The following is a 288,358-nucleotide window of genomic DNA, read 5'->3' on the forward strand; positions in this document are numbered from 1 at the left end:
TATTAACATTAATGATAATATTTTCAATTATTAAGTTGTTCTCATCTCAACCCACAGATTTTACTTTTTTCCCTGGTTCTGCTCCCCAGCCCACTGGGAAGGGAGCAAGTGAGCAGTGGCTGGGTGCTTAGTTGCCAGCTGGCATTAAACCATGACACCCATTCAGTCAGCATACTTACAGCTCTGTGTGTTTGTCACCATGCTGATTGTATGGCATTAAACTGGAGGAGAAGCAGGAAACCTCACTGCTCTGTGTCAGCTCTCCCTCCATGTGCCTACAAGCAATGCACAAGGCAGTTTATAATTAGTATCATGACTCACTCAATACTGGTAACTGCAACTATGCCCTCAAAGGAAATGGCTTTTCCATACCCTTCGGTTTAATTCTGTTTTGTATTAATGGCCCTCCCCTTTTCCTTTGTGCCTCTTCTTCCAGAATTCCTGAGCTGATGTTAAGAAATATCTTCTAGCAGGTGGGACGAAGAAGACTTCGGGCCTCACTAATACTCTTCCAGCTGTGCCAGCTTCCAGAAAAAAAGGAAGACAAAGCAGAAACAGCAGCTTCCAGAATCCCGCTCCTTTTCTAGAAGATAAATGTAAATCAATTGCACAGGAATATAGCCTGAATTCAGGCTATATTAAAGAAGCTGAACAAGACCTCCTTGCTTTCTGAGATCTGTCCTGTTACATCTGTTCTTGGTTACAAGAGAATGAACTTCTGTGAACAATTAAGCAAGTGCTTTAAACGAAAACTGGAGAAGTAGCAGATGGTGATGCACAGAGATACCTTGGGTAGAAGAGGAATGGAGTGAAGATTGAGTTGACTTTCATATTCTTGGGCTTTCTGGTGTCCACTGAAGAGATGATAAGCAAGAAGGATTAAAAAATAACTTTCTAATTTATAAATCCAAAATCTGCTTCATGTTTCTATCAAGAAGATATCAAAGAAAAAGAGACAATGGAGATCAAGGATAAGAACAGGTAAAAAAACACCAACTAAACAAAAAAATCTGAAAAAATTTACTGTTTGGCTGGCATGTTCTTGATCAAATATCCATGGTCAGTAATTTAAAGAAGTCTGAAACTTGCCTAGTGTTTGTACAAAATTGCTATTTTTAAAGGTGAAATTAATTTCTTAAATTACAAAATGTTATATAGGTGCCAGGTTCTGCTGCCTTTACTTATGAATTGTCTCCATGAAATTAATGAAAACTTCTTGAAAAAACTCCTGTGATTAAAGAGTTCATAGTATAACTTTCAATTTACATTCTCCATCCACTATAGCACTTCTTGTAAACAAGTGAAAGAGAAAGTTCCCTTTGTGTGCTTGCCAAATGCACAATTCAATATATTGTTTCACTGGGATGAATGTATAATCTTGCCAACAGCTAAAATGCAAAGTTGTGCGAACGGTGTCTAAACAAATTTTATGAGATAGGTGTTTACTTGTTGTAAGTTACAAAATATTAAGTTGCAATTATGAGTGTTCTTATTCACTGTCAGTGGGCCTGCAGGAAGAAGACAGCTTCCACCCTCAGCCTTGCAATCTGATGTGCAGTTCTTTAATATACAGCCTCTGCTTTTTCCTGTGCATTAAGAAGGTGGGCTCTGCATTGTGCTAGACAGCGGTTATTAGCAACAGCTGACTACTCTTTCAGGGTCTGTTCCACTGGCTCCCTGAGTAATTCTGTGAAAATTCATGGAAGTTATATATTTCCTTCGCCAGGTGGGGTAGAAAATTTGGGGGTTTGAATCTTCTCTTTTTTTGTAGGTTAGTTAACTAGGCCCTTCTAACGCAAATCTTACATATCTGGGCATCTCTGAGGAATTTTTCACTTCTCTGTGTTTACCCAGAAGAGGATGACCTGCGCACTCTCTTCCCCTTTTCCTCCCTTCCTCTTACTAGGCCTTACACGTGACTCATGTTTCTTCTTCTGTGCCACCTGTCCTTCTATTTTCTGAAGGATAAATTGTAGCTTGTATTTCTGTATGGAACTTTTATGAGTGAGACGGAACGATACAGAGGTGGAAAAGAGCTAGGATTATCTGGAAGGATATTGCTGGATATCATCTACTATCTGATGAAGAGGGAGATGCAGAAGTGATTGAAGTTGTGTTTTTTCACAATTATTAAAACTACTTGTCTTGTATTTCCTTCTATTTTATATTCTAGTTTTCTCTAAATACAAAGGACTCTGTTCACTGATGCCTAGAAAATGTTATGAAACTTTGGAGTTTTATTAGATGCAGTAGTCAGAAAAAATAGGGATCAGTAAGTACTACTTAAAATGTTTAATGCATGTGTAATCTAGGGCATTTTAGTTATTGTATTGATTTTCCTCAGTGGAAAGATAGTAGCTTCATTAACTCTGAAATTAAAATAGGAAAAATGTCTTAAGGTAGCTTTGGTGTCTTAACCCTAGCTTTGATAATTTGATGAATATGCCCTAAATGGAGGAAAAAAAACCTAGGCTTGGATTAATAAATGTGTTTAGGAGCCTACATTAGGCCGTGAAATCAACTTGCAAATTTAGGCTCTGCTCTTTTGATGCTTCAAGGTTAAAGCAAATGTTCTAAATCTGTCCCTTTTATTAGCACCAAAGGCCAAAAGAAAATACCACCAGTAATTGAACATATTGCATATTAAAAAAGTGTATGCCAACAACAGCTCTTGCAACACTGCAGTCCCTCCTATTGCAATCCCTAAAGAGCAATTGAGGAGTTTATTTTTAGCATTTGATATAATCTTTTGCATAAGTTGAAATGTCAAACATTTTGAACTGATACTTTGTTATTTGTGCCATCTGGAACTGAAAACTGATTCTCAGCAATTCAAATTTGTGGAAGAACAGTTACTGCTCTATAGCTGAGTTGTCTCTTCAAGGACTTAGCCTAAAGGAGTATTTTCTTAAAGGTGGATCAAAGAGGAAATTTTATGTCAGCATCTGAGATTTTGAAATCTTGTAATTTATTTTTGCCTTCTTGCTTTGCTCTTTATTTGCAAAGAATAAACTGAAACAACTTTTATAGGTCTTTTAAGAATTTAGAACTTGCTTAGTGCCATAAAGGAGCTCATTTGAACACTAAAGCAAATCACAGAGGGATCAAAATCTTAAAATGAAAATAAATGTCTTTTCTTGGTCTCTCTGCCCTTAAAGGTTTTGCTTGTTTTTAGTTGTATTCAAAAGTATTCTGTTCTGTTGATATTTGATATTTAGAAACATGTCAGCCTGAAAAAGGAATAAGATACTACTTTGGTTCTTCAAAGCTGATGAAGCTATGATCATGTTGATGTTTTGCTTAGAAACTGCTAATAATGGTTTCACATGAGGGGTGCAAAGTAGGAGTATTTATTTATACTCACTGCATTAATCTAAAGTAAATAGTTTCATAAAAAACACAATTTGTTTAATAGATCTGAGGAAAAATGAGATTTTTTTTTTTAATCAAACACTTCACATGCCACCGGCTGGTTTTTTTTTTTTTTTTGGCCATTTGTACTAGATAGAACTCTAGCTAGAGAAAAAATAGATATTTTCTGTTAGTGGAACTATTCAAATGAAACAGAAACTGTACAGCAAGGGGTGACTTGCCAATGATTAGCACATGTGTCATCAACAAATGGGAGGCTTATTTTCAAACTTCTTGAAAAGGCATTAGTAAGGAAGGGTAAAGTAAGCTCCAGGCAGTGACTATAGACCAACACAATCTCTGACTGCTGGGAAATACATACAGTGCAATGTTTAAAACATCTGTTGGTGACATTTAAGGAGTTGATTTAAGAATGAAGGTCAGCGCTTGTTAAGTCATAGAAAGCTCTTCTGTAAGTTTGGTGTGCACTGTCTCAAACCCAGAGGAAGTTGTTGAGTCACTGCTCTTTGCCTGCCAGCACTGCAGAATGTTACTTGCTGTGCTGGAAGCCACTGTGCTGCAGCGGTTTTCCTCTGGCAGGAGTGACCTAGTCATGTCTGTTTCTTATCACACCATACAGCCCTCCTGTAGACTCCATTCCATCTTTCTAATGACACTGACAGGATGGAAGGGACTTGCATCCATCTTTTTCCTGCTACTGCAGTCCTATTTTAAATAATTGGAAATATGAGGTGATTCTGCAATGCAGAATTTTCTGTCTTCAAGGAAATGTTACTGTGAAAATGGCTTTCATTTTATAAAAATAATTTAAAATTGCAGAGACTGTTAAATTTTTTAAAAATTATTTCTATTGCAGTCCCTTCTTGTATGGGTTATATGACTTCATTCTGAACCAAACAGAATTTATTTATAGCCACAGGAGAATTTTCCACATGTATTTTAAAATCTAAATGCTGTTCTGCTTGGAAAAGTGGTTATAAAACTGTTAGCATAGAAAATTCTATATATAATACTAAAAAGCTCTCAAACCAGACCCAACCCTTTTATATGTAGAAGTTGATTGCTTCTTTTTTTATTTTTATTACCATGAATAGCAAAAAAATTCCTAGCAGGTAAGGTCAATTTTTTTTTTTTAACATTGACATGTAAAATCATTTTTAGTAGTTTTGCATAACAAATTTGTATGTGATACCTTGAACTTTGCTAGGATTACCCAGCTTCCAAGCTCTGTTTACAAATGGGTGAGATTTTAAAATTTATTTTTGTTGTTGCAAAAATCTGCAAGTTGGAAGATGTGCTCTTTTATTTTTTATTTTTTTCAGTCAGTCAGTGTGATTTGCGTATCATCAGTTTCTAGGATATTTTTATTTAGATATGAAGAAAAAGTAAGAACAGTAAGGAATTTCTGAGAACAGCCATGGCTAATTTCCAATAGCTCAAGAGTTTAAATCCTTTGTCCAGAACCTTAAAAGGTTCCACTTTTATATTACCAGTTCTTCCCAACTCTTCCCTTCTACTAAGAGGTCACATACTAGACAGAATCTGTGGTACACAAAGTGTTTTTCCTCTAATATTAATGTTAAATCATCACAGGACATAATTTGTGAGTATTGTCTTGTCATGTGATGTGACATAAGGTGGTGAACTTCAGCCTGGGACTGATAGCAGGATGGTCCATGGCCCTGAATGTGTCCCACCATTTAAGAAGCTTCACAAGGAGGGGTGGCTGTTACTTGAGATAGCTTTGTTCCTCTCCAGGGTCCCATTCAAACAATTGTGCGTGCTTCATAAGATGTTAAATCACCTCTGTGATCCTAAGCAAAGAAGAATTAGGTTTTGCCAGTGCAGCTTGGTGGTTCACAACGGGTCTGGAGAGTATTTTCGGAGGTAATATGGATGGAAATACATAGGGTTTCAACTCCTTCCATTTTGCCCAGTTACTCTCATTTGTGTCTCTTCTGCAGGTATTAAGAAATAAAAAGATAAACATTAACAGATTAGAAAGCAACCTTCTCATTCTTTTGGACATAGGAAAAATTCTGTGATGATGAACTCTGAAGGGAATGTAACAAAATGGAAAGTTGAAAGGACAAATGATAGAAAAATTAACAAAGTCCTAAACCAAAGCAAAGAGAGACATCTTGCTTATGTTAAAATCGTTTTTGTATTATTTCTGGTGAAAGCATGATCAGACCCACAATATTTTCAATTTTTTTATGATACTATAGAATTCAATATACAAATACTGCTGATGAATAAAATCAGTTGTTGTAGCACTGGTAATCTGGTTGTAGCACTGGTATCTATCTACTTAGGTACCATGTTGGATCCTGATCCACCTGATCTTTGTGGTTTTTCAGCCTTCTATCAATTTTAGTGGGCTTATTTTTTTTCTTAGCTTGATATATTTTCTGCAAAGGTTCGTTGTGTCTTCTTCCCCTTCCACAGAAACTCTTTTGCCTTTGGCTGCCAAGCATCAGTTTTAGCTCCCTGTCACTGAGTAAGGCCTTAAATGTTTTTAGTTTAGTTATGGACTGGAATTGAGGACCCGTTGGAATGAAGTGGAACCATTGGCTGGAGGTCTGTAGTCCATATTTTTGCACAAAGCACAAGGCTCAGTATTGGTTCAGGTCAGTCCTGAACCTCTAGGCAGCTCCTGTGCTAGCGGCAGGATTTTCTGTGCTTTTTCACATGAACCTCCCAACCTACAGTCTGTTCCATTGCTCCTTGTTAGTCTTGCACTACTTAGAAGAGCTCAGTTCCATGGCCTTTGAAGCTGCCCTTCAGGTATATGCAGGATGTTGCCATACTGCACCCTATGGTCTCCTCATCCTCAGACTAAACAACCTAACTCCCCTCACATACTCCTTGTAGGTCATGTGCTTTGGGCCTCTGATCATGTCAGTAATCCTCTGCCTAGGAACGAAGCAAGCTCAAAACAGCACTGTTCTGCTCACGGTATCCGAGACCCAGCCTCATCAGCACTGAGCAGAGACTCACTTCCCTTGATCTGTAAAGCCTGGTATTCCCCAGCTCCTTTGGAGCAGGGCTGCTGTTCAGCCCCTCACTGATGCACAGCCCACGGTCCGGGTGCAGAACTTTGTACACGATCAACAGCAGACGTCCTGCTGGCCCCTCCATAAGTTTCTCGAAGCGCCCTCTCAACTCACTGGCATCACAGACAGGCTAAGACTCACCTTTCAGGAGCGAGAGCACTTTCCGTAAGTCTTGAATGGTAGGAGGACTTATATCCACCCTTGGAGATAGGGCAGGATGTGTGACCTCTGACAGGCTCTGCGACAGAGAGCAGAAAAGGTATGTGTCCTTCTGTGTTTTGCATCCTTGACAAAGAATGAAGTTTAAAGGCTGTAACTACGTGTGCTCCATACAGTGATGCCTGAAGGCTGTGGATTACGTGAAACACCAGCGTGCTTCCCTGCCGAAGGAGGGATGTGCCTGCGGTACCACCTCTAGATCTCACCCTCAGTCACGGCTCACGATGCGAAGCTGCGGCTTCTGCCTCGCCCCAGGCGCCCGAGCTCTCTCGCCCGAGGGCCCCGGGGAGCCAGGAAACGCCTCCGAGGCTGAGCGGCCGCCCGGGCCCCCGCCGCCCCTCCGCAACCACGGCCGCCGCTCTTAGGGCGGCACTTCCACCGCTCCCGCCTCCTCCTCCGCCTCCTCCGCGGCGCGGACCTCCGGGCGGCGCAGCCCCACCCCTTCCCCGTGCGGGGAGCGCCGCTGGCGGGGCGGATAGCGGGGCTTTGTGTGCCGCGGCGGCGGGATGTGAGTGCGGGCCGGGCCGGGCCGGGCTGGGCTGGGCGGGCAGGCTGCGGCATCGGCTCCGCCGCTTCCCCTCGGAGAACGGGACAGGCACCCGCCCGCCCATCGCTGCACCCTGAGGGCTCCGCCGCCCGTCTCGGGCCTCCGCGGTGCCCGAGGGGGAAGCGAGCGGGCGTCGACGCTGCGAGCCTTTTCTCATCTGGTGTGTGTCGTGTTGCCGCAGGCTGGCCCGGGTGACCGTCCTCCATGACTGCCTGGGCTGCAGGACCTTCGAGCTGCCGCCGTCCGCGGCCGTGCGGGACGTGAAGAGGCAGATCGACGCGGAGGCCGGGCTGCCCCCCGCCCAGCAGCGCCTGTGGCACCGCGGCAGAGAGGTGAGGACGGGCGGGGCAGCGGCATCGCCGCGGAGCTGAGGGGAATCCCCGCCCCGGGGCTTGTGTCCTGCCTGGGCAGCGCGGTGGGTGCGTGTCCTTAGGTGCTCCTCTCGTGGGAAGCACGGAGGTCCTTTGGACGACCCTCACACCGCTCTTCATGGTGCCAGCTTTTATCATCTGAGTTTTTGTGCCTTTTTTTTTTTTTTTTTCTTTCCCTGAAGTTCTCTGTGTGTTTTATCCTAATTTCTTTGGGGAGATGTTGGGGAGAGCAGAAATTCACCCGAGAGCGCTGGTGTGTTTGTTCTGCCCTCCTGCCTTTCTGGCCAGTTTCAAGAGCAGAGTTGATACCACAGTGAGATGAAAGTGACAAGTTAAAAATTGAGGTCTGGGTGCAGGAGAGAGTCAAGAGAATGACCTTGTTCTTTTGAAGTCATCAGCCTTGTGTCAGTCTTTCAGTAGTGCTTGGAGTGCTTCTAGCTGTGCTCCTGGGAAATGGGAACCTGGAGATCTGGTGGGATGGGATGAGTAGAAGGAAGAAGGGAGTGAGAGGAAGTTGGAAATTAATGTTAAATAGGGCAAGGGGATTTGCAGAGATGTAGAGAAGAGAGGGCTCTAAGGAAACCTTATTGTGACCTTTCTATATAATGGGAGCTTTTAAGAAAGATGGAAAGCTGCTTTCTGCCAAGGCCTGAAGTGATAGGACAAGGGACAATGGCTTTAAACCAAAAGAAGTTTAGATTGGGCACAAAGAAGAAATTTTTTAGGATGAGGGTGATCAGACACTGAAACAAGTTACCCAGAGAAGTTGTGGATTCCCCATGACTGGAAATGATGATCAGGTTGGATGGAGCTTTGAGAGACCTGATCTATTTCCTGTTCATGGCAATGGTAGGAAGGGGATTTGAACTACATGGTCCTCAAATGTCCTGTTCCAACCCAAACCATTCTACAATATAGGGAAAGTTGGTTGTACTGCTCAGGAAGCTTTTAAGAACCTGGGCAACACAAGTAGTCTTTGAGGGCTCAGGTTTGAAGGAAACTGCCTGTGTAGTTTATCTTTTGTTTTCTTGCCTGGTTTTGTGTGTCCTTGATTTTGTTCTCACCAGGCCTTCCTGTTTTGGAGGACAGACCGTATCGCTTTCTAAAATTTGCATGGAAGTAAAGACTGGCTGACTAGCCCAGAAAACTTATCTTTTGCAGTCAGTAAGGAGACTGTAGTTGCTATTCTGTTTGTTTGTGGTTTTTTTTAATAATAAACTAGAATATATATGGGAATATGTATTCTGTAGTGTAGCAAATTTGAAAATCCTTTATAAACTTTCAAACTCCTGTTTATTGGGATCAAATGATTTTTTTAATTTTCTGAGTTGTAGAATATCCATCCAATAATTTTTTTCCATGAGAACTGTTGTACAACAACATGTTGTTGTACATGCAATTTACAAATGTTAAGTGAAGTCCAGTATCTTTTTCTCTCATAGTTCCTTATCATATTAAACTGCTGATTTGGATGTTCAATGTCCAAGTTTCTAGTGGTGTCTTGGTACAAAAATTGTACCTTAGGATATTTGGTTGTTCTATCCCTTTAATGCTTGGTGATGGGTTCTGTGTATTGCTTTATATTTTAGTGATAAATATTTTAATGATTTCAGAGTAGTTGCACCCAATTTTATGTCTTGAGAAAGTTTAAGTCAAGTACAATATTTCTGCAGTTTTACGATAAACCCACTGCTCTTTAATCACTATTTAAAACTGGTGTAAGTAAAAAATAATGTAAGTTTTTTTTCTTACTAATGTTGTTAAATAGTGTTTACATTCTCTGGACTAGGGCTGTGTTTTATTAAATGTAGTTAGATTATAATCATCTATGTCTGTGTTAACACCAACTGCTTTCTAGTGATTTCTAGTGATCAAAGCTAGGAAGTAGTCCCAAAATCTACTATAAACTGAGACTAATATAATAATTTTGCATAATTATATTTTAATATAGTTTCTAATGAGTGCATTGGCCTTCTAATTCTGCATTTGTTGTTGTGTGCAGCATATGTCGTATATGAGTCTTCTAGACACACATCATATAAACTAGAATTGCAACAAAACCTTTATGTGTTATGATTACTTAATAGTTTTCCCAGAGGCTGCTAAGGAATGTGTTGCTTAGTTTGCCTCAGTTTCTCTATGATGTGAGGCACTGGAGGTTGGATTAGGTGACATTCAGTGGTCCCTTCTGCCTTGATCATACTGTGATGGGTCTGCATGTAGAGGTAATGGAGGATGAGGTGGTCGAATTCTTCAGCGGTGATTCTTTGGCACACTTTTGTCTCTACACAGTGTCTTGCCAGCTGCTTCGAGCTGCTTAGTTTAAGCCCCCTATGAAATTGCATACCCAGATGTACTTGTGGAGTATACACAATATGTACTTCCTGTATATGCTAATTTTTTTGGTGGGAATGCACCTTGGAACAAAAACTGCTTTAGTTTTATGCTTCCAGAACTTCCCTGAATACAGAACTTTTTCAATTGTAGAAATGAGGCCATGGCTTGCTCTTAGTATGCTTCTATAGACATTTTTTCCACCTGATTTCTTTTGGTGTTGTTATTATCAAACCAAAACTTCTGACCAAGATCTGTCTTATTTTTTCCTTCAGTTGTCTGATGGTATCAAGATTGTGGATCTTCAGAAGTCTCAAAATCAAGTTTTTCTAGAGCTTCAGTCAAAAGGGTTGAAAGGAGGAGGTATGAAAAATATTTGTCTCTGCTTATAAACTAGAAGCTCAAAGCATTTTCTGATGCAATATGGAGTTAATGGAAATTTTTATCTTCTTTAAATGGGAAGCAATTATTTTTCATGTAAGTCTTAGGTTTGTCACTTGTTCTTTTCATTCTGCTCTAAAAAAATTAAACTTCTCTTGTTAAGTGCCTTGGTGTTTATTTTTTTTTCCTGTGATATAATGTGTGGAATTTTGGTTATTGCTATGCTTTGGAATCAATAAGATTTGCCCTTCAGTAGTGTAGCTGCCTTGTCTCATATAAAATAAGCTGGATACTTGAAAGCAATTCAGATACTGAAAGGATATATTTTCAGTAACCACCATGTAAAAAATTATAACAGTGGTGAAAATTTCTGGATTTCTTCTGCTCTTTCTAGTTTTTTTTCTTTGACAGTTTGGTTTTCTTTTGATTCTATCTATTATTTACATTTTTATTAAAAAAACCTGAAGGTGTATCTTTTCATATGGTATCTTGATAACTGAATATCATCAGAAATGGTCTAATGAAAATCTGTCATGATTATTTTATTTGGCTGCTAGCACTAATATTTTTCTTACAATAACTTTATTGTAAGACAGTGAAATAAATGCTAATGAAATGGCATGATGAAGAGGGAAACCCTTCTTTTCATGCAGCTATTTTATTTGGTCTCACAAAATATTGTATTTCTTAGCCTGTTCAAGGCATGTATGTACTGGATTATGGATTTTTAGTGTCAGAGGGAAGCTTGTATATTAGGCAGAAGTTCATGTTCACATTCTCTAGAACCTGAAGTGGTTAGAAAACACCTATGAAAATGGTCCTCATGGTTCTATGACATCAAACATTTTTCTTTCTGTTGCCCTTGACTGCTTGCTCTGATGTTTTGCTGTGTGTAGGCTGTGGTAGACTAAATAAAAAGAGTCTTATTTTCTGCCATGCAAGTGTATGGATAATAATGTGTAGTGGCCCTAAGAAGTCTTTCATGGGAAAGAAAAATGTTGCTGTATTTTTGTGCCTAGTGTTGGAGATTTTCTAAGAGATGTCACTGTAAGCAGTCTATGTCTAGATAAAGTGCTTAACCTTTCCTGGTCTACAGTTCTGATGTAAGTCAATCTAAAACATCTGAAAGGCTTTAGTATCAGCCTTTTGTGTTCATTCTGGAGTCTTCCAGCTCAGAGATTTTTCCTTACAGCAAGTGAATCAAGAAATGCTCTGAATTTCTAACTTGGAAGTTTATAGTCAGTAGGACCAAACACATGGGTTGCTGAAGTACTCTGAAGATTATCCATATACTCTTTGTGTTCATTCTTTGCTGGTGTCTGTCAAATAATGTATGATCTTTTTATATGATCACAAAATAATTCGTGTTGGAAGGGACATCAGGAGGTTTTTACTCCAGCCTGCTGCTCAGAGTGTGGACAACTCTGAGGTCAGCCCAGGTCACTTGAGTGTTAATCTGGTTGGACTTGGAAAGAGGATGGAGATTGCACAGACTTTCTGGGCTCCTAAGTGCTTGACTGCCCTTATGGTAGAAGAAGTTTCTCTTTAAAATTTGTGGTACCAGTTTTGTGTTAAATAAGACTAGCTCTAATACTCAAGAAAAATCAGTTTAGCCTATAGCCAGAGTAATTGTTGTGACATACATAGACCTCTGCTCTGAAAGAGAACAAAGTCTATCTTCATTCCTATCACTTCAAAGTTACTTTTCTGTTTTTGTGGTGGTTCCCATGGTGCATGAAATGTGTTGTTTAAACACTTCCACCTATCTGTCCAACTTAGAGAAGATCAGTTTCTTTATTTTAGATAATTTCTGTTGATCAGTTCACCTTATGTTGGAGGTATATATATTGCATATTGATTTTCAAATACTTCTGTATACTGCAAGAATAACAGAAGTTATTAAATACTTCACACATTCAGCTGTCAGTTGCAATTTCTTGCTTAATTTTTCATTAATGCTATTAAGTTACCATAAATAAAGTGGCAAATAAATAAAAAATAAAAAAGAATATTTTAAAGACAGAATATTTGCTGATTTTACTTGATTCTTTCTCAGCAAATAAAATTCTTATTTTTCCACTTTTTTCCACTTTGCTTTTTTATCTGAGTGTTTTATTCCAGAATATACATAATATGTGTGTTTGAGTCTGTCTGCTTCATAAATACATGTATATTCAGAGGAGAGGGAGAGAATAATTACTTGTTAATAATTTTAAAAGGAAGCTTTTGATGTGGCATCATTAGGGTCTTTTTTCCTTGTGAGGATTGCATCATTGCTATTTGTTTGAAGCACATGTTTTATAGGTTTGGTTTAGGGAGCTGCCCTTTAGTCTCGGACTGGAGTTTGAAATGAAGAGTATTGAACCTTTCATTTTGTGATAGACTTTTTCTCTTGGAGCAGATGTTCATAATGCTGGGATTCTTTTCCCTCCAGCATTAGGCCCTGGCAACCCCAAAGCTGGCACCAGGTCCATGCCCAGATTATGTCAGAACAGGAAGGCATTACAGCCAGACGTAAGAGTGAAACTCTTCTGTGCCTGTGTGTGTAGTTGTCAGTAGGGGTAATCGCTGCTTGTAAAAGAGTTAGAGCCACTGCTGCCCTGGAATACTGTCCTGCTACTTAGAAAGTAGCAGTCTTTTAGAAGGTGCTACTTTTGAACATCATGTACTTGGAATTGTGGTATAATGGTTGCAAAGACTTAGACTCCAAATTTATTTCATCTAGATATGAAGCAGCTTGTTGACTTCAACACCAAGACTGCTATTTCACCTTTTTAATTAAAAGATTTATGGTGTAGTATTTTCACAGTTGATTCTGAAAAGACAAGATTTTACAATAATAGGCCTTGAGTTAATTTAAAGAAATTATTGTTTTCAGTAATTGTTTAGTATTTTTTTTAAAATCTGAAATTAAGTGCATAGCAGCATAATACAGTTTTTTTTCCCATTTGTTTGTTTGTTTGTTTTTAGGTCGTTTTGGACAAACAACTCCACCACTTGTTGATTTTCTAAAGGATATATTAAGAAGATACCCAGAAGGAGGACAGATTCTTAAGGTAGACAATAAATAAATAGTATTTTTATATGTCATTTAATATGCATGACATAATGTCAAAGTTTAACACTTCCCAGCAAATCTTGTGGTTGCTTATTCACTGTATTCTAGAAGATATGTTTCCGTTTCTGTGGACAAGGCAAAGTGAGTTGTGTGCTTTATGTGCTTTTTTATTTCTTTGTTTGCTTTTCTGAGTTTGCTTAGTAGATGATGAATTGTGTCATTTATCATAACTTCCTGTGCTAATGTTTGAAAATGGCAGTTTGATTTTTACTTTTTTTTTAGAGCATTCTGGGGTGATTAGCTGGAACTTAAACTTCTCATGCAGGATGCGTCATTACATGGGTGGCAGGAACTTAATTTCCTTAGTGTATGGGAATACTAGGTTCTAACTAACGGGATTTGATACAGATATATCTTATCTATCTATACATGCATGCATACAAAACATACAAATACAAATGTTGATAGATGATGACAGATCCTTATGTATGTTGTGTTGTTTGCAAGCATGGAACTAGAAGCTGATTACGCTTAGTGGGGAAGCCCAAGATAAGCATATCTTCAACTGTTTTGGCAAATTGCCTCCTGGGTATGTTCTGAGCAGTGTTTGTAGGATAATAATAATAAAAATGCTTACATTTTTATTATTTCTCAGTACTAGTTGCATCTGTAAAATTCATTTGAATTGAGAAGGGTTCAGATCTCCTCAACATTTAAAACCTAAACTTTCATTCCAGCATGAAGAAAAAATTTCCTTAGAAATCAGATAAGTAAATCTAAAAGTAGAAATTATGCTATTTTCATAGTTTACAATTTAGGGTTAATGGATTGTTAGAGATAGATTGCTACCAGGAATTTTGCTGATACCTAAAAAATTATTTTAGTGTTTTGATTCTTCAGATACAATGCTGTTATAGCTGAATGTAGCAGCTACCCTGTGTGCCACAGCATGAATGCAAGTCTGACTTCACGATGATTGCCAGACCTAGTATTTAATATTTCTGGAAACTTTGGGCTTACTGTGTCTTCATGAAGGACTGTCATGATTGTTCTTTTAGAAGAAGAACTGCATATAAATGTCTTGTAATTCTTTAAACATTTGTTATTCATGCTTAACTGTAGGTATATTTCTTGCTATTTCATAATACTTCAAAACTGTGTAGAAGTGACAACATAATATGCATTATAGACTGACCATACTGTCAAAAACTGCAAAATAAAAGGGTTATAATTTTGGAACTAGATATTAGATAACAGTGAGCTTATTTGAGTCTCAGCAGTGTTCTTGGATGTAACCTAATCTGAAATACTTGCTGCTAGTTGATGCATTTTTTAAGTTCATCTTTCTATCAAGTCTTTTATGTATAACTGAATGAGATTGAAGTGTATGAATACATTGCATGTGGTGTATTGACGTTGCTTTTCAATTGAACTGAAATACTTGCTTATGCCAAGCTTGCACACACCCACATAAACATACACACGTGTTTATGTGTCTGGAGCCCTGATACACTGTGGTGATTCAGTGTAAATAGACCATTGTGTGAGGCTGTAATCCTGTAGGTATTTATAATCACGCTTACGTGTCTACTGTTGATGAAAACGGGACTGGATAGGCGTATTTTATTAATGCTCGTGTTTACAGACCTGGTTTACTGACATTTGACTTTTCTGTAGCTCTCACCACTGCTACTACTATTTAACAAATAGTAGTAGCAGTCTTAAAATAAGCCTCTTTCCAGTCTGTGCGTTTTATTCTACAGGGTTGCTGCTCTGTCAGTTCATGACTTGGGGAGTTACTGGTCAGAGCTGTTTTGCAGCCCTTTGCCGGAGGGGTGTTAGAAGTGTGAGCACTATGGCCCAGGATTGGTTGGTTCATACTGTTAAATGTTACCTTGAACCTAATTCAGTTGATGTAAAGAAGAGTGCTGTGCATTATCCTTTTGTGAATGGTTGCCTCGCTGTTGTTGTACAACTGTTTGTAAGGATTTAGCTAATACACTTTGATAAATCTAAAATTCTTCTCACATTTGCCTTGTTTTGAGACTTCTACAGCTCTGATTCAAGATAATGTAGTAGTAACAGTTTAATAACTTATTTCTCAGCTTTGTGACTGCTTTTGTATGGTATTTTAGCTCCAAATTCAAATCATATTTATAGTATTTGTCTGAATATTTGTTTTACAAGGATACCTATTCTCATGCAGGTCAAGTGGATAAAGCCATTTTGGTTGAAACATAAGAAAACAATTACACTTGAGACAATTGCTTGTTATTTTCTACTGTTTAAGTTCAAAAGCTATTACTAGAATATGTATTACTGCATTATACTTTGTTTTGATTTATTTTGTCTGCCTCAGGAACTGATACAGAATGCAGAAGATGCTGGTGCCACGGAGGTTAGGTTTCTATATGATGAAACTCAGTATGGAACAGAAACGTTATGGTCAAAGGACATGGCACAATATCAGGGTAAGTGTAAGTTAAATTAAATTTGGCCATTATTCTTCAATGCACATTGAATACATCGTCTGGGGATGGCTGTCCTGGCTATGTCCCCTCTCAACTCCTTAGCAGCCTCAGCCCACTCCCTGTTTGGGCCACATGAGAAGTAGAAAAGGCCTTGGTTCTGCATAAGCCCTGCTCAATGATAACTAAAACAACCCTGTGTTATTGTCATTATTTCCAGCACAAATCCAAAACACAGCCTCCAGCTACCATGAGGACCAAGCCAGCACACCAGTTTTTAATGTAAAGATGACCTTTGCCCTTTACACTTCAGCATTCTCCAGGCACTTCAGTTTTCTTCCCCATCCTTTTTTCTCTTGACCTTACACCCAGCTTTGCTTCATGTTGTCTATGTCCTACAAATTTATTGAAACTTTAAGGTTTTTACATAATTTACTGTGGCTTTGTGAGATAAAGGTCAATTATGTATTAAAAAGTATTATTATTAATACTATTTTTAAAATTAGTTTGCATAGTCATCCTGAAAGGCATTCAGTTGTAATTTGAACTTGTAATGGTGGATGATCCACTGCTTCTTTCTTCCAGCTTTTTCCAGTTGTTAATCTGCCTTATTATGTCTTCTAATGTGGATTTGTCTATCTTACTTTCTAGACACAAGTTATTGTTTTATCTTGCCTTATATTCTCTTCCAGTGGAGGTATCTTTAGATTGTGACTAGTACATTTTTCAAACATCTTTTTGATGAACAGATTGAGTTTACGCCTTGTGCCACATGACACTTCTTTCAGAAGTTTTGTTGTTTCCTGCTTTTTGTTCAGTTTTTCAGAAGCATTCTTTAAAAATGTGGATGTAAGAATTAAATAATACATCAGAATATAAATCTGAGTACCATTTGCAGAGGTAAATTCATCTCCTTGCTTTTGCATTTTGCTTTTTTTTCATTACCAGGCATAATTTTATGTCATCTTAGAGTCATAACTTCCCCATTAAATTTGCACATGCATGTACTTCAAAGAAATGCTTTCTCAGGTCTGTGAGTTCATTTCCTAGAAATTTTGAACATTAAATCATTTTCTTCTTCTGTCATCTTTTTAACTCTTGCCTGTTTATTATAGGGCCAGCATTTTATGCATACAATGATGCAATTTTCACCCCTGAGGACTGGCATGGTATACAGGAAATAGCAAGAAGCAGGAAGAAAGATGATCCCCTGAAAGTTGGAAGATTTGGAATTGGCTTTAATTCAGTTTATCATATAACAGGTAAACTTAGTAGTTATTTTAAAAAGAAAATGTTGAAGTTCTAAATAGTTAAATTACCTTAGATATTCACAAACATTTGATATTTTCTCTATAGTGTGTTTTAAAATGAGTACATGGTTAGATTTTCTTATGAAGCATTCCTATTTTTTCTCTAATCTTATAAGGTATCTATTTGATTTTGATAGTTTTTGAAGATTGTTCTGTTAGCATCATTATATACTTAGTCCTTTTTATTGATTTCACACATTCCTTCACATTGGTATTTTATTTATATAGTTATATATAAATATATATAGTATTTTTACCAGTAAATATATTTATATACTGGTATTTATTTATATATTTATACACTGCTGCTCATTTTATAGAGGCTTATAATATAGGGTAGGTATCCAAGTAGAAGTGGGAAAGTTCTATTCACTAGACTGAAAGTCTTCTGCAGGTTTTTTGTATAATAAGGAGTGATTTTTATTTTTTGCTAGAAAATATATTATGTAATAGAAGTATATGCACATTTACACTTGCAAGAGGTAGTACATACTGTTTTGCAAGCTCGTAATACTCAGTCTTGAAATCTGTTATTCTCCTAGTATGTTTTATTGTGATACAGAAGAAGCATAAATAATGCTTACAGTCTCCACAGTTATAATAGTGCAGGATAAGAGGCAAATTTTTTCTGAAATAAAATTTTTTACCTTGCAAAGTGAATTTGTAAGGCACATGATATTTTTAACAATATTTTACTTAGCTGAGCATGAATAAAATTAATGCATTCAGTGGTTTGATAATTCTGTGAATTTGTGCTTTTAAATGTACAGAATTACTGTTTGCCAGCCTTCAAGATCTGCAAAGTATGAATCTAGTAGAATGCACACATAGTAAATTACTTTGATTTTTTTCCTTAACAATACTGGAAACATAGTAGTATGTAGTTGAAAGAAATTGTACTCCCTGTTGCTCACTGTCTGCTGGAATTCAAATGGTTGAATGAGTATTTATATATTCAGTTGCAGAACAGGTGTGTGCTTGTTTCTTCCCTCTTGGTAAGCACTGAATTACGTTATCAGAATCATAGAATCACGTAGGTTGGGAAAAAACCTTTAAGAACGTTGAGTCCAACCATAAGCCTAATGGTACCAAGTCCACTACTAAGCCATATCCCTAAGGGTCACACATCTGCATGCCTTTTAAATACCTCCAGGGATGGTGTCTCAGGCCATTTCCCTGGGGATTGTACTCAGCTTATCACAGTTTCAGAATATTTTATTTTTACCCTTTTAAAATTTGTTCCTTAACACTATATTTTTAAAGTATGTTGTTTTAGGATTATTAATTATTATTGATTTTCATGTATACAGATGTCCCTAGCATCTTCAGCGGTGACCAGATTGGAATGCTTGATCCCCATCAAACCCTCTTTGGACCTCATGAGTCGGGCCAGTGTTGGAATCTAAAAGAAGATAGCAAGGAAATAAATGAACTTACAGACCAATTTGCACCTTTCATTGGTGTATTTGGCAGCACTAAGGAAACCTTTAAGAATGGAAATTTTCCTGGTACTTTTTTTCGTTTCCCGCTTCGTCTGCAGCCTTCCCAACTCAGCAGCAATGTTTACGACAAACAGAAGGTTTTGGAGCTGTTTGAATCCTTCAGAGCAGATGCGGACACAGTGTTGCTTTTCCTGAAGAGTGTTCAGGATGTTTCATTGTACGTTCGGGAAGCTGATGGAACGGAGAGGCTGGTTTTTAGAGTAACTGCCAGTGAGAACAAGGCCTTGAAACACGAAAGACCCAATTCTATCAAAATTCTGGGAACTGCAATAAATCAGTATTGTAAGGGAGTTCCAAGCAATAGCGTAACATGTGTGACATACCATGTAAATATAGTTGTAGAGGATGAGAGTGTTAAGGACGCACAGAAAACATCATGGTTAGTGTGTAACTGTGTGGGTGGTCGAGGAATGTGTACAGAACTGGATGGTTTAGCTGATGACTTGAAATTTGTTCCTACTATTGGAATAGCCATGTCTTTAGCAACTAACGAGGAGGAAAACGGAGCTGTAGCAGACTTTTCAGGAAGAGCATTTTGTTTTCTGCCTTTGCCTCCAGGTGAAGAAAGCAAAACTGGACTTCCAGTTCATGTTAGTGGTTTCTTTGGTCTCACAGACAATAGGAGGAGTATCAAATGGCGAGAGTTGGATCAGTGGAGAGATCCAGCAGCATTGTGGAATGATCTTCTTGTGGTAAATATAGTGCCTAAGGCATATACCACCCTTATTTTGGAAGCTATCAAACGAATGGAGACTGAGAAGAATTCAGATTTTCCATTGTCACCTGAAAGAATTTATAGGTTATGGCCTGATGAGAACAAAATCAGGGTACCCTGGAAACCAATTGTAGTACCTCTCTTTAAAGACCTGCTCCAGCACACAGTTATTTACTCAGTGAGTAATCAGTGGATAAATGTGGAACAGGTGTACTTTTCTGAAATGGATGAGAGTTTGGAGTACACACAGTCTGTTCTCAACTACCTCCAGAATTCAGGGAAGCAGATTGCCAAGGTGCCAGCAAATATTGCTAATGCAGTGCATCTTACTATTTCTACTGCTAAAGCTGTGAAAAAAGTGACTCCTGCTCTAGTGCGGCAAGTGCTAAGGAAATCTGGACACAGTGGACCTGCTGAAGAAAAGCTTCATCTTTTGGAATTTGTGCTTTCTGACGGAGTCTACAGTGAACTGATTGGCTTGGAGCTTTTGCCTTTACAGAATGGGAAATTTATTCCTTTTTCCTCATCTGTGTCAGAGCAGGATGTAGTTTACATAACCTCAGAAGAATATCCCAGGTATGCTTAATATTTGTAATACTGTGGGGAGGTTTTTTATTAGATTTTTTTTTTAAATTTACATGTTAAAACAGAGCTTCAGACTGTTCTTTGCTTGTTAACAAACAAGGTATGCATCAGCCTGTGATGAAATAAGGCATAGATAGAACTCAAGTTTCTATATATGTATATGTCTGTGTGCATATGTCTCATTTGAAAAGTTAGACACCTATTTACCATTAACCCTTTATAAAAGAATTGTGTGATTCTTTCTGAGAATACCTTAGGATGCATTTCCAGTTTATTTTCTTCTTGGAATTACAAATACGAGGAAATTAGAAACATGCATACTAGGAAGTTCATTAAATTAGGTGATGATAAGAGTTTTTATTAAATTTAAGGCTTGAGATTGCAAGATTGCATCTGGCTTTTTTTTTTTTTTATCACAACACTTAATTTCAGTAAGGTAGTACTAAAAACTGGCTTCAAGAAATAAGCAGACACTACGATGAGCTGTTTTTCACATCTGCTCTCCCTTTGTTCTTTCCAGTCCCTCTTCAATTAGTTTTTTTTCCTTGCTTATTTCCCAGCTGCATCAGTGCTCCAATTTGTTTCTCATTTCATCAGCCAAAAGAGCTTGCACTGACTCTGGGGAGGGGATAGCAAAGAGCAGGCTAGCTGGAATAAATGAGCTTGGAGTCCCTGTGGAGAAAGCATGACTGCTGCTTTTTATGTCTGTACTGGATTATGCACGTATTAAATACTTGTTAAATCTGGACCATTCTGCACACAATGTCTAAAGACATAAGGCTTGAAGTCACCCAGACACACCAGATGTCTTACTGTTTCCCCTTACAAAGTGCTACTTCTATGCATGATTACAGTGATCCCTCCTTCTCCTTTGCCTCAGAGTTCCACTAATTTCCAGACTCTAAACCTGAGAGAATGTGACACTTGACATATGTTTTTTACATCTCTGTGGACTGTTTAAAAGGGAAGTAGAGGTGGGTTGGAGTGTGCCCATATAGGTATTATTAAGGTAAAAAGTGCTTCAAATGAGGTCAAATAAAGTGTTTTGAATATACATATAGATAGCCAGTCTTAAAGAAGAGCAGTTGGATGCAAGTAACTTTTCTTCCCATGTTTCTTGAAAACAATTTGCACATCTTCAAGCCTGCTGCTGTTTTTTTTTCTGCTATATTCTAAACAGAATTGTGGAATGGGTCAGGTTGGAAGGAGCTGCAGGGGGTCATTTGGTCCAACCTCCCCGATCAAGCAGGGCCATCCCAGAGCAAATGGCACAGGATTGTGTCCAGATGGTTCTTGAGTATCTCTAATGAGAGAGGCTCTGTAGCCTCTCTGAACAATCAGTACTCATTTCAGTACTAGGTCATTGCACAGAAAAGAAGTTCTTCCTTATGTTCAGCTGGAACTTCCTGTGCATCAGTTTCTGCTCATTCACTCCTGTCCTATTGCCTGAATCCTTGGCGCCAGAAAAAAGAGCCTGTCTCCACCCTCTTGACACCCTCCCTTCAGACGCATATAGACATGGATTAGGTCCCCTCTCAGTTGTCTCCTCTTGAGGCTGATGAGGCCCAGCTCCCTCAGTCTTTCCTCATAAGAGAGATGTTCCAATCCCTTAAGCATCATTGCAGCCCTCTGCTGGACCCAGTCCAGGAGCTTCATAAATTTAAATCCATAATCATAAACCCTTAGTCTTTTCTTGCTCTAAACAATTCAGGTTATTTATCAGGGGATTAAAGCTATGCAGAGCCTATCATTCTAATGTCTTTTTCTTAAAAAAATGTTTTTTAGCATCTTTCATGAGATGATTTATCTTTTGTTCTTTCACTTTGTTAATCCTTCCAGAAGTTAAGCCAGCATACTAATACAGAAAACATTCTCATGATGAGACTAACAAATTAGCCCTGACTAATTAGGCTAGACTAGTCTAATTAGACTAGTCTGAGTCCTGCTTCAGACTAGTCATAAGTCACGTTTTTTGAAACTTAAGGGTTAAGTAGTTCTTATTCAGTTCATGTTCCACTGGTAATGGACCTGATTTGATTAGTCTCATAAAACTGATGAAAAAGCATATTATAACAGGCATAAATCTCCTTGCTAGCTGTGATGAAATAGAAGTTTGATGTAGCAATGTTTTCTTTGCCTCTATTCTTGCCTACAACAAGAATCTTTAATTCTAAATCTTTAAGTATGATAAATTATGTATGTTAGATGTTTCAAAACCCTTTCAATTTAGGAGATATGCTCTTATTCAGATTTGAAGCCTGCTAAGAAGGTAAAATAAGCTCTTAGAAATTTTCTTTCTGCTAATTGTGGAGGAACAGGATTCTGTGTTGATTTATGTCTAATGAACACACCTGCAATCAGAACTAAACTGGGTATTTATTTTTGATTCCACAAAGACCAAAGCCCTGAAAACTGATTTAGTTTCAAGTGCCAAAGTAAGAGAAGGGGAGGATGAGACTGACTCTTGTCACAATAATTCTAAGTATTGACTGCAGATCTTCTGAAATCTGTAGATCTTTTCAAATCCACAGATCTGTGTGACATTCTAGAATTATGTGTTGTATTTTATGTAAACTTTTCAAACTGAATTTTAAGAGACATAGAATGGTAGGTGCTATTTTAACTTTTTTTTTTTTTTTGTTAAAGTACAAATAGGTGAGAGTAGTTTTTAAATCCCAGTTTTTCTATCAAAGAAAACTTGCTTGGACCTGGTTTGAAAAGAAGAGTAGTTGGAAAAATTACTTTCTTACTACTCTCTTCCTCTAAATGTATAACTTTTTTGTCAGAAAATGCCCACTGAAAGCCCTACTCTGCATATGCACATGATGGCTTTCCATGCTACTGTTCTACCATGATGATTATCATGCTATTAATGACTATACAGTAATATAAATAAATGAGGCTTTGCTAAAGTGTTGGGGCCTTTTTTTTTTTTTCTTCTCTATTTTCGTGGCTAGATCACTGTTTCCTGGCCTGGAGGGAAGGTTACTCTCTGATGACCTGAAGCCTGAGGTCCTTGCTGCTTTGAAAGAAGCTGCCAAAAGTCGAGGTAATGTGTCTTTTGTATTCTCTTACAGAACTTAAAATGATTCAAACAGATTAGCTGTAAACCCAAATTTCAAGTAATGGCTCTTGAAGTTGAGTTCCCATAAATAAGACAGTCATCTAAAAAAAACCAGACCATTAAGATATGATAGACTTGTTTGGATGGGAAATGACACAAATGAAAATTATAAACGAACAAAAAGGCAAAGAAGGATGAAAATTTGTGATAAAATTATAGAGACTCGTTCAGTAAAATGTATTCAAGGGTGAAGAATTTTATTCATATAGTATTCTTCCACCTAAGACACTCTTAATTCTGTTTCATATTTATAGTATTTGCATATGCAATAGGTGTGTCATGGTTTTAGTATTGTGGATCATCTTTTAACTCGGAATTGCAAGTGCATGTACTTTATTTCATTAATTGCAAGAAATGTACTTCAGTATATTTCTTTTAAACCCGATTAGATCAGTTTAAATGTCTAGCCTCAAGCATATTGTAGATCAAATAATTTTGTCACATGTTTCCTGATTCTTAATTCATCATTTATGGTTGTGTCAGTGTGGACCTACTGAAATATTCCCAATCATGATCAAAAGACATGGTGAGGGAGTTTGTTTTATCTATAGAGAAGGTACCTCTATGTTTAACTGTCTTCACAATTAATTTTATTCTGGTTTCTGTTCTCCTCAGAGTTTGTCTGCACTTACCTTTCCACCCTTGTGTGGAAATCAATCATTTGATTGATAAATTTGAAACCTAAATCGCAGAAATATTTTCATGTAAACACAATTCCCAAATCAAGTCACTTGTTAGCTCATCATATACTAATACTATTTAAAAGTAAGCTGTTCTTCAACGTCTAGAAATTGTACTTTTCAAGAAGAGATTCTTGTCTCTTTTTTTTAGTTATTTGATTCATCATAATTCTTTCTTAGACTGAAGATGTTAGAACTAGGTGTAGAATATTATTACTCACAGCCTTGATTTGCTTTTCTTTATATCCTTTATCATGGTCTTCAGTCATTTAGTGTCTATTTCTTCTGTGTTTTGACCTTTTTTCCCTTTCAGTCCTTTAAATCTTTCCTCTTTACTATTCTTTTTCTTGAGTTCTAAAGCTCCTCCTTTCTCCATGTTTTGATCATTCTTTCATTAAAACAAAAGAAAAACAAGGTAATCCTGAAGCAAAATCATAAATTTTTAAACTGTGGTAAAGCATCTATGAAAAAATTAAAATAATTGACTTTTTGCGTAGAGTAAAACATGTAAATATTTAATATAAAATGTATCAAATACATTAAATCTGGGACTTTAACTGAGTATGAAGGACATCAAGTTTGAAAGTATTACAAAGAAAACCTTTATTTTAAAAAGCAGAATTTTCAAAGTCCTGTCAGCATGTTAGATGATGTGTGTTGGGTCTGTTGATGCAGTAGAATATCCTTTGTTTAATTTTTTTTCTCTACTGTTAATTTCCCTCAGTACTGGTTTTAAAGAGAATGTAAAGTGTTGAAAGTAATGACTACTTCAAATTGTGTATCCAGACAGGGAATATTCATGATCTAGGATGGAATCATAAGGAGCTGCTGTTTAATAGTACCTTCTAAGGAATGGATATATATATAGGTATCAAGACTACCACAGTGAGATTAGATGCATGAAGATTTTATGTAAGACAGTAATGTTAGTGTTGGAAAACACCTGTTCTGTGTGATGAAACCTTGAACTGATTTTCAAGATCAGTACTTTCCTAGATAATTTCCTCCAAATGAATGTCACAAAGTGATCTAAAAGCAGGTTTAAGTTAAAAAACAGAGCAAAACAACCGAAACAAAATACAATATATGCTTGAATACATCTTTGACAGAAAACACAGAGGTAACAGAAACAGAAAAACCCCTGTATGTTATTAAACCAGTCCCTTGCTGAGTTCTAGGACATGCCTTCCCTTGCAGGCTTGGTCTCAGGACTGCAATGAAGTATTTTTAGTCCTTTTAGATACTGGGGAGATATTAGGTCACATTTAAGTCTTGCTTTTTTCACTCTTCTGGCAGTTTCTTTCCATGATATTTTTCTAGCCTTTGTGAAGACTTTATGCCTTTCATTCATTAGAAGAACTTATTTTTGTAAATAAAAATGGCGAGTATTCTTCTAAATGTTCTCAAAGTTACTAAATACTATTAGATAATTCTTTACAAGATTCAGGTGTCCTACTTTCCATTCTACCTCCTCCTAAATTATTCTTCATTCAATGATTTGGCATTACTGTACAACTGCACTACCATAGAAGTTGCGTGTTACTATAAACAATAAGTATTAGAGGGGGTTTTGAGAGGTTTAGAAATCTTAATCTGTCAAGAATTTTATTTACATAGCTGTAGAAATTACATCAGAGGGATTTCTGATACAGTTGCAGAAACAGAAAATTTTTTTATTTTTTCTTTGAGATGGGATGCAGTTGTTTTTATTGTGTTGTTCAAAGATGAACAGATCTGACTTTTACTCTCCTAAAATGTTAACTGTATTTGTCTAGTTAGTAACTGCTTCTGTACTTAGTGTATTAATATGTAGCTCACAGGATGTTTTCTAAAAATGGATTTGATTATATTCTAGCCCAACAGCTTCTCTGGGGATTTTCAGGTATGGTTATTAATTGAAGATACACTGGTTTGGATTGAAGCTTGATATTTGTGTGAATTTGGTGATTAGCTTTTCTCATTGCCCCAGCTTTCTTGTAAAAAAACCTTGCCAAATAGTGCTGCCAAGAGATAGCAACCTAACATAATTATAAAAAGATTTCAAAATACAGCTGAGTGGAAAATGCATATTGAAGAAACCTCTGTAATGATGTCACATGGAAATTGTCACTATTTTAATTTGTTTCTTTATACATACTTAATATCTTACATGCAGGAAGTTTTCCAGTATTTTAAGATTACCTGTATAGTTTTAAAAACAGTATTTTAAACTTCTGTTCTCAAATAAAAAAACGTGATTTAAGTTTAGCTTTTAAGTAGATTCTTATCTTCCTTGGGCCCCTTCTGCAAGTTTGCCTCACTTTCACAAGTCTGATATGTTTACCTATTTTCTGTCAAATAGAGCTATCACAATCTGTAGCTCTGTAGGCATGAAGTGAAAGAAAAAATACTTTTTTCTGAAGGATATCTATAACTGCTCTTAATCTTTATTTGGACTGTTGCCTTCAAGAAAACAGCAGTGTTATCGAGATGTGACGAAAGATCTGAAATTCAAATAGGTGTCTTGTTTTCACTTCTGTTTTTATTTCTGATATGTTGGGAGGTAGTGGTATCTTTTTATTCTGTGCTGTTTTACCCCCAGAAGTTCTGTGGTTTTTAAATAAACTTTTAAATAAACTTTCCTAATTATAATTTAGACAGAAGTGTAAAGATGTATTTCTTTTAGTGAGAACTTCAACAATATGAATAAAAACATATAGACTTAATTTCAGCATTTCCTGCCTAACTGCATCTAGTTTATTGTCAGTTTTAGTTGTAAGATCAGCTGCAGCTGAACCACTTTGCTATATCTAATAAATAATCTTTTAAATCTATTTGAACATTTGCAATTATATACAAAAAAAGATTAGATTTTTATTTGTCACTAGGCAAATAAGTAGGGTAAAGAATCAACTGAACAAAAAATATGTTTGTAGTTCAATTCTAAATCTCTAGTTGCTATGTATGCCTGAGAAATTTTGTGTTAAACTAACAAATGTAATACCATACTGATAATTTTCAATTTGTTTCTATTTTCATACTAATATGGAATGTATTTGCTTTTAATTAACTCCTGAAATCAAAGGAAGCTGCTATCTGCAGTCCTTTTTAACAAACATTTTTTTTCCACAAAAAGGGCACAGATTAGACTTATTTTCCTTGTTTTCCTTTTTCTTTGCTCCCTGAAGCCATTTGCTAAGTAACTGTGCTCTGTGATTTTCACAGCTTTTTCCTTTTGCTGTAATTTCAGGGAGGCCATGCACTCAGCTGCAGCTTCTGAACCCAGAAAGGTTTGCCCGGCTCATTAAAGAAGTTATGAACAGCGTGTGGCCTGGGAGAGATGTGGTTGTACAGTGGTATCCAGGCTTGGAAGAAAAAAAGCACCCGTCAGTTTCCTGGCTGAAGATGGTCTGGAAGAATCTATATATACATTTTTCTGATGACTTGAGTGTGTTTGATGAAATGCCGCTTATCCCCAAGACGCTGCTGGAGGAAAATCACACATCGGTGGAACTGGTTAGATTTAGGAATCCATCACCCATCATTCTGGAAGACGAATCTGAGACTCAGCTCCCAGAATATTTAGCTGATATCATTCAGAAAATTGGTGGAGTTGTACTTAAGAAACTGGATATTTCTATCCAACATCCACTTATAAAAAAATATGTGCATCCACCATTGCCAAGTGCTGTTTTGCAAATAATGGAAAAAATGTCCTTACAGAAACTATGCAATCAGGTTGCTTCATTCCCACCGACACATAAAGATGCTCTTAGGGCATTCTTAGCTAGTTTAACAGATGCAAGTGAAAAAGAGAAGAGAATTATTCAGGAACTGCTAATATTTAAAAAAATTGAAAAATCGTCTGATGAAAGTGTCCCTGTTTTTACTGGGCTAAAAGGTAGTAAGGTATTACACCACACTGCCAAAATTCCTCCTGGTCTAAGGTTTTCTGTTCCAGTAATAGACAGCAGTGATGAAGCAACTATTCGCTTAGCTAATTTGCTGAAAATAGAACAGCTAAAGAGCACAGACTGCTTGAAGTTTGTTATAGAAGACATAAGAAGTGATTTTTATTCGTATGATGAAACAGCACAGATAATGCAATGGGTTCTTGAAAATCTGACTTTTCTGAAAAATGAGAATACAGATGTAATAGATTGGCTGACACCACTTAAGTTTATTCAGATCTCACCAGAAAAGATAATGTCAGCAAACGAACTCTTTGATCCTGAGGTAGAACTTCTGCAACATTTGTTTTATGCTGAGGAGGACAGTTGCTTCCCCCCTGTTATTTTTACATCCTCAGATATTCTTCATTCACTGAGACAAATAGGCTTAAAAAATGAAGCAAATCTTGAGGAAAATGATGTCTTGAGAGTGGCAAAAAAAATTGAAAGTTTGCATGCTGACTCTAACACCAATCATGATTTGCTGTTACGAAAAGCTAGAACTCTCTTGACAATTTTGAACAAAAACCATATGCTGCTTCAATCATCTGAAACAAAAGCTGCGATGAAAAAGATAAAATGGATTCCTGCAAGTAAGGAAAGGCCTCCAAATTATCCAGGGTCCTTAGTTTGGAAAGGAGATCATTGTGATCTGTGTTCACCACCAGAAATGTGCGATATATCACACGCAATTTTAGTGGGTTCCTCAGTTCCTCTTGTGGAAAATGTACTGCTGGATATAGAAAAAGCACTTGGAATCCCCACCAAGCCCAGCATAAAAGCAGTCTTGAAACATTTCAAGGTGGTAGTTGATTGGCATAGTTCTAAAACCTTCAGTGATGAGGACTACTATCAATTTCAGCATATCTTGCTTGAGATTTATGGATTTATGCATGATCATCTAGAAGAAGGCAAGGAAGCTTTCAAAGCCCTGAAATTTCCCTGGGTTTGGACAGGTAAAACGTTTTGTTCCCTCTCACAAGCAGTTATAAAATCAGTTCCTGATCTTGATCTCCAACCTTATCTACATTACGTTCCAAAAACTATGGCGAAGTTTCACCAGTTGTTTAAATGTTGTGGTTCAATTGAGGAGTTAACACCAGACCACGTTTCTATGGTCATTCAGAAAATATATCTGAAGAGTGAGCAGTCTCTCTCGGAACAAGAGAGTAAGCAAAGCCTTCACATTATGTTGAGTATCATAAGATGGCTGTACAGCAATCAGATCCCTGCCAGTCTGCATACGCCCATGCCGCTGTACAGTGGCAAACTTCCTTATAAACTTGCAATGAAGCCAATTCATGAGTGCTGTTACTGTGACATCAAAGTTGATGACTTAAACGATTTGCTTGAGGATTCTGTTGAACCCATAATTCTGGTGCATGAAGACATACCGATGAAAACTGCTGAGTGGTTAAATGTCCCATGCCTTAGCACAAGACTGATTAATCCAGAAAATATGGGGTTTGAGCAATCTGGGCAAAGAGAGCCTCTGACTGTGAGAATTAAAAACATATTGGAAGAATACCCTTCCATTTCAGATATCTTTAAGGAACTACTTCAAAATGCTGATGATGCTAATGCAACGGAATGTAATTTCTTGATTGACATGAGAAGAAATATGGATATAAGAGAGAACCTTCTGGATCCAGGAATGGCAGCATGTCATGGGCCAGCTTTGTGGTCATTCAATAATTCTGAGTTTTCTGACTCTGATTTCCTAAATATAACTCGATTAGGAGAGTCTCTAAAAAGGAGTGAAGTTGACAAAGTAGGAAAATTTGGACTGGGATTCAATTCTGTTTATCATATCACTGATGTTCCTATTATTTTGAGTCGAGAGTTCATGATTATGTTTGATCCAAATGTCAACCATATAAGTAAACATATCAGAGATAAATCTAACCCTGGCATCAAAATCAACTGGAGTAAGCAACAGAAGAGACTGCGAAAATTTCCAAATCAGTTTAAGCCATTTATAGGAGTTTTTGGTTGCCAGCTACCACTGACAGTAGAATCTCCCTATAGCTACAAAGGGACACTTTTCAGGCTGTCCTTTAGGACCCAGCAGGAAGCTAAAGTGAGTGAAGTCAGCAGTGCATCTTACAATACAGCAGACATTTACTCTCTTGTGGATGAATTTAGCATTTGCGGTCATAGGCTGATAATATTTGCTCAGAGTGTAAATTCAATGGTTTTGAAATACTTGAAAATTGAAGCAGATGATCCTGGAGTAGCTCAAGATGTTGTCACTATCAGAAAAAATCTGTGTTCTTCCAAAGCTTTGACTGCACCAAATGTAAGTGTTTTAAAGGAAGCAGCTAAACTCATGAAGGTGTGTAGCAGCAGTACTAAAAAACTTCCTAGTGAAACACCAAAGTCATCGTGTATCCTGCAGATAGTAGTAGAAGAATTTCACCATGTGTTTAGGCGGATTGCTGATTTACAGTCTCCACTTTTCAGAGGTACTGAAGATGATCCAGCTGCTTTCTTTGAAATGGCTAAATCAGGACAGACGAAAAGATCAGGTGATGAATTGCCACAGAAAACAGTAGATTCAACAACATGGCTTATATGTTCTTGCATGGATGTTGGAGATGCTTTGAAATTTTCTTTGCATGAAAGTGGACGAAGACTAGGTCTAGTTCCCTGTGGTGGTGTTGGAGTGTTGCTGTCTGAAACCCAGGATCAAAAATGGGTTGTAAAACCCAACTGCAACAACATAGGTGAAGTATTCTGCTATTTACCTCTGCGAATAAAAACAGGCTTGCCTCTCCACATAAATGGCTGCTTTGCAGTTACTTCAAATCGGAAAGAGATCTGGAAAACAGACACAAAAGGAAGATGGAATACAGTATTCATGAGGCATGTTATTGTCAAAGCCTACATAGAAGCCCTTTGTGTTTTACGTGACATGGCAATCAATGGTGAGCTAGTTGACTACAGTTACTGTGCAGTGTGGCCAGATCCTGATTCAGTTCACGATGATTTTTCTGTTATTTGTCAAGGGTTTTATGAGGACATAGCTCATATGAAAAGCAAAGAAGGGATCAGAGTGTTTTCTGATGGTTCGTCTTGGGTTTCCATGAAGAATGTAAGGTTTTTAGATGACTCCATACTGAAACGACCAGATGTTGGGCCGTCAGCCTTCAAGATCTTTCTGAAGTACCTTAAAAAAACTGGTTCCAAAAATCTGTGTGCTGTAGATCTTCCATCCTGGGTAAAGACAGGATTTGAAGAAGCGGGATGCAAATACATATTATTGGAGAATACTTTCTCTGAGAAACAGTTCTTTTCTGAGGTATTTTTCCCTAATGTTCAGGAGATTGATGCAGAGCTACGTGATCCTTTGATGCGTTATGTTCTCAATGAAAAAATTGAGGAGTTCTCAGAAATTCTTCGTGCTACTCCATGTATTCCCTGTTCATTGGATGGACATTCATTAGTTACACCATCAAGACTGATCCATCCTGAAGGAAGAGTTGCAAAGTTGTATGATGCTGAGGACGGAAGATTTCCTTATGGTACCACTCAGGATTATCTTAACCCTGTTATTTTGGTTAAACTTGTGCAGTTGGGAATGGCTAAAGATGATATTTTGTGGGAAGATTTGATAGAACGTGCAGAGTCAGTAGCTGAAATTAACAAGACTGATCATGCTGCAGCTTGTCTCAGGAGCAGCATTATATTGAGTCTTATTGATGAAAAATTGAAATCTAGAGATCCTAGAGCTAAAGAATTTGCTACGAAATGTCAAAACATTCCTTTCCTTCCTTTCCTTAGCAAACCAGCAGGCTTCTCACTGCACTGGAAAGGCAGTGATTTTCAGCCTGAAGCGATGTTTTCAGCAGATGATCTTTTCACTGCTGATCATCAAGATATAGTTTGCCTCACACAACCAATTCTTAATGAAAATTCCCACTCTTTTAAAGGTTGTGGTACTTTGTCATTAGCTGTCAAAGAATTTTTGGGTTTACTTAAGAAACCAGCTGTTAATTTAGTCATTAATCAGTTAGAAGAAGTTGCAAAGTCATTTGATGGAATCACATTGTATCAAGAAAATATCACTAATGCTTGTTACAAATATCTGCATGAAGCCATGTTAGAGAGTGAATCAACAAAAGCCATGATAATTGAACAGCTAACAAACTGTAGTTTTATTTTGGTTGAGAATGTGTATGCTGATCCATCAAAAGTGTCTTTTCATTTGAATTTTGAAGCAGCACCCTATCTCTATCAGTTGCCTAACAAATATAAAAATAGTTTCCGTGAGCTGTTTGAAAGTGTGGGTGTAAGACAGGCCTTCACAGTCGAAGACTTTGCTGTAGTTCTGGAATTAATAAATCAGGAGAGAGGGACCAAACAACTAACAGAAGACAACTTTCAGCTCTGCAGGAGAATAATTAGCGAAGGAATATGGGGCCTCATTAGAGAGAAGAAACAGGAATTTTGTGAGAAAAAGTATGGTGAGATTTTGTTGCCAGACACTCGTCTTGCACTTCTGCCTGCAAAATCTTTGTGTTACAATGACTGTCCATGGATTAAAGTTAAGGACACAACTGTTAAATATTGTCATGGCGATATTCCAAGAGAAGTTGCAGTGAAGCTTGGAGCAATACCAAAGCGCCATAAAGCTTTAGAAAGATATGCATCAAATATCTGTTTTACTACTCTTGGAACAGAATTTGGCCAGAAAGAAAAATTGACTAGTAGAATTAAGAGCATTCTCAATGCTTACCCTTCAGAAAAAGAAATGCTGAAAGAGCTCCTTCAGAATGCAGATGATGCAAAAGCTACAGAGATCTGTTTCGTGTTTGATCCTAGACAGCATCCAGCCGATAGAATATTTGATGAGAAATGGGCACCACTTCAGGGACCAGCACTCTGTGTTTACAACAACCAGCCTTTTACAGAAGATGATATCCGGGGAATCCAGAACCTTGGAAAAGGTACAAAAGTAGGAAATCCCTGTAAAACTGGACAATACGGTATAGGTTTCAATTCTGTTTATCACATTACTGATTGCCCTTCTTTCCTGTCTGGCAATGATATACTTTGCATTTTTGATCCTCATGCAAGATATGCACCAGGTTCAACATCAACAAGTCCTGGCCGCATGTTTAGAGATTTAGATGCAGATTTCAGAACACAGTTCTCAGATGTACTGGATCTCTACTTAGGAAATCACTTTAAACTGGACAATTGTACAATGTTTAGGTTTCCTCTTCGAAATGGAGAAATGGCAAAAGTATCAGAAATTTCATCAGTTCCATGCTCAGATAGAATGGTCCAAAATCTTTTGGATAAGCTGCGTACAGATGGAGCAGAACTCCTAATGTTTTTGAACCACATGGAAAAAATTTCTATTTGTGAGATAGAAAAAACAACAGGAGCACTGAATGTCCTGTACTCTGTACAAGGCAAAATCACTGATGGAGACAGACTGAAACGAAAGCAATTCCATGCGTCTGTGATCGACAGTGTAATGAAAAAGAAACAGCTAAGTGAAATACCTGTACAGCAGATTACTTACACTATGGATACTGAAGACTCTGAAGGAAATCTCACCACTTGGTTAATTTGTAACAGGTCAGGCTTTTCTGCCATGGAAAAGGTATCCAAAAGCGTGGTTTCAGCCCACAAGAATGAGGACATTACTCTTTTCCCTCGTGGTGGAGTAGCAGCTTGCATTACTCATAATTACAAAAAGCCCCACAGAGCATTCTGTTTCTTACCCTTATCATTGGAAACTGGATTGCCTTTCCATGTGAATGGACACTTTGCTCTGGACTCTGCAAGAAGAAATCTGTGGCGTGATGATAACGGTGTTGGAGTAAGAAGTGACTGGAACAGTAGTTTAATGACAGCGCTGATAGCACCAGCCTATGTTGAACTGCTGATTCAGCTGAAGAAGAGATATTTTCCAGGCACTGACCCTACAGTATCAGTGCTGCAAAACACACCTATTCATGCTGTGAAAGACACTATAAAAAAGTTTTTATCCTTTTTCCCAGTTAATAGGCTTGATATTCAACCAGACTGGTATTGCTTAGTGAAAGCAGTTTACAGTTGCATTTATGAAGATTTGAAGCGTCTTTTACCTGTTATGAGAGCTCCAAATGTTGATGGTTCAGATTTGCATTCTGCTGTTATCATCACATGGGTTAACATGTCTACTGTGAACAAAGGCAGACCATTCTTTGACAATTTGCTACAAGATGAATTGCAGCACCTCAAAAATACAGAATACAACATCACAACACGGAAGACCGTGGCCGAAAATGTTTACAGACTAAAACATTTACTCTTAGAAATTGGATTTAATTTGGTATATAACTGTGATGAGACTGCAAATCTCTACCACTGTTTGGTAGATGCAGATATTCCTGTCACCTATGTGACACCTGCTGATGTCCGATTGTTTTTGATGACATTTTCGTTTCCAGACTCTAATTGCCACATTGGAAAGTTACCCTGTCGTCTTCAGCAGACAAATTTGAAACTGTTCCATAGCCTCAAACTCCTGGTTGACTACTGTTTCAAAGATGCAGAAGAAAATGAAATCCAAATTGAGGGTTTGCCACTCCTCATTACTCTTGACAATGTTTTGCAGGTTTTTGATTCAAAGCGACCGAAGTTCTTGACAACATACCATGAACTGATTCCATCTCGCAAGGATCTCTTTATGAACACCTTGTATTTGAGATACAACAATATTCTGCTCAGCAGTGAGGTAGCTAAAGTCTTTGATATCAGGAGTTTTGCTGAATTGTTGTCATCTGTGCTGCCTAGAGAATATAAAACTAGAAATTGTATGAAGTGGAAGGAAAACTTCGCAAGTGAATCTTGGCTTAAAAGTGCTTGGCATTTTATTAGTGAGTCTCTAAATATTAAGGAAGAACAAGAAGATACGCAAGCAAAATTTGATGGCGTTATTGAAACTTTGAAGGACTGGACTTTGCTCCCAGGTGTAAAGTTTACTGTCTCAGCCAATCACCTGGTTGTGCCAGAGTGTGATGTTTTGCTGCCACTCAGCATCATGCATATAGCTGTCTTTCCAAATGCTCAGAGTGATAAAGTCTTCCATGCTTTAATGAAAACAGGCTGTATTCAACTGGCATTGAACAAAATCTGCTCCAAAGACAGTGCTTTAGTACCTTTGTTGTCGGGACGTACAGCAAACATAGATAATCCCTCCAGCATTCTGAAAGCCATACAATATATGGTACAGACATCAACTTTTAAGACTGAAAAGTTAGCAGAAAGTGACTTTGAGGCTCTCCTAATGTACTTCAATTGCAACTTATGTCATTTGACATCTCAGGATGACATTAAAATTTTGAAGTCTCTTCCATGTTACAAATCAATCAGTGGCCGATACATCAGCATTGCAAAATATGGGACATGTTATGTCCTCACGAAAAGCATCCCATCAGTTGAAGTAGACAGATGGACACAGTCAACTTCATCGGCTTTTCTTGAGGAGAAGGTTCATTTGAAAGATTTGTATACTATGCTTGGCTGTGTCTCTGTGGATGATCTTGAAGTGTACTTGAAACATCTTTTGCCAAAAATTGAAAGTCTGTCTTACGATGCAAAATTAGAACATTTGATCTACTTAAAGAATAGGCTAACTAGCATTGAAGAAATTTCAGAAATGAAAGAACAGCTGTTTGAAAAGCTTGAAAGCATTTTGATCATTCATGATGCAAGCAATAGGTTAAAACCTGCAAAGTACTTTTATGACAGGACTGTAAAAGTCTTCGAAGTTATGCTGCCCGAAAAATTCTTTATACCTCAAGATTTTTTTAAAAAACTAGAGCAACTTACAAAACCAAAAAATCAAGCTGCGTTCCTTCCATCATGGGTAACTTTTCTGCGACATATCGGATTGAAATTCATAATTTCACAGCAGCAGTTACTGCAGTTTGCTAAGGAAATCAGCATGCGAGCAAATACAGAAAACTGGTCTAAAGAAACACTACAGAATACTGTCGATGTCCTCCTCCATCATATATTTCAAGAAAGAACTGATCTTTTTTCAGGAAATTTTCTGAAAGAATTGTCTTTAATTCCTTTTCTGTGCCCTGAACGAGCTCCAGCAGAATTTGTGAGATTTCATCCTCAGTATCAAGAAGTTAATGGAACTCTTCCTCTTATAAGATTCAATGGGGCACAGGTGAACCCTAAATTCAAGCAGACCGATGTGTTGCAGTTGCTGTGGACGTCATGTCCTATTCTTCCTGAGAAAGCAACACCTTTAAGCATCAAAGAACAAGAGGGGAGTAGTCTTGGTGCGCAAGAACAGCTTGAGCAAGTTTTAACCATGCTGAATGTTAATTTGGACCCTCCTCTGGACAAAGTCATCAATAACTGCAGGAACATATGCAATATTACAACTTTGGATGAGGACATGGTAAAAACTAGGGCCAAGGTCCTAAGAAGCATTTATGAGTTTCTCAGTACAGAGAAGAGGGAATTCCGCTTTCAGCTTCGAGGAGTTTCTTTTGTAATGGTGGAAGAAGGCTGGAAGCTCCTTAAGCCTGAGGAGGTGGTAATAAACCTTGAATACGAATCTGATTTTAAACCTTATCTTTACAAACTTCCTTTAGAACTTGGTACTTTCCATCAGTTGTTTAAACATTTGGGTACTGAAGACATTATTTCAACAAAGCAGTATGTTGAAGTTCTAGGTCGCATATATAAGAGCTCGGAAGGAAAGCAATTGGATCCTAATGAAATGCGCACAGTTAAAAGAGTAGTTTCAGGGCTGTTCAAAAGTCTTCAGAATGATTCTGTAAAGGTTAGGAATGACCTTGAGAATATGAGAGATTTTGCCCTTTACCTTCCCAGTCAAGACGGTAGGTTGGTAAAGTCTAGTATCTTAGTCTTTGATGATGCACCCCACTACAAAAGCAGAATCCAAGGTAACATTGGTGTGCAGATGCTTGTTGATCTTAGCCAGTGTTACTTAGGCAAAGACCATGGCTTTCACACTAAATTGATCATGTTATTCCCTCAGAAACTGAGGCCTCGATTACTTAGCAGTATACTTGAAGAACAGCTAGATGAGGAGTCTCCCAAAATTTGTCAGTTTGGAGCGTTGTGTTCTTTGCAGGGAAGGTTACAGTTACTGTTGTCTTCAGAGCAGTTCATCACAGGACTCATTAGGATTATGAAGCATGAAAATGACAATGCTTTTCTGGCTAACGAAGAAAAAGTAATAAGACTTTGCAAAGCTTTGCGAGAAGGTTTGAAAGTTTCCTGTTTTGAGAAGTTACAAACAACATTAAGAGTTAAAGGGTTTGCTCCTATTCCCCACAGCAAGAGCGAAACATTTGCTTTCTTGAAGAGATATGGAAATGCAGTAATACTGCTTTACATACAGCATTCTGACAGCAAGGACATAAATTTCCTCTTAGCATTAGCCATGACATTAAAATCTGCAACTGACAACCTGATTTCTGATACCTCATATTTAATTGCCATGCTGGGTTGTAATGATATTTATCGGATCAGTGAGAAGCTTGACAGCTTAGGAGTGAAGTATGACTCTTCTGAGCCATCAAAACTTGAACTACCAACACCTGGTACTCCTATACCAGCTGAAATTCATTATACACTTCTAATGGATCCAATGAATGTATTTTATCCTGGTGAATATGTTGGTTACCTTGTTGATTCTGAAGGTGGTGATATATATGGATCATATCAGCCTACTTACACCTATGCAATCATTGTGCAGGAAGTAGAAAGAGAAGATGATGAAAGCCCCAGTTTTCTAGGGAAGATTTACCAGATTGATATTGGATATAGTGAGTATAAAATAGTGAGCTCCCTTGACTTGTACAAATTTTCCAGACCAGAAGAAAGTTCTCATGGCAGGGATAGCACACCTTCTACCCCAACTAGTCCTACAGAATTTCCAGCACATGGACCAAGGGCAATTCCACCTATCTTCACTGGTAGAGACAGTCACAAAACAATGTCCTCAAAACACCACTCCCCAAAAAAGATAAAGTCAAACTCATTGCCAGAAATATTAAGAGAAGTGACGTCTGTGATTGAACAGGCTTGGAAGCTTCCAGAATCTGAAAGAAAAAAGATTATTAGGAGGCTGTATCTTAAATGGCATCCAGATAAAAATGCAGAGAATCTTGATATAGCTAATGAGGTTTTCAAACATTTACAGAATGAGATTAATAGGATGGAAAAACAGGCCTTTATGGATCAAAATATGGACAGAGCCTCAAGGAGACCATTTTCATCTTCTGCTTCTCGATTTCAGTCAGATAAATTTTCATTTCAGAGATTTTACACTTCATGGAATCAGGAAGCAACAAGCCACAAATCAGAAAGGCAGCAGTATAAAGAAAAATGTCCCTCCTCCACAGGGCCATCTTACTCCCAGCGCTTTTTTGTCCCACCTACGTTCAGGTCTGTTGGCAATCCGGTGGAGGCACGTCGATGGCTTAGGCAGGCCCGAGCCAACTTTTCAGCTGCACGAAATGACCTTCATAAAAATGCCAATGAATGGGTGTGCTTTAAGTGCTACCTTTCTACTAAACTAGCCTTGATTGCAGCTGACTACGCTGTGAAGGGCAAGTCGGACAAAGATGTAAAACCAGCAGCCCTTGCACAAAAAATAGAAGAGTACAGTCAGCAACTTGAAGGACTTTCAAATGATGTTCAGACATTGGAGGCTTATGGAGTAGATAGCTTAAAAACGAGGTATCCTGACCTACTTCCTTTTCCACAGATTCCCAATGACAGGTTTACTTCAGAAGTTGCTATGAGAGTGATGGAATGTACTGCTTGCATCATAATAAAACTTGAAAACTTCATACAACAAAAAGTATAAATGATTTGAAGATGTTAGGGGACTGTTTCGTCAAGAGCTTAGGTGTTTCACGTGGTGCACGTGAATTTCACAAATGCAGTTGTGCAGGTTATGGAATGTCCAAGAGATTATATGTTGCCAAGCAGTTTAGAAATGTAGTGCACAAAGGTGGATGGTACCAAGGTACTTAGAACTGAAATTTACTTAAATGGGATCTTTTTCTTAACTGAGCCTGCTGTTAAGCAAACTGTAAAACCTGAATATTTTTTAGAATTTGCAAAGACATTGAGCTGCAAAAAATTAGATGTATGCACAACATTGTGATTAATTGGCATATTATTGAACTGCACTTTATATAACCAAAGCTTAGCTTTCTGTTAGATGAAGCCTGTAATTATAACACCTTATTAGATTTATTTCATTTAATGTAATGTTTCTGAAAGGGTAATGTCAGTTTTTGATGTACTAATCTTAAGACTGCACATACAAAGAAATGGGAGATGGGTGGAGTTAAAATGACTATGGAGGTATTGCCCCAAAACATGTCTGTATTCTTTTGTGTTCTGTGGACATTCATGTCACTCATAGTAATACTCTTATCAGCTGGATCTGATTATAAATTTGCTGCAGCATCACACTGTAAACATTTAAAGGATAGTTTAGTACCTGTAAACTGGTACAGTTATGTTAATGCTGAATAACGATACTTGATTCAACATGCCACATCATGTCATGCATTGATTGCATTTACTTTATTATAAAATAATGAAATATTTAACTTACTTTGTTTTTAGAGCCTGTCATCTTTTGTTTAATGAAAAAGCATGTGGATGATATAAAATCTGTAAACATTATTATATGGTGTTTCATGATTTTTTTTTTGAGCACCAAAACTCAGTTTTCAGATGCCTAAATGCTTGAATTCCTTTTTTTTTTCCCCTGCGTGTGTGCCTTTCTGTGTATATATATATATATATTTTTCCATAAACATTGGTAATAGTACAATTCAGTAACTCATTTTTGGTGTACACAAAGCACTGTTTTTTGTTACATGTTTAAAGGTGCTGCAATGTAATGCTGGTTTTATTTTGTTATTCACTACAGCCCTCAAGAAATCTGATTATTAGTTCACACCCTTTCTTTTATAGTTTGTAATACTTTTGGTAATGTCATGCAGTAGGTTCAACATTAGCTTTTTGTAAAAAAAAAATTAAAAATAAAAAATGGAAGGATAATTTTAAATGGCAGGATTTTTCTTTGCTGGATCAGCCACATTGAACATAAATGTCAAACATTTTCCAGTGGCATGCTGTTACACTTGTCTACTTGACAGCAGAGTGAAACTGCAATTTAACTTACAGGATACAAAGGAAAATAAACAACAGCAAGCTTGCAGGGCGGATACAGCTGTGTTAGTGTTGTAATACAAAAATAAAAAAAACACAACGAGGTCTGTCTTAGTTTTGAGTAAATTATAAAGGCCTTGTTCTTGATGAAATGTGACATTTGGAAAATGATACTGCTTCTGATTGTGGAGCCCTATAATTATTATTATTTCTGCTATTAAATTAAGTGCCATAAGTTTAATAAAGAAAAATGCAAACATATACTTCAGTCCGATGTGTTTTGGTTTGATAATGTAAGCTAACTTTACCTATTATTTGAAGCTTTTCTATCAGTAAATACACAATCTTTTTTTGATTAATTCTAGATAATTGTACAAATATTAAAATACTGTTGAAAAGGAAACTTTTTTTTTTGCATTGACAAATGTTTGCAGTTTTCTCAAAGAAATTGTATATTTTGCTGATTTTTTGCAATAAATAGCATGTAAGGAAAACACGAATCCTGGTGTGCCATGAAATTAATCAGTTTAGTTAATTCCCTGTGTTTTTAAAATAGATTCCTTTGTGGTTCTTGCTTCATGCATTAAGTCAGATGAATAGTATTCAGGGTAAGCAAAATACTTGAAAAGGAAACAGTTCTCATGCTTTTCATTACAAATGGAGCTAAAACATAAGGTCTCATGGCAGCATGCAAAAGTGTAACAGGAGCACCGTGAATAGTTTCCTGTTCTCACATGAGCTCTTGAGGAAGAAAATCTTCTAAATGTATAACTGTGTTTTATAAGCAACTTATGTTGCCTTACCAGTATTATTATTATGAACTGTTAAAATGGCTGTGGAGAACCACCAAACTATTCTGTTGTAATTTTTATTTTGTTTATTGTGTATATACTCTTAAGTGCTGACACTGAGAAAGAAAACGGTCCCAGTTCTTAGTAAGCTAATGGTCTGAAGCAATTTTAACACTGAGCCAAGTTGGGAAAGAAAACTTGAATGACATAGAAAAACTAATTGTGTTGTTCCTGAATTGAAACTAACAATATAATTTGCATATGGCTGCAGAGACACAGGCAAGAGTCATGTCTCAGAAGTCTCCTAGCATCTTATTTGCTTAACTCACAGTAACAGCTAGCCTAAATAAAGAGGCTTTGTGAGACCAGGAAACCACTGACAGAACATGATTTTGTAAGTACCATTTAATTCATGATAAAAAAATCAAATAAATAAATAAAATGCTTAATTGATTCTTTTGGCTCAGCTGGGAGGCTTAGCAATGTGTCTAAGTCAGGTATGGAAGCTTAGAACAGTTAGGATATCATGATTCTGTAGTAGGGGTCTATAGAAGTAAGTGTTAGCATTTAGGTACCACAAAAATACATTTAACAAGTAATTCTGCACATTAAACGAGTTCTTGTTGGAGAAAATTTCTTTTCATTCAGTTCTGTCTCCTACCTTCCACAGGTACCAGCAGTTTATCTAGGAAAAGCAGCTTCAGTTCTTTTTTCCCAAAATTACAGTTGAGGAATTTAACAAAAAGACAGTGGTATATGAAGCTGATTTAACTATACATTGGGCAGCTTAAATCTAAGGAATTGCAGTTGGAATAAGCCTCAATAGGCTTGTAACTATCTTGTGCTTTAAAAGCTTTCCTCTCAAAAAATGGCATTCACAGCTATTCTAAAAAGCACAGGACACTTGCCTCAGCAATTAGTGGCATGAAAAATATCTTTTGTTTGTGAGTTTGTTTTGTTTTGTAAATAGTTTTTTGTGTAGCTGACTACCAGAAGAAAAATAAATGGTTCCTTGTGTAAAAAATGCAGTTTTGCAATATTTGTACTCCAGGCATTATTACTATAGTTACTTTACTGTAATGATTTATGAAACAGGAGTTAAAGTTTACTGTAAGGATTGCATACACCTGGTACTGGTATACTTGGGTTGCTTTAAACAAGGCTGCAATTAAATCTATTGTAATTTTTCCAATTAAAGTAGAGGAGGGTAGTACCACCTTTGAGATTTTCTGCTGCTGGATCTAAACTCTTTGGGAAAGGCTGGATTGGTTTTGGGGAACAAAGGCAGAGCTAAGAGTTCAAAAATAACTAAACTTGACAGACAAAATAAATGTTTTCATCTGAAGAAGACACACATATTTTGTCACATGAAGGGATTTGTCAATGAATTTTTAATCAAAACTGTTTATCTTTGGTTTGTTTTCTGGATGATTAAATCAGCAGCACTGCCATGAGTTCTGTGTTTACTTTCACCTACTCATGTTTAAGACAAAGGAATTCTAGATGTCCAATGAAACCTAATTGTAAAGCATTTTCTAAATTCTGCAAAGTACATTTCTTAGCTGGGACCAAGACTTTTGTTCATATTTTAAAATAAAGTATGCTTTACATTCTTAGTCTTGGAAAAATAATTTTGTTTTAAAAATGAAATAATTCATTTAAGTTGTGTTTAATTTGAATAGAAAAGCAGAAGCAGACTGTTCAAAATGTATAAAGTTTATTCAAGAACTCAGTTTCCAATTCTTGCAATTTCCTTTTGCATAAAGCTATATATAGATAGACAAATGCAACTACTAAAGGACTGTGAAATGGAAAAAAAAGGCTTGTGTTTGGGTAATCACCAGTGAAGTTTTTCTACTATTTTTCCACTGTGTAACAACTGCAACCAGTTGCAAGAAGTGCTGTAAATAATTCTTTTTGAGGGAGTAAATATGCAAACAAATCAGTTCACTATGCTGGTAGTGATTTTTTTCTCTTCATTTGGATGATAATTTTGGAAATAAACTAGAGAACTGCATACTCTCAGTTCCCTGTGCCATAATTTTCTGTTACTCTGTAACTATTTACTGAAGTTTGTTTCAAGTAGAAACAATAATTAAAGTATTACAGAGGGATAGACATCCACATGGAGATACCAGAAATTATAATTTAGTGATGTATTAACTACCTTGAGATTAAAAGTAATTCAGATTAAAAGTAATTCAGATTGTAGCATCAGCTGATTACACTCTGGTAATTTTAGCATAAATTTTGTTTCTCTACTAACCATACCTAAAAGAAAAAAAATAGTGACAAGATCTCACCAGTCATGCTTTAAAAAACGTGCACAACTTCTATACTGGAACAATACTTCTGATATCAGTGTTGTAGCATAATGAAAGGAAGAATTAAATTTAAGCAATGAAAAGGATCACATTGGAGGTTTGGGTGATGGCAGTGTTGAGGGTACAAAAGACTTCTTTAGGTTTTGGTACTAGTCAGAGGATTCTGAATGGAACCTGTGGATAGTACCTCAGGAGGATTCTGAGTGCCTGTCCACAGGCACTGAACTGAAGCAAGTCCAGAAGATTTATCTTCACAAGAAAGGTGGTAGTTACTGCAGTGTCTAAATGAAGTGCCATCATGCTTAATAGTGTTACCAGCCAGGGGACTGCACCCCGATTTTCACAGCTCTTTAGGGGTCAGGTTATTCTTGCCCGGAAAGCTTCAGTGCAATCGTCTGCTGTGAATTAACTGGCAAATCACATTTGAAAATGTGTCTCCAAAACAAAAGCTTAAAAATGTATAACTTAAAAAGTGAAGTACTTCTATTGCCAGCCAAAGAAGCAGATCGTAACTATTTTGCAGGATCTGGCTAATATTTAGGGGTTAGATTAGGTGAATGATTTATTTGATACTCCATGGAAGTGGGCATATGTTCCTTGATTTCAGAACAGCGACTGAAATTCCTAAGAACTCGAGTCCCAGTTTTCCTGTTAATACTACACCTGTAAGAGATTGGTGACATTGCAGTTCTCTAACTTACTTGTAGCAGCAGGTTTTAGGTATCTGGCACATGCAAGGGTATTTGCTGACCTTTATTTTAGTACTCATACTTTCTATCCAGTGAATAAGCTAAGTCTGCTTGTATTTTGGTTTGTAAAAGCTTGTGCATGGAGCTGGAACCGCCTAAACTGACTTTAAAGGAATTCTGAAGACAGATTTCTGTTAAAGTGTGCCTCAGCTGAGGGCTTAGATGTAGAGACAGTTATAGTCAAGAGATACAGACGTGGAGATAAACATTTCTCTCCTTATGCCCAATAGCCTTGGACTCACTCCTGAAGACAGGAGTGAGTGAGCCTAAGCCTGAGAAAATGGAATTCCAGATATGGAAGATGTATGGCTTCCTACTTCTCCTTTAGGCAGTGTAACAGCAATTGGAGCACTCTCCAGATAACTTGTGAAACCTTGCTTCACTTGCTTAAGCTCACCTTAAGTGTTTCCTACTTGTGCTACTGAAGCTCTTCGAGTTTGCTCTAATTGCTGAGGGCTCCTGCTGCTGCTGGATCCTGCTACTGAAGGGCAGTTTCAGTTCTGTACATCAGACTCTTGGAGAAATTGCAAAGGCAGCCCTCGAGGCAGGGACTGCCCTGGGCTTTACCACAGTGATAGTGCACAATGTCAACAGGGGACTCTTTCTCAGGCTTTTGTGTGTACCTGGGGATCTCATCCAAGTGTTGGTTTTCTTCCTTTGCTCACCAGAGCTAAAGTTTTAAAAAAGTTATTAGTTATTTTGTTCTAATTCTTCTGTTTTAAAGAGGATGATTAATTTTCTTCCAAAAGGTGGATATTCGTGGTTCACTAACACTATGGGTTAAAATCCTTCTGTAAATAGACACCAAGGCACTATGTGATAGCTCCTTCCTGGATAATAAGATCATGAAGTATATACAAAACAGCATCAAAGGAATTAAAAACCCATGTTTAAACAACAGACTACTAAATACAAATCTTGCTACCCAGAGGTGTGCAAACTGTGTTCAGTGCAGTTCTGTACAGGGGAATGGGTCTGCAGTTGTGTTTCTTTACAAGGCCAATAAACGGTTTGTCAGCTCTGGTGAGCATTTATTCATATCCAAAGTCCTAATGTAAAAAATAACAGTTTTACTCTCTCTGTTTGTGATGGAGTCCCACTCTGACGGGATCAGAAATACCAGTCAACATATGCAGCTGGAAATGAAATACTCCTCTTAATTGAAATCTGTGGGCAGCATAAAAGGACTTTTTCCCACTGCCCAAATAGTTCCTTGTGTCAGACAATCTGAAGCCAAATTTTTTTTCCTTTTTACTAGTCCAGCTGGCACAACAGATTGCCTTGTTGAATTAGCATGTCCTAAAATAAAAAAGGATTTAAATGAATATGATGGTACAGGCAGTAGAACAAACAATTGCTATTATAAAATATACTAACATATTTCTCTGTTGTATAGTGAATGGATTTGAGACACAGAGAGGCCTTCATGGCTTCTGGAGCTTTTTGCTTTAGTTATTTTTATATGAATCTCAGTAAGAAGCAAATCAGCATATGTGTTGCCAAATTAAAATAGAAAGCGATTAGCAAATTAACATCTTTTATACAGAACTTATACAAATACCGCACTTTTCTATCTTGTGTTATTGCAAGAACAAAATTGCATAGACCATTTGCTGGCACTTTCTGAATTCTCCAAATAATGCTTTGTCTTACAAATAATTCAAGTAGTTCCCTCAATTTAATTTCACCCACTAATACAGTAAGTGTTTGCATGTAGTGAGAGGAAAAACCCACGATCTCAGAAATGTGAACAATGACATAATCATCTGACTGAATAATAGTTCAGCAAGGAAACATATTTGTTTTATTTTTTTATGCTCTCTGTAAGGCTGTTTTCCAAGTGTTACTGACAAAACATGTAATTTGATTCAAGTCATTCATCTGAAGTGGAAATGTCATTTGTGCTCTTCTTCTTCCCCTTACACCCTGTATTCCAGAATTATAGATGCAGATTTGTTTCCTAAATTGTAAGTACTTTGTTTTTAAAATGCTGAAAAATACGCTTTCATTTCAGTGATGCTCTTCAGGGGTAATACAAAACTCAGATGCGCAAGGGGGTGTGTGGACCTTTCCGGATGCCTCACTGGCAGACTCGGCTGTATTCTTGGCAAGTGGAGCCCACGCCGGCCACTGACAAGTAGAGCTTTCCATCGGGACACACACAGATTTCATAGAGCCCCTGAGAAATCCCGGATCCACCCCTTGCACCCTCAGGCAGCTTGGGCAGTCGCACGGTTTCAGCATCAAGCAAAAGCTGCATGGGAAACAGCAGGACAAATGGGGTTGTTAGAGGTTATAAAGCAATAAATAATGTGCCATGAGATGAGTTGAATTTGGCTAGGCAGAGGTTTAAGAATGGCCTTTTACATAGGACTTGTTATGTACAAAGTTTCTCTGAGCCTTGGGCTCTTGGCAGACATAAACACAGGACAGGAATAAGCTGGTGCCCACCCTCCTCTTAGCAGAGAACTCCTGAGGTTCAACAAGGCCAAGGGCAATGTCCTGCACCTGTGTCGGGGCAATCCCCAAAATGGATACAAGCAGGATGATGAATGGATTGAGAGAAGCCCTGAGGGGAAAGATGTGGGGGTACTGATGGATGAAAACCTATGTGGTATCCAGCTCTGGGGCCCCCAACGTAAGAAAGACATGGGCCTGCTGAAATGAGTTCAGAGGAGGGACACAAAGATGCTCAGGGGGATGGAGCACCTCTCCTATGAGGAAAGGCTGAGAATTGGGATTGTTCAGCATGGAGAAGAGAATGGCTCTGGGGAGACCTCACTGCAGCCTTCAAGTACTTAAAGGGAGCCTATATGAAAGCTGGGGAGGGACCCTTTATCAGGGATCCTGATTTTAAATTAAAAGAAGATAGATTTAGATTTGATTTAAAAAATAATTTCTTTCAGTGGTGAGGCACAGAACAGGCTGCTCAGAGAAATTGTGCATACCCCATCGCTGGAAGTGTTCAAGGCCAGATTGGATTGAGCTCTGAGCGGCCTGGTCTAGTTGAAGGTGTCCCTGTCCATGGCAGGGGAAGTTGGACTGGATGATCTTTAAAGTTCCTTCCAGCACAGTTCAGTCTTTGATTCTAGGCTAGGTGGCCATGCACAGAGCAGCAGGACACAAGCACTGCTGCTGGACCCAGGTCTGTCCTGAGTGTGGAGGCCACACCATGGAGCCAGCTGGAGGATGGATGTGGGTTGATGTGGAGTGCCTCCAGAAGAACTGTCATAGCACAGCCTTGCAGAGGGGAAAAACAGGCCACTGCATGTTGCCTGCTGTTAATGATGTCTGTAGAGCTTCACTTCTTAATTTTGCCACTTGGGGGCTGCATCTGCTTCTGAGCCAAGGTTCTCCACAGGGGTGCCTGGGAACCACTGTGCTAATGGGGAGCTAAGCAGTATCCAAGTTTTATTAGAAAGCATTTCTCTAAGCTAATACAACTTCATGTCTGTTGGTAGTATTATTTACATATATAAGAGTTTTATTATTGGCACTATAAATTTTTATATACTGCCATCTAAAACCTGAATTAAATTAACAGAGCTTGAAAAAAAGACTTGTAGTCATACGGAGGATCAATCACAGTTAGGAAAAGAAGGGCTTGCACTCACCACGCCATCACTGCTGTGTAGTTTGATATCCATCTGGGAAAGAGCTTCAATATTCCCAGCTTGTGCTTTGATATTAATTCCTCGTGGTGCATCCATGCTCAAAGATCGAGTTGGTGATTCCAGCCTAAAAGCAGGAGCAGGAAATCGGACAGTAGCACAACCTCATATGTTCCTTTATTTTAGAAAAATAAGTAAATATTGAAAAAGCCCTTGCAGGCTCTTGCCTGAAATAATAGAAAATATGCAACTTCCCTTTTCTTTAGGCAGACTTGAAAAAGGAGGCAGCTATTTCAGAAACCAACAAAGCATCCCAAATGAAAAGTATAGATTAATTTCTAATACAAATCCAAGGTATTATTTCATACATAGCTGCAGTTTATTTCAGTATTACAGTAACTTAATCTATTAACCTGAAACCCAGATTTACACTAGTTAGTTTCAGTTTGTTTTCATTTTTGACATAATAAGACATGGAAATAAATGCAATTAATACAGTCTGGAACTTTTTTTTAATCAATGAGATTTTTGACACTGTAATTAATTGGACCAAGATTTCACTGTGTGTATGTGTTTGTCTGTGCGTGTGTGTGTGTTGTTTAACTAGATGACATCTGAAACTTAAAAACTGTTAATTTGAAATAAAAATGATACAGTGTAACAAAGAGGGAGTTGCAAACCCTGCAGTGCCACAAGATGGCAGAAAGGCACTGTATTATCTGAGTAATCTCCTTGTCAGATCAGCTGTGCAGGAATAATGATTTTTATTTTTCAAAGAGATAAGGCTATGTTTCTTCAGAATTTTGGTGTCATTTCCATGCTAAGTAGCAGGGATAGAAGTACTAACTAAAAATCACAAGAAGGAAAGAAAAAACACCAATCCTGGCAACAAGTTAGTGATTATATTGCTTCTTTTGACCATTACTTAGGTTTTTATCATGAATATACACTCACCCTTCCTGATGACACTAGCCAGCACTAAACAGGTGAATATGAAGGCTAGAGAAAGGGAGACAACTGGTGGTCCCTGTTTACATCTCTGCTAGCTTTCCTATTCCCTGGACACATACCAAAGAATGTGGGTTGCATCCACACTGCAGAACACGGACACACTTGTTCCCAAGCCTGCATGCTCTCACCCACTGTTTTCTGTATGTAAATGAAGAAATGTAGGGGGCTGTGTGTGTGTGTGTGTGTGCATGCACTCCCAGCAGGTGCTGTTGTCTCCACGGGTGTTCCACAGCTGCCAGTCTGGCTGAGTGGAAGCTGGGCCCAAGCAGGTTCTTCACTGGGAATGCATTCTGTAGTGAGTCAACTCTGACTGCCAGTCGTTGACAGGAACTAGCTGCCTAATTTACTGAGACTCTCAATTCTTCCTTTTCTTTTCATTTTCCTGTTACTTCATTAAAACCAGAATATAAAAAAAAGAGTTTGTTCTTGTGAGAAAGTTCAGTTGTACCTTTGAATTCTGAAGAAGTTAAATCCAGCTGATAACTTAAAACCTAAATCCATGATATCTAAGCACAGTCACTGAAACTTCATTTTTTATCCTCAAATCTGAAAATAGCTCAAGCAATATTGGCTTATCACTGCTGGCCAGAGTTAGCAGAAGATTCTGTCTTCTCTGATCTTCAAAGGTCCCTTCCAACCCAAACCATTCTATGACTTTATGTTTCTATGATCTGCCTTTCTGTGACACCTCCTGAGTTCATCACCTTCAATTAGTTTAAACTCCAGCCTGATAAATAGAATAGAATAAAATAAAATAGAATAAAATAAAATAAAATAAAATAAAATAAAATAAAATAAAATAAAATAAAATAAAATAAAATAAAATAAAATAAAATAAAATAAAATAAAATACTAACAATGGGTAAATGCATCATGATTCCACATTGAGACCATATCCAAAAAATAATTTCATACTTCATTCCATGAGTCCGAGATAGTACAAACTTCTGTCATGATCATGCTGTGTAGCAGGGCATGAGTATGAGTTTGTTCTGCATCAGACAACCAGTATAATATTAGTAATCTTTATTAAGCAGTGTTTGGAATTTAACAACTTTTGTATGAATTTTTGCTTTAGATCTCTAGATTTATACTCTATGAAATAAAAAACCAGTTCTTCCAAACGTGATTAATGTGGGTGATCTGCTTCATGGGAATATTTTACAGCACACATTTATATGCATTATATACTGAAAAGTTAAACACAGTTTGTATTTTCAATTTTTTAAATTTAATATATTTTCATAAGTTAGTGTCAAGATTGTAAAGTATTTCACCTACATAAGCAAACTATATATGTAGGTATAAATTTTTATTTTTAAACTCCATTGAATATTAGAAGACAGAAGACTGGGACAAATTTCTGAGAGTATATCAGACCTGGAATTTAAAAAGCAATCAAACACAAGAGAAATATTTCTTACTTTCTACAAAAATTAATGCTGGCACGAAGCCTACAGACTTCGGAAGCACTTAGATTTATGATATGACATACACATAATTTAAATTACATTGCAGAATTACATTTGCTATATTAATCACAAACCTAAATTTCTGCTGTTTATACAGGTCCTATTTCTAGATTAACTCAGCCTGGATTTGCCTAATTAAGCACGTCATTGAAGCTTCCTGGCAATGCAAACTGCCGTGAATCAGTGATGTGAACTGTAATATATGAGATTCTAGCAAAGGCAAGAGTCAATAACAGTAATGACGCATTTCTCCGTACAGTATTCAAAGGTTCGGTGTCTGAAGCCCAGATGTACTCAAAGGGAAATGGGCACCTAGTATAGAAAGAGCCTGAGTTGAACCTTGACTTTGAATGTCCCTTCTCGGTCCCCACATTGATGTGCATCCCTCATTATCAGGTGTCCTGGCAAAACAAGAATTCAGTTTGTTTGCGAATGATGGTAGGGTGCTTGGAGAGTAAGAGGGAAGAAATTAATTAATTGTCTTAAGAGTTTTTGGTCACTTTATAGTGTTTGAATTTATGCATTAGAATGATGACAGAATATATTGTTACCAGTCACTTTATATTTTTTTTAAACTTACAGACACATAAATTATATTTAAGAGGATAAAGTGAATGATCTTTACCATCTAGGGCAATTAATCTCTGTAATGTGCTGTCCTAAATGTGACATCTGTCACAGCCTCTATTTCACTTGAGAAGATGGATTCTGTACTTATGAGTAGCTTCTAGGTACTGTGGTAGCTGCCAGGGTCAATTAGTAAGGGGTGTGGTGCAAGAGAAATTGATCTGGACAGCACAACGTTTGATGCCAAGGACCTGACAGCCCATTATGTGTCCTGAGGAGTACTCTGGACTAGCTGTTGCCAACTGGATGCCCAGAAAGGCTGGAACAACAACAGGTGTTCTCCGAGAGATCACAGCTTTCAGATCAGTTTAACACAAATGTCACCCTGTCCATGTACCCCAAACTGCACAAAAACTCCACAATGAAAACCAAGAAGAGGAGAGCTCAGCCCACTGTGAGATTTCCCTCAAAAACATGTTCCTAATTAATGTTTGAATTAAGACACTCAAGTAGACATACCCACAGATTGTAAGGCAATGAAAGCCGCAGCTGGGCCCACTTGTGGAATAGTTACTTTGCCTTGCTCCCCTTCACCGTGATGCCTGCAGCCTGAGAAACTGCACCATGTCAGCTCATGACAGCCAGGGAAGGGTGGGGGAACAGGTGGTCCCTGGTAATACTTTACAGCTGTCATTTGCTGGATATTGGTTCTCCACGGCCCATTGCAACTAAAGCAATCGATTACAGCAAAGATAACATTTTCATTGCTGTCTTCTTATTTGTTGGTAAGAGTTCCAGGAGTCAACTATACTGTCTTGTCTGGCTGCCAAAGAAATTTGGTGCTGAGCTGTGCTAAATAATTCATGAAGTGTGAAAAATATTCTGAGGGAACCTCAACAGTATTCAGGCTCTGGATCTGAAACCATCCCAACAACCTAAAAGCTTGGAGATTTTCCTTTTCCTATAAGCATGTTGCTAACTTGTGGAGATGCCAGATCACCAGAAGTTGCTCATTTGGCTGTTAGGGAGGATGTGAGGGCAGTGACAGCCTGCAGCAGTTCTGGTAAAGAAGCAGATGACACTGCCTGTGCATGCTGCAGTAATATTGATCTCCTTTTTCATCCTGGCAGGAGCCAGAAGGATACCTTACAGATCTTGTAAGTACCACAAGGCATTAGAAAGCTGGTTCCAGCACTGAAGAAAGAGTATCACAAGTTTCCTACTGCAGTTTGTGGTTGCTTGACCCTTAGAGTAGGACAGAGGAACCAGCTTGCTCCAGAGTAATTGTTTACCCTTTCCTTCTGACCTTTTCAGATCATGAGTCATCGTCTTTCCTGAATTCAAGGGGAAGAGAATTCCATGGTATGACCTTAGACACAAGTTGCCCATCTGTATGCATTCTTTCCAGCACCTATCTGAGGAAGATCAGGGTTACTTTAGCTAGACTGAACAGGTCCAGAATCAACACTACCTCTAATATTGTAGTGCACCCAACAACTGTGCTAAAAGTGTCCAAGGTCAGGATGGACAGGACCTTGAGCAACGTCGTCTTGTGGAAGGTGTACCTGCTCATGACAGGAGGTTGGAACTAGATGACCTTTAAGGACCCTTGCAACCCAAACCATTTTGTGATTCTATAATCAAAACATCTTTTTCACATCATCAGGTAAGGAAGAGACCCTTATATATCTTTGGTGTGCAAAAAAAAAATCCTGACATGAACATCTGCTCCAAAGTTCATCTGACTTTGTGAAGGTCAAAGGGGAAAAGAAATTAAATTTTACAATGACTGGAGTTATGGAGCAAAGGATGAATAGAAAAGGCAAGAAATGAAGAGGAAAACAAAACCAAACACATGACGGAAAAAGGGGAAAAAAGCAAATCTTTAACCTGTCAAGGTACTAATGTTTTGAAAGGCAACAAAAGTAACCTAGAGGATTCTGTAGGCTTAATTTGCCTTGGTTCTCTGTAGATGTAGATGCTTTGAGCCCTGCTTTTTGAATGCTTTTTGAAGTTAACCTTTAAAAGGCAATAGGAGTATATTGACTTTTTGATTAGTCTGAAAATGGTCTAATTCCCCAGCCATGCAGCTAGACATTGTAAGAGAGTAAGCCATAAGCAAAGCATGTACTAGTCACACAGGAAAAAGAGATTGTCAGCATTTATTTATGGCACAATATACACAATTTCAAACCATACCCTTTCTTTATGTGGAAGCTGGATTCCTGTTGACATGAGCTGAGCAAAACTGGGCTGGAGTTCTAGAGGTGGAGAGAGAGCAGCAGGCATGGACTAATGCCTGCTGCCAATCTCTACCCATATTCACTTATGTCCCAGCAGCTTGCTGTTTTGAGGTCAGGTGAGTGGGGAGGGTGATCAGGATGTAGCAAGAAGAACATGATTACCCAAACTTGAGGATCTTGGTGTTCTGCCTTGTGGCTTTTGGTTGCTTGCCAGAAGGTCCAAAGGCAAAGAAGGGCAAAACAACAGGGCTGAGATCTCAGTCTCCATATATGCCTCATTTCTGTATTTTGTAAAAGCATTTTCTTTGGAACAGCTCCTAAAATTACATCTCCTTGCAAAGAGGAAAAATGAGTTTCACAGCATATTCCAGCAACCGTGTCTATCTTAAGGACACGGAAGTATCAGTATTCAACAGTAAACTGTGATAGCTCTTACTAATGTCAAAGAATAGAAAATACTAATGACTCATTAAATCTTCTTCCCCGATCAGCTTCTGCGTAATGAAAATTTAGCAGTTAGTCAAGCCTTAGAACAAAATTCTGATTTGACATAACTTCTATAAATCTTTCAAATGCTGACTGATTTTTCTTTCTAAAATGTCCCATTTTGCATCACACCCATTAAATTCCTTCATTTAGAGGTGGAATAATCGCTTCCCACCTGGATGATATTGTCTTCCATATTGCCTTCATTCACTTTGATATTCCAAGTCTGAACTTCACTGAGTTAAACTAAATGAAATATAATGAAGAAAATTGACTGAAAAAATGACTGGAAAATTGACTGACAAACTGAAAAACTCCTTGTCAAGCCCATTAGTTGGTCAATGGTTATAATCTATCTCCCAATTTTTGTAGCTTAGTTCAAAAAAATCATTTTCCAAGGATTATTGCCTCTGGGGGTTGCCTGAACCTGGGTGCATATTCTGTTTCAGTAAGACTAATGTCAATATCTACAGCTTCTATGCACTGAATACTAAGTTAATTTATTATTCATGCCACAATGAAATGTTATATGCAAACCAGTATGTTTTAAAATGGATCCAAGTTTAATAGCAATTATCTTAAATTTTTTAAAAAAGAGCATTTAGTAATTTTTTTACCAAGTGAATCTGGCTCTTCCCTTGCAGAAAAATTTACAGGAAAACTTAGAGCAGCATTAAAACAGCTTAATATTAAAACTGTGCTTTCAACCTAACTATGCCAAAATTATTAACTCAAAGTTTTTGTGCCAGTGATAAAAAAAGATCACCAGTCTCTTGTGAAAATATAGACAAGTTGTCTGGTAACACTAAGAAAACACATAGGGTACAAGTGAATTCAGAGAAACATACTATGAAAATACCTGTTTAGAGGCAAGTGTATGTACACAGGAACTCCATTAGAGAAAAATTATTTGGCTGGAATATAACTGTTCATAAACCACCTAATTTTTCCAGGAAATCTGAAGCTTTTTAAAAAAAAATCTTTAGTGAACTTGTGTTGTAAAGACTACAAAATGATAGAATAATCTGCTCTAATTTGATTTTAAAAGTAACCCTTTTTTCTTGATTCTTCTGTTTATTGCTTAAATGCTACTAATGAAAATTTAATTTTGGAAGGTCCATCATTTTGTCTCCAATCACTTGAGGAAGTCTCAAAATGAGCTGCACTTTGCTGACAGCTTGAAACACACACCTCTGACATCTGAAAATAGACAGAAATGTACCTTTTAATGCACTGAAACATCCTAATACTTTCATAAAAGCAGAACTACTCTGAAATAACTACACAATGCTGTAGTAGGCTCTGCTTTTTCTGGTAGTCGTCTTTCTCCAGACAATCACGTTCATGCACATAGACAGTCAGTCCTACTGTGTGAAACACAAGCAAGTCATTATATATATATATATATATATATATGTATATGTATATATATATATATATGTATATGTGTATATATATATATATATATATATATAATAGCAGCACAGGACACTGCTGCAGAATCCTTTCTTTCATGTTTATTAGACTCCTCTCCCAGATGTCTGTGTTGGTAAGGCCTAGGAGCACTTCATTACTCAGCCACTCAGGGTTGAGTTCTCATATCTGGCGAGTAAAGAAACCTCACTGAACCACTTTCATATTTCCCTTTTTTCTAATTCTTGGGAAGGAGTTTTCATCATAGACAACACAGCTGGGCATACTGAGCTGGGCTGAAATGGAGTCAACAGTGAAATGATAAAATCATGGAATGGAGAAACCAAGAAATTAGATCACAAATACTCACTAGGCTCAAATAAGCAACCTATAAAGAATGCATTTTCTAAAGCTGAAACAATCTCATAATGACCTTTTGGAATATTGAGCCACTGCAGTAATGGATCTTACACTCTTTAGGCTTTTTATGTTAAGACAATCATTGTATGAAAATAAAATTAAAATTAATCAGATTCTATTCTAAGTTTAGTTTTCCATAGATAAATTAATCCATTTATCCTTATTTATTCCTCTATTTAAATAATTAAATCCACAGACTTAATACAAGCTTATAGCTCAAAGATCTTGGATATGGAGTCAAGTTTGTTATGTGCCCTACTGCTGCATCAGGGTGTCTAACTTTTACATATTCCAACATTAGAGATGCAGGACCCAGTAAACCAAACTGGATTGTGTTCCTCTGATGATGTCTGTGCTAAGGATTCTATGCAAGAAAAGCACTAACAATATAAGGCTTTCATCCTCTGTTGTGCTTCAGGTTGTGGGTAATCTGATGACCCCAAGTTGGAAGAAAAGAGAGATTGTGCTATTTTCCTGATACATATTTGAATATTCATAAGCTTTAAGAAACAAGTCAGTTACAGGAGGACATTGGAGATGAGTGTGCAGTGTAGGATAGAAAATGAGAAAAATGTTGAAAGCAAGAATTGGGAACAACTGTAGAAGATAATAAATATAAATGTAAATACATGGGATGCACAATTATCAAGGTAAGTATAAAAAAGAAATCTGTATTTGATGCAGAAGACACAGAGAAGGTTTTGAAGGAAGAAGAGATTCAGAAACTTGATAGCAATGAAAACACTTAGACTATATTTAAAATTCCCTAAGTCTATAATGAGTATAAGACAAACAGGGATTTTTACCAACTAAGAAAGGATACTTCTTTTAGGTAAATATGATGGTGTCATGATTTTCCTGAAAATAAAAGGTCATACCATGGCTGGGGCCTCCAAGCTAATTATTAGCTTGGAAGGACTCATTACCTCATGCCTGATATCAAACAAGAACCAGTAATTGGCAGCATATTCTAATCCTAGTCACACAGTTATATAAACTATGATTAGCAATTTAGATGAATTTATGAAATACTGGGTTCCAAGTGGAAAGCCTTTACTCTGAAATTTGAACATTTCCCAGCACAGTGCCTCATTTCTTATGATGAATTTTCATTTCTTCAGACCTTAACCAAACACGGTGTAGTTGGCAAGTGCACAATTCCTAAAGAAATGCCATTGAACCCCTGTGCATCCTTCAAAATTACTAGAAAGAAAGAACCAGTGCTAGAGCATAATTAATCTGCTCTGTTTTAGTTATCTCTGTAAAATGCCCTCACAATACCTGTAGACTTCCACCAAAAGTGATGAGACGTGGTACAGGTATCTGCACCTAATGTTCAAATAAATTGAATCAATTCCACCCAAACATCTGCCCAAACAGTTTTAAAACCCTGGGGCTATGCTCCAGGAATATTACTTTATGTGTGGGTGGCTTGTGGGAGGATCCTCTTCCACTTCAGTGAATGAATGAATGAATGAATGAATGAATGAATGAATGAATGAACGAATGATTGAATGATTTTGCCTGCAGAGAGAGGTGTGTTCTAAACCTGGATGGACATCTGAGATGTATCTGCTTATTCTGGGCACACAGAAGTCCTCTAGCTTTGGACTCAGTTGCATGAATGCAGCCTAAATATGTAAGAGATGAATGATAACCAGGAGTGTGTGCTGAACCATCAGCTAAATCACTTACATGAACAATGAAAAAATCATTTAGAATCAGCAAAAATGTTAGGCACATGCAGATGAAGGGGTTTTTGTATGTTTTCAGTATTTAGCCCTACTCCATATGCATAGGAAGCATAGTTGATTTTTAAATAAATAAATCTACTGGGGTTTCTTAAGCTCATTTTGCCTTATGCCAAAAATGATCAAAGATAAGAGCAGAACCCCAAGACATTCCATTCCTTTTGGGTGCCATTCTTAAATACTGATAGTATCTGCTGCTCCTGAAGGTGTCAGCTGGTGTTTTCTTCAGCATATTTTTCTTTCCTTTAATTTAAATAAAAAAATTCTTATTATAGTTTCATTTCTTGAAATAGCCTGTGTTCCAAGTTAGTTCTGTGTTTATGTTGTAAATCTGAAGTGCGTGGCAGTAGATGATTCCAGTAAAGCTCAGTTATGAGATTCTGGATTCAAGGGAATTGTTCAGCATAAGCACAGCAGGCACTAACACTGCTTATGGCTTAGGGGGGATCTCTGTGCACAAGCACAATTACAAAGCCAGATTTGAGTAACAGATGTTTCCAGCTCCCAAGGTTTTGGTTAACAGAATTTTTTTTTTAATGTAAGCCACATAAAAGAAGTGCTGAAATTTCTAGGACAAATGCATTCATATGTTCTCTTAAAAAAAGAATAAGACAGTTCCCAGTTTTAATGGCACTTTGAAAAGGCTCTAAAAGCAATTTAAAACAACATTTATAACGTATTCCAAAACACAGCAGATATGATTATTGCAGTGTACTTATTTGTTTACTACTTCTCCATCCATTTTAAATATTGAGGTGTTTTTTCCTGTTTGCCCACTGTTACTCAATGCAGAGTTGCTGAAGGAATGAAGACTAAAAATAAGAATGAGACACGATTAAAATAGAAGCTTCTCTCAAGAATGACAGTTGTGATGAAGAGTGTTAAGAGCTAATTCAAAAGAGGTCTCTGTGATGACCTCAATTTTATGATGTGCTGATTCTCCAGGTAATTAAAAATGACCAAGGCCCCAATGACTGTGATTAAATCTGGCACATCACAGATGTTTCCAGTATAGCCATCTTTTTCAAATTACTTTAATATTATTATAAAATAATGTGTTGTATTATAAAATTTTAATCTCATATAATAACAGCACTTGCATCATTGTTGTAAAAATGGGGTTAGCATTTTCCTTATGAGTAGTTTTGTAAAATTATCTTCCAGGTTGAAATTTGTCATGCCTTTCTTTTATACATATCTCAAGCAATTTTTTAATTTACTATGCTGAAACATAGCAAGATTTTAAGTAACTGGAGTTCTTCAGTACATGCTGTTCATAGTGTCCACATATTCTCCATGAAAACAAACACTCAAGTGAAGATGCTTTGCTGAAAAGCAGGTCATACCCTTTCCTTCTTGTGATTGTTAGTACAGCAGCTGAATGTGGCACACTGTCATCAGATTCCTCACAACTGAAGTACCCCAACAGTGCACAAAGTCTGAGGGAGAGGAGAAAGAGTGAGTAGCGATGGTGTGCATGTGCAACAGGTCTTGGAAAAGTTACTCTTATCGGGAAACGCTTCCTTTTCTTTTTCCAGTGTTTGCCACACCCACACCCTTATGGTGGATGTCTCCTGTTGTTGTGAGGTGCCTCAGGGAGGCAAAGATTAATTTCAGATAAGCATTGTTAATGTGAAAGGCATGGCTGTGAGCCAAGCTAGTGAATTTTGACCTCCTTCTTTGGAGGATGGGCAATGTGAGCCCTGGATGAAGTTACCCCATCCCAGACCTCTTGGGAGGAGTGGCCCAGGAGTTCTGATTGGGTTTGAGTCCCTGGAGGTTTCTCCCTTGTTGTGTTTCTAGTGGTCCCTAATCTTAAACTCCACCCTCAAAGGTGGAGACCCTCAAGGGTTCTGTCCCTCAAAACCCATCACCCTGCTTTTGTTTGGAGCTCTCTGTCTCTGAATGACAGTTTGTTCCCATGCTGAATAAATGGTTTCATGAATAGAGGCCTGTCTCATTCCTGTCCCATGCTGGTTCCCAGAAACTGTAGCTTCCCTGGACATGATCCTGCAGTTGTGGACTGCAACATCCTGTTTCATGGCTCCTCCCTGGTTCTCTTAATATATGTGCAGACAGGTGTCGCTAAATGACACGGAATGATTCACACAAACACATCTCAGTGGTATGAGAGGAAAAAGAAGTAACTTTACTTTCTGACTCCAGTATTTATAGATTCTCAACAATGACCAGGGATTGGATAATTAAGTTACCACCTTCCCAATCACACTGGTCATGCAAAATGTCCATCAAAAGACATTTCTTAGAAGGAATGTGACAAACAACTTATATTTATAGTTACTTTCCTGGTAAAGTAACTAAAACTATGAAAACAAGATCAGAAGCCTTAGTTAGGTATGTAGGTGAAGGATAATGTAAGGAATGATCTGCTCAACTCAGTATTACAACTGCATATTACAGTATTACAAACTGGATCAGTGACAGCAGAATCAGGCTTACAAACTGGCCTCCAGGTGGTCATCTGCGAGGTGGTGTCTAAAACTGTGACAATCACTAACAAAGTTTTGACAGTGGCTTGTGCTCTGGTGGAATATGCTGTAATCACTGACGGAAAGTTTACTTTAGCAATCTCACTGAGCAGTCTGACATTTTCAGGGACCCTGTTCAACAGCTTTGCTCTTTGTGTTACTGACATAAGCAGCCATGAAAAATACTTAAATTACTGCCCCACACAAGCAGCAGAAACAACTTTTATTGTGTTCTAATGTGTTAGGTGACATCTCTGAAAAATTGAGGCTTTAGGAAGAAAATCAGCCATGTGACTGGAGCAAGTGAAAGTCATTTATGACAGTGCTTGCAAAATTCTTTTCACTTAGAAATAACATTTACAGGTAAAATCACTGCTTACAAGACAACCAGATGTGATGTAATACACAAGACTCTGCTAAAAGAGTTTCTAAAAGATATCCAAGTCAGAAATGCTTCTGAAGAGATGATCAACATGATGCCCTGTACTATCCATTCCTTCTAAACTACACCTTTTTACATATTCGAGTCCATCAGATAAATGGAAAGAAATTATTTAAAGCTTCCAAAAGACATATTTGATGGTGTTGTTAGTTAACCTGATTATGGAAAGTATACGAATGCAAATTTATATCTAGCACGTTAAGGCCAGGGCTCATAAAATTACACTGCAGCAGAAATATCTCACCAGTCAGGGAGCAGAGGTGCCTTGCAAACACTGAATCATAACCTTAGTCTTACTTTCCATTATGTAATTCATTCTCTTCTGACTGACTGGGCTTTTGATTTACATAATGAATGCAAATCAAAATGACTGTACTTCAGTTAGTTAGATGGCATATTTAGGCAACTAGCATGTAAGCATTAGTATTACAAATATGATTAAACAATTATTTGGCAAATGTTTTTCCTCTGGTTGGCTTCTATACATTTCTTTAGATTTCCTTCATAATTCTTACTCATACAGACATGAGGCTCCACAAGTTCAGTTTCCAGCTTCTTCTCTTGTCTTATTACACAGTTTAGCCACAGCAAATACTTCAAGTGCAGAAGGAAAAAACAATATCAATGAGGAATGGAAAGGATAAAAAGAAGACTTCAGAAAGAATCTGAGAGAAGCAGAAGCTAACTCTACTAACTCCATCAGTAGAGTTATTGGTTGCCACAGAACAGGTGTAAAATTAAAGGGTATATGTCAATTACAAATACATAGACATGGAAAAGTCTACCATCAGTTTATTAATTTATCCTAACCAGATACCTAGAAACCACACAATTGGCCTTCAAATTATCAATATTTTGTAACATGTCAGTCACATACCGGTAAATATATATTTTAATGCTTTTAGGTGTTGGAAAGATATTTCACTTAAATATAAAACAGTGCTTCTTAAATTATACATTTTAATTTTTATTTAATACCAGTATTATACCTTTGTTTAGACTACATCAGTTTCTTTGGGGAATATTGAAATATTTTAAGTATATACACATAAACCATTAAATATACCCATATTCCGGTAACATATATCTCTCTATAAATTTATAATCATACTCTGACAGAAGTTGACTCTCTGGAACAGTAATATCATTTCTGCTATAGTGCTTTCCAAAATCATGGTAGTGGAATGATGTGGATCATTCTGAACTTGCATGTAAAACCTCAGTTAAAGGACTGTCAGAATACCACAAGCTGAGTGTGCTAAAAGTGATTTCCCACAGGATTTGTGCTCAGAAGGCACAGTTGCTGGCTGTCAGACAGCCATACATGGCAAATATGAGAACAAAGACAGTACTAATTCATAAGCATTATATTCATTATTCAAAGTATACAGTTGATAAATGGAAAAATGCCACGTTCGTAAGCACATTTTTGTAAGTTTGGAAATGCAAATGCTCAGCTCAGAAACATTGTTTTGAGATTTAAAGAGTTTTGCTGATCCACTGTTTTCCCTTAGAAAACCACAAGCTATGTAGACCACAAGAAGTGAATGGTATCAAAATGACAAAACTAGGTATGAACTCTGTTATTCAAGGATACAAAATTTAGGAGGAATACAGGAATAGGCTAAATAATATTCTAAGCTGTTTTAAGTTATTGGAGAAATATGTTAGCATCAGACTGGAAAAATTTCTAAACTCAGACACCAGTTTTCACAGAGAATGTTATTTGATAACAAGGGATATAAAAAGGTGTGTGTGCTGGCATGAAACTCTGGATAACATCAGAAGAGCCTACTTCCAGTACTTAACATGGAACCTGGGGAAAAGATGGCTTTCAGGGAACTGTTATAAAATGTCTCTGTCTATATCATCTACTTCCAGTAGTTGCTGTTACAGATTTTTGAACTACATTTTGGGTCACAAGGTGTATGTCTGAACATGAGCTTTCTTAATTCTGTTTAAATTCAGGTTTTTCTGGGAAGCAAGACACCTGTTTTCCATTAAAACTTTGCTGTGATTCAGTTGTAGATGTCAGCTAAATAAATACTTGGGAGGCCTCAGGACAACTGGGACAACTGAGGCAAGTTCTCGAGGTGCCAAATACACACCAAAGACCAAGGCCTCATAAAGAGCCATGGAAAAGGCTACAAAATAGCTTGGAAGGAATAAAGAGATGGATCGTGACAATTGCTGACAATTGACTGTTTTCAACCAGGTGCCTCCTCAGTAGTGTTTGTCGGGGAAGGATATTTCCTGGACATATCCAAACCTCCCTATTGACTGTAAACATGTCTTTGAGATGTCTGTCAGACATTACATGCAAGTGCCACGTTTTTAGGTGTCCACCAGGTCCTAAAGTCTTAATGAATTTTGTAAATGAAAACTATATATCTTATTTAAATATAAGAAATCCATTAAAGAAATTAAGAAGTAGGTAATGTTATTTTAAACTTAGGAAAGCTACGATCTTGAAATGTAGATTTTGTTGTTTTAATTCTTCCTACCAGTTGGAAGCAAGCGCAAGCAGATCTCCTTTTCTTTGAGTCTGAAATTTGATCTTTTAGACTGAAAAGGACCCTGTAATTTTCCTTCAAATTACAAATGAAAAGATAGCTACTGACCGCAGCGTAATTGTATCCCTCTGTCTCCATAACTTAGCTATAAAAAGACAGTTCTAACACACATATCTCTTTGTTTCCAGAAAAGCAGTCTATCTTGAAACTCTGCATTTGGACAAGAAAGCCAGCAGAATGTGTAATTCAGGGGCCATTTGTGTCAGCTTTGTTTGAAATCCTGCTCTAAATCTGAACGACAGAGAAGGAATGTGGCCTCTGTTCATATGACAAAAGCCGAAAAGTTACAAGCATTAACAGCTTTCCAGGCAGCTCCTTGAATCCTTCAATATCATTTGTAGTGGATGGGGTTTCTCAAAACACTATTCCCCACATTTAATGCTCCAGACCATGGCACTTTATAACACATTCATCCAGCATATCACATCCACATGGCACAGCACAACCACTGAAGGAAAAATAAAGGAAAAATTGCAGAAGATTAATAGATGGTGGAAGTGTGGAGATAAGGCTCAAGGTAAACAAATTGTTGTATTAATTATAACTCTCTACTCACTAGTCTAGTCTGGAAAGGAAGCATGCTCAAATCTAAAACAGGAAAGTCATACTTGAAATTGCATTTTAAGTTTTCATATTTCAGTGGGTAGGTACCTGTATTTAACAGAGTGGAATGAAATGGAGTATTTATGAAGCATTACAAAATATCCATTTTTTGGTAAATTTGTCAGAGCTCCTTCATAACAGCATGCATGAATTTTGTTTATGCTGACATTTAAGATTGCCTTTGAAAGTAACCTTTTTCCAGCTTGACAAAAAGGTCTTCTCTCCCTAAACCTTCATTTACCATCTGCACTGCAGAGCAGTGCATTTCCTTCTTAAACCTCCCCAGAAGCCCTTCATGAAAAAACAAAATCACTCCCATCTCTGCTTTCAAATTTGACACTGATTATGACAGAAAAATAAAAATAAATTAAAGGACTGAGGCACCCTAAACTGCTGTGGGTAAAGGCCTACCAGGACAGGAGACAGGAGAGGGATGCTTACAAGGGCATGTATTGATAGACCTAGAAAGATTTAGATTAGGAATTGGGAAAAAATTCTTTACTTATTTGTTTACTAGTTCTCCATCCATTTTAAGCATTGAGGTGTTTTTTCCTCTTTGCCCACTGTCATTCAATGCAGAGTTGCTGAAGGAATGAAGACTAAAGACCAAGAAATGATTAAAACAGAAGCTGAGGGTAGTAGGGCACTGGAACAGGATGCCCAGAGAAGCTGTAGATGGTGGAGGTGTCCAAGGCCAGGCTGGGTGGGACTCTGAGCAACCTGGTCTGGTGGGAAGTGCCCATGGCAGGAAGGGTTGGAACTTGGTGATCTTTAAGGTCCCTTCCATTCCAAGCTATTCTATGCTGGTACAAGTGAGTGGTGTATACATTGCACAGCCTCATGCCCAGAAAATCAGTTTTCTTAGGGTTAAGCTAACCCTAAGTCAGTTTCTAGCAGAGGTGTTTAGCAGCTCTGGATTCATGTCAAATGCAGTCATAAGCACGTCAGTGGCCGTGTTCCTAGTTCCCTGACATCACAATAATTACTAGCAAACTTCTGTTAATTCTGGAAAAGTCTGTACTTCCCACTTCTTTAAATTAATCAAAGACAGAACTGAGTGGGATTTTAAGTATTACATTTGAGCTCTGCTAACAAATAGCAACATTCTAGATCAAAACGTGTGTTCATAGCTGTCTTGGTAAAAATCACTAAAGAGGCAAGCTGTGAGTTAAACTCATCCAGGGAGGATGGAACACTTTAAATTAAGCTGTTTTCCTTCCTACTGTTATCCTATTTTAAAAAGAGATAGAAAAATTATACTAACAATAGTTGTATGTAGTCAGGACCATTGTAACTGTAAACCAAAAATGCAAATAAGAACTTAAAATGTAACAGTGCATAACAGATGTAGAATAAAACTGTATTAAGCCCATTAAAATATTAATTGATTATGTATTTGAAGCAATGTAACAACCACAGAAAATAATAGATATATATCAAATCAAAATTTGCAGAGAGCTTCTTGACTTTACAATTAAAAAATTTGATTTCCTACTTCACTGAAGTTGAGATAATCACAGAAAATGTCAAATTTAAAACATAATGAATCCACTCCCTACAAAACTAGACAATGTACATTTCTAAAGCAGAATATTGGTCAAAGTCTCTCACATCCAAATTCTACCATAACAGAAGAAACATTTTTGAAAGTAGACATCAGTATGTTAAAAATAATGCCTTGAGCTCATACTGTCTTCAAATGTAAGCACCACGTAAAGTAAATCTTAAATAGAAACAAAAAAACCAAAATAATTATCTCAACAGTCTCTCTCTCATTTGTCATTCTCAATTTGAAAATTTGATCAGCAAGATACAGTCAATGTTTTTCAAAGCTTTCATCAGCTTCCCCTACTCTCTAGTAGCTATCCCTATTGAAGAGGAAAACTAAGAAGAGAAATTATGACAGAAAGTAGCAAACTGCCAAGGTATTAAAGGACAGAAATACAATCATCAAAGAGATCCTCTTTAATTTTAAATCTTTCTTTGAACTTGCTTATAAAATGAAAAATAACATGTTCATGAAGAGAATTTAATTTGAGATTATTACCTCATAATAACCAGCATATTATAAACTAATTTGGGACACTCAAAATTCAATAGAATAATGCACAAAGAAATGCTGTCCCAGAATAAAGGAACTCTGAAACATACAAAGTACTTAATAATGATTTTCTCAGCCCAAACTGCTTTTTAGTATTTAGTATTTAGTATCTTGATTTCACTTCTTCTCTTTTTACCATGTTCTCTGAGGTTTCCCCAACCAATTTTTAATTCTTTTCCTACATTAGAGCTTCATACATTTCCAAACTTTTCCTCTTAGTCTGCTTCCCCAGATACCAGTTTTCAAAAACCTTGACTAATTACAGGTTGATGACCTATTGCAGACAAGCAACTTATATTGTTAGTGTAGCGGTTTAGATTCACCAATTTGAGTTTCCTGGCCAATGAACCAAATCATGTGGTGGGTTTAGCACCAGCACAGTAACATTGTAAAAAAAGTCATATTTCCAAGTGTTTTTCAAAACTGAAAAATAGAAGTTTACAGAAAATCTTTTCACAGGGGTTTTAAATATATTCATCATCAGCAACAAATTATTCATAATATATTTAAAAACTGCAGAACAATAGATATGATTTTCCTTTGAAATAATAACTTGTCACATAAATAAAAAAAATGTTGTTAGCAATTCTGTGTTGAAAAATCACGTGTTCAAAAAATATGAATATTTATAGAAAATAACATTTACTTATTAGATTTATGTATAAATTCTTACCTAAGCTGTTTAAAAGCTTCTGCTTTCACAAGTGGTGTTTCTACAGAATGTTCAAAAAGTGCTCCTTCAGGCCCTGCAAAAAAAAAAAAAAACAAAAGAAAAATACTGTAATGTAACAGTTCAAATACAACACAAAGATAGCAAGAAGTTTGGTTTTTGTTTAATATGGCCACTTTGATGTTGGAAATCAAGATAAGAGAACACATGTTAAGAATTATAAGACAACTGAAATATAGCTACCTTATTACCATTGCAGTATTGGTGAGAACAATACCATATAGAAGTAATGTAAATGTACAGCTGTAAATTCTAAAAATGAAATCCAAGAAGTCTGAAGACAGAGGAATTTTAAACTACTTGAGAAAATAAGTAAATAAGATTTATACAATGCAACTTTCATTACAGTTAAAATCCCAGAAAACTTCGCAAATACTACAGTCCTAAATAATTGTGTTATTGTAGACTGCTCCATGCATATCATAACTTCTGTCATATAGCTTTATCAAAGATTCTCCCCTATTTATAGGCAGACTTGCTGAATATGAAATGGTGTTTCTGTATGCAAAATGTAAATGACTATGGGATCAGATAGTTTATGTCTTGATATACAAGTAATTTCATTCCAAAGAGGAAGAAACAGTGGGCACCAAGCCTCACCAGGAGCCCCCCTGTTGGACCTGAAAATCTTCCAAGGACCTCCATTTCTGCTCTCCTGAGTATCAGCATTATTTCAGTATCACCAGGCCGGTGGCCACCTTCCACCTAAGCTCCACTAGGATCAGGAAATTGGCTGATGTTGGACAATAGCCCCTCAGCAACAGAGACAGCTCGAAAAAGCAGCTGAACACCACCACCTACAGCAAGGGTGCAGACTCTCAATTTCTGTTCCTTGGCTCTGTGAACATACTCATCAAAAACTGGAGAGCTCTTAGGTTGAGAGATCTTCTCTGGCCTTGAGGATTTACATATGTGAGAACTTTCCAGGTAAATATGTAGCAAGGCAATATATTTCAATAGTTAGGATATCAGTCAAGGTGGATTGTCTGGCTGCTCTTTATGCCATTACCCTAGAAAGAATTCTGGGCTCTAAAAATCCCAATGTTAGGGATCTGGGCTCTGTCTAGGCAGAGAATGGCAATGGATGATTAAAAAGTGTGGTGCAGATTGCATAAATGTGGTATTAGATTGTTTTAAATGTGGTATAAAGGGAAAAATAATTGAAAATTGGTTGGGGCAACTTCACAGAAAAGGAAGTGAAATCAAGAAAAACATTAAAAATGAATACATTGCTGAGACAACTGACAGGAAGACTTTCACTTCATGAGGACTGCAGGAAAATTCTGAGAATGTCCTGAGAAGGCATGAAATGTGCTGCTTTTTGAGAAGAGTTTTATCTGAAATCGTGATTCCTTAGAATGAAATCCTCTTGGCTTGGATGGAAGAGAAGTAAACAAGATACAAGAATTACCATATCAAATCACTTCAGCAATTTGAGGATTCATTGATTTACTAAGCTTGAATTTAAATTTTATTTAGCTTTTGATACCCTCCTCATCAATTTGAATAGATTAATCTTTCTGTAAATTAAAAACTGGCATGAATATAATACTGGAAAACTTAAAATTTATTAATTCAGACAGAGCTTTAACCCTGCTTCATTAACATTTCATTTCATTTTCATTAAGATTATTCTGCACCTAAAGGAATTAAAAATGTTTATCAGAAAACGCTGATTTGGTGCAGCTAAGATATTTTGCAGGGATGTTCTGATATGTCAAAAGTGCAGATGTGGCACTTGGGGACATGATTTAGTGACTTAGAAGTGCTGGGTTAATGGTTCGGCTCGGTGATCTTAACAGTTCTTTTCCAGCCTAAGTGATTCTAAGATCCTATGATTCTATAAAGATAAGTAAGTGGTTACAGAGATAGTATTAGTTTAATGGAAATAGGGGCTAATGGAAGAAAGAGAACAGGAAACATCAGTGTTAATGTTCTAGGCGGTGGGCAGGTGGTGTAAAATGGAATGAAAAGGCTTATTTCCATATTCTAGAGCTGTCATCTTTAAGCAAGAATAGAACTTTGTCTTTAATGTAAGTAAAACCTCTTCATCAAACAGCATTAAGTTATAACAGTATGCCATTAATACAAAAAAAAATCTCTGGACAACTTTTTTTGGAAAATGCCCCTAAATTGATTTCCTGTCTTCATTTCATACTTTATCTTTTTAACTGTGATATGACTACTAATATATTTACTGTTTTATAGGCTGTTTATTAAGATATTTTAATTTATTTATAAAATATGCAAAAAAAAGACATTAATTTTCTCAATGAGAGGACTGAAGTCAGCAAGACTCATTAACACCCCACGCACCCTATCAGGCAAGGACCATTTGCCTTCTCAAAATCTAACAGAATGTTTACTCACACCCTCAAATTGCCTCCTACTTAACTTACCTTCTGAGCAGAAGTGTTTAAATTAAACACACACTGTCACATTGCACTTCAGCATTAGCTACACAAACTGAAAACCTTTGCACAGAACAGAGCACTAGAAAATCACAGACAATACTCAGCAAATACTTCAGGGGATTTTTATAAAAGGCAAGCAAGCAGAAGGGCAAGTAGTAAACTGGAGAAAGGGTGCTATAAATATGCTTCTCCATAAAAATATTGATCCTCTCTACCCTGCCAGCTTTCCTTTAAGAAAAAAAAATAAAAAGCGTAGATGTGGCGCTTGGGGATGTGGTTTAGTGGCGAACATAGCAGTGTTAGGTTAATGGCTGGGTGTTATCTTAGAGATCTTCTCTAACCTTTACAATTCTATGTTTCTAAGAGCCTGCCATGACAACGTTATAAAGCAGCCGTCTCTTTGCCAGCCAATACAGTTACAAGGTGGTTTCACTGTCACCAATGCCAGCTGAATGTACAAAACCCTCCCAGAACAAATCACAGATGTTCGGTACCACCACAGCAACATAACAAATGCCTGCAAAATGCAGGTCCTTACTGAAATAATATTAAAGAAGATGCAGCTGTAGTCCATGCTCCTTCAGGTGCAGTCACAGTCACAAAGGGTTAAGCCAAGCCTCAGTCTGATATCCAGTGAAACATGTAGCTGCCACAGATGAGCCAGAGGCAGTGTTTCTTTGCCTAATCGCATGGACTTACTGTCACCTGGAACACCCTTGTGCATCCTGCCTGGGCTCCAGCTGCCATGATCACAGGAAGCATCTCTTGGAGATAAAGTGATACCATGTGGTGTCTCACATGCCCCAGGGCATTTCACACACAGCTGGATGTTCATGTTTGAGCATGTGAGCTCAGCCACTATATCCAAGGGAGATGACAAGCCCTGGAGCCCTCCCCAAAGCAGAGAACAGCAAGAGCTCTGCCCGGGGCAGGCGCTGGCAACTCTGCGCTCCAGAGGAACGTGGCCACCCACACCTGCCAGCGACCCTGCGGGGAATTGGAGGCACGTTCCTGGTTGAGGCTTTCCCCAGGCGTTTGTCCTTCTTTGATTTGCACTACTATTCTACACAGGGGCCAGAGAACGTCTGAGTGAAATAGTATGAGTTGAAACATATTAATGGTAGGAATGTGACAATTCTCGAGGTGTTGGATTGGATTGTATTACTCTTAGACCTTTTCCTTTGTCTTGAAATACTGTAAATCAAATGCTCCATTTGCTCTCTGCTATATTATATTTTAGTTGAAAATTGTCAGGTTTTCTTAAAAACCATTACTGAGCTTTTCATAATTCACATAAATAAGGAGAAGTAAAATCAAAATAGTTCCCTACACTGTACATAAAAGACTCCAAAATGTTCTTTGCGTATTTTAAGCCCAGGATCATCTGTTTTTTATGGTATGAACTTTTCAAAATTTATTTCACATTGATCTTGTTCTCCATCAAAAATCTTTAAAAAATAATCTCAGTATGCAAAGTATTACTAATTTATCCTTCATGCTAATAGTATCATTTGAATCACAATAATTTATCCTTCATGCTAATAGTATCATTTAAATCACAATTTTAATAAGTTAATTTGAAGCAAAGTAGGCATGAATCTCCTCTCACTTACATTAATTTTACACTGAAATAACCTCACTGACTTTAATGTATTTGCTTTTGAATTTTACTACAGTGTAAAAAAAAGAAATAGGCAGTGTGTCTTAGTACAGTACCTGCTGAAGTAAATAATTATCAATGCACTGTAAAGATTAATATTGGATGAGTGAGTCATTAATATTAACATAACAATTTCAACTCATATATGAATGATTTTTACTTACTTTGAGCAGAGATAGACCTATTCCAAATCAGTTAACAATTATGCAGTTTTTCATATCTTTGTTAAACACGCTTTTCTATTAAAGTTTAGCATCCCTTGGGCAAACAATAATTATTTGATAGGGTTTCCTGGTTAAACAAAGTTGTAATTTCAATTAGGTTAAAAAATAAAAAACCTTAAGATAAGACCCTCAGGCATAAACAAAATTTATTAACACATTTATTATAACTTAACTTTGGCTTTCAAACACTAATTGTATAGTTACTGCCATATTTATAGTTTTGACAGTGATATAATATGAATCTATTTATTAAAATGAAGACCTCAAGATTTCAGAGGACCTGTAACTAGCAAAGGCCAAGCATGATAGTTTCAAACAAGTAAAAAGTATTATAAAATGAATTGAAAAGAAATTACAGAGTAATTTCAGTATTTCTTTTGATGGATTCTTCTGCTCAAAGAGAAATCACACCTTGATGTATCTATTTTAATGCAACCTTACACCTAGAAAATGAAGGTTGACTTTAACAGGTAGCATGAAAGGAAGTAGCTTTTCATGTGATAATTTTGACGTATTACTGTGTAAATGAGTACTTCAGTGATTTGAAGAAACAGCCTAAGACAAACTTTTCTCTTGACAGGTGACATTTAAGATATACTACAAATATCTTCCTGTGACATATGTGCTACTCATGGAACAGCAATACAATCGATTTCACTTTGAAAGATAAAACCATATAAAAATATCAGAGAGATATTTCTCTCTCTAAAGTTTTCACAGATCAGACTTGTTACTACTCAGAATGAAATACCTAGAATTTTTTCAGCCTCAGACAGCATGCACTGGAAACATTAAATAATTAATAAAAAGATGCACCACTAAAGTTCCTATTACTAATGGCTTTAAAATAAAACATACATACAGAAATGTTTACATATTATATATATATATTTAATTTTATGTTAAAAATTCTTATTGATTATTTATTGAAAAAGGTCAAATTATCTTCATATTATTGTTTCCTAATGAGGTAAAAACAGAACTTGAATTCAGACATAATAACATATTTAAAAATGCCATTCTTATTGTGCTTTCCACATGGTTATTATCTGAGCATTTCCTAAACCATTACAAACCTGTGACTCGAAGCTTATCTGTGCCAATTACAATTTCATTTTCATCCACTGTGAAAAGTGGCTTTCCATCCTTTGAGTTGATCTGAAATTGCTGACTGTGGAATTCTACCATTTTAGGACCTGCAAAACACAGTAGAATAATGGAATAATTTAATCATAATTCTTCAATTTTCTATATAAATTATTAATAATTTTAATTTAATTTAATGATTCATTGAAGTACACTTAAGCTCATGAAGCACTCAGATATTCTAAGGATAGTGGCCTTGTAAGTTCTGAAATTGGGTAAATCTATTAACATGGTCTAATTTGTTGTTTAAAACCATGACTGGAGTCTTCCCTTATACTTGGGTTTCCAGGGAATCTAGAAAATCCCACACAAATTGATCCAAACATTCATGTTCTTAGTGTTTAAACTGCTTTGATCAGAATTAATCTATCTTTTATATATATATATATATTTATATATATATATATGTATATATATAAATATATATATATATTTTAAACAGAAACTGCTTATCAAAGTCTTTGAAGCATCATCCCTTTTCATTAGGGAGGACCAAATCCCTTAAAATTACAAACATCCCATGTAAGAGCAGGACTTCAGATCTTCATAAGAGATGCCAGTTTGGCTCCACATACCTAACAAATGTTACTGATCATGTTCTTAAGTGTTTCAAGAAGCTATAAGAATATTTGCAATTGATTCTGGTACTCCAAAAATGAAAAATAATACGAGCAAGAGAATCTGTGTGTACTTCCAGATCCTAAATTCACTAAAACTTCAAATTCTACAGTGCTGGCTTGGTAAGTAGATAAAAATCAAACTCTTAATATTCCCTCTTGTAATAACCTGATCAATTAAAATTCACACCACATCGAGCCTGAGTATCTATTAGATAGAGTTGTCATCATAAATCTATGTTCAGAATTAAAATTACAGAGAATAGTCAAAGCAGTTAAGACTCCTTTTCAGCAAGTTTTAATAAATATATTTCACAGACTATCCACAGGACTGAGAGTCACTGAATTGCTTCCTTCCCATTAAGAACCTGTTTCCCATATCTGATCCCATAAATGTTAAATATATTCTAGGCAGTGATTCTCAAAAGAAAGAGGAATTTTTATTTATTTATTTATTTATTTTTAGATCTTATGTAAAAGGAGCACTAGGTGACAGATGATTGATACTGGTATGAAATAAGAAATACATGCAGGTACTTCACAAAATCTGGTTGGAGGCTGGTATGAGGGAAGCACAGCATGAGGATCCATACAAATTGCTTATTGCTTCACTCAGCAGATGCATAGCCTTGATTTTAACTGCCCACTAAACACAGAAAGAGTTAGAGAAGCTATAATGTCCTAAACTAGGGCAACAATTTTAAGGCATAAAGCCCAATACTGATTCTAATTGAAAATAGTCAGGATAGAAGGCTGAGCTCTGCATTATGTTATGCTTTGCTGTACACGTGCACCCAAGCACAGCCTTATGGACCCCAATTTAGCTCTTCTCTAAAGCTATTATGAAGCCCGTGACTTTATTTCTGAGAGGTATGTTACAAAAAGTGAGATCAGAAAATATCTTTGTCAAGTGAAAAGGTCTTAAATGGTATTTTTGAATTTTTTTTTTCAGCAAAAGAAATAGTTCTGGGTAAGTGAGGCAGATAGATCCCTGTCAATAGTTTCCTACAGAATCTTGGTTCAGGTTTTATTTAAGATCCCTTCCAATCTGAGCCATTTTATGTTTCAGTGATTGATTCTTCTTGTTTGTGCCCAGCAACAATAATGAAACTGGCCACTTATGCAGAGTAGCTAGGTCCCTGTGTATTCAAACAAATCAAAGGCCTGAGTAAAATGGATGTTATCAACTTTACCAGGGCTGCAGGGGCTGGTCCCACATCCTTCCCATTCATCCAACCCCATGATTTCTAAAGCTAGCTTAATTAAGGAAAACCTCTACAGGCACTGTGAGAACACTCACTGAACATTTTATACACTCCGAAGGTACTTTAACTTGTCGCTCTTTGAAATTCCAACTCATGCCAGCCTTGCCCATGCTGGATTGGCATTTACCCTGTTTGGTCCTGGACCTTGAACACTTGAATAAATCTTTAACAAGAATCTTTAGGTCTATAGTTTTCTTATCACAAGTACCCCACTAATGTGAGACAAGTATTTTCCTATAGATAATCTTCACTATCAGAGAATGGTATGGATAATAATTGATGTATCTTAAATCCTAAGAGGGAATCCTAGGGTTAACAAAATTCAAGTGTATGTTTTATTCATGCTAGAGATGAGACATCTCAGGGTTTCAAAAAGAAATAACAGGCTTTTACATAAATGGAAATAAGTTTATGTAATGAAAAGTAGCCATTAATTTCTCTTAATGGTATTCCACAATACACATAAACTAGCTATATTGCAATAACACTAATTATATCATAATCCCAGTGAGATTAATTTTCAACTCACAAACAGCAGCCAAACTCAGTATCTGAAAGTGTAATCTCATAATGCCTGAATGTGTTTTGTTTACCACCCTAGTATATTAACTACATGTAAGTCAACTAATATTATATAATCACATTTGCTGATAAAATCCTACAATTAAAAATGCAACCCAGCTGAATGCAGGTTATAGAAAGTATTTGTTTTCTGCTTGCTGTCAGATGTGTCACATGAATTTCCAGGTCAATGGGTTATTCTTGCTATTCAGGCTGATTATTACCCATGATTTCTGTGCATTTCCTCCTTTAATGTGCAGCCCTGAAGCAGACCTTGTAAGTGATCTTCACATCACATATCTCTTGACACTGAGGATGCTGCTTGAAATGATGAACTTTTTTTTTTCCAAAAGGAAACTGACATATTGCTAAACAGTCCTTGTTTTCATTTGTCCTGACTCTTTACTTCCCTACAGATTTTCCAGGGAAGGAAGCCCTTTGGTGTAGTGACTCCATTTCAGTTGAAAAGCATTTTAATAAACTGCCTTCTACTGCTACACAACCTTTGAATTCCAGGCCAATACAAATGTTACCATGGGGTTAAATGTTTCTGAAAATGTTTCTTAAAATCATGTAGAAGTAGGCCACAAAAATGCTTGGTATTAGGGATGGTCTAGCAAGCTGAAATGTTTACGGTAAAGGGAGCTGGTACTTGGGGTCGCCAAGATACCCACCCAGAGATAAGATTCGTACATATTCATACAAGGATGAGCTAACTCTCATGAAGCAATATCGATAAAGTTAATGAAGCAATATTAATGAAGCAATATTGATAAGGTTGTTACAGTGATTACTGCTACAGCTGAAATTGTATAAATTTGTGCACTTTGGACAAAGATAATGGAGCTAGATTTGGGTTGCTGATACCCCTAGTTCCCGTGCGCTTCAATAAAGCAGCTGCATATAATCAATCTATGATTATGTGTGTGTCTGAGCGCTAACACAAATAGAGACGTACCAGATAGCAAAGGATCTTCTGTCAAAAACAGGGCCTGCCATGAAATAAATATCCACAAATGCTTAATGCCAATGAAATTTGAGGAGAGTCAATGTGTTACCAGTGAGCAGACTCTTCCAATAGTTAGTTCTGCCAAATTCTAAGCATTTTAGTGCCCTTAGATCTTTCAGAGGAAAAGGCTTTCCAACATTGGATTTACTTCTATCAATAAGTAATTTCATATCTCTTATTTCTTACTTTCTTTACTTTATCTGCCATTTCCAATTAACCTACAGCTGTCAGATACTCTGTATGCTTTGCTCTTCTCCTACCACCTAGAATCACTGAAGTATTGGGTATAAACCAAAATGCTGAGTGCTCTTTGGTATTCCTATGCAATTTCCTTTTTTAGTTAATTTTTATTAAACTAAAGCACCTTACTTAAAATAAGATCTCATTAAAAGTGTATTAAAAATGTAATACTCCTACAGATTCAGTTCTCATTCCATGAGTGATAGAATGCAATTCTAATAAATGTGAAGTCCTTACTTTCAGAAACATAAAATTAGTTATATTTTCATATGGAACAGTATGGTATTTCATTAGAACAAAGGCATTATTACAGAGAATATGCAGCATATTGCACATACATTTTATGTCCATATCATACATCTCTCATAGCTCTGAACAACAACTATAATAATAAATAGAACACTTGCTGCTCCTGTTTCCTCTTTTTCTCTCAGTTCTCCTTTTATTCAATGGATGAAACAGTTATATCCTCTCAGATCAAAGCAAGAATGCCTCACCATCACTACTGTTTATACTTCGTTGTTATCTGTGATTGAACACAAGTCTAGAGACCTTAAAAAATTGGTCACCTTTCCTCACAGGCTTAATGAATACAAATTTTGTTGCACGATGAAGAACTTCAACAGGAAAAGCAGAAACACACAGTTCTCAGACAGATAAGGTGAAAAAGAAAATACTAAAGGAGATGAGGCATGATAATTTGAAATCCTGTATGCAGAGACGATAGCTGAACTGAGTCTCTCCTTCCTGAGCGAGTACTTTAACTACTTTATCATCTGTATAATGGATATTCTTCTTCCCCTTTTCTTCTTTCTTTTAAAAAAAGAAAGCCATGAGTGTACTTCCATAAGGTCAGCTCCTGCAGTGTGTTTCAGCAGTATTCTAAGCATACATACTAGATCTGGGCAGAAGACAGTGTGAGAGGATCTGCTGAACAGATGGGGCACGATTCAGTTCACAACATCGCTGTCTACTACCATTATACATTCTTTCATGCCCGGCCTTCAGCATATTTCAGATGTCCTAGAGTATCTAGCACTTCTGGATCAGACCAGAAAGTCTGACATGGAGTCTGTAAGCAATGTGAGCCTTTTCAGTGTGTCAGCTGAAGACTGGGCAAGGTGGAATCACAGAAGAATGCAAGCCAGAGGCCACCTCTGTAAGTCCTACTTCCTAACCACATAAGGGTCAGTTTTGTTGGAAGTTAGATAAAGATGCTCAGGGTCTTGTCCAGGTGAAATTTTACTACCTCTGAGGAAGGGGATTTAGCAGCCTCCCTGAGCAATTTGTTCCCATGGTTAACCATTCTAACAGTGGTAATTCTCCCCTGCCCCTTCTATCTAGTTGTATTTTGCCTCTCTGCAACCCAGGACCATTGCCTTTTGCCCTCTTCTTGTGCACCCTGAGTCTGGACTCATACTAGTGATTGGACAGCAGGAAATGGCCTCAAGCAAGGAAAGTTCAGGTTTGATATTAGGAAAAATTTCTCCACTAAAAGAGCAGTTAAACCTTGGAACAGGCTACCCAGGGAAGTGGATTCAAAAGTGTTCAAAAAATGAGTAGATGTGGCACTTTGTAATATGCTTTAGTTGGCATGGTGGTATTTGGTCAAAGGTTGGACTTGACCCTGGAGGTCTTTTTTAACCTTAATGATTCCATGATTTACTTTGTCTCTAGCCCTCCTAGTATCAGGTGCAAGTTAGAAGCTCTCCTTAAGCCTTCTTTTCTTGCAGGTTAAACCAACACAACCTCTTCAGACTGCAATACTTCATGTGCTTCACTCCCTGGCCATCTGAACAGCATCTCCCTGTGGACACGTCCTCCTCTGGCTCACAGCTCCGTCATATTCCAGCCCCCTCCCAGGGGAGGGATGATGCAGCCCAGCGTTCTCTTAGTGCTCACTGCCACAAGGATACACTGCAGGTACATGTTAAAGCTGTCCATCAGGACTGGGGGTGTCTTCTGCAGACCTGCTGCACAAAGTTTTAGCAGCCATTTGTCATCCTCTAAATTTCATCTATCTAACCAAATTTTACATTGAAATAAAGTAGCATGTATGTTGTGATATGATCAGATTCACTGATAGGTAGAATTTCTATACTTCAGGAAGCAAACGTTCCTACTTTAAACCCCTTGGAATAAATATTGTATATCCTTGATCATAGGAAGACTTAATCACCTCAAAAATACTTCAACGAATTTTCAGATTTATCTTTCCACTAATTTCTCCTATGGTGTATCTTCCTTTATTATAGCCTAGCTGGACAGCAATTAAAGTTGTGCAAATAATCATCTTCTTGTGGACAAAGACTTTCAAGAAATACATTCTGCCTTTTATATTAAAGATAAGAAAGAATTTATTTGGACAAAAATGAGGTTTTTAATGAAAGGCTCCTGGGAAAAATAAAGAAGGAAAAGCTAACTGATTTTACAATGTCATTAAGTTTATGAAACTGGCTTCAGGGTTTTCCCTGTGAAAACAAGATCAAACTCTTCTTAGAGTCATCATGTTTCCTTAGCACTGTTTTCTTCTTCCAATGCCTCTTATGAAAAAAATACCATCACTTGAAAATGAAATATTAAAATGCTGATAAGAAAACCATACATGATTTCACTACAGAAAGCAGTAGTTTCCTAAATGGTGATTATTAGGGCTAAAGCAATGTATGAGGTACTGACACTGATCTGTTCCCTTGGAATGTTGTTCCAGACCGAAAAAAACAGATAGCACAAACGCTCTTATTGTAACAGCAGTTCAGATTAATGTTATAGACATGAAAATAGTCTCTAAGCAGAATTTTGACTGTAATTCTGTTTTCATACTGCATAAGCCATTTTGACTTTCACCATATTCCCACGCTTTCTGAGTGAAGCTGATTTCATGCTTAACAATGCAGAACAGCTTCATAATCCAACTGTCTAAATAAATTCCAACAAGCTCTAAAGACTTTAAACTGAACCCCTGATCTGAAGCTACTGATGTTACTATTCCTTGGTGTAAAAAAATTAAACTAGGATGAGGATCAGCAAACCATTCTGCTGGAATCTGTTCTCAGAGAACTTATGTAACTTTGGAAACCTTAGTTTTTCTTTTATTTTAAAGTTTTTAATTTATTTTTTTTTTAATTTTCTCCTGAAAAAGACATATTACAAAGAGAATTTAGGGTCTTCTGGAGGTTGAAACCTCCTTACATGATCCTTGAAAGACAGATATCTCAAAAAAATCTTGTCTTTTTTCAGCAGTGCCAGTTGGAAACATGCTGCTCTTCACTGACTTCTTATCCATGACTGGAACACAACTGCAAAAGCTGACTGTATTATTTTCATCTGCTGATAAACTGTCATAGAATTATGTTTATTTAGGTAAAACAGAATTTAAACTGTTTGATTCCAATGCTGCTCTTAATGATTCGATAACTGACTATACAGTCTGTATATTTCTTTTATATGTAACATATTTATCAGTACTCATTACTGAAAAAGTTTGACAAGTTTTTTGCACTAAGTTGATTCACTGTTGCTCAGGATATAAATCGAAAGTGCTGCATTGCTCTTTTTTTCTAGGATTGAATAAGGCTTTTAAGTAGTTAAGAAAAGGAATCTTGGAGATCTTTATTAGCAGCTTTCTTGGATTACCAAAGATAATTCTAGATATTTCAGTTTTGAAAGTTGATAAGCAAGCCATAACAATGACACCTGAATCTTATTCAGGATTTTAAGAAGAGGAGCTATTCTAATGAAAATATTTACCATCTGTTCTGTACATATTGTTGCCTTGCCTATAAGCAACTCTCTCCACAACTTTCTTAATTCCCTATGACCATCAAGCCTGTACATTGCCAGAACTATGCCTTGCTTAGATTCCTTCCTGTCTGGATGTTGTTGGCCAAAATCCTTCTAAGTCACATTTTTCCTAGAAATATAAATAAAGCAATCACTTTCTTTAAATAAAGCTCTTATTTTCCTTTATGCCTTTTTGTTTTGTTCTTGTATGCTTATTTGTAAAAAGTAATTAAAAGAGAATGGGTATTTTTGTCATCCAGGGGGCCACTGAAGTCAAAAAAGAGTAAATAACATAATTGGTTTGTTTGTTTGTTTTTTAATTATGATCCCTATTATTTTGAAAGTATTATTTTCCTGGCAAGCAGTTTTTAAAGTATTTGCATTTAGTGAGGCTTCTGAAAGCAGTATAATTATGGGTCATAGTTCAAAACTCAACATCTACAGCATTTTGTTTTAAAAAACAATGTCCAGACAACTCCTCCAAGAGATGTTTCATGCAGATGAACTGAGGTGCACGTAGAAGCTCTAAAGCGAGAGTGATCATGTTGGAAGTTGTTCACATTTTCTGTCCTTTTAGCATATCTGTGATTCATGAGGGAACGTATAATATGTGCCTGTTATCTTCATAGGGGGAATTTCACAGAAACTCAAGTAAAGATTTGTTTCACATCTCTCTTGTGAATTACTTCTGTTGAAGACTGGGTACTTAAATCATTCTTAGTAACCTATTAAATTCTTTTAACAGATCATTCGAATCACAATTTCCATGAGTTAAAAGGTATTTTTGTTATAATCTTGTGAGAGGTGCTATATTATGTTGTCATCTCTGGAACAATTCCAAGCTTATCTATACAACACTTTCACAATTGCAACTAGTCCTATGTATAAGATGAGTAGAATTTTAAGGCATAGTTCCATCATGTTGGCAATTGTGGAAGATATTAACTCTTCAGCAAATGTTTGTGCACATAAAGTAAATATGTCACACACCTATTTATAACACTCCTTTTGGTAACGATTTAGGGGTATTTTCTTAAGACAAGTCATTCAGAACTTTATGGTTGACTGAATTAAAAAAAGGGAATTTTAAAACATTTAAAGGCTGAATTGTAATTAATTGCATAATTATACATATTTAAGGAGAATAACAAGCTCCTTCATATATTTTAATTTTTTTCCTTTTTGTTTTAAAACTCTTTGAAAACAGTGAAGCTTGCAAAACATTTTATGAATTGAAATGGTAATTCTTCAAACAGGAGTTGCCACAGAAGTTACACAGCCTCAACAGCATGGAAAAGTTACTCATCAATGCTCTGCTGGGTCCCAATTTAGTAAACTACTTAAACATATCAGGTTAGGCTACAGTTAAATAAGCAGGAATTTACGCTTTGCTGCCTGAGGACCGTGTAAGAAATAAGTTAATAAATTGTTACATTTTTCTCCAATGTCAAATAAAGATTGAAAAATAGTAACAAAACTAAGAAAAATTTTGTCATAGCTCACACAAATTGTTGCCATTCTTGCCTTAAAAATATGATTTAAAGAGTCAGGTCTATTTATTTTTGCTACCAAGATCTCTTGCTTACATCTGTCTAAATCTATTGATTTTACTGAGTAAACCACTGTATTTTACTGCTACCATAGATAGAAAAGAATATAAATGTCTGAGTTTTGAACTTGAAAAAACTTAAAATTTATAAATTTTTTTTAGGATGTTGGATTAAATGTATTAGTTTCTGGAATACTAGGAAATAGAGACTCTAGACATGTTTTCTTATTGCATTTTCTCAGAAATTGATTTGCAACTACCAATGCATTTTTCCACAAGGAAAAAGGGTAACTTTTTCAGAGACCTTTCTTGCATAACTCCGCAATAAAGAAGTGCTTCAAATATTTAAAGAATTAATGCTTAACTGAGAAATTGAAAATATACTGCTGCTTTTTACTGAGTGGCAGGTGGACTATTCAAATATAACCATAATAGTAATAAATAATAATGTGTTTAGTGCTTTATATTCTCAAATCTCTATACAAATATTCACTATAATGTTTCCAAAGCATTGGACAAGAAATAATCACTCAGACTTACCCACATTTAGCCTGCCTGTGACTTCTCCATTTGAATTGCGAGCATTCACAGTCACATTGTGAGTAGACTGGAGAAGCAGTGATGAGTCCTGAAGTATGGAGAAAGAAAAAAAGTATGTTGGACAGAACAATCAGAATTGTGAACAATTTTCAAAATTTAGTCTAGTGTTGGTATCAACTCAGTCATTGAAAGGTCTTTGCAGCTACAAAACTATCCACAAATATCACCAAAGAATGTGGGCAATATTTCTGAATATTACAACTGTATCAGATTTAAAGTAAGAAAATTAATTAAAGGGTATAGGTCAAGTGAACAAAATCTGTGCTACTGGACCAATGAATGTGCTGCTTACATTTTATCTTTTGGAAAAATTGCTTTAGTACTAGATTTACTAACTTCCAGTACATAACTGAGACTCCTGGAGGAAGCCATTTAATTGAGTGTGAGCACCTCACTTTGAGAAACATGCATGTGCATTCTGCTTCCTCAATGGTCAACATGGTCTGTAGGCTGTGGCCTAATTTTGGCACCTGGAACTGACTCTCCAGGTGAGGAAGCTGCAAGAGTGAGTGACAGAGAGAGTGGCAGGCTGACTAGATCAATGCTGACTTTAACAGATGACAGACAGTACAGGTGATTTTCAGGGTAATCATAGTGGCCACTGTCTTTACTTGACATTAAATATCAGAAAATTTTCTGGGACACAAAAACTCATCACTCTCATTTGTATCAGCAAACTGTAATACACTGGTAGACTTCAAAAAGAGGGGATGAAGTTCTCTGCAGTAAAGGTGCTTTCATACTAAAGCATACTTTGTGTCTAAAGGACAAGAACTCAGTAAGTGCTAAGAAGTGCCTATGCATATCTCAGTTGCCAAAGTATCAGGGAATGATATAAAGAGGGTATCAGCAAGCTGCCTGCTTGTGACCTCAGTGGAGATACCCATTCCTAAATAAATGAGTTTCTAGCTACTGTAGTATTGTTAAAAGATCAGTCTCTTTCATAGCTATGGCTTCATGTTTTTCTGGACTCACCAGAGACTATGCAGGACCTTGAAGGACTAAGCCCTGAAAATAACCCCAAGGCATGTTCTCATCTCAATTTAATGCTTAGGGTATGAGACAACCTGAGAGTTTTAAATACTTTTTATGTGAAGGATTTTACTACAGATACTTATTTAGTAACAGAACCACACAGCTGATTAAAAAGCAACACACAATATGGGCTCAAACTTACACATTTTTTTAAAAGAAAACGAATGGTATCTTACAAGTAGGTAGAAAGGCTCTATCAAAAGAAGTCATTAAGTGAGAAAAATAAATGAATCTCACTTTATAAATTATATCAGGAAAATATGTAAGCTCACAGAATTATCACAAATAATTAAGTCATAGGAAAAAAGTAAGCCATGTGTTAGAATAAACATTAATGGTAATAAGTTAGTATGAAGTGGGAAAAGGAAGGTCAAAAAAGATTGGGGATTGGGTAAATATAGTACAGTTAAGTAAATCTGCTAAATGACCCAAAAATCTGGGCATCTTTATTACATTTATTTGATTGCCACTGGTTGATTTGAAAAATAATTTAGTAGTTTGTGATATCAAATGGAAGTGTGAATTAACTGTACTCTAGACCTGCTGCTGCCACATATGTGGCATTGACTAATTAAAATCTAGTAACATGTTTTAAAATGCTTGTCTTTTATCTTTCCATGAAGATGCTTTAGCAAAGGTGCAATGGTCTTGACCACAGCTCTGCGTTGGACACATAATGAAGGCATAAACTTGTAATAGGCTCCAGAGACAATGCACAGCAAGCAGATTTTCTGCTACATATTTTCTTAGCGCTTTGGAGACCTCATTAGGTGAGAAAATCTCTTATGAGACTGCAAGGAGAAAACTATTAAGGCAAGGGAGAAAGATGCTTTGAAAGCTGAGAGGGGCCAGGTTCTCCAAGACAAACTTAGAAAAAGAAAGCTTAACAAATAAGTAATGTTATGAGAATAAACACATAAATGGCAACTCAGGAGAACAAGCTGCAGGCAATTAAGCCTTTAGAGAGTTCAAATATTTTAAAAAGCAAGGATGCAAACAAAAAACCTCTGATAAATTGTCAGTAGGCAGAGAGAAGCAGTAGCCTGAAGGCTCTAATTAATGCCTGCTACTAATGATCATGACGGGTCATTGGACAGCTGAGCTTCTATTAGATGCTGCCACACCTCTTTTTCCTGCATTTGTACTAAATGTATTAAGAGCTGAAAGGAATATTAAGAGAGCACAAATGGTAGCTTAACACTTCAAAACGATCTTTGGGACTAGAGGGAGTTCTTAAACATTAGCTGTGCTGGTCTTAAAAAGTTACATGTCTTACTGGATAAACAACCTCAAGGGAACTTCACCAAAGCACATAAATAGTTCTCTCACTGCCTGTGAGGCAGAAAAGAATACAGCATAAGAAGCTAAATGTAAATATAGATATAGTAATGGAATTTCACTGTCTTAATTAAGAGCTGTTCCTGAAACTGGAAATACTTGTTGCAGAGAGAAAAAGAAAGGCTCAATATAAGTGAAATATGTTGGTGTTGCTTAAATTTTAGTAATCAAGCATGTTAACAGCCTCATTCTGATAAATTTCTGTACATTTTCTCTTGCTATAGCAACATAAACACTAATGTTTTTCCTAGGTTGAGAAAAGTCTCATGGCTGGCTATTTCTTCTCAATTACATGTTCGAGGATGTGAAAGAGCCATATTTTGCTTTTACTGTCACTGAATAGTACTTTATTTAATGAAATGTCCCACTGGTTGATGATGATATTTACAAAACATAAAACTTTATTTTGTGAGACATTGGACTATGGACAAATTTATTTTATTGGATAATTTATTTATTTATCTCTCTACAAAAAATTCACTGGAGTAAGTTTCAGCGTCCCCCTGGATAATCAAAATCTAAATCAGATTCTCTCTTCCTTTTCCTACAGCCAAAACTTCCATACCTTTTCCATTCTCAGTGACATTTTAAAATTAATCATTTTGATAAATAGTTGACCAAGTATGGTATTCTTTTTTTACCTCACTAGCAATAACAACAACAAACTTTTCTATCTACATAAACCAGATTAAAGACTAAGTCTTTCCGTTTAGACCTGTAAATTTTATATACATAAATATATAAACATGCCAGATATTTCATGGCATTGTCTTTAAAGTGAAAAAAACGATATATATTAGAGAAATCATAACTTTTCCATTAGGATCCACTAATTTTAGAGATATTGAAACTATTCTGTAGTGGCTGAATAAAGAAAACAAGCAGTTTCCTAGTAGAAGCCTGTATTAAAAAATAATCTCACTAAAAATAATGAAAACCTTTCTATACGCTCCTCAAGTTTTAGCATTACTTCCATATGATAGCAATTATAATTCCTGTTTGAGCTGCTTATCACATACCTAAGAGATAAATATTAATTCTGACAAATCATAACACTGACCTTGTGAAGTATACAGAAATATGTGTATACACAGATATACACGTACATTCACATACGTATATATTTTTTTAACATGACAGAAATCATGGGAATTTCAATTATTCAGAAGTTCATTCATTTTATTTAGCATTATTCCAAGATTACCCGCTTACCACTCTCGAATGGATTTCTTTGGCATAAAGAGGGAATAAGAATTCAGATTCCCCTTCCAGTCGAAGGCCTTCTTTTGTAACACGCAGGTGTCCCATTCCAGTCTGAGGAGAAGATGTGACAATTATGCACAATTTACTATTGTTGCTGTATTTATTTTGTTTAATTTTCATGAATTAAACATTTTCAGAGCTGCCTGCCTCAAGTCTACTGATAAATATACAAATAGTAATGCACATAAAATTTTGAGAATTCCTTATTTTTTTTTTTCCAGGAGTAATTTTCTGTGAGAAATTGCGGGTTTCATGAAGTTATTAAACTAGGTGATTGTTTTTTGCTTTTTTGGGGGGAGGGAGGGCGTGGAGTGGAATACAGTTTCATAGTTATTAAACTGAAAAGAAATGTATTTGTATTGACTGTGCTGAAACAACTTTTGTACTTGCCTTCCAAAAATGTAATGAACAATAAACTTTTACATTTGAGTACAGACATAAAAAACCTTACGTTAACATCTCAGGGTTTATTCAATCAATAATGTAAGCCTACAGAACAGGCAAAGAGGGATTTTTATTTGCTTTCACTTTCAGCAATTACTTCTTTTTAATTAAGTTTTAATTCATTGGTTTAGGTTTTCTCTCCTTTAACTGTAGGTCAAGGCTCTATATCTCATTATCATGCACTTTTTTCTCTATTACCTGCTTCTCATTTTTCAGCTCTTTTCTTCATCATTCCCTCCTGCTTTCAGCACTGTTATTCTTTCCAGCTGATATCTCCTTTCTTTCTTTTTTTTTATTTCTTTTCATCATTATCATAGAACTGATAATGTGAAAAATGAGTGAGGAATTACTCCAGTAAGTGCATCAGGGTTTTCAGGCTTCAGCTGCAAGGTCTTTCACAGGTATTTAGCTAATTTGTAAAGGATTCACCCCTTTCCCTGACATAAAGAGTGACAGAAAACTTGCCAAGAATAAAAAAAAAAAAAAAAAGGAAGGAAAATGAAGCCTTCCAGTTTGGCCACGTAAAAATATTTCAAGACAACTGCTGCAAATTACAAGGAGCAGATGGAAGGGCTAAATAAAAAACAGTAAACCCTAAAAAGTATTTCCACTCCAAACTCCAGTTTTCAGGTAGTTCTCCACGTAAGCGGATGAGATACATTACCACTGATTTATACACCAATAAACTGTTCATCTAATGAATTATGCTTGCCACTGATAAAAGTTGCGATTGAAGAGATGGCAATTGCTTTCAAATATATGTTCTGACTAATCAGATTATATATGTATATATGTAATGCTAAGTAACATATCAAACCAGCCTTCAATGAAAAATTATAGCTATTTTTTTTAGCAGGCTTGAAAGGAGACAAAGACAGAAACAAGTTTTGCTTAAATTTCATAAGGTAAGAAATGTTCATTCACTCCACTGGAGAGTACAACCACGATTCTTTCTTAGCAAGATTTGCTTCAGGAAAGAGGCTTTTAGAGCAGCTATTTATGGAATCTGTTTTTCAGGGTCAAATATTTTACTGTTTTGAAATATATAACATACTGATTTTTCTCAGTGAAAACAGATATGGTTTCCAAATTCTAGACCAGTGCAAAGTTTTAAAAAGTACCCAGTATATACTGATACACCCCATAAGGCAGAACTAAAATAATACCTATGACAAGCTTTAAAAATGACAATTCCTAGCCAGCACTGACTGATTTAGAAATATATTTTTCTAGTGCAGACCATGGGCAGTTTTTTCTAAATTGCAACACTCTAACATTATAAAGACACATAGGTTTTAAGACAAACACTTTTGAGAAGTCTGATGTGAAATATCAAGATATTATAAAGAAATACCACCAACAAGTATCTCCTCTTTTATTAACCAAATTTAGGGTCTGATAATTAACTCTGGGCTCATACCTTTTCCCATCAGGTGAAAGTAGTTTATATTAGCTATGAGGTTTAAACAGAGTTTGCATATTTTTATGGAATATAAAGACCTAAGTAAGTAGTACATTGGAGAATAAGTACAAAAAAAATGACATTGACAAATCTGAATTTAAGAAGGCAGAGGAAGTACTAGCAATTAATCTTGCTCTGAAGCAAACTGGAGAATATTAACAAACTCCTAGGTGACAATTTCTGTCCTGGCTTTGACAGGAAAAAATTTTTAGTAGACAAAAAAAAAAAATTATGGGACGAAAATGATGCAATTTACTCAGCACACTCATTCTAATGGATTCAGGTTTCCCAGCAATGATTACTGTTAAAAATGCTATATAGACAAAGAAATGTCTTTGACCTAAAGAATAGTATGCCACATGATAAAACTCAGCACTTTCAACTTATTTGAAAGTTCCTTTTCTTTCAGTAAATTCAGTCATATCCCTCATACTTTGTATAAGTATGTCCTCCAGTATGCCATATTTTCTTCATCAGATATTTAATTTAAGGATTGACACAAAGCTCACATTCTCACATATTTACCTAACAGCCTCATTACCCATTCTCACTGACCACTTGGAAGTGCAAACCCAGGGAAATTTAGATTTGGGCTATGTGCATAAGTAACTAGCAGTGAGGAAAAACATAAACTTTGTAACATGCATGCAAACAATAAAAATGTGGATTTTATATAATGATCCTCACTTCTATTACCTTTGTGACTGCAAACATTAGTAACACGATATTTGAGCTTCTTAAGATTGTAAAAGGACAGAGTTATGCAGTACAGTGAGATAGAGGAATTCTATTATGCCCCTTTTATAACTGGGAAATTAAAGTTACATGGAATATAAAAGAGAGGAATTTAGACTAAACAACCACCCCACTGCACTGAGATCCAACGCTACATTCCAGGAAAAGGCAGAGCATAATTGTTAGACATAATGTTCTCTCAACAACCACTCTGCTTACATTACCAGTTGCAATTTACTGAGTATTGTGGCTTCCTCAGTGATGAACAAACTTCATGCTTTCTGTTTCAAGGATTTGATTCTGTTCCTATTCAAATAATTGAATAAAAATACTTCTACTGACTTGAGGAAAGGGACTCAATATCAGTTAGATGTGGACTTTGATGCAGTTGTGCAACAAGCTGTTGCTTAGGGTTGGGAAAAAGAAGTGCTTCGTTAAACACAGGAGATGTATGCCAAGTCTGGATCCTGGTTATCCTGATGCTGGTGACTGTCACTGCTCAAGTTTGCTGGACCTGAGCTGTAACACGCTGTTGTACATACAGGTATAGCTGAGATTCACATTTTGTAATTACTTAAAGCCCTCAGCAAGGCAGGGACACATCTGTACAGCAGGGAAGGATGAACTAGCATCTCTGTAGACAGCAATCAGGTTTTATTGCTGCAAGGAATTGACTAGTGCGGAAACTGCTGGCAGCTGCCAAACTCTTATGCACCATAGATGCAACTTAGCATTAGTGTTCACAAAGGTGTGACCAGTTTTCATTTCAGAATTGCTTGACTTACTCTAACTGCAGCAACAGGATGTCTTCAACTGCAGTAGAAGCATTTTTTCATAATTTGAAAATGCTTCCAAGCAGATAAGTGCTTGGAGAAACAAAGACAAAGCCTTCTACCAAAAAAATTCAATCTCTGAATACTCATAAAAGCTCATCAAAAGACTTTGATTGAGAAGTCCCAGTCTAAAAGACATTTGACATCCAGCTTTTCAGTGAATTATCTACATAGGGATACTCCAAACCAGCTGAAATTGAGTAGCCACCACTGCAGAATCATAGGTAAGATGCACTGTGTGGTGTAACACTTGGATGGCAGGACCATCTTGGATATGTTATCATTCTCTTAGACTCTAAACACAGACTCCAGACTTCTAGGAGTGGTAAACAAGCAGAAAACAAGAGCTCTAGGGCACTTGCACACATGGTGAGTTGCTCTCTGGTAGCTGAGCCTCCTGCTGCCTATGGCATAAGGAAGCAAAAAAGCTTCAGGTAATTTATTTGGGATTTATATCCCAGGAATATGACAATGTAGGTCTGCTGCTGTAGGCATGTGGCCCTTAGAAATGAGCATGAGGGCATGAGGCATGGGAAACACTAATTCAGTTTAAAAATGAGCATTTCTAGCATTTATTTTCCTATCCACAGTGAAACTGATAAACATTGGCTCACTAGATTTGGCCAACCATTCTCCATATCATATGTCATATCATATCACATCATCACTGTTTCTGCACCTTCTCAGCATTAGATTCAAATGCAGTCCTCAGATTCCTCTGAATAAGAGAAACTGAACTTCTGGTCTCTGTAACAGCTAATGTTACCATGGTTACACCAAAAAAATTCTCAAAAGTTGACTCCAACATTAGTTTTAACACACATTCAATTCAAATCAGGTAGCTCAGGAGTTAAAAGCATGTTTGATTTGCAGTATCTATTCCCTGAACATTCAACCTTTCCATATATTAGAAGTCCATACACGCTGTAGTGGCTGAATGAAACTGGTAATGATATAAACTTCAGAGCAGAAAGGACACAACATTTGGTTGGGGTTGATAAAAATCTTGATGGAAGGCCATGGGAAAAACCCTTCTAGTTGTAAGAAGTATTACCCACAATGCCCCCTGATAAGTTGTATGTTAACTGTGCTAGAAAGTTCTAGGGTTTCTTTGTTATTATTGGGTAAATTTTGCTGCATTATTTTACATACACCTAATCCCAAGTTTTTATTGGTTCCTTTCCCTTTAACTCCACCCCTAACCTAGGATCTGTAAATTACTGTAATACCCTGCACCCTTTTGTATGCATCTCCTGATCGTGTCTGGCTTATGTTTGTTGTTTTCTTGTTAAAGTTATTTTTTGGGTCACACGATTGTGCCTGTCCCTCTTTATTATCATCACCCTCAGACCTCATGCCGATTATCTCCAAGGTAGCACCCGCACAGACCATCCGGGTCCAGTGTCCTACAGCATTTCCACTCAGTTAAATCCTTTTCTTTCTTGTAGGATCCTTACATCCTCCTCCTAGGCCAGATCAAGGAAAGACCTTGGCAAGTTCAGGCCAAGACATCACTTGTTGTGCCTCAAAGCTAGTTCAATTAATGGCTTTATAGATCCAGCTTGCACTGCAGTACTTCTTGCAGCAATTACTATTTAGAGAACTTGCCTTGCAAACAAGAGTGTACTGTTTCATTGAGATAATAGGGCTGTGGGTAGAGATTGTTAAAGAGCAATCAGCAAAACAGGATTGGTAATGAATCTGATGAAACTCTCTGTTTGACTTACAATATCAATTTTGGAGCTAAGTACGTGCTCGGTATAACATTACTGATGCCTCATCTCATTTTCAGTTGCAAGGACTCTTGTTTGCTGGGCTCAGACAGAGGTTATCTGACTCATCTGTTTAGATGACAGTGGAGTCATTTCAGTCAAAGACATTGGTCAAATCAGAGCCCTTGGCAACAGCAAACACTCCCGGTACAGAAGTTAGTCTCACCTGGCTTAGGGCTGGATACAGACCAAAACACCACTCGCAGACAACACTGAAAAGTGCTTAGATAAAATCTAGAGATTTAGAAAAGTAGATGGCCACTTACAAATCAATAGATTTGTAAGAAAACAGCTATGAATTATGCAAATTATCAAACCACTAATGTTTGCTTATTTTTACAACATTTCTTTCATAAAATAGGATCCATATTTAAGACGCATACTTTCAAGGTATTTTCAGGTCCTCTCTAATCTTTGTTCTGATATACAGAATAACAAACTTCCTTACTAAAAGTATTAATTAAAACAGGTGTTACTCAAGAGGAAAGAATATATTCTCAAAACATATTCAGTTTTAGCTTCATTTCCTTGTTCAGCAAGGACCAAATTCCGGATTTGGTTCTATGCTGCACAGATATTAAAAAATACCATTACATCTGGCATTACATCTCCTATGTTAGAAAAACAGACTATGAAGAAATAGACTGCAATTCCCACTGCTACATAAATTTATTCAGGAATTAGGTTTTTATAAGCTGGGTAATTAATTTTATTATATTAACACTTGAAATTATGAAACTCAGGTAAAGAAATGGAATTAAATATTTCCCTTTGATTTGTAAAAGTTGTCAAAAGGGTTTTCTTAAATCTAGTTCTTAAACTTGCACGTACACACTAATCTCACTGTAGCTCTTTGTTAATATTATAAATTATTCCAACAGTAGACTTAGAACAAGTGTTCCTTTACATCCTTTTACATACACATGATTTGATTAATGATATAGTTCAGAATAATCAAATACTTAAAAAATATATTTAAATTAAAATACGTATCACTACTGAAAAGTCTCTCTTTGGCAACAGCCTTCTGCACTAAGTAGCTCAATATCTTTCTATTCAATTATTACTCTTTGCATAAAATATTTAAATATTTGTCTGATAGAGACAATGGGAATGACTGTAGTCTGATGGGAGGCAAACTGTATTTAACTTACTAGGAAAGTTGCAAAATACAGCTGTTTAGGATTATTCAGAATATAAAGTATGGAATGTTTGTGTTCTGACATGAAAATTTGGATGAGAATTTGTGAAAAATTCAATAATTTATTTTATTTGAGTATTAAGGTAATGCAACATTCCCCAAATTGCAACTAATTCCATGGAGCACCCACTGTTAACCACAAAATGCATGAAAGGCAGTACAAGTTCACTAATGTATGTCTTTAGTGAGGAGAACTCTTGCTGTAAGTGTTCTTTACTGTACATTTTCATCGCTGTCTGCTCTGGTTTTCAGTGTTCCAAATGACTGAGTGTCTCCAATTTAATAAGGCGTGCTATTACACAGTCTATTAAGGCTCACTGTCATAAAGTGTTAACTAATTTGCAGTTAAAATTTTGCTTTCTTAGTTCATTATATTCCTAGTTTCATATTTCTGTATTTCCTTAAACAATTCCCTCCATCTTCAGTGCCTGAGTTTATCAAGTGCTTAAACAGTTGTTAAAACAAATATTTAAATCAGTTTTTAATTTCAAAATACATATTGTACTTATAGATTTAGAGCAGGACCATTCATTGCCAGCCAACTAATATGTATATATAAAGATTATATATAGTTTGTTTTTCAACATGTCATATTAGATGAACCATCAACAAATTACTACTGCCTTACGGAAAACTTTGAAAAATAATTTTAAAATAATTTTTAATACTTTGCCTATATTCATTTTTAATGGGAACCCCAGAAGTTTAGAAGAGTGCTATGCCTATGATAACAGTTTCTGGGAAAGGCTGCATGGGTAGAGTACTCCCTAATTAAAAGTAGGCCAAAGGAAGGAAACATCTGTCAGTATCTAGAAAACCCTGTATGTTTTTGTACAACTGTGGCAACTACCCCATTTGTTCCAGTGCCAGAAAGTTATGTGCATAACAGAGAAAGCAAAAGCCCACAATCTATCTTAAATGTGGAGAAACCCACCCAGTCCTCATCGCCTTTGTTTCTACGTCCAGCTGAGGTGCAGGCACAAGAGCGGGCTAAACATCTGCCCTGTTCTTAGGAAGAACCATGCTTAGGATATGCATCGTTGGACTGGACACTGTTTGATTTGGCCCTCCACAGACCAAGCTACTCCCTGCCATGATAAGGTGACCCGGGGGTTATTCTAAGGCTTAGTATAGGACTTTCTTGTTAGATTCAAGCGCCAGTAAGGTTTGGTATGGATGGCAGGAGAACTTGAGCACAGATTTTAATTATGTTTGACTAATAGTGCATCTAAAACCATAAAGACCTGTCTACTTCGCTTACACTGAGCTTAAAATTTTTGTCAGAGGAAACTCCACAACGAAGAAAGGCAACTAGTTATCCTGGCGAGCACTGTAGTTGCATTACTATCTGTCCTTATATCAAAATGGCGCAATTTCCTTCCTTATTCCGGGAGATCATGATAGCTGAGGCATCCACTAAAATCCTTGGAAAACATTGGTTTCTCCATCAGAGGCTAAAAAAATTTAGAAATAATCTTTGTCACACAACTATTCCTGTGTTACAATGTGGCAGAACCTAAATAATACAATAACTGAATTACTGAGGGGTTTCTGAAAAAGACTTGCTAGAGCATCAGAAATGGTAATTACCTGATCAGGTGCATTTTTCATGCCTGAATTTTAGAGACCTAGCATGGCAATCCTGGACTAGAGCTAGTGTGACCTCCAGCCTGAACCTTGGAAGTATTGAATGGTACCCCCAAACTGGTAAAACCTGCTAATTTAGTGAGTAAGCATTCTGTAACCTCCCCCAAGTTGTTGATAAAGTTTTGGAAAAGGACAACACCCAGGACAAGACAACTGCAATGCTTATTACTGCCCTCCATGCAGATCACAACACATTAGTATCTACCTTCTGAGCCCAACTACCCAGGCAGTTTACTTTTTATACTTACCTGTTTGTCCACTCCTCATGGCTGTAATATCCTAACTAGGCTACAGGAATACTGTGGGAGAGAGTCAGAAGCCTTGCTGAAGTCAAGGTAAATGATATTTTGTCTCCTCCCATCATCTATAATTCTAGACATTTTATCATAAAATGGCAATCGGATTGGTCAGGCATCATTGACCCTTGGTAAATCCATGGCCCCTTTTATTAAAGACAAGTGCAACACTTGCACTCTCCCAGTCATCAAGGATCTCTCCAGTCTCCAAAACCTTTCAAACATTGCAGAAGATGACGCTGCAAGAGAATCAGTTCTCTCTGCATGCACGCCATCTTGTTGCCATTCGCTCTTTGTAATTCTTAACTGAAGCCGAGCTTTGGCATTCCTGACACAGAAAGCTTGACACGTTTCCTGGCTCAGACATCATTTTGAAATTTCTTCTTTGTAGCCTGTATCTGCTTCCAACTCTTCTATACTGCTTTTTCATTGAAGCTCTATCACAAGTAACCTGCCTAGCTAAGCCAGGATGTTTATCTTCCTGAGTATCAGGACTGATCATTCCTTCATTTGGAGGGTACAGTCCATAAACTTGATCAAGCTTTTCTGGGTAACTTTACCCTTCAGATCTAGCTCACATGGGATCCTGTGAGATCCAGCTGGGTGCCACCTTTAATTGTCCTCTTCAGAAGCTGTTGCTGACACCCTCTGGAAATCTTCACTGCTTCAATCCTGCCACACTTGTCTTTCAGCAGATACCAGAGACATAGAAGTTCCCCTCTTTCAGACCTACTGGATCCTTCAGAATTGTCCACAGGTCTTCTGACATCCTTCCAGCCCTAAATCCCTTAAGATTCTTAGTTTTCTAAACTCTTAAAACTAGCAGTCCCCTTTAGTGCTCAGAAAGTCTCATTGTATTAAAAACAGAATATGAAATTTCCATTACATGCAAAATGTGGTATGTTGTCCAGGAATATGTTGGAAAAAAACCCAACCTTTTTTTTTAAAGATGATTTCAGTGCAAAAATAATGCTAGTTCTTAAATTATTCCATTTCACCTTATTCACCAAGCTCAAGGCATAATTATTTGAATGTCTTCCCTGAAACAGCTGAATATAATGAATTCACAGGTTTCTTTGCTCATCTCCACAAAAAAAAATTGAGACCCTGTCCTTCTGAACTCCATGAGAGAAAGGAAAAAAAAGAATGAGACACAGCTGATATATTTGAATTAATGAGAACAATTTGGAGATGCCCATATGTTTTTTAATTGGGGCAGCACGAGAAAAGGGATATATTCTCTGTTCAGGTTGTTCTCTTTTAGTCTAGTTTTTATGAAATGATATGAAACAATGAAATTCTGTTCAATTTAGTCATCTACATTTGATGCTGAAGGCCTCTCAAACAATAGAGCTTAGAAAAGTTTGTCTTTCATCATTCCGAATTCTTGCAAGGAGATCAAAATCTTTTCATCTTACAGCGTATCTGGTTCATGTCCCCCTTTATCAGCTTTGCTTCTTTGCTAGTATTTATCACCCTGTCTAGTTTTATGGGGGTTAAGGCAGGACATGTGTGCATGGATTAATTCGATGCAAGAGCTTCTTGAAGCTCTGTTCATAATTTCATTACTATTTTACTCTGGATCTCTGAATAGACATAGCATTGATTTTTGTATAGTGCAAGTTATTACTTAATGAAAGAGACAAAAATGCTTTATAGAAAAAGAGAACACTTTTTGTACAACAAAAGAAACTTTGATGTCTAAATAACCATTCTGTCAGCTCTGAGTTGGCTTATGAAAGGGCTGTGCTATAGAACCACGTCAATCAATCACTAAAGCACCAACATCCCTATTATTGAAAAACTGTTTTCCTAATGAAACTATACACTGCAGTCATGTTATCTTTAAAGTATTCCTTCAGCATAAACTCTCTTCAGGATTCTACTATAAAAATATAATTTAAAATGTTTGCAATGTTTATTTTTAAATATGTTTATCAACCTTAGTGAAAATACAACTTCTTTCTTGTATTATTTTACAGAGAAAAAAAGCTGTTAATATCTTATTAGCTATCAATATTTAAATATTGTTGAGTGATATTTTTAAGAGTGATCTTAATGAATTTTTTTAAAACTAGGACCAAATATTTTTAAAGTATTAGCTAAAAATACATCTATTATGAATAAGTCTTATAATCTCTACACAGTATACTTAGAGTACAATTAATAAATATAAATGTTATCACAGTTGACATATTAATATTTGCTAAAGAACTGATTATTGCATAGGATAATATTTCACTATTACTTTTAAACTCTTCCCAATCATGGGAATGCTTAATTGGGTAAGTGTGATATACCAACAATCCACTCATTTCCTAAACAGCAAATATTTGCCAAGATTGGAACTCACAAATCATAAAAATCTAATTCTGACACTATATTGATACCTCATTTTTGAAAGAGTAACAAAATACTTGGACACATAAATGCTTAATTCCATCATGAAAAGTGTTTTACGATAGTATTGGAAATTTCTTATGACTGTTACACTAATTCTTCACAATTGGTGTTTCCTTAGACACAGGAGAGGAGTGTGATGCTTCAATTATACTTCCAGACTTTGAATATGCACTTTACATTGTTTTTAGACTTGGTGGCTAACAGTGCTTCTCTGAGATTCTCTGCGCGATATTTCTGGTATCCTCAGAGTTACTTCTTGCCTTGAGTGATGTAGTCCATTAAAACAACACCCAGTAAAAAAGTTCTCTGTTCTTAGCAATGTCACATGTACTTTTGCTGAGGATTGTGACATACATGTGCCCTTTGCACAAATGTATTTACAGTCGATACTTATCTGAATTTCAATATTTCCCTAAAATTCTCCCAAATTAATGAAGGCATTACTGTTAAGTCACTATCCAATTGGGCATGTGTGTCAGGCATACAGATTCTTTAACACAGAACTAGGAAATTCATTGTACTTACGGCATTCACAGCCCACTCTGTGAAAGGATGTAAACCTGCACTGCTAGAGCTGTTACTCCACTGCTCTTGCTGCAAAAGCAGAAGGGCACTGTCCCTCAGCAGATCAAGGCATTTGGTGCCTTCCACACAGGAGATAGGCATTCCTATAAGTAGACTTCCTAATGTTATTTTTTTTTAGTCCTCACTGGTATCATAGAATACCCAGGCTCATATGTAAAAATCAAATCAAAATATTTTTTAAAACTCCTTAAATATAGAACCCTGAGCCACATAGAAAACAATTATAAGTTTTTCATGTTCTCTGTGACTTATGACATGCAGGCACTAAAAGCGTATCTTCCATGTGAGCTGCATAAGAGAAAAATTGTATGTGATCTAAGATGCTTTGCACTGTAATCTGTATGACAGTAACAGTGCTGTAAAGAATTCATGTAGGGGAAGACCCTTCACAGGAATTCAAGCACTAAGAATTGTATTAGTAAGTAGGACTTAAAATTAACATACTTTCTTTTTAGTGAGTGTAGAAATATTTATATTAAGAAAAAATAGCCTTCACTTAGTGACAGAGATGTAATAATAATAGATAACAGAAACTTTCTTCAGTAGCCAGGGAAGAGCTGTAGAAATTTATTATTATTGTTTTTCTTGTAACAAGTCTATTCAAATCATCTGTGTATCACAACTTCATGTTAGGAGCAAATTAGCTTAGCTTCAATATTCACTGATGCATTTTATTGCATTCTGACTAAAGCCATATCTTGCAGACTTCTGAAACTTACCCTTTAATCCACTGCATGCAAAATTACATTATAAATATTAAAATATATATGACAGTGGAAAGTTATTAAATTTACTTCTGAATTATATAGCTGCTAGCCTCAAGCATGAAGTAGTGATAATTACCTCCGAGCTGTAATTAATTGGGCAAATAAATTGTTAAATTTTAGATGCTGATAAATAGGAGAAAGAAGCTAAAAAACCACAGCAACTGTCAGCAATATTTTAACTAAGGAATTCTGAATAAGATAAAATTACAGCCAACACATTTATAAAACAGCAACTAAAAAGAGACTATGAGACAACAGTAAAATACATTCTCATAGAATGGTTAGAATTCACTGCAATTTAAGGCATCAACAACCTCAGTATTTCAAAAGTTATTACTAATAAAGAAATTACATATGAGGAAGTACATTCAAAGACAGATTTTTCTAACCTACTTTCAGACAAAGTACAAATCACAGTTGAGAAGAAAGAACCATCCATTACCTACAGAGAATCTGGTGTACATACAAAATAAGTGAAGTAGTAAGGCAGGGAAGAGAAAACAAGAATAGAAAATTAAAGAGGACACTTACTGGGGAAAACCACATCACTTTAAGAATCCAAATTGTCAAAGAAAAATTCACAACTAGGATGATAAGCAGGAGGAGAACAAATAGGTAGAGACAACGCTTTCTCCAGCCATAAATTCCAATTTTGTAGATATATTCATTCTTCGGCCTCTCTAGGCTCGTGCCTGGTGTTGTTGTTGTATATTGTTCACGTACCATCTGCTATGTAAAAGAAAAAAAGAAAGGGAACTGCTTAGTTGTTTAATTGAAGTGACAATATTTATATAAAACTCCAAGGAAAATATGAAGATATAATTTTAATAGCTGGGAACCAGAAACTCTTATGAAATTTTACCTGGAAAGTATTTTCATTGTGCCCCATTCAACTTACATCTCAGCTTTTGATACATGCAACGTGATGTTTTAATATATGAACTGCATTAACTGCTTTTTTCAGGAGGCTTAAATTTATTTCATCTTATAAAGAATGACAAAACTTTCTACCCATTTGTAATAATATTCTAATTCTCCCATCATAAAATATTTCATGGGATCGTATCATAATCTACAGCTCACAAGTGTGTATCAGTTGGAATGTCAATATATATTAAGCTTCAGAATATGTATGTAAAGAAATGAAATTATTCCTTATGTTGTACAGGAAATAATGATTTCTCAATTTATCAGATATTCATATTTAAAGATATATCAACATTAAAAACATTGCCTACTGGGTTTAAACATCTTTATACTAAAGTTTTCAAAGAAGCATTGTTTGAATTTAAAGGCATCTTACAAAGGAATCTTCCTCAAAACATGAGAATATTCACTAACTTCCAGTTTTGCAGCACAGAGATCACCAACAATTCAAACCATTTATTAAAGCTTACAATTTTGGCCAAAAGAGTGAAAACTCAGCAGCTGAAGCTGCTTATCAAGAAGAATAGTGGGCAATATTTGTCTCATTTACACTGAGACAGAGCAAAAAAAAAACCTACAACCCAATCATAGCTGTCAGAAACAAACTATGCATTATAAATTCAAGCCCTTCCCATGAGCCAGGTATGTCCACAGGCATCTTACATCCAAAACCTGGTCCACTTTCCTATAAGATAATGCTTCCAATGAGAGTGCCTTCAGAAAGGTTTCACACAAGGTCTACTCTCAATTCGGAATTTCCTGCTATCAATGAGATCACCATGCTCTGCTCACACAGCTTTCAAAACATGATCAAATGACATCCTTGTCTCTGTTCAAGTTTCCTGCAGAGCCATCCTGTGTCTGTAACACGCTTGTGGCTCTCAGTCCTAACCCTCATCTTTAGAAAGATATCATCTTTTGTTCCTGTAGCTTCCTAGCAAGACAGAGAATGCCATATCAGCTTACAATTGAACAGAATGCATTAGCCAAATCGACAAAAAAAAAAAAAAAATTCTTGTTTATATATTTTCAAAAATTAGACCAAATAATTGGCAGTTCATAATGTAACTTTGCTTAAAGACATTATGGTATAATATTATAATTTTTTTTTCTGCTATCAGTCTCAGTTGGTCATAGACTTATGTATATAAATACTTTCATTGCTGAAAATAGTATAACAACTTGTTACTGAGGAATTACAGATTCTTAAATAACTTGGCTTAGCATTAGTGCAAAATGCTTACAAGATTTACAGGATGTTACTTAATATTCACCATATGAACTATGTATGTTTAAAAACATTGGATTAAGTATTTTAGCTCTGTAGATTACTCAAGAACATAGTACTGATTACAGAATGCTGTATCATAAAGTTGATACTATTTTTTTTCTGTTTTCTACCTAATTATTGTATAGGAAACCATTACTACTCACACAGAGGCTGCCCCTTACCTGAAATCTCTGTTACTGTGTGCTGCCATGAGATATTGGGACATTTATACATACAATGGGTTCCATAAGATGCTTAGACAAACCTTTACCCTTCCACACAATTTTCTTCTCCACACGTAACTTACAGAATAAGACACAGTAACTCTTATCTGGTAACAACAAGAGACAAACTGAGAAATAAGCTGTGCAGTAACTGCTCATGAGTAGTACAACTATGTCCTGGCTCTGGCCAGGTTAATATTTCCAGCAGCCAGGAGCGGCATGGCTGGGACTCTGAGGTTATCCTACAACCTGGTGCCATGTGCAGGGGGTGGTGGGGGAAAAGGGCTCCCTTCTAGTCCTGCTGTACACAGGTGAGCGGTCGGGGTTGCTGGTTTCTGTGTGGCGAGTACTCACATATAAATTTGTTTGCATCTCTTATACGCCCCCTTCACGAGGCAGACTGCTTTGCCTATTCCTCGTGTTTCTGTTCCCTACACCTCCAATGTAAATTTTGCTGTAGAGACCATTTGCCAAAGAGTTAATTAATTGTCACAACTTCATGCTCTTATACAGCCTCATTACAGTGGTCTCTGAGGTCGGAATTCATCTCACAACGTTAGATATGAACAATTTAGCCCTGAATATGTGAGCCAGTCAACCCGGACTCCCTTCATGGTTAACGGAGATAGGTCTCCCTGCTGGGAATTATTTATCTGACTTACGTTAGATGTGAATTTTAGACATCCTATGAACTGCTTAACTTCTCTCCATCAAGAGAAAGAGAGAGCCTGGGATGACTTTCCCATACATGTATACCTATATGTTGTAGACATTTCAACCAGAATGATTTCCAAAAGCAGTAATTTTACAAGATAGGAATTTTCTGATTTCTCTTCTTCTCTGTTCCATTTTTACCCTGCTGTAAAATGTTTATTTTGTGAGTTGAGGGTTTTATAAATAATGTATTATGTACTGCTGTTTAATGAGGTGAGGTCAAAATCCATTATGCATTTCAGCAAAAAGCCTATGAGTTTTGTGATTGTTTTCAGCCCTTCAGAAATTCCACAGGGGACATCTCCCAGCACAGCATTGTTCCCTGCATGAATTATTTTTTCCTGACAGAAAACAGTTCTGTTGTTACTGAGCATTATTAATACTGACAAAAATTGCTTTGGTCATAGTAAATAGGCAGTGTCGGCCTAGACAACTGAATGCTTTGAGAAGGATTTTCTCCCTAACATAATATTTCATTATTTTTAGGAGAATTAGTGCCCTACTATTACATAATTACAACAGAAATCCTTTCAGAACTGATACTGTTGGACTGCTTCTTTTGAGAGAATCAACCTTCCACACTACTGACTTACATGTTCTGTACAAGCTGAAATCACATAGGAAAACAATCTCAGAACTGTCCGGAGAGATCAGAGGGAAATCTTTTTATAAGTCTGGGATGTTTTAGAAAGGTAGGCTGAAAGGAAAGCCTTAGATAGGCAGACCTCATAGTTGTTTTGTGAAGTCTGCCAAGATTCAAGAAAGACTCATGGAAGAAGAACAACAGGTACTTTGTACTACAATGAGAAATGGGATTTGTAAGTGGAATAACCATGAAACTAGTTGTGTAGGAGCATTCTAAACAGGCACCAAGAAAGAAGTGGGGACTTAGACACTTGGATGTACACAATTTAGTTGGAGAAGCAAGAAACCTGCAGAATGCACAATGACTCTGGTAAATGTTATCTTTGTGTTATTTTACAAGGAAGCAGCATACAGTGACCAAGAGTTAAGAAATACTGGCAACCTACAGTGCAGATTAAATGGCAATTGAATTTCAGAATGAAAATTCTTACGTCTTTCATATGGTCCACGAAAATGTCCTATTTGCATCAGGTCAGCAGTACCACAATAAACAAACTACTACAAATAAACTACTTAATTGGAAGCGGAATTTCTTGGTGTTCCTATTCAAGGGCCACTACAATCAGCACATTTCTTATGGATTTTTGTAGATTTGGCCATAATTCATGGGATCAAGCCCTGTCACAATAGTTTGTTATTTAGAAATAGTTTCCAATTGTCATAATCTATTTTACTGGAATCCATTTAAACCAAATTACTTCTTGTCTCTTTGCTGATTTAAACAAGATACTGAATGCTAATTAGCTGCCAAAAGATTTTCACAGATTTTAAATGACAGATCAAACTCATGAATAAGCAGTAACACTGCAGATTTTTGACCTCATGAGATTTCCCATGTGTTCAGACATTGTGTGTGTTGCATGTAAGGCATGAAATTCATGCCTGTAGTAATACATATGAGCTGCCCATGAAAGATCTGTATGTTCTTCACACTTACAATTGTCCACCAAAAATATATAACCATGACAGAACATTTCCCTAGCTCTGGTGCACCTTCTTCCATGCAAGGCTTAGAAACTGGTCTCTGTCATTTGAGTGATTCTGAGGTCTAGGAGGTTTTTATGTTAATATTGATTAATGAAAGACATTGAAAAACTGTCTATCACTAATGTTAGTGTTGGACAGAGATTAGTTTGGGCATCAAGTTCAAACAGCTATTCTGACAGCTCTACACTTAACATTCACTTAAGACAGCTATGTTTTTAAAATTTGAATACTTATCCTTTAACCTGCTTATGAAAGCAAGCCTGAGTGAAAGCATGTTATTTGTATTATTTTCAAGAACAATTTATCTGTAGGAAATACTGAAGACGGAATATTAATTCAATTAAAATAAGTAATCTCAGTATATTCCAACTAAAAATGTGTTTTCATTGTTTTTGTTCATAAATGGCTGTTATTTTCATGCAAATAAAATTCCCCTTTATACACAGTTCAGAACTGTGTCACTCAAGTACTTCGTCATGTTGTCTTAATGCAACTGTTAATAACATACAATTAGAAAACAATCTAAATACAGAACTACTTGGTTAACACCAATAACCAGCTGTAATTACATTAATAATAATTAATATTAATAATTATTAATATTTCATGTTTTCAGCAAAGAGACAAAAAGCTTAGCATTCAATAAAACCTTTTCAAATCAGAGTTCAGAAGAACTGGTGAGGTATCACAGTGAAATTTGCACCACTGGTGCTTGTACTATGCTTGTTCTTCTTCCTGAACAGTCATCAGTCCATCTACTCTTCCCTCTTGTTCTGGTTTTGGCCAGGACAAGGTTAATTTTTTGCGTCAGCTGGAAGGAGACACTGTTGAATGTGGGTGTGTCCAGGACCCTGATGTTTTTCTATACCCCAGCAGATCATAGCCAAGGGTGGGGGAGAAGGGACTCTGGCTTTTGAGGAAAAGGGCATTCCTTTCAGAGGACGAAAACATGTTTGGGAAGAAGTAATCTGGTATTTTTTTATGGTTGCATGCTTTCCATGCAAGTAATTTCTTTGTATAGTATTTAGTATTTTCTATACCTTCTCTTGTTGCTGTTACTGTTTGTTTTCTCATCTCATTGCTGTTTCCAGCAAACTGTTCTTATGTCAAGCCATAATCCTTGCCTTTTGTGATTCCAGTTGGAAGGGAGGGGGAGCAAGTGGCATTCACAGGCAAGAAAATTCACAGTATGTGTGGGCATGAAAGAGGTGATAGTGCAAAACAAAAACAGTACAGTGAAAAGACTATTTCAACCTCTTAAACTAAATTCTTGTGCCATTGTATACAAACAGCAAACTGAAATTAAACAACCTGTCAGCTGAGGCAAGTGAGAGCTACTTTTATGCTCTGCATACAGTATCTTCAAGGAATATCATGTTCATTTTCTGTGCATGTTGTATTGGGCTAGATGTAGATTGTATTATTATAGTATGAACATCACAAGTACATCAAGACTTCACACTTCAGTGCATTCAGGCACGCACACTTTGTCTTTGTAAACACAGAAGCAGTCCAATGATTACTCCAACAGGAAACAGGTACTGAAAGATGAAAGACAATAGACAATCCTGTTGTTCAGAGAAAAAGATGAGAAACCTTTGGAATCCATATAGAAAAGCTTTCAGGACAAAAGCAGAAAGGCAGGGAAAAATCAAACCATGATTAGGTGAAAATTTTATAATTATCAGCCTTTCCATCATATTGTATTTAATCTTGCCCAACCTAGCTTTGTTGAAGTTTTTCTGTTGTATAGCATATTACAGTTTGAATTATAAACTAGTGTCATCAGCTGAAAAGAGCTGGATCCCTGCAGCATAATTTTTGGAAACCAGTGAAGAAATTTATATGGCCTTAACTGTTTGCATACCCCGCGGTGCACATTTGCCTAATAACTATGACATGGTCACAATTAACAGCTTTATACATTTTAACTAGAGTTGAAAGGCCATCACTGACAGCACAAGATTATATGAATATTAATGACAATTAATATATATAAAATATACATTATATATAAAATATACAATATTGCTTTTAGAACATATTATTAATATGCTATATAAAATACTCTTTGTCTAATATGTCTAGTCATTAACCTCATTTACAGCAAATTTTTTTAAACCTTGTTTTCTATCCTTCAATTTGATTTGTTTTCCTCTTTTAAAAGTTCCGAAAACATAAATGAGGTAAGAAAAAATATAAAATCATGTTACTCCCACCAGAATTAAAAGACCACACAAAAATATTACATAAACTTTTTGTAAATTATTTGTAAAAATTTGTAAATTTTGTAAACTATTTTAAATTTTTACATACTTTATGAGCATTTGAAGAAGAATTTGTGGTATGAGACTTGTTTTTTATGTAAAAAGGGAACCTTCTCTCTGAAATTCAGTCACTATTACAGCTAAGTGACCTTGAGTACCATAATATGAAAGGAAAATTAAAATCTCACAATTATTACTTTTTACTAAGAACTTAGAATAACTGATGTAGAAATGCTTGAATGATGATGCAGGTGAAGCTACTGTTTAAACCCTGTGGAACTCTCACTACTATTACTAATTTTCTTAAGGGATTAAGAAATAATCCCTTAAGAAGAGAGAAAAGAGAGGTCTGTACAGCCATTGTTTTCACTTAACAGTTAAAGACTGAGACACATTAATGGTGTCAAGATCATTTGTTTCCTTCCATACTGTTCTTTGTATAATGAACTTTCAGTTTCAGCATGTAAAACACTGTCTTACCCTGTTGGATGTAATTCAGTGTTTTTCAACAGGGTTTATTACCACAAAGACATTTTAAAAGTCAAACCTGCAACAGGTAACTAATCTCTTCTTACTAGTACAGTTTTTATTCTCCAACTCCTTTGAGAAGATATCTCATGGGCTTTGAGTAGAGGATAAAAATGCGATAGTGAACAATTTGCTTTAATGAACCTAATTGTGAAATAAATTTTGCCCTCTAAAGTCCCACACACTTTTCCCCCATAGTAGCTGCTCTTCAACATGATTTATCTTTTCCTTTAAAACTTTAAAACTATTATATACATAACACACATATACATAATGTACTGCCATGAATATCAAAACAGAAATCATTCTAGTCTTCTGGCTGTGAGGTTTCTCTCTCTGAAACACAGGACAGAGTAGATTCATTCCCCTAGATCCCTCTTTCTCTTTAATTGTGCATTTAAAGAAGTGTTTATAACTAAGCTAGGCATGAACTTTAACTACCTGTCTTTGTATGGGCAAGTCTTTCAAAAGCTAGCATGAGATCTGCCTGAGATCTGTCTTGAGACAGGTGGAAAAAGGAAAATATTAATGTGCAAGGAGTGCTGAGAGACATCTTGTTCCTATGGAAAGGCTAGGAGAATCACCCTTCTTTGTCTCCTTATAGTTTAATAAAAATTCTGTCTTTATGAAAAATAATCACTTATGCATTTAGTTTCCTGTATAAAGGGCTTTCTCACTAAGGAGGACAAAATAAAATTAAACACACAGGGATGTCTTGAGGATTTAATAAATTTTCCAACTCTAATTTATAAAATGATAGTTTGAAAGAATTGTAACATTACTTAACACTGTATCCTCTCTTATTCTGATCATTTGATCCTTCCAGGTGTCAAAGGGCTTTTTCTTTGGGTGAAAGTGGAAGGTTTCTCTTGGGAAAACTTGCCTTAGGGAAAAAATAAATCATTCCTTGCAAGTAATAAGGGTTTACAAAGCAATCCTTGTATAATCTGACACTTCAAGGAGAGAAATGAAGAGAAGGTGGCTGTCAAATTTACAGAACTTTCACTATAATCTACCACAGGTAGTTTTTGTTCACTAGCATTTTAGTTCTTTCATTCAGTGACAGCTAAATTATTTCCTTATTCAGAAGAGACGTGCACATTACACTGTATGCAGATAAAGCCTTTCCATTCACTCCTTGTTATAGTTAATTACTGCAAAAGTCTGGCATTGAATTCTGAAGGTCGTTGCCAAGTAATTTGGTGACCAAAATTCTGAATAAAACATCAAATTGTAGAATTTTCATAAAATTTCATAAAATTTCATATACACAAAATCAAATATCAAACAAGGATGTGATGGCTACAGACTACAGTAGTACTACTATACTACAGTATATAAATTGTGTTTTCTATCCCAGACATCCAATTTTTTATTATTACTAAAAAAAATTGAATTGTCAGGCAAGACAAAAGTCAGCTGAAATCAGAAATTAAACATCACAATTAAAATCACATATTTACTCAGACCAAGACTTAGCAACATCTTGCTGTGTATCTACCTACCCAAGGAAGTCAATAATACTCAAGGAAATTACTAAGATTATAAAATCCCTCTGTGGAGAACAAGAATGCCATATGTTATTCAATTTCAAATCTTCTTCTTAGAAAAAACTTATTGCTTTTATAAAAGCAAATAATTCCTCACGTGAAATACAAAATGTTTTACCAACTTATACAGAGGAAGTGAACTGTTTTGCATCACATAGTAGCTCTTTAGGGCTATACAACTAAAATGTAAGTTTTTACTTAGATATGCATGTAGGGCACAAAAGGTATCATCATAATTGAGAAAAAAATCTAGAATATGCTCTGAGCTTAATTCCCTGCCATATCCTTTTCATTAACATCTCCAAATGGTAAATTAGTTTAAATTTCTAGCAAAGATAAAACATATTGTGCTGTTTAGAGATATATTTCTGTTTTGCATTAGAAATTTGAGGACTGACAAATGAAGACTCTTGATGAAATTCAAATTTTTAATCTTCATACCATATTTTTATACCACAAGCTTTTGTGCCTGCAAAAGCAATACATCTAGACCTGCTAGAAAGTGCTAGACAGAAAATTACATGTGAGACTGCTATTCATTTCCAGGACTGCTCTATAGAAGTATTCTTGTATTCTCAATTGTACATTAAACTCTCTACTGTCCTCCAGAGAAAAACCTCTTTCACTTAGATTTACAATATCACTGGCAAGTCCAGAAAATTACAGCACTTGAGAGACAGCTACAGAAAAGACATGTTTTTAGGACATTGCCTATATTCTTTAAGAAAAACTGTTTTTCACATTGCATTACAATGGACTATGGAGATGTCCACAATACCTTTGGAAGTTCTAATTTGATTTCTTATTGGAAATTATTCTGTTCAATGGCTGTAACGTAAAACATTCTTCCCCAATTGCTTGCAACCATCTGATAGTCTGCTTACTCTACATTTTACTTATTCATTAGTAGCTCTTCCTTTACAATCCCTTTATAACTATTTCTAAATACAACAAAGGTTACATTTTGGCTTAAACCAACATTATTGATCTTTTATTTATTCAAAATATGAAAACAAGGAGTATTCTCTGACAATGACAAAATTCTTCCTGTTTGCATATAAAAATTAATAGGAATTGTATAATCCTTGAAGATTTATGTGTGTTTCTCGTCACTATTCTACTCTGTACTCAAGCTCTTGGAAGAATGGACAGTGGAGATATATTGTGGTAGTAAAGCTAAAATGCAGTCAGCAATACCTAAATATATCGGAGGTTCTTGGGACTGAAAATTAAGATGAAGCCACATCTGGTGCTATCTTGCTTTTTTTACCAGAAAAAGTTACAAGAAGACATTTTTGCCTCCTGTACATGAATGAGTAACATCTGGTCCTGATGACAGAAAAATCATTATTATCAGTTTTATTGATTTATCCCAAAATATCTTCTAATGATTTTTTTCTCATTTGGGACATTTCTTCAAAGCCATCCTCCAGAATGAAAAGGTATATAGAGAAGTTTCCCAGACCTCCTCAGTGGGGAACACTGGTGTTTACTCCTTTAGGATTTTCTTTCTGACGGCTCCATTCAGGCACTCAAAATATAAATCTTCAGTGTATATCCAGTACTCAAATGTATAGTATTAATATTAAAAAACAAACACAAGTCAAGTAAAAACAAACCTAATCCACAAAGGAACTGAATGAATATTTCTGACTGCATAAACCTACCTCCAAATAATCTTGTAAAGTATCACGTTAGATACTTGCACCATCAATCACCAAAAATATTATTCACAATATTTAATAACTTTTAACACCAATTGTAAATGATTGTTAGAAATTATCCAACTCGGCACATCTTATGTTGAGGAAAATATTCAAGTCTACCTTCTCTGGCCATTTCTGCTAAAATCCATGGAGAAAAAATAAAATCACTCTCAAGACAGCAATTCACATATATCTAGGCACATACAAAGTCATTCAGGACATACCACAAAGCAGAAATTCTGTCTCTATGGTCTAAATACTAATTTAACACCTACCAAAGTTGACTTACGATACCTCAGAGTGTCCCAACACAGGAATTCTTAGATGTTACAAAAGCCTGTAAGACATGAGGGACTGGTCCTCACTACCTCTGATCATGAAACAGGTCACACACTGTACTTGAACATATAGAACACCTTTTATGAACACAGCAGTAATATTCTGAAACAAATTCAGGATTTGAGTTGGGAGGTAACTGTTTCATCTGGGAGGAATGCTGAGAAAGGGCAAACTGAAAGCCCAGTTTATGCTCATCACTTGAATCAGCAGCAAAGATAAAACTGAAGTTAGCAGCAAAGTATAGAGGGAATAAAAAGGGACTAGAGTACAGGACCTGTGTATGTTTGCAGCTTCTTTCAACTGTGTCTAAAAATCCTTTAAAAGCAAAAAAGAAACAGTGAAAGCATAACAATTTATTACATAACCAGAAGTAGTGATGAGGCCTAGTTCTGTACAGATTTGTATGTTTGGCCAAGTACCCAATACCAGCGCAGTTATCTTGTTACTTCTGCTCTATCCATGTGCTTTACAAAATTTCCTGAGCCAAATATAACACACATCAGTACTAGCTAGCTTCAGTTGTGTATTCTGACCCAGTAGACACTATTCACCTGCCAACAGAATGTACCACGACTAGAGTTTTCCTCTAATGAAGGAATTATCTCACAAGACACTTTCACTAAACTTGAAAAAAATAAATTACTTTGAAAACTTCTTTGCCTTTATTTTGTCAAAATCAAATCTGCAAAGTCAAAAAAGATGGTGGAGGAAGTGGGATGGGCAGAAACTTTGAGGTGAACAACAGTTCTGAATTTGTAGCTGAATTCTGTCAGTTTAATTAAAAATATAAAAAGAATAAAATTCAACCAGAATGAAATACCAATAGACAGCAACCATTTGTAGAGTAATATTTTACATAGCTTTTACAAAAAGATTACATTTTAAAATATTTTATTTTTCTTGCAAGTGTGAAACATTTGATAAACAGGAGTACTTACTTAGCATTCTACTTATTTGGAAATAACATCTAAGAACTCCCCTCAATTCATCACATTCAAACTTTTATTATATCAGGTCAGCAGTACTACTCTTAACCTAGGTGATGAAACAGAATTCTAGCTACTTTAGAGTGGTTTTCCTGACTCTGAGTGTCATGGACATTAAGGGAAGAAGTTTATTCGCATATCTGACAAAATGGATACATCCCGTGCTCTTTATATTGCCATTTAAATTGTTATCCTAAACTAGATTTATTTACTCTGTATTGTTACTGTATGACTTGGATGCTCTCAATTATATTTAATTCCTCCTTTATCATCAGTGTACAGGATCATCACAAAAGAAAGAACCACAAAGCTTTACTTTCACACACACTGAAGATAAACTTGCAGACAGGATCTGGTAGCTAGTAAGTTTGAGCTGCAGCAAAAACTAGGAAAATCTGTGTACAAAATTTCATTTCTTCAGTGCCATTAAATGCAGATAAGAATTGTTTTGTGGCCTTCAATTTTCTTTCACTGGAGACAACAGCAGATTTCTCAAAACACTTGCAGGCATAAATTTTTAAAAAAAATTTGTTGTCATTCGTCATGCTTTTTCTGGTTATTTGTCACACTTAGAAGTGTGACACAGTGTCCAGAATTGCAAAGCTCACTCAGGAAGGAATGGGAAAATAATCTTTGTTGGGGTCATTGAAACACATCAAAAGACCTGATATTCCAAATAAATGTGAAGAAAATTAAAACAATCCCTCTGATGGAGGCAAATCATGATAGAATCTCTGCTGTCATAATCTCGTATGTATGTTTACCAGACAAAGAATAAATTTAGATACTTTTTAAAAAAGCAATTGCATATTTTTCTGTTTAAAAATACTTAAAAAAAAATATAAAATTTCTATGTTTTTGATAGAAGAGCTTTCCTATCATATGACAATGATTACCAGCAGCAAAATGTATCTTATAGAAATAGTGTTCCCAAAGCAAATCCTGTTTTGAGAGAGCTTTTAGCAAAAGCCCTTTAACACTATCCTCAATGTTGTTTGCAGGAAAAGAATTCAATGTCGTCAGAGCTGGGAAGAGGAGAGAGTGAAAACAAATAGCTCTATTTAAATACACAAAGACATACACATTGGCATAACTTTTCCCTCTTTTTCCTTGTCTTGCTGCTGCTTTTATGAAGGTCCTATTCCCAGGTAGAATGCTGTTACCTCCTGAGAAGTACACTTCCAGTACATTCACTAGACCAGCACAATTACAAGATAACTCCCTTTTGTGGTGCTTTCCTGTGTTGGTTGTGGACCTCGAAAAGCAGCTTATTTAGTCTTGATAAATGACTTCACATAGGAAATGGTGAAACACTTCACAGAATACTGCTATTCTGTGAAGCTTCTTTTTTCTTTTTTTAAATTGAAATAAAAGTACATGGAAGAAGGAATAGAACTAGATGTAGAGGCTAGAGATGAAAATGAATCCTCAAGTCTTTGCTCTCTAATTCAAGTGATTCATCACATTCATACTTTAAAAATGATGATAGAATAATTTGACCTTGCATCTGAAAAGTAACTATACCTTTTTTGACAAGTCACATATAGCTAAACTAAAGATTCAAAATTCACTTTTCAGTAGCAGGGGAAGCAAAATGCTTTCCTACATACACTGTGTCTCATTACATGCTTTAAACTTTTGCCCTTTTCTGATGAATTTTAAATGTCAATGACTACAAAATGACGTGTTCCTGTTGCTTTGCAGTCCTGATCATAACAGCTTTATTACTCATTTTTACTTACACTGGGGAAAACCCAATTATTTTAAATGTGTATTAGACACATAAGGACATCATCAAAAGACTTGTACTGCAGCAGCCTTTTTTGGTGTTGTTGACTCCAACTGTTTAGGCAGCAACCATCTCTAAGTTTCTTTCTAAGCAGCTGTGACAAAGGATTAATGCAATGCAAGAAACACAAAAAATCAAGAACATGCAAAAGTGTATAAATACTGGTTTTGATCAGTATACCAGTTCTTGGATTAAAACCTGTAAGAAAGACATAGCTGATCTTTCAGTTAGCTGTAAAAAAAATGCACCATCAACAAAACCCAAATTAACTGTTAAGTATGTAGGCATTCCAAGATAAACTAAAATCTCTTATTTGACATATATACTCCTTGTATTTCAAAGTAGAATTTTCCATACAAAGTATTTAATCCAAAATGGAAATCAGCAGGTATTACTAAAATCCTTAACTTCTGTTGAAAGTTGATTTACTGATGTAAATCACATAGTATAATCTGAAATGTAGGATTTATTTTTCCTAAAGATTTCTTCATTTTAAAGATTCTAATTTGAGTAATTGGAAAACAACTCCTATTTAGATCAAATAACAAGCATATTACCTTCTCCAGAAAGTTTGTCTGAAGTTTCTAAAGTTATTCTTTAAGCTTACATAGGAAAAGACATTCATAGAGCACAAGTGTAACTTGTGTTCTTAAACTTCAGTCAGATGTTTGTTCCTCAAATATGGACAATAGTGCTTTACCCGTCAATCAGTTTTCGTAGCACGAGATATTACCAGAGAACCAAGAGCTGCAAGTCAGGCTTTCCCAAACTCAAATTCTGGAAAAATACACAAGTTTCTAATGGCAAAATAAAGATAAATGACGCTGTATCTTAGTGCCTGCAGGTTCACCTAGTCCAGGTTTGCAGTGATTTGGACTGTTCTCTAAAAACTGGGTAACTAAACCCTGCCTAGGATAGATTTTGATTCCCTACTTGGCAGCGGAAGAACAATGTCACACATATTTCTGGAGGGTAATCGCTTTTCTGGAAAGCTTTAGTTCAACATAAGGACAACTGAGAGATTTTTGTCAGCCCCTGGTGTACATAAGCAGAGTGCCAACAAAGCTTTAAAATCTATTATTTCAATTTAAAGGAAATGCTGGATAAACTCAGCTGAAATTTAAAATCATCTGCCACAAGGTGGAGATCTCTTTTGGTAGGAGAAAATAGTCTTAAAAATGTTTATATTTCTTTTTAGCTGTGAATTAACAAAATATGAGATCAGATATGTAAAAAAGTATCCACATTTTAATTACAGTAAAATGAACACTGTGAGTAGACACTTGAGGATAAGAGAAAAAGGTTCAGTTGTGAGTACACTCAGGAAATTAACATGAGATGTATAAGCGGAGATTGTAAAATATGGGGAGAAGGAGGAAGTACCTAGGGATTCTGAAGAAAGTAAAAAAAAAAAAAAAGAAAAGAAGAAGGTACCAAAAGATGGAATCTTTCAATAATGTAAAGGAATATAGATTAATTTTGCTTTCTGCTGCCTTTGTTTTCCTTATTTTGCATTCTAGCCATTTATACATTTTACTTACTAAACAATCCTAAATCAAAGCTATTTCTACATAATTTTTTGAATGCTAGGTTTTCATTTTTTCTTGTGTTAAAGCCAATTGTTACAAAGTGTCTTAGCATTTCTGATACAGGAAGACAGCCATATTCATATTCTCAATTTAAATAGTATTTTAGATGATTTCAATATGACTAAAGGGTTACAGCTTTTTCTTCCATTAATGTAACTAAAATCAGTTAAAACAAATCAAGTGTGAATCAATACTATCAGTTCTACAGATGTTAACTAAAAGCAAAAAGAACATATATTCAAAAAGCAAGTACTCTCACCTCACTCTTGTGAAAGTTGTTACTAACAGAATTAAAAAAAATAATTAAAAAATATTAAAAAGACTAGAATGGAGGTTACTCAAATACAGCAGTTTTACCAAATACAGCTTAGAAATACTTTTTTTCTCTGTTGATAATACATTAATAGTTTTATACAATGTTAGTATAAAAACTGCATTTCTGGAAGTATTATCTTCACACATGCATCAAACATAATTATTAAATTACTCAAAAAATAATTCAAAATTAAATAAACCATTTTTTTAATGTAGTTCCATGTTTAAGCAAGGTAACAGTTTTCAGCAGATGTCATCGGTATTCTTATTAAGTGGGAAATACCTACCATAACAGAATGAAATTAGAAGTAGAATGTTACCAGGAAGAAATGTGTTGGGGCTAAAATAAGAAATAAATTTTCTTATACTAAACAGTACGGCTGAAAATTAGGCAGGTTTTTTTGGTGCACAGACTACATCAGGTCTGTTTGGGCATTTGAGACTGGAAATATACCCTGAAAAGCAGCATGGGCAGTACAGGATTACCAAGTCTCATCTTGGTCTTGCTGCCCATCCTATAAAAGTTTTGGCTCCACCTCCTTAAAATTCTATGCCATACCCATCCATACTAAATAAAACTTGGCTCTGGGTACCTTCTGTGTAAACTTTGACAACTTCAGCCCTCAAATACAACTCCTTTTACAGCACCAGAATATGTGCTAGATGTCTTTGCAAAGGCACAATGTGTATCAGGACACTCACATGAATGTGGAGGGAGCAAACCTGACACTGCCCTCTCTGCCTCAACCACGTCTGCTTTGGGATTGTTCACCACACTCACTTTCTTGTTTGGCACTCAGGCCAAACTCAAAACAACCTCTTCTTCCTTCACATACTGAAATCTGTCTTATTATTTTATTATCCCTACTGCGAAAACTTTCACTCAGGCAATCAATAACAGCAACCTTTTCTGCCAGGTGTACAAATACTCTCCTGTGGATTTTCAGCTCATAGGGAATCCTGATATTAAAGTAACACTCAGTTTTTTAACTTTAAGTTCTGAATCCATCTATTTCCTTCCTTGCATTTCCAAGTAAAAGTCAAATATTACAGTTAATTCTCATTGATTTAGAGCAATTTTATGGGGCTGGAGAATATGCTAGCTACCAACCTCACCTATTTATTAAATTGTGATGCCCTCTTCCATGAACTCTGAAACATTGCAGATTGGATCAGCTAGTAAGACGGCCAGGTGATTAAAAAAAAACCAGTAGGTAATTAATAATGACAATAAAGTGAATAGTCAGGAAAATCTTAACAAATTCTGAAAATCCTAGAAAAAAATGGGCTGCAATGGACCTCTGGAGATAATCTATTCCAGTTCAAAGCTGGTCTGGAAGAGACCTTTGGAAGGAGCTTGGTATCTCCAGCATTGCTAACACAGCCTGGTCTGTGGTTAGGGTTCCTTACCACAGCCGTGCTCTACTGACTCAGCTTCATTCCAGAGCATTTAGTCTTTAAGAAACTCTTCCATTTTATTCTGCTTTCAGCAGTCTGGAGTCATCAGAACATGGTTTTTATTTAACTATTACTTCCTCTCACCTAAAATAATTTTCCTTAAAACTGAGGAAATCTGGGACAGTGGAACTTTGCAAACATGTCTACTTCTGTCAGGAGCTTGCATACTTCTCACAGAAAGGTCTAACAGCTTGGAAATTCAAGGTAGGACCTGTGAGAAACTTTAACATGAAATGGGCTGTTGTACCCTACACAGTCAGTCTTTTCTGAAAGCCACTACTATCCACAACTAATAAGGCAAGGATGCAAAAAGTCTGTATAAAATTTAGTATCTGGAACTTGGAATACGACTGGGAAAAGGTAAGGTGAAGCAAGGGTACTTCTGTTCCTCAGAGCGCTGACAGCACAGCAAATAAAAAAGGAGAAACTATTTAACAGTAATTACTACAAGATGATTTCATCTCTATATCCCTTTATTAAAAATATATATATACGTGATTCTTACAGGCAACCTTGAGGATATACATATCCACAAACACAAGCAAACATACATCTTATTGAAAAGCATGTTTTATGGCTGCCACCAGCATTATCCAAGACTTCAGTACACACCACACTCCATTTAAAAAATATTTATGTATTTTAGTTTATATTCCTCTTCACAATCTTAGACAGACTTCATCCACCACAGAAACATAACCAACCATGGCATGAAATGCAGCAGCTGTTTAACAGCTTTTGGCAGATATACAGAAAAGTTTAATGAGAAGACTGGCCCAGGTAGCCAGAGCTAAGATGAATTAAATAGTGAGAATATTATTACCCAAGCTGAAAATTTGACCAGGATATTGAATTAACCTGTTATCCAAACTGCCATGATGCTTTTAGCCTGATTTAATAAATAAAAAAGCAACCAAACCCTGTGTCAATGTCTAAATTAGCTGTCTCTCATTCATTTTCCCTACCTCTTCAATAGCTTTTGAGCTTCTTGGCCAATTTCAACAAAATTCAACAGACAAGCAGATGCCTCAAATACAACATTCATGAAAACTTTCTGAAAATGAGATAACAGCAAAAATAAGAACCCTCATTAATGTCTTTACTGAGGGACTGCAATGGGCATGAATACCTTAGAAAATATCAGAAAACTGATGTGAGAAAAAGAACTTGTAAATGTTTCTGTTACAAAAACACCTTCAATCACTGCTCGTTAAACATGTAAGACAGTCAACTCTGAGAAATAAGTCCACAGGAAATCCAGCTTACTTAATTCCAAATCATGAAAATAATTAAAAACAGCAAGAGATTAGGACCTGGGATTTGTATTTCATGTACAAGGTACTACTTTCCACAGGATGGAAAAAATCTCATGAGGATATTCAAGCAAGAGGATCTTTGTATATATAACTTTATGATTATGAATAAAATTCAAAATATAACATGCTTTAAACCACTGAGTTTTCAACCAGGAAAAAGCTGCATGCTGTTAGCAAAAGCATAACGGAAAAGGGATTTTAAGTGGTTCCCTCTTATGCTGGGCTTAATTTAACCCTTTTATTTTTAATTTAAATCCATGCAGTTATTCTTATCCTTTGATGGTATTCTAGGACCATTTTTTCTTCATTATATAATAGAAAAGAGGGGTGTATCTAATAGAACGTTTGTTTAGAAGATAAATACAAATCCATCTCAGCCAAAGTGGTACCGTTCGTGACTGTATTGCAAACAAAACTTCCAAAATCTTAACTGATGGCAAACTTCCAGAACTTTATGGTATAGAGTTCCTGTAGTTCACTCAAATGGATTACTCATTTGTGAGTGGCCATGCAGGCCAAAATTCATCTCTCCAAACACAGACAACATCAGCTGCACTTACCTAGGCCCCCTCCACAGAAAATGGAGATAGACAGACACTTCTAGGACACAAGTCATCTCCTCCTCAAGTAGGAGGAGATTTGAGACAGATATAGTAAAAACACCTATATCTCAGTAAAAGGAGCCTAGTTGACTGGTGTTGATGCACTAAAATCACATTCCTACACTTTGGCAATATCCTGTTTTAGGAACTTATGTGCTCATTCAGATTAATGATTAAGTATGCAGTGCAAGCACCTGTTGGTGGCGAGATACCAAGTACCATCCAATAAAGCATTTGATAATGAGTTAGTAATCCACTGATACCTAGCTGGTAATTTTCTCTCAATTATCCAAAGATGAAATTATCCAAGAGAAACTGTATTTGAATTCAAGGAGATTACAAACTTGCAATAGGAGTTCTGTACAAACATTACTATATGCCCTCTATTAATTCAAGTATGCTTCACAGAAGTTAGAAACAATTTTGATAACAACTCAGGTGGGTGGTTTTTATCACACAATCAAGCCAAAAAATAAGTGTTCAGCAGGACCATGGATCCATTCTTGACTAAATTTAACTTTTGGTACATGATAAACTGAGAGAAATCTATAGCTACAACATCAGCAATACTGCAAATCAGATATTTATGTAAATACAGTGACATGATACTGTAAAAGATTTAAAAGTTACAAACTTAGAATTTTAAATTAGCTTCTTAATATTACAGAAGTGCAGGGTTTAAACTATGTAACTTAATGTCACATTTAATTGTAAAAAGAAGTATAAATAAATTATCTGAATTTAAAATAGTAATTGTAGTCAAAAATGAACACATGATTTAGGCCCTTAAACAAATCACATAAGCATCAAAATGATCCTTAAATAAGGACAAAATCAGTCTGAAATGTTGCACAGAGACTTAGGCAGAGAAGTTCTATACAACCATGTAACAAGTAAAGAACAAACAAAAATAACTCATTTGTTAGCATGCTAATGTTTAATACAGATATAAAAATAAATTTTAAAAATTACTTACCTTGGAGATTTGAAACAATGTGGACTTGTGAATAAACTACAATCGGTCTCTTTCCAAGAGAGAATTGTCTAACTTTTCCACTACTTTCAGATCTGGAGTGGAAGATATTTTAGGTCTGGCCAAATATCACTGGAAGAAAATTCGTTCACATGTTTGGCTATGTTTTGCATTCCATCCTGTTGCTCTGGCACACAGACACAGCTAATTATAATCTGTGACATAAGCGGTTAATTCTACTGCTAAAATGGTTGCGTACTGACTCCAGAAAAGAAGTGCCCCACTGTAAGACATAACCAATCCATATTGTGCACTGAAATCACTCAACCTGTCACATAATGCCAACTTCTTTATTAAAATCTGAGAATGTGAGCACTCCATAGAACCTGCACACAAAAACCATTATCAGAGGTGGCTGCTAACAGCACACAATGCAAAATTAGAAACAAAAACTACTTCTGCTTTCTTTTTCTAATCTTTATGTAACATCGCAACTGAATTTTAAGAGCTCGTTTTGTGAAAACTTTTCATTTTAATGCTAACATTATTCTAGCTATAATATATACTGACTGGCATATAAAAACTCTCTTCAAGAAAGGAAATGCAGGTATTGTAATATACCTATAATAGCACATATAAGTTTTATACAAGAACCATACAAACAATTACCAATCTTTCCAAGAAGTTAAGCCTATCTTGGTATCTAAAACACAGACACACATATATGCATAGACACACATAAAAACTATGAGATATATATATATATATATAGATATATAAAAAAAAAGCTGCATATATTACATACTTTTAGGTTTGAGTCTGGCACTGCTTACATTACACTGCCTACACAAACATTGACCTGCAGACTTCTTGTTCAACATCAGGTATGTTAGAATCTGTGCCAGTAGCTTTCCGCAATTTAAAAAGCATTAAAACATACATTTGCAAGATTTACAGAATAAAAGGTTTGTGCTATGTGAAGCATTGCAGTCATCACCCACGTTTGGACAATTTCATTTCTCAAAGCACTATATTTCCCTTTTCTCAGCCATGTGCTCACACTGTCACCACGCTTTAGAAGATGAGACTTCTATCACACATTTAACAGCTGCAGATCATAAATTTAGGACTGACACAAATCCAACTGATCACAGGCTTACAAGATACTTTTTCCCTTCATGAATTCTTCATGAAGGCCATAAATCCTTTATCAGACTCTGTTTACATATACAAATGGTGTTCTTTTCTCTGCAAAGAAATTAATTTACTGTTATCTTCCAAAAATGACAAATATTTCCAATAAAAAATATTTATCAATATTTTTAAAATGGATTTTGTATTTAATCTCAGGGTTGTATGAAATATAAAGTGTGAGGAAAGCATTTGCATGTTGTATTAATACCAAAGGTTTTCTTCAACTGAAATTCTGTTCAAGTATTAGAGGAAGAAACCTATAAATGATGGACAGTTTTGAAAGGTTCATTACTTAGTCATTATTTATGTAATTGGGTATTCATGTTGAGGGATTTTCTGCAAAATCTTTTGCCCGTTCTTTGAGAAAATCATAGGATCAGATAAAACTGGGTACATGACCCTCAAAACCCCAATGTTTTTAACTGCATTTTAACATGTTTTCTTTTGACGTATTTGTAGTTATTTGATTTCTCAACATATAAAAAAGGTTGACTAACATAGTGCCTAGCTTTTGAAAGATTAGATCCCATCACCCAGTAGCTCTCTTTATGACAGAACTTAGTGCTATTTTCCATATACAATTTCTCATCACTGGTCTAGATGTCTCCTTTGTCTTGCTCTTCCCCATAACTAATTTCTGAAAAGTTAAAACTTGAAAAAAATGAAAAGAACAAATAAATACCTCAGTTAGTAACTTCTGAAGTTCTCATGAAGCAGGACTGAGGCAAGAGCAACTGTCAGTGAGTTCTGTACCATCTGAAGGCAGCTGTCTTCCTATTTAAATGCAAAGAAGGGAAAGAGAAAGCAAAATTTTACTTCAGTATGGAGAAAAAATAAGATATATTCAAGAACTGCCCTTGTCACTGCTTTAACTGACAACATCTTACAAGTGATAGGCCAAAATTCACTCAGCTTAAAACTGTGACACAAACAAATGAAATGCCAGACACCCAACAGCTGTTTGGATGGCAAATGCTCATGAAAGCAGAGTTTACAGTAAATGAGAAATAAACTTTTGTCAAAAATCTATGTGCAAAATAATAAAAAATATTTCTGTTGCAACTTTAAGATTGGAATCCGTTAGTATAATGAACAGTAACTTCAGTTATGGGGTTACGTTTCATTTGTACAAAATTTAAATCTTGCTCTCCCTCAAGTAATTTTCTGCACAGTTCAAGAATGCTGATATCCCATTTCCTCACCCTAAAACTGTCAACCTCCTTTTCAATTGGATTTTGAAAGTCAATGGCTGGAGACTTAGTTGTGGAAAGGTAACTAAGCAGACATATTTATCTTTCACATTGTCAGAATGCACCCACATACCAGCACCTGACTAACCAGAAGAACTTGCAAACTCATCTCAGGAAAAAAGAAAACAAACAGATATTATGGTTTCAATATTCTGCTATTTTAACCATTTCTACATTTTTTTCCCCTCTCTTTTTTTTTTCTTTAACAAAAGTTCAGTGTATGCCTGTAAGATCCCAAGAAATCTGCTTATTCCTCAAAGTACAAAACAACACAGTGGTGGAGAAGACACTATGAGGTATCAGTTTAAGTAATTAATCGAACTAGAAAGGACACAGAAGACATTCAGTCCTGTCAGGTATTTTTCAAGTCTGTGAGATGTTTAAAGGCTGTGATAAGCAAAGGGTATTTAGGAAACAAGAATATTCTAGCCTGTATAGGAAACAGAATTTATCTGAAATACTGTGATTATGTGGAAAACACTAAAAATAACTAAAATTAGGTTGTACAGATGTGTAACTCAAAATGATAGCAGAGATCTTTTTCAACCTCAAAGGTTCTATGAAACAGGAGTTTTAACATATGAAGCATTAAAAAATACTTTGGTAAAGATTCAGAAAGGTCAAGCAGTGTAGCAAAAGCAAATTTAAAGATAAAATGGTGGAAACCATGGGGGGAAAAAGTATGAATGCAAAACCAAAAATTAACCAAATTCTAAAACAACTGAAGTGAGGGATAATTTTAATAATGGCCAGAAAATATAAACAGTAACTATTTACCAGACATTTCTGGACTACCAATAACAGAGGGAAAATGTTCAAGTAGCCTCTATTCTTGCTCTTCGGCGTTTAAGTTACTCATGAGCTTAAATACTGATGCCACAGAAAAATCACCATCTCAAAATTGATGTTTTCCCATTTTCCTGACTTCCCACTATGTTAGAGGCTCCAATGTGATATCAAGAAAGAAGTGTTGAAAAGAATTTTTCTAGTGTTTCCCTCCAGAGTACTTTGAATGTGCTACGTTGAATGTGCTTTTTAAATTTTAAGGGATGGGACAGCTGTTCATTTATTGACAGACTGAGACCTTGTCTCCTCCTAAGGATAGGGTCTGCTGAATATTTAAAATTGGATATAATCTTCTAAACCTGAGCAAAAGAGTGAGCCAAAAGTGCCGTATATCTTTCCCATATAAAGAAATACTTGAAAGTTACTCTTATACCAATTAAATCTATAAAAATGCAATTGTTTTAAAGAGTTCCAAAGTGGAAAATACTCCAAAGGAACCTTTTAAAATACAAACATATAACCCACAAATATAAGGCTTTAAGGGAGATCTGCTTAGACCATTCCATTACATATATATAAGGAGGTTCAAAACAGCTTTGAAACTCAGAATATCTATGTTTTGTTAGAGAATGAACGACAATAATCTAAAAGAGAAAAATATGGAAAATCCTATGCAAGAAAATATGAAAATTAAAGATCGTGTAAGCCCAACCGCCCTGTGTGTCAGTGCAAGGCAGATCTGGTTTCCAGGAACATTTTTCACCTGTGAGCATAAACAGCTGGCTATGGGTCTATCACCTGATCACTCTAACAGTTTCAATTGCTGCTTCAGCTGCTAGGTTTCTGTTCCTTGCTGCCTTTTCTCCATCCCACTGATGCATTCTATCACCTTTCTTCTCCAGTACACTCAGTGGGTCCAGAAGAAGAATCTTTTTCACTTATTGTTCACCAGCTCTACTCAATCTCTTTTCAAATTCACATATACACAAAGTTAATTTATATAGAACTGTTTCAAATTGTCACAGAGGGCTAGTTAAGGTTTTTTTCGGGGGAAGGATGTGTTAAATGGTATTTTCTGCTTGGACTGCATCTTCACACTATCTGATTATATTTCATTTCTGTGAGTATAATTCTGCATGAATCTTTAAAGAGATTAAGTAGTGAAGCAACAAGTGAAAAGCTGCATGTGTACTCTGTGCTCACCACTGCACTCTGTGCAAAGGTGAGCCTAACAGCTGCCCTGGAATATAGGTTAGTTGGAATAAATTTATCTTCTAAGGGCAAACAAGAAAGCTCATGTATGTAGGCCCTTCCAAAGAGCCAAGCTGAAGAGATTAATTTAGAGTCTGCAGCTTATGCAGGCTGGAAGACACAATGGAGGGACCTTGCTACAGCACTACTTTTAAGCAGGAAATGCTGCCTAAGTATCAAGGAGGAAAAAACCCACTAAACACTAAATATCCAAGAAGATTTGTAATGAATTTGTCCTGTTGCATTGTTGGTATAATTCAAGCATTCTCCTAAGAATGAAGTGCAAATACTATTAGCTTGAGGAAGTTAATTGTTAGCTTTTTCTCAGGAAGGAAATCAGAAAAGTTTTTTCCTTTAGTATACTTACCAAAACATACAGAAACATATACTTTGATTCATATCAGACTCTCCAGTATTCTGGACAGGAGGGTGGAGCAAAGCACTTTTTAATAGTTGTGCTATTTTGTGCATTGGGATTTTTATTTTAGGATATGATTCATTGTGCACCTACTCATAGCTCCATCAGCGAGCACTCTGTGACAGGCAGAACTGTGTATTTACAATTCTATTTCATACAGTATGTCAAATCACTTCTACAACAAATGCCAACAGCACTGACAACCAACAGAGAACCACATTTTGTGTTCCCTGGTCAAAACATTTCCTCTTATATCATCTGGCCTTTACTAAAAACAAAAACAATGCTTGAAATGCACTGAATGTCCAGAGCAGGATGGTCCAGTCTGCCTTGGGATATCTGAATTCTGAGGCATTCAAGTGAAACACACAGCAAGCACCCAGCACAGGTGGCTGCATGAAACAGAAATTGCAATGACTGTCCCTCCATGGTAGAACAGGTTTATTAGGTCTTGGAAGCACTGCCTCTGTACCCATCTTTTTGTATTGCATAATGGCTTGTACAGATACAAACCCTAAAAAATATGATGAGTTTAACACTCTCATTTGCTTTCATCCTATTTCTTTTATCTTCTTTAATTTTTATTCCTTCCGTCTCTACTCACCAACAAAAGTTCTGGTGATTGTGAGATATAAAAGTCTGCCATTTTATTATTAAATGTTATATTTCAGTAACATAGTATATATTTAATTCTGAGAAAGAAAGCATTGATCTAATTTGCATTTGAAACAAAAGCATATAAAGTACATAAAATTCTGTTTAAATCCAGTTATTCAGTATCTACTTCATTAGTTAGAATAGTTTTCTCATTCAGTACCACCATGCATCTTCCCAGAAACAAAAGAAAGTAAGGCACACAAGAAAAACATCTCCAGTTTCAAAAGATTTAGAAGAAGAGAAGCAAAAATATGCAAATGACAGTGCTCTGGCCAGAACCCTGTAACAGGAACCGTCGTCCCAGAACACATGCCCTGACAGACCCAATGCTCAGAATTAAGTGGATTCCTATTTTATATTTGGAGCAACTTACTATTAAATTATGGAAGGAATCTGCATTAGTGTAATTTTCTTAAAACTTCAATAAAAGTGATAAAAAGATGGAAAACTATTTGATACTATAAAGATACAGTATTAAAACAATGCTTCTTCCTTGTTAAGCAAGAGGGAAAAGTTATTTTTAGGATGGTCATAGTACAGACCAGCATGTATGCTCAAAGAAAGAGAATAATTAAAACTGGCTGAACAGACTCTTAACAATTTGTTATGAGACCTAAAGACAACTTCTTTAAATTCTTTTATTGCACAGGTTCAGCTTATAAAGTATCAAAAGTTCTTGCAAAAAAAAACCCAACCCATAAAACTAACATTTAAAAGCTACCAGAAGAAAATAAATAGAATTGAAAAGGGAGTTAATCCAAAGGTATGTTTTAGCTAATATGTAAAATGCAATAATTTACCTAATTAAATCTTGATACAAGTAAAATGAGGGTGTTAATATAAATCAATGAATGAGCAAAACAAGAATATAAAGAATTTATATCTTTAATTTTATTTAGCACTAATCTAGACAAAAGTTGCAAATTTTTTTAATTTAACATGACTTCTTCCGTTCACGCATTCTGATGCATACTAGGTGTAAAAGGGAATTGAGAATAATGAAGGCTTCAGCTGTATAAGTTACGTGAGTTTATACGAGCCATTTCCAGACGATTTGTGTTTACATTTATGCATATAAAACAGAACTTTAAACTGAATCTGCTTCAAAGTCTCCTTTATGATGAGCCCTTAAAAATAAATATCAAGATTATAATATTTTTTTTAAAAAAAAATTTTTTAAATAGAGAAGATGAAAGCAGCCTGATGAGACAGAATGTAAACCAAAGAAAGCTTATGAACAAGTGATTTCCTGGCCATTTTTCTTTGCTCAGAGAACCCTTCCTTTTAGACCTGATCGCTGTCCCCTCAGTAATTTTACTGCAAAAACCTGAAGTTCAAGGAGGTTTCCATTTTATCACTTTTATCAAATTTGACTTGCAGCTCTGTGGCCTTTGTAGCAATTTCTCCTCTTAACTGTTCCTCTGGAGCTGCGGGTTCTTAGACCCTCATTGAGCTTCTTCCTGCTTTTTTACTTCTTGATAAATTTGTGATTTCTGAAATTGACTTTTTTAGAGTATTTTTATATGCCCCAAAGGAATGACAGTGTTTTCTAATTCCTCCTGAGGTCTTACCTGATACAGTCAGTCTTACAAATAGAACACATCAAGAAGAAGAAGAAAGAGCCCCCAGGTTAGGCCGTACTCACCTATGTTGTAGAATGAATTTGCTAATAGACAAAAGGACATGCTGCTCTTCAATAATCTGCACATTGTACACCATAACATAACCAAATTATGTGTTCTCTGAAATCAGACATATTTTCGCTGCTACTGAATGAATTAATGTCTTGCAGTCAGTGTAGGAAAAGCTTTTATACTGATTATCTTCTGTGGTTTTTTTGGTAGCCAAGAAAAAGCAATGTTCCCAAAACATTATACTTTTCCTTTAAAACTATCCTATAAAATGCTGAATGACTAACGATTTTTCCTTTTACAAGTTCCCATTGAAAAGCTGTTCTGAAGTAGATTACTATTAATTTTGCAATCAAAATCATACTACACCCTATGACTCACTAAAAGAATGCCAGGGAAAAAAAACCCCAGCATTTTAAAATGCCAAAAATGGGGTGGAGGGTGAGAAAAGACACAATAAAAAGCATTTTTTGTGCTACAGAGTAAAACAGCCTAAACCACAGATATATTAGCTATTATTCTACAATATTTTATATTATATATAGTATTTTATATATATAATATATGTATTATATATATAGTATTTAATAGTATTTCCATTTTTGACTGTGAAACTGAGTCCCTCACTTTTAAATTCCCAAGAAATAGTTAACACATGTACCATACAGGTACAGAGTCAACCCGGCAAAACAGTTCACACCTTGGCCTGGCAAGGCCTGGCACTCTTTGGTTAACGAAACAGTTACATATTGGGTTGGCATGGCCAGGTTTTGATAGCACAGGGACTACAGGGGTGGCTTTCTGTGAGAAGCTGCCAGAAGCTCCCCCCATGTCTGACAAAGCCAGTGCCAGCTGGCTCCAAAATGGATGTGCTAGAGGCCAAGGCTGGGTCAATCAGGAATGACAGTAATGCCTCTGGCATAACATATTTAAGAAGGACAAACCAGTTACTGGGCAGAGGTAACTGTGGCTTAAGAGCAGTGGGATGAAAACACATGAGTGAGTCAGCCCTGCAGATCCCAAGGTCAGTGCAGAAGGAGGGGCAGAAGGTGCTTCAGGCACCGAGCCGAGATTCCCCCGCAGCCCCTGGTGCAGACTGTGGTGAAGCAGCTGTGCCCCTGCAGCCCATGGGAATCCACAGCGGTGCAGAGATCCACCTGCAGCCCATGGAGGAGCCCATGCTGGAGTGAGTGGGTGGGTGGGTGCCTGGGAGGAGGCTGTGGGAAGCTCATGCAAGCTCCTGGCAGGGACCTACAGACACGTGGAGAGAAGCTTCCATGCTGGAGCAGGTTTCCTGGTAGGACTTGTGGGCTCCTGTGGGGGGTACAGCACGCTGGAGCAGGCTGTGCCTGAAGCACTGCACTCCATGGAAGAGTAACTCATGTTGGAACAGTTTGCGAACTGTTGCCAGTGGGATGCACGGATGTTGGAGAAGTTCGTGGAGAACTGTCTCCCATGGGAGGGACCCCACACTGGAGCAATGGAAACTCTTCTCCCTGAGCAGTGGCAGGAACAAGGTGTGATGAATTGACTGTAACCCCCATTTCCCTGCACTGCTAGAGAGGAGGAGATGGAGATGAGAAAGAGCGAGAGGTAGGGGAAGGTGTTTTTAAAATTTGTTTTTACTTCTCACTATCCTGCTCTGAATTTGTTAGTAATAAATTCAGTAGTATCTCCAAATCAAGTCTGTTTTCTCCAAATGACAGTATTTGGTGAGTGATCTTCCCCAGTCCTTACCTCAACCCAAGAAACCTTCATTATATTTTCTCTCCCCTGTGTCCAGCTCGGAAGAGGAGAGATAGAGCAGATTTGGTGGGTGCTGGGCATCCAGCTAGGGTGAACCCACTACACATTTAAAAATATAATTTAAATGATGATTTCCCAAGACCACTCCATGAAGAATCTACTGAAGCATATTTAAGAACGCAAGACTGAAGTACTTAATTCAGAGTCACTCTTCTAGATCAAGATGATTGTCCTCATCAGGCGCACAAAGGAAGCTCAGCACTTAGCTCAGGAGTTTTTACCTCTTCTAATGTTTCTGAGGAGATAAAAAGAAGGCTGATGCAAAGAAAGCAGAAAATGGACAAGCAATTCCTCTCATCAACCACCATAATAAAATAGCAATTTGTGCTCCTGCTTTCCATGGAAAAATATTGAACAGCCCTTAAAGAGCAACAGTAGAAGTGTAGAGAAAATAAATTTTAAGAATCTGTTTTGGTATTCTGAGATTGTATTGAAGCAGAGCCTTAGTACCAAAGATGCAGTGACAGCTCTTGATCCATAAGATCTTTTTTGAGCTACTGTAAATTCACTTAATAATAATAATAATACCGTTAGTCATACGAAAAACTGTAAAAATAACAATAATAATATTATTAATATACCTCAACTATCTGTTTGTCCTACTGAAATTTTAACTTTGCCAAAATGCAAGCAGAAAAATTAGGCACATGAGAAGTGAATTTAATTAGGAACTTGCCATCTGGCATAAGCAAGCAAATGTTAAGTGGCGCCCTTTTAATACAGAAGAAACTATAATCAACCAGGGAACAGACTATAAGCTATTTCCTGTTTGATTGAAATGCTTAAATTAACTATGGGAATAGTGTAATCATCTAGTATTTTGAAGGGTTATCCTCGAGGCTGAGCTCTAGGCAACCACAGCAAGCAGGGTAACCATAGTGGAAGTGTTGACTTAAAATTGACAGATGTAAACAGATAAATTTTGGCAGTCTTTAAGAATATGACATCCCAACTCATTGAGCAGAGTTTGAATATACTTGCAAAACAAAGAGTTGTATCAGCTTAAGAAATAATAGTAGCGCTACCTGGAACAATGTTTATTATAATTTGGCATCATATTCTAACGGGCTACTTTGAAAAATAATAAATAATAAAGAATGTACAGAAATGGATAACAAAATGAAGTAGGCTCTTCTTAGCTTCTCTAGTTGTGCAAAATAGGAGACAATTTGTTTGATTTTAGTAAGAAACATTATTACCAAATGCCCAAGTTTCTCCTCTAGAGAACTTGTGATTCATAATAGTTTCACAATTACTAGTTAAAGTAATTGACTAGTAGGTAATACATTAATTTTAACCATAACCAGAATGTATGGTTAAAAGACTTTTTCCCTGTTATTTTCTCAAAACATTTAATGTCACATTTTTACTTCTCACACTTCATTGGCTTTGCATCAGCTGAAGTAACAACAGCTGCATCCTAGCTGGTATGATCATCTTATTTACTGTCTGGATAACTACACAAACAAGCTGCTTCATTTTCAGCTGTGCAGTCAAACAGCCAGTCCATTGACTGTTAGAAAAGGGTTGCAAGGCTAAATACAAAGCCAAGGCAGAGATCAGCCCCTCCAGCAGAAAACAACTTCCAGGAATTCACTGTCTATTTCCTAAGATAAAGGTGCCTGGCCATCTCCAACCTACTGTGATGAACCACACTTCCCCTTAAGGATGGGTTATCACACCTACTCTCTTATGGTATATTAATCCAGCAGATAAGCATCAAAACCAGTCTAAAAGAGCATTGTTCTAGTCAGCTCTTGTACAAAACTGAATGGACCCTTTTATGCACAGTATAACTAGCTGCGTATCCAGTTCAACCATGACTTAGAGCCATCTCTACTTTTTCTAACACTTTCTAAGAAGAATCCTTGATATTTCCTAGAATATTGATAGGAAGAGGCCTTCAAGGATAACCAGCAACATACAAGTAGTCAGTGCCAAGCCTGTCAGATTTTCAGAACGTGCACACATCTTTGGGGCCCTTTCTCTTGAATCGTCACTGTTAGACTTTATAATGAACTGATTTTACTTGCTTCATAGGAACCTTAGAATCTGATTCTGGGCTTAGCAAAACCATCAATACCAGAGGACATTATTTTTATATTCTCAAGCAAGTTCTAGTAGACACTTGATGTACTTCTCTTTCCTCACTAACTTTGCTTGACGTGCTTAGATTTTAAGCTTTATCTTAAGTCAAGGGCATCTTGCTTTACAATAGCTAGCAGTTCTTACTTCTTATACAATTTAGTGCTCCTTGTCTATCTTCTATATAATATCCCCATAAGAAGAAAAAAAATTAATGAAGATGCATTTTAAAAACAGATATATGGCCTAATACATTCATGTGCGCATGTGAAAACACAGGTATCTCCCAAAATTCCCCCACAGTTCTCTACTGCTTTCCACAGGACTGAGCAAATGGAAAGAATGGCAGTTTTGTTTGCTACTGAAATAGTCTGGGGAGAAAAGGTCTGGTCAAGATTATATTCAGATTTTCTCCCAAGAATGGCACAGGAAGAAAAGCAGTATTTTTGGATATTTGTGTTCTCCTTACATTTTTAAGACTGATTCAAGGAGGGATTGACACTTTGACACCTGAGGCTAGAAGAGAGGTTGCCTCCAGCCATACTGATTTTCATGACAGCTTTCCTGGGTATGTTGCTGGCTCAAGACTGGAAAGTCAGGAAAGACAGACACTGAGTGCTGCATTTGTGATATTTAGCATCCAACAGCAGATCGGAATACTCTTCCTGCAGTGATATGGATACCCAAGTGACTGAAAAAGTGAAGACAATGACTCACCTTCAGGTTACACATTCAGAAACTGGAAGGAGTTGAATAGAAATGTGTTTGCACTGTTGCTAGGGAAGTTGTTTAATCCTTGGGGCAGATTGTAACCACGCTTCATGTAAAGGCCATGCATTGAGAGACCAGGATGAGCAGCTGGTAAGGTACCGTAGGAAAGTTTAACCTTACTCTGAGAGAAACTAATGGAGGAAATCCCACCACAGAAGACAGACCCTGAACAAAGAAGGAGCAATTTGAGGCTGCTGTTTAGTACCCAATCTGCAACAGAAAAATACCACTTCTGCTATTGATGTTTAATGTGCAAGTTACAGGTTAAGGAGAATGGCCTTTAAGATGTAAAACACTATCTCTGTGAGCAACAAAACTGTACACACTGAACATTTTCCAGCAGCACCTTCCCCAAGATGACAGGGGAAATTAGTATACCCTTTGAATCATACAATGCAGCCTGTAAAGAATGGGCCAAAAAGACAAAGAGGCTCTTCTACATTAAATTCTATCTCTTTGCTCAAGTAGCACTTTATATCCTCATACATTGCAAGGATCTTGGCTTCACTGCAAGAGAAGCCTTCACTTATCTTTCACTGCAGAGGAATAGATTGGGCTTTGTTTCATACCATTATTTCTACATACATCTTCTTATACTAAGTCTATACTTTAGGTAGCTTGCTTTCTTTCCAAGCAGTCAACATTTGAAACAATAGTTTGTACATGATACATTGTCAAATAGCTCCACTTTAAATCTTCTTCTTATAGCAGTACAGATAATCAGGTAATTTGCATTTGTTAATGATTTTATGGTTAAAAAATAGAGAAAATATATCAACCTAATTCATGTTTATATGAGTGTTATACACTCATTTATAATTAAAAAAAAACCCTACATAAATAACAGAAAATATTTTGGGCTTTATAAATTTTTAAATGGCATATTCAGAAACTACCAAATTAAATATGACAAGAAAAGACAGATTCACAGTCCCACTTCTGCACTTAGTAAACAGCAAAATTTACATGCTTACTTGCATTCCTCTATGAAAAATGTAGCTATCTTAAAATATTTTTTCCAAAAGTTTTTACTGGAAATACCACATAAAATAAACTACCTGTTCTGTGTAGACCCAGGGAACAAATGCAGAGGAGGGCAAAGCCCTGATTAGCAAGAAGAGGTAAAAAACAGCAAGACAACCAAATGGACACTTGGTAACTAATACTGTGTCAAGTTTGTGACCTTATATTTACTTTGCATTCCCAAAAGGTAACTAAGTATAAATGAGCTTTAGTTTTTTTTTTTGTGTGTGTTTTTTTTTTTTTTGTTTTTATTTTCCTATTGAAGGAATAATTATAATTAGCAATGCAGAGAAGGTTCTGTGTCACTTTCTCAGAATCACCAACAATTTAAAACTTTGAGATACATATTTAATGTGCTTGGTGCAGAAGCAGTACTACTGATAACCGGCTATCTCTGAAGGATGCTTCCCAATTTTCTGTAGATTGCAATGCAGCATCTGTAACAATGTCAAGTACTAACAATTCTCATTCCTCATTCCTAAACCAATCCCACACAATTCATTAAAGTTCTTGGTTTCACCTGCTCTAGGAAGGATCCATAAATAGCATCCTTGTGAGAGATGCTTCCACAACTTAATGCTTTTCTGAGTATGAATAGTATAACATTTTTGGGGAGCTGAGTCCACCTCAGCTAGACCCAGTGATGTGCCTTTGGAGATATCTGTAACTTTCCTCAAAGATGGATGCTTTTGTCATCTTGCTTCTTTTAAGGCACTGTGAAAGATTCAATCTTAAGAGGAAAGACAGAATTTAAGGAACAATGCAGTAATGAGAAAATCCTGACTTCTACAGAACTGCTGAGATAATTCTTATCGAGAATAACTCTAATAATGAAAATGTAAAGTATGATTTTGAGAATGAAATTAAAGATGTGCCTGGTACATTTGTGTTAATCCAGACTAATGAATAGGAACAATAGCCTTTTTTGAAAAAACTACACGAAAATCTCAGTGTCTCACTTAATAAATTACATAATATTTAAAAGGAGGATATTGATTTTATAAAGAGGGATGTTTAAGGAGGCACTGAAACTTTACACGAAAATAATCTCTAAAAGAGAGCTTTACAAATTAGATACTTTGAAATGTTTTCAGAAACTAAACCTTCTCATAAATGACTCAAACTATAGTAATGCAGGGAATTCCACAGCTATAGAACACTTTCTGCATTTCCCATTTTCTTTATAGCAATATGAAATCAAGGTGGAAGAAGAGAAGTATTTTATGGGTGTAAGACAATCATAGAATCTCATACTGACAGACTTAAAGAGGGCCCAAACAGAGAAAACTGTGAATGTGCCTGGACAAAGAAACTGCAGTCAGCCTATAAAGTGAAAGAAGGTATTTACAAAAGTTCTAGAAAAGCTTAGGGGGGGAGGGGGGGAAATTACATCCTGATGTATCACATCAAGCTGCCTGCCAGGGTTCTCTTACTGTCTTCACAGCCATTCAGTATAGGGCTAGAATCTAAGCCCCAATATAAGAACAATAAAAGAAACAGCAGGACCATACATAGTTACAATATGACTTCATTTTATTTTTTTCAATAACCAGAAAACAAACAGTCCCTTTGGAAAGGATTTAACTTCCTAGAAAAGCTTTTTTTAAAAAAAGTGAATTCATTGAAATTTCCCAAATTGTAAATAAGAAATTGTTGTCTTCCACTGTCTATAAATATTTTACTTTCCATGTTAAAATTTTATTTGATGAGTAGCTATTGAACTCCATTTGACATAAAATTTTCTCATATAGTATTTACTTTCCAGCTGCTTCAACTAATTTACAAAAAAATGGAAAAAGTGTAGCATAAAACCAAAGTATTCACTATCTACCCTGCACCTGTCACTGAAGTGGATGACTGTACAGCTTTTTACCACAGGACTTAATTCAAGCCCCAAAAATAAACTCTCTTTTCATCAAGCTCCTGTCTGTGAAACTCTAATTCAGCATTACATATGGGAATTTTCCTATCAGCATTCATAAACACCACACATTGTAGCTAGGAAGAGAAACAAAGCTTATCTCTGATGGTTTTGTTAACACCATCCAACATTTATTTCTACAACTTCTCAGCTGAAAGGGCTGTTATATCTCCAATCCCCCTTTTATCCTGATATTCTTGCTTAGCTGCATTTTGAAGCCCCTTCTCATGAATGCAGCTATCAAAACCAAGGGGGGAAATTTTCCTGACCAGTAACAGCGTTCCTTCCTCGGATAATTCCCAAGTGCATTTAACAAAGGGCGAACTTACCACAAAAGAATGAAGTTTTCCCTTGCAGTGTCCATGTCCATGTCCTAATGTCCAACTAACACTGCACAAGACAGAACATACCTGCTGCCATTTCTGTACCACTGATACCTTCAATCACTTCCTTAGATGCAGAGGATACACAGAAAAACTCACCTTTTCTACCCCTTTCTTTGATGAGCTCACATAAGTATTCTAACGACAGCAGATGGCATGGCACTACCCAACCTCCAATTAAACAACAGTGAATTGAAAACACAACTGTAGACTTCGAAAATGCTCCTGTGCTTGATATGTGGCTTTACAGCAATATGTCTGAGGTGAGATGTTAAAGAACACAGGTACTGAGGTCACTAAGTACCAGTAAAATCCTACAATGGGTTGGTTTGGGTTGGAGAGGACCGTGAATATCATCTAGATCCCACCATGGGCTGGTACCATGAGCTGGTATCAGAACCGGTTCCAAACAGAGCACCACATATGCGAGGACAAATTGCTACACTGAAACAACAGAACCCGCTTCCCACTGGGAGAATGAAGAGCTAGGGACACTTTCTGTAAGGCTGAACATCCTTTTTTATGTTGGGCACATAACAATACAGAGCTAACTTCAGAAGCTTAAAGCCAACAAAGAACACCAAGGGGTTCTTTGTTAATCTCTTTAATGGTATTTTGAGGCAGAAAGGAAAGCATCAAGAAAACATACTGAGGGATTTTCTGTCTTTCAAAAGGACAACATGGCAGCTGGACTAGATGACCGATGGAAGGTCCCTTCTGACTGAAGTATTCTGTTCTAGTCTATTCTAGCATGCCTTGCATTTCCATCACCAGGATTTGCCATTCTACTGTCTCTTCACTCAGAGGGTCCTTCTGAAGCTTTTCAATTGATCCTATTTCTAACTTATTTTCAAACTTCAGAGCTCCAAACCCCAACACAGTCCTTTTGATATGTGCTGTCATAGAAAAGACATGTGATGTGCATTGTGCAAGATCTGTGTTATGCGGACAGGTCTCAGCACAAACCGTTGCATATCTGCAACGACAATGCAAAAATGTGGCATGTATTTTTACTCTCTGTTTTCCAAGTTTTAGCCATCTGTTTATCCTTTCACAACCCTACTACTTGTGACACAGCTGCTTAGCTTCTTAAATTTCTGGTTTGGGAATATCTTGAAAACTTCCTGAGGAATCAACAAGAGAATTTTTAGTGATGTTATTCTCCACGTGCAGGGACACATGATGTCATACAGCTAGAATGAAATTTAAAACTGGAATTGCTCAAAAGGCTTATCTAAAATTTGAAAGCAAAAATAACTAGCCACATCCCAAGTCAAAATAATTTGCTTTACCTGGTTCTTTTCATAGCTGCTTTGCCTTCATGAAGCATACTTCAGAAGCTTAAAAATTCATCTTCTCAGGATACATGAACAACAAAATCAATGTCAAAAAGCTGCATCTAAAACTTTCAGATGCATCAAAGAAGCAAAGTTACAAGCGGCAATGCTAAAGACTGACAGAATGCAAAGAAGCTTTTAGTTAGGATACAATTTTCTGAAAATTAAAGTACAACTATCAAAGGGGTAGCAGTATTAGAATGAAGGTTGAAAACTGTCAATTTTTGATAGAAAGATTACTTTTAAAGTGTTAGAAACTAGTCAGATGTTTCTAAGTCAAGTAAGAGCACATTAACAGCTTAAATGTTCAGGTTTACATGGGATAGATGCACACTAAAATACAAAGAGAAAAGTTTCTAAGAAAAAGCAGCTTGCAGCTTACAGAAAGGCAGAAGAGACTGTCAAAAAAACCAAAATTCCATAGAACTGAAAAACCATGTAATTAGAATTATTAACATAAAGGAACATGCTACTTAAATCAGGTACGATTAATTTATCTGTTTAATGAACCAGTGCAAGGAATTCTGAAATCTGTTTTGGCAACCTATGCATGGTGATCTAGGCACAATAAAAAAAGTGGGCAGAAAAAAGGGGGCAGTGATTTTCAGTGTATTCTCAATTTTTTCTAAACCCACATCTTCTGTAAGAAGAAATTCTTTAGGACTGATAAAGAAAAAACTAGTGAATACATGCATATAGAGGAGCTCTCTCCATTTCTTTCTTTTAGAAAGACCTTCTAGATCCACCATTTACAGCAATACAGTTTTTTGATTTGTTCAAGGTAAACTACAAAAACACAGACAGCTGTTAGACCAGTACAGGTCTAACAGTTAGAAGGCAGAAGACAGAAACCAGTTCTTCCCTTCTTTTTTCTTCCTTCACTCGTAGAGTTTCAGAAAAAAAGCCAACAAAAAAACCCCAATGAAAACAAAAACCCAATCCCAAACCCTCTCCTCCTAACCGCCGAAATATGGCTCCTGCCATCATTATCAGGAATACAGACTGTCATTTACCACCAGCTGGCATGCAGGTTATCTTATTTATATGTGTGATCTGAGATAGAATTACTCCAGCCTGCAGCATTTTTCTTTCACTATGCGTGATTCCAGATGTCAAGCCTGGGAAACAGAGTCCAGCTACCAAAATGTTTGATATTATTGCCTCCACAGACTCTGATCACATTTCAGACCATGGCTGGCCAGTGCCCAATGTCCATATGCTAGTCCATCTAATGGGAAGATACCTGGCCAATGACTTCAGACTGAATTACAGTTTGACTTCCAGGGGATGGTAAGAAATTTACCGGATTCTTTGACTAAACTCCTGGTCCAGAGGAAAGAGGGAGAAAAGGTCTGGGCCTGACTTCTTTCCCTGTTTTCATAGGGACTTCCTAGAGTACGAAACTAGTGAAAACATGTCACAGTACAGAATTATTTCAGGGCAAGAGTAAACAGCTCAAAGGCAATGATGCTTCTAGACAGCCCACATGCTAAAATTCTAACCAGACTGAGAAGGTAAGGTAGACACATTCCTGGAAATATGTCTAAAAGTCATATACAAAGGCATGACAACAGGCTCTGGTAAGTCTTGAAATACTCAAAGAGAGTAGGAGAATATTTCAGGAAATGTCACTAAAAAGATGATGTTTCCTGTCCTTATGTTCTTTCCTAGGCATTTGTTGTGAGCTGCTGTCAAAGACAGACTTTTGGGCAAGATGGAGCTGAGGTATTTCCAAAATTTATCATACATACAGCACTGGAGATAACAGCACCTCTAACACCTCTCAAGTCTTCTTTTTTTATGTTAAGGGGAACAAAGGCATAATTCATTTCTACCTGCAAGAGCTCAAGACTGAGCTATTGTCCCTTCTACTGGCTTCTGTTATCAAATAATAGTTGTCACTTGCAGTGGAGAGCAGGGCTTGAGTGGCACCATCACCATGTAGACTAATATTTTGAGATTGACACAGATGGCATCTCAGTAAAGGTTAAGAATGCTGTACACATCATTAGAACAAGTCTGACCTACACAATGTACATTTAGCTGTTAGAACCAGTCAAGGAATCCACAAATCTTCCCTGGCTGTCCACAAATCTCTGTAGACACCTATGTGCTGCAACTGCTAGTTATAAACATTAAGTAGAGAAAGCCACATAAATAGACTCCATATACTACCCCAAGACAAACGGGAACCCCCCTTGAATATATCCCCTATAAACCTGGTTGTTTTCAATACGGATGATTTGCAGTTATATTTTCTACAACTGGCCACAAAAAGACTCAGATTTTACTTACTTAGGCTGAAGTCATTATTCAGGTATAAGCTGGGGATTGGCACACTTTAAAGAAAAGTATCATTCTCCTACTCAGTAAGAACAAGTGTCCAGAAAACAGAAGAGCAGGCATCAGATATCCTGGGCTCCAATCCTGATCTCAGCTCAACAGGACAACTAAGTTGAACATTCTGTGTAGCGAGGAATAACACTTGATGAAATCAAACATACAAAGAATCATCCTTCACAAGACAGCAGTTTCTTTCAAACTTCATAGTATAATAGGATCACAGATGCCAAATTACAACATTTCATGTTAGCTCGTGAAGCTGTATTCCATAAACCAGGATAACCCTATATAAGCACTCTGGGATCACAGCTTCACTAGCGGTGAAGTTACAGTGACATCACATCTAGGCATTTACTACAAACCAATGGCTTGCATAAATAGCACAACACACTCAAGAGATAAAGCAGCTCAAGAACAAGGAAACCTATGCTGTGAAAATCCCAAATCTTCTGAAGTAGCTGCTTACACCATCTACACTCCTGTTTATATGCAGCAGGAATGTAACCTATCTTTCTGAAGAGTCTCAGGCTTGGGAACAACGGACATGAGCCAGTACCCACTAATCATCTCAAGGAACAGATGTAGTCAGTGGACACATTTTCCTCCGAAGTCTTTTTCTGATAATGCTACAATGTCCCCTGTTATTATTCTCTCTTATATCTAAATCTATTATTCTTTGCTGCACAATGATCTAACATGAAACAGACTGGCTTGAGACTGAACCTATCTAATATTAATCTCCAGTTAAGGCATTCTCTGGTAAGGTGAAGTAGTATGCTTCCGTAGCTAGTAACTTTCTGAATTTGGTTTCCCACCTCCCTGTCGCTTTTTTAGTCCATAATCAAAAACATGGCTAGGTCATCTATAACTTTTTCCAAGTTACATTAAATAAAATTCAGGACTTTCCTGTGTAAAACAACTCCTTTGCTTCTGCTCTGGAGACAGAATTTTGAACTTTTAAAATTTATAGCCATTGCACTATTTTACATTAACTGTATGTGCACTATACACAGTCATAAATTATTTTAAAGATCTATTGCACAGTAGATCATATTCAGTATTGGTAAATGCCTCCCAAAATATTCCTAGTAAGAAATACCCCTCAGAAAAGGAATACCTTGCTAGTTGTTGTGAACAGGTAAGCCCTCTTTATAAGACTGTATTTGGTCTTATGCATTTTAGAAGTTTGTATGCAAAGTTCAATGTTACAAACATCATTTCCTTTTTGATAATCTAAGAAGAATTAGATTAAATTTCACTTGTTTTTACTCAGCATGCAGCGGGTAAATTGCAATTATTTAAAAAACTTTCAAGAACTTTAAGGAACACAGTCCATATATACAATGTAAATTCTTAAAACAAAATCCTGAACATAATCAGTTAAAATACATCAGTATGAAGAAACTTACATTCATTTGGTCATGACCCATAATTTTTCAGGACGGTAGCTTGGGCATGTGAGGTATTTGCAAAGATCATGAATTCTCCTCCTAAGATTTAGCATTTTACCTGTCCTTGACATTTGCTAATATTTATGATCTCTTATTACCTATGCATGTATCCTGTACTCATAGTATTTTAAACAGGTGGGATACATTTTAAGAATAGCAATATTCCAAACATCCAATACTTACAAATCTATAGGATTTGTAATAAGATTGACTTCCAATGGACTCCAAAACAGAATTTGTCTTTTTGCCTATGCAACATGTGCTACATATCTGCTTTTACAATTTCTTATAAAGTGCATTAGCAGCATATGACAACAACTCACTTCAGATTTAGCCTTCTCTCAGCTACCCCCTTTTACAGAGAATTTTCAGTGTCAGGCTATTAACTAACTTTAACAGCAACAGCAGCCAAATCCACTTCTGGTACTTTATTTTTCAGGATCTTTGGGACAAAAAACAAGGAACAAGGACTATACTGGAGAATGGTGGCACATTTCCAGTGAGCTGATTTCCAAATGACCAAACAGTCTACTTCCCGTCACAGTGGCAAATGCAATCTCATGCCAAAGCAGAATCCATAAATTTTCAGAAAAAAAAATAGTGACTGGCACTGGACAACCATAACAGAATGATTCACAGCCTTTCCCTACTGGCTCACAAAGATCTTTATGAAAAGTTCAGGAGTAGGGCAGCTAATCACTTGTTTTTGAGAGCAGCAGCTCACTCCAAACTACTTGGAGTAGCACACAAAGTGTACAGTGAATACAGAATAAGCCTAATATTTCTCACTTGGGGAAAAGTTTTTTAAAAATTACTTTTAAGATTTTATTTTCAGCAATATAAGAGGAAATTGAGGCCCAAGGAGTTTGGTAAATGCCCTCCCCTTGTCCAGTTACTGTGACCTTGTTTGTTACTTACAAAGGAAAACAAAGATATGGTATTTTTGTTTGAACTGCCTGCTAGGATTGCTTTTGATTAGTAAATTAAATGCAAGGTCAAGCTGCTTTAGCAACAAGGAGTTTTGATAAGGTGCTCCCATGGTTGTGTTATAAAAACATGATGACCTCAATGTCACTATGAACTCAGGCTTAATGAAAATGTGGAAAAATGATTTGTGTAACCAGGAAATATTACATAATCAGAGTGTATCAGCAAGTCTAGCTGAGAAATAAATATGCAGATGTAATACAAAAAAAAGTGTATATGTATAGATCTTTATGCATACACAACAAAATTAGGGGGGTTCCTTGAAATTTATTCTGAGGTTTATGTTTACTTATCTTACAGAAGTGAAACAAGACGATAGGAAGGCCTTGTAATAAAACATAACAGCTTTTATTCCAGTTATAAAAATGTTCATTCTGCCATCCATCTGCTGAGGTAAGCCTGAGATTTCTCATTAAAATTTCAGCATGGCTGGTCATAAAAAAAATAAAAAAGTAGGAATAGTTAAAAAAAGATAATTGGATTCTTACATGATTGCAGTATAGTCTGACACCTCTAAGTAAGGCTATACCTTCTGTGACTGAACAAAAGGTTACCTGGCATGGGATGTGTCACCTGTCACTAAATAAGCTATGAGATTTATTCACTTGGAAAGTTGGGCCCTATTTAGTCTGTTATTTACAGAAGCTAGAACATTATGATTTTATTATAAAATTAGACAAATAAGTAGAGTACCACTCCTCACTAACACATTATTCTAGTTACATAAAATATATATTAAATTCGGTATTAAAATGTAAGACAAATATCCTGAGGCACTCCTAATGGCACAAAATGGTGTTGTTACTTCCAGAAACAAAATTGAGCTATTCAAGAACAGTAAGTCACCGGCACCACAGCTTTAATTATATTGTTTAATCCTGTGAAGAAGCACAAGTGAGCAAAATGTCCTCTTTGTCTGTTCAGACACTTCTGTGATGGTAAAAGTCCAAAGATCTCTTAGTGGGATAGACAATAATTCGATAATGAAGATGATGGAAAACACAAAAATTAGAACTATCAAACTCATTAAAACAAACCTCATGGTTTCTTCTGACAAATATGATGAGAAAGACGATGTATACTAACAACACTAATGGCTCCTCAGGAAGTCTTTCTTGAAGCTCAAGAAAACTCATATCAATAATGTTTCCCCTGTATTTTGCTTAAAACTAATCTGTCATCATCTCCTGGAACTGCTTCTAGACAAATCTTTCACTAGGATAATCAAAATTTCCTCTTTTCTTTTTCCTTCCATTTCCCAGAGCTCACTATGGAATTTTGCTATGAAATGAGGCCACATAGCTTTTTACTGGACTTTCAAAATTGAGTAGGCTTATGCTCAGGTGGAAAGGAAGAGTCATGTATACTAAAAAGAAGTGATAAGATTGCTTTATAGGAGGTAAGCAGCATGAAGAAATAGGAATAACATGCAAAAAAGAAACCAAGAAATACAATAAGAGAAGCAAACAAAATAAAAGGGAATGAGAAAGGGTGGAGACAACAAAAACTACCTGCTGCAGTAAAGCACAGAATAGAGAGCAACAGGAGTGTCCCATCAAAAAATAGCCTGATGTCCAGTATTTCATAGTATAGATGGGAAGTACTTGCTGCTACCAATTCTTGTAAGCTTAGAGAAGTTTCCACTTCCTTTAAGAAATTAAGGGATTTGAAATAGAAGCTAGTTCAGTTACATGATTTTATAATGAGTAGACACAACTGCTGAAATTTCAACACTGCTTAACAAAACTCAATAGTACTACTTCAAAACTGGAAAGTATTGAAAATTGCCTTGCTTATAACAAGTCAGAGTTAGCACTTAAGTATTAATCTCAAGTATCACAAAAATTATTTCATTCTCAACTGAGTAGTGCATATTGTAAGCCTCAACTACTGTGAAACATAAATTATTTTGCTACATTTGTAGCAGGAAACTCACTTGTGTCTACCCACAGGAAATGGAATACTGCTATTTCCTGGAGACAAAAGCATTTAACTACTTCTACTTTAACATTCTCTGCTGGATTAGCATCTGAGAACTTTGTAATGTTCATAAGTATTGTAAATGCAATTTTCATACAGAATCATAATAACTCAAATATTTGATCCTCAGAGATTATTTTTAAACATTACTTATAATGAAATACTAAACAATGCAAGAAAAAAAGTAAAACTTTTCCATTTATAGCTGGTCTACTAACAATTCAAAGTCTAGTTTTAGAACTTCTTACTACACTTTTCACAATAATGCAAGCATTTCTCAGCCCAGGGAAGTTCTTAAATATAAATTATCAGAATAGAGAACGTATCAGATCAAAGTTTAAAATATAGTGACAAATACATATGCTCAGAAATAGAGAATTTTGTATCAGTTGTTTAATTAGTTCTTGTGATTTCATAAACTCTTTGAAGATTTCTCTTCAAATAAAGTCATGTGTATTAGTGTCCTGGTGCCACTCACCAAAACTTTGTCAGTAACAATAAGTACAGTGCACACATCTCCCCATAGCACTGTGCTTCCTGCATCTAACAATTATATTGGCAGCACAGTCACAGCCATTTCCACATTAGTTGCTGGAACCCAGATTCCTGCATGTATCTGCACATTCTCCTATGCAGACAGCAATCCCTGTCAATATAATTATCCCAAATTTGCTACTGTATGATCTAAATCTTTTGGGATGTACTGGTGTCCAAAGCCAGGCTGGATGGGGCTTTGAGAAACATTGTGTAGTGGCTGGCGTCCCTTCCTGTGGCAGGGGGTTGGAACTGAATGATCTTTAAGATCCCTTCCAACCCAAACAATTTCAAGGTTCTCATCTGTGATATAAAGACCTCCTTCCATGTTGCAGGAGACTTACTTCACATACTGGAAGAGCATACCATTTCCCAGAACTGTTACCAGAAAATGATTATTATTTTAATACCCATTATAAGTAGACAAATGAAACTGCTTTGAGTACCTTTCAGACTTACATTTGTTTTCATGCTATCATTGACATATAGTTTCAGTTAAAGAGTCTCATTTGTTTCTGTCAACTGATTTTAAAGAATATTTATCTAGTGTAAGGCTAGAAAAAAAAAAGATAATTTCTTTCCATTCAAATCATCCTGTTTCTGCAATCTATTGTAACTACTGAAGATATCACCCGTTGTCCCTGTTCCTCATGCAGTACCAATTGATTTCTTATGACAAAGGCCTGGAGCATGTCAATTTTATATCATGATTTTTTTTTTTTCCCCCATCCTAGACTGTGACCATCACAGACCTAGACGGTGAAAAAGCAAAATTCACATACTAAATACCAAATGAGTTTACATCTAAAACTAACAGGAAGAAAAGACATGCTGGCATCTCCTTTAGAATAATGTCTTCAATAATAAGCTATTCAAAAGGATGAACAGAAAGAATGAATTAATTTGCCAGACTTTTCCAAAGTCAGCTATCGGGAGATTTGTATCAGCATTGGGCTACTTCTAGGTGATGTCTTTTCTGTTGCAGCTGAATGCAGAGACAGCTTGTTACTACAACCAACTTCAGTCAAGCTGCTTATTGTCAGGTATGCACTTTCTTCTTTTTTCACAATTGCCAATAAAGTAGAAAAAAAGTATGATTGCTGATGGTTTTAGTTAACTTACTACTTTCATGAAGGCATTGTATTTGCAGAATACTGCCACAACTCATTAGTAAGAGATGGAAAAGTCACAGAGTAGTTCAACATGCCTAGATAAATTCAAGTGCCAAGAAGTAATCCTGTGCTAACTGGTAAATATATATTAACTTTTTTAAAAATGTTTTGCCACATGAATAAGAAAAGATTGCCTGGAAAAATAAATGAATTGTAGACATAGCTGTAAGGTAAATGTGTAGTGAACTCAACCAAAAGTGTATTCCCGTAGCTCAACTAAATTTTCCAAAACCTTATGGAGCTGCAATTAAAATAAAAACAGGATTTTACATACAGCCATGTAAAAATTATTTTAGTCTAGTCACTTCTGCTGTTAATTATGATTTTCTGCACACTCTGCAAAAAGACTCCTTGAGTCCATGCTCATCATTTACACAGTGGGCTGAAAGCTGCAGTACTCATGGGAGAGACTGACCCTGATCAGAGATTATAGCTGAAAATGACAGTGCAATCAATAAACCCTAATGATAGATAGATGAGAAGCAGATTTCACAGATGGCCTTAGCTCTTGGGTATTTGCGTGAGGTGCTGATTTCTGGATAGGCATGGACCTTGAAGTAAGCCTGTCAGCCAAGAGTGGATACAGCAAATATCTGCTGGAAATGCGGGCTGGAAAAATGGCAAAATTTCCTGCACTTGCTCACCAGCTTGATGATAAGACTAAAGAAAATACATGAGTCAGTATGCATGTCCAAAAATTATTATCTGACAGTGTAATGTCTTCAATCACTGTTGCATTTATCACAGATAAAGATCTGGCATGCTCAAAGACATATGTGCAGACATAGGTGCCAACTATACAAGCAACCTAAGACAAGAATTCACTGGCATGTTTAGGCAAACTTGCATTTTTTGTTGGAACAGAGGACTGAATGGATTTGTTATCAGCATATTTTTGGACTCAGCTGACCAAACAAAAACAATGGATGCTTAGTTTGGGTTACTGATTCAACTGGCTGCAAGTTAACCTACTATTTAAACACCAAACAAAAAAAAAAAAAAACAAAAACAAAAACAAACCCACAAAAATATCAGAATACAGCCCCTGACAAAAATTGCCATAATTAACACATAATTTCAAAATATTCCAAGGAATTCAGTACGTGTAGTGCATGAGACATTATATAACAGTAAAAACCCCAAGAAAAAATATTAAGGCATGTCTTAGTGAGATTACCACAAAACACTCCCAAAACTGAGAACAGTTTGACATTCATTAGGTTTAACTAGTCGATAAAAGATACACAGCACCATACTTAAGAGGGGTGGATGCTTTCTTTTAGCAGAGATATTTCATTTGTCTCGGATTTAAGATTAACCTTCACTAACGGGAATAAGAAAGCAATGACAGTGAAAAGTTCCTTACAATATTCCTTTCTTATTGTATTGCTCAAACGCTAGTGTTTAAAAAAATATATGCAATCCCTATTCTTGGCAAATCTAAAAAGGGTCTGGGAAGGCAACATACAAGCTGGACAAAGAGCAGAATCATACATATATCCTAATTATACAGTATTAAGAACTCAATAACCCATGTTGATGGGTTCCTGCAGACACTTCAGAAGTAGCATAATGACTTCCCCTAAAAAGGCAGGCCTGATGAGACTGCTATATAGCTCTAAGCCATCAGTCAACTGTGCTGTTAAGAAGACAGAATATGCTAACAAAAAGGTATTATTAAAGAAGTTAAAAAATACCTTTTCCTATAAATGCATATAGTTTTCTTGAAGCCTTGTTAATTTGGTTGGAGGACAGGCACAAATTTTCACTGCTGATCTAAGTAAAGTTGACTTTACTTTTCCATTGAGAAATTAGAAATCAAAATTTCAGTGACCTCAAGTCTCGTGTATCCTAAACATGCAATGTTCAAATGTAACATGAAGCCACCTGTACTCCTTAAAATGCACTATTTTTAGTTCCATTTCCAATTTCTTAATGTATTCCCTTGCAATAGAATCAAAGACCTGTGCAATACTCTAATATTGCTGTAGCTTTCAAAGTTATGTTCAGTTGCATCAAGAACTGCAGCATGTCTGAAATAATCTGAAATAATCTCTTGGAACAGAGAAAGTCCTTAGGTAAAAGACCTTGGGTAAATTGTTGCAAAACTTGACTGAAATTTCATGGTAATCCCACCCTTGAAAAAGGCATGATGAGCGAGTGTACTATCCCCCAAAGCACAACTTTTTTTTTTTTTCTTCTTTTTAAAGTGTATTTAAACCAAGTAGTAACACAACTTAACGTGACTATTAAGCTCAACGGTGTAATAAGTGATTCAGACCATCTAAATTTAATACTGTAACTTTCTCTACACAGCCTGAACAAGAAGAAAGCATTAAATGTTCTAGAATTAAAACACCATAATTGACAAGATGATTTAATTAGACTACAGTAGAAGGCTCTCTGAAGGCTATCTGTCCTGTGTCACTCACTGAAACTATGTCAGTAACAATAAGTAAAGACAGTGCACACATCTTCCCATAGCACTGTGCTTCCTGCATCTAACTATTATATTGGCAGCACAGTCACAGCCATTTCCACACTAGTTGTTGAAACTCAGATTGCTGCGTATATTCCTGTGCATTTCTCTATGCAGATCACAATTCCTAGCTATGAATATGATTACCTCCAATAATATAGAGGCTTCTGAATGATCCCTAACTCTTTTGGGACATTCTAGTGTCCATTCAGATGGGGCTTTGTACAACCTGGTGTAGTAAGAGGTGTTCCTGCCCATGGCAGGGGTTTGGAACTGGATGATCTTTAAGGTCCCTTCCAACCCAAGCCATTCTACAACACTAACTTCTGGGAGGATCTTGCATTAGCCAGTCAGTGAACAAGGGGAAGAAGACCCCATTGCCTAAAGGTTTGGTAAGCTCATCACATTCCTTAAAAGATCCTGAGAAGACATCTTGACTTCCTTCGAGGTCCATGAAGAACATAGCTCATCCAAGAATGATTCAAGAAAACAACTTCTTGAGAGAAGTAATATGACCTTGCACTTCAGATGAGAAAGTAACTCTGACCATTGCCAAGACACAGTAAGTGGTTTACTAAAAACTGAACCTTCTTTCTAAATAATAGAAGGCTTCAGAACCCAGGGTTAGTTCCAATAACAAGAAGGAGGAGGAGGAAAAATGTCTCTGGACTTCCACAATGGATGCTATTGCAGTCTTTTTAGGACTGGCTACAATTTTTTTTTCTCTAATTATCTAGGAAGGTTTGTTTTTGAGAATGGGTTGAGAGACTCCAGTGAAGTTTATTTAATCAGATCTTTCCATTTTGTTTCTCTCTCCTTTGTTGTTTAAGTACTTCCAAATTTTGAAGTCAGCAACAGGAAAGGACTGAGTCCTTTTTATTTACGTGCGTATGCACCTCTACATGTAAAAAATATTGCTGTCTTCAAATCTCTGAGCAAAATCTTCACAGCCTGAGAAAGTGTTGCATCCAAGAAAATCAAATCAGGGAACCAGTATCATGCCATAATTTTTCACATACAACATTTTTCTCAGATAATGTTGTATATTAGTTTACAATTCTTCACTAGCAAGTAAATAATTTGGGAAAACTGACAGTTACGGACAATAATTCCTTGCTTCTGGAAGCAAATAAATTGCTGGTTTAGAATCAACTTATATATGTTATTATGTCATTTTTAGATTAATGAATGGGGTTCTCAGCATACATTGAGCAATTTCTTGAATCTTGGAACTTTTTCCTCAAAATTCCTATTCAAAAAGCCATCTACTTTTCCACAACATAGAAAACAATGTTTTTACAGTATCTTTGATAAAAGCAAAGGTGTTCAATATACAAAATCCAAATTCCATAGTACAATTCTTAGAAAACAGAAAGAAGCTATCTCTCCAGATTTATACAGACATGATAGTATGAAGTTTTCAGAATTATTTATAATAAATACATCCTCAGAAGTATAGAATACTTAATGCACAACCACAAGCCAGGAATTTATTTAGGTACTTTTCTATGACTCACATATATCGAAGTTTCCAAAAGTAATTCTTCAATTTCAGAAGCTGATACATGTAATGTGACTTGACAGCAATATCGACAAATATATTAATTTGGAACATCACAGTGACTCAATTCAGTGAAGTGGAAAAAAAATAATTAGATGTTCAGAATCACTTCGTTAAACCTAAGACTCTACATATTCATAGAAAACGGGCAAATATAACATCAAATTTCATATTATGGCAATTTCATAAAAGACTGTTACGGTTTTCAATGCCATACACCCCTAATAGAAAATCAGTTTTCATAACACTATTTTAGTTTTCCTTGAATGTTTTCATAAACATGCACAAATGTGAAACTTGAATGATAAAAATTATCTAAGACATACTAGTTAATCAAACAGCTCAATAATTTGATATATTATTCCCCATTACTTGGTGACTAAAGTTACTTACTACAAATAATTGTCAGGAACTAAAATGTAAAACTAGCACTTCTATCACCTTGCTCATTTTCATGAGGTTTTTGTACAGCATTTTAATTACAAATAGTATACATGATACGACTGCAAGGAACACTGCCTAGGAGTATTTTGACCTGACATTCTGGAAAAGGTATTTGATTGCTCAGTAAAACTATTGTACTAAAAATAATTTCTAGATTAAAAGGGACTTTCTTTCCTTTAAAGCTGTGATATTTTGCAACAAAACCTTTCTTAAACCAATACATACTACTGCTTTGGACTTCATAGTAGTTTCTAAAAGACAATAATACCCATATTGATACATTCTTATAATACCTATGGACTGAAACCCATTAAACCCTGGTTAATTAAGAAAACAGGTTACATTACCATATTAAGAGAAGGCTGCCCTAGTCTTTCCTGATAGATATTAATCACTTTATTAATAATAGAAGTGAAAAAGTATAGTTTTTACATCTAAGCATGACATTAGACCACGGAGATCTAGAAGCTAGAACTAGAAATCTTGGTTCAGGACAAAAACTCAGAATAACGAGTTAGAATAATCATGTTAAACTGAAAACATGATCTAGGAGAAAATTAAGATTCAATTAAAGAATGTAAATAGTTTAACTAAAAATTATCAACTGAGAAAATACTGGATGAGGACACACAGTATGTAGCTATTCTGGTATTCGGTGGTTAGAGTTACCATGAATAAAAATGATCAGCAATATCATATTCTTGCATAAAAGACAACACAGTACCTGGAACTGAAGCTAATCTTTACAGTTTACTTGTTGATAAGGCTACAGCTGTTCCTTACAGAACATTCTCTACCTATGGAATAAAGGAAGAAATTACGAGGAATTCAGCTGAACTTTCAGTTGAGAGGAAACCAATACCCAGAATGTGCATGCAAAGTAAAAGCTCATTCTGCAGGAATATTACCTGTTTGTTGTGACCAGAAGGAATCCTTTCCCTAAATCTAGCCCTGTCTTTTTACAGATTTATCATATGTACTTCTCAGTGCCTGGGAAATGAATTTGTAACTAAGATGCAATTTTCTTAAGCCATTTCACTTTTTATCAGTTTCTTGCTTCTGTAAAAACACTAAACACAGTTAACTAGTTTCACAATGATTTTATCTACTCCAACCACACCAGATGGGTTTAACAATGAAGTAAAAAGTTTTCTATCATGGTTCAAAAGATGCCTTTAAATATAGCAGCACAAGGCCTGTAAACAAAACTATAAGGAAAAAAAGCTGCACGTGCAACCACAGTTCTGAGGTAAAAGCAAATATCTCACCTGTTTTTTCATGTACACTTTTACTAAAAATCCTCAAGGTATGCACTACCTTCAAAAGCAGTAATTTTGGTTTTAGAGCAAATGTTTGTGTTAGAAACCAAACAAACAGACCTACCCACCCCAACAAACAAAAAAACATCACAGCTAATAAAACCCCAAATTCTCAATTCCCCCTTTACATAACTTCCAACACTTCCATACCTTACTGGTATTTTATACATCCCCCTCCCCTCACCTGGCCATTTGCATTGATTAAGATATGATGTAAAAGAACATTTATTGAACACTCAGCCACATTTAAGCTTCTGACTCCTAACATGAGCTCAGCTTTTGATAGCAATCCCTATACACCAATAGACAACTTGGACATGTTATCAGAACGGTATCTTATTAGCAAACAAACCATTTTGCTTCAGTATATTATATCCATATTCTACCTCTGCATAGTTACAGTACCAGTACTTCTGTGAATTTAACTAAGATGCTGATATGAATAAAATTAATTCAAGTATCTGGTTACAGAACTGAGCACTAAATCCATAGGTTTCTAAATATTAAAACTATATTAAAAATCCTAAGTTAGACCCAACATCACTACATCAATTCATCCTTACATCTTAGTTACATCCTAGCAGTGATTTTACAAGCAATACATTCACCTCCATGATTTTACAAGCAATACACTCACCTCCATGAAAAAAATAAAACACATTGAAAAGTTTGTCAGACAGTTCAGAATGACATCTCCTTTTAATACACTATACATGCTCGCTCCTATGCAAACCAAGTTTTAACTGTCATGCTGTCAAGAAAAATGATAATTCCCTAGTCATATCTTATCTTTTAGAGGAAGTAAGAACTACAGAACATTTTACAATAGAAAGTTGTATCATATGTTTAATAAAACCTGCTGCTTGCATGAAAGCCCAGAGAGACGTTGTATTTGAATCTGACAATGAAAAAGAAAAAAATCAAAAAACCCAACCAGTGAACAAAATGTAGAAAAGTGGGAAGCATTTCAAGTTTTATACATGTCTATTCTATTTCCTCAGCCCTCTCTCAGCCTAATGCAATATAAAAGTCCATTAATAAAAGCCTAAACACATGTAAAGAAGTCTTAGAGCTGCATTGGGTCATTAACTGTGATAGACCTTCTTAAGGGATATATTCATGTGCCTACTAAAGAAAGTCCCAACCTGAAAATCACCTTAAGTATGGTGCCTTATCAATGTTCAACAATCAGGCATCACCTGTAGCAACAGATGTACGTTTCAAAATCTAGTCTGTTTCGAATGCTCCCCTAAATCTGGTTTCAAATGTGTTAGATTATAATCTAACCAACCAAAAAAAACCCCAAACCAAAAAGTTACTCATACTTCTTTGATCTAATGAAATTAGGTTCATTGCACTTCAGTTTTTTCTTCAGATTTTGCAACAAATATTGTAGAATTACCTTTGTATTTGAAAATTTGTAAGTAAAACAGAACTGCAGCTGATAGTTAAGGTAGGCTATAACCAAGCAAGTTAGTGCAGAACATTCTCTGCAAGGGGAAACTGCCTCATTTGAGACAGCTTGGATCTTTCCACTCGCAGTGCATTTGCAATGTACACATCTTTGTTCAGGCTGGGAGGGAAGGAGGCTTCCTAAGGTACAGATGTTTTGATTATTTTTCTTTAAAGGGGTTCATTGTTGTTTTTTTTGCTTTGCAGCAAAGGTACCTAGAACCTCTGTGTGGAACTGTTCACTTTTTATTCTTAAAGTTACCTCAGAAGAACTAAGCAAACTATTCGAGTTTGTCCTTTATATAAATTATGAGCAAATGGGAAAGAAAATAATTGCAAAGCATTAAAACTGGGATATGATCTCCAGCCGAGTTATGATGAGTCACACATTTCACTAAAAGTTTCTGCTTAATCCACAAACGCTCAGTTAAAAAGTCCCAGCGAGATGTGAACCAAAAAGAACAGCAGTTGCATTTACTGTTACGTCATACAACATAACAAACCCACTGAAGTCTCAGGCGTTCTGCTGTGCGTCTCTTTCTGGTAAGACTTTGCAATTTGTTTTTCCTAAATATATCTAAACTGACACAAGAAGGTAGGTAAATTTCACAGAAGAGCAAGATGAAGCCAGTAAAGATGCCGACACTGCACTTGCAAGGATACTTGATCCTACTCCTCTGCAACAAACCGGAGTGAAGACAACGCCGGAGTGAGACAAGTTTGAGCGAACTGCTGGCAGCACCGCCCCTGCCATCCGGGGGGAAGCTGCGGCACCCACTGCCCGGGGCAGCACAGACAGGCTGCTTCTCCCCCGCCACGCTCCCGTCCCGCGGTGATCCTCTCCCGCTTCTCCCTCAACCCGCTGGAAACTTTCTGCGGGGCGCGGCCCGGCCGCTGACACCAGTGCCGAGCCGCTGCGGCCGCGGGATGCCGGGGCCGCACTCCCGGCGGGCAGGCACAGCCCGGGGCACAGCCCGGGGCACCGGAGCGCCAAGAGGCTCCTGCCGAACACACCCACCCATGTGCCACCCTACACCGCGGCTGCTTCCCACCCGCCCTTCGCCCCTCGGCCGGGCGGCAGGACAACTTTCCAGGGGACGCTTGCCCTCTCCCGGCACGGGAAGAGTGTCGGCTCGGCTCGGGCCGGGCAGGCGTGTGGGGCGCTTACCTGGCGTCCCCGCTCGGCTGCAGGGCACGGCAGCGTCCCCGCGGTCCCCTTCATGCCCGAGGGGCTGCCTTGCCCGCACACTCGTCCTCATCCAGCTTCCTGCCCGCGGGCTGCGCCTCCTTCCCTCGCCCTGGCGGGGCGGGCGCCGCTCTCGCGGTCTCGCTGGCGCGGCAGGGAGGGAAGGAGGAACGGAGGGGCGGGCTCCAGGAGGAGGAGGAGGAGGCGAGCAGGGGGCGGGAGATGAGCTGTGCCCTCCCTCTCTCCGCCCCAGCAGCTGAGTGGACAGAGAGCAGCCGCGGACGGGCAGCGCTCCCCGGCTGTGGGGGGCACCGGGGCTACCCCGGTCTCCGCTGCACCGCGTCCCTGCCGTGGTCCCCGGCTCTGCCGGGCAGGGCAGGACAGGGCAGGGCTCGGCTCGGCGGTGCCTCTGGAGGGCGCCCCGATCCCAAAAGCTCTGCGCTTCATCGGAGCGAGCCGGCTCCAGGGTCGTCGGCTTGGCCGGGCCGGGCCCGACTGGGCCGGGCCGGGCCGGCACCGCCGCGCCTCGCCCGCGGGCGGGGATGGAGTTTGGGGCCGGCCTCAGGGTGGGACGGACGGGCTGGGGAGGATTCGGGATGTGTGGTAGGAGCCGGGACAGGACAGATGTGGTGGAGAGCACAAAAGGAGCTGGAGGAGGATGCCGGAGAAGGTTGTGAGAATAAGGTTTGCGCAGTTCAGGAGAAGAAAAAGGGATCGGGGAGGAAAAGAGGGAAACTGACTGAGGCAAAGAAGAAGGGTGACGTGCTGGTTGGGAAGATGAATGATAAAAACATTTTTTCCTGATAAATTTTGCAGAAAGGGTATTCAGAAAGGCAGGGAGGATTGAATACCAATAACCAAAGTTATCTCACTGATAACTGAGAGAAGAAAAGAATAGGAAAGGATTGTCGGGCAGCAAAGGGGGAAATGTGTCCTGTAAGTCGGCAAAGGCAGGTTTTGGGAAGATGAAGAGACTAAGGAAATAAGGATTCCGAGGAAGCCAGAATTTTACTGGGCTTGGCAGGAAATACATGTGAAACTTAGATGATGGGTATGGAGAAGTTTAGCGCCTTATCCTAGAGGTTAGAAAAATGAGTCACTGAGGAAGTGATTTTAACTTAGAGGGGATTTTAATTAGGGAAAGTATTCTCAAGTGAAAGCATTGGAAAAGTAGGGAATAAACACTGCAGGAATTTCTGGGCAAGAAGGAACTCTGAGATCAAAAGAACTATTCCCAGCCTGAAACAGCTAGTGCAACTGGGGAGAACACACAAACTTCTTGGTTGAAAGGCATGGGAGTGTTGCTTCTATATGGGATAGAAATCACCCTGCCCAGAAACTTCTTCTGTAAGAATTGTGCAGTATATCTTAGCATTTTCTGGAAAAATGTGCCATCCCACATGGGTAGTGGAGAGTTAGATTCAAGCTCTCCAAACTGAACTCACCTTTACAACCAGTGTAGCAAAGTGGATCCTGACCAGCCAGGACCAGCAGTAAAAGCAGTATTCCATACAGACTTGATACCATCCTAGTCTTTGGAGAACTGAATTGAGCTTTAGCATTTAGCCAACACAGTATGAAGAATGTATGGACATGCAGACTCACTGCCTTCAGTGTTTACTGACTGGAAGTTCATGTTGCTGAACTGAGCTACGCAGGAGTGTCTGCTGCCCCTCGTGGAAAATGACTTGAGATATGATGGGATACAAACTGGGATATGTGAAACTGGAGTAGAAATTACTGTGTACTGTGTGTACACTGAAATGTGTTGTTGAAAAAGGAGGTATCCTAGCCTGCTTTGGGGTAGGGCTATGTAATCTATATCTTTCCCTTTGTTTTTCTCTCTTTGTTTTTCCTCCTTCCCTTTATTGTGCAGAATCTTTCTTCTTGTGGCTCATCAGTCCTACCACTGTAATTACATCTAAAACTAATTTTACATATTTTATGTATATAGAAATTTTTATGGGAGTTGTTACCTGAGATCTAGTGGATGTTACATCTCTTGCATAGAAATGGTGTGCCAGTCTGGACTTCCAGATGCTGTTGTAGTATTGGACAAAATAATGATGGTTAAAAATGAATGTTTAGCTGGTTGTTCATAGGAGTTGGAAGTTCTCTGTCAGTTACCTACGGAGCTGCTGCTCAGAACTGGTGAAAATCTTGTATATATGAAACAAGGTGAGATCAGCATTTTCAAGTTATTTCTGAGCTTTGTCATTCCCCCCCCCCCCTTTTTTTTTTTGTGATCATTATGAGGACCTGTAGCTAATTAAGAAATCTTTTGTGAAAGGTTGCTGTCATAGGTGCTTGCTGGTATTTGGTACCAGTTTGTATTGTGTGTAACAAATCTCTTCTAGTTCCTTGAACTGTTATGTGTCTGAATTTGAGTTAAAGTACTGCAAGTTATTGTCCTGGATAAACAAGCAAGTTTCATCAAAATCAGTGGAAAATTCAGTCACTTTCTTAAAAGTATCTACTTGTTAGCAAATTCTGTGCTTGTTAACATAATCCATAATGTACAAGGATTTGTAAATCCAAACTATAGTTTAAAAATTATTGGTATGGGTAAAATTCTAACAGTATGCTTTAATCACTGGGACAGCATTAGAATTTGATATGTTGATCACCTAGATTCAATGGTACTAATAACTTGTGTGCAAGAATCTATTCCACAGAAAATGAAATATTGTATTATGGTTAACAGCTATAAACTCCCTGAAGAACACACATTTATTTTGAGTGACTCTCCATTTTCTTTTTGAAGACAGATTGCTTGTATAGTGGAATAAGCAGTGAGTGAGATATAAATGTAAGGATATTTGGGTTTTTAAGAGCTGGTTAATATGTTGATCAGTTCAGGTTTGTGGCATTTATACCATCACGTAAACAGTTGAGTTCACCTTCTCCTCCCTCACCTGTCCCCACCCCCCCATCCACCCCTCACTGGCCATGTTGCTTATGTCTTTTTTTGGATTGCTACTCAGCTGTGACAGAAGCTAAACAGCTTTCCCAATAAAGAAGCTCAAGGTCGGAGTTGGGAATAGCTCATACTGACGGCATGGATCCATCTGTACTCAGCTGGTTCATAGCAGCTTAGTCATCGTTCTCCAGAGACGCAGCCTTTGGGTTATGCTATGACTTATCACAGTGCTGTCATGTGCCATGTAAATGTTAATCTGCCAGCATAGCCCTACCCTTCAAAAACTGTGTATTGGACTGGGAAATAGCCCACTTGTCTCTGGGAGGTCTCTGTGGCTCATGCTACAAATCCTGTGCTCTAGTTTGCACACTTAAAAAAAGAAGCAATGATGCCCCCCCAAGAAAAAAACAACAAACCAAACAAAAAAACCCAAAACCTAACAACAAAACAAAAAAACCCAACAAACTCTAGAGTTCTTAATATTTTCAGGGATTATGCCTGAGTGGTCAGCTTCCTTCTGAGGAAAATATCTTAGGTGGTTTTATGAGGCCATCTCCCTGGACATCATCCAACTGTGTAAATTCAACTCTGAAAAATGCAAGGTGGGTTGGCCTAAAGGATCCAAAAGCTTTTCTGTGGCTATGTGTCATATGACCTGCTTTTTCTGTGAGCACCTATACAAAACATAAAGCAAGCCCTTGACAACATATTAAAGAAATACAGGGCTTTATCTAGTTCCATGGGCAGGTATTGGTAATAGTTTCCCTCTTGAAATCCAAGGATAGAATGACAAGGTGATTCTACATTCAGACTCGGTGTCCATGAAAAGAGCTCAGCCTAGGTATAAGATCCAGAGGACTGGAACCTATGGGCAACCTTCAGTTGTGAAGTGCACTTTGTTTCTTATAACCCTGAGCTCCTTAGAAATTCATGCTCCTGAAATGAGAATTTAATGTTCCTCTTCAGCTCTTCTGTTGTCCATTTTATTCCTCATACTGTATCTGGAATCCATGATTGTGTCTCCAAGTTGTTTATGCTCTTTATATAGCAAACAAAAAGTATCCTTAGCATTCTGAAGCTTGGTTTTGAAGATTTCTTGCTACTCCTATTAACTCTACAGCCACTTAGGCAATAAAATCAGGATTCATTTATAAACTGGGGTCTGCAGCCTTTTCTGGTGCCTTCTCCACTGAGGGGCCCCAGAGTGTAGGTATTGGTTCAGTCCAAGGCTCCTTTCAATGCAAACCTGCTAGATACAACTTGCTGGATTCCAAGAAGAAACACAGGCAGTATAGTTTCCTTGGTCATTCCTGGCAGGCAGTTTTTTGCATGCCTTCCTTGCCTCCTTTTTTCCCTTAACCCCTCTTAAGATTTTTTTCCTCTTATATTTGAATGTACTCTTTCAACGATTTCTTGCTTCAATGCAATTTTAATGTAATTAATTCAGACTACACATTTTGCTTGTCTTTTTGTACCCTTTAGATCTGACCAATATGAATGCACTGTTAGCAGAATGAACACAATTTTCATTTCTACCAGTTCTGTACCTATTTATATTGTATTATTTTCTTCTCAGTTGCTGGTTTATCTCTTTTTTTCCCTCTGTCTGTGGAGAAAGGAATAAAATAATTAGATTTTAAATGCCATATTGCACTCCTAAATAAGGTATTGGTCATTAAAAATAACCTTTTATTATGACCCATTTTGTCACAAAATGTCTTGTAGGTCATAGGTTGTCCCTAAGTAAAATCTTTAACAATTTTTTTTTTTAATTTATTTTTTAATACTACCTGCTTAAATCAGTCAGTGATTCAATGTAGTTGGATAAGTGTTTTGCTAGTGTCATGGTAAAGGTTGTTCATAAGCATGAAACTGTTATTGTAAAGCATTTGTAGTAGGGTGGCAAGTGCTTGAAAAGTAATTGTCTCACAGTGATGTATGGTAAAATTGTGTACTATATTTAAACTGGTCAAATACAACAACTAAGACTTATCTTTTTCTTTATTTAGAAAATGGGATTGTTTCCTGAAATTATTAGTATCTCTTTCTGTAGTCATACAGAGGATGGATCTGAGTCATACAAAGAGGATGGATCTCTGCTGTAGATATTCTAGCAGTGGTTATAAGCAAGCTCTTTAAAAGCCTTCTGAAAAAGGGCTTTAGAATATTGTTAACAGGGGTTTTCTGCTTTGCATTTGTTCTGGTTTTACTTCTTCTATCTAAATTATACTATATCTCTTGCCAAATTGCTATCAACATGCATGCGGCATAACAATTTTATTTTCAAATCTTTACTGTCAGCTGAATAATGTCCTTTCATGACACTATTTATGGAAATGTGAATTCCTTGGAGGCTTTGTAATAGTAATCAGTACTTTTGAAATTTCTTTTGTGCTCTTATTCAGACTTTAGCAAGAATGTCATACAGCCCTGAAGAGGAATCATTTCGTTGAGCCACTAGTTCTTGTGTCATCCAGATGAATTCATGCTCACTGTACGTCTTTTAAATGTACCAAGTAATGGTAATAATAAATCTGGTGCTTCAGCTATGTTACTACACTGAAATGTTATTTTACATCATTCTTTTACTGCGCGGTAGTTGTGCTGGAATTACCTCAGCCAACACATCTTATATCTGTCATAAAATTTTAAGCTTAGTTTATATTAGTATGTGTATCTTTCTTTTATTTTTTGCTTTTAAGAATATGGATAACACACGTCCCAATAAGGAGCACAAGGAAAGTAAATAACAATAAAGAAATAAAATATTGCTAATTACAACCATCCGTATAGAGCCAAATTAATACCTAGTAGTATTATCATGAATAGGCCATGAATTCTATCCTATTTGTAGGCTGTTAGGAATGTATACTACTCACTTCAGCTGTTGTGCTGGGTATATATTCAGTTATATATGTGGCTAAATATTTACAGCATGGACCATTACTTTATGTACAGTAATGCATAGAGAAGTCCTTTAATAGTACCTATAGATCAAACCATTTAGAATAGTCCATGAGAATTAGTGTCAGGTCTTATCCCACAATCTCACACGTGAGAGTGATGTGCCCTGTTTGCTGTGCCATTGCTTCTGTCCCGACTCAGAAAGGAAAAATTTGGACTGTTACGAAATCCCCAAATAATTTAGAGCCTTTCAGAATTGCTTGTTCCCAATTAAAGTGACTTTCCCCTTCAGTCTTGAGGCTACAATGATATTTGAAACTCTATTTTTCTATGAGAAGTTAGTGACAGAGTGCACCCCAAATTGTCCCTATCTGCTTATAGAAGAATTTCTGCTCTATGTTCTTACGGAAGTTCAGAAAGATTCTGAAGTTAGATTCTGGTGTGGCAGATCACTTGGGACTCCTAAAAGAATACAGGATGTTCTGAGAACCCTCAGTCCTGTGTTTCTGCCATTCTGAAACACAATGAAGAGACACAGATAATTTTGCACTGAAAAGGAGGGAATTATAGCAAATGGCAGCCAGAATAAAATAGCTACTTTAGAGTTGTGGCTACCTTTGCAAAATTGAAGCCCAGTCTCATGAATTCAGGAATGGTAATTGAGATGAAATAGCCACGAAGAAAGGCACTATTAAATCATAGAATTCTTTAGCATATTTTCTCAGTTAAAAAAAGGAAAAAAGTATCTCAGCCTTTATTTTAGTATTAAGCATATTTTTTCTCAAACAAAATACAGGCTTGTATTATGGCTTTGAAAAGGATGACAAAATAGATCCTGCTGCTGTGCAACTAGTGCAGGATATAAATTTTCTTTGCAAAACATAAATTCATTTAGGATAAATGTAATAGAGGTGAGACTTGCTTATACAGACACAGTGTAGAAAAAGTGTTTTAAAATCTCCTGTAAACTCCCACTACTCCCAGTTCTGGTTCAACTTTTCAACCCTCAGTGTTATTATAGGCATAAATGTAGTTCCTGAATAACTTGTTATTTCTAGGATCAGTATTTCCACTGCTGAGTTTGTGAGCACATTGGTTTAATTCTTTAGAAGTTCTGAAGAGTGAAGGAATGAAAGGCTAGATATCCTTCTGTGGGCATTGTTTCTTAGCTCTTTGGTTAACCTCTGTGTTATTTTGGATTTCATTATGACAATCCTATCTTTGATAGCACCATGTGTGTGCCTTAGGGAACCTAAGGTAAGTTCCTGTATTTCAGACCAAGAAGTAGAGTCTCCATTAGCTATGAAGATTAACTGAAACCTGATGCATTCTAGTGTCAATGAAGTATGTGTGTATCTGAAGCCATATGCTTAAAATTACCTTCATAGAGCAATTACTTCATTCATTATTTTTTAATTAAGTGATTAAATTAATTAATTATTACTTCATAGAGTAGTTCTGTTCTAACAGGAGCTCTGGAGGTCATCTTCATTCATTCCTTGCTCAAAGTAGCTCTAATTAGGTCAGGTTGCTCTGGGCCATGTGAAGCTGAGCCTTGAACATCTCAGAGTCTGTAGATAACCTCTCTGTTCAAAATTTGGATAGCCCTCAAGGTAATTTTATCCCCTTAATATCTGCTCTGAATTTTCTGTGTTCCAATCTGTCTGTTTCCTCTCCTCCCAGCCCAGTTCACCTCCAAGAAGAGCATGTCTCCCTCTTTATGGTATCTACTGGTCAATTCAACTTGACTTGCATAAACACATTAGTGGATATATTCCTAAGTGATGAGGGAGACAGAAGTCCATTTATTTCTACAGGCAACTGGGAGAAACAGAGCCACCACTTTTGCTGTGTGTCTCTAATAGAAGCACTTGTAGTTCTCTGTGTATAGCTTGCATGTTGGGTTCTTTGGGCTGTTTGATCTGTCTCACTTCAGGTCAGGTGGGATCGTGGCACTGAGCTGTGGAGGCCAAGTTGCTCTGAGTATGTGTTGGTTCAGGACTGCTTGTGAATAGAAGACTTTACATCAAATCAGGAACCCCGTAAGATTAGGTGCACCACTAAGCCACAGTTTTGTCTTACAGGCAAATAAATGTTATGAAACTCCTGTCAATTTGACATCTGTAGGGTCCAGTGCTCTTTGATATGCCCTAGGGGTATCCTACTTGGCAGCCTGCAGTGTGCACGTTCCCTCCTTGTCCTTTGTCCCATAAGGGTTTCTTGGACAACGTAAGACAACTCAAATGACATTAGACACTTGTATGTGGATGTATGCTTATTCCCATTGTTTGTTTTTTTACTTCTGTTCTAAGGATAGGATTCAGTTTGAGATTTAGAAATCTGCCCATCTATATCTAACTGTAAACTAAAGGTTTACACTTCCATGATCATCAGCGGGGACCTGGGCCTTGATTCATTTGCTTACACAACCAAATGGGCCTGGTGTGCTCTAGTATATCCAAGGCAGACATGGGGTCAAAATGGTGTGCCATGGGATTTGTAGGAGACAGCTGTCCTTCTGGAGCAGCAGCTGAAAGCCAGTTAAAACACCCTATCTGAAATTTTAGTAAATGTTTCCTGGCTAGCTGAGAACTTGTTATGTGCTTATTTCTTTTTCCCTTCAGGATATATGTGGAAACTTTCTTTACCTTTTCTGCTGCTTCTGCTCCACTGTGCAGCAGTATGTCACCCTGCTGTCACTGTTCAATTATCACTTAATTGAAAATTGGCTTGATTATGAATTGCATGCTTATTAAAATCAATTTAAACATAAATTGCTGTTCAATAATATACTTTGATGTCATTCAGTGTTATTAGTAAAGATGCTATGCTTTTTTCATACTTCATTGATGCCTATTTCAAACCAATGAATAAATATTTTATTAAATATTTTATTAAAATGTAATGAAAAGTATTTCATCCTTACACACAGTTTTTGCAGCACATGAAATGTACTTTGCAGACCTTTTTCTCTAGTTCTGTTAGGTGCAAGTTGCTTCTAGTTTTCTTTCTTTGAAGTTACAAATATGAATGTATAATCCATCTACTTTTATATATAACCATACTTTTCTCTTTCGCAGTGTGTACAACAATAAATCATCTCATTAAGTAATTTGAGGAATACATAATGAGCAACTTTTGGATATAAACTTTATTGTATACATGAGCTGAAGTCTTCATAACTATCCTTGAAATAATTTTTTGACTGGTGGGATTAATTATATATCACACAGATGCCTGTCATACACTCTGTTTACACTATAGGGAAATGAAATAGGATAGCTAATTTTCTTTTATTCTGTTAAAATGCCAAGGTTTAATTAAACTGCTTCAGCTTAAGGGTTGCACAGCTACATTCAGCTGTCACAAAGCATACTAGAAATTGATTTGTCATTACCTACATGCCCAAGAAGACATTCAGCAGGCATCATAATTTCACTCAGAATTGTTTTTATTAATCATAGCTGCTTTTCAGTTTCTAAAATTTGTATGAGAAATAGAGTATATTAAAATAAGTTTCAGCCATATGCTCAGGCAGTAAAAACAATGGAGATGCCAAATATCTGAATCTACATTCAATTTTGAATTAACATCTGGGTTTTACCTTTTATATGAGATTTTTATAACACTGAAATTTCATGCATGTTGGAACATTTTACATAATCATTCCCATTATACAACAACAATAAGACAGTGTCATGAATTAGCAAGACAATTATGGACAATAAAAACATAGTAACAGACAATGGAAACTAACCACTTGCTTGCAGCAATACATACTTGCATGTAAAGTGTAATAACCATGATATAGAGGATTTTAAAAAATGTTGGCAGAAGGGACATTAAGCTTGTTCACTTCAAGCACTCCACACCCAGCCTTCAATGATGTGAGAAAAACAACCACCATGCTGAACAGAAGAATGCAGCCATTACTCTATCTGCATTTCCAGTGTAAAATCCACAAAGGCAAAAGCTACATATATAAGAAGGATCTTAGTGCTGTCTTTAAACACTTGGGGAAAACTGGTGTTAACAGAATCCTTTCTCCTCTACTGCTGCCTGTTTGCAGTGAAAGCTCCAGCTGAAATCTGTGCACAGTGTGCTTCTAGCATGCACACAACTGTCTGGAGCTTGGAGGTATTTCCTTTCAACTTCTGTGCTAATGAACATGTAAGGTTTCACACAAAATGTAATAATTTACAAGGGAGTAATTGCAGAATAGGAATACAAGTAAAACAAGTACTGTCTGCATGGGGTTCACTCCCTAGGTTTGGATCTTGTATTGAGCTCGTTATTGGGGTTTCGTTTTTGATCGAACCTACCTGTTTTCCATTTCCCAAGGACACCTAAAGTTCTTGTAGCTTCTGTGGCTGTAATCAACACAGTGTTATTGAAAAGTTCTGTGTCTCATATGGCAGGAGAGCTCAACAATTCTGACATTTTTAGTCAAAGAACTGATGGCCCCTGATCCTAACATTTAACTATGGGTAATGTGTTTTCTTTAGTGGTAGAACGAGGATAAAATATGTGACTTAAATCAGAGAGGATCTAATCTGAAGCTGTCTCCCATTCAGTTTTCTTCAGCCGAATTAGAGGCACCTAATTCTCTCCGAAAGGCTTTCTGAAAGGCTTCTCTTACATGCTTGTAATTTGTGCTGCCTAACTTAGTTTGTCTCTTGCTTGTCCTGCAAGCAGGCCTCTGTTCTTGACCCTTCCCTGAGAATGTGATTTACAACTAGCAACAACTAATTAATTAAGCATTAAGGTTTTATGCACCTCTCATCAAAGTCTGTATGTGATGTGAGAGTGCAAACCTCCAAGCCTGATGTGAACAACTGCAAGTATTGTAAAAAATTACATTCTGACAGTCTTATCAAAGCCTGGTGACAGAACAAATTAATTTTAGCAAACTGAACATAGGGTTCTAGGATATAGTTATTTATATTAACTATTAAATGAAGGTAAGCTGAATCTTTAGGCACTACAGTAATAGATAAATTTATAATATTTCAAAGAGGTAAAGGAATGTAATCTAATACATTCCTTGTGTGACCTCCACCAATTTTTTTTATATATACATTGAGATATTTAAAACCATTACAATTGCATAGAAATTGTTGTGAAATACATTTATCAGAAGAAGCAAATGGAGTGAGTGTTTCTAAATATCCAGTATTGTTTTGGGAGGAGGAGCAGGAAGTAGATCATCATGTGGTGTAAAATGGCATGGATCCTTTCCTCTTTTTGAAGGTGATGCTGCTCAGAGTATGAGCCATAGACTTTAGACATAGAACATTAAATCAGAAGGAAAACTTTTCCTTTCATATATGCCCATCAAGCACTTCAGTGATGCTTCATTTAAAATAAAAAACCTTCAGCTGAGATAATGCACCTTCAGGTCTCCAAGTAAAATTCTTATCATTGTTACATGATTTGTGGAACTGTAGAGAACCTTGCGTTTTAATTCGTCAAGGTTTGTCTACCACACTTGGTTTATTTTAAAAGCACAGACTGTGAAGCTGAAAATACTTTTTGGGAAATTGTCTTCACTTTTTCCTCTTGCTTCAACTGTCACCTGCTTCAGATACAGTAAGTGACATTATTCATACTCATTCATGCAGGGATGCACTTAATATGCTCACAGGAAAAGTGTTCATTAGTTGATTGAATGTAACTTGATTGCCAGTGGATAACATTCACAGGTTTATTTCTTCATTTCAGCAAGGAATGGAATCTGCCACACCTCAGTCTGCATAATTATGAATACAATTCTTACTGTCATGAGGAAATATCATACAATTATAAAACATTCAGTGCAAAACAATTATAAAACATTCAGTCCAAAACATTCAGCTGGTGATGTCTTCAATGACACTAGGGTATTCAAAAATAAAACCATACTTAAAGATGTTCTAAAAGAATGAAAAAGGTTCTTTAGTTTTGCTTTATGATAAATATTTTAGGAGCATCATCAAATAGAAGGTGCAAATTTTCTTGTAAAAAGGGTCTGTCTAGGGTGCCTGGTTTGGTGGAGAAGTAGAACATACAAGTGGTACCTCAAGGTGTTCACAAGATAAAAAAAAATATAAAAAACATAATAAACTTAATAAAACATCTATTAAAAATAAAACAGCTAGATTTATTAATAATTTTTGGGGAGGCTATATATTAGACAACTTGTTAAGAGGATTCAGTAGTATTTCAGAACTTTGTTTTCAAAATTCCTTGGGAAATTTCTAATCTTTGGGAGAGTAAAGAAATGCTCATTTTCAAGAAAAGTTTAGCAAAAAATTTTTGAATGCCTTTACCCAAGTATAGATGATTACAGAACAAGTGGTTAGAGGAGTACACTTCTTCATGTCGAGACAAGCAAAGATGCCTTGCTTTCAATGATTGCACCTTGCTTTCCATCTCCTTTCAAGTGGTGGCAGCAGCCCTGTATTGCACACAGAGCTATTCTTGATCTGTTTATCTGCCTCCCAGCTTCCCTGTATGTTCATGATGTTTCTCTGCATTAGAGGATTCGTGAATATCTTTGTAAAGAATAAAAAAATAATTTAGTTTCACATAATAGATGTTAGGAGCTAGGCATTCCCTCCATCACTTCCTTATGAATTGGTCATGGAAGTTTCCATGTGCATATTTCAGTTTATCTTTACATTTCAAATAGATTTATTATTTCTTTCTGCTTTGCATAGATCTTTTCAGAAGTTAAAGGAGTGTTTTTATCAGGTTGCTGATAGAATAATGGGAATGGAAATTAATTTGAATGGAGAAGAAAGATAATGTTTGTATTTCCTTTATGACTTAGATGAAAAGAAGTAACAATAAAAGGGGTGAAAGCAGCATACAAGAGAATCTGTAGATGTGTGTAATGTAGTCAGTCATTTCAGGATGAGTAGCAAACAACCATCATTCAGATATAACAGGTTTTTACTCTGGTTTTAGTTTGAAATTTTGCTGTGACTCAGCACAAGTGGAATTATACAAAATAGTTCATTTTTCTTAAACTGGTAGAATTAGTTGCTGCTTTTAAAATTACTCTCTCTCCACTGATTAGAGAGAGGGCCTGTATTATATAAAGGTCTTAAAAAAGAATAGATTAATAAATGGGGATAAAAGAAGGAAATGTGAATTCTAAGCAACATGTCAAGTTTTTTTAGAAAATGTTTATACCGGTAATGTTTGAAAAAGCAAGACCTTTTTATGCTGGATGAAGTTTGCATGTACGTTATCATATGGCTCCATAGCACATCCATGACATATCCTCAATATGCTTACTTGCAGAGCTGCTGCCAGTGGGACACTGATGTTATGAGGCCTACCTAAATGTCGTAAAAATGGAAAGCAGATTACAGTATTTTGTGCTCTTCTGTCATGCCCATTCCCACCAAGACAAAGTCTATGGGGATTGGGATTGCTAAAATTATCATTTTAGTGGTACTAACAGTATTAGCTCAAGGGACTCATTGCAGCCCTGCTAGTTTTATTTTCCCATGCTTGAACAGGAAAGCTCTCAGTCAGATGAATTTTTTTCACATATGCATTGTCAAGGAATTTGGGCATTCTGAGCAATGGTTGAAAAGAACAGGGAGGGTTCTCTGTTTCAGCTTCATACAGTTATCCTGAAGAAGGTTTATCATGAGGAGTATGCTGACAGATGCTGCAAGCCATTAAGTGTAACAATCTAATTAAACACATGCACTAAAAGCATAGTCACAGTCAAATGGTCACATAGTAACTCTCATCTCTGTAGTCTCTTTTTAGAGTTGGCTCAGCTTAATTATGAGACCTGTGGAGCAGTGGTGCTCAGTGCAGTTGCCTCCTGTTTTCCCAGAGCACCTGTCTTTCTCTAAGTGTTAGTTTCAGTCTGGTGGTATCACTGATGTGTCTCAACAAAGGTCATCAAAGAAGCATACTGCCACCTGGATATGAGTCTAGATTAATTTTAAAATTAATTTTAATGTATTTTGAAAACTAGTACCTGACTGATTACTGAGCTTCATGGCCTCAGGGAACCCTTTTAATGCACAGCTCTTTTTTTGTAAGCCTCTTCTGCTTCACAGTGCCTTCAGAGATCCTGAAATAATGCTGACTGCTGCTGACATCTTTATTCCATTTCAGCTTTTCTCTGATTAATGCATGTGTAATAATTATCTTACGGCTAAGATCTCCATGCAACAGACTTTATTTGCTTGCCTAGACTTAAGGAAGATCACGTACACATATGTTTTACTGATATCTTCTCCTTATCTGTGGGTGTTTATACAGATAATAGTGCATATATAGCAGAACAGACTGCCATATGGATCACAAAATAGTAGTGGCCTGTTCCCTGCAAAATATAGAGGTCATCTGGTCCTCCCATTAATACTTCATGTAAAAGTGAAGGTAGATTAGCCTGTATTGAGAATTTAGAATGTAAGGAATGGAAAATATGAGGTCAGCGAGTCATCCAAATTAAATGCAACATGTTTGCTTGATTAAGAGTAACATGTCTTCATGCTTTTCTTGCACTTTTCTGCTGCTGGCCTTTAGAATTTGTGGCTTCAATCTTGGATTGCACTGGGGAAGGGCCAGTTAGAAGTACATATTCAGAACTGATACAGAGTTTTTGAAAATTTCCTTAAATGTGGGAGGAATATAACCTCATACTACTTGGAATGGGGAATATTACTGAATTCTGATGCATAGATCTGTCCTAGTTTAAGGTTGTTCTCAGTTTATATGGGATAACTGAGTACAGAGTCCATAGATCACAGATTGCAGCCATAGGAGAGGCAGATTGCTATTTGGCAGAGGTGCCTGTAGTGTCTGCCTCCTGAATGACAGACACAGTGATTAGGTAAAAGGAGCAGGATAAATCTTGTAGGCAAGGAGGGAATGTAAGTTATGCAAAGAGCAACTGATTAATGTAAACATATTGTAAGTAAATGATTGATTAATAGGCATGACTAATACATGGATTAAGTCATATTTTTCAGCAGCAAACACTATGGTCTTACATTTTAAATCTGTGTCTAATTTCAGTGATTATGCATGCAAATCAGATAATGACATATACAAGTAGCCATTTAAATGAACAACTGGCCATTTGTGCATAAATTTGCATGCAATCATGTTATAGACTCATTAAGTACAGAACTTTGATTAGTTCTGTGGGCACTGTCATTCCTTGAATGAGGTAGATCCTCAGAGAAAAGTATTTTATGACCATACAGTTAAATAAGGCACCCAAGCACCTGAAAGCAAATGTAAAGTTACACAGGAAAATCTTAAATCTAACATTTTCTAATCTCTGCATAGTTAATTTTGCAGACTTAATATTATATTTTTTTTAGCATTGTTTTAAAACTGCATAATTGAGTTCAGATTGAGCCCTACATATAAACATTAATTTTTATATCTAAATAGATTTTTAAGTTAAGATCCTACTATCCTTCTTGTGGTTCTGAAATCTAATGTTCTTCAGGCTACTGTGACCAGGCTGCGTAAATGTTAACTCATTTTCTAAAATAGTGGCCTTCTCAAAAGCATGTAACTTTGAAGCCTGTCCCATTTTTACAAGGTGACTTAGTGATTTAAAATCATAGTTGGGAAGACTGTTAGAGTTAAGGCTCTTGAATCCCTTGCATGTGTCTGGATATCATATCCAAATCTCTGTTTCAAAATGTCTGAGGAACGTATTTTAATAGTTGTATAATTACCTAAAACATTTATGGATGGTAAATGGGGATTTAATATTATTTTACTATTTGATGTATGAATTGCTTATGGCTGCCTCTGTCTTTATCTAAATGTCTTTGCAAATCTGGCCTTAAATCATTTTTGAGAAAATTGTGGCTTAGTATTCCAATTAACTTAGGTACTTTACAATGTTGACTCAATATATTAACTCTCCAGATTTTAGTGCTTTTCATCAATCATCTATAAAAAAAAAACCAAACCAAATTAGTTTGAAATCTTGATCTTTAATCCTCATAGTAACCATTGTAGCATGAAGACCTTGGGGGGAAATCTGGAGAACCAAGGACTGAGTTTCTAATTGATTTTTCTTTAATCCATAAATATCCCCATTGTCTGTGATTGTAAAGTACCATGGAAAAATGTAAAGTGTTATTGAAGAAGAGCCCTGTCTAGGTGCTCAAAGGCACCTGCAAGTCCCACAAATAATATGTATGTTAATCAAATGTTACTTTATCCTTGTAAGTATTTTTATGACAGACTTTATTTTCTCCCATGCTTGTGATAAAATTTTTGAGTCTACAGTTAAAGTGGAAATCTGTGAGGTTTCTACAGGTGCCTGGAGCTATTAGTTTTAGTGTCATGTCAGTTAGGATATTTGTACCTCCATTAACAATTAGAACAGGGTAATGGATCAATAGCCTTCCAGGGCTCACAGCTGTGATATGTATTGCCTGATGCTCACTGAGCCTTAAACTGTCTTTGCCAGCTCTTGCTTTTGAATAGCCTTCAAAATGAATATCACATTTTAAATCTGAGCAGTCAGCTTTGTTGCCTTTTAATGGTAGAACAAGACTGAGAAGAATAGAACAAATTGTCTCTATGAACTTTCATCTGCAAGTCTACTTCAGGTGAACTTAATTCCTTTTCACAAAGGAGAATACTCACTTCCCTTTGTTTTAGTCCATGAAATATTCAGATAGACCATATAGTCTGGCTTTCTTTCACGCCTGTGATTGCTTTTGAAAGGAAGCTCAGTGTTTGCAAATGTTACCAAGTCACAGAACAGCTGAGGTGGCAAGGGACCTCTGGAGAACATCTAGTCCAACAGGGGTCAGAAAGAGTAGGGCCATCTCCAGTCAGGTTTTTAGTATCTCCGAGGATGTAGACTCCAAAACCTTTCTGGACAACCTGTGCCAGTACTTGACCACTTTCATAATTAAAAAGCTTCTTCATAAGTGCAAGTGGACTTTTTTTAATTTAATTTATACCCATTTCTTGTCCTGTCACTGAGTAGAATCTGGCTTTGCCTTTTTCACTACTCTCCATCAAGTCCATATAAACATGGATAAGATTCTTAATGAATGCCCTCTTCTAGAAGTAAAGCATCCTTTCTCATGTTGTTGGCTGCTTCAGTCTCTAAAAATTGTATCTTAGATACTTGTATGATAGATGCTTCAATCTCTAAAAATCCTTTCAGTTTTCTTCATTGTCAGTCAATGGACTCACTCCTTGTACTGGAGACCCCAGAGGTGGATGCAGCACTCCAGAGGTGGCCAGTGGTCAGCTTGCTGGCAGCACTCTCCCTAATGGCAGCCAGGACACTTCTCATTTTCTTGGGATCTTTCCAAGCAAATCCCTGAACAGATTAAAATCTGCTCTTCTGAAGTCCAGGACTGTCATCCTTTTAATTGTCTCTTTTCCTCTTTTCAGGAGGAATCCTCTTTCTTAAAGCAATAATAAAAAAATTATCTTGCCTGTTTGTCTGTTTTTGAAGAACTGTATTATGTTGCTCCTCAAGTTCCATTATGCTTGTAATTATTTGTAAAGTATTGGAAGAAAGTTAATGGTATTAAAAGATGTCTATTCTTGAAGACAGAAGATGCAGTATACTTAGTACTTATATTGTAGTTTGGCTAATTCATGAAAGACTTGAGATAAAATCATATAGCAGGAATACTGAAAAAAGTAATAAACTAGGGGAATAGATATGGTGTTGGAATTAAACATTATAATTGCAATGGCTTTAAGCTATTCATGTTATCCCCATGTGCAATACAAGAAGAAAGTTCCTGAGGGGTTCAAGGAAGACATAGAAGGTTATTTTGTTTCTTATGGATATCAGTCCTTAATAGAAGACAAATGAGAATCCCTTGGAACAAAAAATCAGCATTTCAGATGCATTTCATTTAGGGGTAAAATGCATGTATGGAAAACAAGACCTCTTCTGTAGTAAGCCCCTCAGAACAGGACTATTTGAGGTGACACCAGACCTTGAATATTTTAATGGTCAAATAGAAACCACATATTATACTGGTAATTAATATTAAACATCCATGTTAAAGCATGATCTGAGGAGACTCTCAGAAGCTCCATAGCCATTTCCCTGTGATCTGCATTGATACCTGCACGCAACCAACATTCAAAATGTAAACTACACTTATGTATATATTTTTGCTCAGTTCCAATGATTTGTGAAGCTCATTTTTCCTTTCCTGTGTGTAGGGTACTCATACATTCCTGAAGTGTTTTGATAGTTCCTGAATTTACTTAAATGACAAGGATTTATTTAAAGGTATCTATTGTATAATAAAAACTAATTTGCATTAATATAATGAGGTATTTAGTCTAAATTATTCCAGTGAGAGTAGCTATGAAAATTGTTTTGAAGGATTTATTTTCCACTTATGAGTTTCTTTCAAATGAGGATTACATACTCAGAGGAGAAGTAATTGATAAAAATAGCTTTTTGCCTTTCAATGTTTTCACTCCCATTATCTTGCTCTAGAATAAGAAGTTAAATCTTTACAATTTGAGACAATGAAATAATAACCATCCCTAAATCTTTACTTTAATCTTTTAGTCAAAGATTTTTAAATTGTTGGCTACCTGCATTATAAAACACACCTAACATAGCTATTCAAGGTCTCAAAATTTTCTTGTCGGCTTTGTTCAACTGTATGCAAGCAGTTCTCATTTGATTACAGCATACAATGAAAACAAACCTCTGGATTTCCCACATGCTAGTGCCTTTGTTAATATTGTAATAAAGTAATTTACAGCCTGGTGATGGAGCTTGACTACTGCTGAAGACTCATAAATACAAAGCAAATGCAAAAAGCAGCAGTTTTCTGAATATATGTAATACTTCTTGCATGCCTACATGGTCAGTTTTGCCCACATCAGAGCTGGAGTGAATTCTCCAATTGTCCTCCCATCTACCCTGCAGGTACATCACAGGAGGGTTAAGAAACACAATTCTGGATGAGATCAGTGGTGCAGGCTAAGGAAGAGAAAATAAATTATTTTAATATTTTCTTTTTTCCCTTTCTTTAACCATAAATTATAATAATCTCTTGTCTTAGTATAAGAGAAGGTGAAAGATAATTTGTTCAAATCTGAAATTCAGAATAAAGGTCTCTGATGAGTTTTGTTCAGTTTACAATCAAAGAAACACTTTTTTTCTTCATTAGTTCTTATCTAGTTAAAGGAGAAAAGCAATTAAAGCAAATCACCAGTGAGAATGCATGAACTTGGTAAACCTTTCTTTTATTATTATGATAATATTTTCCATGTTGTTTCTGAGCTACCTGTGGCTGTTTGGCCTTGGCCTATGATTTTGACAGGTGAACTCACACTTGATTGGCACACAACCTAGGAATGTATATATCTGTCATGGAAAACTTCTGTTTCCAAATGGGATGATATTAATGGCCCAGTAGGCAGTGCCCTTTTGTCTGAAGTCAAAGCAATAGAAATCAGTGTGATGACCAGGTTTTCAACCTTCTGGTTAGTTAAGATGTGGAAGACCACATTTTCTGTGGAAGACCCAGAGTAAAAAACGAAGTTTCATATTATTCTTGCAAGAGTTTGGATCTAAGCAGCATAGAAAAATAAACTAGCTTATAATAGCTTCATAACTTTGCATTCATACATTGACTATTTAGAATATTGTTCTTCTGATTTTTTTCTTTTTTAACCAGTGTTTCAAATTGGAATATTTTAAAGCAGAAAGCAAGGAAAGTGCCTCACACTTCAAAATACATGCTTATAGAGTGTACAGTTTTCCATTTAAAATTCAGAGAGCTCAGAAAAAAACCCCTGAAAAATCCATGGCCTTTTTAGATAATGTATGTATGTATATAGACACATATAAAATACTTTTTTTACATATTTTAGGAAAACTATTTGCAAATAAGTTTTTGTTTTATTAATGTGCATCTAAGTAGGATTAAATAGGCTATTTAATTATTGTAATACAGAAGTTTCTTGGATAATAATAAATTTAATCTTATTGCTAAGAATTCTTTTATTGGCATTGCTGGAAAACCTGCAAGACTTTCTATGGAATCTAGGTTGTACTTTATCTTGATTTTGAAACAGAACAAAACATGTGGTTCTGGGAAGGGGCAAATAGACTGAAAAGTTAAATGAATATTTTAAAGACATCTAGAATGTCCATTTTGGAGAAAGGGATTTCTGAACTTTGGAAGAAGTCCAAACACAAACAATTTATTGAGTGTCCCAGAGATATGGAATAGGAAATTATAAACTGCTGTAGTGGCTTGACCCTGGCTGGATGCCAGGCACCCCCCAAACGCTCCTGTCCATATCTGGACAGTGGAGACAAAATATAAAAAGGGTTCATGAACTAAGGATCAGGAGAGATCACTCACCAAATTTTGTCATGGGCAAAACAGGCTTGAATTAGAGATATTAATTTCATTTATTGCTAACAAAATCAGTGGTTTGATAGAGCAGTGTAATGAGATGTAAAATAAAGCCTTCAAAACACCTTCCATCCACCCCTCCCTCCTTCCTGAGCTCTGCCTCCTTCCCCAGTGGCTCAGTGAATGGGGTCATTGTCAGCTCATCACATGTTGTTTCTGCCATTGCTCAGGGAGGGGAGTCACTCCCCTGCTGCACCGTGGGTCTCTCCCGTGGGAGACAGTTCTCCATGAACTTCTCCAGTGTGAGTCCATCTCACGAGCAGCAGTCCTGCTCAAACTGCTGCCGTGTGGGTCACTCTTCCCCGGGCTGCAACCATTCAAGGACAGACTGCTCCAGCATGGGCTCCTTTCCCCAGGGGCTTCCCATGGGGACACAGCCTCCTCCAGGCACCCACCTGCTCCAGCATGGGCTCCTCCGTGGGCTGCAGGTGGATCTCTGCATCCCTGTGGATCTCCAGGGGTACAGCTGCTTCATCATGGGCTGCAGGGGAATCTCAGCTCCAATGCCTGGAGCACCTCCTGCCCCTCCTTCTGCACTTGGGATCTGCAGGGCTGACCCTCTCCCAGTGTTCTCACCCTGCTCTGCCCTGGCCACAGTTACATCTGTGCAGTAACTTTCTTCTTCTTCCTAAATACATTATCTCAGAGGCATTACCACCATTTCTAATCAGCCTAGCCTTGACCAGCAGTGTGTCCATCTTTGGAGCTGCCTGGCATTGGCTCTGCTGGACATGAGGAAAGCTTCTGGCAACTTCTCACAGAAGCCACCCCTGTAGCCCCTTCCCGCTATAAGAGCTTGGCTATGCAAACCCAATACAACTGCGTAGTTTATCATCAGCAGTAAGAAAGTATTGAGACTGACTCTCTGACTTTAAATATGACCTTTTTATCTAACAGATAAAAAGGGTAAGGTAGATCTTGTTTAAAAATTGTTTCACTGCCATTAAATGGCCAACATTCCACAAGGAATGCAGTCACAGCTTTTTCATTGATAGTAAGATTTTATGTGGATAGAGTCCAGAACAGAAAATCCAGTAACCAAAAATAAATGCTTCTTTCCTTCACAAATGATTATGTGTAATCTTAATATTATGTAAACATTTGAGTACAAAGTGCTGATTTGGCAATGGAAAAGAAACACATAGAAATAGAGGCTGTTGTAGTTTCTGAGTGTCATGGGAGCAGAGGTGTGGTGGGAAATCAGGAGAAAATTTCTGACTGTGTTGATGATACCTACTAGAGTCATGGCTCTATGGCCAGGAGGTCAGATAGGGTGGTCACCCCGATCTCTTCAGCACTCCTGGTAAGCAATTCTCTTTCCCTTAGTGAAACAGTCTCCAAGTCTGTACAAAGAACTGAACAAGAAAAAATAGTGCTTCTTTCTTGTTGACCTTGTCTACATGTGCTGGTCAGTTTCTTCAGGCTCCAAATATTTCCAAGTAATAAGATAATACTGTAAACTTGATAATCAGTAATTTTCTTAAAATACTCCAATTAGTTTTTGTGTTGTGTTAATATTTTATTCAATCACTTTCTGACTGACTGTAGATTTGTACAAAAGCTTTGTCTGCAGTATTCAAAATCGTCAGAACAATGTCGTGGCTTTTCTTTTTTGCTGAAAATGATTATTTTTCTTAGTGCAGCGTACTGAAATTGTACATAATGACTTCACTCTAGTCTGTATAATTTAAAATAGGAAAAAAAGCTTTTGTCTGAAAATACTCTCTGAAGAGAAAATTAACTTAATTATGGAGCTTTGGTACCATTTTGAGTCCAACTTCAAGAGCAAATTCTACATTATGTCTACATATGTCTACGTGCTAGCCACACATCAAAAAGAAACTGATTCATTCTAATAAGTCTGGTGCTTGAAGGCTTTATTTACAATGGTCTAGGGGACTGAAAATGGAGAAAAGGTAATTGTGATATTGTGCAACTAAATAAAGTTGTAAAACTAGTGGATTTTCAGCTGAGCATGTCAGAAAAGGTGGCTTGGATGCCTGAGCTGTAGTCTCAAGCAGCAAAAGAGAAGTATTTCACAGTATCATTATAAAAAAATACAGTGGGAAACTGTGTTGCCAGCAGGGAGGACCTGACTGAAAAAGCTGGAAGAATCATTGTTAGTACATTGCTGACTTAGGAGGTGGGAGAGACCCACTGAACTGAGGCCAGTCCACACTTATTCCAGACAATCATCCTTCACAGGTCTACTTAGAAAACTTATTTAGAGGAGACTGTTTAGAAACTTAAGTGTTGATTTTTGTTTTAGCTAATGAGTGGTTCACCCTCCCCACCAAAGCTACCTCTAGTGTAATACCAATGAAGTTGTTTTTACTCCCATATGTGGTCTGATATATCAAATTACCAACACATTTCTGAAAGAACTGGCCTTTTGCTTTAATGCTGTATGTCTGCAGACTGCCTAATGTACCTGACTGTAGAGGAATAGTAGATTATAATTGGGATTTTTATTTTCCCTTTTTGAGTAGACCTACTGCAATTTTGTGCACTGCTTACATTAATTCTAAATCCTAACTAATAAATGTTAAAATATTTATTTTATTAAATACTATATTAATATTATTAATATTATATTAATATAATTAATATTATATAAAATCTAATATTTTTACCAAACCAATCCTAAATGGAGTTTTTTAGCATGGTGCATAGGTCTTAGCTGGCCTCCAAAAGAAAAGACCTTTGCATTTAGAAAGGCTATCTTACACAAAGATAAATTACCAAGATACCTTATACATAAATGAGTCTGTGGTCAGACTCCTAAACCTAAACCAGTTGGGTTTTTCAATTTCTATTGGAATAAACATGAGGAATTCAAACTAAGTATCTCTAGTAGCATAAGAGCTATTAATGTTCTGTGGGATTTAAACTTGAAAGTAACAAATGTGCCTGAAAAATTTGCTGAAAGTTCTCTGAAATATGCTGTCACTAAATATAATAAATTAAATAATTATCAAGTGTATTTTTTTTCTGAAATATGAAGCATTATATAATAAACTGCTAATCCAAATGGAAACTGTAATTACTAAAAGACTGCTTTCAAATTTCAAATGTCATCAAAGCTCATCTTTGACCTTATACATTGATGTCTGATACATTATTTTTGCTACAGAATGATGGTAAAGCCTTATGAAAAGATGACTCATTGAACAAAAGGAAAATTAAATTAAAAAGTAGGACTTCACAAAGTCTTGCTTCCTTAGACTTCAAAGATGAAGTGCAACTGTTTCAAAGCTTTCAAATAGCTAAATTATTCTCACTGCAGTTTTTACTGATTCTTTATCATTTTATCTGTGAGGTTTATATTAATCAAGCTAGAGAGTTAAATTCCGAGATGTAGCTATGCTTAGGAGCGGGGAGTTCTGAGGCCAGTTCTTTAACCCTTCAATTCTACCCTAAAATAATTGCCCTGCATCTTTCTGTAGAGTAGATAGGCTGCAGTGGGAATCCCTTCCATATATTTTAGGCAACTGTTGTGGCTAGAATATAAGGATTGGTCCTTTTACTGCCTGTATCTTCCTATCAACCAAGAGTGAACCCAGGAATCTTGCTCAGGATAGAACAGAACAGAAACTGCAGGTTTAGCATGAGAAAGATATATGAAGTTATTTGAATCCCTCACAATTTAAATAGTGTTCTGCTTAGAATATCCCAAGGGTCTCTGGCTCTGTTTCTGCAGATGAAACATATTTTCTCACCTATACCTATCTCCTCCTGCTCTGTTTGCTGTTAGAAGTACAGAATTTATTGATGCCAGCTGTACTTTCTCAAGTCCACACAAAGAGGTGTGGTATTGTTGTCTGCTGATGGATCAGTAGAATTCAAATACAAGAGGAGAGCATATTTCCCAGATCCTGGCTTGTCACCTCTCTTTCCCCCTGGTTTTCTTGAGTTGAAGCCACACTTGATGCTGCTTGCATTGGGGTAAGAAGAATAAATACCTGTTGCTACTCTTTAGGAAATAGAGCGTGAATAAAGACAGGAGAAATCAAACACTGCATGTCCTGGTTCTCAAGGAGAATGGGATAATTCTTTTTGCAGGAAGTTGTGGCTTAAATTGCTTGATGTCGTATGAAATAACCTGAGTCAGAACTGACTTCCATAGAGCCGGCAGTGAAAATAATGCTAATTCAAATTGCAAAACAAAGCAGTGTGGTTAAGCTTGTCATTCAGATGAAACATTCTGATATTGATAAGACCACATACTGAAAGCAGAGAAACTAATATATTATTAAGAGATATATAAAGAGTAAAAAAAAATAAATGAATACTTTTATAATAATACTTGTATAGACAATTTTAAAATATTTTAAATTGTCTGATTTAGCAAGCTAAGTAGATAGTATACAACTCTGAACATTTTTTGATAAAGTTTGGGTTTTCCCCCACAGATTCCAGTGGCAAATGAGACAGTGTTTTCCACTGATCTGACTGCCCAACCCACATCATGCAGTTCTGAAGCTGTACCTCAAGTCCTGCTTCTGCAAACTGATAACTTCTCATTGGAAACAGATCCCTTCCAGAGAGATCACCAGTCTTGATCTCCGAAACTGAAGTAGCAGAGAGCCACCCCTGAAAAGACCTTTTCAGTCTTGTTAATTATCTTCAGGTTTGATAACATAGGAAGCAATTCTGTGGTCAGTATTTGAGGCTTTGGTGATGTGTGATGAACAAAACCCAAAGCAAGTTAAACTAATATTTTTTCTCCACTTCAGGTAATTTTTACTTTCTGTAGGATTACAGATATTGGCAATGTGTTCTAAAGTTCAAGATATGGGAAAACATTGAGAATTTTGAGACTGAGAATATTGTCAGCTCGTAATATAGCTACATATAATGTGAATTTATATTTACAGTAGCAGATGATAGTTTCATGAAGTGAAAAAATGTTGTTTTTAAAGAGCTAGTGAGTTGCTCAGTAATAAAGAGAAGAATGCTAGTTGGACAAGGAAGATACTGCCAGAAATATCAAATATTTGTAAACAAAACAGGATGTATTTGTTATAAAAGCTATACTATAAGAAATTGCTAGCCTCATCTCCCTTTTCTTCACATTTCTTTAATCATAGATTTTAAATTTTCTTCCTTTGCTAAAGAAAATCTGTCATCTTCTGTTCTTACTTTTGCAACAGACATGAGTCCAAACTTACTGCCTTAATTAAACAGAAGAAAACCAAAAGTTTTAACAGTTCTTTACAAGAATCAAGGAAGTTTCCAGATTGGTGGCATAGACACAAAGATATGTAGATTTTGCTAGGAAATAAATAGTTTGTTGCTGATTTCAAATGTAGTAATAGCTAATAACTTCAGTGAAACAATAAAATCTGTTCCTTTTTTATACACTGTAGCTTTTCCCACTGCTTCAAAACCCAGGAAGTCTTGGTAACTATCAAGGATCTGTTAGTCTTACCTCTTGCCATACTGTAATGCTTTAGTAGCACCTTTTCCATTTTTGGAAGATTTCTGTGAATATATAAACATTTGGCATTCTATGTTCCTAGTTTAGACTTTTTCATATTCAAGGACTTATTCATACTATGCTTTTTTTTTTTTCCTTCTGATGTTTAAAGTAAAGAACAAAAAACAAGAACAGCAATCCCAAGCCAAACCCCCAGGAAATCAAAACTGATACACTATCCTTTCCAAATGACAATTAAATACAGCAAATGAACCAAACTCAGCATTTTTCAGGTTTTCAACACAGTTTTTAAAGTAGCCCACATTATCAAAGTAACATGGGTTGGGCTCCTGTTTAACCTTTCAAGGTCTTGATCTAACAGCATGCTGTAGGATGATGAAGGATCAAGAAGTCCTGCAGACATCTGTGGATCTCTGTAAGGGTGCACCAGTCTGTTCATACATTATTAATTGCAGGGTGGGTCTCTAAACTAGTTTATAAGACAGTTTAATTGGCAACAGCAACCACCACAAACCTCAGTTATAAAACCCCTTTTTTCATGTAGAGATTAAGAAAAGTTGAAGACCTGAAAATTATTTTTCATTACAAGAAGACAAATTGGCAAATAAAGAAAAATTCACAGGTATCAGAAATAAAATTAAAAGCTGTATATATGTTTTAATGGCAAAAAAAATAGATACTTTATCATCATCACAATCGTTCTTCTATGAATGATATTTCTTATCATGAACTATATTAAGGTATCAATGCCTCTATATAAACCTCCTTCCTCTAGAAAGAAGAAAGAAGGCTTGGAATTGTCATCAATTGTTCCCAATTATAATTCCACACTATGCTGCTTTGATATCATTGCTATTTTCAAAGACTCTGTTTGATATCATTGCTATTTTCAAAGACTCTGATGTTGAAGTGAATGAGCAACATCTTATCTTATTTCCATGTCACTAAGTGTCTCACATCTTCTGTATTCTCACAACGGGATCCAAAAGTAAAGCGGATTTCATTTTTTAATGGAAAATGAAATAAGAAAGTATCAATGCAATTGCCAAAGACAAGTAAAGAGTAAGATAAGTTTTAGCTTAAAATGAATAAGAGAACTTGACCAAGAGAGGAGAACCACCTGGGAAAGTTGGACTGATTATGTTCAACATGGATTACTCATCTCTGCTAATTAATATTATCACACTGATGTGGAAAAGATTAAAAAAAAGTGTCAAGCAAACACAGCACTATTTCTACCTCTGCAAGGGGAGACTTTTCCGTAATGCTCCTGTATTGCTTAGTTTCTTTCTGGGCTTACTGAAATGGAGAACCTGTGCCAGCGTAAATTTTCTTGAGTGGAGGAAAGTGACCCCAGTGTCAGAGTCCTCTGCCCCATGACTCAGTGCTCTTTCTGTGACACTGACTGGAATTTGAAACAGATAATTAGGATCTTTCTACAGATTAAAAGTTTTATAAACATAGGAGAGAGTGTTCACATGATAACCTGCTGCGGTGTGTTTGCCATCCTTTATTTACAATAGTATTATAAGATAGTGAGGTGTTAAATGTGAGTAGCCCTAGGCAATATTTTAATTTCCCCATCTATTCTGTGAAAATGCTTCTGCAGCTGTGAACTCCTACACTCAGGAGCAGAGGAACTCTGCTGGGCTTGCTGTTTCCTCTGTGGCATAGGATAGTTTTATGTATTGTGATTTATTTGCTAAACAAAATGTTTCTTCTAAAGGATGCTTCTTTGTGGGTCTTTTTTACCTGATACTAAGTTTTTTTGTAGACAGTATAGGGTGGGGGAATGGTCTGTGGAGTTATCTCTGCATTCATTCGCTTTGATGATTAGTCTGGTTGCTCAAGAGTGGTGAGCAGGCTGCTGCTGAAATTGGATCAGTGACAAATCAACTCCTTTATTTCACTGGACTGTTAAGTGTCTTGTGCTACCTCAGTATTTCTGTCAAAAAAAAAAAAAAAGCAACTGAAATCTATAAACAACTTTTCAAAAGATAGTGATGTGTCATGCTACTTGTAAGACACAAATGTATACAATAAAAAAGCAAATACAAATATAATAATGAAATATTAAAATGGGATATCGAGACAAATGGCTGGTTTTAACATTGTATGGGGAGTAGCCTCAGAGTCCTAAGTAAGGAATTCTGACTTCATGTCACAGTTTGGTGCTTGTTTTCACATCTCTGCTTGAAAGTTTTCCTTTCCAATTGGCATTTCTTGTCTGTACCAGCAGCTAAGCTGTTAATATATCCCAGTGGCTCTATTCACTGGAGATCTAGGAGGAAAGCAGACATTTTGTTAACAAGGAAAGTCATACACAAGGAGATGTCTGTGCCATCTTTTCCTACTGCATAGATGAACAAAGCTTTTCTCCTAATGAGAAGTCACCTTCTTCAGATCCTTTCTAGCCCTCAGGTGGACTCCTTTCAGTTGATACAGAAATTCAGAAATCCATGTGACCTGACAAAAACTTTGAGCTCATCTTCTTGGTTGTAGACCTAGTAATCTTAATATCAGCATCTGCATGGGTTTCTGACCAGGAACTATGGAGCACTATGCTGAATTCTCAAACCTAAAAGTAGTTTACTTGCCAAAGGGTGTGACTTGAACTTTTAGATGTGATTCAGAGTTTCAAATGGATTTAAAATAAAATAAAAGTGACACAGAGCAGGACAGATTCATGTGATAAAATGCAGGTGGCTCTAGCTGAGCTGGCCACAGAGGTCCTTCTTCACTGCCAAAGAAGAAATGTGGACCTGGCTGATAGGGGGTGATTTAAATGCCTTTAGTTCTTCCTCATGACTTTAAATATTCTTAAAGCAACTACTTCAGAAGTAAGTCTATACATTTTAGTAATTTAATGTTAAGCAATGTGAACATCACTCATTCTGTCCCACCTGCACTAAATTCATCTGCTCACCACAAACCTGGGCATCTGAGACTTTCTGAGCTGATGGCTATTGCTGTGACAGCACAGTCCCTAAAAATCATTCCCTTTTTATAGCTGTCATATGGGAATTAATAGCCTTCTTCTTTGGAACAACTTAAACATCAAAACAAACTATGTTCATCAGGATAGATGAGGCATTTTCTAATTAACAGATTCTCCATTTTTTCTCCAAGAACTTTTATATGCAATACAATTTTGTCTCCTTCTTGGTAACTTCTACAAATCCTCTAGATGCAGCTCCATTGTAAATTTTATCATTTTCTAATACAAAAATCATATAGATAGGTAATATTTCAAGAAAATATTGAGATTTCCCTCTTGGTTATCCACAAGTCAGCAGTTTTGTAATTCTCAGCAAATTTATTTTCTATTTATGAGTGAGTAGTCTATGGCAAAGTTAATTCTGAACAATTTTAATTCCAAATATACCATCGTACATAACATATTTTCCTTTCCTGTTGGCTTTCCAATTAACTTTTTATATCTTATTAGTAAAGAAAATTTTTAGTGTCCCTGCTGTCATACAGTTTTAACCACTGGGAACAATTACTGACATTAAAATTATTAGGGAGTGACAGCAAAATGTGTTATAATTATTGCAAGATTTTTACTGTTTTTAAAATAAAAGAGCCGACATAATAAGCCTGCTAAATTTGTATCACTTTTATATCTGTTTGCAAACTATTACATTCAATTGTTTTAAGATCTCTTTAGTCCTATATTTTTGGACAACTTGTAATCCCCTGGTTTTAATATCATGTTAGTTTATATCACGTCATTTATCTCCATTTTTGCCATTACTCTGGTAGCACTAAATTATTGGTAACTAGTAAAATCTTTCTCATAAACTAGAACACGGTGGTTCCTTTTCTAATGTCTTTGCTTGATATGAAAAGGAGCAGAGTCTTAATTTGTTTTCTCTGGTGTCCATTTGTTTGGAAGTTTTCTTTATAAGTACTCCCATAAGCAGCAGTGATGTCTCAGTGCATGTAGGTCTTGTCACCAACTTTCCTTTTTATAAGCTTTATTTGAAGAGGCTTGTTCCAACTGGTGCTAGTGAAACCTGATAGAATGTCTCTTCTTGGGGTTATTTATATGTATGTGTATATATATATAAATATATAAACTCCATCCCTCAAGAGACTGTGACTCAAGCCCTGCTTCGTTTTAGCAATGACCTCTGTGTTTTCACCCGGCCAGGGCAGTACAGAAAGCATCAGAAAACCCTTGCCTCTGAAGATAATTCTTTTAGATTATGTATGAGAGAACAGAGGATCTACCTTCCTCACAGAAGAGCCCCTTTTTAGCTTGTGAAACTGGCAATTAAAGATAGAAATTGTTCATTAATGAGTAAAAAAAAAGGGGTTTGATATCAAGTATTCTTTTTAATCCTATAAATTACTTTTATTTCTATATCACTTAGTATCTGTATCCATAAGCAGACACCTGCATATATTAGGCCCTCCACAAAAACAAATTTAAAAAAATAATCTCTTCTCCACTCCCAGGTTTCTAGGAGAATAGAAGGAAAGGCAGAAGATGAGTGCAATTAAAAGGATAGGACAGAAACATTGAGGCTCTCTTGCTTCTTCATAGACCTTAGCAGGGGTCAAAGTGCATTGGCAGTCTAACTCATGTCTTGGCACTTTCCATGTATAAACATTGCACTAAAGGGAGGATTTGTTGGAGAACAAGGTGATTTTGTGGTTTTTACATGGAGCTCTTTCCAAGTAGGAGAAAGCAAGGTATTGTTTGACTTGCAAAAGTCTGAAGCCAGTTTAAAACACATTGATCAGCAAAAGGCTAATCCGTCTGTATTATGAAATATTTGAAGTAAGGTCTAAGACACATAGTGGCAGAGTTTGCAAAAACATGTAAAAATCAGATGAGTCAGGATAAAAGCGCATTGAGAGCAGAGCTTTTTCTTTTCTTGATCAGAAGGCTAAATCTTTTTGAAGGGAGGTCTTGGACTGACCCAGTCATTATTTAAGTAGTCGTAGGGAGAAAGATCCCATTTGCTCTGATCCATCTGCTGACATAAGCAATAGAGACCAAATTCTGCATTGTTATTTGAGAAAAGGCATAGGCATGTAACTGGACAATTTAAAAAGAAGAGATGCAATACTTTTATCACACTGTGTTGAGCTGACCTAGTGCTGCTGCTGGGCTTGGTGCACTTTGGTGCAGTGGTGCTGCCACGTGCCATTTACATCTGGTGCCCCACACCCAGTCTGAGAGCAGCACTGAGCTGCTGGGAGGCAGCAGCTTCTGCTCTCTGGGTGACTGGCTGAAGTAGGAGGTTTCTCCATGATGTTCTTCTTCTCAAGTCCCTGCTGGTGTGTCCTGTTTCTTTCAGTGCAACCAAAATGCTTTGGGAAACCAGATGAACTTGTGAGGGAAATGCATTATTTCAATTGTGTTCTTGTGCTGTGCTTGTGCCTCCTTTCACTTGTACTGGTTAATTTAAAATAACGTAACTGTAAAATGGAGAAAGCTGCTGAATTTCCATGCTGAGCAAAAAAATTATGGTCTTTGTTGTATTTCTTAAACAACACAGAATTTGGAGAAATTCAGTCCTGGACTATCTGAAGCTACTGATGAGGAAAGATAAAATGAACGCATTTGTATGTTTCAAAATGTCTTCATTAAATCAACCCTGCAATGGTTTTACTTTGCAGAAGCACAGCACTCCAACAGAACAATGGTTCCAGGGAGAAAAATGTACCATTTTTCACATTTTGTCCTTGCTGATGTTTCAATTCTATTACAGTGGCAGTTGCTAATTGCTAAATAATACAAGTCACTTGTCAGGAGTTTCTATTAGCATGTTATTATCTCTGCAGAAAAAGGGAGATTAGCTTAGCACTTCAGCTACCAGACCTAGGCAGGATTTCATACAGGAAAACATCAACATGCGAAGCACAAAGTTTTCTCATAAGGCCCAATAAGTACAGGAACTTTTGTTTTGACTGCTAATATGAAATAATATAATATAGCTACAAAGTCTTCAATGACAAAACTTTAGCTGTAAAGTTATCAAATTTACAAATTACAGATATTTATTTTCTTTTTTTTCAAGTAAACCTCAGGAGAATATTTTGTTTACTCTTTTTAAATTGCTCCTTCATGCAACAAAGGCTCTCCGTGGTCTGATGCTATCTGGTTAATAGATGAAATCAATGTTGGAATAAAATTTGTTGTCCAACTCATAGTACACAATGTTATGTTAGAAGAAACATTATTTTATTAGTGTATATCCCTTAACAGTATTGAGAAATCTCATACATCGTGAAGTCATTATAAAAAAACTGTTGTCTGTGCTATTTACTTGGCAAGTATGAAGTTTCCTGCTATTTTTCCCCATTTTGTATACATTCAATTACTCTGATTGAAAAAATCTGACTGCAGAGAAAGACAAGGTCCTGCCCTGAAGAGTTTATAGTCTAAAAGGCAGAACACTACAAAGAGGATTAATGCACATAGGTTTCTGTGTGATTAACACTATGATTCATGTCTTTAATGATGGTGTCTTCTGTAGATTCCCAGTTTTTCCTGGGTTTCTGTGTATCCTAAATATTTTGACTGCATCTCTCATCTCCTTCTAGCACAGACTTACTCTCCAAGATGTATCCAGCTTTCCAACTCTCTTAACTCCCATCTTTCCTACGTTGTCCTGGCTTTTGAAAAAAAAAAGTAAAAATGAAGAATGCCATTAGAGAGAGACTACAACACCAATTTTGACTCTGAACATGGAAAATATTTTATTATCTAATAATTGAAATTAATCTCATTTCTTCTCATGCTAGCCATATGCCATGAAGGACACATAGACTTTTTGGGGGGGCAATAGGTATGGGAAGCAGAGATAATGCCCATAATGATGGAGATTTTTTGTTATTCCTAGATTATATGATTCATTTCCCAGAGACTTAAGAATCTGAAGTTTTCTCCTGATATTCACTTCTGCAAAAGCAGGTCACAGGCTAGCCATCTGATAGTGACATTACAGCAATGGCACGATAAACTGTTACTATTCCCAAGTCTGAATGAGAGCCAGTCCTTAGAATGGCAAATCCAGACAGAAATCCTGAGCTTCATACACAGGAGGTTTTATGCTTTTTACTGTCATTTTTGTCTGATCTTAGTTCAGTATCAAAGTACATATAGGCTTTAATTTTAAAATGGCAGGCTACATTTTAAAATCAGCTCAGCAACTCAGCTGGAATAGATTTTCTAGATATTTCAGCAACCAGCAACCCTCATTCCCATGTTCACTGACATTCACAAGAGCTTAGCAATGAAGGTATGATCTCCTTAGTCTTTGCAGACAGTTCTCTGCCTTTGCAGGCAAACAGGATACACAAATTCCCTTCACAAAGTTCTTTAATTCAATTCTAAACATGAAAACATATTTTGCTCATGTTACCCTTTCTGGAAAGTTGTTCCAGACAGGTCAGTGGGTAGGTTTATTTCAGTAGGGTCAGAGTTAAAATATATTTGTGATCAGTTTGTTATCCCCCATTATTCTTTAGCATAAATAGTTTTATTTTCTCTTAGAGTTTAACCCAATATGTCTTTATTAGCAGCCATATATTTTATTAGCCTGTATTTTGTCAAACCAAGCAAGCAAAGCTTATGGTGCTCTTTACCTGTCTCAAGCCAAAGTCACTCTTCTTGAGCATTGGTGACAAGTTTTGTGTCGTATTAAAGATGAGGTGTCATGAGCACTTTCTACAGCAGGAATGATGCTTCACTACCTGTACAGCTAATGCTTCCTAGTGTTGTATTTTTGTTGTTTCACAAATAAAAAAAACCCTATTGTTACCTCCCCTTATAATAATTTTCATTAATTTACCTTCTAACTCACAGCATAAGTTCCCCTGACTCTCTTCAAAGAGTTTTCTTAGGGCAGCGTGCTCCTTGTGTAGTCCATCAACAGATGTAAGTAGTTCCAGCAAAGGTTCAGAACAGAATTGCTCTCTAAACATGTCCCTTTCTATCTCTTTTAATTGGCTTCTGGGCAACAGACTTGCTAAGTAACTGAAGTGAGGTGCCTGAGCTAAAGGTGATAAATACAGATCTGTGAACATGGTACTTAGCTCGTTCCCTGTGATCCTTATCACAGTATCACAGAATCAATTAGGTTGAAAAAGATCTTTGTGGTCGTTGAGTCCAGCCTGTGGCCGAACAACAACCTTGTCAGCCAGACCATGGTGGTGAGTGCTATGTCCAGTCTTTCCTTAAACTCCTCCAGGGGTGATGACTCCACCACCTCCCTGGGCAATCCATTCCAACACCTAATTACCCTTTCTGTGAAGAAATTCTTCCTGATGTCCAACTTAAACCTCCCCTGGTGCAGCATGAGACTGTCCCTCCTCATCCTGTCACTTGTTACCTGGCAGAAGAGTCCGACTCCCACCTGGCTACACCCTCCTTTCAGGCAGTTCCAGAGAGTAGTGAGGTCCCCCCAAGCATCCTTTTTTCCAGAATAAACAATTTGGAGAAGCTCTCTCATACACTCCTCATCAGACTTGTGCTCCAGACCTCATTTCTCTTCTCTGAATCTGTTCCAGCCCCTCAATGTCCTTCCTACATGGAGGGGCCCAGAACTGAACAAGGTGGTTGAGGTGTGGCCTTGCCAGTGCCGAGTACAGGGGAAGAATCACTTCCTTAGTGCTGCTTGCTGCACTATTGCTGATCCGGGCCAGAGTACCATTGTCCTTCTTGGCCACCTGGCCACCTTGGCCGCTCTAGATCACTTTCAGCTGCTGTCAACCAGCATCCCCAGGTCCTCTTCTGGTGGGTCACTTTCCAGCCACTCTGCCCTCAGCCAGTAGTGCTGTGTGGGGTTGTTGTGATCAAAGTGTAGGACCTGGCACATGGGCTTGTTGAACCCAGTTTGATTGACAGAAACAAAAATGATAAGGCTGAGATCTAATCTACAGCAATGTCTGCATTCTGTTTGAATACTTACTTTCAACAGCTACCTACTGCCACCTCTTCTTAACCTGCCCCCTTAAAATCCTCCACCTGTTTATCCTGCAGTGACCCAGGTCAAATAGGTCTGTCTTCTTAAGTATGGGCAGTACCTTTACTACCCTCCAGACATCTGGGTCATCACTCTCCAGACAATGGATATGAAACACTGGGCTACATGGTTAACACTACCAGTACTTCTAATTTTGGTTAGTAGCATGGGAGATGTTTATTTCAGACATGAAGAACAGTTGCTCCACATGTGACCATACCATCTGTACCACCACTTCCTCAGAATGATTCTCTATAGCAATGTTAAGATCTGCAGTAAAGGCAAAAAGTTAGTGTTTTTCAAGTGCAATAAAACAAATCAGAGGAAGCTATCAATGTCCTGGCTTTTCATTTTTTTAAAACATAGTAAAGATTTGTTAAACAAAGTGAGCAATACAACGTTAGAGAAACCTGACTGCAGAATCTGCAAGTCAATATGACAGCTCTACCAAAGCTTTGGTCAAAATTCACTAGTATCTTGGAGTTTTGTTTCCACTTAGGTTGAGATAATTTCCATTCCCATTATGGTCCTGCTTTGCCCCCAAATTCAACGTCATTAATTGTATTGACAATTGTATTGACAAGCAAGTGTTCATTTAGTTTTGAGGACCTTTCATGATTATCTTTATCTTGACCTTCTCAACAAATTTCTTCTTCCTTGCTTTATTTTAATTAAAATATTTGAGAAATATTTGCCACTGTTTCAAATAACCTTTGAAAGCTCTAGCAGAGCTTGACTTGCTGTCCTCTTGAACTCTTGATATACGGCTGTTTATTCTAGCATTTCAGAGGGAGTTCATTGTTAACCTCTTCAGAAAATCTAGCTCCAGGAATGAGTTCTAAGCTCATAAAAATTCTAGCCTGAATCGTTAAGTATTTTCAAAAGCATGCAAGAAATGATGAAGGTTAATTACCAGTGACTTCATGTAAGTAATTTAGATATTTTTGAAATTCTTTTCAAGGGTATAAAAAGTGTCAGTCACATAATACAAATCTTTTGTAGTTGGCTCATTTTGTATACAATGAAGAGCTACTAATTTATACCTTCTGCATTTTCAAGTGTAAAATAGTCAATTTTTTTCAGAAACAGCTTTCCATATGTACTTATGATCAGTATAAGTTCACTGCACATGTTCCTTATTTACCATTTCACACTTTTGTTTTGTGTTAATACAAAAATTATAGTGTATCAGCTTGTAACCTTTTCACTAGCTGGTTTATTTAAAATTCATTAATTTTTTTAATTACAATTAGTAAAATTATCATATTTTAGGATCAAGAAATGAAAAGATCAAAGCTGTCTACTAAATCTTTTGGGGGTTTGCACTAACAATTATAAGACTATTCCATCAAACTAGTTTGAGGCATCTTGTAAAATGAGATAGTGCTTCATGATTATACATTCTGGAAAGAATTTGGTGCAGCTGGGGAACCAGCTGCAAATGTCCTGTCTCTTTTAATACTGGCAATATTTTTTACTTCTATTTCATATATAAACACTGGCAGTAAACTGAATGTTTGAAATGCTTTTTAAGAAGAAGTTTTTTGCTATTTCTCATAAAGTATATATATACCTTAATGGTTCTGACAGCTGGATAAAGACTAAATGGACTTTTCCTAGAATGCAATAACTGTATAGAAATTAGAAAGTGAGAATGTGACATACTCTCAAGGTTATATAAAGACAAAGTGATTAACTACCGAGACCATGTACATATAGGGAAGACTTACTGTCTCTGCATATATTGGGAAGGAGGGCACAGATGAATATTCTGCAAGTACCAGCACCCATGTAGGGGATGCTAAAGTATCACCCCTATGGCAGGAATAAATTTCTGCAGTTTGGGTTACTGATCCTCTGTCCATTGGCATAGAATAAGAGTGATGCAGAAGATAAGACATTAGTTCAACAACTTCCATCTTTTCTGGGACTCAAACTCAGGACTGAAATGGTTACTTTATTAAAATTAATAATTTATGCACAAGCAGAGATATAAATTTCACGTGCAGTTCTGGGGTTTTTGGCATTATATGAATATGACATATGGGAAAACTGCCCTGTGTTGCCTTTGTGAGACATCCTATCATTCACAAGCCATTGGATGTGTTCTCTGTGTGTCTACATTCCTGACACCCTCAGTCTGCTTGGTGGAGGTACAGCCTGCTTGTGTGACACATGACAGGAGTGGGTGTCTCTGCTTTGTCTGTCCTGTAGTGCTTGTGCCATGACAATTCTGATTCTGTTTAACAGACCCTCCCCTGAGAGGTCTGCATCACACTCTCTGCTGGCACTGGCATGCTGGATGAGCCTGACTCAACCAGTCCCCCATCCCTCACTCATATCCTTCTGCCTCCAGCTGCACCTGAAGGCTGGGTTCCTGGCTTTGCTTGGACCAGGGTTGTTTGGAGCTTTTGCATCTCAGAGCAAGTGGGAGATGTAGGCTCTCTAGAGGTGTGCTTCTGCCACAAGAGCTGTGCTTCTGCCCCAAGAAGTGTGCTTCTGCCACAAGCCTGGAGTCAGGGATCTCATCCTGCTCCCAGAAGTAAGGTGTGGGGATCCCACTTGTGTGCTCCTCTTCATCTTCCCCAGAGTCCCAGATGTCAGTCAAGGCCATGGCTGTGGTCCTGGTCCATTTTACCCACACACAGATAAAGCTTTGGCAGAGGGCTGCAAGGGACTGTTCCATAGCTATAGTGCAACCAGACATATCCTCCGTTTAAAATCTACCCTCTTCACTGTAAGGAGACCACATTCCCAGATCCATGCAAATATTCAGCTACTTCCCAGCAGCATCAGAAAAACTTCTGAGGCCATACTTGCTTTGTCAAGAAGATCACTATGGTCCTGCACTGCACAGCCATTCTCATTGATTCACTTACTCAGATTAAGATGAGGAAAGCTCTTGTTGGCTAGAATATAGCCAAAGCACAAACCCAAAACTCTCTCCTAAAGCTAATTGTAGTGTTATGCCTAGCATAGTCTGTAGCAACTATTACAGGGAAGGGGGGATGATAAGAAAAATACAGCACTGACCTATCTAAACATCTAAATGAATCTTTCGTATTAGGGAGGTCAGCTCTGGGTGGCTCATCTGACCTTCAAATGCCCAGTCATGCCAAGCCACCAACTGCTGACATTCAGGGTAAGTTTGGTAACTTGTCATCTGCACAAATAAGCACAATTCTTGACTGAGCAGTTCCAAATGACACAACATACCTTGGCAAGGAGACTTGATAGCAAAGCAGCTTTAAACAGGAGGTTATTTCTGGTGGCCTGATTCCTTGGCCTTAGGTGTGTGGGGTGTGATGTCTTGCGTCTCGGTGGTTTTGCAGCTGGGATGCTCGATGCACCTGAGCAAGTATTACTATCTAGCCACTGACTCACATTTGGCTGCTGACAGTACAGGAAGATGGTCCAAGTCCAGTAGGGAAAATAGTGCAGTCTGGGAGATGTTTCTCAGTGGTCAGATTAATTTTTCTCTTTCACCTATGACTCACTGGTAGTGCCAGCATATTTCTTGACTATGACATCTTTCACACTTCCGAGATTTACAGTTATGCAAAACATAGTATTGGCACACTGAGTGATAACCCGATAAAATGTCTGTTATTTTTAAACCTAAGGCAGGTACTTCCATTGGCCTTCATGCCACTCAGATGATGTGGCTCCATCTCCATTAGGGCTTCAGGCTGGAACAACAGTGTGAGCTTGTAGGGAAGTCCTGAATATTCTCATTTCCCACATCTCAGAACTTACAAAGCAGTTTGGGGGGTAGGAACTAGATGTCTTTTGGTGAAAACTCAATGGGGATCTGCCACCCAGGGCTCATCACATCATTCAGTCACAAGTGCACACAGACATATGAAACCAAGAAGTTTCAAGAGCTTCAAACAGCTCTTCAAATTCAAGGTGCATGTTTCATAATCATGTTCAATCCAGGAGACCAGACCATCTCTAACCAGATAATATCCATAAGCCATGAGTTATGTGGGATTAAGGGGCTCAGCACACCTATTTTGGTTTACTAATCCACCCCTTTAGTGCATAATTGGGTACTTGCATAGACATACCCTTGGTCTTAGAGCTAAATTCCTCTCTTAGAGGAGCCATCACTTATATATATTAATACATATACAAAAATAAAATACTGATTGTAAGCACAGGGACTATCAACAAAATTGTAATTAAATATTTTTCTAATTCCTAAAAATAATGTAATTTTACCCAAGAAAATTCAGTGCTTACAACATGTGATTTTCCGTGAGACTGTCATTCAATCAATTTTCCAGGGGGACTGATTGATGCTGAGTGGGTGGAAATTGAGTAACCTGCCAAAGTCACACATCGGGACACTGCTTTTCCTAAGACTGCAGCCCAGCATCTTGCTGACTAGCAGTCCTGCAAGCAGCCTCTACCTGTTAAAAATTACTAGAAATGGCCATATAACTACCAGCCACTGAAGAAAAATGTAACAACATTGGATAACCTCCACATTAATGGATCTAGTTTTCAGGTGGATACTACACAATGGCAAAACAAATTTTTTCAGAGAGATTACTGGATAGTGTTTTCTTCTGTGGTGATCACAGGCATGTTATTCTGCTGGCCAACTGAACGTGTCCAATGCACTTTTAGGATGCATTCTAAAATATTCTTTAAAAATACGAATAAGTATTTATGATTAAAAACTTTTTCTTAGTCCTGACCTACTGTGGTAAAGAATGTTAAAGTTGCCCTGTGTACATGACAGTGATTAGAAGAGCAACTGTCTTTTATCTGTGCTTCTTGTTGTGAAATTATTTTGATGCCTCATCTCCCGCTGCCCAGGTATGTTGTTTTGCTCCATATGAAGTCGATATGTGAAGAAAATTAACCTCTTTGCTAGTCAGACCAGAATAACTGAAGCATTGTTCTATTTAGCCTGAATTTCTGGAAATATTTCATGCCACTTGAATCTTCTTTGTGCTAAGAATCATCAACTAAAAGGATAAAAAAGGGGTAGTGAAGCCTGTAAACATATTAAGAGAAAATAATTATGAAATGCTTGATTATGTTACTCAGTGGCAGCGTAAGCATACTTTGAAGGTAAGTATCAGCCTAAGGTTCCAAAATCAGGGGTGATGTAGAGAAAATAAAATGATGTATCAAAAGTAGAAGAACAACATGAAAATAAAAAGAACTTAACATGATTTATAATAATGAAATAGATTAGATTAAAATAAACGTTGACAGAAAACGCCTTCTCCTTGTCAAGAAACTTGGTTCAAGTACAGAATAAAGTATCCACTTAAAGGGTTTAAATATCTGTATTACTTTTACCTACATGATCTAATTTTTATTCCCTAATTTTTATTTCCCTGACTAATTAAAAACAATTCTTTCAAATGCAAATATGCAAGTAAACAACATATCTCTGAAATTACCAAAATAGGGTGTTAGGGCCCCAAATTCAGTTAAAGATCTTTCACAATTCTGGCTATAAAACATTCATATTCAAATCACTGTACTGTGAAGTCACACTGTAGTGTATTGACACCTGCCTCATGTTGACCAAAGCCACTCTGTCACTGCCCTCTCAGATGGAGAGAAGAGAGAAAATAAAAGAAAACTTTCATGGGTTGAGATAAGGGCAGGAAGAGATCACTCACCAATTACCATGATGTACAGAACTGGGGAAAAGTAATTTGATTTATTACCAATCAAGTCAGAGTAGGATAATGAGAAATAAAAGCAACTCTTACAATATGCTTCCACCACCGCTTCCCTATTCACAGACTTGACTTCACTCCTGACTTCTCTACCTCTTCCTAGCATGGTGCAGTGGGAATGGCGGTGCTGGGAGTGGAGGCTGCAGTCAGTTTATCACATGTCTCTGCTGCTTCTTGCTCCTCAGGGAAGAACTCCTCACACTTCTCCTCTGCTCCAGCCTGGGGTCCCTCCCTCAGGAGACTGCAGACTCAATGAACTTCTCCCACCTGAGTCCTTCCCATAGGCTGCAGGTCTTCACTAACTGCTCCAGTGTGGATTCTTCAGGAACAGGTTGCTCCAGTGCGGGTCCTTCCATAGGCTAACAGGTCCTGCCAGGAGCCTGCTCCACTGTGGGCTTTCCATGGGGACACAGCTTTCTTCAGACATCTACTTGCTCCAGCGTGGGAACCTCCATGGGCTGCAGGTGGATCTCTGCTCCACCATGGTTGTCCATGGGCTGCGGGGGCATGGCTGCCTCACCATGGTGTGCACCAGGGGCTGCAGGGCAATCTCAGCTCTGGTGCCTCGAGCACCTCCTGCCCCTTTTTATTCATGATCTTGGTGTCTGCAGGACTTTTTCTCTCACATATTCTCACTCCTGGCTCCAGCTTCTGCTGCTACTCCTCTCCTGTTTCTCAGGTCTCTTATCCCAGAGGTCCTTCCACCATCACTGATGGTTTCGGACTTGGTCTGTGATGGTTCTGTCTCAAAGCCAGCTGGCATTGGCTCTGTAGGATATGGGGGAAGCTTCTGGCAGCTTCTATCAGAAGCCACCCCTGTAGCCACCCACTACCTAAACCTTGCCATGTAAGCCCAACAGACACATGAAAAACACTCAGAAAGGAACAGATCATGCCTGGCTGGTTCTGAACATCTGCCTGATAAGTAATTCCTTACTAATACTCAGCATTTCTTTTCTCGGTGTTCTTGTTTTAAATCCAACTCATCAAGAAATATTTTCTCAGAACAAACATTTTAATACCTCTCATGTTCCAAAACAAGAGCTAAGTATTTTCTTGTTATTGCAAATGATCTCTAGCAATTGCTGTATATTAAAATACACCACATCTTTGAAATAGACGATTCAATGTAAGATATTACGTAAAGACTTTTTTTTCAATCATTCCTGAATTTTGCTTTACATGTTCCTAAGGAGAATTCTTCTGCATAGAATGATTTTCACAATTCAAGACACACTTTGGAAGTGACGTTGTCCTCTATAGACCAGCTGAAATTTAGAAGAATCTGACCACGCTGGCTGAAAAACCTACATAAGTTTCAGACCAGCCTCATCTATGGGATCTTTCAGACTCCACAGTAAAGTATTCCTAAACAGCAGTGAATGTATGCAGCTTTATCAGATTCAACAAAAGCTAGTTAATCATCTGGAAAAAACATAAAAAGAGACCTTTTTTTCCCTCACAACCCTCTTCCTCTTGGTCTGCCTATCAGCACAGGAACTGCAGAGATCTCTCCAGCTCCACAATCAAGGGAAGGATTGATACAGCTGCTTTACCAGGAAATCTTTGTACCTGGTGAGAAGAGCCACGCATCCCCTTGCCATTCATATCTCTGATTCAGCTGCTGAAGGTCTGGGGGGCTTTCAACTCATAGCAAATATGTTGCTGATTCAGAACTGCTTTGTGTAGACAAAGAACAGACTCAGATGCCTCAGAGAAAAGCAAGAAGTGAGGAGGCCAAGGATTTTAGACACTATTTGGGGATATTTTGCTAGTCATCTGCATTCTAACCAATCCAAAAAACATCCTGCCTAGTTCATTGTGTGCTCTGCTGCAACCAGGTATCTAAATCTCTAACAGAATGCTTTATTAGAGCCTTTGTTTCCTCCCATTAAAAAGATAAATGAAAAACCAATCCTATTAAGGAAGTACAGATAATTTATTCATTACAACATCTAATAAATAAGAACAAGTCCATGCAGAGAACTAGCAATTAGAATCTCACCTCCTAAAAATATTTCAGTGGAGCAAAAGTAGCCTGTTCTCTGTGGATGCAATAATCTCACCTAACCAAGCAGATTAAATCAGCCAATGAGAAGAAGAAGTCTGGTTTAATTCACTTTTTTCACTGGGGAGCTGTGTTATAGGTCTTGCATCACGCTTAAAGGACTAGTAGCCTTATGAATATGGGGAAAATTAGATAATTTACCAAGCACCTAGTTATTAAGTACAGCCTAATGGGATGCTCAGAAGAACATCTGAACATGCATTATTGTTAATGCAATAGATAACATTCAGAAAGAGTTTAAATGGACAAAGTTGCTTGAAAAAGACATATTCGGGTTCTGAAACCTTTCCAGAGCTTTGTTCGTTCAAAGACAATAACTGGCAGGCTGCCTAAGAAAGGGAATGTGTTAAAGAGAAAACTATTATATCTGGCACTTCTTTTGCAGGAAACTGTAACTCCTATGTCTCATTTTTCTGCTCTGCTTGATAATGTAATAATTCTCATGAAAGGAACACACAGAAATATAATGAAAAATGATACGATTGTGCAGTGAAAGATAAAGCAATTTGAAACTTCATGGTTACAAAGTACAGCATGGTGCTTCAGCTGTGTGCCTGTCCATTGAAGTCAACACAACTCCTTTACCTCCAAGTGTTCACACTACCTTGAAAATTGAGTTGAGTTCAGCTGAGTCTCAGTCTCTGTCTACCTGGACATATCTCTAGGTAGTTATTTCAGGCTCTGTGCATGCACGGAGCAAGTATCTCAGAACTACATCTAAATTTACTTCTACTGACAGACAAAGACCATTTGAAGAGGGAGGGTGTGTGTTTCTGTGTGCATTTGAAACTCCAGTGTTAACAGTTCAACCCCTATTTCCTCTACCACAATAAATTTCTGCCACACCTGCTTGTATTTTAAAAATATGAAATGTGAATATGTACAATATGTTTCTAAATAATAAAAAAATACAATCTGCAATTGATATTGGAGTATTATCATTCATGCTGATGTTTTCAATTAATCTATCCATCAATCAATCAATTAATCAGCTACAGACAAACTGTCAGTTTCCTTGTAGGCATTCCCAGAAAATAATTAATTCAAAATGTAATACAAATTGTATCAAGTTCACCAGTACCTTTCCCTTTCCCTTTCCCTCTTTCCCTTTCCCTTTCCCTTTCCCTTTCCCTTTCCCTTTCCCTTTCCCTTTCCCTTTCCCTTTCCCTTTCCCTTTCCCTTTCCCCTTTCCCTTTCCCTTTCCCTTCCTTCTGCAGAAAGCAGCTTTAAACAAACTCTGGACATCTCCCATTAGATGAGTACATTGAGAGTTTGATCTACCTAATTTATTAAAACAAGCACTGAGCAATTTTTTTCTTACATGTATCACCAAGTAACATTCAAATCTGGAAAATATCACCAAGTGTCAGGATACCTCTATCTCAAATCACAGGAGCATTTGGAAACACTTAAAAGCCTTTGTACTAATGAGGAGAGAGGACTAATGAGGACAGAGGACTAATGAGGACAGAGTGCTCTTTGCAGGCAACTGTGATCACTGCTGGTGTACTCAGCCTCCTGTGTGCTCCACAGTGGGATGTGCTGCCCAGGCTCCTCCTGTGGATAAATAAAATTCTCCCTCTGGGTTGTAGGGCTGTGCAGTGAGCAATGTACTGCAGAGCCAGAGAGAAGCAGAAGGAGATCTGAGTGCTGCAGAGTTCCCCTGCCATAATGGAGCACAAGACCGAGTGTCAACGATTGATTTCATTTAGACACATCCTCTTAGCACTCAGAATACAGAGCAGCCTCAGTGTAAGGTCCTTCAAAACAAGAGCTATCTGCCACTGCACCCAAACATTGCTCTTCAGAGATAAACTGAGTTTCTATATTTTGGTGACATAGCTACTGGATCAATTTTAAGCTAATCTCAAAAGTCCTGAAAACAATACCAAGAGGAAAAGATCAAAGTTATTTAAAGGTATTCATGAACTCATGAATAACAGCTTCTTGTACAGATAGATGACACTTGGGACCTGAGTTAGAAAAGGTCAAGTCAGCATCATTAATATAATGACCCCAAGGAGCAACAATTCAAGATCCTATCCTTGAGGGACTGATCCAAGGCTATAAGCAGCTTCAGATCACTGGTCTTTAAAAACAGTTATTTTATTGGACCTGATTAATAACACTTCATCCAGTCTAAGGCCAGTTGTGGTACATGCTTATCCTATTACCATTCAATACAGTGACAAAAATGATGCTTACTAAAGCAATCAAATAAAGAAATATGTTTCTCTATGAACATCTGTTATCTTAGGATCAAAAAATATCAGTCATGAGGAGAGGCAAGGATAATGCAATGTGGAGCCATAAATCAAAATCTTGGAAATTAAAGTTACATTAGTAATTGTATTAGCAGTATAGCAAGTTGTAATATGGAAGCACTTTACAGCTGTCAGTAGAAAAGACAGAGAAAAATCATTGTAACAGAACCAAAAGCCTGACCCAGGACAGCACATCCATCAGCATCAGCTGGACAAGTAAAGAGGACAACTGGGAAATGGACAGTTATACAAAACTTATAAGGCTTAAGGTTAAAGAAATTTTCTCTTTTGTAGAGTCAGAGGTTTAAAAATGAAACCTCCTTAGTTCAGAGGAAAGGTAAATACACTGTATATTAATGACTAGGAGTTACAAAAAAAGTCTCATTGAATAAATAGCTCTTAGTCATAAAATGAGAAAGAGTTGTGGAATCCATCTCCCTGTAAAACAGTGGAATCATCTTAAAAATTATAATTCACAGTTTCATTATAACTATAATGAAATGTGAGCTTGCAGATCAAACAAACTCATCATTAAAAGACATAAATCAAAGAAGCATTAAAACAAAGATGTATTTGATAATCAGATGCAGATATTGAAATTTGTATTGGGCTAATAAAGTGTTCTCTCTAATACAGAATATTCTAGATATAAAGATGTTATTATAAGCTGACAAATCTGAAGTTTTAAAAATCTGATAAAGAAATTCCCTAAATTATTTAAATCTCCCACACTTTTCTTTTATGGTTTTAGGGTTTAAAAAAACCAATGCGCTCAAAACCCGCACAGTGTTTAGAATAGGATAAGGAGAAGTCGCTTAGGAGAAGATGCTTATTCCAAAGATAGATTTAAAAAAATCACAAAGTGGTTGAGGTTGGAAGGGACTTCCTGAGATTGTCTAGTCCATCCCCACCTGCTCGAGCAGAGTCAGCTAAATGGGGTTGCCCAGGACTGTGCCTCGCTGGGTTTTGACTGTCTCTACAGAGGGAGATGGCACTGGGCACTACTGAGCAGATTCCAGCTCTCTTATCTTAATTCCTTCCAAACAGGTATCAGTACACATTGATAAGATCACCCCTAGGCTTCTTTTCTCCAGGTTTCCTCTTAAACTCGACAGAATAAAATATTCTTTTTTAATTCAGGAGGATATTGGGTTAATCTCACTAAAATTTCCAGAGTTAAAATACTTGAAATTGTGCTCCCACTTTTCTAGATATTTAGTCCAAGTGGAATTGCCAGTTTGTTCCATCACAGATTTTACAGGGCATTTTGAGAAATCTTTGAGAGCCTCTCTGCTCTTGGGTCTTTAATTGTAATAAATCGCTAATGAAAAGCTGTGAGCATAGTTAACTTGAAAAGGGTTGGTTTCATTTGCTGAAGGGAGGATCCCAAATAGTGTCTCTTTTTAGTGCTGTGTCTGTCAGCAGAGAAATATTTTACCCTGAAATCCTTACACAGATCTAAATGTATAAGGCTTTACATAAATGAACTTATAAGCTATATACCAGAGGGGCCATATCTTGGCCTTTAATTATATTCCCACCAATAATACTAAATATTAATCATTAGCAGACATGCTCTCCAACCGTTTGGTTGGAGAGTTTACCTGGAAGTTTATTCAGCTGCTTTCCTGGCAGGAAGAAGGGAATAGTGATTATTTCAAAGTGAAATAGTCCTCTGAAAAAGATTCAGAAAAGTTTCACATACCTGAGAGCTCAAAATGAGATAACAGAAATTTTGGCATTTAAATCTGTGAGCACATTGATTGGTTTAATTTTTCACTGCATTATTAGGTGTTTCTTATAATTTTAAAATCAATGTTTTACTTCCATGATATCAACAGTGGCAATAAGATCCTTCCAACTAAATACTTGATAGCAGTTTGATTTCTTTAAAGTCAAACTTCATATTCTCCACTTAATTCAATTCACAGTTCAAAAGTAGCTGTCAGAGCATTTGAGTAGAGGGGTTCTTGGCTGAGCTAAAAGTGACAATTATAATGAAGACAAAACAGCCAAAGGTAATAATTCTCAGAAGCAAAGAAGAGGATATATTTTGGGCAGTATTAAAGACTTAAGAACACTGAATATATTCTTCTGTATAACCATGTTGGTGTAGGCAGAAAACAGTGTAATAATTATTACTTCTCTTATTAAAATAGTATATGGTCACTTAGTACATTAAACGGTAATGTACAGTGTGAATATAGTTTGCATCATCTGCAGATATGTCAGGGAAGCTTATTCAGGGAATAGAAATCTCATTAATTAAATGTGAAGATGATACCAATCTCAGACCTTTTCTTACTTTTAGAGAAGAAAGCAAAAATGACATGAGAACACAGAAGTATTAATATATTCACTAAATGAAAATTTAGAGTTCTTATTAGAGAAAAGCGAGCTAACAGATCTGCTTGAAAATTGTCTGTGGTAGTAAATATGAGAGAAACATGAAAAGCAGAGGAGATAGACGGCATAAAATGATATGTTAATTTGTAACACGATACAGCAAGAAAATAGATGAAGACTGTTCAGCTGCATTAAGCCTGCAGAAAGCTGGTGATGGTCTCATGCCACACAGCTCTACCAGAACAGTTCCTGAAGTTCTGCCTTTGTTTTAGAGGCTTTATTTAAATGAATAAAGTAAAAAAAAAAAAAAAAAAAAAGAATTTAGAAAGAACTGTGAGGAAAGGCTGCTACAAAAGGAGCTGCTGAAAGACCTCACTGTGCTCTTTCTGGCCAGGTGGCTGCTGAGGCAGGGTCTGCAGTGTTGTGTTAGGTCATGGCTCAGCAGAGAAAAGCCACACATGGACACTGTAAGCCATGCACTGTGAGTCTCTGCATGTGGCTTTTTAAGGGCTACAGGCAGCTGCATATGGAAAATACACCTTTGGGTTCTTGGACAATATTAATTCCTTTTCCAATTCACCTGACACAGCTAGTAGTTTCCCCAAGCTGGACAGCTGAATGTGGCACATGGTGTTGCAGAGGGCAGGGCTCATCACCTCTCCCGCTAGGAAGAGTTCAGGAAGGCATCAAAGACTCTGTGTGAGATTTACCTGGTTAGCCCAAAGGTCTGGGATGCCCTGCTAGAAACTGCTTAACCTTGTGAGACCAGCTCTCATCTGATGGGGGGCACTCTCCTGCTCTGATTTGCAAGAACTAGGATGGGGTTGAGGTAGAATCTGAGTTTTTTTGTCCTTGAAACCCCTCAATGACTCTTAGCAAGCACTCTGAGCTTCCTCCTAAGGAAGGAGAAGGATTTTTCAAATGGGCATCTGAGAAAAAATGAACAGTAATAAATATGAAAAGGAAAAATTATGTTAGGAAGTTAAAACTGGGACCTACATGTGACTAAAATCAGGTTCGAGAATTCCAAACAACCTGGAGAGATCAGATGCAACAGTTAAAATGTTGCCATTTTGACATTTTGTTTTTGAATGCTGTTGATAATCTTTAATGCCAACCTTTAATGTCAATACCTAGTGTTTGTAACATACTGCATCATCGTTGTTACCATTATTGTTGATATTGGTATAGTAAGATTCTGATTAAACATGATTGTTAAACAGATACGGGATAGTGAGCCCAAAGTCCAATCTTAGGACTCAGAGTACTTAGGTATGTTACACAACTTAAGGCATTTTCACAGCAATAAAAGGTAAGAAAAAAAGGAGTGGGGTGCACATTTATCTTCCAGAGAAAGATAGATCCTGGTGGACAGAAATATTTCTAAAAGTATAGTTTTGATTTATTTAAATAATTTTAAAATAATATGAAATAAGTAACGGTAATTTTTTTTAATTTCTAGAAGGAACGACACAGTAAACCATGTAAATAAAGACTATGCACATTATAAGACATGCTGGTTTTGAATGAGGAATATTCAAAGTTGCCCTAATATGTTTTAAATTGTGCAATTGATTTTTGCACAAATTTCTAAATAAACAGCAAATTCAAGAGATGTGGTGGATATGTTGACTTCATAAATTATGATTTATTCTGTACAACTTTTCAAAAGGATAGTCCCAAAAAAATCTGCTGAAAGAAAATGTGGATTGTTTCTCTACTAGGCTGCCCCTTGGTAACCATGGAAACTGCAGACTTGCCCAGGACATAAAAGAGAACTATATTGCATTGGACACATTTATTTGTTTAGATTCGAAGTTTTACAGCAATGAAAGCCGTATAAGATTGTGCTCCGGTTCTCTGTCAGGGCCGTGACCTCCACACTGCAGCAATACTCCTTGGAAACAAGGAACTCAGTAAATCTCTAGTGATCTGGTGCAACAACAGCTGTTATTGCTGTCAGCTTTGTGTTCCTGTGAAGTAGAAAATCATTACAGATCAATAAATCAGTCTTCTGAGGAAATATTGGAAGATGATGGCTTCATCTCTCTTCCACCCTTGCAGTGAAGAGAGATGCAGTGAAGACAGGGGCTGCCCCAGCAGCATCTCATCCCTGCAGAGATGCATGGGAGAAGAAGCCCTCAAGCCCTCACCTCCTCTATGAAAATGTTATGTCTCACTCAAAAATTATTAGCTCATAAAGGTGGCCGTCATCCCCGATGTCTGGAGACAGAGTCACATCAGTGCCATGGGTACGGCCGTCACACGGATGACTCTGCTTTGCTCCAAGGTAAAGATGACAGGAACTGCTCGGGAGTGAGGAACTGGCCAGCTGGAGCTTAACATGCTAAGAAGGCTGTTAATGAAGTTTAAAGGAATTTTAATTCAAATTTGTCTGAGAATTGTTCATTGCAGTGTTCAGTGGTGAGGCGGTGGCAGAAATGTTTTTTTCCCCAAATGACATCGTAGCAAGAAGGGATACAATTTTGGTTACCAATTTTGTCCAGTGTCATTTAGAAAAAATGCTTTAAAGAAAATCTATTAAAAATTTTGGGTTAACTGTTTTTACATGTATATCACACAATTAGATTAATAGCTAATTGTTAACATTCACCCCCAAACCATGAATGTGTTGAGGATTACTGAAATTAATTGAGGATTAAGTTCTAGGAAAAAAAATTAATATTTCATTTTAATTCAGCTTCTACAGTTTATGAAGACTCTCTGAAGAGAATAATGTCTATTCCCTGATGACTGAATCTTACTAACTGCTGCCATGCAGCTTTTTAATCAAAGATGTGCCCTATGCATTACAGATCAAACCAAAAGTATTCTGAATTGGGGACAGTGCTGGCTTTCCTTGAAGCTTCTCTGCTGCTTTAGGTGACATGTGGCCAGTTCAGCTGTGCAGACAAGAGAATTTGCAGCTCTGTGACCAAACAAAACAACAAAAACAACAAAACTCTCCAAAGAAACAAACAAATGGACAGACAAGAAAAGAAACATCAAAGAAATATTTTGTGTTAGGAGTTGAAGTAAAATTCTTTAGCCTGAAATTCTTGTCTTTAAAGAATTCCTTAGGTTGATTTAAAAATTAGTAACATTATACAAAAAAATAGCTAAGATTTTTAAAGTATCTATGTTTCTTTTTTTTTTTAATCTGAAAATTTTAAACAAATACTGTTCGTGGCGTGAGCAGTTTTGGTTACTCTTTGTATAATTGTACACAATTATTAGTTGTGTACTTCGAACAAATGTTTTGCTGAGATCTGTTGAACACTTTGTAGAATTATAAAAATCTTTTTGCAGAACACAGGATTGTAAGGAATTAGTTCCTTACAGCAGATTTGTTTCCTTGGTATGATCCTACACTGAAAGGAGTTTGGTGGTTTGGTGGTTTTGGGTTTGTTTGGGTTTGTTTTGTTGTTTCTTTCATTAAATATCACAAGCATTTGTTTGAAAAAGAAAATGCTATCCTGTTTCATCAGCAAAGTTACTTTGCTTACTTTTAAATTCCAGCTTTTCAGAATAAAATGTTCCTTAATGGTGCAGGAAACACCTTTTCACCTAGTGTTGTGGCTTTATTTTCCCTTTCAGCCATTTAAACAATTTCTTATATTTCTCATATTTTATGTGAAAAGATATTTCATAGCATTAATTTTGAAATAAATGTGTAAACAGAGAAGTAATATTGGTGCAGGCAGCTTATTTATGCCTTGAAGAGTTTTGGCATAATCTTTAAAATCTTATTCCAGCAGTTCTTTCTTAGCTTTAATGTGAGTTTTGTTTGAATATGAATTTGGGCAAGGGTCCAAGGAGGAGGAAATAAAAGGTGAACTTTCTGAGGAAGTTATTATGGAGTGTAAGAATGAAAATTAATAAAATTATCTGGAAAGCTGCCAATACTGTGAGAGATATATTTATTAATCTTGCATAAGTTTGAAAGAAAACAAAATAAACACAAAATAAATAACAAGACTGTCAAAGAGCAAACTCATATGAAATCTCAACATGTAAAATAAATTAAACTGTATTTAAATTTCAGATATGATAGTTAAATAAAATCTTTCATCACACCAGATGTTATTTAGGGTCTTTCAGGTAATTTGAGAAAAAGAGTAACTGCATTTTCTAAAAAGCTAAGACAAAAGAGAAATATTGTGTGAAGATTGTAGAAAGTAATTAAATGCCAACTCCCTTGGCAATTAGCAATATGAAAACTCTGTAAACATGCTCTTAGGATTATGGGATTATTATAATTTATTATCTCAATGCATTCCTTTGTCTTTACATGCAGGAAAAGCATTTGACAAGGTTGAGTGGTCAGTTTTTAATCAAGTAAACATTTTTAAAGTGTTTCAAGGATACAGAAGTGGAAAATGAGTTTTAAAAAGCAGTGGCCTTGACAAGTTTTCCAAATAAACTTATTTCAAAAGAGAACATAAAAGGTTTCAGAAGTTTACCACTTTTTTGAGAGTTGTATTTCATTCAGTTTCCCATATCCACTGGTGTCATCTAAAGCAATCATACCAAAAATAGAGCATTCAGTTAGGATGCCTACAAGTGCCATGTCCATTGTAAAATCCATTACTTTGAGGATGTTATATAAGGGAATTTAAATTGCGGTATGTGAGCAGAAAGCACACTAAGAATGCCCAACAGATGGACTGTGCTTGTCTGAACACAGGAGCACACCGGTGGCAGAGCCCTAAGGAGCTGCACATCAGCAAGCCCCACCAGGCCAGGCAAGCAAGTCTTGGCTGGGGAGAGCTGTAAGATGGGAACTTTGCCAGTTCTGGCCTTCGTTCAGAGTGTAACTTTGCTGAATTGTTGATAGTAGGGGAAAGCAGGGGAAATCCTGATTCGGCCATCAATCCCGTTCTCATCAAGAGTTTTAGGGAGCAAAGAAACCTTGAGTTAAATTCTCTGCTGCTTCCCCTGAGAGAGAGAGAGCACAGCATGTACAGCTCGGGGAGGTGGAGGTGTTTAAGGAAAGGGATGTTTGAGGAAATCCTCTAGAGCAGATTAAGTGAATCATGTGGGAACAAGGACTCCTACCTCCACAGGTGGCGTGCCTTATACACTGACAGGATTGTATAAAGGGTTGGAACAGAAGATAGTATCTGGCCCATTTATTTTCACTATGAACTTTACTCCTCTTTATTTTTTAGTTTTTTCAAGGACATTTATGGTAGTAAGTATTTAGTATATTTTTATTTTAAAAGCCTCATTAAATTCTATCATAACTGAGAATATTAGCAGAGGAAAAGAATATTTAGTCCTATTATTATGTATTTATTGTTCACTTATTTAAATTTTTGCAGCACTTGTTACAGATTAAAATAATTTATTTTCACTAAACTGGAAGTTGAAGTAGTGAGTGATTCCTCTGAGGTTTGGGATTGCTGTTGGCTCGTATATGTCGTTCTCTTTGTGAGTGAATGAGAGCATCACATTGTGTTGGTCATAAATATGCCATTGTGAAATATGATAGACTTTAACTCTCTCACTGCAGCAACTTATCCATGTATTTTCCTTAATCATAAATGGAAATTAAACTCCTTCACCTCAGCATAATAGGGGCATCCTCCCCTATGACAGAAGAAAAAGTTTCAAAGCATCTCTGCTTTAAAAGACTTTATTAGGTTTTCAAGGTGTATTAAAATGAATAAGGGTTATATCAAGTGATTTGTCACTCTCAGCAAGCCAGAATAGCAGGAAAAGTAGATTTATTTGGGGTTTTTTTCCAGTCAATGTATTTACAGCCTCCACATTTCCTTGAGATAAAGCTGGGTCAATTTCTAAAGCTTTTATTTTTCTTTTTAAATGATTTACAGTAAAGTCCCTCTGCATATTTCTGTTTTCTCTCTCTATTTCAGATGTCTCCATCTCTTCTTTATATTGAAAAGTCATTCCCAGGTAGGTGGAATCACTTGCTCTGAGAACATTTCTGGGGTTTCTCTGTGTCAATTCAGAGAACACAGGTGCTACTTTTGGGGCATCACATTAAACCAGTTTTGTCTTGCATTTGCCTTTTATCACTTATTTCAGCACAGCTATATTACCAGGACAGTAGGTACAGCTTTTTTTATTTATAGGAAGAGTGGTTTGGTGAATTTTTTTCTAGTACCACATCTGTGCTGCATTTCTGTGTTCAGTGATGGGAGGTACTGTGAAAGTCTGTGAGTGCACAGTGTAATGGCTTGAGTACAAAAGCAGGTCAAATGCCACCCTAGGCTCTCATTCCAGGGGCTGTAGGCAGACCTGGCTTGGAGTCATCTCCTCCTCAGTGCTGGAAAGGCAGTGGAGGTGATTCAGGCATGTTGGGTATAAAAGCCAAAGGACAGGGAGTAAGGAGAGAGAGAGAAGTACACCTCCTGCTGCTGCTACTTCCTTGATCTAAGGAAATAAGTTTTTGGTTGTTCTGGTAATAGATTTTTCTTTAAATTTTTTTATCAGTTATTTGTTGGATCCATTTTTGTCTCCCTAGATTGTGAGCAAAATTAGTTGCTGACACAGATGGGTACATCTTTCATTGACATTGTGCTTATCTTCCCCAGCAAATTATTGACCTCAACCTCAAGAACAGTAGTGATTCAATTATGGGAATAGGCTGTAGTATTTTGCCCCATGAGAGGTGAATAGTGAACGGAGAAACACCTGCATTATTTCTATGACTTGTTTATCTTCCTGCTGAACTAGTTGCTTTGGTGTTACTCAAAAGAGGCTTCTAAAGGACCAAGTAGGCAGGGTGAAATGATGACCTTGGTCATCAGACCACCAAGAGCAGCCAGGTACAGACTTGGCACAGTCAAACCCCAAGCCCCAAGCTGGGTGACAGTGACACACTGAAAAGAAGCCGGTGTAAACTGAAAGGCCAGAGTTTCCCCATGGCCCTAGCAAACACTGTTGGGCCTCTGTCACCCCAGGAGAACGTGTTGTGGCCAGGCACAGACTCAGTTCTACCAGGTACAGCTACATTAATTACAAAATTTCCTGATCACACAGGGTGAGGCTGAAGGGGAATGCCTGAGTCTCCTGCATCAGTCAAGGGCAAGGAGATGGTTCTCTTTTCCTTGTTTCAGCCATGCCAGGAGAAGTTTCACTACTGACGTGGACCTCAGAAACTCAGACAAGATAGGGAATAGAAAAAAATGTCTAATGATAGCAAAATGATAGCAAAAAATCCTCTCCAACACAACAGAATTAATTGTTTGGCTCCCAGTATTCCTTCTGGAACTGCTCACAAATCCATGTTATTCAATGGCCTGCTCTCATTTTTAAATACTGGGATTATAGCTTGAGGTAAACCATTTGGAATAATACCTCTTCTCTCTATTTCTTGCTGACATTGGAAAGAAGTTTTGTCTAATAATGTGTTGATATATTTGAAGAATCCACTTTAAAAAAGATAAAATTTATGTTACAAGATTTACATAACCTTTCTCATAAATTTAAGAGATGGATTAAAGTACTTGCAATTCACTATTGCTTTAAAGTAGTTGATTTGATAATGTCAGTTAGTGTTTAAATCCTCTTCTCTATTCAGTCAGTGTCAGTCTTCCTTTAAGCAGCCCAATGGCATCCTTTGCTTTATCTGGAATAATTGTGAAGAGACTGTAAATGCAGAAAATGTCCTTGACATAACCCTCTTTTTAAAAATTGCTTCTTCATTTATTAAACAAAATATTATTTCATTTGATCTGTCATTCTGCAAGTTTCTAATAATCATTCAATGTGATCTCATCTTTTCTGATCCTCATGATTTTGATTCAGTCATGGTTTCTGCACTCTGAGAACATGATTTAAATCAGGTTAGAGAAATTCCAGACTAACCAATTGGTTTACATGAACCTTTTCTTTTGCAATCAAACAACTGTAGGACCAGATGAGATGGCTTGATATACTTGATCATACTAAAATCTCCTATCCCAAATTATGTCACCTTGTCTTTGAACAGAGAGATTAATTAAAGGACCTTTTCAAGTAATGTGTCAGGCTTTTTCCAGTAGCTTGAGGGGTCCAAAACAGTAGGTTCTCATAATAAGTGTTTTTGCTAGTATAATACTCTTAAACCCATTTATGGACTAAGTTTTACTTAAAATGTACTTGTACTTTACTTAAATTGTACTTGGAAAACACACAGGTTTCTGGAGTTTTACCAGGCTTTGTATTGAATCCTCCCTTGAGGTTTCCTTGATTAGCCCATTGCTCTGCAACAGTGAAGACATCTTTGATTCAAGTTAATAATTAGTGAAAGCATAGAGGAGGAAACAAGGAAACCAGTTCTAGGGAAGCTTCTACAGAGGGAACAACACTGACAAAGACTCTTCCCCCTTGGAAAAAGTTTGGCCAAGTTAAAATACAATTAGATTCTTTCAAATAGTGAGTGTCAAAGATGAGAAAAACAGAGAAAAGTGATTTTTGAAAGAAAAGTGAAGTGAAAGAAGGTGATTATTGCAAGAGAGGTGTTCACACACCACTGGTAAAGCTGTGAAACTCCACTGGTGCAAGAAAGAGTGGAACACGACTTGCAGAGGCTGACACTGAGTAAAGAAAAAGGGTGAGACACATGCTCAGAAGAGAAAGCTACACAGGACTATTAAATAAAAACAGCAATAAAATATGTCAAACCTTTGGCTCAGGAAACCTCTAATCCATTATTTTTGGATGTGAGAAGAATATATACAGGAGGTATCACTATTTGCTTGTCCTTTTTTTTGTTTTTTCCTAGGCATTCACCATTAGTCATTGCCAGGGACAAGGAACTGGGCTAGAGCAATACTTAGTCTTACTCAGGAGAGCTTCTTTTTTGTTATTTCTTTCCAAGTTGCACATTGCTTTGGCAAGTTTGCTATTTCTAGAATTTTCTTCTCATTTCTTAGAAGAATGATATATAGAATTTTCTTCATAAAAAGTTACAAAAGTAGCATATACTCTGTTACAGATTGTAAATAACCCTTAGCAGTTGGTGTTGTATATAAAATCACAGATAGCTCCTGAGTAGTTTTAGGCTTTAACATCAATAACTTGCAAATTTAATTTCTTTTTTCAGAAAATGTTTTGTATGCCTAAGGGGTTTTCTAATGGTTTCTGTCATCATAGGCTCTTTCCTTCCAGTATTAGTGACTTCTCAATATACTGTTTTGCATCAGTATTCCTGTGAACCCCTTACACACTTTATCTTTTGTCCTAGTTTTCACTTTTCTTCAGCTCTGTTTATCAGCTGACTGTCAAAACCTGTTTTATGATATCCTTTAGAAGATCTTTTCTTTCTCTTCTTCTTATGATTTATTTGAAAGCAATGTCCTCTAGCTCTTTGCAAGTGAATCTCAATCCAGAAGATTGAGCTTCTCAAACATGTGATCTCACTTCACTGCAATGTGATCCAAGCATATTGAAAGAGCGGGATCTTTACCACTTCATTAAAAAATTCAGAAGTTATTATGAAATAAATGTATAATGTGAAAAAATTAGACATTCTTATTCCTCTAGTACGAATGATTGATCAAACTATGAAAATAAAAATGTTAAATGCTTCATAATCTATATATTTTTATTTCCTCTCTTTTTATAATAAAATTATTTACAACTGACGTCCTTCTATGGACATGATTTTTCCAGGGTATTGCAATAATTCAAAGAAACACCAGTATAAGACTTCCTTTTAATTTGCAGTGTACTTTATTGCTGCTAATAACTGACAAACGTCCCTATTGATGACCAATTATATATTTTTCTTAAACATATTTCTTTTAAAAATATACATTTGGTGAGTGTTTTTTTTTTTTTCCTAAAGAAATAAATGTCCACTGAAAAGTCCCTTTCACATCCCTTGAAAAACAGTGAAATAATTTAAGGATATTTTAGTGTTTCCAGTGTTTTCTTGCCTTTAATATTGCTAATTAGAACCCATTACTTTATAAGAAGAGACATTAAATTTATCAAAAAGCCCAGAAAGCCTTTGGTTTTTTAATATGATTAGCTCTTATTGGCAAAGGGTTTGCGAATTTTTGTGTGTACGTACATGTGGAGTACACATGAATATGACTTCAGTGTAACATTATAATACGGGTTTCTCGCTTTGTTTTAATCCCTGCCTCTTCTGCAGCCTCTTCAAGTTAAAAAAAAAAAAAAAAAAGGAATAAAATGAGAAAATATCTAAATGAACCCTAAATGGCTGAAGATTGATGAGCTGTAACTTTCTAGACATTATGCCTGGATGTGTGAACTATTTCTTTTGCATTATAGAAGAGGTAAATTTCCTACCTATGCTGTCACCTGCATTAGGGACAAAGTACCTCCAAGTTGTGCTGGGTTCTTTGTGCTCTTTTTTCCTCTATTCTTATAGTGGAAGTCATGCTGGTTCTTTCTTTTTAACCTATCTTTTATCTCTTTTAACACATAGAGACCTGTTTAAACAACTGTAAGGATTACAGTTAGTCACAGTTAGTATGCAATTGGCAGTGTTTGACAGTCAATCAAAACCTGTAAGGTTTTGGGAAGAGCAAACACAGTTATTGCAGCACTGCCACACCATCATTAAAAAAAAAAATAAATTTACAGGTTTCTCCACAGCTTTACTCTAATTTTGGTTCAATTGTTTGATACATAACATGACATTCATCATGCCTATCTCTCTCCATCTAGACACGGGGTGTTTAATATAAGCTGGTTGTCTCAGTCCTGTTTGCAGGAGATAGCTCCTTAGTGTGATTCATCCCTACTGTGTTACGTATTATCTTAAAAGAGTATGAATTTCTTCTGTCATTTCTCTGCCCTCTGTAATACAGAAACATCTGTGGAAACTGCAGGCAAGTGACAAAACAAGGCTTTCTCCTGCCCTGTTGTAGTGACCCTGACCAGAAGACTTGCACATGGAGCAGTTTGAGGAGCACAAAGCAGTTGCCCTGAGCATGCCCACAGCTTTCAGCCCTTTGCTGGGCTGCCAAATCCCTGGGCTGGGGAAGGAACTCCTCCAGCTTATCGTCACAGAGCATCCTGCAGGCAGCTCCCAGCTTTTATCAGCAATTAGGGCTTTGCCTTGGTCTAAATGTCAGCAAGGAGTTCTCAGGTGAACATTGTCTGACCGTAGAAATGATAGAGTTGTTTTCTCTTGAATGACAATATCAATACAAGAAGGCAATAGCTGCTTCCACTGCAGCAGGAAGAACACAGAACACCTGGATCCAATTAGCAAATATTATTTTTCAGACTGTAGTTGCATATGTGAACCAAAGCCTTTCGAATTTTGGCACTTTTATTTTTCCTTTTAATAAAGAACTGTAATCAAATGTAAAAAGATTAAGTCCACAGTTAAGGAGAATTGTATATGTGTTTGCACAGATGCTGGCTTTCAATTATCCATATACAAGTATAGCATCTGAAAGTTCTTAAAACATGAAAGAGATTTTTTTTTTTTACTTCTCTATCTCAAGCAGTCAGATGGAATTGACTAATATTTCCAAACCCGTTATTTGAGTCAAGTAAAAACATGAGAAATTTCAGCCTAAAGATACTTTGATTCAGGAAGGAATTTTTACTTTGAAATAGTGGTACTGCAAAAAACACATTTCCAGAAGCTCAAGGCCACCCTGTAGTTGATGGGATTGGCAAATCAATTCAACAATGAAAAGTTACAGCACAAATTGAACAAAGGCATTTACCCAAACTGGCCACATGGGTTTTTTTAAGCCACTGAAGATATACTCTTGCATGTAAAAGCAGTGAAACAAATGTTGATATGGTGGGAAGCAGATGACCTAATTTTCTGATAGTGAAATCTTTCCATATTAATTCAAGAGTTGTAATTTTTAGAATAACAGAAGATGTTGGCTTGCTAGTCCCTCAGTTTGATCCTTTGTAGCCTCGTATGAATTAGATTTAGCAGGGTCTGTGCTCAGTGCCAGCCATCTCTCCAGAATGAAATCTGAGGAAGATACAGATGGCCAGGTAAGTCCTGTTGAAATTATCAAAAATTCAACTCTTGCCAAACTGAAATGGGAAATAATTACTTTTATATTTCTAAACTCATTTTAGACAGTGCGGAATAAAATCAGGTTAGGTTCCAACACTGCTGAATACTTCAGCAACAAGATCATGTTGTCTACCATGAAGGTTTTTCCCCAGACACACCATGGCACCTCCAGGATGCGTGATGTCTGTGGGTGTCCAGTCACCAGGACTCCACAAAGGTAGTGCTTGTCCTGCACAGTGTTCCTGTGCCATTAGGGGCCTCTGAGGAGCACAATTATTTAGGCAATCTTGTGAAGTTTAGAGAGCTGCCTGGAACAGGTGCTGGCCTTAGAAAGACAGATGGCTTTACTCCAGCATGCCTTTGAAGTGAGTCCTGGCTTTGAACCAAGCTCATAACACATCAATCTGGAAACATCTGTGATAACTGCTAACCAAGCTGAGTTGTTCAGTTTTACAACAGTAAGTGAAAATGAGTATGAAATAAATACAGACATGCTAAGACTAATATGAAATGTGAGCCTTACCTACCTTGATCTATGTTAAGACATTTTTTTAAATTTAAATTTACTTTACCTGCAATCCATCAGGAATTTTCAGATGAGACTGAGGTCAGAAAATAATTATCTGCCAAAAGCAAAACTCAGTAGGAGAGCAGTGTGGGCTTTGAAGCCTTCTGATGTCACACTGACATGGTTGAAAGATGCCCTTTCAACTTTTAAAATAAAAATTTCAATACATTTCCAAATTTTATATAATATGTTCGTGAAGATTTGAATGGGTTTTTTAAGTATAGGGAAAAGGAGAAAGAATTTTTCAGCTATATTAAGACCAACCATTTTTTAGCTGAGTTTTATTGTTCTTTTAATATAGTTGAGTCAGGTAAAATGTCAACATTTCAACTTTTTGTTCTATTTCGTTAGAGATAAAATTTTTCAAAACCTTTCAGGATGGAAAGCTCAAGCTGATAGACTCAGGTCTAGTTTTGAAGATCTTTTGCATAGATTTACTTTGAACAAATTTGAACAACCTGTTCCAGGACTTCTTGTATCGTTACTTTGGAGATAAATGTTAGAAGCATAAGAAAAACAAGGTCACTGGTGGCAGTAAGAACTTGATTAGATGCAGAAGATATGATTTATCTGAGCAAGAAATAGACAGTTCTAAGGCATGGAACACTTCTTCCTTAAAAAAGACCTTTAAAATAGGTCAGATAAAGGGCTACCCTGAATGTAACTCTTTCTTTTGGCTGGCTGTATAAAGGATGACTAGTTTGAATCCAGATAGCTACTCTTTGGATACAGAAATGAGAATTCCACCGAGAGAGATTAAAAAGAATTAAAATAGCTGGTATCAACTACTTTGTCACTATGTGAGGACATCTGAAGTATCTGAAATGTTGTTATTGTCCATTCATGACAACCAACATGAGAGATGGGATAAAAATGTAATTGTTCACTAGCAGAATAGTCAGAGAAGTTTGGGAGATATATGGGGAGACAGGACCTGAGATACTGACAGATTTATGGACAACACTTTAACAAATGGAGAAAAAATGGTGAGGCTTTAATTTGATATAAACATAGAATGGATTTGGGGTTGGATCCTTCTGGTACCTGGCGGGAGCCCACAAGAAAGATGAAGAGAAACTGTCTACAGAGAGAGCTTGTAGGGACAGAAGAAAGGGGAATGGCTTCAAACTGAAAGAATGCAGCTTTAGATTAGATATTAGTAAGAAATTCTTTAGGAATTTCTATTAGGAAGCATAGAATTAGAAATTCTATTATGTCAGTGAGGCACTGGAAAAGGTTGCCCAGAGAAGCTGTGGTAGTTCCATCCCTAGAATGGTCAAGGACAGATTGGATGAAGCTCTGAGCAACCTGTTCTAGTGGGAGGTGTCCCTACCCATGGCTGGGGTTTTGGAACAAGATGACCTTTAAGGTCCCTTCCAGCCCAAGCCACTCTATGTCCACCTAGTTCATCCCCCTGCCACAGGCAGGGCAACCAGAACAGGTTGCTCAAATGTCTGCAAATCCGACCTTGGACATTTCCAATGATGGGAAATGCACAACAAAGTTTTCAGCAGTTTGATATTAAAATGATTTTTCTCCTTTCCAGTGCAAATAGAGGAGAGGCAGAGAGATGTGACACTGCCTTTATAAAGTTTTATAGAGCAGTGGTCTAATTTGGCATTTCTCTTGAAAATATCTGGAACAAGACACACATAAGAAAATGGCCAGAGTTATTTAGCCAGTCATTTAGATAGCTACAACACATTTGTTTGAATTCTGTATCTTGCTAAAAACTAACAGAAGATTTTTTGAAAAAAGTTCATTTTCTCTGTTTCAACTTAGGAGAGTTTATTGTGCAGTGACTTTCTTGAATCAGCAGTTAAACACTCTCAGTGCAGGTGATTTTATCCATGGACAGTACACTAGACACTAAAGCAACAATGGCTTTCCTTGTAATGCAGTGCACTGGGCATAATTGGAGCACTTGAAACATACCTAGAAATAATTTGTAGGACAACAGCATCTAATTATGTTGGACACAGAAGTCTGGTAAGTAGCACTAACTACTGACAACTGTAGCACTGAAACTACTTTAAATGAATAAGAAATGTAATTTAAATGGTAACATCAGGATGGTGAAACCAGTTTATGTAACAGAAGGAAAACAAAAACTAATTAAAATATTGTGGACTGTGCAGAAAGTCCCTCTATAACTTCACATAAAAGTTAATTCTCACAGTTGTTATGTCTGTTGATTAGTTTTGGTTTTTTGATACAAGGCTCATTAGCCCACTTAAATTTCTGTGGTTAGGTAAAAATTACTGTTCTTTTTGGTCCTTTGGTTTCCCAGCATGATATGTTTTGTAGGACTAATCCTTTCCACAGCCTGACATATAATTAGTGTTAGTGCGCATCTGCATTGACATTTTGAGAATCTGGTAGGATATAATTTCGTCTGGAAACATTTACTGGGACAAACAAGTTATACAGTGATTTCTTGCTGGTCTTTTTTTGTTGTATTTCCCATCTGCAAAATAATTAATGAACCCTGAGAAGATGTATTTTTTATTTTTTTCACCCAGAGACTTTCACAATACTGCCAAATTACATTTGATCTGGGAGAAAGTGCTCTCCTCGGGGAGGGAATGGGGGAGCTGCTTGGGACAGCCAGTTTCCAGGGGCAACACATTTGCACAGGTACTGTTTCCACGAGCTGGCAAGGTTGGCTGGGCATTCAGCAGCAGACTGGGCTGGGCAGTTTGCCTAGGGCAGCAGACTCCCCTGGAGCTTACCCTGTTGGACTTGACCAGGCAAATAAGGACTAATGCTCATTGAACATATGGCTGTAGTGCTTAATGCGAAGATCCTTCTCTTATAAGAAGTAATTTTGAGCAGCTGGGTAGACTTGGACTTGGTAAGTGGCTGGTTTATTTCTTAGACAAGAAAAATGAGCAGGCACTGAGTAAATGAATTATCCCAATTAAGTTTTATTTTTAGTACAGCACTGGGTAAACATGGATATTAAGGCCAAATATCAAGTGTAAAGTCAAGATTATAGGAGGCGGTAGAGAAAGTAAAAACCTTGCCTCTGCAAAGCGGAGGTGTCACATGGCCACCCCGTAGTTTCTTCTGATAGCTGATAAGTGTGGGATCCAGGTGCTGTCATCTGTCAAGAAAATTAGCTTATGAAATTATTGTGGGACTCTCCCAAGCCACCCAAGGACCTCTGGTTTATTACATGGTTTATTGGTCTTTATGATTGAGATGAAAAATCTCAGGCTCTATGAACCCCACTCTTTTCTCATGGCTTTCCTAGGGGCAGTTGATGAGCTGTTCATGTCATAAGTTATTGCGACCTAAGGCACTGGGAAACTTTTAACAACGCAAATATTACTGTACCATTAACTTAGTCACTCACCAGACAGGGTATATTTGCTCATGAAGAGATTAAATTATCAGGGTTGTTTTTTTGTGGGTTTGTTGTTTTGTGGGTTTTTCCTGGTGGAAGCTATGACAGAACACACTTCTCTGTACAACAGGTACATCCTCCAGGGAAAGAAGAGTGAAAATTCATGACAAGACTGAAATTGCAATTAACTGGATGATTGGTTCCCACAAAGAATGGAGATAAAAGAGGAATATCAGGCCAATTACCTGATGTTGAGGTAACAATATTATGTTGTATGAAATATAGTGTTTGGTAAGCACAGCATTAGTGGCGGGTGGAAAGTTCTGCAACTTCTGGCTTGTAGGCAGTGCTACACTGATAATTTAACAGCACTGAAATAAACAGGAATGCCAGCAATATTTATATTGCTTGGCTGTTGAGGCAGACAAGATAAAACAGAAGGAAATCTTGATACTAAGAAATTTAGACAACAAGTGACAAGGAAGAGCTGCTTCAGTGTAGTATTAAGAAAGAAGGGGAATGTGAAAAAAAAGTCAGAGGTGAAATTTTCCCTGGTGGTACTAGAACTTACTAAACCTGAAAAGATCTGGAGAGGCAGGATTTGTTTAAATGCAAACAAGATAGAAATGCCTTAGAGTGACAATGTTTTCAATAACACCATTAGGGATTTTAATACTGAATATTTATCAAATCAAAAGAACTATGGTACCATTTTCAGGCTGAACACTTTGCCAGACATAAATACTTAGCATTGTTATATTGTCAGTAACTGATTCTCAGGAATAAATGTTCTGATTGTAAACTGAATGTCAGGAGTAAAAGTACGGTGGACGTGAGAAAAATTAAAGGTCTAGTGCCATAGTTCTTCAAAGAAACATCAGAGAAAGTCAAGAAGCCTCATACAAGCAGACTTGTATGAAATCACCAAAAAAGCATCTTTGCTTTTCTTCTTCTACTGAAAAATGTATTCTGCAAAATGGTGTCTTCATATGAAAATAATCTGTGCAAGAATCATCATCTTGGAAATTTGTCATAGGGCAGAAAAGGAACTCCTAACTCATAATAGCACCTTACAGTTAATGGGAAAGAAAAAAGATACTATTAAAATACCTAAATGCCTCATATTTCATTTTTGTAACTACTACCTTCTCTTTTCACAGCATCTTTAACAAAAAATACTAAAGGTTTATTAAAATACATTAGTCAAGGTATTAAGAAAGAGATTTGCTTTGAGACCTCAAGTATTGCTTAAAAGTATGATGGTGTAGGGAGGTAAGGACATATCATATCTGTGGGTCTCATTTATTCCAATAAACACAATGTATTGAGTGTATAAATGTAGTAATTGTCTAACTCATGCCAAGGCATGCTATATAAAAATTAAAGCATCAAGAATTTTCCCCTTTTCTTTCCAGTAATAATATAGAACAAAGAATAAAAAAAAAAATATTTTAAAAGGGTTTTTGAAGAAATAGCATTAACTACAGCACCTCAACTAGTAAGGCAGAACTTGTTTTAGAAAAATGTGTGTCTCAAAGAAATATTTTTTATTAGACTTCAATTAGATTCCGGAATTCCACATTTATTCTCATTGGAAATTTTCAGATAACTTCAAAATGAGCTTTTGTATCTTGGACTGTAACTTCAAAAGCCCATAAAATGAATGATTTTGCATTTTATTTCCACAAAGTTAGACAGCTGGGAACCGAATGTTATATTTTGTTGGGTTTTTGAGTAAATGTCTGGGGATCTGTGAACAGGGCAAAATAAACCAGCACTGAGGTAATGCAAATTAGGAATCAGGACTGTTGACAGTGTAAGTACTTCTAATGTGCTATTAACAGAGGGGTTGTTTTACTAATGAGGTACAACGTCAATAGTGTACTTTAAAATATTAATATGTAATGCTCACATATTTTTTAAACCATATTAACAGAGGGACTGTTTAACTAATGAGGTACAACATCAATAGCGTATTTTAAAGTATTAATATATAATGCTCACATATTTGTTAAACCATACTATCCAATGAATATTCTCTTGCTATTTAATTAAGCACTTAGGTTAAAGTAAACGGGCTATTTAATCTCTCTCTTTATATTTCATCAAATAGCTACATTCTTGTAAACATTTGCCATCGACATTAAAATAATATAATTACTGTCTTGTAAATACCAAGTTAGATGCCTCATAAAGGCGCAAATGGTAAGGTCACAGCCCTGTGCTTCTGTAAATTTTCCATCTCTATCTTTTGTGACTTAAAGCCAAATGCACAATGCGCTGCTCCTGTTCTGGAGCACGAGGCACTTCCCCAGTGCTCTGTGTGAGAAAGGTCAGTGTCACCTGAAAATAATGAGTCACTGCCTGACCAGCATCTAAACACAAATCTGCTGGTCAAAAGGTAGATTCCTGTCTGGAGCATCTGTCTTGTCTCCTCAGGTGGAGAAGCCCTTTGTATTTGGGTGTCCCACCACGCTCTACTGTGGCTCCAGCCCCCTGGGGTCTCAAGAGGCTCCCCATGGGTGAGGGTGCCCCGTGGGGTTGGGGAAAGATGCAGTGGTTCTTTTCACCCTGCCTGAGGGAGCTGGTAGGGCTTACCTTGGTTCTTCACTTCCTACTTTTGTAAGTTTTAGAAAATTACGTGCATTTGCTGAATAAAGTCCCATGACTAGGTTTGTCTTTTATCATACAAGTCCTGATCTCTTCTTCAAGCATTCCAGATCAGACTGAGCGAAATGGTGCTGTGGTTTAACCCCAGCTGGAATCAAGGCACACACAGCCATTGGCTTACCCAACCCTGGTGGGAGGGGGAAGAGAATAGGAAGGGTAAAAGGGAGAAAACCCAGAGGCTGAGATAAAGACAGTATAACAGGGCAAAAGCCACACACACAAGCAAAGCAAAACAAGGAACTTTTTCACCCCTTCCTGTGGCCAGGCAGGTGTGTTCAGGCATCCCCAGGAGAGCAGGGCTCCACCATGCCCAATGGTGACCTGGGGAGTAAAATATCCACTGTTCCAAAGGTTCCCCTTTCCTCCTTGTCCCCCCAACTTTATATGCTGAGCAGGACTGTGTATGAGATAGCCTCTTGGTCAGCTGCGGTTCCATTTGTTTCTCCTCCCACATGTTGGATTACTTCTTTCCATAGCCATTTCTCCTCACCTGCAGGCTTCTTTGTAATTTCTCCTACTTACTTTCTTTTGACTAGTTTAAAAGAAAATAATTGTTATTGCAGATAATTGAATTGATTTATTTGTTTGTTTATTTAAGTCAGAATTTTAAAACCATGTAAAGATTCCCTCTGGATCATTTTTTAAATTTAAAACCTATAAACCTTCTGAGTACAAAAAAATATTTTCAATATATTTTCTATTTATTTTTCCCGTGCTGTCAGTTGTTCTTACCTTTGCATTTAGGATCAAAATTTTGGGTAGAATTTTAAAAAATAGAAGTGCACATTTCACACGGTATTTCCCTGAATTGCTTTTTGTCCTTCATCCAGCTAAAGTTTGTTCTTTGAAAATACTTCCTCTCGCTAAAAACAGTTGATGGAAAACCCTATCTCAACCCTTATGAAAGTATAATATCATTTTAAAATTATCTGATATAGTTAAAGAACTGCAGTGGATAATTTCATTGCATGATTTGTTCTGCCTTCCTTCACAAGAATTCCCAGTGATAGCCACAGGAATTCCACAAACAAAATAAATGCCTTGTCTAACAGACACCTTCTGAGACAGACTGTACCTTGATGAGAAATGTGGTATCATTTAGTCACTCTCTGGTTTAGGCTGTGATAAGGTCTGGGAATATATCACCTAGAAACTACCTGGAAGATTCACTTGAACTAAAAAATTTATTTTGGTTGGATCCATGCTCATATTGTATTTGTTTTCTATAATGAACAAATTTATACCTCTGCCCAGCTAAAAAGCTTTCTTTCTGGTATATGAACAGCAGACGCTGAATGTTTTGCAAGGCACAGGAATGATTAATCTGAGATTTTGTGATTTATACTAGAAAACTTAATATAATTTTCTCCAATGTAATTTTTTAGGGATGTTATTTTCAGAAAATGAGATGATTTACAGAATATATGACTTTATATCAATTATTCACCTGGTGTTAACTTTAAGAAGAAAGCAAGCCCAGGCTTTTGCATTGTTTGTACATCATGTTCCTTCTGCAAGGTCAAGCACTGCCAGAGCTTGGATGAAACTTTCAGAACAAGTAGTATGATCAATATGAGAACTAAAGATGCCTGGTTCCCCACAGATTTCTTTTGAGGTTGCTTGACTTTGATGTCTAAGCAGGCAAGATCTATGAATGAAGCTTTTCACTTCCTGACAATGTTAATAATGGCTCACACCACGTGGATCCTCTGATGTCTAATCAAGGTTAAACCTCCAATTTCATCAGCGCAGGTCCTTAACAGGCTGCCTCAGGTGCCTTTTTTTTGCACTGGCAAGAAGCAGATTGTATTAGAAACCAGAAAACTTCCACTAGTTTGGGTTTCACTGGCCACTAGGTTTGGGGGAGATAAGCTATTTGGGAGGCGAGGCAGACAAGCAGAGCTAGAATAGGATCACACAAGTTTTCCCTAAAGAGCAAGGAAAGAACCACAGCACTTACAAAGTGGTACTGAAGCTGCAGCACCCCCTTCTCAATCTGAGTTAAATCTAAGGCCTCTTGCTATTACAAGGAGGCAAAACATCCCTGCATGTCTCATGACAGATAAGCTGAAGCCATCAGAGGATGGCTTTCTCTACTCATATAAGAGGAGCTGCTACAGATTTCTCATTCAAAGCCCATGATTAACCTGTGTTGTTTCTGGTCGTGGTCTCTGCCCACAATTAACCTGTGTGGTTTCTGCTCATGGTCTCTGCCCACGATTAACTTGTGTGATTTCCTGCACAGACACACTGGTGTCCAGTAGTGGCTTAAGCTACTTCATACCAGATGAACCTTTCTCAGCAGGATGTAGGCAAGACACAACAGAAAGATCTGAAAACACAATTACAGAAATGTTCCAATGTCAACACGATTTTTCAAAGGTAGTGGCATCCTTGTGGAGTCACACAGTGAACAAATACAGAATTGGTGCTAATACAGCTTATGAAAACTCAGGTTATTGCCAGCAGGTGATGAGACTATCCTTATCAGGCAGGAGCAGGAGCTAAGAAACTGCTCCTATTTATGACAGCCCTTATCAATATACTGAAGAGATCAAGGTCTTCCATCCTTCTGATTTTTGCTGAGAAACTTTTGAACTGCTCAGTTAAAATCATGGTGTCTATTCAACTTCAGACAGGTGAAGTCTCTGTAAAAATACATCAACATTTCAGTGATAAAAATAAACTTTTATTTTTTTGTGCTGAAAAACTTAAATGGAGAGACTAAAACCTGTTGGTTTTTTTGCTTTTTTTCTTTTTTGTCATTTTTATCATCTGCCCAATTTGTCATTTCTCTTTTACTTTCTGAGCTTGACCAGCCTTCACAGGAAGCAAAAGGTGCTACTACAGAGCTTTACATTTTGTGGCTTGCAGAATCAGACCATGAGCTTCTGGTGTGATCCAAAGTAAGCCAAAGATAATATGAGTCTTTCCACTGGCTCCAGGAAATACTAGATCAAGCTTTAAATTCTTACATCCAAGGATGATGTTATTATGTTCAGATCTGATACTTTAGGTTGCAAAAGATCACAACTTCTTTTTGAGATCCATAGAAATTAGGCTTTCTGCATATATAGAATCCAGTCTTGGTGTGGGTTACATATTCAGCTGTTTGAGTGGAAGCAGATTCTGTGCTTCAGAAGCTGAAATAGATGCTAATTTAAGATATTGCCACTATTTTTTTGTGTTCCTGAGTGGGTAAAGGTAATGGGGACATCTGTTTGTACCAGTGATCCCAGAAGTCAAGCACAAGACAGCCTCTGAGTTCTTCCTGCTAACTGGAATATTAGATAACATATGCATTCAAATCTATAATAACACCAAGTGATTCTCCACTATTTATCAAATGAGATAGTTAAAATAAATGAACTAGCTAAATGGAAAAGGAGATAAAAGTGCCTACAAGTTAGTTTTCTTTTGTTTTTCAAAAAAAGTTTCCCTGATTTGTTAGCAAAGGGAAAAGGACAGTACACAGACTCATGATTCTGCTGTAGTCAGCAACATCTAAAAGAAGAAAGCAGTTTGGCTAAAAATTTGAGCTTGTTATATTTATACAGCAGCATGTGGGGCAGTCTATTTTATTTGACTTTCCATTGCAGCTGTTGCAATTGGTATTTGTGAAGCCTATAGGTAGGTATAAAAATAATCTTTGACTTTATTTGCGGCTTGCTCATGCACTGAGTAAAATCCACCAGAGCTCTGTTTCTCCTGTGTTAAAGTATAATAACTCACCTGCACATTTTGAACAAAGAAAGGCTTTATAAGGCACCTGCCAGTTGTCATGGAATCACACACTATCATTTTAAATAGCATATTGCTTCTGGGCACAAGCAGCAATGATCATAAATTACATACAGGTTAAAAGAAATGGTACTGTCATTGGTGAGATAAGTATGATCCGTATTTTTAGGAGCATATGCTCTTCCTGCTCAGATTGAAGGATTTGAATTTTTTTTTTTAATTTTTCTCTTATAAAGAAAGGAAAGAACTACTTTAAGTACATTTTTTCTCTTTTTTTTCCTCACAGAAATAATAAAAGCAGAAGGCATTTTTATGAGTATTTTGGTGTGTTCATATCATAAACACCTTTCTGTATCACATACATTTATAAATCTTGGGTTTTAAGGTTGCACAGAATCCCAGTTGAACATAAAACATCTTTTAAGCCTCCCACATGAAAAATCTCTCAAAATGAGCCTATGGGGAAGTGAAAGCCAAATGTCCACGTCCTAAAAATTTGCAACATCATGTAAAAGGACCTGCCTTAGGAGTATTTAAGAATGCTCAGCTGAGTATCTCAGTGCTTTAGAAGAATGAATGAAATGCCATATGCTCATAAGGAAGAGATAGGTTATTTCAAAATTTGTAGTGATACTAATAACTTACCTGCGGATAAGAGTAATGCATATGGATTTAAAAAATACTGTCATCCATACTGTTATCTCTCCCTTTTCTACCTGAGTAACAAACAGGATGGGAAAGCAAAGTGAGAGGTATATTTTTGGTGCATTGAGCATTAGAAGTTAATATATCTTGCAAACCTAAAGGGTTTTTTTTTGTGTATATATATAATGTGATATAATGTTTAAAAATACATTTTTAATTCTAAAAAAATATAACCAATATCAAAGACTAAGTCAGTGGAGGCACCTCTCAGAACTATAATCCTCTTAACTAATTAGATATTTTATTTCTTAATACTTCCTCTTAGAGATGGTTAGAGAACTTCCATAGAAATATTTTATAATGCAAGACAATAATCCCTGATACTTGTTGGTAGCATAAAAATTTGTTAGCTACACTCAGTGCCATCTGCCATATTTAGCAAACCTTTAAAATAAGCAGTAGAGGAGATAAGGTGTTCCACCTGGAAGACTCAGAAATTCATTATGCAATTTTTCGTAACAACAGCCTCTAAAGTCAAATACTTGTATCCTTCAGGTCTTGATAGCAAGCAGAAGCAGTGTGTGCATTCTTACAGAAGTTGAACAGAATATTATTCAGTTCACTGGACTTATTTGAACTTCGAAGATGTATTACTGGGAGTGTATTAAAATAACTGAGACCTGATTCTGATGTAAACAATGCCATTTACTTAAGTAGTGTAAATGGTTACTCACCATTCACAACAAAGTAGCTTAGAGCAGAAATACACTTTACTGAGATTCCACATTTTAGTCTCTTTTCTTTGTCAATTTTATTCTTAAAATGTAGAAGGTAGAAACCAAAAGCTTCTGTTGGGTACTTTAATTTGACCAAAGAGCAAAACAGTTGCTTCCTTCTGCCCATTTCTTTTGCTGGTACAATGAATAAATATCTTTAGCCAGCTAAAGCACTATTATCTGGCTCGCAGCTTGACCTACGTTGTCTCAGTTGGCTGAAAAGCAGAAGGAACCTGTGTCATTCAAGAGTCTTAAGAAAATGGTATTACTCAGAAATGGCTTAAGTCTTGATTCCTTACAGGGCTGCTAACAGGGATGCTAAATTTTTGTACTGCTTTTCAGATATTTATGTTAAGTTGTAGTTGCCTAGGCTTAAAGAGTGAAACATTTCCACTCTGTTCATGGATGGCTAGGCAGCCCACAAAAAAATTGCAAGAGAACGGGGAAGAAATGAAAGGGAATCCTGCTAGACATAAAGCATGTTCAGCTCTGTTACCTGAGAGACACTTCTGTTAAAGGAAACATAAAAGTAGTGTAGAAAGGTTTCTTATTGCAATAGCACAAGGAAATTCACATCAGCTACCTTTCCTTAAATGTACCTGCCATAGGTGATCACAGCCACCAGCCCATAGGTCCAAAAACTATAGCCTGAAACTAAAACCAAGGGTCATCTGTCATCTTTAAAAAAAGACAAAGCTGTTTCAGAATCTTCTTTATGCAAGGCCTGTACAAGCCCCCAGGGACATAAGCATGCTTTCCAAACACTGGAATCATAGGAACAGTCAACCCAGGAGCTAGCAGAGCAGGATGTACCACAAAAAGGCTCACAGGACCAAGACAGGGAGCCTTCCTAAATGGATGGCGTGTGCAGAGCACTACTGCACAATTCTTACAGCTCTGCCTTGGGCAGCAATTACTGGAATGAAATTTAATGAGTCTGAGTGTTGGATTCTGCTCCTAGGGCAGAGTAACACCAGGCACAAGCATATACTTCGAGAGGAATGGCTGGAGAGCAGCCCTGCACAGAGTGATCTGGGGGTGCTGGTGGGGAGCATGAGTCAGAAGCAAGCCTGAACCCCACCCGGGAATGCATCACCAGCTGGGCAAAAGAGAGGATTGTTGCACTGTATTCAGTGTTGGTGAGGTGTCACCTCAAGAAACTGTGTGCATTTCTGGGCCCTGCACTTGAAAATGGCCTTTGAATACATCCAGAGGAGGGCAACAAAGCTGTTGGAATTGGCTGGTAGGAATGTTCTGTGACTTTGAGCTTGTCTTATTTGGAGTTAAGAAGGCTGAGGGGCGACCTCATTGTTCAGCTTCCTGAGGTGGGGAAGTGGAGAGGGAAGTTCTGAGCTCTCCTCCTGGGATTCCATGGCAGAACATGTGGGAGTGGTTTAAAACTGCACCAGAGCACTTATGTTAGAGTACCAGAGCAGCTGGACATTAGAAGTGTTTCTTTACTGGGAAGATGGTCAAATACTGGAGAGTAGAAGGGTGGTAGGTGCTCTAAGACTGCCAATGTTTAAAAGGCATTTGGACAATGTACTTTGTGTTCCTGAGAGGGTACAACATGCTTTTAGTCAGCCTTGAAGTAGTCTAGAAAATCCTTGTAAATCCCTTCCAAGTGAAATTATTCTATTCTATTCTATTCTATTCTATTCTATTCTATTCTATTCTATTCTATTCTATTCTATTCTATTCTATTCTATTCTATTCTATTCTATTCTATTCTATTCTATTCTGTTCTGTTCTGTTCTGTTCTGTTCCGTTCCATTCCATTCCATTCCATTCCATTCCATTCCACTCTATCTTTAAAGTTATCTATTAAGGTTGCCTTATTTTTCTACCTTATTTTTCATTCCTAAAATACTATCTGTGAATCCACTAGATTCCTGTTTGAGAAAAGGGAAAATTATTTTAGCTAGTTTAATTTGCACAATGTTCCACAGAGAGGCTACGCCCGGTGTGTTATTGGCAATCCCCTTCAATCTGACCCTGACTTTGCTGATGTCAGTCACATCCTGGAAGAAAAGTTGCATGTATGTATGTTTTTCTTTGCCACTACTGCTCTTGCAAGAATAGCCTAATCAAGTGAGTAACTATGTTTAGGAAAACCAAAATGAGACGAGTGGTGTTTCTAAAAGCTACTCAAAATGGGTTGTAATTTGAGTAGTATGGGTGAGATTTCATGGTCAAAAGCAGTCATCAAAAATAGGAATTCCTGTACTGAGAAGGAACATAGTCTCTGAGACACATTTCTTTGCTCTTACTCTAGAAACAGATGTCCCTGGCAGCCAGTGATATCACTGTCAGCATTCACAATAAGCCTAATCTTGGGCAATGAGTAAAATACCCTCCTTTCCTTACAAGCACTCATTTTCCCTTCTGTTGTCTTCAGAACTGGGGCCATGAAACCACTCTGCGCCAGGACAGCAGTGTGAGCTTTCCATCCACGACCACCTTTGGCTTCTCTTGCCCCCTCAGAGCTCTCTCCTGGGAGGTATCACAGCTTTCCTCAGTACTGCTGCCTCTATGATTCAGTCTTCTCTTGCTTATGACAGGATTGTCAGGATCTCGGTGGGAGAGTGTGAGACTGTCTTCCTCAAGGTCACAGCTAGGACAACTATCCTGTACTTTCACCTTCTTTTGGCAAAGTTTTAGTCACCAAGGCTCTGAAAGGCAAAAGTTATTAAAATTGTCCTAATTTTCATGCTATGCATTCTATTAACTGACTTAGGGATCATTTGTTTCACAATATCTGACAATTATAATAGTGATTATCAGTTTAATTGTATAATAGTGCAGACAGGGGACAATGAGGGGTGATTTTGTGAGGTGCACTGAAGCTTGTCAGAAAAAGACTTCCTATATCAGTCTTGTTAGCTCAAATATTTAAAACCTTGAGCATGTCTTTCCATCACAGCCTAAAGTCATGAGATGAAAAAAAAAAAAATTTATATTTTGTGATTCTGAATTTTGATTTTTAGTCTGAGAGTTCAAATTTTCCTTCAGCATGCCTTCTGAGGAATAAATGCAGCTCTTGACAGACCACCCAGCAGTGAATGAAGAGTTTCATGGATTTCCACTTACATGTAAGTTCTGTATTGGTAATTTTGTCCCATGTCATTTAAAGCACAGTAGGATTCCCTTTCCTGCTGGATCCTGGGTCCCACTGGGATACTGTGCTGCTCACAGAATGGTAAAAATTGGAAAGGACTTTTGAAGGTCATCTTGTCCTGTCATCTTGAAGATGTTAAACAGGGCTGGACCCAGTAATGGGCCCTGGGGCACACTGCTAGCTACTGACCTCCAACCAAACTTTGTGCCACAGGTCACCAACCTCTATCAGCCTCTCTGTGAGGATCTTACAGCAGGCAGCATTCATTATCTGGTCTGTAGTCTCTACTGACTTGCTTTCAGTAAACTCTGAAGTCCTGATAGGCAATGTCCACTGCTCTCCCCCATTTACCAAGCCAGCCAGTTCATGACAGAGGGTTATCAGGTTGTTTGGGCAGCACTTCCCCTCCACTCATGCCAGCCTGTTGCTGGCTGTTACTGGATAGTCTCAGCTGTGCTGAAGCTGACTGGAGGGAGATACTAGCACACTGCTGCAATCCCTGTATGGGCTCATTCTGGTCAGGGACCAGTCTGAAGCTTGCACAGGGCCCTTTGTCCTTTGACTATCCAGTTTAAATCCCTGAGAAGTGACACCAGAGGTAATACAGCCAGTGATACCTTCCATTGCATCTGAACTTCTGCTCAGTGTGGAGTTTGGATATGGACTGATGAACATGGACCTGGAAAATCAGAAATCTGATTAGCATAGCTCCTTGGTATGCAGTATCAAATGCTAATCCAAAAAGGCCACGATGTCCTGGAAATGAACCTTGTTCTATATCCAATAACTGAAGAGGCACAATAGTGAATTGCAATAAAATTTTTTCTAATTATGCATTTATGACAACTTCTTTTGTTCACACAAGGTTTTTGAGTATCTTTATTTTCTACATGCTTACATTGGGAAATAAAATTAGTCTGAAACAGGTGGAGGAAGAAAGAAATAGCTACTCTTTCCCATGCTGTCTTTTGTGTTTTGAATATCTCACCTGTAGTCCTAATGACCAAAGAAGAGAGAGATGAGGTGGTAAGAAAGCTTCTCATTTACACACCTGATTTTGGGAATCAGGAAAAACACATTTACTATATTATGAGAGCAGATGTCCATGTGGTATGATTAATGTATGGCTAAGAGTACAAGCAGAACAAGGTTGTTTTTTTTGTTCTCAAAAAGAAAACAAAGCCATAAACAAAAATATTTTCAATGAGGAAACAAAATGATGGATGATTTTGTGTATCCTAAGGACAGCTTGAGGATCAGCATATTATCACATGAGAAAGCAAATATTTCTTGGCAAAATCAGGACAGAAAATTATGTCTCTAGTGCAAAGTCCCACAGTCCTCAGGAAGATAAACTTGTACTCTTACAGTCTACAGCAGCCATTACCACCTGAGAGATGCATTTACTGATGAAAAACAACCATGAAAAAGATACTACAGAATGCAGTGTCATGCCACCCAGACTCTAATTCTTGACAATTTTTGAGACAAGGATCACAAAAAGGAAAGGAATGAAACAAATCCATCTAAAACAATCCCTCTAATTTTCAATAAATGCCTGAAAGATAGAATATGTGAAGTGTAGCTGTTTGTTGTGAGAAGGACATGAATTCAAGAAATCATACATGGTACTAGTGACAGCTGAAACCATCTTTGGGAAAGCTCAGTGGTCTCCTCACTGCTCTAGCTCTGGCTTGGTTGAAAATGAGCCACAGTTTTGCTGCACTAACCAGCAACATTCTTTGGAGATGAAGTTTTCACACATGAAGACCATTTGATTGTGGTTTTGTTTTTTTTTTGTTTCCACAAAAGTATAACATTCTGGGGAGTTTTCCAGGTCAAACTGAGGAGGCAGATGGTCAGTGTTGGCACAGTGGCCAGTCAGAGCCTTGCAGAAATGGACCTTCAAAGCACTCATTTTAATGGAGGCTCCACTTGTGGTCAAATCTATTGGGAGCCATTTTTATTTACCAAATGTTGAATGATTGGGTCACTGTTGTGAAAAATGATTGCACTTCTGTAATACTTTCATCAAAGAAAGCAAATAAGCTCTTCAGAATCATAGCTTTAATGACAGTTGTGCAATTCATACATTTTAAATAAAGTCCCTAATTGGCTGGCTGTGAAGTAGAAAGAGAGTCAGTGCAGTGAATGGTTTAAATGCAGCAATTACAGTATTTCCTATTCTTTGCCAATCTAAAATTAATGAAAAACCTTTCTTGCTGTGACCTTGACAAATGGTGGTGTAACCTTTTTGGATTCTCTGAGGGTGCTGAATTCTACTCTGTAAGAAAGTGAATTGCAGCTGAACATTTATAATTAGTAAACTGAAACCCTGTGACAAGGAAGAAAGCTAAAAGACGCTGATTGGATTTAACATATATTAGACACCATCCCCAAGGAATGGAATTGGAAGTTAGCTCTGAGTATTTTAATTTTCACATACCTGATTATCTTTGGGCATCACTGAATCGTGCATTATTGAATTGTCTGCAAAAATGATGTAAACCTACTAGAATTCAGCCAAGGTAAAGCCTGATCCTGTAAAACATTGGGTATGTTCAATTCCTACTGCTCTGGGGAAGTGCTTAACTCCTCAGGGGAGGGGACAGAGAGTGCAGCTTCCCAGCAAAAGGTCTGACATTTGCACTGGAGGTATTCCACCTATCGCTGGCATTACTTAGGGGTTTTGACACGGACGTACAGCACAGTTAAACCAGCCTTAAACCCTTTTACACTGCCAAGGTGGTATGAGGGAATCTGGAGCCTTCACATTCAAATCTAATTTGTGTAAGCATCATTTCCATGTAGGTATAAAATAGTTCTGGATTAACAAAAGAGATTTGTTAATTTGACACCATGAATACTCCCAGGAGACTCAAAAATCCCTAGAACATTCTTTTCCTGATGGGTCACAACCATGATGCATAATGCCTCAAGCTATGTTGTGTTTTATCAGCTCTACTTTTATTCCTTCTAAGAGGCAAAGAATCTTTGGGTGATAGAAAAGAGAAAACAGTACAAACATGTACCTTCTCCTTTGTATTTTTTATGTTGCTAAACTCTATTTTCAACCACTGGATTGTCTAAATTTTCTAGGGTGTCTTACAAGTGATGGTATGATTTCTATTACTATTTCTTAATTCCTTGGAGAACTCAGAAAATTCTCAATCCTTTTTGACAAGCTAAACATCTTGTGCTTTATTTAGTAATTCATATCCTGACAATGTTCCTTATTATGAGTCCCACCTCCATGACTTCTTTTTGATAAGTAAATCAAGTGCAAATATATGTCAGAAGAACTTATACCCAAATTCCCTGTCCTTTGCATGGAGCATATGAAAATTTTCAGTGTAATTAAAGAGACTCTGCAAGGTTAGTAGAGAGGTCCTTCTGACATTAATTTTTATTATGTTAACTATTTTGCAAGTTCCTTTGATTTTAAATTAAAAATAGGCACTTTTTCTTTCTAACAGCAACTGGCCATGTTGGTCCTTAGTTCTGTCACTAAAAAATCAGTCCTGACAGTAAATTATTAAGTTTGTGTGAGAAAGACTAGATATTGAAAACAAATAAAATTTAAGTGCTTTTTGGGATGTTATCTGTGAAAAGCCTGGTGATTTATGTTATTCTTTTTTTTCCTTAGTTTTCAATTGAAGTATTTATTTTATTTGTATAATTCAAGGTAAAAGTGATTTCAGGCAGGGCTTTTAATTATCTTAGCAATTCTTCTCTGCAAGTTAAAATGGCAGAAATGGCTTGTGCTTTTCGTCTCATATCCCCTTCCATACTCCGTCTCATCTTCCTTAGCTTGCTTTATGTATGATTTTTGATTGATGTAACTGAAACACTGGTTTATGGAATAATTGTAAGTACTTGGTTTTAAAATTACCTGTACATGGAAAATAATATGAAACATAATTGCATCTTAGAAGTGGAAACATAATAAAAATAACCACTCTGTTGTATGAATTTTTTTTTTACCTATGTGGAATGAATTTTCCTACTGAGTGTCTTTAATACTATTTGAGAAATGTTAAGAAAATATCACACTATAATAAGTAAAATGAGTAGAGACTAAATTCTTGAATAATAGTAACTACAATTCTAGATTTTGTTAAAACTGATGGAACTACCTTCTGCATGAAGACATCTTTCAGATAACATTTTTACATAGGTATTTCCCTTCTAATATTGCATACAAATCCAATCAAGTGTCAGTGTTATGGCAACAACTATTTATCAAAGGGACAATTGGCCACATATTCCCAGAACAGAAATCCCCAGCTTACAGAATCTTCTTTGAGATGAAGTCAGAGGCAGAGGTACCAGAACCAGTTATAACATCGTTATATTTTCAGTTATAACATCTTGGCCACCTCTGCCAGCACCTCAAGCCAGCTTTGCATCCTAGCTAAGACGCTTTAACTTTCCTGTAGTTTTGATGTGAATAGAACAGTTCTATCACATGGTACCAGCTGCTCATTTACACCTGTGTATTTTGCAACAATTGTACTGTCAATAAAAAATTCAACCAGTATTTCCACTCAAACTTAGCCCAAAATCCAATATTGTCAATGAAAATCACCCCAGACTACTTACAAGGGCTCTACCAGACCTTGAAACAATCTAAATGTTTGCAAATTCTTCATTGTTTATTGATAATTCCTATGAATGTTGACATTCTGAAGGCAAAAAAGAAAAGAGGTCTTAAATTCCTAAACTGAAACAGAGACCTTATTTCAAACCAGTACAAATTTGTACAAAAACTTCTTTAAAAAGTTAGCATTTAGTGCACATAAACTTAAAATAGTACTGGAATCAGGTCTTTGTTCTCAATTACAGCTTTCTGAGGAGGGGATAGGAAGAGAGAAGTTCAGAATAGATTCAGATTGAACATTAGAAAGAATTTCTTCACCAAGAGTTGGGGGTCAAACACTGGGACAGACTTCCTAAAATGGCCCTGTCATGTTTGACAAGCATTTGGACAATGTGCTTAGCAACATGTTTTATTTTTTCTTCAGCTCTGGAGTGGTCAGACAGTTGAAATGGATGATTGCTGTAGGTCTGTTCTATTCTATTCTATTCTATTCTATTCTATTCTATTCTATTCTATTCTATTCTATTCTATTCTATTCTATTCTATTCTATTCTATTCTATTCTATTCTATTCTATTCTACCCCAGAAAAGTTCTGCTGAAGAGGATTGTTTTCTTTGTCTTCATGTGTATTACAGGTATCAGGAGTTGAAGCCAAATTTCCCCATCTGCTTTCTGTTCCTTAGGGGTGGTATACTGTGTCCAAAAAGGGACTGGCTAAAATTCTCTTTTTTTAGCTAAAAGCCTAGGGAAATTAGCAGACATTTCTAAAGCTCAGTAGTTTTAAGCCCCATGGAATGATAAGTAATACCACTTATTCTTTTTTATGGCAAAATGAGTTTTTCCACTTCATTTCTCCACTGAAACTATTTACATAATGTCTGTGTTCTTTTATGACTTGTACAATAAAACAGTGCCATACTAAATTTGCATGGGCTTAGGGAGAAGGCTGAAATAGGAAAAAGTAATAAATGCATATGCCAATCATTTATCTTATTTTTAACCATCTCATACATTATAAACTTCATAGAAATTTCAAAGTAGTAATTTCTAACAACTGAAGAATGCTTATTTCCTTATGAACTTTCGATATACTTCCATTTAACATTTAGTGGCCCAATTTCCTTTGTATAGGTCAAGAGGATTTTTTTCACATCTTGTCACAGGGAAAAGGGTACTTGAGTGGAAAAGGTGCACTCTCCATTATCACCACAGAATTTCAAGTACCTGAGCATATTCATTAGAAGCTGGAGGACTTAAGCAAAGATATGAGATATTAGAACAAAACCTGCATGTTCTTACTATAATAAGGATTGGTTATAGTCAAACTGATATAAAGGGCAAAACTCACATGGCAAGCATGTCTGAGTTCTAGTTCAGGTCTGCATGTCCTACTTTATAGTATTTGCTAGTCTTTTAGAGAATTAAGCGATTATAAGAAAAATTATGTTTTAAGAGTCACAGTGACACTAATGTATTCCAGCTCCAGGCAGACATTTCCATGTGATGTCATGAATTATCTCATTCATGCTGGCATTGCAAAACGATGGAGTCCTCTGTTCCTGAGTACTGGAGTGCTGGGAAAAAAAATCTAGGGATGGGAGGAAGACAGAAAACTGAGTCAAAAGGTAAATGAGCAAGATACCTAAAATGAATGTTGTAAAAGGTTAAGTTCCTTTCCAAATTTTGGATCCTTTAAATAGTTTTAGAAGTAGGCAAAATAGTCTATTTCAAATTCTGAGTAAAACTCAGGTGTTTTTCCATCTGCCTAATAATTTTAATGCATTTTAGTATATCAAATAATTGATATTAATAAAATTCACATCTTACAGCCCATAGAGACTTTTTTTTACCTCAAGTTGTGTCTAAGCTGGCCTTGAAAAATTAAATTTCCAATTAGTTTTCAAAAGGATAGTTGACATTTAGGAATTATTTAAAAATTACAGTTTTGTTGCTCATGTTATTGCAACATAATGTTCATTTGGAGAGAAACACAATGTCCTATTTAAGCAGACTGCATTTAAATTGTCCATTTTGTTTTATTCTGAAAAGTATTTGTATGATGATAAATGGATAAAGAATAATGATTTCCAAGGAGACACTCTCTCTATCCTTGAGTTAGACAAATGAAGGCCAAAGTTGGAACAAATAGTCTGGGAAGATGCCATTTCTACAGCAAAAGAAAACACTGTTTCCTGAAGGATGTCTCCTTAGGTAACAAATCACAGTCTGAGAAGGGATGAAGAACAACATGACAAAAAGGACTTAAATTCTAACCTATATATCAGGTTTTTTTCTGCAGCAGAATTATTACAGATGCCACAATGTTTCAATTTGATTACTGAAGTCTTTATACATATCACTAACATTTTAATTTTCCATAACTTCCCTTGATTTTCTTGTGTAAACTGAGGAAAGAAAACATTTTAAAAATCTTCAGACATGATGGTGCTCAACAGACCCTGCAGATGAACAGAGTCAACTGTTTATTCAGCTGGAATCCAGTGAGAAAAACACCTACAGAAGTTCCATTCCCTTCATCATTATGGTAGGTGCACATCTACCCACAGGCACAGAATTTTATGACAACCCTAAGAGGCAGATTTTCCACCAGAATCACACCACCTGATTTGAGCTCCCTAGAAGGGAGCACTACACACCAAATATACATGGGACCAGACCAAGAAACTTTCACTGAAGAGGCAATCAATTTTCTTGAGAAGAAATTCCATATTTTTTGTATTTCAATATCTTGTTTATAATAAAATATCCAGTACACTTCTACTGTCAATAAAAATACAAATGTGTCTCCATGACTAAAGGGAGACAGCAGATGATGATGTCAGAAAACTAGACTCCAGATCAATGGGAAGCTGCTATGGGACTTTCTCAAGGATTAAATTTTGGACAAATTTTTCATTGTTATCGACTTAAAACCAAGTAGTGCATGCATAAAATTGGAGTGTCATAAACACAGAAGGAAGATTGAGATATCAAATGAATAAAGGTATAGGCTACTGCTGTGATTGCAGGAATGCCAGAAGAGGGATCCAAGAAAAAATAGTTTTAAGGACAAGTATCTGAGGATTAATAACAAGAAAATTAACAAGTTCAATCTTTATTTAGAAGTGACTGAGGAAGCCAAAGACTAAAAGGAAATCTATTTGCAAATCACCATCTGGAGAGTAAAGTTAATCTGTGGAAGACTCAATGCTGTTGGTAAGACTACACCTGGACTCCTAGGTAAATTCTCAGCTTCTTCCCAAAACTTGAATTCACATTTGAATTAGTGCAGAAAAGATACACTGTGACAAAAGGAGGAGTGGAAAACTTTAGGAGGCCAATAGAGAGAAAGAGCATGGATTAAGCAGCATGGCAAACTGGAATGTGGTCTTTAAATATATTGGGAAATATATGTAGGAAAGAAGAAGTGTCCCCTAAAGTTAAAGAGCAGGACTGGTATAAAAAGTAACTGGTTATAAATATGGTTAGGATGGAAATTATTTGAGATCTCTAGTCAGCAGTGGAGTTACTTTCCGGTTACCATTTGAGGAGCTTGGGATATTTAGAGGATATTTAGAGAGAGGTCTGGGTGCTGTTCTGTGGCCCCCAGCATAGAAAGGACATGGACCTGTTGGATTGAGTCCAGAGGGTCAGAGGGCTGGAGAACCTTTCTTATGAAGACAGTCCCAGAGAGCTGGAGCTATTTGGTCTGGAGAAAAGGCTTCAGGATGGCCTTAGGGCAGCTTTTCAGTACCTGAAGGGGGCCTACAAAAGAGCTGAAGAGTTTTGTAAGGGCATAGAGTGATCGGACAAGGGGGGGATGTCTTTAAACTGAAGGAAGGCAGGTTTAGATATTAGGAAGAAATCCTTCATTCTGAGGGTGGTGGGACACTGGGACAGGTTTCAAAGTGAAGCTGTGATACTCCATCCCTGCAAGTTTTCAAGACCAGGCTGAATGGGATTTTGAGTAACCTGGTCTAGTGGAAGATGTCCCTGCCCATGGCAAAGAGGTTGGATCTAGATGATCCTAAAGGTCTGATAGTAAAAGATTTTAAAATCATAGAAAATTTGGGGAGTTAGAAAGAAAGTTAGGCTTGGCAAGCCCTGGGAAAAGCAGGCCCTGGGAAATGTTAGACCTCATGCTTGCTAAGATCATGTGAAATTGCACCTGTGTAGTCAGTGTATGATAAATAATATAATTGTTAGATGTGATTAGATATAATTATTGTTTAAAGAATCATGAGAAACTATGCTAGGGGTTTGAGGGGGATCACGAGAAATCCATGCTTGGGTAAAGTCAATGCATACAGTAGAACAGTGTAAGTTTAATAATTAATATGTAAGTTATATAATGATAGAGTATAAAAACATGTTCAGCTCAAAACCAAGTTGGGTCAGATTTGGGTCTGTGTACCCCTGACACCCAGAGCTCTTTATTAAGCGCCTTCATATAAACATTCTGTGATCATGTGTCCCTGAACGCTAACAGGTCCTTTCCAAATTTACCCTTTCTATGGTTCTATGATTTTATGGTAACTGGGATTGTACCACAAGATCTTTTTGGATCTTATCCTCCATATCAGTGTATAGTTTTGTTTCTAAAGGGACAGTTCTTTTAAAATCATAAATCATGCCTTCCCCAGTGTTGGGAGAGGGCCTGGTGGATTTATATTTTAAAGAGAAAGGAAAAAAACCTGTAAACCTGTTCCTGAAAGGGGTTCACCTTCTGTGGTTTCAGGCTGTTAGCCTTTTTGTGTTATTGATATTCCTTAAGGAGAGATGATAGAAAATAATACAGATGCTGTACATCAGGCTACTCCAGAATTATCTAGTTAAAAAGAACAGAAATATAATAAAAAGAACAGTGGATATTTGTATTTATTATGGCTTTCTATGCTATTTCCTTTGGTTCCATGTCTGTCTAATGATAGATAACCCTTCAAAGCAATTTTAGCTTTGTTTTAATTTAGATTTTAGTATGGACACTTATCTGAATTATCCAAGGTACTTGGATATGCATTACTGGACTGGAAAATCCATGTAAACATAATTTAATAAGATTTCAGTAATTTTTTGTTTTCAGAAATAAGATATTCTATGTAGAAAGTTTTTCTGGGAGCAAGGTTGACCAGAGATAGCCAGAAGAGTGGTGACAAAAGTGAGCAAGGGACTGCTATTCCTTGTGAGCTTTGTAAAGGTTGAAATTCTCGTTTTTTTATCTAACACATTTCTTAGTCACAATATGTTCTTAGTCATATAAAAATGGAAGTACATCAACCTTTTTAATCATTATTAAAATAATAAAATAATATATTAATAGTTTTTTTAATCTTCATCACTCATTCCATCAGCTAACAGAATGATGAGGCTGTTTAACATGGATGGTACTTCTCTCTTAGCATCTTTAATCAACAGGCAAACCAATGTCAGGCAATTACCTCTTTCTAAAGGGAAGCTGCCCAAGGAAGGGAGGCCAGGACAACTCTCACCACTCAGCTGTAAATGAAGCTTCAGACATCTAATGGAAAGATTCCCACACCTCAGTGAGAGACAGTGAGCTCCTTACACTTACAGTGAAGACAAAAGGACACTTTTTCAGGTACATACTTCATGAAGGAAAAGCAAGGATTACTCTCCCCTGTGGACAGATGAATTCCCAGGCTGTGGATGACACTTCACCCGAGGCCAATGGCAGAAGGTTTCCAGCTCTGAACTTTGCTGCCCAGCTGTGTGATGAGCTGTTTCATGCCCTCAGGCTTGAAAGGTACAGCTGGTCACATGTTAGGAATTGAGGAGCGATTGCTTTATGCAAAGTACAAGAAACAGGTTTTATTCTATTCCACTCTTTAACATTTGCAAAGCACTTGATGCAATGGGGAAAGTCCTTCAGAATTTAAATTAGAATAAATAAATTTAGTGTTCAGACTAATTGTAACGACTGTGATTCTCCCATTCTGTAGTAGAGTCCCCTAGTATTGCTGGTATGTAAAGGTAAAGAAATTAAGTACGAGAGAGTTCCAGAATTTCAGTAACATTTTTAAGTCTGTGTCACAAGGCTGGTCTCCTGCTAATGTGTTCATGGATTAAAATATGTTAAGAACTTCACAAAGTGTTTGCTTAACCTGTGATTTTAACAGCCTTGAAAATGTTGTATTCTTAATGCACCCCTTCCAACCTGCTGGTCTTCTCTATTTACAATAAAAGATTAAATTCACTAAAGTTACCAAGGAGTTGGAGATTAATGGAGTTCAGCTCCAAAGTTTACCAGGAAAAGAAATATCCATTTCTAGGATTTAATAATAGTCTATATATTAGTTGATAGGTAATTAATTAATAAGTGATTTATCCTATTAAGTACAGATTCCTGCTAGATAACAGGAAATAAGGATGGAGGAAGAGTGTTAAAAAGGTTTTATAAATAGCAGTAGGGAGAACATTGAAGGGAAGAGGGAGCAGTTAAGACACAGGACTGCCTAACTAAAGACAGAAAATAAACCATAAAAGAGCTGGTTCTGGGAAGTGATGCTAAGATGTGCTTGGACTCTCAGTAGAAGTAGTTGTGACAAATACTGAAACAAAAAAAAACTATGCACTAGCTTTAGAGAGGACCTGATGAGGCATTGTATTATTTTTTTCCATTTTGTGGCATTGTTTGCAATTTGAGCTGAAGCACTAACTTTCAGGGTTTTTTACGGAAGCCTTCATTTATTGTTTTCTACAACCTCATCCATTTACATATAGTTCCAAGGTAAAAGGATGAGCATGGAATACACCATCCTCGAGTAATAGCAAAATTAAGAGTACTTTTTGGTTCTTCATTGTTGTGAAAGCTTTGGGGGTTCACAGAAGCTGGGATGGACTGTTTCTCCCAAGCTAAAAGAATCAGTTTAGGAGTTGCTGATCCCAGAGGTTAGGACAGTGCAATAGTCTCCTTCACATCACAATCACATCAATGTCTTATAGCACAGACACGCAGCTTATGGCTTCAGGGACTGTAAATGAAACATCAGCTTTTTTCTTACTTTGTCAACACAACAAGAAGATGCATTGGCTGAACTCATTCTTCTGAATCTGTGGTTTCATTTCCAAGGCACTGCAGACCTCTGTGGCTCCTCTGTGGTATCCACTAGGTGAAACCCCACTAGGACTTTTGCTTGGCATCTGAGATAGAAGATACTATAAAATTCCTCCTTGGAGCAATGTTTAAGTTTGGCAGAACATTATGTTGAGTTGATTTTATACTGAATCTTCCTATACTAAGATCTATGTTTCTTTTTGATTAAATATTTGTCATTTTAATGATGGAATATGAACAGATGTGTTTAACTTTCATGGTTAATGATCTCTTTGTTTCTGCTTTTAATCCCTGCCTATTACACTAATGGACTCAAATTAGTACAGTGTTCAAGAGGCCATTAAGCACTTTTATAGGACATCGAATGCTAACGGAAATTTGGTAGGAAAATTCAAGCATTTTGCTCTTTCACTATTTGTAGTTTTCATTTCTGAAAAAATAGCTTTCTGTTTTAGAAGAGCTCAGACTAAAGGATGCCTTTTAAAAATTGTCACACAGCTTATTCTGTCATATATGTAAGTATTGATTTATGAAGTGTTCTCCTTTGTATGCTTTCTGGAACATGATACTAACCTTAGAGCGGAAATTTAAAACTCTGGGCCTCCTGTCTGAAGAATCCAAACAGTTCCCTCAGACCTGGGCAATAGCATTATTGCTATCATAAATAATCATTTTAGGCTAAAGCAATCCTAACCAGAAAAAGTAAAGTCTGGCAATAAATATAATAATCTTTACTCTGAGCTTCCAACAGGTAATCAAATTTTAAATTATTCTAATGAAACACAAGATGGTGAGGAATCACATCTCTTGACTACCTAAATTTCCACTCCCTGCTGCCCTTGGTTATCCACTCAGAAAGATTATCCATATCTCTTTTCTACTGGCCAGTTGTCTAGAGTGATTCTATACATGTGTTTGCCAGCAGATGGTCTCATAATAATTACTAGAGTTGCCAGGCCATTTATGCATAACTCCTTCCCTAAGCCACTGACCTGAAAAAACATTTTTTAAATTTTATCTTGCATGTGTTACTCAGAAGATGTACAAAGGGAATTAGAAAATTAAAGAAAATCTCTAACTGGACAAAAACAAGAGAGAAAACTAGAACCCAAATTAATGAAAGCAGACAGGGACTGCTGAAATGTAAGGAGTGAAGAAGGACACCCCTTCTGGGCAAGTGAAGACTCATTAAATGTATGGTCCCCATAGGAGGTAGATTCTTTCTGGTCTTGCATCGTATGTGCTACATTTACTCAGATTTCATGCATCCTAAGCTCCATAAGTGATAAGAGAGGAAGTGTTGGATTCAGCCCAGTACAATAAAAACATATGGAACAGTTTCTGTAGAAAAGCAGTGAGTCCAATTGCAGCTTGGAAGTCTGTAAAATCTTTCATGTTATGGAAAAGGTGAATAGGTAATGTTTATTCATCACAGCAGAGGAACTCAGTGAACCACAGTGATATGAGGCCAAAGCCAAAAGTATTTTCATGGAACATATTTCTAACTTAGAGATTGTTGTCAGAGAACAGTGACCAGTCCAAAATTTAAATAGATTCACAAAGAAAGCAGACAAATTTATGGAGCAAGTTTTTGTGAGTGGGTGTGAAACACCACTAGGTAGAGGAAATAACTGTCTGCAGTACATGCTAGAGCTTTGATTGACAAAAGCTACAAAGGTTTCTGATGGCAAGCTTTGTCCTCTACAGACCTGTTAGAGATTTCTTTTCTCTAAGCTAGACATTGTCATTCCTGATTTCCTCATAGAGATGATATGTTGAAGCAAGAGGCTGTCCTTGATTTTAGGAGCTGAGGAGGAGACCTAGAACATAGCATAGAATGATGAATCAAAATGGTTCTTAAAATGAAGCCGTAAAAAAAGAAAAAGATTGAAAGAGCAGATTAAAAATGAGGAAACTGTGAAAGGATTATTTTACTCTGAAGCTGCTTACATACAAAAGGCTAGTGGAATGACCTTGAGGAGGTCCAGAGAAATGAATTAGTATTTCTGAACCACACTAGGAGAGCAGAGAGAAGCAAGGAAGAACAAAGATATAGTTAGAAGCTTGTATGAAGCCTGGAGGAACCTGATAGCAGTAGAAGGACCTAAGAAGAGCTCTAATGCCCTATAAAGGTTTAGGCATGGCCTGGCTGAGCCCGACCAGGCTTTCTGCATCAGGGACAAGAGTCTGAAGGAATTTCTTGAAGGAGGGCTGAGGCCAGAAACATTGTACAAGAGTTAGTCATGATTCATCCCATCAAACCCAAATCCAAACCTACTCCAGGTCCAGGGGCTGGAGGGAAGGAAACAGACACCTCCCTTCCCACCAAAGAAAAATGTCTTCTGACTCCAAAATGAAGAGTGGGTGTCACTGTGGGCATAGAGGAGAGCTCAACTCACCAAGGCTGAGAACATTCTCCCTGGTGGGATGACCCTTATCACACACTTGGAGTGTGCACTGAGAAGAGGCACTGGATGTCCCTTCCTCAAACTCTGCCTATTTGTTTTGCAACAAAGCTATGGAACCAACCCACTCAAAGGAGAACCTGGCCTATGTGAGACCATGAGAGGGCAGGAGGCCACTGAGTGCGGCTAAACTCTGCTCTTGTGCTGCCAGGGGCAGCAAACACATTGGAAGGTACCTCATGGACCCTTTTTGAGAATTCTCTCAAGTAAGAAGGAACTCCAGCTGAACCTGTCCTCCTGCTCTTACCTGTCAAAGCCTATCCCACAGGACCCAGCAAGACTGACTGGATTTAGGGGACAGTAGGTGCCCAAACACTAAGGACCCATAGGAAGGGCCCTGAATACTCTGTAAAGGGGTTTGTGATGTTAGTTTCAGAGCCCACTGAAGGTGATAGATCCTTGGATATGGGTTTTGCAGGCTCTACGGCTGCTCAAGGGACCCATGGACATTCACACAAGTATTTGCAGAGAAAGATTGCCATCAGAAGTCTCTCAAACCTTTTGCTGTTAGCATGCTTCCTTACTCTTTGGCACTGGCAGAGGTACAATTTTTTGGACTAGAGGCTGTATCTGTGGAGTCCTTCAGGCATGAAGTGAACTGACTCCCTCTTTTGCCTTCAGCAGTGAAATAATCAGATTTCTTTCTAGTCTAGAGACCCCAGCAAGTACAGCCTGCAGCCTGAACTCACCACTGAGAGAATGAACAGATCTCTCTTTCCTCCACTGGTCCTTGCTCTAGCCCACCAGTTTAAATTTTTTTTTAAACTTTTTCCAAGATAAGGCTGTGAAATGAGGTAATCTTCATACAATCAAGCTTATTGGCAGCACTAGTCCTCCTGCACTAGTCCTGTAAGTCAGGTCATATAGCATCAATCCCCTGCGAAGGTGCGGGGTCTTGGGTGGACAATAGGTACACATCTCCCTGGAATACACACAGTGAGGTTTTTGTCTTCATGTTCCCAGGGAAACTTAAGGAAGCAGTTCAATAGCAACATTGTTGAGTAATTATTTCTCCCCAACTTATGTGTAAGCTCTTGCTTTCAGCCAGCATATGAGACTTTTGCACTGAAAATATCTTCTAATGCTTAAAAATATGTTTTCCCTAAAAAAATAAGAATTACTTGGATGCTGCATGATTTATTTTATGCTTGTAAAAATGTGTCATATTCCAATGAGTTCAGCAGAGGACACTTACATGTGAAGATGTTCAGACAGTTGTGTATTCTGTTTGCCTGACATGGTTTTGGTTCAGGGGACCAATGAAGTTGTCAGGAGTTTCCCCTGTGTCAGATAGAGCCAATATCAGGTTTCTCCAGGACAGATCAATCCCTGGCCAAGGCCAAGTCAATCAGTGATGCTGGTAGCACTACTGCAATCACAGATTTAAGAACAGAAGGAGGGTGAGGGGAGAATATAGATGGAGAGGAGAGTGAGAATGTGTGAGAAAAACACCCCTGCAAACACCAAGGCCAATGAAGAGGGAGAAGGATGTGCTTCAGGTGCCAGAGCAAAGATTCCTCTGCAGCCCATGGTGAAGACCATGGTGAGGCAGGTTGCCCCCTTACAGCCCATGGAGATCCATGGTGGATCAGATATCCATCTACAGTCTCTGAAGAACCCCACACCAGCACAGGTGAGTGCCCAAAGGAGTCTGTGACTCTGTGGGAAATGCGTGTTGGATCCCTTCTGTCGTGTGAATCAATGGCACCACTTTGTTGATGTCATGTGCAGCCTTGCTCAAGGGGCACTCAGTCCTACTATGTCACTGATGAATATTTTAAATAATATTTGTCCCAGGAGGGACTTTTGAAGGATACCACTTGTTAGTGGTTTGTATGATGAACCATTGGCTGTAAATCTTTCGATGTGGCCATGCAGCCGATTTTTTATCCATCTAACAGTCCATCTATCAAACCCTTATATCTTCAATTTATTGGCTAGAATGCTGGGAGGGACTGTATCAAAGGCCTTACAGAAGCCCAGGTAGATAACATCCACAGTTCTTCTCTGTCCACTGATGCAGTCATTCTATCATAGGAGGCCATCAGTTTATTTGGGAACAATTTGCCCTTGGCAAAGCCCTATTGACTGTCTAATTACCTCCCTGTCTTCAATGTCTTTCCACTTATCTTCCAAGAGGATCCTTTCCATGATCTCACTGGGCATGGCGGTGGGGCTGACTGGTTGCTAGCTCCCAGAAGCCTTCTTTTTACCCTTTCTAAAAACTGGTGTGGCACTTCCCATGTTCCAACCACTGGGGACTCTTTTATGGTTTCTGGGAGCTACTATGATTAGCTACTAAATAGGTAATCTGACGACACAGAATGTAATACCAAAGGACATAATTTCAGTCAATAGCTTAAATGAGTGCTCTCTAAACGAGCTTCTAGAATGCTTCAACTATAATCAGAATTCTTTAGATCTGGGCTAAAACTTCTAGATGTTGTAGCACCTAGATATTGCATAAAATATTTAAAAAAATTTGAGATGTTATGCATATACATACATACATACATACATACATATATTCATACATACATATATATATATATATACACTGATATTTTTTCAACAGACTAACAACTTTGCTGGTAAGGCAGCTAAAGAGATGATAAAAACTAATAGTGCACTACCGAGAATGGACAATCTGAGCTATTCCATGTAAAGGCTCATTTCCCCAGCAGGGTTTTGGGGTTGTATTTACTGCTCGAGTGCATTGCCTGCTGTGTTTTGTGACTACTGCAATAACAAATCCTGCTGGACTCTACTATAAATGCTTCTGATCAATCAACACTGGCACCTCCCTGTAGCTTTGCTATTAAAAAGTGGAGGGAATTTTTTAAGAGAAGGCCATTCATGTAATTAAAATAGTACTAATAATTTGTAATGAGCACAGTTTAAGGCAAGTCACTAAAAAACCTATTTTCTTTCAAAAGTTTGGGATAATGGGATGCTACTAATTTATAGTTTTAGGCCTCTCAGGTTTGTTTGCAGAAGTGGCCTTCTTTAGTGTATTACCAGTAGGTTGGCAATGCATGCAAGGCAGCAAAACACATGTATTCAATGGAGCTTTTTTTGTGTTACATCAGTGAGTTCATCTGCGTGCATGAAAAAATGTCCTGAACGTCATGATCATCAGTGGTGCATAGTAAGGACTGGAGACAACTACTGTAAAAAGCAACTTGTTCAAAATCTAACATCAACTTCACTGGAATACCACTCTCTCAAGTTCAGAAATTGTGGTGTGACTGACTCTATGAGCCACAAAATGCTTATGAGAGATTTTGTTTGAAGGACATAAATTAACATGAGATTACTAATATGTTTTTAATTTTTTTAACTACAAGAATTTGTGCTGAAATTCCTGTAGCACTCATGCTTTGTAGAACAAAAATGCTTTTATGTGACCAGTGTGATGAATATTGAAATAAGCAGTGCTGTTGAAATGTACCTGTGTAATTTTATATATACATATATATATATATATATATATAATATCTTCAAAGTGTGAACAACTGAAAAATGTGACAGTCAGCTTGGCTTTGGAATGTGCTGCAAGAGCTGAATTAATACAATTAATTACTCACTATTATCTGCTTGGTCACAAATTCTTCTCTAAATTGCATGTTCATTTTGCTTTACATATTGCCCTAAGTACAGATGAGGACACAGATGTATTTTTCTTGTTCTTAAATGCCAGTTCCTACCATCTTCTAAAAGTGTAGAAAAAAGCAGCAGCAGCAGCTGAGGATATTTGAGGGTGAATTATCTGAATATCTGAACTGATTGCTAAATGGATCAATGATGAAGTTTCTCATGTTGATAGACTTGACATTTTTCTATGTAATTTTCTTTAGACATGGACTCTTAGTAGGAAGGTGATGGCATAATCAGAGGGTGAATTCCAATTAAAAGAGCAAACACTCCAATTTTTTTTTCACATTGAGGAAAAAAACATTTGAGCAAGGACCAGGAAATACATGAATGCAATATAGTACTTCCTTGCTGCAGAGGAAAAAGTAGTATAAGGATTTTGGATTACAAGGAAAGCAACTATCAAATAATAGGGTGACAAACGTCAAATAATAATCCAGCCAGAAATCAGCTAGGATACATAAGAGTCACTCTCAGTTAGCAACAAATAAGAGATTGCACAAAGAGCACTTGGCCACGGGAACATCCCAAAAGTGGTTGATTAAAAATCCACAATGTGAAAAGAGGAAAGCAAGATTATTAAAAAAAATAGAAAATGATTATTGGTTTAAAGACATTAAAACTCTGGAGGGTTAGAGCTTCTACATTACCCTAGCACAGAATTTCAGCCTGCAAGAATACAGAACTTCTCCCCAACATGTCCAGACCGGCTGCATTATGTAAGCAAAAATTTCAAAATGAGGTTTTAATTACAAAAAGCACTTTTCCCACCTCTGGTTATATTTTAAAACCACCTTACTTTGTATAAGCCTGGTTTGTATTGCCTCCTCTTATCCCTTTATCTGTGAGAAGAGACTGCAAAAAATTATGGATCAATTCTCTTGTTTGGTGTGAGTAAAAAAGCACATGCATTTTTGAGAGCTGGGTAGAAAACTGAGCAAACAGAGTGAAGAAAAATGAAATTCAGTATTGTTAGAGTAGTAACCCCAGTAACACCCAAGAGTGTGTCTGTATTAAGCCTTAATTCAGAGCCAAATTTAAAGCAAAATTAAATTTTCTGTTCTTGAATCTGAAACTAGTGTGACAATACTATGTACAAATCTGATCTTTCATCCTAGTTTACTTTATGTTTTGGGGAGCACATGCAGGTTTTCAAGCACTTTTGTCACCAAATCTTTACATGTGACAGCATCACAAACCCTCATAAGTAGGTACAAGAGAAGAACCATTTACATTTTCTTTTTCTCGAACTTTTTTGGTGACTTTTCCACTGGCCAAGTAAATAACTAGGAATGTTTCTGCTAACTTCAGTTAGTGTGGGAGTGTTTTGTGTCTATCAATTAGCTGTAGTGGTATACTGTGCAAAACTCCTTTCAATTTGCCACATCCCTCTGGGGTTATATAACTAGAGCTTTTCAGTAATGAAATATAATGAATAATAGTAATACTGACAATTAAAAAGCTCACACCTGGTGATTTCTGATACTTAAAAGAAAAAGCCTAACTCAACCATCCCAGAATAGAGCAAAAGATAATAACATAGTCTTTACAGACAAAACAGCATTTCTTCATTAAATATTTATTTTTTGCTGCCTTTTCAGTTTCACTTTGTAAATTAATATGTGCAGGAGAAAACCTAGAATTTGAAGGCATAATTTACACCGGAGAAAATTCAGATTTTGCCTGCAAGTTTGCTTTCCTTATCTTCTTTTCAGTCTCACTCAAAAGTGATTAACCTAGCACAATTTTTAGAGCTGGAAACACAAGATCTTACCCCACTTTAGTCTTTTTATCCTTATTTTCACACAATTCACTTTGTATTTAGCCTAGGTTCCTTAGGTGAAGTGTTTATGCTAACTCAACTGCTAAAGCTGCATTGGTAGCTAATACATGTCAGAAGCTTCTCTTACATTATATGTATTGTAGAGGTGTTAATTAAATATTGATTGTCCTGACACAATTTCTGCATTTTAGCCTTTACATCCACACCAAGATGAGCAGAATGATGGGGTCCCCTCTCCTACAAAAATAGTCTGAGAGAGCTGGAGCTGTTCACCCTGCAAAAAAGATGGCTCGTGGATGACCTTATTTCAGCTTTTAGTACTTGGGAGAGCAAATTTTTACACAGGCAGATAGGACAGGGGGGAACAGACTGGATGATAGGAAGAAATTCTTTATTCAGAGAGTAGTGAAGTATTGGAACAGGTTGCTCAGAGGAGCTGTGCATGCCCCATCCCTGCAAACGTTCAATGCCAGGTTGGATGGGACTTTCACCAACCTGGTCTAGTGGAAGGTGTCCCTGCCCATGGCAGGGGGGTTAGAAACAAGATGATTAAAAAGTCCCTTCCAACCCAAATCATTCTATGATTCTATGATTTTCGTCATCTATTTTCATAATAAATACTACCATGAATGAGAAGTGTGACTGTGGTAAAGGAGATGATAAAGTGAACATTTACCATAGTTAGCAACTCGGCTAGAGCAGACTTTAAAGAATTTGGGTTGTCTTTCCAAACCTATACCAGTATCTCCTGTATCTATAAAGCTCTGTGTTCATGCATGGAACTTGGTGAATATGCTGTTGCTCTTCTTTAAATACATATATTACATAGGTAGACACACTCTTCACTACAGCTCAGCAGACTTGATAGCTGCATTTGAAATTTTTTCCATCTGTATTTCATTGTCTTAGGAGGAAAACATGATGATTTAAGTGACAGTGATTAGACAGAAAATGTGAATCACCTAGTAAACATACCCAACAATTTACTCAAAGCAACAACATCAGTCATTTTTAATTGGCCTGTCAATACATGCTGCCTGAGAAGATGCACACTCACACAGTGAAGTTAGTCTTACTGAAAACAGGCTTTCTTTTTTTAGCTACATTTGGCAGACCTTTCAGAAGTAATCCATGCTCCCAAGACTAGATGGTTTACAGATTGAAAATCCTTCATAAAATCAATTTTTTCAGACTTAGTGGACAAATACAACTCTATTTTCTTTAATAACAGAATGGCAAAGTAATAAAATACTGTGAAATAATTGACTAGTTAATTCCTTTTTTTTTTGTTTGTTTTTTTAGAATGGGCTTTTTCTAGAAGGACCTGCTTTGATCTTTTGATTAGGTTGCTTGAAGTCACTCTGATTGGAATAGCTAATTGAACATGACTAAATGATGAGTCAGACCCAATAGGAATCAACGATAAGACACACTTGCCAGAAAAGAAAATCAGATTCTGGGAAATATTAATAGCAGTGTCATATGCGAGACATTGGAGGTAATTATTCTGCTCTATTTGTTTGTGGTGAGGATGCAGGTGATGGTAGTCTGCCTGGTGTGGGCTCCTTACACAATGGATGATAACAAACTGAAGGGTCTGGAGGAAACCAACAAGAACAGTAAGAGGTTTAAGCAGTACTATCTGTTAGGAAAAGTCAATGTAAGATTTTTATCTTAGTTATGTAAGGCACTTTTGTTGTTGCTTGTTTGCTGATGAGAGGAGAAGTAAAAAGCTTATATCACACCCATGGCTGTGCCTGCTCTCCTGAAGTGTGTGTATTTGACCCAGGGAGGCATCCCTGGCTTCCAGCTGTGGGGTGCAGGCTCATGGGTGCTGCCCAAGGCCCCACTGCAGGGCTCAACTCTTGAAGCAGATTCTGGCTCAGTACCTATCCCACTGCATGTTGCACCCACTTATTTCCACATCTCTGTAGCATGACTTTCAGGTCCATTCCCACCTTATATACTCCTGGCCCTCAGTGAGGGGTCCTGCCTTGGCCTGGCAGTGATGCAGCCTCCTCAGTATCCATGTGGAAAAAAACCAAAACCCACATTCACCTCAGAGCCTAGCATTTCTGGGAGACACACTACTCTATTGGCCCTTTCAAGGCACATCTGCACCCTTACGTAGAAATGTACAGTTGTGTTTGAAAGAATCTGGACTGGGCTGATTCTCAATAGTCCAGTAAAAGAACTGCAGACAAAATAACCTCCCGTGTTCATGAGACTCCCGCAAACAGCAGGAGAACAGCCATGTCCCAAGGCTGACCTTGCGCCTCCCTGCATAAGGAGAGGGGCAAGTAAGTCATTCAAAGCTGGGCCAGATGCTGATCTAGTGTGTACATGGCATGTGTAAGCAACTTCTGCTTCTTTGCTGCAGCTTGCTTGGAATAAGTGGACAGAAAAAAAGTGGATAATCTACTGAAAATGGAAAACACCTTTGAGAAGAGACCTATACCTTCCCTCCACCCAAACATACCAATTTAGGTGAAGCAGTGGTTAAGCACAGTTAATTTGCAAAGCATTTCTGCTAATTACAGACCTGTCCTAAGGCCTCCATCCTGCTTGGGGTACCTGACAAAGCCAACCCATGCTGACTGGGTACACATCTATGGAGATATTGTTTCAATGTATTTGAATGTATTTGATTTGTTTCAAGGTTTGCATGGCAAGGTCTTGGTAGGGGCAGAGAGGAGGTTTTTACAGGGGTGACTTCTGTGAGAAGCTGCTAGAAGCTTCGTTCTGTGTCCAATAGAGCCAGTGAGAAGAGGCTCCAAGGCGGACCTACCGCTGGCACAGGCTCAGCCCATCAGTGGTGGTGGTAGCAACTCTGGGATATCACCTTGGGAAAGGGGGAGAAAAAGCTACACAACTCCAGCCAGAGAGAGGAGTGAGAGGAAAAGCTCTTCAGATACCAAGACCACAGAAGAAGGAGAGGCAGGAGGTGCTCCAGGTGCCAAAGCTGAGATTCTCCTGCTATCTGTGGTAAGGCAGCTGTGCCCCTGCAGCCCACAGAGGTTCAGTGGGGAGTGGATACCTGCAGCACCTAGGGGATCTATACCAGAACAGGTGGATGGTCAAAAAGGTTGTGACTCCATGGCAAGTCCATGCTGGAGCAGGCTGCTTGAAGGATGTGCAAACCTGTGGAAAGAGGAGCCCATGCTAGAGCAGGTTTTTTGTAAGAACTTGAGACCTCATGGGAGATCCACATAGGCAGACATCTGCCACCATAGCAGATGGTGCCCTCCTTATTTCTGCTTCAGGTGTGGAAGCTGGAAACATACTCTGTTCTTCCTGAGACCAGAAACAGAGTGCATCTGTGCCTTACACAGTGCAGTAGCTGACACTGCATCAGAAAAGGTTTGTCACTTGCTTTGGATGTCTAAAGCAGCACTAGGCTTTGTCTCAGTTGCTTCATGGTAAAAGTCTCCTTTTCACAGTCGTATCTGAGACATGACCTCTATAAATAACACAGCACAGATTTTAACCCTTTCTAAAGTTTAGTAATGATGGAAGCTTTTGTTTTTTTCCTATTTTATAGACTTTTGGGAAGCTTCTGCATGCTTCTTTCCTAGTGCCAGTGTTTGAGATTATTTTCCTTACCTCAAGAATATTACCTTGAATTTCTTCACATATGAATCTGTTTTGTCTTTTTTTGCATGTTCAAGGAGGTTGAAGGCCTGGAGATTGTATCCCCATTCACCCTCTTCTGATACCTTCCCATTTTTCCAAGGTTTCCAGTTTTCAGAGTAACGCACATATACTCCCTTTCTTGCAGCTCTGAGTTACTCTCTTTTTTTTTTTTTTCCCCATGCAAACTCACGTCTGAAATAAAGTCATCTTTGACTTTCAGCATTGCTGCTCTATATCCCAGACACTGAAATTGTGGCTGTGGCTTTGAGGCAGGACAGTGGCCTTGTGGACAGCAGGCACCTTAGGGTTAAGTCATGTGATAGAGGATACAGAATACAGGAGGCAGATGCGGTAAGTGCAAGTATTCAGATGATTCATTCCTACATTTTTGGGAAGATTTAAACAAGAGATTGCCAGCATTAGCTACCTGACTGGTATTCACAGCTGTGACACAGAAAGAAACAAAATGTTTCAGATTTCAGTGTTATTCTGACGTAGACCAAAAAAAGGAAGAGGAAAGAGTAAACAGGGACAGTCTATGAAAAAAATAATTTTTAAGAAAGGCTTGCATTCTGTACTTGAATTGAAAGCTTATTAATAGCAATGGAGCTTCAGTTATGAGCTAAACTATAGAGGTTAAAATTTCTTTTAAAATATGTGCTAAAACTATAGTGTCCTCCCAGCACTAGTCTTCTATCTCAGGTAAGGTACCTTAGACTTTTTTCCTTGTTATTAAAGATGCTGGTTGACTGAGACAGGACACTACTCACAGTTACAGCAAGTTGGTCTGGAAAACAATGATGAATATAGGAACCTTTACAGTTCTCCATGTGAACCAATGATGTAATAAAGGAAACACACCAAGGAAATAAATGTATTTGAAGAGAGAAAAGAAGGCTGAAGTAGTCAGCCCAGGACCAAAATCTTACGAAATAAAAAAGGGCATCAGTTGTCTCCTTTTGCTGAGGTAACTATGATTTATACTTGATGGGCCACTGCAAAAATGTGGAAAGAAGGAGATCAGAGACTCTTCAGTCAAAATCTAATGTTGAATGACCACTTTTCTCTTACAGAAAATTTGCAGGGGAAAAAATGTAGACAATGTTTTACATAATGATAAAGTTAATTGTACCTAAAATATCTTTTAAAATACTCCAGGCTCCTTTTGAAAGCATAAATATTGTTTATTAGTTTCCTTTTTCTGAATAATTTCTTTGCAATTTTTCACTTTTTGTGACATCTTCTCAAATCAGAAAGCTTTAAAGTAATAAAACTGTGTAGGAACAGATTTAATAGAACAGTACAGATAAAGATGAAATTAAAATTCTACTAACTTACCTCAATCTAACAAAAAACTTTTTCCTTGACCCACCAAACCATCTTTTGTTAGGCAAATTGACTCCAAATGAACACACAGCTTAATGAAATATATGACTGTAGTGTTTTACTCTTTATAGAAGTTTTTAAAGTCAAGCATTTATTTTTTGTTCTCTTAACCACTTCTGCTTCCCCTTAGTCCATTCTCACAGCCTGACCAAGGGACTAATATCTGCTGGAAGTAAGAAGAAAGTACAGATATAACTTTCTATAACTAAATGTGAGCTATATACACTGTCTTCCAGAGAAAAATGTTTGCTTTGTTTTTTTTAATCCCTATACCTAACTTTCCTTATCATATGTTGTCTCTAGGAGAATGAAATTTAATGTTATTTTGGTAAAGTTTCAAAAATAATTTTCAGAAAACAGGTGTAAAAGGGCAGGCACTTTTGAGAGCACATTCTATTTTCCCAGTGTGTCTTAGTAACTGTACTCAGGTTATTCTGCTAATTCACATTGTGGTTGGTTTGGGATCTGATTTGTATTTATGTATGAATGCAGACCAAACAAATTTTTTTTCCTGAAATCTCTGAGAGTGATAGAAGAACCATTGTTTTATATTTGCTGTCTGCTCTAAAAGCTCTTGAAGGTTGATAAGAAGAGAATTAAGTTTTCCTTGCTATTGCTTGGGCTGTTCAGGTCAGATACTGCAGATTAGTTGTATTGAAAACATTCTATGTGAAATCCATGGAGAGGCAGTAGTTTTGCAATCCCTTGAATAAAAATTGTCTCTAAGGACATTACATTTTTTAAATCTTTGCCAGTACCAAGGGGACCTCTTGAATCTTTACTGGGAGCTGGAAAAAATTATATGGAGTGAAAATGGTGTCAAAGGAAAATAAAAAGCATGCCTAGTCTAGTGCATTTCCCAGTGGATATCACAAAACAAAAGACTGAGACTAATCAGTTTAAAAATATATCAGCTTCAACTTCCAGTATGGTGCTAGAACATAGATATCTGTATCTTTAAAAAAGAAATTTTTGCCTTCTGAATGTTTGCAAAATGTCCTTAATCTCTATTAACCAGAGAATATTTACAGAGAAATACTCACTTTCCAGCAATTGACTTTATTTCATTTACTGTTTCCACATTCTGTCTTCCTTGATCTTTGGACAATTGCTGACTGACTGAAGCTCAGTAGATAACATGTGGTTTAGGACCTTTCCAAGGTATCCTGGTGTCAAAGATCCTGTCCAGTCTTGGATCTCAGATTAGGCATTCCTATTTTTGGCAGAAGAGGCTGGCCTAGAGATAGAAAATAAGTATTGCCCAGGCAAAAGTCCTTGACCTCAAGGACTATCTATACATCAAACTTCCAGAAAAGATTTCTAGGTTTAGGGGAATTCTGTTTTAGCTCTGTAGTTTCAAAAAGTGTTATTTATCATTTGTATATTTATCATACTTCTCTATCTTGGATGTTATGATTTTCAAAAATTGCTATGTGTCTGAAGCATAGCATCTTTTTGCCTTTATTTTCTTTATTCTTGAGGTTTAGCACTTATATGTTTTTCTTGCTGTTTGGTTTGGGTTTTTGGCTGTTTGGTGAGATTTTTGCTTGTTAATTTAAGAGAACTGAGTTTTGTTCAATGCAGTAAACACACTCTTGATACACTGTAGAATCAGTCATGTTTGCTATAATCATTTTTACCAGGAGGTCAAGGCATCTAATGAATACTTATACATGATATAACCATCATTATAACCCCTCCATTAACCACTCATCCCCCCACTTTTGAAAGAAGAAAAAAAATCTGTTTGAAAAAGGTGGAAAACTGAAAATTTTATACAGTGGCTCTTTAAATAGTGAAAGACAATTAAAAGGCTCCAGGCCCAGAACATCAACATGTCCCTGCCATCTAGATCTTTGTCTCTAGATTTTGGCCTTAAATTGGATTTCACTTTTTTCATAGCTGAAAGTCCATCTGTGGTGAAAAACATGTGTTTCCATTTTCAGCTACTAATGATCAATAGTCTGGCTGAGCAAGTCTTACCTTTAATTGTACTATCACAGTTTGCAAGGTTATAATTTCCATTTTCAGGTCATCCACTTTTATTTTGAAGATACTTGCTATGTAATTAGCTATTTCCCTTGTATAACTAGCTGAATGTGATAATGGAAGTTGCCACTGGTTAATTTTCATCACATCTAAACTTCTAAGCTCCTTACTGTTCTCAGTTAGCTAGTACACTTTGCCAGCAAAATGGGTCCCACAATTCATTTGTGGGCAAAAGAATTGAGCAATAGCTGCTACTGAGTTATGGTTCACACCTCATTGCATAGAAAGGCCTAATTCAAGCTGGTCAGCAAGTCTGCTCTTTTTGCTTTGGTTACTCCTCACCTTTCTGACTGTGCCTTGCACTGCCAGCCTCCCCTGACCCCTGCCTGCACCACCAGCTGCTCCAGCAGCTTCTGTCCCTTCAGCTCCAAGTGTGTGCAGCATGGGACACTGATCTGGCTAGCAGGAAACTCTTAAGCAGCTTTGTTCCTTCCCACACCTTTGCTTGAAACTCGAAATACATAAAACCTTCTGCTCCTCTTTCTCTAATCTTTGCACTCCAAAGTTACACAGAGAGAGCTGACATATATTCCCATACCATGTTTTCATTACAAGCTTTCTCTAACTGTGTGTTATAGCTTCCTTTTGGCAGACATACCATGAAAATGTGGAAGCTTACCACAGCTAAAAAAACATGTTCAGACCTGAAGATAGGCTAAATATCTATGATTCAGACATGTCTATATATTTTCCTTTCTCTCTGCCAGAAGGGACCTGAGCACTGCCCCGTTAGAGGCTCCTTTTTTCTTTGGACCTCTTGGAGAAGAAAGGACACAGGGATTTTCCACCTTCTCTGTCAATCTTGCGTAAAGGTATATGAGAGGAAATCCACAAAACAGGGTTTGAAAATTGCTTTATAATCAGTGCCTCACCGCAGAGCAAACCCAGCTTGAGCAGGTGCACACAAACCACCACAAACTATTCTGTGAGCCAAGCATTGACTTCTTTCTGCTTTAGAGAGGACATCAAACTTCAGAGCGCAGCACATACCGAGCACTTGATACTACACTTTTCTCTCCTGATGAATCTAACAGAAAATTGCTAAAAAAACCCTCCCACAGCTTGCATGCCTTTTGAAAATTATTCCATTTTTGTTGTTTGGCTAAACAGTTCTGGCTGAGGTAACAGTGGCTTGTAAGACTTGGAATCAGCCAGAAAATCTAAATGTTAATTGGTTACAGCTGAAATTTGAATTCACAGTGAGACAGAAAGTTGACCTTTAAGTTTCGTTACCCTTGAATAGCTCTCAGCCTTGGGAAAATGTACCACTGTCAAAATGTTACTGTAGTGCTAGAAGTTGTGCTAGAATTAGAAAGAAGTTGTTCAAAATGAGGCTAAAGTATGCCATAATCATGGAGTAGTCTTATCACAGGCTGAATTAATGCAAGATCAGATACAATCACAGTGTAGTTTCAGGAATATTAAGTGATAATTGTGGAGAGTCAGATAATTACTTCAAGCAGTCAGATAACCTCTGATACTCAAACACTATGCTTGTCTCATTAAAACTTCATCTGGAAGAATCACAATACCCACTTTTTAAATGGTTTAAGGAAGGTACACTTTTGACTTCTTAGTGCACGACCCATTAGTTGAGTCTCTCTGTTATCAGTAGTGCCTTGGCTATATAAAATATATTATTCTTGAAACCAATTCTCCAGAAGTTCAAAGTCTTATATTTATGTCTCTCACGTTGCTGTAACTGCAAGGCTTTATCTAGCAAATATATACATTTCCACATGACACAATAAAGATATTGATTTTAGGTTTATTCTAAACTGTCAAGTAAATAGGCTTGATCACAGCAAAGCACAGATCCTATTGACTTTGCTGGGCAGTGACAAATAAAGCTCTTAAGCTTTCCTTGGTCCAAAATAACCCTTTGTAATTCTGATCTGTGGTTAGAAGAAAACCCACCCTGAATTTCACTTTAAATTTGCATTGAGATTTTTGCTGTAGTTTTTTGTTTTTTGTTTTTTTTTTTTTTTTTTGTTCTGGTTTATTTTGATATTGGTTTTGTCCTTTTTTTTTCTGTTTTGTTTGTTTGTTTTTTTTAGTTTCTACATTGTTTTGGCATCTTTTTGGTTTGGTTTTGTTTTTTTCCCCAGTGATATCAGGCAGCTATAACGAGGGAAAACTATCTTCAAGGACACCAGGAAACAAGGACCTCCCTTTTGTCCATGTTGTAGTGCATCTTTCCTTTTTACAGTAGCACCTCGGTTTCCCTGCAGTCCTATTCAATAATCATGACTGCAGGTTCAGAGACTATTTAAAATGAGAGAGGCAGAACTTGCCCAAAGGGCATGAGGGATGTTCCAGGCAGTGTGAGCTGATCCAGTGACAACCAAAATAGTGTTACAGCTGCTGTGGCCCTTCCCCCGCAGCACCCTCTCGTTATTCACGTACCTGCTGCATACATTTTGTGTTGGGATGATGGCTCCTGTCCTGTGAATCCCCCAGCACACTGGGTCCAAATTCTGCCTGCTGCCTCAGGCTAAAAGCAGAGAAACAGAAGAAAGCTGAAGGAAGAAACCTGGAGCAAATTGAACAGGAGTACCCATAACCTAAGAGAGCTGGCTGCGCACTGGAAGACAGGTGTTTGAAAGCTTGACAAAAGCAACCCTGCCTCACCTAAGGGTAAATTTGTCACCTTTGAGCAGGGGATCACTAACTTTTAGATGTAGAAGCATGGGCCTGCAATTTTTTAATGACCACATACTTTCCTTGCCAGACATTAACCCATTGATATAAAAAATATCAGAAGTGGGAGATGTAATCAATCATAGATCTTAAACCTGGATTTAAAGTATGTGATTGCTTTATGTAAATCCTATTTCTTCCATTTTCCATGCCTCCATCCTTACAGAAAGGGTCACATAATTTCTCTTTCATCAACTCCATAGGATTGGGACGAGGTTGACTTAAAAGAAAGACTTAAAAAAGTGGTGTTAGGAGGCCTCCTAACCAGAAAATTCTGATACAGATGCAGAATTCTAAAATATTAAAATGAAGGTTTGCTGGAAGAGATGTCTGGGATTGCAGACACAGTGGACAAACTCTGCTGATATGACATTTGTGTGTGTGTGTGTTGGGCAGGAGCAAGTGCAAGGACAGGACTTGGAAGACGCTAGTGTGTCAGCATTTAGGAAGGCGGATGCAAGGTGAGTGTCAGCCTAGTGCCAACATTAATGGTTAAATCATGTCTTTAATCCCTTGGAACTGCGGGCTTGTAAGTGCCAAGGAGCCTGGACTGTCACTCAGGTGTGTTAGAAGGAAGTTTCTGATTCTATTTCAATACTTTGGGAAGAAGTGAAGAATTAAAAATATATGTTCATGCCTTACATTACTTACAGAAAGTTGTCGTGACTGTTTAGGAGACATGGCAAGCTGCAGCAGTGGCTCTCTGCACAGCAAAGCCTGAGGATTCCCACTTTCAGGGAATGCTGGAAGGAGGGGCAGGCTGCCCTTTCCTGGCTGTGTAAGAGCTGCCCTCTGACTCCTGGAGCCTGGGATTTTCTACTCCGCTGCTCTGCCTTTCACTGAGTAATAGGCTCTGTCTCCTGCTGCCATAGTGCCAGGTCTGCTCTCTCAAGGGGATGGATGGGATGATTTAACATCTTTTTTTCTTTAACTCCTTTTGTGAGCCTACACACTGAAAACTTCAGACTAAAAGCCCACCATGAGGAAATAAATAGTACAAGAAGCCATAATTGCCTAAAACCAGGAAAAAATCCCTTTGAAAGACCAGTATTTTTGTTGTTGTTGTACCTTTTAGTAACATTATAAATACCATTTGTTTGTTTTGGTAACAAGCTGTAAAAAAATCAACACATGCAGAAAGAAATACTGCCAACTTTTAGCTGGCCAGCTTTACTCTGCTTTAGACCATTAGAGCTCTGCATCACCAGGTCCACTTTGCATTTCTCAAGAGAGAGCACCTCCAAAGTACAGCTTGGATCTCTGGACTACAAAGACCCCTGAATAATAATGAATGTTCCTGTGTCCTTCTGGCTGAAGAACCAGTCCTGGGTCTTGGCTGATGTCCTGTACATCCTCACATCAGACTAATGTTGCTAAGTTCTGTATGTCATGCTGTATGTTTTACCATGAGATTTTTATCTTCATATTCCAGTCCTTCTTAATTTTGGTTCAATTTTTTCACAGATCCCTATGGTTTATGAGAACTCCTGTTTAGTATTATGGGTGGTTGGGACATAGACTGATAAAGTAAAAAATTAAATTTGTTTGTGAGGGCATCTTTAATGTCCTTTTTGTCAAACAACAGTAGTCCACATTTTTATTTAAGATTTCATTTATACTTTATACTTCTAGAAGGGTAGAGTTAGTGGAGAAAATGAGGAAGCAACCTGGGTTTTTTTTCTGAGATGTTTGGTATAGCTCCAGAGATTATGTGGATTTTGTAGAGATGACCAGCAGCTGTTTGAGAGGATGTTGGGTTGCTAGGAGACACTAATAAGGATGTACCATGAAAAATATATGCTCTTTTTAAATTGCACTTGGGCCAGGAAATGAATGAATAAAAAGTAGATTAATGAACCAGGGTATCAAAAATATCAAAGACTGCAAGAATATTTAACTTTTGTGCTGGGAAGCCAGTGTTAAGTGTATAATTAATGCAGTTCCAACCAAAATGTATCAAAATGAGAAGAACAGACATTGTGGATCATTAACAGCTTGATTAGAAGTACACAGGTAGCCTGAATCAAGAACATAAAGGAAACAAGAACAGAAAAATGTTTGTACAACTGCATGGCTGTTTCACCTTGCTGATGTTAAACCACAATCAGTGGTACACACCTCAGGTATCTTTATCCAGTTAATTGATTAAGCTTACTGAAATTCTTATTCTCTTCTTCTCTTTATATCACAAAAAGTTCAGTCAGAAAGAATGTGAAAAGACATCTCAGTCAATGAGGACAGTTAAACGTCAACCATCCCTGTCAGATATTTGATCAGGCCATTCAAAACACCTCTACTAATAGAGGCTCCTCCTCAGGCAATATCATCTGTTGCTTCCCTTTCCCTGTTATTAGGAAGATTTTCCTAACGTTCAACCTAAAACTGTATTATAGTATCATTTACAATGGAAAAGGCTTTTAAGATAATTGAGCCCAACCATTAACCCAGCACCGCCATGTCCACACTAAACCTCGTCCACAAGTGCCACATCTAAGTGACTTTTAGATTCCTCCAGGGATGGTGACCTCCATCACTTCCTCAGGCAGCCTCTTCCACTTCTTGGGAACCATTTTGGTGAACAAATCTTTTCCTAACATCCAATCTAAACATCCCTGGTGACAACTGGAGGCCTTTTCCTCTTGTCTAATTGCTTTTGGACTGGAAGAAGAGTCCAAACCCCACCTCACTAAGGTCTCCTTTCAGGTGGTTGTAAAGAATCATAAGGTGTTCCCTCCAGCTCCTTTTTCTGGGCTAAACAACCCCAGTTCCCTCATCTGCTCTTGAAAACATTTGCTTTCTAGATATTTCACCAGCTTTGCTTCCCAAAACACTCTTCCCAAAGTGCCTGCATCCATCATGTTTTCAAAGCTCTGAACCCTTTTGGTATTTGTGATGGAAACTGTCAAATGCAAAGATATTTTGTGTAAAGATCCAATAACTTCTGGACTTCAGAAATAAGTGAATGAGAAAGAACACAAGTTTATTAATTCACAGCCAAGGAGACTTACTCGAGAAAACAGTGCATATTTTGTCAACAAAACCTTACCCTTCCAGGTCAGCAGTAAGTATACAGTCTTATCTGTGGTTGCCCATCACAAAAAAATAAGAGATGCCTGAAAATGTCAAACAGAAAATAAGAGATAACTGAAAATGTCAAATGGCTTCTCACAAGCCAAAAAGTCCAGGTAAAGCTAGTCCTTTTTTTCGAAATAACTAGGCTGTAAATGGAAGTACACACCTTTCTGTTTTTCTGTTTTCCCAGTTTTGCTGAGGATCTATACCTGCAAAAGTTTTGTAAATTAATTTCTACCATAGTTGTGTTGTCAAGTCTGGAAACATATCATGTCATGTCACTACAGTTTAAGGAGTTTAATTAAATAAGATGCAGATTCATAGAATCATAGTAGAGCTTCATACATTTTGTGCTTAATGATACCACCAGATCTCAGTACCTCTACTGATGTGATAATGTGCCTGAAAGGGCCTCTGATAAAGTGGTGTGAAAATAGTTCAGAGCCCCCTTCCCCATTTTCTTTTAATTTTTTTTTCATTAAAGGTGAAGTTGAATAAGAAACAGAAAAATGATGGCTAAATAACATCAAATGACTTGGAAAGCCATGAAATTAAATTCAGAGTTCAAGCTGAAGTACAGCACACAACAGGAACCAACAGGTTATGGCTGTCTAATGGCAGGATATTTGTCCAGAGGGAAGGCTGAACTGTGTGCATGGGTGGATGGTGTGATGGCCCTGCAAATCCACGGGTGTCCAAATTCAAATTCAAAGCACAGAACTGGAACTTCTATGTACTGCCCAATTCCATGCATAGAATTACAGTTCTAGTGGCAGCTTTACCTCTGAATTTATTTTTCTATTTGTGTTGGAAGCAAAATCAGGCTTTATGTTAACAAGACATAGCTCACCCGCCAGTATTTTACCTTCTTGTTTGTTTCCATAATGATGGACTCGTGAGTATCCAGACTGGCCAGAGCATTGGGAAATGACCCATGCTTTAAATGGCTTCATTCTATAATGCAAGATGTGGTTGAAAAAGTTAAAAAAATTATTCAAGACAGGCAGATTTCTACCAGAAACCAGAAGTTTCTCCCTTGTCTGTCAGAGCCACTGCTGGCCGGTTCCAAGACAGATACACCACTGGGCAGGGCTGAGCCCATCAGTGATGATGTTCCAGTGCCTCTGGGATAACAAAATTAAGGTGGTCTGTTGTGAATCCTGATTTAGGCTGACTATGCCAATTTGTCATTAAGACTTGTTTAGGTCACTTAAACAAATCACCATCAAAAGCACCAGTAAAAGCAAACTTAATGAAAAATTGTAGAAGCACCACTGTGTTCAATGTCAAGGCTCAATACTTACTACGTGGATGAAGCATACAAAAATAATCAGATTAGAATTGATTAGGAATTATTTTCCTAATTTTTTTAGAGGTAAGGGTGCAAGAGGGTTTAGCAGCATGAAATCTTTGTCTATGTATGAAGTGATTCAATAGGAATTACTACAATTATAACAGGACTTAATTATAGATTTGACTTAGTAACATTCATTCTACACTTGCTAGAGGGTATTTAAATCCATTCAATTTCTCACACAGACACAGACACAAAGTATGTACCAGGGTACTTGTTAAAAATTCCCCTTGACTGTCAGTTGAATACTCAAGTCAAATGTCTTGGAGTTTCTTAGTAGATGAGAGCTGAGTCTCAAGAGTTGGGGGCATCAGCCCAGGTCCTGCTGTCTCTCTGGGGGTCCTCTGAATTTTGCAAACCTAAAAGAGTTTGGGAGCTCTGAGAGGCATCCCTACAACTGGAGATGCTGCTGCAGTCCTGGAGAGCTCAAAGGGCCTCACTTAGGACTGCTCTTTACAGATCTGCAAGACAATTAGCATTCATCATCTGCAAAATTTCCCTCCTCAGGTCAGTAATTACTGGAGTCTCCAAAACTATTTGAGATAGTTTCCAGTACAACTGGATATTGTTTTCAAAACTCCAGCCACAATGAATAGCACCATTCCTCTCTGGCTGTGGTTCAGGTAGGGAGTGTTCCAAAGCTGTATCAGGCTATAATGGCTCATTTTACTTGCAATCTGACACTTTAATGGTGTGTTGCTAACAAACCACAAAATATTACACAACAACACTGATACCTTTCTACACAATGTTAGATCCTTAAAAAAAAAAAACGTTGGGTTTTCTTGACATTTATTTTGTTGGGGAGGTAGTCTATTCCTTTTGTAATTTTGGAATTGCAGTCTTAAATCTGGAGATGAATGGCAATTTTCTCACAGATTTTTACTGCACAAGGAACCCTAGATGTTTCACAAGAGTACAGATTAATTAAAACCTCAAGTATATGAATTAAACTCCAAGTATACTAACAATTCCTGTGAATGTCTTACTCCATACTTTCTTTTAGCTGTGGTTCTCAATGTGGACATATCAAAACATTTGATGAACTACACTTTAACATGGGTGCTTTGTGCTTTCTTTTCTCCATAATGTAGTTCCAAATGCAGTATGAGGTTATAAGTGTTGGAACCCTGTGATGTATTTTTCCCATCTGCTGTCACATCATCACAACATTGTGTTCCTATGAATTACTTTTTTCTTCGTCAGTCTCACATCATGTAATGTTTCAAACAGTTGTATGAGAGTAAGAAAAAATGATTAAGGGTGTAGCTTGGCTTTGTGACTTGATTCACCATTATAACAATGCCAAAAGTGACAGCTTCATTTTATCAGTTTGTTAAAGTGATTTACCTTGCAATGAAGGAAACCATCTCAACATATTTCTTTGTTGAGCTTTGGATTTGAAAATTAAATTTAAAATACAATTGAAATAATTATTTTCTGCAGTGTTTACCTCACAATGAGGATCAAAGAGTGTGGGACACAACATTCTTGAGCTTTTTTTCCTTCCCAAATTTTAATACCAAATAAATGGAGGGTGTTTCTTGTCTGGTTTATCTCACCTGCAGCTTCACTGATTCATGGCTGGCTGGAGCCAGTGTGCGTCCTCCAGCACCATCTGCAGTTAAAACACAGGTATTATTATATACTAACCTCAGAAATAATCACCAGAGGCCAAAGTTCCTGTCAGGGATATGATATAATCTGTAAAGTCAGTGTTAAAACTCTAGTCACTCTTTGAAGCAACAAAAGTTTAATTACTGCTATTCACATTCTTTCTTTTATGAAAATAACAGTGTGACATATAAAACAACTTTCTCTAAGCTGTTTTTGTAGCTTTTAAAAGCATTTAATTATTAAAATTCCAAGAGAGATCCTTCTGGATTACTCCTTAAACATAAAGGCTGACTCTCCACTGGAGTACTGAGGTGAAATGAAGAGGGAAGAGCAGCCAGCAGGGAGCTGATTGCAGGTCCTTGATCTCCAACAAGTAGCCCCCACGGTATGTTAGAAAATCATAAGGGTTACCTTTATATGTTAGACTACAGATGCAAGCCCAGCATGATGCCACAGCCCAACCCTTGTACCAGCTACCAGCTTTGCAGCTGGAGAGCCAGCAAAGCCATGAAGGACAGTCTGTTCTTTCCATTCTTAGTTTTACCTTAGTAGACATACCTCTAGGCTGAGGAAAGTCTTCAAGCAGATTCCTCTGCTGCCTCAGAAAACCTGAACCTATCAGTTCAGGGAGATTAACTGAGTCTGTAAGAATTTAACAGCACCCACCCATATCCTCACATGGAGAAGAAAGGAAAAAAATTATACATGTGGTGCACATTTGTAAGGCAAAGGCCACAATAGGAAATATTTTCAGTTTGCCACATTTATTCTTACATTTTGTCTTTGATTTCCTCCTGAGTCTGCACTGGAGACTCATCTTTGGGAAATATGTTGGCACACACTGGGGGAGGCTAGAGACATTAAAGGCTCCTAGCATGGTTCCTGACAGATGAAGGTACAAGAAACCTTCATAAAATTGTGATATGGGAGCTTTGACATTTTCACCTGGCTACATGCCATCTGAAATACTCTGCACATCAATCTCCCCCACTTCTGATTTTTAAGAAAACAGGTCATTCTACTTTGTTTTATCTTCCTCAGAAGAGGCAGATGTTATAAACAGAAAAATCTTTCGGAAGGAGTTTTCCACTCAAGTCAATGTAGAACAAACAATGACAAAAATGTGAGTGAGAGTCAAAGGTAAGTAAAAGACATACTTATTTACACATACATATTGATATATTTATAGGAAACATAGAATATAGGAAAGTGAGGAGGTGTGCCACAAGAGGATGGGCTGTGCTGTCTGCCTCTCTTCTCTAAATAATTGCCAGTGTGTCAGGGAACTGTCCCATCCCTATGTATTTGCACAGAATGCACAGAATATTCTTAGTTGGAAGGGACCCACAAGGATCACAGAGCCCAACTCTTAGGTAAATGGCCCATAAAGGGATTGAACCCACAACCTCAGTGATATTAGCACCATTTCTAACCAACTGAGCTTCAACTCTTTTAAGTTTTCTGTCACCGCTTAACCACTGTTCTCCAGTGGTGTTCTCAGTGGTGGTCTCAGAAGGTGTTTAGCATTCACATATGCATGAAAAAGCAGAGTTGTGAGGGTACAAATAAATCAGTCTGATCTTATTAATGGTGTTAGTGAAAGGCTCTACCAGGAAAGGGAAGACAAAAGACTTACTTCAAGGTCCTGTAACCAGCAGTTTATAAGTACAAGGTATGTAGATATTCATGCTTCAGAGCACAAAGAAAAATGTAACTAAGTTTCAGAAGAATTTATTCTACTGCCATTTTATTTCATAATTGTTCAGTATAAAATTTCTTGCCTTTGCCTCTGAATCATCCCATTTGTGGACTCCAACAGTGTGTGATACTCTGTGCATTTCTGATCTGAACTGGTAAGAAGTACACTGTGTACCTGACTTTTGCTGCCTTCCGGACCTTGCAAACTCTTCTACTGATGTACAAAAAAAGGGAAAAATATGGGTCAATAATGGGAATGCAGTTTCTTCATTACTTTATTTCAAATATTAGAATTTAAGCCAGTGGCAATTAGCAAATTTCCAAATGGGAGGAGATAAGCTCTACAAAGGCTATTTAAGAAGTTGATGCATCCCAGACATAAGCAGTGGCACTGGGATGTCTCACCTTTTCTCTCCAGGTTTTTCAAGCAGTTTTTAATGTCCAGATTAGCTTTTGGCCACTGCTGTGCTCTGAATTGGCATTTTCGTTATGCTTCTCAGATCCCTTTTTCTTAGATGCCTTTCTCCCAATTGAAGGGGAAATTCCAACAGCAATGGTAATTTGTGACCAAGGCATGATCTGGCACAGAGTTAAGGCACATCTGCAGAAGCAACTAAACTAGATGGAAGCAAGGATGCCAGGGATAGGACTCTACCAGGGAGAAATTTGAATAGGAGATAAGAAATGCTGTAGTATTGTCCTGTAACAATTGTGGAATATGCTCAGGGGACACTTTTGGTAAACAGACCTGGCAGTGAGGGATGGATCCAAGGCTGAACAGATCTACCTCATGCCAATACCCACAGGACTGGTGCTGGTATAACTGTATGTAAGGAATCAGCTCTTACTGTATCTTTGCAGCCTGCTTGCAGAACCACTTATGGTAGTAGAGCTCTGCCCAATCCATTGCTTATCAAATCTCTTTATATTTAGTCACTAATGTATGCATAATTATCCTAAAGGGATAAAATAAAAATTTTACAACATAATTTATGTTTTCTAGTCCACTGCTGTATGTGGAATGTTTGCTTTTCCTACCCCTATGTGTCACTTTGTCTGGATGAAAAGCTAGTGCAGTGTTTCCAGGCTATTTAGTGGCCAACAGGGTTCCTTTTCTGTCTGTCTTTCTTTCTCTTTGATTACAGCAGCTCTGAACTGTTTTTGAACACAAAGACTCCTGGGGCAGGGACTAGATGTAACATTTTGAAATAACTCTGTCACTGCTATTCCTAACGTAAACTTCATGTATTTTTGAATATCTTCTACTCTGCTTGAGAAAAAAAACAAACCACTACATAAGCCTTCACTATATTTTCTGAATTTCCCAAAGTAAAGTTATACTACATGAGAAAGACTGACACCCTGACCTCACAAAAACCTAGTTTAGGCACAGTTCCTTAAAACAGACATAAACATAGTCAACATAGATCAACACAAATTGCCAGCAAGGGTCACTCAAACTTGAAATTATAACTCACATCATACAGGCTACCAAACCTTCTGCAAAAAAAATTATTACTTCTATCAGCGTGTCATCAGTATGACTCAATGAGATACAGATCAAGTCAAACTCATGGCAAAGGCATGGGCAAAACAGGGGTCACTTTAGTACTGAAAAACTGTCCTGACTTTTATACTGCTGGAAGGATACAGGGGATTGCACAATCTGATTGCATTATTCAAAGTACTTTAAGTGGATAAAAAAACCTGCATCTCTCTCTGATCTGAGGCTTTGAAGTTCATTTAAAGCTGAAACGTTTAATGAGTCAGAGAGAAGAAGGAAAATCTGAATTAATCTGAATGCTGAGCTCCAGTATAATTGGGAGTATCACATGTCCTAATTTATTAACCCTTAAATCTTGCAGAAATGTGGGCAGAATAAGGAAACCTAGCCTTCAGATTAACCTACCTGTTAAAATGGAAATCCACTTACTTTTCAGCCCATGTCTATGTCTGACAACAGACTGAGCTCTATGTTCGCCTACTAAGTGTGCCTTACACAAAGTGTTTTCTCCAAGAATCAGATTTATTCCCCTATTTCTTCATTTTTCCAAGGAAAAAACAAGATTCAAATTTGTAGTACCTGAAACAAGTTATAAGTGCTATGGCTAGTGTTGGATGCTCAATTATTAAGGAAACCTGTTTGTTTCTATCTGTCTCCACACCCCTAGCAGGATACATGAATGGAAAAATGAAAGACAAAAAAAGAAACAAAACCAGCAAGCAGACACATTATTTTAGAGATCATCTTCATTCACAGATCTGAGTTAAGATGGTTTCTAGTACTGAATTTGTAGAATAAATTCTATCTATCTTTCTTTCTTTTCCCCCGGTCTCTGTTTATAAAAGAGATTAGATGCAGTCTTGGGGAGAGTAAAAGTCTTGAAGTTGAAGGTCAGTGTCAAAACTGTCTGACATTTCCATTTACCACTTGGCTGATGGGACAGAGTGCACCCTCAGCAAGTTTGCAGAAGATACACAACTGGGAATCTGGCTGATGTACCACATTCCTGTACTGCCACTCAGAGGGGCCTCAGCAGGCTGGATAAATGGCCCAATGGAAAACTCCTCTTGAGAGAAGAGAAATACCAGGTTCTGAATGTGGAGAAGAATTGTGCCATACACCTGTACTGGCTGGAAAGCAGCTTTGCAGAGAAAGTCCTGGGGATCTGGGGAAAAATCAGCAGAACAAGGCCTGTCAGCACATCCTTTAGCAAAGAAAGCAAACAATCTCCTTGTCTGCATTAGGAGGACATTAGTCAGCACTGGTGAGACACATCTGGAATACTGGGTCCAAGTCTGGGCTCCTGGGTGCAAGACAGACATGGACTTCTGGGAGAAAACCCAGCAGAGGGCCATGGGGATGATTAAAGGATTGGAGCATTTGACATATGAAGGCAAGCTGGAAAAGCTGAGACCATTCAGCCTAGAGAAGACAAGGCTCATGGGTATCTCATCAAGATGAATAAATATCTGATGTGGGAAGAGAGTTAAAGAAGAGAGACTGACTCTCCTCAGTAAGTGCCCGCTGACAGGATGAGAGGCAATGGAGACAAATAAAATACGTAACATTTTATCTAAATGTAAAAAAAACATTTTCTAGTGTTAGAGGGGTCAAACATTGGAATAGTCTGTCTAGAGAGGTTGTGTAATTTTCATTTTAAAACCTATTCAAAATCTCACTTGACATGTCCCTGAGCAACCTCCTTTAGATGACCCCTCTTTGAACAGGGGATTGGACTGGATGATTTTCAGTGCTGTCTCCTATCACCAGCTACTCTAGGAGTCTGTGAATCCTGTGTTGCTTCTGACAAAATAAGTTTTGCTTGTGTCTTATTAACACCCAACTTGCAAGGACAGTGAACGTTCAGCACAGCTGCTGGCTTCCAGAAATTCTTCCTTAGCAACAACTCCATCTGAAAATTCTCATAAATTTTTTGAGTCCTGGGAAGCTTTTAGTGTTGTTGTCACAGATAGGAGCACAGGCTCAGTGGACATTATGGGGACAAATCAGAAATTATGTCTGTTTAAAGATTGGAATACATGGATTTATTTTCTATAACATTTGGTACATCTGTCACAAGACAGGACTTGAAAAAACAAGATGTTTCAAAAAATGTATGTTAGTAGTCTGAGTTAAAATACTGGCACAGTTTAGACATTTTAAAGGGAAAAAAACAAAAACGAGAGAAGTGTTGTTCAGCTATAACAACATAGCTGATTATTATTATTATTATTATTATTATTATTATTATTATTATTATTATTATTATTGTTATTATTATTATTATTATTATTATTATAACAACATTTCTTCCTCCTCCCTACTTCCCACAAAAAGCCCCACCCAATGTTGTCTAGGCTAGAACTATCCAAGAAAGGAATTAGAGACAAAAATCCCTAAATATATTTTAGAAGGCTATGTATTTCTCTTTCCTCCTTCACTGATATGCACATTTTTCCACAGTTAATTTTTAAACTCTGTTTTCAAGCACAGATGAAAATGTGTTCAGTCTGACTTGTTATTCTGAACTGACAAGAATTCATTGGATTTGTTTTCAACTTCTGTTTTTCAATTTGTTTTTCAATTCTTTTGTATCACCTGTTTTCAGAATCTTTAGAGTTAAATGCCCTTCAAATAATTTTTCCCTACTTAAAGAAAAAAAACCACTGATTTTTACATGCTTGCCAAAAATCTATTATTGCAGGTAGTCTCACCTCTTAGGAAGACAAGCACAAATTTTGAAAGAAATATAAAAATGGACAAAATTATGAGGATCCTGATCTAGTGCTGGAGATTGATATAGTTCTGTGAAATTTGCCAAGTTATTTTTGTTGTCAATAAAGCTTTACTACTTTGCTAGTTGTGCTGATCTAAGCAGGTGGTGTCAACGCCTTTTGTTATCTAAAGCTAAAACACTGAGTAAATGAAAAAATACATATGTTTGCTTCATATCTTCAGAACTGCTACAGAAAGTTCATGTTCCTATAACTCTGTCAAATCCTAAATTTCTCACATTTAAAAATTAAGCCAGAAGAGAGCAAGCTGTTTTGGGTACAGCTGGGTGCAGATAGCATTTCCCACATAGTCAGCTCTCCCATAAGCACTTCCACTAAGATGAGTTAGGAAGAAAAGGAAAACAAAAAGAAATGCAGCAGTTTCTTTTAGTCTGACTCGGGCAGTTTAATGGTTGCTGAATAAGCAACTTTTATGAACTGTCAAATCTGCAAGTGTGTCTTCCTCTTTGCTCAGGGAAAAGTGTTATTTGTGTTACAAATAACTACAATTATACTTTGAAATCTCCAAAGGCAACAACGGTTTTCTTACAACGTGCTAACTCAAGCTTTAAAAATTGTCTGAGGTCTGACAAGAGGAGGTGAGATCCACTAGCCCCTATCCTGAGTGTTAAACCTGTCCTGAGAGGAGTCATGGATGAGAACAAGACAGCAACAGTCAAAACAGAATACTCATTTTGGTAGTGTAAGCACATAGACTCATCATCTTCATGAAACGATTTTTTTTCTTTTAAAATCATGGCAGTCAGCCAGTTTTGGTTTTTTCTTTCTTTTTTCTTTCAGGGCAAAGAAATCTGAACTTTAGAGAAAGGTTTCTGTGTAGTCCTCATTTGTTTAAAATTGGAAGTAGCAGGCTTTTCACATGAGCTCTCAAAAACAAAGTCTTATGTGCAAGTTTCAGTCATTCTGCCCATCATTCTTTCCTTTGTGTTCTCTTACCATCATGTATGACTTCTTTTGTAGCACTTGGCTGCACATGGAGGAAGAGTACTGGATTGAACAGTGGACTCCAGCCTTCAGGTTGTGGTGTTGAGGATCTGGATGGGGAGGAGAGAGCTGGGGAGAGTGATAAATCTGAACCCAAGCTGCTTTTGCAGACCGGGTATCCTGTACCCAAGTATCCTGCACCGAAGAAGATACATGAGCAACTTTCCTGCCCTTTCCCCATGCCTGTTGAGGCATTTGTTTCCAGGCTTCTGGCTGCGGAATGAGCTCATGTGTCCCTGTCTTGTCTGAGGGGGCTGTGGGCACAGCAGGACCTTTTGGTGGAATGTTACTGCACAGTTGCCTTTGTTCTTTGGGGGGCTCCTCTGCCTTTGAGAATGCTGTCTGAGCTGATGTGTAAGAGCATAGAGATTGTGAAGAAAACATAAAAAGGTGCTGTGCTTCTCCCCCGGCCTGAGGATCTGATGCAGGTGTGTTACTGGTCAGGTCACCTGTGGTGAAAGCAGCGTGGGCAGCAGTGAGGAACATGGTCTGTCGTATAAAAATGCTGAGATAATGCTCAGGACTGGTAGGCAAAACCAAAAGTCATTTGGGAGGCTTATGAAAAAAGTTGAAGAGATTCTCAAACTTACTCAGCAACCGAGGTCTCAGAAAAGAGCTGTGTTAGGATGAAAACAGCAGACTGAGGAATATTTTTCAGTTTGCTGCTGCCACCCAGCAGCAGTGTGTCAGAGGAAGCTTAGCCACACAGTACAATAGAGCAGCAGCAAGTCAGCAGCTGGAGAAAAGGGGAATTGCTTTGTCTGTCTGGTTCTGCCTCACGAAACTAAAGCATCCTGTAAAATATCTGTCCGTGAAGAGCTATACCACTGATGCAAAAGTACACGTTTTGCAAGCAAATGGTTAAAGCAGCATGGGAGAGAGAGGGGGATGGCAAGCGGTGGGATAGTGCTCCCTGGTGGAAGCAGAGCACCGGCTGCTCCAGCAGCAAAACACAACCTGGGGTTACGTGCTTTCAGTGCAAGGATGCAAAAAACAGGAGTTTAAGCTGCCAGGAATGGGATACTCTGCAGAACTCTTTAATCTGCTGGACTGCAGGTGGCAACGGGAGCTGCAAAAGAGTTTCTCCGAGGAGAGGAGAGGACAATATATCAAAAATAAGTTGAAACTTAGGCCTGTATCTGACAGGAATTTCAAAGGGCATTCTTTCTGAGGTAAGGCATCAAAGACCTGAACACTGTGCTTGGAAGTTGTTTGCTACAAAATCAGTGACTAAGACATAAATATTCCTTTGATTGTAATTTCTATTTTCTGTTCTACTGTTAGGTAAATGACTACTAAAAAGAGAAGCCACTCTGAGCTATGAGAGAATGTAACAGGCAACATATCACCTAATCATAAAAAGTTTAAAAAGTATTCATAATTTTTCAATAAACAGAAGAAAGGTTTTAGTCTGTTAGTCAACGGTGATATAAACTCTCTTTACTGTGCTTCCTTTATTGGCAAACTTATCTCTCAAGATCTGACTTAAAAGCACAAAGGCGCCTTTCCTTTATCCATGGGAAACATTACACATAGCTAAATGGATGGGATAAACATACAAATAAAAAAAATGTTAAACCAGATATAGATAGGTGTATATGTATGTAAATTCTTGGATTTTAGTGCTTCACAGCATTAGTGCCTACAGGCAGTGAATAGCTCAATGTGTAATTACTCTTCAAGTAAAAAAAAAGATCTTTCCTTTAAATACTAAGAAGAGGAAAGAGGAATAAGCATTAAGTATTACACCCTTTGTCAGAGCTGGTAGTTACGTACAAAAGGCCTGAGTCAGCAAAACACATAAGCACATGCTTAGTTCTGTTCAGTTCTTCAAATGTTTTTATGTATTTTAGTGAATGTAAACAGTATTAAATATATGCCCATCATCCTCACTGTATAAGGGTTTTTGACTTGTTTACACTTAGAAAGGACTAAAGAAAAAAAAAAAAAGAATCTGCCTGGGAGCAGCTCTTTCTAGTCCTACTATTCTAAACCCCTTAATTTGGAAGTTTTAGTCACCCAAGGCAACCTATGCAGTCTATGCAAAGTAACTGATTTAGCAAAATTCCCCACAGTAAAAAGAAAACTCTTACATTACCCTACCCCAAAATATATGCTAGAAGAAAATCATATGGGAGGTGTTTAGGACTAGAACATATCACAAAACTGCAATTCATGATTCTTTTGCCAGAGTGCCATTGTTTGGGTCAATATTTGCTGTACAAGTTAAGGCTGGCTGAGCATTAACATGAAATAAATGTGTCTTGTAGTGATATCTGCCAATATTTAACAGGGAGTTCATACAAACCTTTCTCCCTCGGCCTTTCATTAACTGTTTCAAGGACTTGTGCCCCTGAACACAGGAGACTCTAATGGATGCCAATGGAAATTTGGGCATGTCTTCTTCCCTTTCTTGCAACCAAAGAAGAAAACAACAAGCCAACACAAAACTTATCCCCTTGTTTCAGAGTACACTTAAAGCCTGGAGGAAATTTGCTCATGCTACAATGCCCATCTGGACTTAGAGGACAAAGACAGTATTTCTATATACAGCTGGAATAATTCAGCTGTTTTTATGTGATTTTTTAAAATGATCTCTGAACTTAAAGCATCTTTATGGAGGCAATACAATATCATTGGAGCAGTGTGAACCTTGAACAGCAAGAAAATCACTCCAAAATTCCAGTCTGAGTGGTGTTATTTCTAGCCGGGCATTCAGAGAAACTCCATCCTGCTGTGCAGATGCATTTTATTTTATGTGTTTTGTGGTACTGGTGGCTGGAGAACCAGGTCATCCAGAGTCACTGCAAGGTCAATGTGCCTGCCTCCACCTTTAAATTCATGGATCCTTGCAGGACCCTCATCTACTTTCTTTCTCAGATTTCCAGTTGTTGAACAGTAAAGATAACCATGTCACCAGAAATTAATATTAGTTACTCCTTGTACAAAAAAAAAATAAAATATATATATATCCTTTACATTATTACTTGTGTTCATCCAAAGGAATTTAGAAACCTGATTTTCAATTTATGCAGACAAAATGAATGAGGTTGTTTTCAGGAGCTGAAGGTTTTCTCAGCTGTCTTCTGCTTCTTCAGAGCCCACCTGTTACTCCTGAGAGATGTCTAACAGCTCCCTATTAAACTATATTGTCATTCAAATTCAAATGTATGTTTTCCACATCTTTTCAATGTAATAATCTTCTGTCTATGAACTGATGTACGCATACTGGGTTTTTTTATTTTGTCATCAGTGGTTTTGGAAGTTATATAGGAATTATTTTCTTCTTTAAAAATGTTGCCTTTCATGCTGATGAATGGATTTCCATTACAAAGATAATTCCTGTACTGTGAGTCAGGTATCGCGATGTAAATTGCCTAATTTTTTATTACTTAATTCTGTAAATTAAGAAGAAATTATTCAAGGGATGTCCTTGGGAAAATGAATGTATGCACGTCTGCAAGTCATTTACAGAAAAATGACATGCAAAGTAAAAATAAAAATTCCGTTTAATTTTTCCCTGTGTTACCACATGGTGGCCACATAACCCCAACCATGTGGGCTGCTGCTTCAAGAACACCGAGAAACCCTCGATGATGCCAGTTCCTGTTTTCCATGCACCCCACATGAAAAGATTTGATCTACACTAAAGACTTCTATGCACGTTCTATAAACTTAGTAGCATTTCCTAACAACTCAGGTAATGTCATTCCACCTACTTGGTAGTCTGATTATTGGACTGGTAATTTCGACAGAAACTAGATGTAATCAAAACACCAGAAACACAATCATAAATGAAAGAGAATTGGAAAAAATTTTGCAGAAATACTCAAACTCAATTTTTCAAGTTCTTCAGAAAATGTGTGAATTTACTAAGTAAACTATGATCTTTTAATGTTACTTATATTTTACTTTTAACTATGACATGTAACATAAAGATCATAAATATATTAACAATGCATTCATTACATCAGTTTCTGTATTAAAATTGGTTTAATTTAAAACAAATGTCGTATTTTATCTGTGGAAATATTTCTTCAGCAAACTAAGCTCAAATCTGAGGCCAAGTTTAGAATGGGCAAACTTTTCTATTTACCACAGTGTTCTCCTTGTTCAGTCTTCAGTATAACACCCAATGCCCCCACTGGCAGCTGGGGATTTGGGTTTTCTAAACACCTCCCACAAGAATGGGACCAAAAGGGTTTGATACACATCACCTGCCCCCCTGGGATGCCTGGGAAAAGCTCGAGAGCCTGACTTCAATCAGTTGTCAAAACACATGTCAAAAATCATAAAGGATTACAAATGAAGGCCAAATGCATAGAAAATAAGGGGAAGTCCACCTGTCAGACTTTTAACCAGGACCAATTTGAGGTTATTTGTATTTCCCCCAGGAATCTTTTGACACACCATACAGTGAATTAAAAACACTGCCGTGGAACCTTGTAAGAATTGTGAGTATAATGCCACATACATCCACCATCTGCTACAAGCAGGGTATGCTGCAAAGGAGGCCTCTAGCTGAGGGATAAGAGCCTATCATCCATGCTGCAATGTGAAAAAGGTCCTTTGGTCAGGAACTTGCCCCTGAATCTGTGTGGAGACTTGAAGCAACTGAACCCCATCTCCCACAAGGCACTGTGGCATCATCTGCAAAACAGCATTTTATATTTTTTTGCACAAAACCCAGAATCTTTTCAGGCTTAGGCCTTTCCCTTTTGGGGTATAATTAAGTATTGACATTTTCAATGGAGAGAAAATACTTCACTCAAGGCACCTTTTTTTAAATTTGAAATAAATTACAAGTAGTGATCTACTCACAAAGTCTGAACAGACATCTAATGCAAAATTGGAAAATTTGCTGCCTTAAAGCAGCCTTATTTAGTATTATGAGAACCCTTTAGGCTTCAATACTGTATCATAAAAGCATCAGTAGGAAGAGCTTTCAGAAGGGCTGTCCAGGTTTATCTTAACTTGGGCAACCTGTTGGAGATGATCCTGCTTTTAAAAGATGCCTCTTCCAGATTCCCAAAGCAAACCATAGCCAAAGCAATGCCTACCCTGAACTCCATAGCTCACAGAATCATAGAATCATTAAGATTGCAAAAGACCTCCAAGATCATCCAGTCCAGCCTTTGACTGCCCACTACCTCAACAACATGACAATGGCACTGAGAACCATGTCCAGTCATTTCTTTAATAGTTCCAAGAATGGTGATTCTACCACATCCCTGGGCAGTTTATTCTAATACTTAACCACCTTTTCACTGAAAATTATTTTCCTGATGTCCAGCCTGAACCTCCACTGGCACAACTGGAACCGATGTCCTCTCACCCTCTTGCTGGTTTCCTGGGAGAAGAGGCTGACCCCACCTGGCTGCACCCTCATTTCAGGCAGTTCCAGAGAGTGATGAGGTCCCCCCTGAGGCTCCTTTTCTCCAGGCTAAACATCCCCAGCTCCCTCAGCTGCTCCTCACAGCACTTGTGCCCCAGAGCCTTCCCCAGCTCCGCTGCCCTTCTCTGGACACGCTCCAGCCCCTCAATGTCTTTCTTGCACTGAGGGGCCCAGAACTGAGCACAGCATTTGAGGTGTGGCCTCAGCAGTGCCGAGTGCAGGGGGACGGTCACTGCCCTGCTCCTGCTGGCCACACCACTGCTGATCCAGGCCAGGGTGCCATCGGCCTTCTTGGCCACCTGGGCACACCCTGGATCACGTTCATTTGCTGTCACCAGCACCCCCAGGTCCTTTTCCACCAGGCAGCTTTCCAGCCACTGCCCCCAGTCTGTGGCACTGCCCAGGGTTGTTGTGACTCCAGGGCAGGACCTGGCACTTGGTCTTGTTGAACCTCATACAATTGGTCTTGACCCATCAATCCAGCATGTCCAGATCCCTCTGCAGGGCCCTCCTGCCCTCCAGCAAATCAACACTCCCACCCAACTTGGTATCATCCGCAAACTGACTGAGAGTGCACTTAATCCCTGGCTTCAGATCATCAATAAAGATATTATAGAGGGCTGGGACAAGTATTGAGCCTTGAGAAACATCACTTGTGACCAGCCCTCAGATGTAAGTACCTGCATTCCCCATCACCCTCTGGACCCAGCCATCCAGATGTTTTATAAACCAGAGAAGAGCTGTAAGATGCCAGGTTTTCTAGGAAAATGCTGTGGGAGACAATACTGAGGGCTTTACTGAAGTCCAGAGAGACTACATCCACAACCTTTCCCTCGTCCACTAGGCAGGTTACCTGGTTAAAAAAGGAGACCAGGCTGGTGAAGAAGGACCCATCTTTTACAAACCCATGCTGCCTGGGCCTCATGTCCTGATTGTCCTGTATGTGCAGCACTCAAGAGGATCTGCTCCACAAAATTCCCGGGGAATATTCCCTGTGACAGTGAGGAAGCTGGAGGAGCAGGATGCAGATTTGATACACCAAGCCTTCTCAGAAGAAATTTTATTTCATAGCAACATCTCATCCCTGCTGACCTGTGTCTCATTGCATGGTTTGCATGTCCAGGTCTGCTGGCAGGGCCCTTTCCCACTGCCATTTTGTGCTGCACTCCTTCCCAGGAGATTGCAGCTTTTGCAGAAAAGTACAGACTGTTAGCATTGCCACAGTAAAGTCTCCTTCCTTATTGAAAAGAGGGCAAATTCCCAACTAGGTTAAAGTGGAATGTAGGAGCAGCCCAGGTCCCAAAGTGGGTGAGCTAGCCCAAAATTCAAGTATCTAGAGAACCAGCTAAATTCTGTGAATATATTTTTCTGTGTAGAAGTGCAGACTGAAGCACTGTGTTTAAAAACCTGTTTGCAACTCCCCAGGAAAAAGAGATCATGCACAGAACAAATTCCCTGATGGATGTAGTTATTCAACCATGGAAGTTAGGACAGTGAACTTCCAGCCAGAATGGGGACACTGTAGAGGATTTCTGAAGCGTCACAGTCAAATCCACAATGCCAGAAAACATTACCAAGGATCTATCATCCCACAGCTTCCCACACCTTTTCCCCAGGATTTTTGCACCAGGTTATAAAGTAATGGGATTTAGAGCAGTGAGAAATTCAAGTTCTTTCTGAAATGCCTTCATAATAATGAGCATTGTCTCAGTAAACTACAATCACATCTTGCATACTCCCAAGAAAATGCCTTCATTGAGAAGAGACGCATTTCAGGGAAATACCGTTCTTGTTTCAGGTTGCCCCTTTGTGTGTTCTGTAAATCTTCAAAGTGGTTGTGCCTATAATTCATCTGGGCCGTGGGCAGAAGGAGACATTTCTCCCAAGAGGGGCACAGACTACATGTGTGTGTGGTCCGAGGGAAAGCAGCTTTAATCACGCGCTGAGAGTAATAGGCATTGTACTGTGACTAAATTTACTGTGCTTTCTGGCAGACTCTTTCTGAAGGGAGAAGTGGTGCATTTCAAGCTCTAATCTTTGTTTTGTCTGTAGATTTTCACTCTTTCTATACTAACTTGATACTAAGGGCCTGATCTTCACAAAATGAGGCCCAAAGTCAGCATCTACTTTTACAAACTCAAGTACCTAGCGCATGTGTATCTCAGTGCAAAGCAGAAGTGACTCACAAAGAGCCGTGGACACGTGGCTCTGCAAAGTCCCTTTTGCTTTCATCTACGCTAAAGATTTTACACAACTGTAGTTACATTTCTGAGAATAAGATGCTGGCTGTAAGCTCAGAGATACATTTTATTCTCATCTCATTGCCAAAGGCAACTGAAGTATTGAAATACAAGTACAGTGCCAACTGTGCGGTTAAATTGAAGTCACCAGCTCAGCTTTTCTGCAGATTTAATTGGCAAGACTGTAGTCTTTTCAGATCTTTTCAGATTTGGTCATCCTCTTTGTACAAATTAGGAGAATTAAGGCCAAATTCAAGTATAAAATAACACCATAAGACCTTCATTGTCCTCATGAAATGGCCAAACATGACATGTTTTCCTTCAGTTTGATTTACACCATCAACATTTGGAAGCACAGTCATTGTTTAGCCAAATCTGCCAAATGTTTTCTATTTAATTACACAATGCAACTACAAAGTCTCCTAGGAAAATATCTCTTGTTTATTTGTTTATTTAAGTTGATGAGATACTACCAAATTACTAGACATAATTCTCAGGAACAAAAAATACTGAGGAAGCAGCATTTATAAACAAGTAAGGAAAAAGCAGTTGTATTGGTTACGTTTTTTTGTTTTTGTTTTTTTGTTTTTTAATTTGATAACAAGAAAGAAGGAAGTGCAGAAAACAGGACTGAGACTTCTGTATTTTATTCACCATAAGTACAAAAATCTATGGAAGAATAGGGATATATCACTGTAGTGGAGTTGTGTGTCATTTTATGTTGCAGACAGCAAACAAGGGGTGTGTAACATACTTCCTTAGTTTTTCTTCTCTCCATCTGTCCTGCCCTGCTCACTGTCTGTCACAGCCAGTCCATCCTGTCAATCTGGACTTTGGCTTTATTTAGTTCTGAAGAGAAGGTGTCTCACTGTCGCAAGACGTAACTGAAGTGATTAGTTCAGATTCTTTCAAAGGGAGATTGTACTTTTATGAATAAAAATATGATCTGAAATTGCATTACCTTGAGTCATAAGTAAATCCTTTGGGGCATAAACTGATCACCAACAGGCTTGACAAAGGAATGTCTTCAGGCAGCGTATTATTGCTAGTGATGAGTGATAAGTTATGTTATTCCTATACAGAAGTACTGACTTGCAGTCAAAATGGCCTTTTAATTTATTAGAACACGACAAGGAAGAAAAAACTGTAATGTCTTTCCAAGAAATACGGGCTCTTGTACACAATGCAACCACTCAGTATTAACAAGGCAGTGGGCGCAGTGCTGGAGTCACTTTTCAGACAGCAGGCAGTTTTCAGATGTAAAGGAATATTATAAAGTAACCTTAAATTTACCACTAGAGAAAGAAAACCTTCTGATCAGAAAAATTTGCTCTTTTCTCCTTCAGAAATATTCCCCTCAAATGTTCTGGCTCATACCCTCTAAAGGTTTGGGATGTATCTCCTTTTGCTTTCTGTTGCTTTTCTGGTGAGAAAGGCAGCTTGACCCTATTAATCCCTTCTCTCATGCTTTGTTTTTAACAGGTCTTGAGAACTTTGGGATGAGCAGTTCCACTCCCCACCATCACATTGCCTCTTGTCATACAAAACATCTTCTCAGGGGTCTGAAAGTGCTTGTCTCCCCTTGAAACTCTGAGAAAAATAGACTCACTCACTGGCAGCCAGAGGCTTCTGAATGCCCACAGCCACTCTGTGACAGCTGAGTAACAAAAGAAAACCAGTATTTTCAAAGCAAAAATGGTGGGCCTCCATACAGCACAGCTACTATCCCACTAGACGGGCTGCTGGACATTTCCAGGGAAAGGGTAGCCAGGATTCAGTGGCTGAAGCGATGCATTAGTGGGAGTGGTGGTGGTGTAGAGGGACCTTGTGCCCTCAGCCCCCAGGAGCTCTCCCCAATTGTAATGGTGACAATACAGATAGGTGTGTCCTCCAGCAGCAAAAAAGGGGTAAAGAACTGGGGAGTGGCAGAGCAATTTTTGAGGGGATGGCAAGAGAGCACCATGTGTGGGGTAAGCTCAAAGCCTGGAGGGAGAGCTCACCAGAACCCCTAAACACAGACTCACGTGTTCAAACTTCCCCAATTCTGCTCCTTCATGTGCAATTTCCTGAAAAAGGGTGTATCATCCAAAGTGTTTTTAAATAACTTATACAACCCTCATCGTTATTTTAATTTTAAAATGTTCTGCAGAACTAATTATTTTTAATGTGGCTTAAAAAAAAAAAAAAGGTGTGGTAGAATAATATTTTTAACTCTAGCAATTGAAATTCAGAACTCTTATAAAATTAACAACAGTCTTTCGAATTGCAGTTCAGAAAGAGTTATTTCCTTTTATGACACTCACTCCCTTCTTTATATAATATTTAACCCATGGTGCTGTAAAGGTTACAGGAGCTGCATGCTTTGGAAAGTTTATTCCTCATCCTGCTTTTATGAGACACAAATAAGTGACCAAGTAAGTAAGCAAAGCTAAATAAATGAGGCAGGAGAAACACAAGCCAAAGTGAAGTACAGCTTATTCTTAATCCTGACTCTTTTGGGGCACTTCTTTGTGAGAATCCTGAAGTAGCTGAAGATCCCTTCAAAGAAAAGCTAGTTATAGAAAACTTATCCCCGGCGCTCATGTGATCAGGTAATGTACTCGATTCACACAAACAGGTAATCCACAGGGCCGCACTCTAGACAGTTAAGTGGCTTTAACATAAACTCCTATTGCAGAGGGCTGGAAAGCAGATAAAAGCTTCATTTGTCTTCTGAACCCTCAACAAAAATCTGCCCATTATACAGTGCAGACCTGTGTGAAGGCTTCTGGTGCCTTTTTGATGTGGGAGACGGTGTGCTTTCGGCAGGGAGTCAATGACTGGCACGCTGCTGACTTGCCTTGCCCACTCCCCATGGCAGATCAGACCCTGGGTGGGGGCTTCCCTCCGTCGCCTGGCGTCAGCCGGCCCAAAGGCATCACCATGGGAGGACACGTCCCTTGGGTCACAGATAGGGAGGGCAACAAAGGTTTGCTTATGGCTCCCGTGAAAAATAGTTTTTTTGTGTGAGGATATTTATCATCCGCTCATGTCATCGTTCCTGGGTTTCTGGTGACAGTTGTGGCATGGACAGCGTACAGAGTCTTTTATCTGTGAATGTTAACATTTCTTTGAAGACTAAGCATGAAATATATTACAACAAGTTTACTGATAGAAGAGTTGGAATGACTTCATAAGAGTAGAGGATCACAGAAACAGACACATAACTGTTTGCGACCTCTGTTTAGAAAATACAGCAATGTTCAAAAGCACAAAATTAAACAAATTTTGCATTTATTTCAGAGGTCTAAAGCTGGGACCAATCCACCCCTCAGAGAAGCCAGCAGGAACTTTCCCATTGACTTAATAAGTTTTTCATCCAGACTCCACTTGGTATTAAGTTATTTGTGATTAAAATTCTTTCCTTCTTTGCTGATAATGCAGACAGGTTTTGCTGAAGCTGGCATGCATTACATGTCCATTGCCACCTGAGACACGAGCTTCTAGAGGGGATGCAGGTATCCAGAGACACTTTCCTGGGAGCAGGGACAGCTGTGTTTTTTCCCAGGTGGTTGTGTTGTAAAATGGTGGGATACTGGCAGGCTCTGCATCTACCCTGCCTTCCTGAAGCTTCCCATGCTCTCATGGTTCATGAGAAATTTTATTTCAAATCTTGTCAAGTCTTGTTGATAGTTGCTGATTTCTTAGAGTGCCAGTTGTTCTAGGAACAAGTGAGTAAACCATCAGACTGGAACATCTTCAACACCAGTCTCAAACTGAATGGTTTTGGTCTATCTTTTAAGTGCTGGGCCATAAACCAAATTGTGAGTGACAAATGCTCATGATATCTAGCCCAGTCACATCTGGCAATAAAAAGATTTTAATATCTAAATATTAATGTTTAAAAATACGTTTGCTTTCTATTAGGGATACTTGTTAAAATTTGGGGCAATTTGTGCTGCGGCACCATTAAAATATTGAAAGTATGTTTCTGAATGAAATTAAATCATTACTTTGCAATTCTGAGCTGCTGAAAGCAAAAACCCATGTGGGCTGCATGCCACTGAGATATGCTGCACCAGTCCTGCAGTCTTCAAACCCTGCCATAGTTTTTCATGTTTGCTGGTATGGGCAGCCCACCCAGCATAAAAAGGCATGCAAATGATTTTAGCAGACAAGTATTGTGTTGACTAAGGTTTCCAATGCTAAACTACCCAGAAAGATTTAGACAAATTTTTTCCCTATGGTAAAATGCATATGTGAGTTTAAAGATGAAGAGAAATGAAATGTGTTATTTATAGCCTGAAATATCTCTACTATTATGCACACGTGTGTTTTGCTTAATCCCTGTTTTGATAAATGCCCACACTGCTAAACACCTAATGTACAACAGGATGTGGCTCCCACTTAAATTAGCAGATGCTATGGTTTTTGATTGTTAATGATGGACCTGTTTGCCAATAAAAACAATTGATGGATCAGCATGTGTGAGCTACTGAACCTCAGCAAAAGCCCAAACTAATAAGAGAGAGACAGAAAAATGCTTCAGGTCACAGTCAGCAGATGGGAAATGGCCAGATGTCTGTCTGGGGCAGGGAAAGTGCAGCATGTGTTTAAGTATATATCCATGTTTTCATATGGCAGCAGCCCCTGGGAAGTTCAAATACTTGGACTAACTAAAGCAATGGTTTTAAAGTTTACTTTTGCATTTGGGGGACAAAAAATAAACTAAAAGGACAGACACATCTCTAAATCTGAAAATTCAGCTATCAGATACAGCTGATATAAGCACAGAAATGCACATTACATGCAATTTAGAACTCAAGAAATAAACTCTAGATTTTGCAAGAGGATGAAAGCTACATTAGGTGATTTTGGCAACATAAGATGCCATCTGTGAGCAGCTGAAAATAAAATTGCATTTTTACTTTCTCTTGTAATCCTATTAAGCAAGAATTTGCTATAAAATGTAACATAACTAAACAACATTTTTTTGCACAACTGCAACACACAAGCAAATGGAGAATACTAGCTAAAAACTGATTGAATTGTGTAATTTCTAGAAAAGAACCACATGATACATTTACTTATTAGAAGCTAAGTAGCTAATTGAATTGTGAGCATGTAAAAGTGCTTTTTAGGCAGTAAAAGTATGATTGGAAATGTCACAATTTTTTGTAATCACATGCTACTGCAAGATTGTACAGATCATACATCTCTGAGTAAAATAAATAAACCCTCCTTATTTTTCACTGAAGAGACTTTCACTTCTGCCCAGATTAAGTAGCCTGGTAACACTGTCTCTGAGAGAATTATTCATCAGTTAAAAGATATGCAGGTGCTTAAGTGTCTGACTGGACTGGGGCCTATAAGGCAAAATTAATTACAAGTAGAAATGCAATTTACTCAGGAGTGAAGCAATTTGAACGTATCTTTTAACTACTCTATAAATGGAATTTTCCTGTCTATAGTTCACAGCAAGAATATTTTTCCACAGGGAAAAACCCAGACCTCACCTGAGCCAGTGACCATCTTTCCACTCACTTTGGTGGGCTCTGGATCAGTCCCAGCTGCCAGCCCCATGCTCAGCCCTAGGCCAGGGCATTCTCAGCTAAGGGGTTACGTTGAAGGACCTACAGTACTCAAAAAAGAAGTCCCCATGAATAAAATAGCTGTGATTTTGATGTCAACATCAAGCAGAAAAAACAGAAATCTTTCTTTTGAGGAGCTCCCCTAACTCCTTAGGACATCTGGGTGCCTAAATGCCCCAGCAAGAGCAAGATGCAGCAGGAGACACTTTTGCCAAAACCTTGATTTCTGCTGTTGTACCCAGAAAATGGGCTCTAATGTATCTATATAGCAGTGGCAGGAAACTGCCAATAGGAAGTAATGACAGTGCTGGAGGGCAAGGAGAAGGAGGAAAGCAGGAGATACTTGGCTGCAAATGTCTTCCTTGGCTGGTACAAGCAACACTGGATGCAGTATGATGTGGATACACCCTCACTGTGGGAAGAATGTTGTCAGACAAACACCCTTTTCTGTGTGTTTTCTTCTGCCCACACACCCTTTTTACTCAGGTAATATCCTTCTTATTCAGAATCTACAGCTAAGACAGTGGTAGGACAGGTGCCTGTAATTGACTTTTAAAAATTTTCCAAAAATCTCACCCTGTGAATCCTATGAGGTGTGTGCTTTGTGTCATGCACGATATTCCACCGAAAACATACGCCGCTCACTCATTAAAACGGCGGAAAGAAAGGTAGAGGTTATTCAAGCACAAGAGAGCTCCTGTTCAATGGTTTGACTGAACAACAATAGAAATCTGCACCTGCACAAGTTTCTGCCAAAACTGATCTCACACAACTGTTGATCTTGATTGTATTCATTAGGCTGGGAGAGATGGATTTCTATACATCTTATTGTGCGTGTTTTATGGGTTATGCTCCTGGGTGGAATATAAGGTGGTTTTTGTTCAGGAGACAGTAGGAAAATCATGCTGAGACCCAGGCCTGCTTTAGAATTCAACATACTCAGCAAAAACCTTGGCCAGGACTTATTTCGGACTTCAGTAAAACTCTATTATAGGAGTTTCCGTAGGTTTAAAGGAACTGTCTGAGAGTTTGTATATATTACAAATCCTATTCTGTACAGATTTTGCCTGCAGTAGCAAAGCAGCAACATTTTTCAACGATTTTGGCTTAAGTTATAAAGCTCTATCCTGGAGCGATGAAATTAGAAAATATTTTACAAAACCAGAGCACAGGTCACATATTTGCCATATCTTTCTTTAGCGTTAGCCGTCTTTGAAAGAAGTTTTATGTCACAGCTGCACAGCACACATTGAGTAGTTGCATCTAAAATACGGAAAATAAATCTCAGGTTTGTCTGCACATTTGATAATGTAAGGAAAACCAGCAGGCTTTACTTGCTGATACTTATTTCTCCATTATACTTACGTTGTGAAGATGTATCTTTGTATATGTATATACAGACATACAGAAACATACAAATCTAATTTTTGCATTTTCACTCTCCTTTGATTTACTGTTGTGCAAACAAAAGGCTTGAGAACTGATTACAATCTTACTAAGTTAATCAGGCCATTTATGTCAGTAATTAATCAATGTTGCTTGTAAAGGCTCACAACCTGCCCCAAGGTACGTAATTTGCCCTTGTCTTTCACTTTGCATCATCATTTGCATCATTGCAAAGGGAGTGCAGACACGTGTGCTGCTGTATTCTCCCTGCACTCTTCACTCATTTTGAGCAGAGGTGTCATGACAAGCGAAATCTATGGTCAGTAGAAACATGGAACTGAAATAATATAGCAAGTCTGATGTGAAAAGGGAGAGTGGTTTTGCCCATCTCCTGGTGAGCAGAGTCCCACTCTCACTTCCCTGGGAGTTCATGTCAGCAGGAGCTCCCCTCTCACCCCCTGGCTCACATGGCTGCGCTCTGCCAGAGGTACGAGTCTGCTGCCACACAGCTTGTGGGGAGCTCTGACTTGTTGTGAATGTGTTGAAGCGCATCTGTGGAAAAACAAAGCAGCTCTCCCGGGCTGATGTTCTGGCACTGAGATCCTGAGTTTTGCAAATGTGTGTGCCTAAGTGTGCATGTGTCTGTGTACACACGGGCGTAGGCTTACTGAGCTAGAAACAAGATGTCACAACAGCGGATTAACAGAGTACACTGCTGAATGTGTAATTTAGTCCTGCTGAGCTTAGAGCAAACTGTTTAAAAAGGAATTATTTTAATGTAAGGCAACCTTGAGACAGAACATGGTATAGTTTGAGAATAAGCAATGATATTATTCAACACTCCATACTAGGGCAGTACCCTCCCTGCTAGAACAATGTCTTTTAAAGCTGGATTTACATGCCCATTCAAATTGAAATTTGGGCAGAGTGGGTCAGGTGGGAAGGGATAAGATCTAGTCGTGAATCTATGGCTTTTTCTAAAGTAGTTTCTGAAGTAATTTCTGAATTGAATAATTGTACATACAGATGAAATTTTCTTTGCTACATTCTGCTGTTCTTAACTAAAGGTGGGATGAGTAACCCTGAGATGGTTCCTCTCCTATTGTATCTCCTATTGTATCTCCCCACTTAATACAGATGATTACGCAACTTGAGGCATGCAAGGTGTTCAACCTTCAGACAGAGAAAGCAAGGGTGAACAAATTCCTATAGTGTTATGCAATGAATTATGTCACCTGGACTGTACCTGACCAGGCATTCACCCTAAATCTTAATGTACTCACTGTGAAATGTGAGGAAATTGTGGACAAGCAAAGTGAACTGGCATTATTTTGGGTTCCTTCCAGCTAGATAATGAGGATCTTTCCCTGGGGACATTTGGCCTGAGAAGAGTCCACAGGACTATGCACAACACTCTGGTCAGAGGAATCAGAAGCAGCTTGGAGCTTCCCAAGGGGCAATGGACAAGATTTCATTTTACTCAGAGGCAAAACTTCCACTGACTCCAGTGGTGCAGTTTTATCCAGGTGCAAAAGACAATCTAGCAGTGACACTCACACTGCAGTTATGATGTGGGTATGGAAAATCAACATATTCTCAAAGCAATTTCCATAGTCTTAGCATATGGCCCATGCACTGAGCCCTTATTTGGGTCAATGAGAGCTTCTCATGCAGAACAAGCAAAGAAAATGTGCACAGTCTGTGCCTGAGAGGGGGGCAGATGCCTGCAATAGCTAAATATTTTAACGGGAGAAGCACACTTGAACAAAGGAGCTAAGTGCATAAGCCTAGGCAAGTTTTATTGAGGGCATTAATTTACACAAGCTGTATGATTGTGTTCTCATGAAATCTGCCACGCATAATTACTAAAGATGTTAATAAACAGTCAGCAAATCAGAACAGCTGGTTATGATGATACCCAGGTTTTCTAAGAAATGACAGGCTTTAACCTCATCACCATTAATACTGTGAAACATACTCTGGCCAGTGCATGTGATGGGATATCCTAAATAGATGAATATCCATTGCACTCCCAGTCCTGGATAGTGCAAAAAGGCCTAAGGTTGGCATTTTCTTTGATGTGGACCTTCCAACATAATTGCCTTTAGTTGAAAAAATAAAACCCAAAGCAAATCCCTATAAATGATGCAAAGGGAGGAAGGGCTTATGTTTTCCTTTGAAGTCATGTGAGATGTTCAGATACAGAGATTGATGCTGCTTGAGAATGTGGCCAGTATGTAGCTGCAGTCAGTTTTCACCACTTCCTTGATAAGAGTGATCTGTTGAGCCTATATTAAAACCACAGCTGAGTACAAAGAAATTATCTTTTGTTGTGCATATGATATCAAAATGTTTTCATACCTATTTACCTGAAAGTTGTCTCTTTTCACCTTTTGCTGTTTCAACCAACACTTTGGAATTCAGCAGACTGTGGGTATTGCAAAGACCAGCATACCCACGGTTTGCATCTACTGTTTTGTTAGTTACTGATATATTAGTTCTGAATTTCCTCCCATCCAATAACATTTCTGCAGGGCTCTCTGTGACCACGCTTGGCATGCTAATGAAGCGTGGCTACTCATGTGCTGCTCAGGAAGTTGTGCTTGTCAATATATGTTGCAAGTCAGAAACCCATAAGTTTGGAGCAGAATCAAAACTGGGGATAATGTATCATTATGCCTGGCTGGCAGGTTGGCACCTGGTGAGGACTTAAATTTCCTCAGCAAATAAGGACTGACATTAAATTCAGGGGCTGAAATTCACATAAGCATCATACAGAGCTCTCCCTCTGGCAGGCTGTCTTTCCCAATAGCTGCATTCCATGCTCAGCCCACACTGCCCTACCCTGCCCTTAATACTGTCGTTGCTACGCTGTTAATTTCCTCTACACATGAAGATAGGTCTGATGAATTGTCTGTTAAGGGTTTATTCCTCTCTATTAGATAAAACATAATCATTAGCTCTGATATTTGCCCTGATGTTAGCTCTATATACGACAAACTCCATCCTCTTAGACCAACAGATAATTATGATGACAAGACAAAACACACACAACAGGACCATTTATTGTGACCATTTCAGACCTGGGTGAAGGACTGAGCTGGTTCAGCCAGCTGGGGATGTGGTGCTGGGAGTCCCAAAAGCAGGAGAAAGACCTACTTATGATGGACTGCCCACCCTGTCAAGCTCTCTATAACCATTCAGTCCTGAGGCCACTAAGGAAGTCGACAACTTCTGTTCTCCCTAGTGTAACCCACTGTGAAACATTTCTTATCTTCCATGCTGTAGCTGTTCTGTAAGGTGACCTCACATCTGTGAGGTGTGTGACAGTCCACCTGCCTCTTGCCTTGGGACACTGCCCATTGCTCAGACTCATTGCAGATGCTTCCCTCACCTCCTTCATCTGTCTGACATTACCTTCAGCAGAGGCTTTGTCATGGTCAGAGCTGAGCTGACAATTTTGGTGGCAGTTGCCTCTCCAAGGCATGAAAAGGCCCAGCCCTGCCACTCATGCCATTCACTGTCCCACCCTGCCACCAGTAGTCCTGGCCTCTGGACCAGAGCCATGGCTGCAGTTGCCAGCCTCACAGCTGGACTTTGTGGGGAGCACCAAAATCCTCTGGAATAAAACCCAGTCTGCAAATCTCAGACATGACGGATTGCAGCAATTGACTGTGAGAGTATCCAGCCTCCTTTGTCACCGACAGCAGCAGCAACTGCAGGTTTGGAGGTAACAGCAGGCTCCCGTGATAAAGGTCCCTTCCAAATGTCAGCCTGCCACATCCTGGAGGGAGAAGGACTAAAAGCATTTCAAGGGAAGGAAAGTGTCTGTCGGCACGTTGCATACCTCAGGGTGCTTATTATAAGGTGCTTCTTCCAGAGTGTAGCGTTTTAATGTTTGTGTTTATGTGTAAGTCCTGAAAGGTGAACTCCTGCATTGTAGTGTTTGACCTTAAAAGTACAATTTTCTCTTTCCCTGTGGCAGTTCAGCAGTACCCAATGACCCGCTGAAAGAGCTACAGGAATGGTTTGTATTTGAAATAGAATTTCACAATTTTGTCTGGATGATAATCTGAATTATGAATCTCTTCAACTTAGAATTAGTTAGGTTAAGTGACAAAAACATAGACCCATCTGTTTCGCTTTTGTCTCCGTTCCCTAATTTTTTTCAATATTCAGACTATGAATATTCTGAATTTGCTCTTCAATATATTGCAGCACATCATGGAATTCCAGAACTGCAGATGTAGTCACCTGTAAACAGTTAATCAAAAGTAAAATCCTGATTTCACATAAATATTTTCTGCAAAAATAAAACATATTTTGCATGTTCTGTTTTGTCTCACTTTTTCAGTCTTTAAGGGCTCCAAAATATTTTCTGATGTCTGAGCCTGCATTAAATTTTTCATTTTAAACTCTGGAGAGAAATTATGACAAATAAATTATATTTGTGACCATCTTCCCACCTGCAATATTGCTTAAAACTTTCCAAATGTTGAAAAACAGGAGAGGCAGTGTCTTTTTTTCTTCTTAAATCTGTGTTGACTGCTGAGAATTTTATCAAGGATGGATGTGAAGAATGATTAGACTGAAAAGCTTCATGGTTTTCACTCATGGACTGCAAAGAAATAAAGTAAAGGCACTCATTATTTCTCTTCCCACATCCATCATAGTGATTACTGCACTCTGAAAATTAGACAGCCAGGCCAAAGTACAAAGTTTCTTTTTTTTTTTTAACCACTCTCCACATTACACGTGATTTCATACCATCCCAGAATAGGACTAAACAGAACCAACACAAATAAATTGTTCATTAAAAAGACTGAGAGATCAAATTTACTGTGAAATCAGTAATTATTTTTTTATTTTACAAAGCAGTGAGCAGACAGAATATCAAATGACACAAAAAGCACTGCTGAACCCCATGTGGAACCTCAGAATAAACTACTAAAGGGAAGCAATTTGATTTGAAAGCAAAAAACACAAAATAAACACAGAACTTGGAATAAAAAGACACTTTGGAAAAAAATAAACCCAAGGATTTGATATGGATCCAGTAGGGACAATTATTAGTGGAACTGGAATAATTTTACACTTCTCTTTAAATTGACAAGTTCAGATTATTAGTTTTAAAAATGTCAGTGTTTTGTGGCCAATTCTATCACCATGTCCTTATCTCCAGATGTGGAAACACACCCACCTACTATGTGTGTGCTTTCCTACTTCATCTCCCCTGGGGCAGGTTCTCCTGCACTAACTTAAAGCAAATATTGGTTAAGTTTATGAGGCTGCTTATTTCATGGTAACTTGTGAATGATTAGTCAATGAAAAATCACTCTGCCTAGAGAAAGCAAATGACTGCTGAATGAGTTGAAAAACTGTGACCAGGGAAGTCTAATACACAAGAGAGTAATGATCAAAACCCAGTGTCTGCATAGTCCTGTAACTTTCCCCATGTCCTGACTCTCAGACACCCTGCCATGCTTTTATGGAAGCACATGAGCATACAGACTTTTCTCACTGAGATGTGAATTCCAGTATTTTCTGCCCTGCATTAGATAGATCTTGGAATCCTAATTCCCTGTCTTCTCTGGTGAGCCCATGCTACTTAAAACACCAGCTCTGTACACTGTCTGAGTGCTCTCATAAATCTTCTAGTGCCAGAAATAGTTAGAGAAACATCTTGTATCACAATATGAACAATTAAAGTTTGTTCTAAATTTGAAAAAATTCTTGGAATGCAGTTGCTGAAATTATATTAAAAATGCAGAGATATTTGTAAAAAACCATTAGAAGACAAAAAAGATCAGCATGTAACTGGTGCTTCAGTTTTTAAATACTTTTTAAAAAGCATATCATGGATCATGAGCTAGGATAGTGCCAGGTGAACACAGATCAGAAGCAACGCTGCAGAAACTTCTGTACTTACCAAGTCAGAAGTCTGCAGTACTGACCAAATCATCTGACAGCTACTGTTGCTGCCATATTTGAAAAGCAAAACTTTGCAAAAGCTGGTGATTCAGCTCCAGTTTCTGCTTATGATGATTATACAAGGCTCCCCATTTTGAGTCCGCTTCATGACATGCTTTACATACTAATTAGTTCCTTGTTACAAAGTGGTGCTTCCAAATGAATCAAATATATCTTTTCCCTAGATATAGACTCCAAGGAACACAGCAGCTAAGATTAACTTTTATAAACACAAGTACTGTAGCAGTGCCATTGTAGAAACACTTTTTCCTTCACTTTTTTTTACATAAAAGAGAAGGAAAAGTGTAGTTCACTCCTCTGTCTGGTGATTTTTCTCGGGCCAATCAAGACTACTGTATTCTGAGTAAGGGGTTTCATGCTTTAAACATTTTTCACAAGACAGATTAATCTGTCTTCTGCAATAAGAACCTCTCTTGTCATGGAGGTAATGGATATGGGCTGGGTGTACCTTGGAATGCAGAGGCAAGTTTCCTCTGTGGTGTGAAGTTTATCTCCAGGGAAAGTGACACAAGTGAGGCCACATGGCTGGAGTGTCTGTCTACTGCCTTGTGCTCTTCTTCTCATTCCAAAGTACAACAGGACATGGAAAATCCAAGGACTGGTGGGCTCATGGAGTAGCAGCAGGGCAACATTTTAATTACCACAGTTTCACTGCAGTCTGGTCTGTCTGCCCTGGAGCCAGGGGTTTTCTGGTTTGACCATATATGTTCCAAGAAGCTCCAAGAAGAAATCAGTCTTTACCATCCCACACACAAGCAAGAAAACGAGGTTTCCAGCCCTCCAGCTTTTCAAATACGACTGTCTACTCTGGCAGGACATGAGTTACTCTTTTAAAACTGATTGTGCCTTTGCACAGTTTTGCTGTTTGTGTCTCCTCTACCGAACAGGTGTCTGTTGAGGAAATTGAGGCAAACTAAGATTTTAGATTGAAATTATCTTCCTTCTAGAAAGAAAACTGTAAATTACTCCTTTACCATGTGGTGGAGCTGGTAGACAGCAGTTCCTAAATTTCATTTTTTTCACTGTAGATGTTGCTATGTTTGGAATCTTCCTTTTTTTAACAGTTTTCACAACTATGTTTAGTCTGGTAAACTACCTATAAAACCTAATCCTTACTTTTGTGTTTATATCGTAAGCTTCAACATTAAGAAAAACCTCAAAGCTTGATTTTTGGAGTCAGGACTGCCAAGTCTGACGGCAACTTTCCACACCAAAGCATAATGACAACTCATCTATTATTCCATGAAGGAGAGTGTTTCTGAAGGGATCTGTAGATCTCATTTTTCAGCTTCTAGGCAGCAGAGGAACTTCTAGACCACTGCTGAAGGTGGTCTTCTAGAGTAATTCACACAACATAGTTACCAGAAACAAAATATAGTACAGTGTTCTGTGTCTCAGGAAAAATTTCTCATTTCCAGCATTTTTGTATTAACCATCTGTGTTGCC

General features: G+C 37.4%; 2 protein-coding genes across 7 annotated transcripts; one reads left to right on the top strand and one right to left on the bottom strand.

The window, feature by feature from the left end:
• Positions 1 to 954: 954 nt before the first annotated feature.
• Positions 955 to 45,332, top strand: SACS (sacsin molecular chaperone). Of its 3 annotated transcripts, none has more exons than XM_014248773.2 (10): positions 955 to 981; positions 7,376 to 7,526; positions 10,175 to 10,262; positions 13,251 to 13,336; positions 15,698 to 15,809; positions 16,922 to 17,068; positions 18,427 to 19,909; positions 22,876 to 22,967; positions 25,578 to 25,604; positions 26,952 to 45,332. In XM_014248773.2, the coding sequence occupies exons 1-10, from the start codon at positions 959 to 961 to the stop codon at positions 38,510 to 38,512; spliced, it is 13,770 nt and encodes a 4,589-aa protein (XP_014104248.2). In that variant the 5' UTR covers positions 955 to 958; the 3' UTR covers positions 38,513 to 45,332. The 3 variants fall into 3 exon arrangements, with proteins under 3 accessions (XP_014104248.2, XP_087925124.1, XP_087925123.1); XM_088068997.1 differs by lacking the exon at positions 955 to 981 and adding an exon at positions 7,089 to 7,155; XM_088068998.1 differs by lacking the exon at positions 25,578 to 25,604.
• Positions 45,333 to 45,482: 150 nt separating this feature from the next.
• SGCG (sarcoglycan gamma) lies at positions 45,483 to 150,243 on the bottom strand. Of its 4 annotated transcripts, none has more exons than XM_014248786.2 (10): positions 150,051 to 150,243; positions 118,524 to 118,615; positions 116,651 to 116,779; positions 96,994 to 97,188; positions 84,267 to 84,368; positions 80,622 to 80,709; positions 70,988 to 71,107; positions 65,557 to 65,629; positions 47,316 to 47,439; positions 45,483 to 45,955 (listed from the first exon to the last, which is right to left on the bottom strand). In XM_014248786.2, the coding sequence occupies exons 4-10, from the start codon at positions 97,186 to 97,188 to the stop codon at positions 45,782 to 45,784; spliced, it is 876 nt and encodes a 291-aa protein (XP_014104261.1). In that variant the 5' UTR covers positions 116,651 to 116,779; positions 118,524 to 118,615; positions 150,051 to 150,243; the 3' UTR covers positions 45,483 to 45,781. The 4 variants fall into 4 exon arrangements, with proteins under 4 accessions (XP_014104261.1, XP_014104257.1, XP_087925126.1 ...); XM_014248782.2 differs by having other exon boundaries at positions 96,994 to 97,191; XM_088069000.1 differs by lacking the exon at positions 116,651 to 116,779.
• Between the last annotated feature and the right edge of the window lie 138,115 nt (positions 150,244 to 288,358).

This window comes from Pseudopodoces humilis, chromosome 2 (genome assembly GCF_049639895.1).
Source record: "Pseudopodoces humilis isolate 2021_Gansu_Grassland_sample_001 chromosome 2, ASM4963989v1, whole genome shotgun sequence".
NCBI classification, from domain to species: Eukaryota; Metazoa; Chordata; class Aves; order Passeriformes; family Paridae; genus Pseudopodoces; species Pseudopodoces humilis.

Excerpts from the sequence above, each read along its gene's own strand:
- SGCG (XM_088069000.1), bottom strand. The coding sequence starts at position 97,188 with ATGGTACGTGAACAATATACAACAACAACACCAGGCACGAGCCTAGAG. Across the intron at positions 84,369-96,993 it reads AAGTGATGTGGTTTTCCCCA|ACTGGAATGGGACACCTGCG; the intron begins GTAAGTGTCCTC and ends TCTTCTCCTCAG. Across the intron at positions 47,440-65,556 it reads GAAGCTTTTAAACAGCTTAG|GCTGGAATCACCAACTCGAT; the intron begins GTAAGAATTTAT and ends TCCTGCTTTTAG.
- SACS (XM_014248773.2), top strand. The coding sequence starts at position 959 with ATGGAGATCAAGGATAAGAACAG. Across the intron at positions 982-7,375 it reads GAGATCAAGGATAAGAACAG|GCTGGCCCGGGTGACCGTCC; the intron begins GTAAAAAAACAC and ends GTGTTGCCGCAG. Across the intron at positions 19,910-22,875 it reads ACCTCAGAAGAATATCCCAG|ATCACTGTTTCCTGGCCTGG; the intron begins GTATGCTTAATA and ends TTTCGTGGCTAG.